Genomic DNA, 270,461 nt, shown 5'->3' with positions numbered 1-270,461 from the left:
TACAAAAAAGACTATTTTGTAGGTCATTATGATCGTAAACTCACTTTTCAATTAAGGACACTATGGCACAGAGATGTTAAGTCATTTGCCTAAAGTCACAGAGCTAATAAATGGTAGAATCAGAATTTGAACCCACGTTGAACTTGGATTCCTTCTTTAACAAATGTGCTCAAACTTTCTTCCAACACACACAAACACACACACACACACACACACACACACACACACACCTCCACCTCCAGGGCCTTCCAATTTGGTCACCCTCTGCTAAGCATAGATAATCTCATTGCACCTTCCTATTTGCACGCTAACTTTTTTTTTTTTTATAGAGGCATAATATAAACCTCATCATCTTTTTTAAAATATTTATTTATTTTTGAGAGAGACAGAGACAGAGTGTGAGTGGGGGAGGGACAGAGAGAGAGGGAGACACAGAATCTGAAACAAGATCCAGGCTCTGAGTTGGGAGCTCAGAGCCCAATGCAGGGCTTGAACCCACGAACCCAAAATCATGACCTGAGCCAAAGTTGAAGGCTTAACTGATTGAAGTTAAGGCACCCGGAGGGGGAGAGAGAGAGAGAGAAAGAGAGAGAGAGAGAGAGAGAGAGAGAGAGCGCATTAAGCAGGCTCCACTCTCAGCACAGAGCCCAATTTGGGGCTCCATTCTATGCTCCTGGTATCCTGACCTGAGACGAAATCAAGAGTCAGACACTCAACTGGCTGAGCCACCCAGGCACCTCTAATTTCGTCATCTTTTTTTAAAAAAATCTATAATTTTCTACATTTTTAATTAAATCCTATTTTTTTTACAATTCTCTATTTTCTATTCTTACTGGCTAATAAAATCCTGCCTAAAGCTAGAGACTTAGAGCTTCATTAACCACTACTTGTGGGAAAAAACTCCAGGGAGATGAGGGTATTGACACAGGTGTAACATGAGGCAGAAAATATTCACAAGAATGAAAGCTCTTGGGTAAAGACTTATAACCATCCTGTTTCCCATCTTGCAACCACAAAAGTATCTCCAGAGATTATTGAGAGAAACATCTGAATTTCATAAGCTTAATGTTATTGCCTGTGAAATGGAATTGTTAAATCTCAAAATCCTGCATGCCAGTCAGTTGTCATGGAAACAGCTTCCCACTTGGACTGGTTATTTCTTTCAGGGTGTAAATGGCCTGGAATCCTTGGTTTAGGCAAAAGAACCCCAGACTCTATTTGGCTCTGGGCTGGTTGTACCCAAAGGAATATCTGCATTGTCACCTTTTTTATGGCATAAACTCCAGCTTCTCTGTTCAAGGCCTCCTCTTCTGACTTTCAAGAGCCTAGTTGGAAGCAAAAAAAAAAAAAGAATCTTAACATTTTTTCCTGCTGCTGTTACATTTGCATTCTCTTTCTTTTTTTTTAAACATTTATTTATTATTGACAGAGAGGGACAGAGCATGAGCAGGGGAGGGGATGAGAGATGGGGAGACACAGAACCTGAAGTAGGCTCCAGGCTCTGAGCTGTCAGCACAGAGCCTGACACGGGGCTCGAACCCACAAACTGAGAGATCGTGACCTGAGCTGAAGTTGGATGCCTAACCGACTGAGGCACCCAGGCGCCCCACATTTGCATTTTCTTTGAGGCCATATGGATCTAATGATTGGCTAGAAGAATGGTGGGAACTTTTTGGAAAGAGGAAGAAAAATACATTTCAACATTTTCATCTTCTCACATCCGTATATCCAACCAGTCAATTCGACATGTCCCTAGGGTGCTGTTTAGGCATCCGGAACGGTTTGTCAGGCTTCCCAAGATGTGGAAATGCCTCTGTGTCATCCCTTTCCAGGGAGAGGACTTTGGATATGCCAAGCAGCCTGTTTCTTCTCACACAGCTCTAGTTTTCAGGAAATTTCTTTTTTAAATTGGACGTATATCCAACTCTAGTCTAATGACAACATTTAACTAATATCTTTTAAAGTAATTTCTATACCCAACTCAGGGCTCGAATTCATAACCCCAAGATTGGGAGTCACAGGCTGTACTGGCTGAGCCAACCAGGTGTGCCCTTAACTGTGACCGACAACTTGGCCCCTTTTTTTCTTAGAGTATAACCGTCTACTGGGGAAGGTAGACAATAAGTAATTAAAGCACTTGCAAATTCTGATCAAGGCTGTGGAGAGCATAGGTAGGCTGCTGTGACACAGAATAATGGGCATTTATGTAGAAGGTTCTACTATCACAGGGTAGTCAGAGAAGCTTTATCTAAGGAAATGGTTTTAAACGCAGGCTTCGGGGAACAGAAGGAGCCAGCCTCAGGTAGAACCAGGAAAAGAGCCTTTCAAGTGGAAGGAAAGGTGAGCGCTAAAGCGGTTGGATTGTTTATGGGGCTGAGAAGAGAGAGGAAAAGGTGGCTGGGATATAGTGGAAGGTACGTGAAAGTTGGCCCGGGATGAGGCTGGAGAGCTAAGCGGCCTCTTGGTGCAGTAAGAAGCCATTGAAGAATTTTAACAGCAGAATAACATGGTCTGGTTTTGGGTTAAGGAAGATTACTTTGGAGGGAACATAAAAAAAAAAAAACACACCTGTTATGGGGCACCTGGGTGGCTCAGTTGGTTAATCATCTGACTTGTGATTTTGGCTCAGGTCATGGTCTCCACTTCACGGGTTTGAGCCCCATGTCGGGTTCTGTGCTGGCAGCGAGGTGCCTGCTTGAGATTTTCTCTCTCCCTCTCTCTCTGTCCCTTCCCCGCTAATGCGCCGTCTCTCTCTCTCTCTCTCTCTCTCTCTCTCTCTCTCTCTCAAAATAAATAAATAAACATTAAGAAAAACCAACAACCCTGTCATTTCTTTTGCACAAATGATGCTGGGGCAATTGGATATCCACAGGCAAGAAGAACAGAAAAGAAAGAAGAATCTTTACCTAAAGCTCACCTATAAAAAAGTTAACTCAGAATGTAACATGGTCCACACCCAGATATATTTTCAGATGAAATGCACGTATGTGCACCAGAAGACATAACTGTTTATGGCAGTGTTATCTGTAATAGTCACACTGGGAAACCACCCAAACATCCATTGACAGTAGAAAGGCTAAATAAATGGTAATATATTTCTACTGTGGAATACTATACAACAATGTCACTATCTGCACCAACTGGGATTAACCTCAGAATCCTGAGCAAAGAAGCCAAACACAAAAATATAATATGGCATAATTCCATTTACATAAACCTCAAAAAGAGGCAAAATGAAACCATAGTATTTAGAGGTATGTGTTTAACTGGCAAACAATATATACAGTAAAACCTTGGTTTACAAGCATAATTTGTTCTGGAAACATAATGCTTGTAATCCAAAGCACTTGTATATCCAAGTGAATTTGCCCATAAGAAGTAGTGGAAACTCTGGGGTGCCTAGGTGGGTCAGTTGGTTAAGTGTCCGACTGTTGGTTTCAGCTCAGGTCATGATCTCACAGTTAGTGGGTTCGAGCCCTGCATCAGGCTCTGCACTGATGGTGTAAAGCCTGCTTGAGATTCTCTCTCTCTACCTCTCTCTCTGACTCCTCCCACATACACACTCTCTCTCTCAAAGTAAATAAACTTAAAAAAAAAAGAAATAATGGAAACTCAGATGATTCATTCCACAACTCAAAAATATCCATATAAAAATGATTACAATACTGTAATGTAATACAAAATAATAAACTACAAAATAGAAAGGAAAATAAACAAATTAACCTGCACTTTCCTTTGAAAACCTTCGTGGCTGGTGTGAGGGAGACAAGAGACAGGAGAGTTATTGTGTAGGACGACTTTCACTATCACTAACGGAATCCCTGCTATCTATTGGTTCAATGGAATCTTTTTCTTGTCGTGCAACTTTAACAAGGAACCTATTCAATGATCCAGAATGAAGCAAAGCATTCCTGAGCTTACTCTTGGAAAAGCAAAGGACTGTCCATAGGTTCTTGGAAGTGACAAAAAATACACTAGTGCCTGTTGTGGGCACCTTCCAACATTCGGAAAAATCACTGATTTCTGCCAAACACCATGGCCCGAGACAGAGTATCCGAGCATGGGAGAAGATGACCCACAATCCCAGAGAGAGAGAGAGAGAGAGAGAGAGAGAGAGAGAAGCCATTGGCTCAGTTGTGATCATGTCGTGTTTGGTGTCATGTACTACTCGTACTGTAAGACATCGCTCGTTTATCAAGTTAAAATTTATTAGAAATGTTTGCTCGTCCTGCGGAACTCTTGCGGAACAAGTTACACACAATCCAAGGTTTTACTGTATACATGTTTCTGAAAAACACCAAGGTGATCACCATAACAATCAGGTTTGGTGTTGATTGGGAGAACAGGAAGGGCTCTGTAGTGCTGGCCTTCTAACCCTCACCTGGGCGATGCTACCTGAGGGCTGGCTTTGATCAATCATTGAGCTGAACTTTTTGTTTTGAGTACTTGCTTTGTTAAGAAAAATTTTTTTAATGTTTATTTTTTGGGGGGAGACAGACAGAGTGGGGGAGGGGCAGAGAGAGAGAGAGAGAGGGAGACACAGAATCCAAAGTAGGCTCCAGGCTCTGAGCTGTCAGCACAGAGTCCCACACGGGACTCGAACACACAAAGCGCCCTGACTTTCTTTGTTATATTTTACAACAAAGGAGCTTTAAAACAAAGTAAAGGAAGGAGAAGAAAGTGTGTGATGGAAGGTAGGCTGAGAAGTTGGGTAACCTGCTCAGTGGACACAGTGCATGGGCTCTGATTCTGACTTTGACCTCCACTGAGATGTACTTGGTGCAGTTTGGAAGGCAGAAGTGAGTTGAATCGCCCTTCCTACCCCTTCACCTCTGTCCCCTGGTAAGCAGATTGTGGGGTTTGGGGAGTTTCTGCAGCTGTGTTCTAGTGTGTAGTCACTCACTCCTGTGGGCATTAAAAGACATCTGCATGGCAATGGTGGTCTCTTGACCCCTGGATTACACCTATGGTAGATATCCTTGAACCTGACATTCCCAGTCTCAATTTCCTGCCTGTCAATGGGCACCGATATAAAATCCTCCTAAAAGAAAGAGGGAGAGTAGAGGCACGTGGGTGGCTCAGTTGGTTGGGTGTCCGACTTTGGCTCAGGTCATGATCTCACGGCTGGTGAGTTCAAGCCCTGCCTCGGGCTCTTGTTGGCAGCTCAGAGCCTGCTTCGGATTCTGTGTCTCCCTCTCTCTCTGCCCCTCCCCGCTAACGCTCTGTCTCTCAAAAATGGATTAACGTTAAAATATAAAAAAGAAAGAAAGAAAGAGGGAGAGTGAATAATGCAAGTAGCAATACAGTCCACCATGATATACTAGAGATTTTCGTAACTGTAATAATGTTCATTATGGCAAACAACAGGAAAAACATATGTAAAACATAAGGCTATAAAACTTTTAAAAATATATATGAAACGTACAACCATAAAACTTCTAGAAATAAACTGGTGTGACTTGGGGGAAAAATTCAGAACCAAGGGCGAGGTGAAGAGTTTGTGGCCCTGGTGCTAAAAGCATGCTTTAGAAGGAGGAAACGTGATAAATTGATCCTCATCACAACAAAAAGCTTTTGTTCTGCAAGAGACCCTGTAAGAGAGTGACGAGACAAGCTAGAGAGTGGGAAAAAAAATATTTGTGAACCACATATCTGCTAAGGATTTGTATCTAGACTTTGAAATATAACCCTCTGAAAATTCAACAGTGGAGAAAACCAACAGTCCAGACAGAAAATGGGCAAAAGACATTGTAAAAGGCTAAACTAATGGCCCCCAAAGACCCCGGGTTCTAATCTCTGGAATCTGTAAGCATTAGCTCATTTGAAAATCAAGTCTTTGCAGATGGGATCAAGTTAAAGGATGTAGAGATGGGGAATTTATCCTGGATTATCCAGAGAGCCCTAAATGCAATCCCATGTGCCCTTCTACGAGGAGGCAAAAGCGATTTGACACATACACACGTACACATGCAAAGGGGAAGGTAATGCGAAGATAGGCAGAGAGAAATTTGAAGAAGTGGCCCTGTGGCCACAAGCCAAGGAACACCAGCAGCCATCAGAAGCTGGGGGAGGTGAAGTGTGGATTGACCCTCCTCACTCACACCATATTCCACAAGGATCCACATGCCGGCCAAAGCCTGCTGCAGCCTTGGGACAATGTTTCTATCACCTTTGCCCTTTGCACTTGCTCTCACAAAGAAACCACCTTGGCCTAATTTTTGTCGTCTGCTTCATGGAGGCACCTATGTGAAGACGGGAAGTGGTAAAACACTGGGCATAGTTTAACTACTTTTGGCTTCATCCTCTGCCCCCTCCCCCTGAGGACAGAAAAAAGGGCCGTCAGTTCAGATGGATTGTGATCAAGAGATGGAAACGTTCGAGGATAGAAAAGTGAAAACAGGAATGGGAATATCGGTGAGCTCTGAGAGGGACTCTGCTTGGCTGGAGCGGCGTCTTCATGCTGAGGATCTGGGAGAGGGTTCAGCTGCAGCCTTGGAGCAAAGCAGGGGCTGGGAAGCCATCCACACAGCTGCCTCTAGGAAGGCTGAACTCCACCAGTCTTTACTCATCCTCAGTGGCTAAAGATTTCCACTTGCCGCTCTCTGATTTTCCCTACCGCCCAATGAGAAGGGAAATTTTGCTGGTTCTGGGAATACGGGGCTTGAAAAACAAGAAGTGCTTTGGAAAATGTGCTGGGATCGGAGTGGCCTGTAATTGATGAGTTCCTTCCTCCACTGTGGTCCAGAGACCTGAGAAGATGTGGCAGAGAATTCTAACCTCCCTCTGGGGAGAAGCCTACTTAATGCCTAACAAAGATGAGTATTCCAGCCTCTGCGATTGTGGGACACTTCTGGGCTGGCCCTGACATGTGGCCACAGTTTGGGCACCCTGACATTGTTTTTGCTCCACAGTGTTCTTTGCTTTCCAATTCAGCCAGAAAACATTTTCCTGATGCTCAGCTTCCTGGGATGAATCAATACAGTGAGTAATAGGAGGGAGTTTTTGGTGGTTTGTATTTTAACCACTCAATACCCGCCTGGAATGTATAGGGAGCATGAAGGTATCGGAAGGCCTACTTGCCTTGTCCTCCTGGAAATTATCCCGCCACAAGGCAACAGCATCTACTCAACAGATTGTGTGATGAGAAATAGACCAGATGATCTCAAAGCATCTGAAAATCATAGGTGTGGGGCCGTTTCCCCGGGAAGATAGTTCAATGGAGAAGCTGATCACGTGCACCATATATTAAAACCAATGAAGCAGAACCATAAAAACAAGCCCAAAGCTTGTCACCACCAAAACGCCAACCAGAGATCATTTTTCCAGTAACATGACACATGCAGTTTTTAAAATAATTACTCCTTAGGGACTGTGAAGAGCTAAGTGGATGTCAGAAGGGAAGGACCCTCCAAAATCCCCAAAGTTATGACCCTTCATGTACCTGTTAATATTCTCAGCACAAATTCAGCAATCCTGGATCAGTCTTAAGCTAGCTATATAGCTATGAAGAAGTGGGTGTTACAGTGAACAGGAGTGAATTATTTATTTCTTTGAAGTGGAAACCAGAACTAGGTAGACTTTGATGAGGCTCTTTCCTGTGCATGGAAAGAGAAACTACACTTTAAGAACTGGCTCCTGAAAATTCCAGAAGTGGGTGAACTCATTCATCTCCTTCCTCCTTCTCTTACTCATTCATTTCTTCATTGCACAAATGATCCTGACCCAGGTGCTAAAGGTTAGGAAGCTGAAAACAAAAAACAAAAACACCCTGCCTTCAGGAAGCCCATAGGCTCCTTAACAAATACATACCCTACAGTGTGTCAAGTAGAAAATTGAGAGCCTCCGCTTGAAGGGTGGGGAAGCTTTCTCTGATACGGGTCTTGCAGGATGAAAAGTTTGCCTGACCATCCCGATTGGTGGGTGGAACGGGAGTGGCAGGGCTCTCCTAGCAGAGGACAGAGGGCACGGAGCCATGAGAAAGGACGTATAGTCTTAGAGCAGTACAGAGCAGGAAATGTGACTGGGAAAATAGGTAGAAGATCATAGGCTTTTCTAATGGTAGGAATTTGGATTTTGTTTGTCAGGTGGTAGGGAGTCATAGAAGGGTTTAAAGCAGGATTGTTGTACAATCAGATTCAGATGTTAGATGGAAAGATCTTCTTGGTGTGTGTTGCTGGGGCAGACAACTGGAGATTGTCCAGGTGAGAAATGAGGAGGGTTGAACTGGCCAGTGACGGTGGGCTGGATGGACAAAATTAATCTGGACAGTGTTTGCTGGGCAGAATCAACTTGTAAGAATTGTGAGGCTTTTAGAGGCCTATTGCCAAAACAAAAGGAGGTTAGTCTCTCAGGAAGAGTATTGGAATGCGGTGGAAAGAGGAAAAAGGCCAAAGGGCTTTCCCACATATTGTTCCCTTGTGGTGGGGAGAGACTGAAAGCTGGAAGGAAAGGAAGCTAGGAAAGGCTTACACCAAGCTGAATTGACATCACATTGAGTTTCCCTTGTGGTTTAGATGTAAAAAATTCATTTGTACATAGTTAGAAATTCCAGGCCAGATCAAGACTGAAAGCATACCTTTTTGCATCTTCTGTTAAGTTTCTTTAAAAAAAAAAAACGGGGAGAGGTCTACTTTGAAAAATGCGTTTATTTTCATTCGTGTTGAATCAAAATTCGCATACAGTGATTTTACTTATATGAGGACTTTAAGACACAGAACAGATCAACATAAAGGAAGGGAAGCAAAAATAATATAAAACCAGGGAGGGGGACAACATAAGAGACTCTTAAGTATGGAGAACAAACAGAGGGTTACTGAAGGGGTTGTGGGAGGGGGGATGGGCTAAATGCATAGGGGGCATTAAGGAAGTTATTCCTGAAATCATTGTTGCACTATATGCTGACTAACTTGGATGTAAATTAAAATAAAATAAAATAAAATGATTTTAATATTTCCCCTAGCTTAAGGTGGAGATTACGATAATTAATTTTAAATATTTTTTCTTTTTTTATATGAGTATTTAAAGCCATGCATTCCCTCTAAGCATCGCTTTAGCTGCATCAGATAGATTTTTTTTGACCTTTATTTTTGAGAGAGAGAGAGAGAGAGCGCGCAAACGCGGGGAGGGGCAGAGAAAGAAGGAGACACAGAATGTGAAATAGGCTCCAGGCTCTGAGCTGTCTGCACAGAGCCGGATGTGGGGCTCAAACTCATGAACAGTAAGACCAAGACCTGAGCCCGTGTCAGATGCTCAACCAACTGAGCCACCCAGGCGACCCCCCCTTTTTTGTTTTTTTGTTTTTTAGTTAGACTTTGACATATTGCATTTTCATTATATTTTCATTCAAAATATTTTCTAATTTCTCTAGTGACTTATTCTTTAATTCAGGCTTATTTAGAAGTATGACTATTAATTTCCAAACATTAAAAGAGTTTTTTTTGATAGCTTAGTATTATTGATTTCTAATTTAATTCCATTTAGTCAGAGAACATACTTCATAAGATTTTTTTTTAATTTATTGAGACTTATTTTTATGACCCAACACATGGTCTATATTAGAGATATTTCCATGTTCATGTTTAGAAACAGTATATTCTGCAGTTTGGAGTGGATTACTCTATGAAGGTCAATTAAATCAAGTTGATTGATGGAGTTGTTCTAAATGTAGAACAACATATATTCTATTTACTTAAGTGACTTCTACATCCTTACTGATTTTCTGTCTACTTTTTCTATCAATTATTTGGAGAAGGATGCTAAAATCTTGAATTATGATTGTAGATTTGTCTCTCTTTTAGTTTTGTTAGTTTTTGCTTCAAGTGTATTAAACCCTAAGTGGTCACACGTTTTTTCATTGCGAGGCACAGAATATCCAGTTGTGTCCCTTTTAATGACAGTTGTTACTGATGCTCAGTCCCTAGGTCCATTAACTTATTGGAGATTACATAAAGTTGATATTTTAGTTCTATCAGTTCCTTTTCATTTAGTGGTTTCTTCTCAGCTACTATTTCAAAAAAATTTTTTAATGTTTATTTATTTTTGAGAGAGAGAGAGAATGAACAGGGGAAGGGCAGCGAGGGAGGGAGACAGAGAATCTGAAGCAGGCTCTGTGCTCTTGTGGGTTGTGAACCCACAAACCATGAGATCATGACCTGAGCCAAAGTAGATGCTCAACTGACAGAGCCACCCAGGCACCCCATCTTCTCAGCTACTATTTTTTGTGTAAAGAATCTGAATAAATGCTTCATTCTTTCCATTTATCAATTTTCAAAATAATGAATTAGTTGCAATTATCCTTCAAGATGATCACTTAAGGTTTCTCTAAAAATATCATTATAAACCATGGATTTGAACAGATTTGACGGATTTGTAATCCACTGTAACTCTTGTCCTTACCGACACTCATACTATAACGTCTTTGGCTTGTGAAAGCCTCTTCAAGTTGGTTCCCGGATCTTGTTTACATGATCTTGATAGTTTTTGGTAGCTTCATCTTTAATTGATATGACTACATGTTTCAGACCCATCTTGTACATTTCTCACCTCAGACCTGGTATTGGCCATTTCAAAAAGCCTCCATGTTTTTCTTTTTAAAGTGGGAAACGATATTTCAGTACCACAATCTGGGGGCTAGGGATGATCTTTTCATTTGGTCACTGTTTCTAGATCCAACTGTTTCTTTAAAAAAATTTTTTTTTTAATGTTTATTTATTTTTGAAGGAGAGAGAGACAGAGCATGAGCAGGGGAGGGGCAGAGAGAGAGGGAGACACAGAATCCAAAACAGGCTCCTGGCTCTGACCCGTCAGCACAGAGCCCAATGCAGGGCTCGAACTCACAAACCACAAGATCACACCTGGGCCGAAGTGGGACGCTTAACTGCCCGAGCCACCCAGGCGCCCCTAGGTCCAATTGTTTCTTAAGTAGACTTTTATAAATGACAACTCTCCTCTCATAAGCCTTGCTTGTGACAAGATGGGTCAGTCCAGGATACACTGGGACAAGTCCGGGAACAGACATTTTTCACTTCAGTCCCTGACTTTGCCTTGCGTATTCCTGGCATTCACCTCATCATTTAGGTTTTAGGTCCTGAACTCGTGTTCCCCTGAGTTCTCCTAGTTTCAACACATGTCTGGTTGACCTGGACTTTCTGATTCTCTCAGGGCTAGAGTCCTTTCTTCCTTATTAACCGTGCTAGGGACTGTCTGGTCACCACAGCTCTGATTCCCCCATGATGTCACTGTTCAGCTGTAAGATGCAACAGAAAGCCTATGGCAGAGCAAACCCTGATTTGCTGGCTTTTAAGGAGTGAGGCCTTCTCAAGCAGGAAACCCTTTAGGAAAAGGCCCGTCTGATATGTCTAGGAAGCATGAAATGTCATCAACCCAGATCTCCTTTTGGCTTGATGGAATCTGAGCTTTACTCCCCACCCTGAAGTCCAGGGAGGAGACTTTTTGCCAGAATTGTTATTTATTTCAAAACACTTTATATTCTGAAGAAGGGGGTAAAAAGACACATTATTTGTTTTGGAAGATATTTTGCTTTGCCTCAGGTTATGTCTCATCTCCCAAATAATTTGTGGGATGAGTGGATTACCTGATTTCTCTTGTGAAAGGAAAAAAGGAAGAGAAAAATAACTCATAATTCTCTGGAGAAGCAACATGGAATTAAAAATGGAAAAAGAGGCACCAGTTATACATTCCATTTACCTCCAGCAAACACTGTGTAGGGGACGCCTTGACCACAGAATACACAATGCCAGAAATGAATGTCGACTCCTTTTTTGCAAATGTGACATTTTTTCCGCAGAATTTGATTCTGATCTTTGCTGTGACTGCCTATGGCCACTCAGTTACTGGAAACCCACGATGCCAGTTCTTTGCTAAGTGGCTTTGGCAAGGCCTTTCCCAGCATTTGATCTCAGTAAGAAGGCTCCAGAGACTTTATTAGTTGTATAAAGAATTATAGAGATATTAGCCTAAGTTGGATGAAGCCCAGAGCAGCTGTACTGCTCTTTAAGTGCAAGAAAATTTCTCAGAGATATATTATGCTAAGAGAAAAGTATCCTGGGATTTAACCCTAAATTATGTGAATAATGAACATGAGAATTCCTAAATTTTACAGAACAACTCTATTCCTGGAAATTGTTGTGTTAAATCTAATGTTGCATACCCAATCCTACTTCCCTATTCAATAACTTATAATTTCAAAATTGCTTCATCTCCATTTGTAGTTGAATGTCAATGTTATACTGTTATCTTTCAATCTCTCAATTCTCCAAGTTTCTTTGACAAATACTTGCATGTAAAAAAATATAAATATACTATGATAGTTGTGTGTGTGTGTGTGTGTGTGTGTGCGTGTATTTATTTATTTATTTATTTATATTTTAGAGAGAGAGCTTGTGTATGCAAGCAAGGGAGAGGGGAAGAGGGAAAGAGAGAGAGAATCCCAAGCAGTCTCCTCAATGACAGTGCAGGGCCTGATGTGAGGCTCAAACTCACCAACTGTAAGATCATGACCTGAGCTGAAACCAAGAGTTGGATGCTTAATTGACTGAGCCACCCAGGTGCCCCTAAATGGATTCAATTTAAAAGATTATGTCTCAGGGGGGCCTGGGTGACTCTGTCGGTTGACTTCAGAGCAGGTCTTGGATCTGATCTTGCGGGGTTGAGTTTGAGCCCCACCTCAGGCTCTGTGCTGACAGCCCAGAGCCTGGAGCCTGCTTCGGATTCTGTGTCTCCCTCCCTCTCTGCCCCTCTCCCTTTCACACTGTCCCTCTCAAGAAAAAATAAACATTAAAAATTTTTTAAAAATGAAAGCTTATGTTTCATAGTCCTGAGATTATAGCTCTTTCTTTATTGATGTTTAAATTCCCTCTTCTCTCTGAAATTGTGATGGTTCATATAGATGGTCTTTCAAAGATGTCCATGTATGACAAATATTAAAAGTAAGCAACCGTGGATATAACAGTCTCCCAATTTTTTTTTTGAAATTAACTGGTCAGTGAAATTCAAAAGTGTGGAACCCGCTGGCTTACTTAACCTTCTAAAATGTATCTTCCTGTAATTAATATGTACTGGCATGAGATGGTGGTGATGCTTTGGCCACGCATGTTTTACCAAATGAGATAAATATGCTCTTCCTTTTAAAATCCTAGAAATCACGTTTTACTGTTGAAACAGGCACAGTCAATATCTTTTCCATTAATCGTTAGACATCATCACTTTCATCTTGTTCGAATTCTCAATTTATTCTAATGTTTGATTAGCCTACTCCAGCGTTTTTCAAAATACATTTTGTACAGCACTCGGTCCTCATGGAATCGTTTTCCACACTTCCTAGCAGCTTTAAACAACATTTAGATTTCTACTTCTGGAATGACAGAGCAGAGAGTGCCACAGTCTCCAGCGAAACAAGCATAACTAGTGAAAATTATTCTTAAAATCTTAACGTTTACAAGCCTCGGGAAATTGTCCTTAGGGCATAACAGGTAAAGAAATATTTATTCAAGAAAATCTAGTAAAACTTGGTAAGAACAGTGAGAGTCCGTAGCATTTGAACCGTGACTCATTGCCTCCTTGCCTACTCCCAGCTCAGTGTGACAGAAACTCCACACCAGGCAGGTAGAGCCAAGGATAGCAGGACTCCTTCTTCTCCCAGCTTTTACTTAAGGGATCTGGATCTTCCTGGGAGGGATAGACAACTAGAATTTTTCGTCAGTCACAGCCACATGTTGGCAAGTATGCGGAGCATCAGAACTCTTGTGCACTGGTAGAAATATAAAATGGCACCACTGCCTTGGAAAACAGCTTGGCAGTTCCTCAACGGTTTAGTCATATGGTTACCATAGGACCCAGGAGCTCTACTCAGGTATGCATTCCCAAGAGAAATAAAAATGTACATCCACACAAAACTTGTGTATGAATGCTCATAGCAGCATCATTTATCATAGCTGAAAGCTAGAAACAACCCAAACACCATCAAGTGATGAATAGATAACCAAATCTCATATGTCTATATAATGGAATATTATTCAGCAACTTAAAAAAGTTAAATGCTCATCCATGCCATAACATGAATAAACCTCGAAAGTGTTATGCTAAGTTAAAGGGTAAAAGAAGCCTGTCACAAGACACCACATATTGTGTGATTCCACTTATTGTCTAGATTTATTGTCTAGATTTATGGTCTAGATTCCATTTGCTGTCTAGAATGGGCAAACTTGTAGAGACAGAAAGTAGATTAGTGGCTGCCCAGGGCTGGGGGAATGGGAGAATGATGGTCGACTCCTACAAGATAGGGGTTTTCTCTTGGAGGTGGTCAAAATATTATAAAATTGACTGTGGTTATGTTTTCACAATGCTGTGAATAGAATAAAAACCATCGAACTATACACTCTAAATGGGTGAATTGTAGGATATGTGACTTGCATAGCAATAAAGTTGTTATCAAAAAACCTACAAAAATCAACACTTCACTATCTCATATTTTCTGTGGATCAAGAGTCTAGGCATGGCTTAACTGGGCACTTCTGTTTAGGATCTCACAAAGCTGCAATGAAGGTGTTGGGCAGGGCTGTGATCTTATACTGAGGTTGGGATCCTCATCTAAGTTTACTGGTTGTTGGCAGCATTGAGTTCCTTGCAATTGTAGGGCTGAGGTCCTCAGCTTCTACAGGCTGCCTGCCATTCCCTGCATGTGGCCTTCTCTGTAACATAACAGTTTGCCTCTTCAAAGCCATTTACTAGCTTTTGTGATTTTGAATAATTGATCTAACCTATATCCCACATTCCTCATTTGAAAATAATAATTATAATAATAATAGCTGCTTATTATGGTTGTTGTAAAGATTAAATATGTTAGTGCATGTGTGCCTAGCTTCTCATAGCCAGTCAATAAATCTTAGCTAATGCTATTATTAATAGACATAGGATATTAATAGATGCTGCATAAAGAGTTCTATTAAAAAAGTTTGAAGAATCCAACTTCTAGAATGATGCATTAAAGATCTACAAAAACCTGCTCCTCTATAAAGCAATGAGAACATTGGCAAAAAATTGCCAAAATCAACTTTTTAATAACTCTGGATATTAAACATTTGCTACAGTCTGAAGAGCTTTTATTAAAAAAAAAAACACCGCTGAATCTCAGTAAAAAGAGTGAACTCTATAGCATTTTAACTTGTCCTATCCCATTCCCTTCTCCTCAACTCCATGGTAGCCTTGAAAACCACCAGGCTCACAATGATGGTATCCATGAATCAGCAAGCTAGCAACCACTGAAGGGAAAAATGTGTTTGAGCCCCCCTAAAAGACTCATTCTCAGAGGATTGTCACTCTTTGATCTGACCGAAAGTTCCCTTGAAACACCCACTTGCAGGGCTTTTCTTTCTTTATTTGATCTGACTCAGAATTTGCTCAGTCCAAACAGCTTTTTCCCTAGGGCATTTGTTGAGAACAATTAGTGGCAACTGCTTAACATCATAGCTGGCTTGGCAACACTAACAGTTGGGGCAAACAAATAGCTGACCAAAAATTGTAAAAAGAAAAGCTGGGAAATGGAATTTTCACAGGAGGCTTTGAAAAGCTCTGACACATTCCTGGAAATCTAGAAAGCCACATACTTGGGCAGGGCTGTGAACATGCTCAGGGAAGTCCTGTGAAGGCTGTCATCTCTCACCTCTGCTTGACCTTGAAGCTCCATGCAAGCAGGGAGTGAAGACCAAGGCAGTGTTGCAAACTGCTTGCTAGAGCACTGAAGGCATTTACCAGATGCCACACAGAGCCTCTGGGCAAACACTGAAAGACTTGTTTGTTCAAGGTATTTAAGGAAATCCCTATCCAAATATTAGCTGACTACTAAGGTAACCTACTAGAGACTTCAATGGCTACACACTGAGTGTAGACTTTACAGAATTCACTTAGGAAAGTCACTAAACAAACAGTAACAATAACAAAGACAACAACAACAACAAGAAACAGCAACAAGAAAAAAATCTGTGGAGTGGAAAGAGGGGGATTGCATAAAAGAATTTCAATTTAAAGTAAAAATAGAGGTTATGAAATGGAGAATCTCACTCGTGCCCTCAAAAGTTAAGGAAGGAAGACAAAAGTTAAGGACTAAGATACTGATTTCCTGTAAATGCCTGATTTACAAAAAACTGACAATGTTGGAATTTTCTTGGATGATGAGAGGCAGATCAGAGGTTTTCCAAAGGCGTGAAGGGGAAATGACCCAAGTCAGATTAGTCTCAGAAATTGGGCTGAATTGAGCTTTGTGTGTGTTTGACTGGACTGATTTTGGCTCCCTGGAAAATTTTCAAGGATGGTCTCCATTTGTTTTGATTTTTAACGGACTCTAAATGAACTGTTCCTTCTTTACATTCCCTGCCTATAAATACAACCTATCCCAAACCCTCATTGGACTCACCTATAGCTTGCTTCAGTTCATCTGTTCTGAATTGCAATTCCTTGGCCATTCCCAAATGAACTCATCTTTTTGAGCTTACCTCAGTTTATCTCCCTATTTAGGTCAACACCAATTTCCAGAGTTACCACAGTATATTATTTATATGTCCAATTTTCAACAACAAAAAATTGTGAAGCATGCAAAGAAACAGGAAAGTGTGGTCCATACACAGTGAAAAAATAGCAGTCAATGGTAACTATCCCTGAGGAATACCAGATGTTGGAATTACTGGACAAAGAATTGAAATCAGAATTTAAATATTTTTAAAGAACTAAAGACAACATTTTTTTTAAGTGTATTTATTTTGAGAGAGAGAGAGAGAGAGAGCATGTGAGCAGGGGAGGGGCAGAGAGAGAGGGCGTGAGAGAATCCTAAGCAGGCACCACGCTGTCAGCTCAGAGCCTGATGCGAGGCTCTGTCTCACAAACCATGAGATCATTACCTGAGCTGAAATCAAGAATTGGATGCTTAACCAATTGAGCCACCCCAGAGATTTCTATCTCTTAATAAAGAGATACAAAATATAAAAAAGAATGAAAACAAAGGAAGACAGCAAATGTGTTCTGTAAGAAATACTAAAGGAAGTAAGTCCTTCAGGCTGAAATGAAAAGACACTAGACAGTAACTTGAATACATATGAAGAAATAAAGAACCCTAGTAAAGGTAACTGCATAGGTAAACATAAAAGAGAGTACAAATATACCTTTCGTTCATAAGCCTCTCTTTCTTCTATCTGATTTAATTTTATTTATTTTTTAAGCTTATTTATTTATTTTGAGAGAAAGAGGCTTGAAGGGGCAGAGAGAGAGAGAGGGAGAGATCGAGAATCCCAAACAGGCTCTGCACTGTCAGCACAGAGCCCAGTGTGGAGCTTGAACTCACGAACTGTGAGATCATAACCTGAGGTGAAACGAAGAGTTGGATGCTTAACCAACCGAGCCACCCAGGTGCCCTCTTCTATATGATTTAAAAAGCAGTTGTATAAAGCAATACAGTTGACTCTTAAACAATGCAGGTGTTAGAGGTGCAGTAGAAAATTTAAGTGTAACTTTTGACTCTCCCAAAACTTCACCACTAATAGCCTACTATTGATTGGAAGCCTTGCTGATAACATAAATGTTTATTAACACATATTTTGTATGTTATATGTACCATATACTGTGTTCTTGCAATAAAGTAAGCTAGAGAAAAGAAGTGTTATTAAGAAAATCATAAGGAAGAGAAAATATATTTACAGTACTGTACTGTATTTATGGGGAAAAAATCCACATATAAGTGGACACATGCAGTTCAAACCTATGTTGTTCAAGGGTCAACTTATACTGATGTGCACACAATGCATAAAAATGTAATTTGTATAAAGACAATAACAATATTAAGAGAAGTGGAGGAAATGGAGGTATATAGGAGAAAAGTTTTTATATAATGTTGAAATTTTTTGTACTAATCAAACTAGATTATTATAAATTAAACTGTTACTTATAATTTTCAGGGCAACCACTGAGAAAATAGATTTTAAAATATAGTAAAATAACAAAAAAGGTAATATAGTATACTAGAAATACTCAACAAAAAGGCAGTAATAGAGGAATAGAGAAATAAAAAAGACATATAAGATATGGAGAGCAAATATAGCAAAATGGCAGAATAAATCCTATTTTGTTAGTAACTACATTACATGTAAAAGGATTAAACAGTCCAACCAAAGGAAGAGATTGGCAAATTGGACTTTTTTTTTTTTTTTTTGAAGTTTGGGAAATAATGGTCAAAGTAAAAGTAAACAGATTTCTTTACTTTCCAGAACCTTGAATATGCTTCAGGATATGCTGGTCTACATAATTCTAATGAGTAATAAATCCTATCTTGGAGTCAAAGTTCTATGCGCTTCTGGTCAATTTTGTGTCAGAAGTGGTTTGTACACAACATTGCAGATTTTGTTGGCAAAACTTTCTTAGTTTCTCTAGCATGGTTGTTGGGTTTCTGACTTTTTCCCTTGCAGCTCCCCCATTTTAGCTACTAGAAAAATATCTCCCCGAGTGGAACACCATATCTCTTCCTAGTTCTCCTGAGTTTCTTTCAAGTGGCATAAATAGGAAGGCAAAGAGTCACTTACCAGTATAATACTTCTGATGATGAGAATAACCTGGAGACAATTCTTACCTTTTCCTATCTCTATTATAAAAACATATTGTCAATGTCAATATCAAGGTGTTACATGTACAGGAAAACATTTCTCTAGAGCTCACTGAAATAGGGTATTACACTAGAAGCTACAAATCTTTTATTTTAATTTTGTCATTTATCAGCTGTCTCAGTTTATTTGGGCTGCTATCACAAAACCCCACATACTGGGTACCTTATAAATAACAAAAACATATTTCTCATAGTTGTGGAGGCTGGATGCCAAGTTCAAGGTGCCAGCCCTCTCCTGGGGTGCAGACTTATTGTGTCTTCACATACTGGAAGGGGCTGGGGAACTCTGAGGGATTTCCTTTATAGGAATACTAATCCCATTCATGAGGGCTCCACACTCATAACCTAATCATTCCCCAAAAGGCCACCTTCTAACACCATACACAGGGTATTATGATTTCAACATGTGAATTGGGGCAAGGGAGTGGAGGACACACAAAGATTCAGACCGTTGTACTATGTGACTTTAAGCAATTTACCTAACCTCACTGTGCCTCAGCTTCTTGACATAATGGAGATCATAACTGCCTCAAGAACCTCACAGGGCAATTATGAAAGCAAAATCAAATAACACACAAGCTGCTGTAAACTAGGTTACACTATGCAAATATAAGGTTTTATTTTTTTATTGATGATGATTAATCACTGATTGACTATGAATGATTGGTTAGCTTAAGAAAGAATTGTTGTTCAAATATGTTCCCCTTTCAAAAAATTTTTTTAAATACTTATTCAATTTTGAGAGAGAGAGAGAGAGTGGCAGACAGAGCTAGAGTGGGAGAGGGGCAGAGAGAGAGGAAGACACAGTATCTGAAGCAGGCTCCAGGCTCTGAGCTGTCAGCGTAGAGCCAGATGTGAGCTCAGACTCACGAACTGCAAGATCCTGACCTGAGCCAAAGTCAGATGCTTAACTGACTAAGGCACCCAGGTGCCCCTGGAATGAGTTATCCTTGATTAAACACATTTGAACCCAGTTCTGTGGTTACTCACTACCATGGCCATAGAATAATCAGTCATTTACTAGAATGGTGGTTCTCAAGCTTTAGTGTGTTTTGGAGTCACCTGGAGAGCTTGTTGAAACCCAGGGCTCTAGACCCCTTCTCCAGAGTTTCTGACTTAGAAAGTCTAGATTGTGTCTGAAAATCTGCATTGCCAACAAATTCCCAGGAGAGACTGATTTTGTTGGTCTAGAGACCACAATTTGAGAACCACTGTCTTGTCTTAGGAGGATGGGAATTTTTCATTCTTGTTACAAATTGTTACAAATGCCCTGAAGGAAAAATGACAGGGTAATATGAAGGCATAAAAAAAAAAAAAAAAAAAAAGAAAAGAAAAGGGTTGGGGGGGCCCGTGTGGCTCAGTCAGTTAAGGTTCTGACTCTTGATTTCAGCTCAGGTCGTGATCTCATGGTTGGTGAGATCAGGCCCTGCATCGGGCTCTGTGCTGATGGCGTGGAGCTTGCTTGGGATTCTGTCTCCCTCTCTCTCTGCCCCTCCTCTCTCTAAATAAATAAATAAATACTAAAAAATAAAAAAAGCAGGGCATCTCGGTGGCTCTGTCAGTTGAGCGTCTGACCCTTGATCTCCACTCAGGTCATGATCTCACAGTAGTGAGATTGAGAAACAAGTTGGGCTCCATGCTGGGCATAGAGCCTGCTTAAGATTCTCTGTCTCCCTCTCTGCCCTTCCCCTGATCACTCTTTCTCTTTCTTAAAAAAATAAAAATAAAAAAAAAGCTGACCTAGTTTGGAGGGATCCCACTGCTCTTTGAGAAGGAGAGGGCATTTGAGCTGAAATTGAATAAAATTTGAACAATAAAAAAAATTGTTTATTTTTGAGGGAGGGGGTTGAAGGGAGGGGCAGAAAGAGAGGGAGACACAGAATCCAAGGCAGGTTCCAGGCTTTGAGCGGTTGGCACAGAGCCCAACGCGGGGCTCGAACTCACAAACTCGAACTCACGAACTGCGAGACCATGACCTGAGCTAAAGTCGGATGCTCAACCGACTGAGCCACCCAAGCGCCCTGGAGCTTGATGCTTTTGATGAAGGAAAGGGCCCGTGCACTGGAGTGCAGGGGGAGTGGGGAGTGGAGGCAGCAGGTGAGGCTGGGGAAAGGGGCACAGGCCAGACCAAGCAGATTCTGAATTTCATCCTAAGAGCAAAGGGAATTTGTTGAAAGAGTTTTCTCAAGGGAATGAAAGACCAAGTTTGTGTATATTTTTTTCAAACAAGCAGGGGATGGGCAGAGAGAGAGGGGGGGACAGAGGGTCCCAAGGAAGCTCTGTGCTGACAGCAGACAGCCCGATGTGGGGCTCAAACTCACGAACCATGAGATCATGACCTGAGCTGAAGTCTGACGCTTAACTGACTGAGCCACACAGGCGCCCAAGTTTGTATTTTTTAAAGTTCTCTCTGCCCACTGTATGGAAAAACGATTGCAGGCAGGCAAGAGTAGAAATGGTATGACCAGCTGGGAAGGTAATGAAGTTGCCCAAGGGAGTTGGTGGCATGGGCTGAGGAGGTGTAAGTGCAGTGGAGAGCTGCAGGCAGGGGTGGGTGATTAGCTGGATGGAGTGGCAGGAGAGAGGGCTATTAGCATGCCAACTGGTCAATGGTGTGAAGTCCATCGCACTAGAGTGTACTGGATGGCAGAGGGCCATCATGTGATGGTGGTCATGAATTGTTATGGATCCTGGATTCGGGTTGGAAATATTGTATTATAATTTTTAAAAATTGACATACAGTTGGGGTGCCCGGGTGGCTCGGTAGGTTAAGCATCTGACTTCAGCTCAGGTCATGATCTCACAGTTCATGAGTTTGAGGCCCTGTGTCGGGCTCTGTGCGGACAGTTCAGAGCCTGGAACCTGCTTCAGATTCTGCGTCTCCCTCTCTTTCTCCCTGCCCCACCCCCACTCACACTCTGTCTCTATCAAAAATAAAGTAAAGGGGCGCCTGGGTGGCGCAGTCGGTTAAGCGTCCGACTTCAGCCAGGTCACGATCTCGCGGTCCGTGAGTTCGAGCCCTGCGTCAGGCTCTGGGCTGATGGCTCGGAGCCTGGAGCCTGTTTCCGATTCTGTGTCTCCCTCTCTCTCTGCCCCTCCCCCGTTCATGCTCTGTCTCTCTCTGTCCCAAAAATAAATAAAAAATGTTGAAAAAAAAATTAAAAAAAAAAAATAATAAAGTAAAAAAATAAAAATAAATAAAGTTTTAAAAAATTTAAAAATTTTGACATACAGTAAAGTTCAGGAATTTTTTTTGGGGGGAGAGGAGGTGGAAGAATATACATTTCGTTGAATTTTGGCAAATGCATAGATTCACATAACAACCACTACTATCAAGATACCCAATAATTTCATCTCCCAAAATTCCTGCATCTTGTTCTTTGTACTTCTAAAACCTGGCAACCACAGATATACTCTTGGGCTTTATAATTTTACCTTTCCAAGAATGTTAGATAAATGGAATCATACAATATATCATCTTTTGGGTCTGGCTTCTTTCACTTTGCATAATGTATTTGGGATGCATCTGTGATGTTGTGTGTATCAATATTTCATTTTTAAAAAATTCCTAAGTTGTAGGAATTGTTTGCACTGTACAAGTATACCACAATTTGTTTATCCACTCACCGATTGAAGGACATTTGGGTTTCCAGTTGGGGGCATTATGAAAAATGCTGCAAGAAAGATTCATGTGTAGTTTTGCCTTATGTGAACATCAGTTTTCCATTTCTCTAAAGTAAATGGCCAGAATTGGGGTTGCTGGCCTGAATAAGTATATGTTTAACTATAGAAAACTGCTAAACTATTTTCTAAAATCATTGTACCAGTTTGCATTCCCACTAGTAAATTATGAGAATTCTGGGTACACCACATCTTCATCACTGCTTGGTATCATCATTTTTTTGTGTTTTTTTTTTTTTAAATGTGGCCATGCTAATGGGTTAATAGTGGGGTGGTTTTCATGGTGTTGAATATCTTCTCATGTATTTATTTACATACGTATATCTTCTCTGCTGAAGTGTCTGCTCAAATTTTTGCCTAATTTTTTTTAATGTTTATTTTATTTTCTTGAGAGAGAGAGAGACAGAATGGAAGCAGGGGAGGGGCAGAGAGAGAGAGAGAGAGAGAGACAGAGAATCTGAAGCAGGCTCCAGACTTTGAGCTGTCAGCACAGAGCCCCACGTGGGGCTCGAACCCGCAAACCGTGAGATCATGACCTGAGCCGAAGTCAGATGCTCAACCGACTGAGCCACCCAGGCTCCTGAGCCCCTCTTTTGCCTAATTTTTAATCAGGTTGTCTGTTTTTTTTATTGGTGAATTGGCTATATTGATGGACTGACTTTGTGATATCTGGGTAATAATGTAGGCCATTGGAAATATAAGCTTTGGGTTCAGGGGCAATGTCTGGTCTGAAGGTATTCATTTGAGAGTTAGTGGCATATAGATGCATGAAAGTCCAATGAGTGCTCATAGAACTGAGTCGTGGGGAATTCTAGCATTTAGTGGCAGAGTGGGGGGAGGGAAAGGTGAGCCTGCAAAGGAGACCTAAGATAAACAGCCACAGAAGTTGAGGGACACCAGAAAAGTGTGGTGTAAAGGAAACCAGTGAGCATGCTCTAAAAAGGAGATGGTGAGGGATGGCTCAGTCCGTTAAGCATCCAACTTGTGCTCAGGTCACGATCTCAAGGTTCGTGGGTTCGAGCCCCATGTCTGTGCTGACAGCTCAGAGCCTGGAGCCTGCTTTGGATTCTGTGTCTCCCTCTCTCTTTGCCCCTTCCCTGCTCACACTCTGTCTCTCTCTCTCTCTCTCTCTCTCTCTCAAAAATAAATAAACATTAAAAAAATTACCAAAAAAAAAAAAAGGTTGTGGTGAAGCAACAGAGGTGAAGCTGGTAAGTGATCATGTACAGTAAACACTACAAAAGGCCCATTTGGTTTAACAACTAAAGAAAAATTTCTCTACTCACAACACTTCTGACACCAAACATGTGGGTTTTCCACAACAAGCATTTTTCTAATTCTCTGCAGACACCAACTGGATGTCCTGCAATTTAATTTAATTCAAACACTAACTACTTGGAGTTAACAGACCCCACAGGTTAGGGGCTAAGTCCCCCAAGATTGCCCCACAAGATACCAACTGCAGGTCTGGGCTTCCCATGTTTCTAACTGGCTATAAATCAGGGCTTCCCATGACTCTCTCCTCTGGATTGATCATTTTTTAGAATGGCTCACAGAACTCAGGGGAACACTTTACTTGTTATTATCAGTTTATTCTAAAGCATAGAACTCAGGAGCAGCCAAATGGGAGAGATGCAGGGGGCAAGGTAGAGTGAAGGGGCATGGAACTTCCATGCCCTCTCCAGGCAAGCCAGTGAGCCAGCACCTCCACCCTAGAAAGAAGCTCTTCCAATCTCATTGTTTAGGATTTGTATGCAAGTTCCATTATTAGGCATGATTGATTAACTCATTGACCATTAATAATTGACTCAGGCTCATGTCCTCTCCCTTTCCCAGAGATCAGAGTGGGGCTAAATGTTCCAACCCTCAAATCAAATGTTTCATTCCTCAGGTAACCAGCCCTCATTCTCCAAGAGTCACCTCATTAGCATAAAGTCAGGTATGGTTGAAGGGAACTTATGAGTACCAAAAGGCTCCTCCTTCTAGCTCAGGAAATTACAAGGGTTTTAGGAGACCTGTTCCAGGAACCAGAGACCAAGCAAGACCAAGTATACATATTTCTCAATATCATTGCAACTCACTGGTAAGTCACTGGTAAGCTCAGGACTATTTCAGTGTCCCTAAAGGGGTAGATGTCAGATTGGAGCATGATGAAAAATGGAGTGGGAAGTGAGGAAATGGAGTCAACAGGTCATTTTTTAAAATAATTTTTTAGATTTGCGTGTAATTGACACACAATGTTCCATTAGTTTCAGGTGTACGGCATAGTGATTCAATTTCCCTCTGCGTTATGCTATGCTCACCATGAGTGTGTGCTCATCACCACCTGTCACCATACATCACTATTATAATATCACTGAAGCAGATCATCTTTTGAGATTTGGTTCTGAAGAGGAGACAGGATAGTAACTGGAAGTAGGATCAAGGGAATTGTGTTCTTATGCTTTACCAGAATTTTAGAATTTCTTTTTCTATAAATTTTATTTTATATTTTTATTTTATTTTGGAGAGAGAGAGACAGGGTGCTAGTGGGGGAGGGGCAGAGAGAGAGCGAGACACAGAATCTGAAGCAGCTCCAGGCTCTGAGCTGACAGCACTGAGCCTGATGCAGGGCTCGAACTCACACTGTGAGATCATGACCTGAGCCGAAGTCGGACGTTTAACTGACTGAGCCACCCAGGCACCCCCAGAATTTTAGAATTTCTAATTTAAGACTTGGCTCTTTTCATTCACTTACTCAACATTGATGAGGTCCTGCTACATGCCAAACACAGTGCCGCTGATACAGGCAGGCTGGGACCCAAGACCCAGAGGGGGTCCCACAGGGCCAGCCAAGAGGGTCCTTGGCTACATGCAGGATAGAAATCAAATGTGAGCCAGCAAGAAGTGAAAGCAGAGTTTACTGAAGATATAGAGAGAACAGATATATACAGAGCATCTGAGAGACTCAGAAATAAAAAGGAGAATGAGTTTCATCTTTGTTTGGGGTCTGGGGTTTTATTGATGATTGTGCTGTGGTGCACGTGTCCTCTCAGGCATCCAAAAACTGGTCAGAATAAGGATAGAGTGCTCAAGTGTCCCCCATAAGTCACTTATGCCCTGGAGCCAGGGGTCTTGGGTCAAGGTGGAATGTGTAAATGATGACCTCACCCGGTCACTCCTTAGGTGTTATCTATTTGTTGGAAGACTCCAAAGAAATCATTATATCCTTGACCTCTACAAGGAGTACAATCTTATCTGTACTATGATCCATGTGTAGGGTGGGGATGTAGGTCCTCGTAAGAATAGAAGCAGGAAAAGGAGCAAAAATGCAGGTTTTTTTTCATGGGGTCCCTTCGGTTTCCCTGTCTCACTACTTGCTGAGGAAACAGCTAAATATGATCAAGGTCCCAGATGACAGGCAACTAGCTGTGTATATAGTTCCCAAGCAGAACAGACAGTTCTGTGCTCAGCATTCAGGTATGAGAGTGTTCTTCCTAGCAATGTTTTTCTTGTGTAGAAATTGTGAGTTGTCTCTTACAGGTTTTGAGGTCATAAAATAATGGTGCTGGAAGGGAACTGAGAGATCATCTAATACAACCCCGTCACCCACAAAAGTAGACATTTGAGTCCCAGAGAGGCTACATAGCTTGCCCAAGGACACACATCTAGTAACTGGCAGATTCAGGGAATAAGCTCTTATCTTCTGCTTCCCAGATCAGGGAATTTTCCACTACCCCACGCCAGCTCATACACATAAGTGTCAACTTCTGCATTTCTGAATTCATATAGCTTAACCGTTAAATGATAATGTTAATGAATTCCATGAGTCAGTGCTTAGTTTCCATATTCTCCCAATTAACTGTGGTTTGGGGGTAATCCATTCCAAGGTCCTGGATTATAGAGTGCAGTGTCAGCTGCTTTTTCAAGGTAATTCATTCCAAAACTCGGACCAATTACATCTAATGTAGTTGGGAGTTAGCTGAATTTGTTTCTAAATGTCCTTGAATTAAAAATCAATAGTCCTGTTTATTTCCCTAATAGCAAATACTCTTGGAGCAATTGCGGCATGGGTTGGGGAGTCCACAAAACCCAGAGAAGCAAATACTCTGGGGAATGTAAGGTCAAGCTTGAGGCAACCCCACTATAACCTGGTGGATGATGTGCTGGAGTGACTATTTTGGGAGTTGGCATTTCTTTGTTGTTGCAGTGAGAGATGATAGCAGGAAGAACCTATGGTGATTTCTGACTTTGACTCCCCTTTGGTAATCTGGACTGGGCTCCTACCATCTGGGAAATATCAATTTCATTTGGAACTAGGAGCGCCTTCTACCTCATCTAGAACTGGTTACTGCCCAGCCAGCAGGGGGTCAAGGAGAAATGGAAAAAAAAATCATCCATTGTACAAAACAGCCATTTTCATGTCTAAGTAGAATGGCTTTGGGCAAGTGATATTGTCATTAAGTAGTAGAGCTGGAAAGCCTTTCTCAGCTCACATAATTTGCGATTACAGACAAGAGAGCCAGGATGAGACCTGAAACAGCTTACAGTATTCACATTCATGCTGGGGCACCTGGCTGGCTACGTCAGTAGAGCATGCAAATCTTGATCTTGGGGTCATGAGTTCAAGCCCCACATTGGGCATGGAGCCTACTTAAAATGAAAAAAAGAAAGAAAGAAAGAAAGAAAGAAAGAAAGAAATGTTCACATTTGTGGGTGGTGCCTGTCCTCTCTCTGTGTGCTCAGCTTCCTCACCTGTAAAATAAGGAGATTGAACAAGATGACTTCTAATCTCCTTTCCTCCTCTGACATTCAGTGCTCTTTGCAAGTCCTTTGGAACCTTGCTACTCAACACGTGGTTGTGGCCAATCAGCCTTGTAGCATTACCAGGCAGACAGAGCTGCAGAATCGTGGGTCCCACCCCAGACCTACTGAATGAGCATCCAGGTTTGAGCAAAATACACAGGTGATTCACGTACACATTACGGTCCACTTTAGAAATCTGATTTTGGCCCTAGACACTTTGTTCTTCCTCTAAGGCTTTCAGTTCACCGTCTCTCATTACCCTGCAGGTGTCACCAGAGAGCCAACAGTGGTCTTACTGAAGAGGAGGGAAATCCATAAAGTGTTTTTCCCTCCATTTACTTGCTATCTACTCTACCTTCCTGCCCATCAAATTCCCTTAGGCTCTTTGGCCTGTTACCCAGTAAGCTACAAAGAAATGGATTACAAAGTGTATTCTGAAACTGTCCTTACTCTGCCTTTCCAGAAAAGAACTGGACCTCTAGGAACCCTCTTGTCTCGTGAGAAGACTCCCATGCAGTGATTCAAAAACCTCAAAATCTTGTGTTTGCTTAACAATTCAGGTAAATATGAGATTGATATCACCACTCTAACAATGTAATATAATGAAATATGGTTTATTTTGGTCCCAGAATTTATTTATTTAGTATGGCATTTGTACTGTATTGAGTTATTAATCAATTCCCTATAATTTTAAATTATAATGACTATCTTTCCAGTAAACCAGAGGCCAAAGTCTTCCAAGTTATTATATAAGTGTTATTATTTGTGTAGCTCTTTAGATTTCGTAAAAGACTTTCAGTTTAACATATATTTTTTAATGCTGGTAGCATAAGATATATGGAATACTCTCGCTTATAGATGATGATCCTGAGGCTGGAAGTTCATTCAGTAAGTTGAGGAACTAAGGCTTGGATCCAGGTCTTCTAATTCCATATTCCATAATCTTTCTTTTTTACCAAATGGCTTCCCCTAATTACAATCAAATTTCTGCCCAACAAATGATATCAAACTATAGTTACTCACCACTGAGGTGTTTTATTTGGGAATTTTAACATTTTACCTACTAATATTTTTTCCCAACAATGCAATTCACCAGTAATAACTGATTAGATAATGGAATTTCCAGAGAAGATCCCTTGATGTCTGTGGTTGGGAAGCTGTTACTGGGCAACATGGACTTTAGAAATAATATTCTAAGAGCGCCTGGGTAGCTCAGTTGGCTAAATGTCTGATTTCGGCTCAGGTCATGATCTCGCAGTTCGTGAGTTTGAGCCCTACATTGGACTCTGTGCTGACAGCTCAAAGCCTGGAGCCCGCTTCGGATTCTGTGTCTCCCTCTCTCTCTGTCCCTCTCCTGCTCGCATTCTGTCTCTCCCTTGAAAATAAATAAACATTAAAAAGTTTTAGAAATAATAATATTCTAAAATACCATGGGATGGGGACATTTCCCTGGAAAGCAAAGTCCATACCTCCTTCTCCCCCCAATCATCCCTCTACACAGCCCCCAATACACAAGTTCTCTTTCTTCTCTCTCAAGAGCAGAAAAGATTTTTCTTTCTCCCTATCTTCTTTTTTTTCTTAGGTATTAAGCACCCAGTATTTGTCAGGCCCTCTAGCAGGTGTTCATAACACAGTGGAGAACCAGTTCCTGCCCTCGGGGGGTTGACAGTCTATTGAGGGAATTGGACACTGGACAAATGGGAACATTAATGTGGAAGGGGAAGAGCAAGGAGGGGACCATAGTAGCTGATTATAGAGGGGCACACTCTAGTGTGAGGATCAGAGAAGGCTCCCCCAGAAGTAGTATATAAGCAGTAGCTGGGAGACAGGTAAGGAGTGGAAGTAGGGCAGAACTCTCTCTACAGAGGCAATCGCATATTGTTGGGTCTTTCAGGTAGACATTGGGGGGGGGCAGGAGAGTGGGTGGTGGAACATGATGCAGCTAGAGAGATGGCCTGGGGCCAGACGGTCAAGGGCTTCATGGGCCCCAACACAGTACTCCGTGCTCTAAAGTTACTGGTGATGAGTCCATCTGTTTAAACATTTCATGGGGGGTATTCTGCTGCTATTCATATGTTTTGAGGAGCTTAAATATTAACACTGGGTTCAACTTTTTCATTTTTTATTTTTAATTTTTTTCAGTTTATTTATTTATGTTGAGAGAGAGAGAGAGAGGGAACACAAGTAGGGGAGGAATGGAGAGAGGAGAGACAGAGAGAGAGAGAGAGAGAGAGAGAGAGAGAGAATCCCAAGCAGCGTCCACACTGTCAGCACAGAGCCCAATGCAGGGCTCAATCCCACAAACCATGAGATCATGACCTGAGCTGAAATCAAGAGTCAGATGCTTAACCGACTGAGCCAACGAGGCTCCCCCAGGTTTTTTTTTAATTTCAGAATTAAGAATACACCCAAAAGTGAGCAGACATCAGAATAAAGGACTGCGTGTTTGCATATCTTTTTTTGTCTCCATTTAACTCCTATATAAATTCTAATAATTCAGCCATATTCTGGGTTTTCTGTGTATAAGACTGTATCATCTGCAAATCCTTAGCTTTGTTTCTTTCTTTTCAATCCTCACACTTTTCTTCTTTCTTTACTGTGTAGGCTAAGATGTCTGTCATATTGCTGAAAAGTCACAAAGATAGTTGACATTTTTACTTTGTTTTTGATGTTTAGAAGGAAAGTTGCTGATATTTACATCTAAGAATGTGTTACAGGCTTTTGATGAGTACCTTTATGAGAAGTTCCCATTTATCCTTGTTTGCAAAGAGTTCTTGTTATTAACAAATATTGAATTTTCTATTATCTATTGAGATAACCATACATGTTTTCTCCTTTAATCTGTTGATGTGAGGGTTACATCAGTAGATTTTCTAAAGTTAAACCAAGTTTGCATTCCTAGGATAATTCCAACTTGGCATGACATATAATTTTTTTTTTATTTTCCTGGATTCTATTTGCTAATATATTGTAAAGGATTATTTGCATCTATGTTGACAGGTGATATTGGCCTATACTTGTTCCTTTTTCATACATTTTTATCTTGTTTTTGTCATGAAGTTTGTTCAAGTTTCAGCAAATGAGTTGAGGGAGTGTTCTCTCTCTTTCTATTCTCTGGAAGTACTAAGATTTCCATGCGCTGTTGTTTGAGTGTTTGTTAGAGTTTACCTATTAAACCATCTGCAGATTCTATTTCCTTAGAGGTCATTGCACTATTCAAGTTCTTGATGCCTTTTTGGCATTGAAAAATTATCTGTAATTTCCTTTCAATTTTAATCTAAATTTCATCTGAGTTTTCCAAAAACCCTACACAAGGCAGAGGAGTCTTACCATGGTCTCTCATTGCCTCCTCTGGCTTGGCCACAGCTGATTAGACCAAGTAGTGAGTGGCTTGCACATAACTCTTTAGGTGAGCCTGTTACAGTGGGTCTCTTTTTTTTGCAATCATTTGAGACTTTACTGGAACAGACTAGACTGTTTTTTTATAACTGATGTCTCCAGAACCTAGCAGAGTGCCTGTCTTAAGGGAAAGGTTCAATAAAATTTTGGATGTGTTACTTCCAACTATTGCACAAATTGAGAAACTTAAAAGCAGTCATCATTCAGTTTTTAAATATACATTAGTCTTCTTAATATAAATTAGGCACAACATATACTGTTTTGGGGGAGGGAGGAAAAGAAAAGAAGGGCAAGGGTCCATTAATGAGGTGGAAGAGGCCCAAGGAGCCCTTGTTATATACCTTGAATACATACCTATATGACCTTGAATGTACTTGTTCAGAAGACTGCTCATTTACTAACAGCCCTGCCTTACCTATCTAGCCCAGAAGTGCTTTTAATGCAGGATGGGGTTTTCGGTACCTCCATCCACTTCATTCTGCCCTACTTTCCCTTCTGGCGGGGAGGGGATCATTTAGCATCACACCGACCTTATGCTCTGGGAGGCAATCAAGATAAACAACAGAGATTTATTGGCATTTGCATTCCCTGTGAACATAAAGAGTGACCATTGCCATCCAAGATGGCCTTGGTCCATGCAGCAGCAGCAGCACGATGAAGTGAAGACAGGTTTTGCAGCAATATTTGGATTTGGGGTGTATTCATGATAGGTTATAAATAAGAGTGGGGCAGAACCATAGGTTGATAGATGTTACACAATTCACTAGTGTAAAAGGAGATCTCAAAAAGGAGCAAGCAAGCCCAGCAAAGACAGTCTCTTTTAAAACAGGTTGGGGGGCACCTGGGCAGCTCAGTTAAGTGTCTGACATCAGCTCAAGTCCTGATCTCACAGTTCTTGAGTTCAAGGCCCACATCAGGCTCCACACTGACAGTGCAGAGCCTGCTTGGGATAGTCTCTCTCTCTGTCCCTCTCTCCGCTCCTCCTGCACTTGTGCTCTCTTTCTCTCCCAAAATAATAAATAAACCTAAAAATAAATAAAAATAAAACAGGGTTGGGAGGCCATATGGGAGGAGAAATTTACACACATCCTCAGGGGAAGAGCTATGAACTTTTAGAACTTTAAGCCAGCCACAAGCCTTCAGCCTGGACTTGACTTCCTCCTCATCATGGCAATTGGATCATCCCCATTCTTCCCTTGGAAAAGGGTCAGTTCAGGTTAACAAGCTTCAATCTTTCATGCGCATATTAGCCCAACCAACCCTACTTGATCTAATTTCAATCACTGTTTTGCACAGTGGACCTAAATGAAAATTACTCTTGTAACTTTTCACCTTTATTACTCCGTGTCTCTCTGTCTTCTCCAGAACACAATTCAGGTTTCTACCTCAATCTATGTCTCCTGAATTTGCAGTTCTAATTGCCCAAATAAACACCTGTTTGCTTAAATTTTCAGCAAATTGTTTTTTTTTTAAGTTTATTAATTTATTTTGAGAGAGAGAGAGAGGGAGAGAGAGAGATGAGGGGCAGAGAGACAGGGAAAGAGAGAGAGAGAATCCCAAGCAGGCCCCACACTGTCGGCATGGAGCCTGATATGGGGCTTAAACTCAGAGCCTCAAGATCATGACCTGAGCCAAAATCAAGAGTCTGATGCTTAACAGACTGAGCCACCCAGGCAGCCCATGGCAAATTCTTTCTTAATCTACATTCCAAGCAGACTAGGCTTCCCCCTCCTAACATGGTAACACAAATGTCAGGGTGAGAGTGAATCTAATTTTCTTATGCTAAGGAATTCCCATCCCCTTTCTTTGTGAGAAACATAACGTTCAAGCATCAGCAGTGTGTCCAATGCATAGATGAGGCACAAGCTGTTTGGTTTATAAACTTTCTGTCTTTCATTTCGCTTTACTGAGTGCCAGAAAGCATCAAAGGTAAGCATCATTTCATAAATTTCTCAAGTGCAACACCTTGGCTCCAGGCTCATGGCCATGGCCTTGTCTAGACAGGAGCTTAAACCCCAACTCTACCCCTTAATAGCTACATGACACTAGGCAAGTTACTTAACTCCTCTGGGCTTCAGTTTTTACATCTGTAAAATGGGAATGATGATAATTTATTCCTCATAGGGTGACTGTAAGGATTAAATAAGTCAATGTAAGTGAAACATGCAACACAGTGTCTGGCAAGTATTAGATATTCAATAAATATAGTTTCTTTTCCTTTCTCAGTTTTTTTCTTTTTCTTTTATTCCCTCCTCACATTCCACGTTCTTGATATTCCATAGCAGAGTCAGTTACTGGCTGCTAAAGATGGGCTGGTAATGACACGTTTGTCCAAGGATCACTGTTCTTAACACCAACCGTAGGAAAGGTCAGATCTTACCCCACTGCAATTTTTTCCACTCCCTGGGGTTGCACTCATTAATACCACATTGGCATTATCTTGTCTTTCCCACTAGGTTGAGAGCTTTCTGGAGGCAAAGATTGCTGCTTTCTTCATTTTTAATGCCTCCTTGACTGTGTCCTAGAACTGTACCATAGGTATTCAGTTTGAGTTAACTGATTTCCTTTACTTTGAGAAGCCAAGGATGCACGCCATCTAGCCTGTGGTATGCCTTTGGGTTTAGATCTGAGCGAAGTCCCAACTGCCGCTTACAGGTTGTCACTCTGGGTTAGTCGCTATCTTCTCTCAAGGTCACTCTCCTTACCTATAAAATGGGGAAACTAACCTACAGCGTTGTTTGAAGGCTATTGATAGCCTAGTTTGTCTTGCAAGTTGCAAATACTTCCTCCATTTTGATTCCACTTCTTTGAGTCTAAATGAGAGGTGAGCCAACTTTACTTACAGATGTTTTTCAAAATCTTGGGGGGTTTTTGCCTATTTTTTTAAGAGTTTAAAATGTGACTTGGTCTAGGGGCGCCTGGGTGGTTCAGTCGGTTGAATGTCCAACTCTTGATTTCAGCTCAGGTCATGATTTCATGGTTGATGGGATTGAGCCCCATGTTGGGCTCTGTGCTGACAGCATGGAGACTGCTTGGGATTCTCTCTCTTCCTCTCTCTCTGCCCTTGCCCCCAACTCTCTCTCAAGATAAATAAATAAATGTTTAAAAAATGTGACTTGGTCTAGAAGAAATGGTGGCCTTTGGTGGCTATCTTTGAAGGAGGGAGTTCCTGGCAAAGATTTTTGAAGCTTTGCTCTATCAGTCAGGATCCATCCAGAAGGCAAAACCAGACCAGTTATTTGAGAGAAAATTCACTATAAAAAAATGCTAGTGAGAAAACTGAATGTGCAAAAGGGGAATTCTAGGAGACCATGGTGGTAAGCAACCGTAGGAAGCAACCAGCCTCCCTACAGCTGCGAGAACCAGGAAAATGAAGGGGGAACTTTAAAGAAGGGTCCTGAGGAGCTGCCACATGGAGCCCTGGGCAGGACCCTGGCAGCTGGTGCTGGGGTCTCTGAGAGGACATGATAAGGCTGCTTCTACCAGTGTTGGGAAAGCTGCAGTCTGGATCCAGCTGATGCTATAGAAGGCACTTCAGATGCTACAGGAAGATGTCTTGCTGGGGTGATGCTTACAGAAACCTCAAGCGAACAAGAAAAGCTCAGAGGGAACAGCTTTATTCCTGTAGCAGCAGAGAGGAGCAGGCAGGGTCAAGCCCTCTGGGGCTGCCTGCATGAAGAATGTCACAGGGAGCTAGCAAAACAGAAGTCAGTTTGCAGAGTATTGCAAAGTATCACAGGGCTGAGTGTTAGGTGGGTTTGAGGCTGAGAGACAATTAATTGACTCACAGGTTGAGAGTGGCCATTAAACTACATAGGACTTTGGATGCCATCTGGTGTGATGTCCCAGGACCACAGGTACAGGGCTTTGGACCCTGAAAGAAGCAAGGAATTTACCATGGAATTTTTGTAAAAGGTTTGAATGGGCATTATGCCATACACAGAGAAGTTAGTACTTAACATTTCATCAAATATTGCTTGTTATGGTCATCATTTTAGCAAAATGAGCAAATATTATATGTAACTGTTTTATTTTTTTATTGTTTAAAGTTTATTTTTGAGAGAGAGAGAGAGAGAGAGCACGTGTGTGTGCGAGCAGAGGGGGAGGGCAGAGAGAGGGAGAGAGAGAATCCCAAGCAGGCTCCACGCTGTCAGCGCAGAGCCCAATGTGGGGCTCGATTTCACGAACTGTGAGATCATGATCTGAGCTGCAATCAAGAGTTAGACGCTTAACTGACTGAGCCATCCAGGTGCCCCTGTGTAACTGTTTTAATGAAAACTTCTGGCTTGACATTTATTGGAATGAGTAGAAAGTTAATGGCTCTGGATTTTACAGTGGCAGTGTCATTCCAACCAAAACTCACACTAAGGCAATATCACCCACCACCTGATGGGAGATGACCCTAAATGAAGGCATGATGTCTAAGGAGATTGGTCAACTAAGTATACAACCACTGAATGACACACTCAAACATCCTGCTTCTCAGACGAGGACTCTTGCCATCAGAAGATACTACTGCCAGGGCTCCTGGGTGACTCAGTTAAGTGTCTGACTCTTGATTTTGGCTCAGGTGTAATCTTACTGTTTGTGAGTTCAAGACCTGCATCGGGCTCCACACTGAAAGCGAAGAACCTGCTTGGGATTCTCTCTCTCCTTCTCTCCCTGCCCTACTCCTGCTCACACACACACACTCTCTCTCTCAAATAAGTAAACTTTAAAAAAAAGAAAAAGAAAAAAAGAAAAAGAAGATATAATTGTTTGGAATTGTAGGTAAGAAGTTGACTGCAGGAGAGGGACTCCCACTATTTATAATAAGAGCCCTGATTCTAATCACTTTTCTCTGGGTTTGTTTGTATCACAGAATCTGAAGTTTCCGGTCCCCAACTTGAAACTGTAATTCCACGTAGGAAGTTCCAAAAGAGTTGGTTTTGTTAGTCCTGATTTTCCTACTGTAAACCATCTCTCTCAACCACCATTCAACCTCCTGTCCTAGTCTGAGCCCACTCCCTTCTGACACACCCCTCTCTGTAAATGAGGAGGCAGCCCCCCTGCTACCCACGAAGGATCTCAAAAAACTGTCCTCTAAGAAAGACTTCTTAACTTTCTGGTTTTCTATGCTCTTGTGTAACTATGTCTCAGAAACACATGGAAGGAATAAGACATTTGTCTGATTACAGCTGAATAGCCCAGGAAATTGGTTCATTGTAAATAGTAAATGGCTCTTAATCTTGATATGGGAAATGTTACCCCATTTGCTATGAGTAGCATGTGCTGTGGTGGGACTCGCCCGACATTCTTCTTTGTATAAAGTTACACAGCTCCAAATGTCAAACAATTTACCCCTCGGTCTGATTTGTGATACAAGAATAAATAAATATGTCAAATGATTTTAGAGAGGGAAGAAATTATACTCAAAAAATGATTTGGGCTGAAATCCTTTGCAACGAGAGAAGATTTTAGGAATCATTTCAGAAAGACCAAAGGTACAGAGTAAAATGGGAAGAGGAAGAAAGAAAGAAACCCAAAGTATTTTGGATCACAGCTGGACTCCTTTTATGATGTGGCAGGAACACAGATCCTCAGAGCTCCATAACTTCACCCTTGCCTGACTCCTTTACATGCTCTGCAAAGCTGAGGTCTTCCAGAATTGGCCAGGCAGGAGGAATCTCCAGCCTCTTTAGAGAGTCCATTGGGAGGCAGAGGGAGTCTATGATTGTTCTGTGTGCGTTGGTCCTTGTTAAAGGGCTTGCTGTGGGTTTACTCTACAGGTGGTGCATCAGAATCATTTCAATGTAGGTAACTTAATGTAGAACTGTTTATTTCAGGAAGCCACAATTACAAGACCCAAGGGCTGAAATACTGTGTATTCTAACATAACTGATCTATCATCTCCATTTCCACCTTCCTCGGATTAACCTCTTAAAATTCTAGTGTCATGATTGCTTATGATCTGTACAGTGTAGTGTTTAAGATTTCTTGGATTCAAGTCCCAATTTTTCTGTTTACTGTGTGATCCTCCCAGGACCTCAGTCTCCCTGATACCCCCATAGAATTGGGATGATTAGAACAAAACCAGTAGTTATAAAAATTCAGGGAGTTCATTCTTGTAAAGCCCCAAGAGCCTGCCACACAGTAAATGCTCAAGGGATGTTAGCTATGGTTTCTGTTGTAAGATTTCTGCTTATCTACTACTATTTTGAATGAATGAGCATGTATAAACTTACTGTTTAACAGTAAGTATAAACTTATGGTTTATCATTCCCATTTTCTATTGTTGGCTATTGTTGTAAACAGAGCCACCTGTGTTATTGCTATCTTACCAGCAATAAAGGTAATTTTTTAAACAATTGAGCTATTTGTGTTTTGCATAAGTACCTTGGCAAGCAACCACTCTCCCCTTCATCTGTACGTTCCTTGTTGTTGGACATTATTATTCTCGTGTGGTTAATGTTATGCTGAAAGCCCGTGAAAAGGGTAAAAGCTAGAATGTAAGCTCTGTGAGGACAGGAACCAAATTGGTCTGCTCTACCACTGTGTCTCCTGTATGTAGTACAGAGCCTTGCACATGGTAGACACTCAGTAAAGACTTCCCGAATGAACACGCCAATGAAAGAAGGGCAAGAACTTTGTCAAAACCCTTCTTCTGTGGGTAGAGCATGAGTTTCCTCTGAAAAAGAAAGGTGATTCCCTGTGCCTGTTAAAATGACCTGAATCCATTCATCACAGGAGGGAGAGGTCTTTTCGTCAGACCTAGAACAAGGTTGCACTGATTGGAGCCCTGGTAGACCACAGTCAGCACATCCTTCTACTTGTAGAGAACACAAGACAGGACATTAGAAAGCACCCACGGTGTGGACATAGGTGGGGCTGAGAGGAAAGTGGTCCAGGCAAGGAGCCAGGAAATTTTTATCAGCTCTTTGAGACTACAACTCAAGTAGTTCTTGAAGAGTCTAAGACTTCTGTTTTGGAGACTTGTCTGTTTTAAAGTTGTATTTTTCTGGAATTATTTCTTTGTAGCTCATCCTTAGCTTAACTCAGCCAGTAGTAGGAGCCGCCCTCATGGAGAAGGGCATTGACCCCTCTTTTTCTGCCCTGTCTAATGTCTACAAGGCACCACTAATGCCCTCATCTCAAGTGCTGGTCAGAAGTAACCTTTGGGGCCTATGTGTGCTGTAGTTAAGCCAGCCACTGTAGTTGACTCGATATGTGGAAAGGAGCCAAAACTCTCTCCACCATAAGCACCCCTTAGTTTCTCCAGCTACATTGTTTTATGATAGTCATGCTAACATTTCTATAAAATGTCAAATGTGTGAATCACTTGTGTTTCTCTTCTTGGAATGGCTCTCCCTTCAACCCTCCATAGAATACCCCTCTCCTTTCCCTCCTTTTCCTCTCCTTACCCTCCAACTTTAGCTTTTTGGAGCTGAGATGGGGTTCTGGCTGCAGCTTTATTTATCCCTCTCCACCAGCTCACCACTCCCCCCCCCCCCAATTAGAACAGGCTAAAGAGTTTTCAATAAGGACTTTCAGTCCCCTAGGTAATTCTCCTACTCTGGCAAGAGAACTTGAAAGATTCTCAGCTCTGTGTGAGCTCTTGTAATGGTGCTTTCCTCAGAAGTTGTTCTAGCTGGCCTCATGGGATTCACACAGATTATTGTTCAGCTGACAACTCAAGGGAACCCTTATGCACCTTTCTGGAACTTTCTTTGTATAGTTCTCTACTCTTGAGCACTGTGCCCTGAAAATTCCAGCCACCTTTGTCTCTCCTGTCTCCAATCCTTGTGTCTTCACCTTAGTGAGATTCCTGGACTCAGGGCTCCCCTCAACTGTGCCACAGTTGGACAGAGAGCCCAGGCCAGGGTAGGCTTACCCCACTTGCTGCCCTTCCTCAAGGATCACGGTCTTGTGTTACATGTGTTGCCCAATGTTTGAAATTATGCGTTAAGCACACTGTTCTGGTTATGACAGAGGGAAGATGATTATAGGAAGTACCCTTTCATTCCCAAGTACCAACTCTGGAGATATCAGGAAATAGGTGTTCTTTCCTTGATTGAATAAAAGTACAATTCTCCTATAAGCTGGGCCTTGATTTTTCTGTTGCTTGGGACCCCTTCCTTAGGTTACCTACTAAGGCTTAAGACATTGTGTTCCACCATGTTCTTGGTCTACACTGTGTTTATTGTGCTCCAGAAGTATTAAGATAGCTTCTCATAAGCTGCCCATTCTACCAATCCCCAGTGAGAAATGATCAGACCATCCAGTTTTTACCAGTCTTCCCCATGCTCACCAGAATTTCATGAGAAAGAATGTGACACAAAGTTTGTTAGTGACATGTTCTTAGCTTTATTGAAATTCTTTCTTACAAAAGGTCTGATGTATTTTAGGCCAGGCCTAATTTCCTTTAGTCCCTGAAATACAGATCCATGGTTATTTCCATGTCCTCGTAAGTAAATATGTAAACTAGTAGACTTTTCAGTTAAGGTTCAAACACTTATCATTGTGATTTTTATTTGATGTAAAACAAGACTTGTGTTTTCCTAAATGAAAAGACCACGTAAGAAAGTTATGTGGGTCTTCATCAATGGGATAGCTAGATTTTTTGCCAGAAATGACCTGGGGTTTATTTCATTCAGTGTGACGTCTTTCCACCTTTAGTATTTTCTCTTTTTAATGCAAACTTTGCAATGTGCTGAGCTATGTAGTAAAGAGTGCTATGTTCATATATGCATGCATATATTGGCCCTGGAGAAAGATGCTTGAGTACATGCGTGTTATGTAAACATAGCAATTGATCAGGAGAGTCTCTGATCATTAGGACATTAATGAATAACAAGCATACTGTAAGCAAAGACCAACCAATAGCACATATTGGTTTTGCTGTCAGCCAGGAATTTTGCTGGTCCTATACCTGGGGGGTGGGGGGAGGTCCCAGGTGTCACTTTCCCCAGCTAAGCTGATACTCACCCCATGTGACAGGGATTTGTGTGTCCGAGGCCTGACTCAGTTTGTGACTCCCCCAAGGGAGGTGAGTCTGTGCTCACTTACTACCATGTAGCTTCCCTAGTCCTAGAATATGTATATGGCCTGGTTTGACCTCCTCCTCATGTCAGAGGAAGAATATGATCTTCCTGTCGCTAGGAGAGGGGTGCAGATTGAGGACTGGCAGAGGTCCATGGCTCCTTCTTCTGCCAGAGGTTATAGGAAATCGTCATTTCCTTCCACGCTTACAGGATCCGTAAGGACATGCGTTCTGATCATAGGAGCACACCCAAAGAAGCCTGGATAGCTTCACCTCCAAACAGCTCTGAGACACAGGTAAGTTGGCCTTAAGGCTGACCGTCAGATGATGAACGCTGGTCTCAGTTAAACCCAGATAAGTCCCCGTGTCACCCTACAAATCGCCTTCCTCCTGGTTGGCCTGGAAGCCAGTCACGTCCAATCTTATACTGTGTAGTCTGGAGTATGTAACCTTGTAATCCCACATGTCTTGCACCTGAGTGTCCTGCCCAAGCCTAGGAAAGACACAGTAGGATGCAGGTAGAAAGAATGATTTAGTCATTCTCAATCTTCAATCTTACTGGCTACGTGAATGGGTCAGTTGAGTGCTACCTAGAGGTAAGGTCTTACCCAAGCTAACAAGCCTTGTAGAAACGCTACAAAGTGCATAAATGAATTTAGCATCCAAGATGTGTAGTACACATGGGAGTCACTCATTGGATGTTAGTTTCACTCCTCTTCTGCAAAGCCAGCTTGCCTCCTGCATGTGACGTGCATTTCCCTCTCACTCCTACAGCTGGCCCTTCCTCTATATCACTTCCCCAGACTAACAAATGGTGTGCAGAGGCAGAGTAAAGAGAGGGAAGAATGAATCATTTGGTATGGTCTCTTGGTGGGAAGGAAGATGTCAAAGCTCTTGGCCTAACTAAGGGAATTATCTGAAGAGTAAATGACCTGTCATGCTTCCCTCCCGTGTCCACTGCTGCGTTTCTCGCCAACACACTCTCAGCATTTAACTGACAGACCAAAGGGAGCATGGATGTTGAGTCTTGATGCATGGTGCTTAGAAGGGCGGGCAAAATGACGATCCAGTTGCCCAGGGCTTCACATGCAGGAACCCTGGTAGAAGGGAGAGACAGGCAGTGGATCCCAGAGTTGCACTTTGGAGCTGATGTCCAAGAGGAGCATGACGACAGGCCACTGTGGTCCTGGCACAGGGATATGGGGGAGGGGGATGCTGGGCTGGGCAGGGCCGAGGCATGGTCCCAAGTGATGCCCCCGCCCCAGGAATGCAGGAAGGAGGCTCGGCAGCAGGGCCCGGACTGTGGACTGCGCCCAGTTTCAGTGTCTGTTGCACGTCACCCCAGCATCTTCAGCGTGTCCGCAGTTTGTCACCCCCCATTTGGAGAAGCTGCAGCGGAAGATGGTATCTTCTGTACCCTTGCAGGCCACATCATCCATCCAAATCCTCCCCGTGCCTGTAGGGACAAGTCAACATGGTTTCTTAGCAGATATGCAGGAGAGCAGGACAGAAGAAAAACAGCACCGCTGTGTCTGTTCTTAACCGGGCCGTCCCGGGCTCTGCTGGCAATTCTCAAATCGAGCCATTTCCCCTTGCCCTCTCCTCTCCACCAAGACCAAATACTCATTTTCTAGGCTCAGTTTCCTGAGGGCAGAGTAACAACAATCGCGGTGATGGCAGCATTTATTGGTATCTCCTACACGGCAGACATTTCACACGTGTGATCTTCCTCCATTCTGAGCATGGCACCGTGAGGTAGACATTCATACACCCGTTTTATAGATGCTCAGGATACAGTTGGTGCAGAGCTACTCAACTTGTAAGTTGCAGAGTCTGAAACTCAAGACCAAGTTGGTCTCGGCACACACTTTATATGAGACACCTCATAGCTTTTGAGATACAATGTCTTGCAGTCTTTGTTGATGAGTACTCAAGCACGGCCTAATCTGAGGGATAATGTCAGACAGATCCTGGACTGGACAGATCCAGTGCCCTATAACCAAGTATGTCTGCGCAACATGACCCCCAATCTTTTGAAATTTAAAGCAGATGGTTCCACTCTATGAACTCCAAACAGTGGCGCTAGAATGACAGAGGACCCCAGAATTTAACATTATAGCCATATATATATTTAATGACAGGAAGAAGCATCCCCAACCATAATTAGGTCAGTTCCCCAAATACAAGGTCCCTAAGACAATCTATGTGAGCTCCACCTGCAGCCAGTCCCATTTACCCAGATCTTAAGGAGACCAACCCACTGGTCTGAAGTTGCCCATGCAGGGGAGCCTTTAGTTGGCTTTCCTAGGATTGAACCAGCGCCTTGAGAGACATAAACTTGACAATGAAGGTCCCCAATGAATGTCAGAGCAATAGGGCAGCTGGGTGAGGCTCCAGGAAGGAATGGAGGGGGGTTGTCTGGAGTCAGGGGTCAATGGAGAGGGGAGTGGGCTGCAAGAGAAGTCACCTGGAGCCCCCACTGATCAACTGGCAGGACCATCACCCATGGTTCTGGTGCACTCTCTTGTGCGGATGGCCATGCCACGCCCCAGATGGTGGGAGCCCATTTGGGAGCCCTCTGGAAGCACGACTGAGCTTCAGGACACCCACAGAAGCAGTGGCTTAGAGCCTGGTTACTCAAAGTGTGGTCCTGGACCAGCAGCATTGGCATTACCCAGAGCTGATTAGAAATGTAGAACTTCAGGGGCACCTGGGTGGCTCAGTTGGTTGGCCAGCCTACTTCACCTCAGGTCGTGATCTTGCAGTTCGTGAGTTTGAGCCCTGCATTGGGCTTTGTGCGGACAGCTCAGAGCCTGGAGCCTGCTTCAGATTCTGTCTCCCTCTCTGCCTCTCCCCTGCTCATGCTCTGTCTGTCTCTCTTTCTCAAAAATACATAAATATTAAAAAAAAAAAAAAGAAATGCAGAACTTTCAGGTCCCACCTAGGACTACTGAACCAGAATCTACATTTTAACCAAGAGGTTAAGCACTGAAATTTGAGAAGCACTGATGTAGCAGAAGAAGCAGGGCTTTACAATAAGTAGGCCAGATCTTGATTCAAATCTCAGCCCCATCAGGGGAACGATTTCAGTTTTAAAACTGGGAGGGAATTACCAGGATGTGAGAATTTTGGTGCTAAAACCAGGTACATGCTGGCTGAACCAGGATTGTTGGTCACTCCAGTGCTCTAGCTTGTTAGGTCTATGAGCTGGCACCAAAAAGCATGGGGTTAAAGGTCATAAATTAGCTATGTCAACCTGATCAAGCCAGATGAAGTAAAAAATTGTTCCTGATTTTTCTTTTTTCTTTTTTAAATGTTTATTTTATTTTTGAGAGAGAGAGAGAGAGAGAGAGAGAGAGCAGGGAGAGAGGGAGAGAGAGAGAATCCCAAGTAGGCTCCACACTGACAGCAGCGAGCCTGAGGTAGGGCTTGAACCCATGAACTGTGAGATTATGACCTGAGCTGAAGTCGGACACTCAACTGACTGAGCCACCCAGGTGCCCCTGTTCCTGATTTTTAAAGGACTTTGAAAACTACCAAAACCCTATAAAAAAGGTAGCTCAGGGATTGGTACCGTGTCCTGATCCTAGTAGCCCTGTCTCTTCCCGGCCCCATCTCTCAGCATCCAGATAACCTCTCCTTGTGGAGGAATGGTTGGGACGACTGTAAAAACCTTAAAGCCGTCACTCGCTCTTGAACTGCATAGGAGAAATCTCTTTACAAAGGATGTTATCTAAACCATTTTACTGCCCACAAAATCTACCGCATGAGCTATGTGGTTTAGACATATTTTCGTTATGTAGAGATTTTCAGTATCTGTTGTCATGGGATTGCCGAGCAGTGAATTCAGGGACAGAGCTGAGAGGAGAGGCCTCCTTCCGCTGCCTTGGCCGTTGTTTCTTCACAAGAGCCTCTTCCCTGGCCGGATACCCTGTGCCTCTTACACAATAAGCCCTTTGAGGCCTAGCAATAATTTGCAGATTAAACGTCTCCTGGAAAACACATCAGTTTACAAATTACCCAGGAAAAGCCTGCAGGCCCGAGAGCTCTGTGGGATTAGTCACACCCAAAACAAATAAAGAAGTAAATGAAGGAAACTGACAAATACAGAACAGACCCAAGGTAACCAGCCCAAATGCGTATACAGGATCATGAAACTCCAAACTCTAGTTGGTGTTTAGCCAGGGAGTTCTGGCTATTGTTCAGTCATGGAAGAGCTCATAAAATGAGAATAGGCTCATTAAATCGGCAGTGCCGGGTCTCTGCAGTATTACGGCAGCATGGGGCATCGCCGGAGGGCCAGTTAACCCGCGAACCATCCCTGCCGCTCACCACGTCAAAGAGCCTAGAACTCCCATTTCTCTGTACCAATCACCACTTCAGCTTTAGAACTGACATCCGATTCCTCCAAGTGTAGCCACAAGACCAGGAGCGTCAGCATGACCTGGGAGCTTGCTGGAAACGCAGAGTCCGGGGTCCACCCGGGCTTGAATCAGAATGTGCATTTCAAGACGATCTCCCATGATTCATGTGCGCCTTCAAGTCTGAGAAGCCCGTCTCGGGCTAGCTCTCCAAGCTCCCTAGCAAAGCCCCGTGATAACTAAGCCCCACTGCTCAGATCAGAAAAAGGAAGCAATAGGGTGACATGTTTATCTTGAGGAGGCAAAATTGGGACCAGAGGCCAGGTCTTCTGACACCCAGACACTAGGCGCTGTTTGAAGGTGATGTTGTTGGGATGAGTAAGTGGAGATTTTAATCTATCCTCCTCATTCATTCATTCATTCATTCAACATGTATTTGAGGACCTTTTCCATGCTCAGCACTATTCTGGGTGTCTGGACTACATCAACAAACAAAAAAGGAGGAAACAGCAACACAAATCTCTGCCTCAAGGAGCTAACATTTGAGCTTCTACCTGTTTATTTGGAGTAACATTAATAGAAGACATAAGTTACGCTGAATCCACCCATCGGAGCTGCACACAGAGGTAGCCAGGGACAAGTATCAAACGGGTATTTAAGAGATGGGAAAACTGAGGCCCCAGAAAGATGAAGTGACTTGTCCCATGATGACCAAGGGCAGGAGGCCACGACCCAGGCCTCTGACGTGCCGGCGGGCCAGTATTTGCTCCTCATGGGTACACAGTACCCAGCACGAACACTAGGTCGGGGGTGGCACACCGTGGACCAGTTCAACCCACCGTCTGCTTTCGTAAACAAAATTTTGTTGGAACACAGCCCCACTGTTTGATTATGTTTTGTCTGTGGTTGCTTTCATGCTACAAGTGCAGAGTTGAGCAGGGAGAGAAACCTTTGGCCCATAAAGTCTAAAATATTTCCTACCTAGCCCTTTCATGTTTGTGGATCTGTGCACAAAGCCACCTCCCAGTATTTGGACTTTATCTTAGAGAAAAGGGGCAAACACTGGCAATGATGATATGATTAGAAGCGAACACCCCCAGTTCCATCCCTCGCACCCCCACCCACAAATCTCTCTGCATCTGTACCCATCCTTACTCCCTCTATGTGTCTTACACCAAGATTTTCTCTGCAGATGTGAGGCTCCCTCCCAGCGGGGCTACCCTCTGCTCCTTCCACCCCTTCCTAGACCTCCTTCCAGCCATCACCCTCCATCTGCTCTGTCTGCATTTGCTCCTTCTCCAACAGCTCTTGGACCAATTTAAAATCAAAAAACACCTTTAAGTCTCTCCCATCCGGCTCTTTCCTCGCCTTTTGCCAGAGAAACTGATAATTTGATTTTTGGGCCCTGTCCAGGGAAAATTTTATGGTGCCAGACCCCAAGAGAACTGCCAGGGAGGGATTGGCAGTGCCTTGTGTTCTACGGGGGGAGGAGTCAGATTAGGCAGGCACAGAAGTTCCTTCCTTCCTTCTTCCCTCCCTCCTTTCCTTCCCTCCAGCCTTAATCCATTTACCCTAGTATGTCCCAGGCAGAGTCCTGGGTTTTGGAGCTGTGAAGGTAAAGCCTCGTGTACAAAGGTGTTCACACATGTATCAGAGCTCAGGAGGGTGTGAGAGGTGTCATGATAGAGACGTGACACCCGGGGAGCTCCGAGTAGGGGCACTGACATCCCAGGGCACGGGTGGGGCGGGAAAGGAAGTGGCCAGCAAAGCTCCCCTCAGGAGGTGATAAGTGAGCTGACTTGAAAAGCTGAATACGAGGTAGCTAGATGAAGAAGGAAGGGAAGACATCCCAGACGGAGCCTGAGAAGATACAGAGACACGAAAGAGCCACGGGAGCTCGGAGAACACAAGTGGTTGCGTGTGGCTGAAGGCTGAGAGGGAGGTGGGAGGCAGAGGAGGAAGGGTCTCATTTCAGATAGAACCCTGGCAGCTGCAAGGAGGAAGGCGGCAGGAGGCAGGCTGGAGCTGGAGGTGAGGCAGCAGCGAGGAAGTGGCTCACGGAGGGTCCCAGCCCCCATACGCCCACCTTGACTGGCACCTCACCTCCGCCCAACGTATATCAGAGGAGTGTGCACCACAGGGCCCGTGCCATGCTTACCGCCAGATGCGTGATCTCATTTAGCGTTTGCCATTAGCCTTCGATAGCAGAAGGGCTGAAGCTAGGGGGGGCCACAGAAGCTACTCCAGGTCACTGGCTCCAAGTGGCAGATCTGGGACTCTAACTCAGGTTTGACCCACAGCCTGAGCTCCTGACCACTGCTCTGCCCTGCCCTGCCTGGGCATCTAAGGCAAGAGCAGCGGGAATGAAGGGACAGATTCAAGGGATGGCAGAGAGTAGACACTGTGGGACCCAAGGACCAGCCAGATGTGGGATGAGGAGTGGGGGAGAGCGGGACGGGGATAGGCGCGTGGTCCTGGCTGGCAGGCAGGAAGCACGTCCAGAGGGCGCAGAGAGAAGCCAAGCCATGGAGGGAGGGGCCGGGGCTTGGGAGACTGAGGCTGGGGATGGGCAGATCGGGATGAGGCATTGGGGCCCTGGTGGGGAAGGAGGCTGTGGTCAGAGGGTGGATCTGATGTACGGCCCCACCGCTGCCAGGAGAGACGGCATCCCTTGCCCACTGCGCCCATGGCCACCATAACCTGAGAGCCCCCACCATGCTGTTCAGAGTCGATAAACACGCCTGTCTTTCCTCTACACTGAACCTGTTGAGGCTGGAGACTAGGTTCACTCAACCCTGCACCCACCACTGAGCCCAATGCCCACCGATGCCTGAGGAAAGCTGGCGGTGCAGCCTGGTTTAGGAGCAAGGGCTCAGATGAGCCTCGTCTGGGTCAGCCCTTCTCTTACCCTCCGTGAACCCATTAATAACACCTGGCCCGCCGATCTGTCGAGGTCTCGAATATCACATGACGTAAGTTACTGGACCGCGATGGGGAAATCACAGTGCAAGTGTGATATGTGCAGGAAAGTGAGTCTGGCTTTCCATTGACTGGTTTACAGTGGCGATTTCAGAGCTTCCCCATGTGTCACATGATACAAAAGTCAAGGGGGAATCAAAGATGCCACGGAGTCTCAGTTTGGGACTAACTCCGCCCATGACATTCAAATGATTTCTTTTGGTTTTTCTAAAAGAGTTTCCGTTTATTTTATTTTATTTTTTTTTAACGTTTTTTATTTTGTTTTTGAGAGACAGAGAGAGACAGAGCAGGAGTGGGGAAGGGGCAGAGAGAGAGAGGGAGACACAGAATCCAAAGCAGGCTCCAGGCTCTGAGCTGTCAGCACAGAGCCCGATGTGGGGCTTGAACTCAGAAACTACGAAATCATGACCTGAGCTTGAAGTCAGACACTTAGCTGACTGAGCAACCCAGGCACCCCCTAGACACTGCTGTTGTTGTTTTTAAATAAATTTTTGTTTATTTATTTTTGAGAGAGAGAGAGACAGAGGGGGGGAGAGAGAGAGAGAGAGAGAGAGAGAGAGAGAATGGGGGGAGGGGCAGAGAGAAAGGGGGACAGAGGCTCTGAAGCGGGCTCCACGTGGACAGCAGAGAGCCTGATGTGGGGCTTGAACCCACAAACTGTGAGATCATGACCTATGCAGAAGGTAGCCACTTAACCAACCGAGCCACTCAGGCGCCCCAAGAGTTTCTGGGTTTTCTTTTCCCCACAAGGTTTTACCTCCACTTACTAGGCAGGAGTCCTCACTGGAGTCGAGAATGAAATAGCAGGGACCGTTCCTACAGTTCCAGCTCCTCATGTAAACAGGGATGGCAGTTTCCTTGAAGAAAACAGGCTGAAATCCGGCCCAAAGCTTTAAGTGGGAGGAAAGTGCTCTCTCCGGTGGGCTGCCCTCCGAGGAGCTGGACTCTCTGAACTCCCCACGCGCTCCGGCCTTTTGGTAGAGAGGCCAGGACGGGTGGGGCCAGTCAGCTGCTCTCTGCCAGCTGTCACAACAGATTTCACCCCGTCACTTTCCGTCAATGGGATCATCTTAGGCGGCCCAGACTGCTCTAACAAAGTGTCATTGACTGGGTGGCTTGTAAACAACAGACACTTATTTCTCTCAGCCCTGGAGGCTGGAAGTCCAAGGTCAGGCTGCCAGCATGGTCGGCCTCTGATGAGGGCTCTCTTTTGGGTTGGAGACTACTGACTTCTCTGTGCTTCCTCAGGGAAAGAGGAAGACGGAACTCTTTGGGGTCCCTTTTGTAAGAGCATTAGTCCTATAATGAGGGCTCCACTGTCACGACCTAATCACCTCCCAGAGACCCCACCTCCTAATCCCATCACATTGGGGGTTAGGATTTTAATACAGGAAATTGGGGGAGGCACAAACCTTCAGTCTGTAACAGCGACTGAGGTCTAAGGGCTGAGATTCTGCACAAAAGTTACAACAGCCCCTGGTGGGGACGAGATGAATGGTGATTCAGAGGAGTGGAGGTGTCCCGGCCGGTCTGGACGTGACCTGGCTCCGTTTCCCTATCTGGAGAGGATGTGTTGGCCCCTCCTCTCATGCCATCCCATGAGTCCCTTTAGCCATTGAGCCCGGTGGGTCGGGCAGCCATGGCGTCAGGCAAGACAGCACACAGGCCTGGCTCCGCTCCATGATACAAGGAGCTCCCACAGGGACCAGCTGTTCCTCCACAGGCCACAAGGGGGGCCTGGAAACCGAGGATGAGAGGATCAGTCCAAACCCCTCCCCACACCTGTCAGAACTTGGGTCCTCTTGACAGGTGAACCGGAGCATTTCCAATCCCAGGGGGCTCAAAGCTGGAAGGCACATCAGAGCCCACAAGCCCTTTTAAGTTACAGATGGGGACGCCAAAACCCAGCGTCTTGGAGAAGCTCACACAGCCACGGGTCAGCACTCTCTCCTGAGGGCGTGGGGAGTACTGGGTTTGTGCACGTGGGACTGTTGTTTTAGTTATGGTTCAACAAAGGTTTCTTCAAGTTCAAGGTCTGATGGAGGAAAAAGCATGTGTGAATGTGAATGTTTATATTTGAGTGTGAAAGTGTGTGCGGCGCTATGGATGTTTATAGCACATGTCGGCAGGTGTGTTATTCATGGTCCCAGCTCGGGGCGCCTGGGTGGCCCAGTCAGTTAAGCGTCTGACTTCGGCTCAGGTCCTGATCTCGCAGGTCGTGAATTCAAGCCCCACGTCGGGGTCTGTGCTGACAGCTCAGAGCCTGGAGCCCGCTTCGGATTCCGTGTCTCCCTCTCTCTGCCCCTCCCCTGCTCGCACTCTGTCTCTCTCGCTCAAAAATGGATAAACATTAAAAAAAATAATAAGTGGTCCCAGATTGTGTGTAGTAGGTGGTGGTCACAGCAAGCATGCCAAGGTCTAGAGAGTGTTATGTGCTGAACTGTGTCTCCTCAAATTACCAAGTTGAAGTCCTAACTTCAGGACTTGAGAATGTGACTGTGTTTGGAGACAGGCCCCTTAAAGAGGTGACTAAGGTGAAATGAGGTTATTGGGATGCTATCCAATATGACTGCGTCCTTATAAAAGAGGAGACACAGGCACCATCCAGAGGGAAGACCATGTAAAGACACAGGGAGAAGACGACCATCTACACGCTGAGGAGAGAGGCCTCAGGAGAAACCAAATCCATGGACACCTTGATTGTGGGCTTTCCAGCCTCTGGAACTGTGAGAAAATAAATGTCTGTTGTTTAAGCCCCACAGGTCTGTGCTCTTTGTTACAGCGGCTGAGCAGACTAATACAGAGAGCTAGCCTAGGGGACAGACGCAGTGCCATGGACGGGGACTGGAGCTGGGGCAGAGCTGTCCTCCTCGAAGCAGGAGAGTGGTGGATGGTTCAAATCCGCTATCTGCCCAGAAAACGTCTGCACCCCTCCCTCCAAGTCTCTTGTACCATCCACAGGAAGGGAGGTATGCTTGAGCATGTCGAAAGGAAAGCAGCAAAATGGTGAAGACTTTGCGAAATCCTGTCACATAAAGACGAGATGAAGTAACCGGAGATATTCATCTGAAGAAGAAAGGACTCGGAGAGGGGCAGGGACAGCCAGCAGAGTGGGTGGGAGCCTGGCCTCCTAAGCCTCCTGCTGGGGTCTGAGGGAAACCAGGCTCTTCCATTTGCTAGCTGTGCGACCTTGTGCACGTTAGTCAACCTCTCTGTGCCTCTGTTTCCACATTTGGAACACAGGGATGATCTCTGTATCCACTTCCTAGGTGTTGTAAGGATTCAGTGAGGGAGTATTTGTAACGTGTTTAGAGCCGAGCCAGGCACACAATGGGTGCATTAAGTGTTCAGCACTCGCTGGGCTCCATAACAAAAATGTAATAGGGACGCCTGGGCAGCTCAGTGGGTTAAGCATCCGACTCTTGATTTCAGCTCAGGTCATGTTCTCCAGGTTTGTGAGTTCGAGCCCCACCTGGGGCTCTGCGCTGACAGCATGGGGGCCTGGTTGGGACTCTGTCTCTCTCTCTCTCTCTCTTCTCCTGCTCGCTCGCGTGTGTGTGCACTCTCTCTCTCTCTCTCTCAAAATAAATAAATAAACTTACAAAAACATGTAGTAGAGTTAAGTGGGAGTGGGTTTAGATCCGCGCCTGAGACGCAGGGCTGAGAACGAGGGTCTGCAGGGGAATCTGACAGGACACAGGAAATAAAAGGAAGTCAATTCAAGGAAAAGAAGAGTGTTCTAATAATCAGAACTGTGTGAAGGCACAGCTCCTTGCCTGGGGGCCAGCGAACCTCCCACCGCAGGGAGCATGGGGGCAGAGGCCAGGCGACACCCGGTGGGACCGCTGTGCAGGGGACTCGTGCTCTGGGGAGGAGACCCAGCTGGTCCCCGTGTCCCTGCCCCCCAGAGCGCTTACCTTGCCCAAATCGAGCCGTCCGGTACACCTCCTCCACACCACGGAAGCCCAGCATGCGGCACACCACGTCCCCGTCTTTCTTGTCCCAGCCGTCGTCACACACGGTGCCCCAGCGCCGCTCGTGGTACACCTCCACCCGGCCCTCGTGTGGGCCGGAGCCGTTCACCAGCCGGATCATCACCGCCTCCACGCTACCTGCTGGGGGCAGCCGGCAGTCACCACTGTACTCTGGACACCCCCCTGCCCCGCCCTGACTTTCCTCTACCCTGCCCTCCCTGCCCCCCACACAAGACCATGACCAGCAGAAACCCTGGTGTCTCATCCTGCCCTTAATCAGCCTGCTTCTCTCCACCTTTCTTTTTTTTTCTCTTAACAGACTTCATTTTCTCAGAGCAGTTTTAAGTTCCAGAAAAATGGAGACGAAGGTATAAACATTTCCCATACACCCTCTGCCCCTACACAAGCCCAGCCTCCCCCAGTGTGGACATCCTGCACCAGAGTGGCACACCTGTTATAAAGATGAACCCACACCGACACATCACAATCACACAGAGTCCACGGTTTACCTTCGGGTTCATTCTTGGTGTACATTCTGCGGGTTCGGGCAAATGTATACTGACGTGTATCCACCATTATAGTATCGTACAGAGTAGTTTTATTGCCCTAGACATCCTCTGCGCCCCGCCGTCTCACTTCCCAGCCTCTGATCACTGGTGACCACTGATCTTTTTACTGTCGCTATAGCTTTGTCTTTCCCAGAATGTCATACAGTTGGTATCACATAGTACACAGCCTTTGCACACTGGCTTCTTTTACCTAGTGATATGCATTTAAGGTTCTCCCATGTCTTTTTGTGGCCTGATAGCTCATTTCTTGAGAGCAGTGAATAATATTCCATTGTCTGGATGTGCCACAGTTTATTTATCCATTCACCAACTGAAGGACACGTGCTTCCAAAGTTTGGCAATTATGAATCAAGGTGCAATAAACACTCCTGGGCAGGGTTTTGTATGGACATATGTTTTTAACTCATTTGGGTAGATCCCCAAGGAATATGATTGCTGGATTTCTCTCTACCTCTTGGGACCTGGTGACCAGCAGTCATGCCTACCATGGAGGAGGGGGAAGGGGGAACAGAGAAAACCAAGGGACATCCAGACTCTCTGAGCAGCCTGGGAAGTGTCTCAGCCCTGAGTTCCACCGTTCAAGGCCACTTCCCCACTGGGCTGTGAGCATGAGAGTGTGAAGCCAGCAGACTTGGGTGTGGATTTTGTCTCTGCCGCTCACTATGTGTAAGCGGGAGACAGTAGTTCATCGAAAGATGCCACTTTTTATATGGCACATCACAACTATATATGCTACTAAGAAGGAAAGAGTTCTGCCAGTTACAGTGGCAAATGATGTCAATGGCTAGATGCTTCCAGACTTCAGTGATGTGAAATTGTGTGTCAGGGGATCAGTGAGATATGGCAAGACATGAAGAGCTTAGAACAGTGCCTGGCACATAGAAGGCTCTTTGGTCTACCTGAATGACCTTAAGAAAGACTCAGAGCCTCTCTGAGGGTATTTCCTCAACTGTGACATGGGGACAACACAGAGGGCTATTGTGCAGCCTAAAGGAAGTCATGTGTATAAGGCTCCGAGCATGATGCCTCGTACACTGCAGACACTCAGGAAATCCTGGGTCACCTCTTCTTCTCTGCTGGCTGAAACTCTATCACATTCATCTACAAGCTATTTAGCACAGAGCCTGGCTCTAGGAAATGAACAGTAAATGTGCTCCACGGATGAATGAATGAAGATTCATCCCTTTGCATTAAAAGCACTGCCTTATTTCTCCAAGGGGATATTTTGGGGACTCAAAGAGCACTGGAACAGCTGAAACAAGCCTTAGACTCATCTCAAAACCAGGGTTTGGCTGGGAAGTCACAGTGTCAGGCCATACAGGCTGTTAAGTGTCAGAGCTGGAGTGGGGGCTTGGGTCTCCTGATGTGTCTTCTTCTTCCCTTTTTTTTTTTTTTAAGTTCACTCATTTATCCTGTGAGAGAGAGAAAGTGTGGGAATGGGGGAGGGTAGAGAGAGAGGGAGAAAGACAGAATCCCAAGCAGGCTCTAATGCTGTGAGTGCGGAGCCCAGCTCAGGGCCTGAACTCACGAACTGCGAGATCATGACCTTAGCTGAAGTCAGACGCTTAACCTACTGAGCCACCCGGGCACTCCTTCTGATGTGTCTTCCAAGGTCCTTTTCACCATCCTGCCTGCTCCCCACTCTGGGAGGCGGGGTGATGATCTTCACCCCTTGGAGACCAGAACTTCCTTATTTGATAAGACATTGGAGTGGTCACTGGGTCTTAAATCTGGCCACACATCAAAATCATTCAGAATGCCTGTGAAATGCAGATTCCTGGGCCCCCCTCGGACCCACTGGATCAGAATCTTGGCAGTGGGAGTCAGAGGTCTGTATTTTTTTTTTTTTACAAGTGTCCCACATGATTCCAAGGTAATACATGTATGTCGACTGACATTTGGGAGTGATACAAGTAGATGAGCTGTAAGGTTTTTTCCAGCTCCAGTGTTCAGTGATACCAAGGCCAGGGAAGAGGTAACAGGTGTCTCTTTTTTTGCAGCTGGAAACCACCTGGGGCATGCAGGGTAAAGTCACTGTACTGTGACACGGTGACAAGTGAGTGAAATGATGCAGAAAGATCCTGATGTGAACTGCCAGAGAAAAGACCAAACCAAATCAAGTTCTGTGCCCGGTAAGTACTGCATCCTTGGGCTATTTTTTTCTTTTTTTGGCCAGCTGGGCTGGGGGATCCCCCTTCCAATGACTGTGACCTTCATGGGCCCCCTGGAGGAGAGGGCAAAGTTGATAAATCCCACATTTGTACCACATGAGAAAGGAGAGGAGTTAGAATTGGCCATGTGTCTGTTATGTGCTGCCTGGGCTGGGGAAACCCCAGGATATTCTGCATGGGGGAACTAAAGAAGTCACCAGGAAACCACACCATTCCCAAGGCGCTGAAATATCACAGATGGTTGACTCTGAAAGGCTTCTTGAAATGCTTAATGCCATTTTCTACACATCCTTCATCGCTGACCATTCTCCCCATATGGCTTTGCTGAAAACACAAGCTCATACCAGGCTGTCAAAAAGAGATAAGGATGAGCAAGAGAACACAGGAATCCTGGAGAAGGAAACCATAGAAGCTGGAAGGCAGAGACTGGGTCTGAGACAGAGAAACTCCCCAGGGAGCGGTAATGACAAGCTAACCTAGAGCCAGCAGCAGCAAATGAGCCCTGGCCCCTGGCTGAGGGCTTGCCCTGGGTGGATTGGCTGAGGCTGAGATGTCAGCCCTGATTTCTCACAGACCTGTCTCACCGCTGTCAGCACCCTGTCATGGTGGCAGTGGGCCACGCCAGGCTAGCTTCCAACAGAAGTCTCAGTGTGGGGTCATAAGTAGAGGGAGAAGTGACAGGAGAATGTTGTGGGTCCCAGAGCAGGCCAGGCAGAGTTCAGGGTGTCAGGTCAAAATAATAGGAAGAGGCTGGGTGAGACACAGGAAGCCAGGGCTGATGTTCACAGATTCCCCCATATCCTCTCTGCTCTGGCCAGCCTGAACTCACTGCATTCATGTCTTTGTTTAACAAAATAAGTGACTGACCATTTGCTAAAGGCCTGGTCCTGTTCTAGGAGCTATGGATACATCCATGAACAAAGTCTCTGCCCTCAGGGACTGGTATTTTAGTGGAGAGACTAGCAATGAATCTAGGAAACAAAAATGTAACTATGGCCAAAGTAGTGCAATATAACTATGGCCAAGTAGTGATGAGTGCAGAGACAGGAACAGAAAGAGAATAGAGAATGAGAGGAGGTGCCATCTTGGATGAGGAAACAAGGAAGGGAATGAAGAGTGAGGGAAGACATCAGCTTGGACAGAAAGACAAGGAAGAAAATGGAGAGTGAAGGGAGGTGCCATCATGAATAGGGAGACAAGGAAGGAAATGGACATTGAGGGGGGTTGCCATTTTGGGCGAGGAGACAAGAAGTGAATGAAGAGTGAGGGAAAGGTGCCATCTTGGACAGGGCACAAGGAAGAGAATGGAGAGTGGGAGAGGTGCCATCTTGGACAGGAAAACAAGGAAGGGAATGGAAGGTGCCATCTTGGACAGGGAAACAAGGAAAGGAATGGAGAGTGAGGGGAAGTGCCATCTTGGAGAGAGACCAGGAAGGGAATGAAGAAAGAGGGAAGGTGCTATCTTAAAGAGAGAGAGACAAGGGAGTGGAGAGTGACAGAAGGTGCCATCTTGGAGAGAGAGACAAGGAAAAGAATAGAGAGTGAAGGGAGGTACCACCTTGGATGGGAGGGAACAAGGAAGGCCTTGAGGAGAGACCTGAATGAGCCAGGGGAGTACATGGACTCCCCCATCTCAAAAAACCCTCTCTGTACTCCAGCCTATGCTTTTCTTGTCCCTTAAATCTCAGCTTACATGTCCCATCTCCCAAAAAAACCTCCCTTCATGCCCCACACCTGGCCAGGTCCTCTTCTATGGATGTATTTAGCACTTCATCTAATAATTGCCTATCTATCTTCTTAGGACACTGTGAGCGTTCCAGGGACAGATCACATGGCCTATACAGTGTTTGTACACCAAGATGCCCAAGCTGTGTAAAATGAAGGCATGAATGAATGAACTCAGATGATACAGATCCAGATGGGCAGGTCCTCTGTATGGGACATAGCTCTTCGAGCCTAGGACTTCGGTATGAGTCAGGAGAATCTGCCTTCAGGGTATCCCACAGTTCTAACCCCCTCTTTATTACATCATAGCCCCGTCTACTAACTCATTCTCTAATGGCTTCTTTTGGTGGGATGGTCCTGGGCTCTGGACCCCAGGACTAGGCTATTGGTGAATGACTATAACATTCCAAATGAGAAAATAGGGATGTGGTCATATAATTATGGTGGGTACTAGAAGAAATCTGGAAAATGTCATCTGGATGCTGAAATATTGGAATTCCCAGAAGACTTCAATGTATATGGAAGTGACAAAAGAATATCTGGAAACAGGACAACCTCAAAAAATTGCACACATATGGTAACCATAATTAGGGGACTCATAACATCAATTTTAAGGATGTCTCTCCAGTCTGTGCCCCATGGTCCTCATAAACTAAGCAAAGTTGTGGCCCTCAGGACTACCCCACCTCCCAGACCCTAGGTTGGCTCATTGAGCATTGGAACCTGTTCCTTGTAACTTGTTCCCAGATCCTCCAGATTTAGGGTTTTTCCTCATAATGGAGGCAGAACACAGTCACCTGCCCATGGGATGTTGCATGCCCCAAAAGAATGAAAATGATTCTGAAATCTACCTGACCTCCCCTGGACTCATCCAAATGACATGGCACATACTGTTCAAGTCCTTACAGAACTTGGCAGTAAGGCTGATTTTTGCATCCTTTTCTTTCCCATAACAAAAGCCCAACTCTGTGGATAATTCCTTTGGGAAAACCAGAGACTGAGGTTTGATCTGATTATGATGCAAACTGCCCCAGTGCAAGGACTTGGACAGTCCAAGGGGTTGGTCCATGAACAGTGTCTCTGGCCTTCTGATGGAGCCACAGGCAGGCATCCCCTCGGGCCTGGGCAATGATACCACCTCCTGGCATGCACTTGGGGAATCACTAAATGACTGCAACAGTGACTCCCTCCCTGGCCTGGGAAGGATGTCATGACTTGGTAAAAGGTTTGGGTTTCTGTGGTCAGAGGGTTTGAACTCTGCTTTTCCCAGCAGTTTCTGCCCCAGGCAAAGCTTTCCCACCAATCAACCAGCCACCACTGGTGTGTCAGCCCCCACACAAGCAGATGTAGTCCCTGACAGGAGGCTTCAGCCTGGTTTGTAACACCCTCAGGACACTTCTTGTAAGTCCAGGGAGCTTTTTCGTCAGACACCCGCCCAGAGTGGTCTCCGAGGAGTGTGTGGGGCCACTTGAGGTCAAGGAGATGCCTCTCTGCATGACAGGAAAGGAAAATGGCAGGCAGAGATTTTGGACTGCATAAAACTCAGGCACTCTTAGGCTGATAAAAAGAGGGAATGGCCCAGTTGGAGGGCAGAAGGTAAGAGTGCTCATGATGAGGGGCGCCTGGGTAGCTCAGTCGGTTAAGCACCCGACTTCGGCTCAGGGCATGATCTCGTGGTTCGTGGGTTCGAGCCCCGCATCGGGCTCTGTGCTAACAACTCAGAGCCTGGAGCCTGCTGTGGATTCTGTGTCTTCCTCTCTACTCCTCCCCTGCTCATGCACTGTCTCTTTCTCTCTCAAAAATAAATAAACATTAAAAAAAATTAATTAGAGAAAAAAGCGTGCTCATGATGACCTCAGGCTTTTGCAACTGTGTGTGACTTCCCTTAACAACCACATTTGCACTGTCTGACAGGCCCCTTTACCTCTTTCTTTGCATCCTACCTCAGGGGGGCCTGGAAAATCCTTCCTGAGCAAAAAGAAAATCAGCAACTCTGCAGAAAACCCTGAGTTCCACCATTCTCTATGTGGATATCAGATTTTGATTCACAAAGAGAACCTTCCAGGTAGAGAGAATATGAAACTCGTTTTCTTGTCCTGGGGTCCCTACCCTGCAGACTGGAATCTACCCGGACATGTACCATGGTTTGCAAGTGGACAGAGCCATAGTGACCACAAGGCTGGCCCCCACCCAGCTCTTTGCAAAAAGAGATCTTCCGGAAGATCCAAGATTATGGGAAATACCAAGGAACTGTTCCTCATCAAAAGCCTGGAGGACATCAAAATCCCTGGCCCGCTAAATCTTGAGCAGAACTTCTCCTAGTACTCCCCAGAGCAGTGATATCCAGATGCTTACAGGGTCAGGCCTGTTTCTTTTTGCCCTGCTACCCATGATTTGGGGTCAGAGGTGCTCCCCTTTTATACAGAGAAGCAGACAGAAAAGAGTCCCTTCCCTTCAAAAAGCTCACATCGGGGCACCTAGGTAGCCTCAGTCAGTCAAGCATCCGACTCTTGATTTAGGCTCAGGTCATGATCTCATAGTTTGTGGGATGGAGTCCCACACTGGCCTGACAGCATGAAGCCTACTTGGGATTTTCTCTCTCCCTTTATCTCTGCCCCTCCCCTGCTCTTGCTCTCTCTCTCTCTCTCAAAAAATAAATGAACTTAAAAAAAAACAACAACAAAAAAGCTCACATCAGAAGCGGTCACTTCTTTGTCTCATGGTGTAATCCTAGGGGAGGAAGCTGATGAACAGAACCCAGAGCAGAAGACTTGCCCTCTTCAGCCAGGCAGCCTCCTTGCCCTCTCCTGGATCAAAAGGATCAAGCATTTCATCAACAAATTTTCCACAGCATCAGTGGTTCTAATCTCCATTTGGAGCTTTCCTGTCCAGCTGCCATGCCAGACCATAGAACCCCTCCTCCTCATTCTCCGACCTGTTCTACTGACCCTGCCCTTTACACAGGCTACTGCTGGGACCAACCACGAGGCCCTCATCCCTCCTGAGGTAGGACCCCAGACCTGTTCCAGTCCTGGCCTGGCCCCTCAGTAAAGAGGGTGGGGCTGAGGCACAGAGGGGGTCAGATCATGGAGAGGAATAAGGCGTGGTGTCTGGACTAGGAGCCTTTGCATTTTCTCGGGTTATATCTAGTAACAACTTCCTTAAGCTTAATAGGGGGCTTCAGATATCACCATTACTTGGTGCATAGAGCTACTCTTAGTCACATAGTCTTTAGGCTTTTCTAATCATCACAAATGATGGAGAAGCCTAGACTTTGCCGGCTGACCGAGACCTGGAGATCACTTGGCCCAAACTGTTCATGTGATACTTGAGGATACAGAGGCTCAGAGTGGTGATATATCTTGCCCATGGTCATCCCACAGTTCGTAGTAAGTAGAAGAGCTGGGACCTGACCTTGAGACTTTCCCTGAGGCAGTTCTCCACCTGTCCCTCTCTTTCCTCATTTTTCATAAGATCCCTCATTCTTTCTGAGCTCTCTGGGCAGGGCCCACTAATTCTACCTCATGACTTCAGTGCAAGATGCCTTTTGATGAAGCAGTTACATTAAAAAGAATTACTTTAACCCTTGAACTGTCATGCTTCCACCCCTAATTCATAGAAATAGTTTGGCTTCTCCTAAGTCTTACAGGAGGACCAACAATGCAGGGATGCCCTTGTGAAGCACGGCTGTTGCTGAGTTTGTATTTGAAAATGAACGTGTCTCTGTTTCTGGGCAGGGGAAAGATAAATCAGCCTTAGCTTTTGAGAGTAGTGATCACATTTATTGACGTCCAGGGTGATTCTACTTCTTGTGCACAGATTTGCGGTGCTGAAGATGCATTATTTTATTAATTCTTTATACATATCTTTATCAATGTATGTATTTCTCTTTCTAATTATTCACTTCCTTATCCACCCAGATGCACTTCTGGAATCCTACCACATTCCAGAATGGTACCAGGGGCTAAGGATTTAAGGACAACTAAGTGTCGTCTTTGCCCTCAAGGCTGTCTAATGAACTGACAGCCTAAGATGGATAAGAGCACAGAATGCCAGAGCTGGCAGAGACCTCCCCAGTCCAAACCCTCACCTAGAGATGAGGAAACTGAGGTTCAGAGAGAGGAAGTAACCAGCTATCACTGGGATACCACATCTCTTTCTTCCTAGACCACTTCTCCTTCCAATGCTGGCCACTTTAAGTACTGCCTAAGCCACAACACAGAGTTAAGCTGGTCTGGGGCCCTGAAAAGGGCTAGGATGGAGGCGGGCTGGTACTCCCCAGACTGCTTGCAAGAGCTCAGGGAAAACCTGCAATCTCTGAGAGTTATGGAAACATAGCTCATTTTCCCTTGGGCAGAGAAACACTGTTTTGTTTATCCATGATCCCTCGATACTTAATATCATGCCTGTTTGGCTGAAGATGCTAATTAAATGTTTGATGGGATGGAGGGCAGATGGGTGGATGGATGCATGACTCTGTTAGTGGGTATGATCGGAATCCCCAGCTGAATGCCTCATGTTTCCTGTATCCCTGGTTCCAGTCTTAACCTTCAGTGTCTGACTGTTCAGAAAGGGTACTGTGCCCATCCATCCACTGATCCCACCAGCTGAGGCAGGAATGGTGTCTCCCCAGGATAGAGACCATGTGCTCCCTGTGCACACAATGGCTAGGGGCCCTGACCCTGGGTTACATCTACTGGGGCTGGCTCTCTGTAGTTCATCCAGACTCCCTACTACTGGTTGATCTTTAAACAAGTATTGACCCAGTCATGGGGACAGAGAGGTATACAATCAGGCTTCTCCTCTGGACACAAAAATGCTACAAGGTAATCCAGGCCATCCCTGCCCAGTGCCATGAGAATGGGTCTATGGCAGGTGGTGTGGCATGGCGAGGAGAGCAGCCAGTCAGTAGAGGGGACTGGTGGGGGCTGGTCAAGCTATACTGCCAATGTTCTTAAGTCTGGAGGCACTAAGACATTCTCTTCATTTTTTCACCCGTCACACTCACTTCCCAGGGATGCTGAGCAGATCAGTGACAAAGATTTTCTGCTTGGCCAAACCCTAGCCAGGCTCCTGAGCCCTCTCAAGTAGGCCTCAACTTTGACCCATAAAGACTTGAACAGAATACTCACATAATTTCTAACAGCTCAACGCCACATCCCTACAATGACCCTAACCTCCCTTAACGTGCCTGCCGGAGAAAACTCAAGGTTGTCAAAAGAATTTATTGTGTGTTCCAGCCAACACCTGAAGATAGGGCCCTGCTTCCCAGCCTCTGTGGAAGAAAAGGAGCCTAACTTGGATAAGAGCCAGTTAGCAAACCCAGATGGGTTTCACAAGGACAAACCCCCTTCCTGTTTTTTATAATTTTTCACTTCCTTGACTCTCCCTCTCTCCTTACCCCCTCCCTCTCTCCTTATTCTCCTTTTAAGACACCCAGTCACCTCTGTACAAATAGAAGTTGAATTTAGTTCACACTTGCCTCTTTTCCCCTATTGCAAGAGTATGTTACTAATTTAAGATCTGTCCCGACCACTTTAACTAGCATCCAGCTTTGTTAATCTTTGACCTCAGATGTGAGAAGACTGCCATTAAACAAGGTCAAGGTGTCTGCCATGCTCCCAGCCTGTGGGCACTTCCTTACACATGGGTAATGCCACGAATGATTGGTCTGGCTCAGGACCGCCCAGACTCCCTTAGGAATGTGAGTTGGGGGAATATGGAGATAAGTGAGCAGAAGCCGATACAAAAAGAGGCAGGGCCAATGGAATTAATAAGCCATGCTGGAGATGAGACACTAGGGTGAAGCCATGAACCCCTCCTGCTGGGGTCCCCAGAAATGCCTTGGATTCTGGATGACTTTCGCATCCTAGGCTCTGCAACGCTCATCGTATTATGAGTCCTTTTGTTCCAAAGTCTTTCCCAGTGTCCTTACGACAAGCCCCCATTGTTTGAAGTGACCCAATGATTCTCTGGTCCTTGCTATCAAAAATGCGCAAAGAGAGCACCTGGGTATGCCACACATCAATCTAAGGGCTGGTTAGCTACTTGCCTCTTGGGTGGATTTGGGAATTAAGATGGAGGAAAACACAGTGGTGATAATTCCTATGGGGAGGCAATGGGGGGGAGTAGAAAGAGGCTGGTTCTGGACTCAGGAACAGGGTTCAAATTCAAATTTTGATTCCACTAGTGGACAGATTCAACCTCTCTACACCTACCTTCTTCTTCAAATGGGTATAATGGTGGTGGTTGGGAGCAACTGCACAAGTTTTTGTTGGTACATCATGGGCACCCATCACTATGAACTCCCACCCTGGCTGCCCAGCAATTTGTCCAGCAACTTATGGGTCAGCTCTGAGAGATCACCCTGTGTTGTGGAGGATGGCTGGTATACAGTGGCCTGACCAGGGATCACAACCTTGAAAGCTTTCTTTGCAAAGTAATCCTGCTGGGTGGGGAGTAGGGACAAGGGGCGCTCACACCTCCCACTGGATTAGTCTCTTGACTTCCTCTGCTCTCCCCAGAGCACAGTTCCTGGCTCCTTAGTATATTAAGGGAGAGGGACAGGGGCATCAGCAGAAGACTAGCTCCTGCTGTCAGCAACTTTCTGCTCACTAATGCGAGCTGAATGTGATTCCTTAAGCAAAGCAGCTCCAGAATGATCCAGGAATGTAGCACTCCAGCTGAGGCCTCTCTGGGGCTCCTAGCACAGACCTTACAAATCCAGTATGTGGGGTTTCTCTTCTTGAAACAAATGTTTCTTTGCTCTCTTTGCCTTATAAATATATACGTAGGAAAAGCAAAGTCCCAGACAAAGTAGGCAGGGTCAACCCCAGATTCCCCCGGTTCTGAATCTCTGAACCCCAGAACCAGAGAAGCCCTGGATGTTAGTCTTGAACCCATTTTCACGCTTTAAACATAGGGATCCTCTCCACTCTGTCCCATGCCTGACAGATGCTCATCTTACCTCCTTTGGGAACCCATTCCAGGATTTTAAAGCCAGCGTCGGGTTTCATTTCATTTACAGCATCTGCTGGCATCACTGGATGCCTCCAGGGTTTTTCATCTGATGATTTCCTACCTTGTTTTACTGTCTATGCTTTGGGTTTTGCAGTTATTGGGAAGCGAAACGCAACATACCTTCCTTTTTCTCCAGCATCTGGTGGGAACACAACCAAGGGAGTGGCTTCATTACTGGGTCCCTCAGCGGGTTTGAGAGGACAGTTTCATGGCCAGTGGCTACCATCTCATAATTGGTTTCCAGGGCTGGGCTAGACTGAGAACTGTGTACTGCCTGTGGAGCCTGTCCACATCTGGCTCAGAACTGCCCCCAACCCAGCTACAGCAAAGCCATGCTCTGGGCACTATCCAAGAGATTTCAAGTCAAGGATGGGCACCGAGGGAACTGATGTATACTCACTTCCTACTACATACCAGACCCTGCAAAGAAGCTCGTGCATGTATTCTCTCATTTATTCTTCATGACAGTTCCATGAGTTTAGTTACTATGGATCTCACCTAACAGAGGAGAAAATCGGCCCAGAAAAGTCAAGCGATTTGCCCAGGATCACACAGCGGCTATAAGGAAGAGCCAGGGAGGAGAGCAAAGGCCTTTGCTTTTCAATCCACAGAGCCAACTATCAGGCTGAATACTTAAGACAAATATTTACTAACAGCTCTCTTCATACAAAAAGCGCCTTTCACCTACCGCCCACCAGTCCCGCGGGGTCTACGGTAGTTAGTGTAAGTCAGGGAGTAAGGGAAGGAGCCTTGGTGTTAAAGCAGTGGCTCTCTCAGTGGACTGAGGCAAGTGGCCTGGGCTGCAGGTAGGAATCACCTGGGGTGCTTTAAAATCTACGGGTGCGGGGGTGGGGGGAGGGGGTTATAGCTTGGAACAGCTGGCTGGTGATGTCAATGCGCATCAAGGTGGAGAAGAAGTGTATGAAGGGACTGATCGGGGATGAAGCCCCACCCCCGCTACGCAACTTACCAGCTGTTGGACCTTGTGAGTAAGGCATGTAGGTAACACCTCTTCTGGGAGGGTTTTTCCCTCATCTGTTGTCCCAACATGCGCTCCCCACATATGAGAAATATTATACCGTCATTCCCTCCTTCGGGTCTGTGTGCACTCATCTTTGTAAGCTCCGTGAAAGCGAAAGCCACTCAACACCCTGGTGGTTCCCATCTGTGGGAAATGCGGTCGGTCCTCACTCGCAGGCAGTCTGGCACATCGCAGCACTTAACAAATTGTACCGAGCGAGTGGATGCATGAATGGGATCCACAGCCTTCTGCTGGGCTCGAGGAACAGAACTGATCCCTAAATACCCCAGAACCTGCTTGGCTGTGCATCAGAAGGGCCCCAAAGCCCAGGGAACTTTGCTTCTAAAGAACAGGAGAGGAGGGAAACCCAGCCTAAGCCTGAAACATCACAGACCCTTTAGGTTTGTTTATCCTGCCTTCTAGGCCAAAGCAAAACCGGGCAAAAGAAAGGAGGTTGTGTAGAGTCGAAATAAACACATGGGGCTGGGAAAATAGGCTCTGATTTTCTGCAGCTGCAGAGTAGAGCCCCGGGGATAATTTGGACCATCTGCCCATTAAGGAAGTTGAACTTTTCATTCTCTGGTGAAGAAAGAACTCCCCATGGCCCCAGCCGGCCTGCAGCACGGGGGTTCTGCTTCCCACCTCCCCGAGGTGGGGGACGTTGGGCCCCGTCCTTCTCTTGACACGACACATCTCTTTCCCCTGACATCTGTGGGAAATGTGGTCCGTATGGGAAGGACAGGAGCCATCCCACAAGCAAAGTGAGGAATGTCTGGTCAGGCTCTGCTGGAGGGCATTGCTTTTAAAATGTGGTCTGGCCTGTGGGTACGCTTTTATAAAATGCTACTTCCTAATGGTAATCTGCTCTGAACTTAATATGGTGCTTTGTGCCTTTTCAAAGCACTTTTGTTAGCGGGTTTCATTTTGATCTTTGTAGCCCTTCTGTAAAGTGGGTGGTTCTTGTTATACCCATTTTATAGATGGGGAAGCTGACTCAGGGAAGGAAGGGTTACATTGATAAAGTGGCCACACTCGAACCACATCTGGGTCTCCAGTCCCCGGACTACTGTTCTGTGTCTTCAGTTGGGGGTCACATGGGGTGCTTGGGCCTTTGCTGGGTAGAAGGAGCAGCCAGAAATACCTCCCAAGTTATCACTGTACTGGTCATGCCGGATTTTTTGTAAAACTGTTTTTAACTTTGGTCTCCCCAACTCTATTGTCTATTCTTTTGGAAACTGGGAGTTTGTCCTGTCTGATTTTGTTTTTCTGTTGCCTTACTCATGGATGCCCAGCTACTAGTGGAGGTGCAATAAAAATGTGCCTGATCAAATAATAAAGGAAGTGCTTTGCCTGCCCCGCCCTGAACCAGGAGCTCACCCCATCGCAGTGGGAAGATGCCACTAACACCCAGAGAGGCACTTGTAGGACTTCACTGGGCAGCCCAGTAGCGAGGTGAGTACTTTGCCATGCTTTGGCTCTTGGGTCTCTCAAGGGGCAGTGAAGGGTCACTGAGTGTCAACAGGCCTTTAGGAGTAGAAAGAAATGCAGTAGAGCCAGGAGAAAAACCAATGATAGGGAGGCCTCATTTGATCACGCCTGCAGCTGTAGGGGGTTCTGAAGTTTATACAGCATGGCATCCCTCTAAAGTCTTCGTGGACCTGCCCCTGCCGCCTTTAGCTCCGGGTCCCATGTCCAGGACAGGTGGCCTTTGTTAAGAAGGCACTTTCACCCTCTGCCCTCACCCACACCGTCCCCACCCTGCCCTGGTTCTTCTCTCAGTTCTATTCTCCTTCAAGTTCAGGGTCCGAGAGTCCTTGGCTGAGATGCTTCCCAACCCCAGTATTATAAATTCTTGAAGGCAGGACCCACCTCCAGCACCACATTCACCACTTTCTAGATCTGTGACCTTGGGCAAGTAATATAACCTCTCAGAATAGCTTCCCCATCGGTTAAATGGGATAACGACACCTGCCTTAGAGAGTCATTCTGAAATCTGGGTAGGCTGAGTGACTGGGGTGGTCGGTTCTCAAGAAATAGTGTTAAATTCCATGTAAGCCCCAAGGATCCCGATGGGGGCCTGAGGGATTGAGGCAAGGGAATGGCCCCCCGTTTGAGTCAGGGAGAAAGCCAGCCATGACCCCTCCCCCACAGCATCCACAAGACCTCCCAGGATGTCCACAGGCTCTGCCTCCCGCTTTCATCTTCTTTCTCCCGTGAGAATTCTACACCAGCACCCTTTAGAAGACAGCCTGAAATCCAGCCCTAGGGGAAATCGGTCCATCTCAACTGGTTCCAAGGACACCTCAATGGTGTTTTCCATTGTCAAAGGACACGACAGGAAGTGGAGCCATGCATTTAATGCAGAGGCAGCGAAAGCTCAGGGACTCAATCTGCAGTGCCTTCAGCCAAACTTCACCTCCAACAGAAGAGGAGGGAGTGCAGGGTCACGGGGATTAAGAATTCCAAAGTTTGTTTGTGTTGCTTTCTAAATAAACAGTTTAACCACTCCCGGTTTTAATGTACGTCTCAACCAAAAACTTTTCTTCATACGAAACCCACATCAAAGACCCAAACTTCAGTTCTGCAGTGGTCCAAGGTGTTGTTTTTTGTAGAAAATGCCCTGTTCACCTTCAGTCTGAGGTCTGCTTTACCAAAAGAGTTTTCTTCAGGGCAAATCCCAGAAATCGCCACGTGTTTGCCAGGAAACTGGGACATGCCAGTCCTTGGGGGAGGCAACCCCCTCTAGACTCCCCTCCAAAGGATGGGTACAGCAGTGTCAGATAAATGTGGGTAATGTGAGAAATGAAGGCACAGCACAGAACATGCTCCCTTGCTCACTCACGGTGACAAGAATAGGTGCTTAGGGAACAAACTGGTTACCCCCCATCACCGTGTAAAAGGCCCCGCAGACCAGCAGTTAAAAGAAGCAAACCTTCCCAAGTTCCACTTACAATACCTAACCCCAAAGTCTCAACATGAACTCCAAACACTGGCTTGCTTCTTTTCCAGCTAGCCCTTGGCTTTGGCCCTCAGTTGGTTCCCGCTTTCACCTAGTACGTACGTATGTATTTATTTCATTTTTATTATTATTTTTTTAATGTTATTTTTGAGAGAGACAGAGACAGGGAGCAAGCAGGGGAGGGGCAGAGAGAGAGAGAGAGAGAGGGAGACACCGAACCCGAAGCAGGCTCCCGGCTCCGAGCTGTTAGCACAGAGTTACGCGGGGCTTAAACTCACGAACCAGGAGACGATGACCTAGGCCGAAGTCAGACTGAGTGAGCCACCTAGGCGCCCCAACCCAGTATGTACGTAGAATACAGGTACGGCTGACCTCGAACAACACAGGTTTGAATTGCATAGGTTCATTTACATGCAGAATTTTTTCACTACAGTACCATGCTGTATGTGTGTGTATTTTCTCTTCCTTAGGATTTTCTTAATAACATTTTCCTTTCTCTAGCTTACTCTATTGTAAGCATACATCATATAATACACGTAACATATCAAATACGTGTTCCTTGACGGTTATCAGTAAGGCTTTTTCAGTCAACAGTAGGCTATAAGTAGTTAAGTTTGGGGGAGTCAAAAGTTATACATGGAGTTTAAAATTTTTTTTTAAACGCTTATTTATTTTTGAAAGAGAGAGAGTGAGAGAGAGTGCGTGCGTGTGAGCAGGGGAGGGGCAGAGAGAGAGAGAGAGAGAGAGAGAGTCCCAAGAGGCTCCATGCTGTACGTGCAGAGCCTGACACGGGGCTGGAACCCATGAACCCTGAGATAATGACCTGAGCTGAAATCAAGAGTCGGACACTTAATGGACTGAGCCACCCAGGTGTCCTAAAAGTTATACATGGATTTTTGAAGGCACAGGCTGGGGGTCGGCATCCCTAATCCCCACTCCCACATTGTTCAAGGGTCAACTGTGCTATTGGCCCTGCCAACGGCCTCTCAGCACCCCTCTGCTTGTGTCTGAGAGCACCCAGCCACAAGGGGGCTTCGTTCCTCTTCACCTAAGCAGTTTTCCTCACCAGGGCTCAAATGGAAGCTCTTCTCTCTCCCCTTTCATCAGACATGAATGTCCCCTAGCTCGCACAGCTGTTCCTAAGTCTCAGGCAGCTGCCCCACCCCCACCACACCCCCCATTCTACCACCTGGCTTCTTAAAGGAGCCAGGTCTTTTGTTTTTCCAGGCCCTCCTGAATCTATTTTAAGCCATCATACCGAGGGCAGCACGGATTAATCAGAACACAACTGTTTTCTGCACATAGCAATTTAAAGCCCTCCTGGAAGGGGTCACTAGGAAGCTCTCAGGAAAAGTCAGTGGATTTGTTTTTGGAAGGCTTAGGATAAACTCTTGGCAAACCAGCACGTCTGGAAGGCCAGATCCCATCCTCCGCACAGAACAGGAGGTAAAAAAAAAGAGGAGATTGCAGCACAGGAGGCTGAGGGCCGGGTCTCCCCGCCACATTGTCAGTAGGTCAGAAGGGGACTCGGGTCTCAAGCTTGCTACCCCGCGGCCCATGCTGCTCGTCCAGAGCTCACGTCTCATCTTCTTAGGAGGCACTTTCTAAAAGAGGAGCAGCTCGGCCAAGAGAAGGAGCGAGAGCAGCAGAGAAATGTGGACTTGGAATATGGACCTTTCTGTGGGGAGGAAGGGGCTGCCTACCGTGTGCCCGGCCTTGGTCTTAGAGCTGAGATTACCAGGGACAGCTGAAGCTCCATTCTCATGACCTTGGCCAGCTACCCCTTGGTCCCAGCTCTCAGCCCGGCTCTCCCCCAGTCACCTCTCACTGCTGTCATGTCACTTCCTGCTGACAGCCCATCCCGGCTTCCCAGTGCCTGAAGGTCGACCTGAACTCCAGACTGTTGACCCCGGCATACCTCCCTGGCCTTATTTTTTGTTTCTTATATCCCTAAACCTCATCACACCAAACTATTTGGGTTTATCGGGCAATGCTTTCCTGTTTCATGCAGGTCTCTCTTTCCCTGGAATGCCTTTGCCTTCCACATCCACCTGTTAGATACCAATTTGTCAAAGACACCTCAGCAAGTGACTCCCACAACAGTAGGCAAAATTAGCCTCTGTACATACGTCTCCTATAGCCCTCATCACATTCCACTGTGATCGCGTGTGTATGTGTCTTCTTCACCTGCTAGATAGTGTGCTCCTCAAGTTGAGGCTTGTCCTTACTCCGCTTTGGTTCCCCAGCCTTTAGCCAGGGCCTCAATACCAGTTTGCCAAATAAGTGAATAAAGCAATACTCTCTTCCATAAATATTTTCCTTCCTGCCACACTTCTTTCTTCTTCTTTTTTTTTCCCTTATGTTTAGTTTTGAGAGGTGGGGAGGGGCAGAGAGAGAGACAGGGAGATAGCAGAGAGCCAGACAAGGGGCTCGAACTCATGAACGCTGAGATCATGACCTGAGCCAAAGTCGGAAACTCAACCGACTGAGGCACCCAGGTGCGTCTTCTATTTTTTCTTTATGATGGAAGTGAGGGAGGCCAATCCCTCTCACCTCTGCTCCTTTCCTCAGCCAACTCCATGCCAGCCCCGGTTTCTGACCCACGGGCTTTGGGCCTTTGCTGTCCCTGTGCCTGCTCAGTTTCCATCTGCTTCCCACATCCCTCATTTACCATGTCCTTGTGCCCATTCCTTTCTCTCTGGTGCCTCCCACTCTGCGTCAGCCAGGGCTGGAAGCCGCGTTTGCCACGGGACAACTTTTCTGAGTGAATTCTGGGGCCCCGTCCATTTTCAGTCCCTGGACATACACTCAGGGGAGGAGACATCTGAAAGACACTTGGCCATCTCCACATACCCTCTGGGGTTTGCATCTGCCCCCCACTCGCTGTGTGAGGATAAAGAGAAGGAATGAAGGACTGCATGAACCGAACCAGCATGTGAGTGAACACAGCCAGATGCGTGTGGGTGCTGCTGCGTCCAGCCGGCGGGCTCGGTTTACCCACAAGAGAACGGAGAAGCAAGTGAGGGTAGGACTTCGCTGGGAGATGCAGAACTTCCAGTATGAAACCTGTGCTCGGCCTCTCATGGGGCCACAGAAGTACAAGGCAGCCAAAGCTGGGTGAAACTCAGCAAAAAGGGGAAGAAATCCTTAAAAGTGAGAATTAGCACTTTCGTATCAAACCCACTGAGAAGAGACAGTGGCCCATGAGGGCCCTAGGCTGTCAAAGGCCAGAGAGAATAAGAGGTAGTCCAAGGATGTAGCAAAGGATGGAGAGTGGGCTCGAGGCCAGACAGGTGTGACCTGTAACCTGGCTCTGCCCCTTACGAACTCCGGTGACCTTGGGCAGCTCCCTTCTTCTCTACCCTTAGCCTCCCCCGCCCCCCTAACGTGGACATAACCAGGACTCCTGAATTGTGCTGTCAGGATTAAGTGAAATAATGTGCATAGAAACTTTGCTTCTCATAGTACCAGCTACAAGTTTGTTAACAGTAGCATGTGATAGTTGATTATTCTGAGAAGTGTGGTTTACTTTTAGATCACGTTGTTGCTGGGGCATTAGAGTTGTATAAGGAATTAAAGAAATATATCCAGTTAGTAAAGAAATATACTTGCATATAAAAGGTCCAGCATCTCTGTCTCTCCATGCTTGCAAGAATGCTAACTTTTGGTGCCAAATGGGATTCCCTGGGGCACCCAGTGCAGGTAACTGTACTTACGGGGATGGGAGGAAGGGAACTCACGGACACTGAAGGCCTCTCTTTGCATTCCGGATTCTTTTTTTTTTTTTTAATGTTTATTTATGTTTGAGAGAGAGACATACACAGAGTGTGAGCAGGGGAGGGGCAGAGAGAGACACACACACAGAACCCGAAGCAGGCTCCAGGCTCTGAGCTGTCAGCACAGAGCCCAACATAGGGCTCCAACCCATGAACCATGAGATCACAACCTGAGCCAAGGTCAGACACTTAACTGAGCCATTCAGGCGCCCCTGCATTCTAAAACAGAGATAGAAACATCTCAGCAGCTGTGGACAAAACTGTCTAGAAGCCACCTCCCTGATAATTTCTTTTGAGCTTACGCTACACGACGGGGTGCCCACTGCTCCCCCCGCACCCACAAACTTTGCTAAATACTGCAAACACACACAAGGTGTTAAACATTTTTCCTAATTTTATGAGATGCCACTAGAAACTACCAACAAAACCTGGCTTAGAATCTACCCCTGGGTCATTCTGCATATTTTTCCCACGTGAAACCAAATTGAGGAAAAGTTTTTAAACAATCTGAACTTCTATCCTGCTTTAAATTCATGCTGGAAACTTTACCCACCCCTGAACTGCAAAAATACTATTTATTTTTCCTGCAAATGGACCATATATGAGGGTAAAACAAACATTTTTCTGTCTTGAGATATGTATATAGAGCTTATTTTTTTCCTGGCCAAACTCCCCAAAGCCAAACATCTAACAGAATGACTGATACCTCCCTTGCCTCAAAACAAAAGAAAAGAAAACAAAACTTTACCTCTTGTCAAGCAGAAATCAGGAGATCTGGATTCCAGACTCAGTTTGAACCATGGCCTAGCCGTGAGACGGTGGGGATTCTCTCCAGACCTCTATTCTTGGTCCCAGTTCAGTGAACTGGAGGTGGGGGGGGGGTGCTCAGGAGGGGGAGAGGAGTCAGCCTGAAACCCCGTTTGACTCTAGAATCATGTGACTCCAGATCAAAACATGGGTAAACAATTGCAAGATCCTATCCTGAAAAATATTTTTATTTATTTATTTACTTTTAAATGTCTATTTATTTTGAAAGAGAAAATGTAAGCGGTGGGGGGGTAGAGAGAAAAAGAGAGGGAAACAGAGAACCCCAAGCAGGATCTGCACCCTCAGTCAGTGCAGAGCCTGACACAGGACTTAATTTCATGAACTGTGAGATCACGACCTGAGCTGAAATCAAGAGGCGGGCACTCAACTGACTGAGCCACCCAGGAGCCCCCAGAAAAATATTTTTTTAACATTAAAAAAAATTTTTTTAAGTTATTTATTTATTTATTTATTTATTTATTTATTTATTTATTTAGAGAGCCTACATGTGAGCTGGGGAGAGGCAAAGTGAGAGGGGGAGAAAGAGAATCCCAAGTAGGGTCCATACCATCACCACAGAGCCCGATGCGGGGCTTGAACTCATGAACCATTGAGATCATGACCTGAGTCGAAATCAAGAGTCAGATGCTTAACTGACTGAGCCACCCAGTCACCCTTTTTTTGGTAACTTTTATTTTTTTATTTTATTTTTCCCCTGAAAAATATTTTTTAAAACTTTTTTTTGAATGTGTATTTATTTTTGTAGGAGAGACAGACAGAGCGTGAGCAGGGGAGGAGCAGAGAGAAAGGGAGACACAGAATCTGAAGCAGGCTCCAGGGTCTGAGCTGTTAGCACAGAGCCCGATGCGGGGCTCGAACTCACAAATTGAGAGATCATGCCCTGAGCCAAAGTGGACGCTCAACCGACTGAGCCACCCAGGCGCCCCTCCCCTGAAAAATATTTTAATATTGATTCAAAACATGGGTCCCAAGAAATCTTCTCTGTAATGCCCTCTTCAAAGGAAAGCCCCCAATTTCTGATTCTGACCTGAGGGGTAGGTAACTTGTTGCTCTTCTCGATCCCTTTATGTAGTAATACCCCACCTGCTGGAACTTCAGGTTTTCTGCTAAGGGTGGGTGGTGTTTGGTAAAGGTGCCCTGAGCTGGGTATCCCAAGAGGGTTCCTTCTCCACGGTGTTCCTTTGTGGAGAAGGGCAGAACTCTAGTGCTGAGTCCTTTTCCCCACCCGTTAGATCTCACGGAGGGGCTGCCCTGGGCTTGGGGAATGACTGAGAACCTCCCAGAAGCGGGCACTCCGTGCTCATCAGAATTTCCACACTCTCCTGAAAGATGATCCTTGGCTTCCTCCTCAAAGCTGTGGTCTCAGGGATCCAGTTAACGCCTGTTGGACTGGAGCTCCTTAGAAACCAAACCAGGAGTCTGAATATAGCGTGGGTTTGGCGTAGTCAGAGACAGGCCAGGGGTGCCGGCCGTGGGAAAGCACTCCCCTGCCACCGCATGGGGCAGCTCTGAATTGCTTCAAAGGTTCCCTTAAATCCGTATCTGCAGGTGAGGGACTCACTAGGTTTTAAGGAGCCCAACCGGACTCTTAAAGACCAAGGGCCGAAGATCTCATTCCAGAGTTAAGAGAAGTCAGAGGCCTGGGTTTCCACTTTGCTTCTGCTCCTGCCTTGGGAGAGTCGTCCTGCCCCTGAAAGCCTCTGGAACAGGTGACGGATGGATGGCCTTCCAGTTACGCTCTACAATTCCCGCGTGTCTCCTATGCTCCCCTGCACGCTGTGTAAAGCCTCCTATCTGTGGGGCTGTCTCTGCTGAGCCAGCTCACTTTCCAGGTCCATCACCCACGAAGATATTTTTTGGGGTTGGGAGACGGCAATGAAAAGCTTAGGGCTCTGTGTCAAGGCCATTGTCTGAGCTCTGGGCTCCAGTGAGGGTGTGGCCTCTTCAGGGCAGGAAAGAAAGAAAGCTGTTTGTCCCTGAGGAGGGGCTCTTCCGGGCTGACATCAGCCTCTTGTGGTGCAGCCCATAGACTCCAGGGCCAAGTGGATTAGATGCCCTTCCCCCATGCTCCCCACCCATGCCTGGGGGAGCCCCACACCACTGTGGCTCAGCACCTCACAGCCCGGTCCAGTTGCAGAGGCCAGCCAGCTGGGCCCACAGAACCAAGGTAAACAGTGATGAAAGCATCCTTTGGATTAATGGACTGGCCACCACCACCTCTTCCCAGGCTAGCACGGACCTCCTCTCTCCTGTCAAATCGGCTGAGGAATAGTCGCCAAAGAGTTCCTGACAAGAACCCCCGGTATGTGGGCAGCGTTTCTGATCCCCCTCTCACACGTCATCTCTCCGCAGTCCCCCCCTTCCTGCCACCACAGCAGGAATTATTTAGTTCACAGAGCTAAAGGCCGCAGTCCTTCTCAGCTACTTTGGCAGCATTCCATCAGAAAGCAGTCAACAAACAGAGCAGAGAGCACCCCAAAGACAAAGTACGGAGCCCAGTCCGTTAGATAAGTGTGACTCAGATCTGTCACAGATGTCCTAGATCATATCCAGACTCCTTTATTTTGTCTTCAAAACTCTCCTCTTGGCTCCTAGCAAAGTCCACCAGGTCTCCTCATTGAGCCAGGACACTCCCAGTTAAACCCTTGGCTGCCCCAGAAAGGGACTGTAGACAATGCTAGGAAGACTGAACCACAGAAACTGTTTTGTGGGTTATAGCATCTAGCGTAAAGTGGACGCAGTGAGCCCAGAGTGAGCATAGGCACACCCGGTCCTCGTCCGTGTCCACCACCACCGAGTGACAAAGTACTGTCATGTGCATTTTTCCTATTTGATTTTAATCATGACCCTGGGAAAGAGAAGGCCAGGGGAGGTAGCAGGCAAGTTCAAGTTTCAGAGGACCTTGGAAAGGCCCTACTTAGGAGAGAGGTGTCCTTCCTGGTCCTGCGTGACTGGGATGGAACCAAAGATCGGCAGTAGGGAAACCTGTGGTCTCGGGCCAGTGTGTGAATCTGCAGTGGCATCTGTCCCTGAGTGTCACCAGCAGAACCTGGGTGCAGGTGCAGTCTTCCTAGGGAGCCAGGACTAGAGCACAGGTGCCCTAGAAGGGGAGAATCTGCTCATGGCTTCCCATAGAATGGCATCATTTCAGAGCCCAACAAATACTATATGCTAGCATTTTGTTGAAACTTGGCTAGGAGACTCATTCTTTGACAATCTCTCCAAGGCTCTACGTGTAGCCCTTGTCAACATTTTAGGGAGGACGCTGGTCAGAGAGACTTCCATTCCTAGACTTGGTGTTCTGCCCAATAAGGAGATCCCTAGTGTCACTACTCAGTTCATAGCAAAGGAGGAAAACAGAAAGGGTTCTGTTTTGCTTCTGCACCTTTCCGCATGCAAGTACCTGGAGAGCCGGTATGTCTGAACTAATGTATTACACGGCATGATAATACTCAGCACTTACTGAATCCTAGCCACCGTGGAGGCAGTGTAACAAGCACTTTATGTGGACTAACTCATTCACTTCTCACAATGATCCTGTGAGGTAAGGATGCTTCTTATCCCCATTCTAAAGATGAGAAACCTGAGGTGCAGAGATTACTCAGCTAGCTAGTGAGGCAGCCAGGAGGGAGGGCAGACAGTCTGCCTCCAGATCATCCCATACAACCACTGGGCTTATGGAAGCCTGGTCTGTGCCCCCTTCAGTATAGCTGTCTCTTGCTGGGCCAGCAGGGCCCTGAAACAGGTAGGGAGCTCCTTTGGCTCTAGCCTCCGGTCCCCCCAGACCCGTGGGGCTGCTTGGATGACAGCTACAGAATCCAGTGACCCCAGTAGAATGTCCTTACCAGCATCCCCTGCTCTGTCTCCTTTGTCTCCCTTCTCTCCTTTTGGGCCTCGGTCACCTGAAACAGAGGAGGAAAACCGGCATTAGAAAAGGAAATAAACCCTACCGGTGAATAAAATGTGACCTGCAGGAGACATATCAACCCATGACCCGAGAAACTCTCAGGGAGCCTACAGCACTGGAGGGCCTGGTATGGCAGGAAAGATAAGAGCTTGAGTCAATTATGCTGCATGTTCTGGGCACCCCAAGAAGGAGATTGGGGGGCCCAGCTAAGAAGTTTCATTCCCTAACTAAAGTGTAGAAGGGTAGAGTCTACCAGCACAGACTAGAGTATGTGGTATTCAGCAGGAAGAAGACAGGGCAAAGATATTCCTATTACGTAGTCAAGGTTTTATTTTTTTTTAATGTTTTTATTTTTTTATTTTTTATTTTTTTAATGTCTTAATTTATTTTGGAGAGACAGAGACAGAGCGTGAGTGGGGGAGGGGCAGAGAGAGGGAGACCCAGAATCGGAAGCAGGCTCCAGGCTCTGAGCTGTCAGCACAGAGCCCAACGCGGGGCTCAAGCTCACGAGCAGTGAGATCAGGACCTGCCTGAGTCAGAGTCAGACACTTAACCAACTGAATCCCCCAGGCACCTCTTAATGTTTTTATTTTTGAGAGGGAGAGAGAGACAGAGCGTGAGCTGGGGAGGGGCAGAGGGAGAGGGAGACACAGAATCAGAAGGAGGCTCCAGGCTCTGAGCTGTCAGCACAGAACCCAATGTGGGGCCCAAACCCAGGAACCGTGAGATCATAACCTAAGCCAAAGTCCGATGCTTAACTGACTGAGCCACCCAAGCTCCCCAGTAGTCAAGGTTTTAGAAGTACGCATCCAAGTTTGTCTTAATAAGCACTAGAGGAAGATCAGGGGGAGGACTTCAGTTACACAGGGAGGACAGAGGTTATATGTCAGGCAGATTTTCCAGTGGGGGAGGCTATGAAACACGAGGCAGAGCTTCTAGGGAATTGTAGAATTTCCTTTTCAGGAAAGAGCTCTGAAACCGTAGAGCCCTTTTCTAAGCTAGCATCTCACTCTACAAAGAAGTAGAAGGTCCTGACACCACTCAAAAGGGGGAGGGCACTAAAGTGACCAGGGAATTCCATTCCAAGTCTCTCCATAAAAATATCTGCAAGTCAAGCACTCTCAACAATAGCCAAATTATGGAAAGAGCCTAAATGTCCATCAACTGATGAATGGATAAAGAAATTGTGGTTTATATACACAATGGAGTACTACGTGGCAATGAGAAAGAATGAAATATGGCCCTTTGTAGCAACGTGGATGGAACTGGAGAGTGTGATGCTAAGTGAAATAAGCCATACAGAGAAAGACAGATACCATATGTTTTCACTTTTATGTGGATCCTGAGACACTTAACAGAAACCCATGGGGGAGGGGAAGGAAAAAAAAATAGGTTAGAGTGGGAGAGAGCCAAAGCATAAGAGACTCTTAAAAACTGAGAACAAACTGAGGGTTGATGGGGGTGGGAGGGAAGGGAGGGTGGGTGATGGGTATTGAGGAGGGCACCTTTTGGGATGAGCACTGGGTGTTGTATGGAAACCAATTTGACAATAAATTTCATATATTGAAAAAAAAAATCTGCAAGTCAGAGAAGCCTATGGCCTATTGTCTGGTGAAAAAAAAGCAAGCCAGCAAGTTCCAGGGATGGATGCCTAATGCGATCCAAGTTTTGAAGAAAAGAAAACACCCCAAAACAAAGGCAACCATATATGTAAATATAAATATGCTTAGAAAAAGTTCTGGCAGGATATGCTCCAAAATGTTTACAGTAGTTATTCCAAAGAATAATAGCTTAAGGGGCTATGGGGCAGGGGACTCGCTTTTCACTTTATACATTACACTTTATCTGCTTCTGTATTGTTAAATACTTTCAACAAGCATAGGCTGCTTTTGTAGTCTGTTTTAAAATCATTTTTTAAATTTTTAAATTTAATTTTATATTATTTTTTAAATTTTTTAACGTTTATTTATTGTTAAGAGACAGAGCGTGAATAGGGGAAGGGCAGAGAGAGAGGGAGACACAGAATCTGAAGCAGGCTCCAGGCTCCGAGCTGTCAGCACAGAGCCTGACGCGGGGCTTGAACTCACAAATCGCAAGATCATGACCTGAGCCAAAGTCGGATGCTTAACCAACTGAGCCACCCAGGCACCCCAAAATCATTTTTTTTAAATGTAGATCATAAAAGGAAGAAAAATCTCAGCCTGTTTAATCACCAGAAAGTAGAATAAAAGTTCTCAGTGATCCAAGACTAAGAGACCATCCTAGACACGGGGTAGGAATGATTAATAGTACTTTTTCTTAGTTTTCATATTTACAAGGGAGAGGGTTAAGACTGGGGACACAGCATCAGATTTCCTCGTCTTGTGCTGCAGTTACCATGGAAATCTGCTCACTCTTGAAAAGAATGTAGAGGGGCATGGAATGCCAATGGAGAGACTTGGAATGGAATTCCCGACTGGGTGGCTCAGTCGGTTAAGCATCCGACTCTTGGTTTCAGCTCTGATCATGATCTCGCGGTTCATGAGTTCGAGCCCTGCATCAGGCTCCGTGCTGACAGCTCAGATCCTGCTTGGGATTCTCTCTCTGCCCCTTCCCTGTGTGCACACATATGTGCTCTCTCTCTCTCTCTCTCAAAATAAACATTAAAAAAAAAAAAAAAAGAAATGAATGTTTAACAAGACCAAGTGACTTGCCCAAGGTCACTGAGCTAGTCAGTGGCAGAGCCAAAATGCAAAGACAGTCCATCTGCTCTGGTGCCCGTGCTGCTGCCCAGGGGCTAGCGATGAGCAAGGCTACACAGGTGCTCTGAGGTTTGCTCTTACCTTTGAACCCGCGCATGCCCATTGGTCCTGTGGCTCCCATCTTCCCATCATCGCCCTTGGGGCCTGGCAGCCCTGGGGTTCCTCTCTCTCCTGGCAGACCTGGGGAGACACAGGACAAGTTGTGGGGCCTCGGACTCAGAGCTGGAGGGCCTTTACAGGTCACCATCTGGCCTGGCCATCACCCTCAACCACGTGTCCTCCTGTGGGTTTTCCTTACTGATTCTTCTCAGTGAAATTAGAGAGGCTGCAAAAACAGTGTTCGAAAGGTCAGCACAAACCTTCCCCACCGGCACCTCTTAGCCAGTTAGGTTGGGCCCCTGACCCCGGAAGGTCCAATTCTGTTGTGAGTAATGGTGGTGGTGCCCACCGCATTTGGGAGATGTCCCTTTGCCTCTAGTTGTGCTGGAGATTTCAACTCAGCAAACAGTTTTTTGAGTACTCTCTATGTGTCAGACACCGTTCTGGATTCTTTTCATAGAGTACCTCATTTCATCCTCACAATCTACCGAGGTACTATTTCACCTATGTTACGAATGAGGAAACTGAGGCCCAGAGAGGTTAAGTAACCTGCCCATGGTCACACAGCAGAGAGTGTTGGGGGCAGGATCTGAGCTCTGGTCTTCCTGAACTGAAAGCTTGTGGTCAATCAGGTTTATCTCATGCTGGATGAAAAGGGCTTACTGGTATTTAGGGTAAGAGGCAGATGAAATAGTTCCCTATCCTCTTTAACAAAAAACCCCACAAAGATCCCTTCCCCGCTGTAAACCCCAGGGAGGTAGAGCAAAGGGGATCATAGGGTGAGGAGGAGGAAGAAAGTCAGCAAGGCCAGTAAATGGGAGAGATGACTGGCTGCCAGATCAGGCCCCGGGGCTCCCAGCCACGAGGTCCCGTGGCCATTGCCTGCACGTCACTATGGAGAGCCAGAATCAACAAATACTTTCACCCAGTGAGAGCCCTGCTCCCCGAGAGGCCTGACCTAAGCCCACAGTTATCTCTGTAAAGCAGAGAACTCTTAATTAACTGATTACTTGTTCTTTCCCGCTTTGAATGTGGGTTGGCTTTCTCTGGTCTCTTTGCGTGACACAGAGAAACCTGTCTTCCAGTAATGATTTCTCCAGAGCTCACATCAAATGTCTGGAGGAGGATGAATGGCCCAGATGATGGTGTACCTCAGAGAAGGGCTGATTGATTTATTTTTTTCCTTCCTAACACGAGATACCTGTGTGGAGTCCAATGGCCCCGTTGCCACAGAGTTCGGAATCTAGTATGGGATATGCCCAGGGCTCCCCATCATATAATTTAATAAGGCAGAAAAAGAGTTTCCACAGGCCTGTGAGTGTTTAGGCATCCTCAGTTCTGAATTTGGGGGGTTCCCCTGGAGGTGAGCCAGGAGTAGAGGCCAGGCCGTGGGCTCTCCTCCTATTACCTTCTGCCCCTCTCCTGTGTGCAACCTCCTCAAGATTTAGGAAGAAGATGGTTTGAAGATGGAATTCCTGACATAAACAAACAGACATCTTTCCCCAGATAAACTTCCCCTTTTCTTACATCCTTGAGAAGACTTTGCACTCTCCCGGGGAAATGCCGCTCACAGCAGAGGCTCAGAAGCGAACAGTCTGGGAGGCCAAGTTTGAGAAAGTAACAGAACAGAAGCGTCCTGAGACAACGAGTCTGAGAAGAACACACTCTTTCCAGAAGGCCAAAAAACATCCTCCCCATCAGCCACCGGATCTTCAGGGCTGTCACTAGTGTGTTGATTGATTTGGGCAGAATCAGCAAGGAGGAGGGAGTATCGGGTGCCCGGTGGCTCAGGACACACTGAGGACGCACAGCATGCTTGTGGAACACCCTCGATTCCTTCCAAAGGCCCTGGTCATGTGAACCCTGCCTCCCGGGCTGAGAAGTGGCTGCAGGAAGCTGTGAGCCTCTCATGCCTCCCTTTGCCTTCAGATCCTGGTACTTTATGTGAAGAAGTTTTTGCCCCATCCTTGTGATAACAGCAACGCATCAGTGTCTTGACACAGCAGGGCATTTGAAGCTGGGTGGATTGGGGGCTCTCCCGGGGGCCCCTTCACCAATACCAATGAGAGAGTGGAGGGTCAGGGACGGAATGGGGGCACTTCTCCTTCCTGATATGCCCAGGTCCTTCCCGGGGCCTCCCAGTTACCTCGAAGTCCAGGTAATCCAGGGATCCCAGGCTCGCCTTCTTTCCCTTCATCCCCCTGATCACCTTTGGGGCCGGGAGGTCCTGAAAGAGTTACAAGATGGCAGCAAGGTTAGAGGGTAGCTTTTGGAATAGGCCACCTATAGAGGAAGAAAAAAACTCCTTCTTAAAGAGAGAAATGGTCAGCACTATGCCTAGGAAGCACAGAGGGTTCCACCTAGCCCAGTCTGTGTGTGTGCAGGGGAAATCAGGGAAAGCTTCCTGGAAGAAGTAATATCCAAAGTGAAATCTCGAGGAGGAACAGAAGGTGGCTAAGTAAAAAGAGGAGTGGAGGCATGTTATGGACTGAATGTCTCTGTTCCCCCCCGCCTCCAAATGCATATGTCAGAGCCCTGATCTCCAATGTGATGGTATTTGGAGGTGGTGCCTTTGGATGTGATTAGGTTTAGATAAGGTCATGGGAATAGGGCCCCCAAGAAGAGACACCAGAGAGCACTCTTGCTCCCTATCCCCTTCCTTGTGCTTGAGGTGTCCTTTCTCCCTCTCCCTCTCCCTCTCCCTCTGCCATGTGAGGACACAGCAAGAAAGTGGCCGTCTGTAAGCCAGGAAGAGGGGTCTCCTTAGAACCCTACCGTGCCACACCCTGATCTGACTTCCGGCCTCCAGAACTGTGAGACAGACATGTCTGTTGTTTAAGCCCCCCATTGCGGGGTATTTTGTCCTAGCAGCCCGGACGGACGGAGACTGACAGGGAGAGCTCCAGGGAGGAGGAACCATCCTTGTAAGAGCTTAAAGATAAGAAAGAGACATGTGAGACATGTGGGATTAGCAGCTGGGGACATATGCTGGACAAGGAGGGTGCAAAAGTGGGGGCTTTTGGAGTTATGGCCTAAGTGTTGGACTTGACCCTGAGGGCACCAGAAACCGCAACAGGGTGTGAGGGAAAACAAGAGTGTCATCAGATCTGCACACGAGGGAGACGGCTCAGGCTGCCATGTTGGAAAATGGATCAGGACGGGAGGGAAAGCAGAGGCGGGGAGGCCATGAGGAAGCTGCACCCCAGGTGGGAGGTGGTGGTCCGGAGGGATGAGAGTGGCCGTGTGGAGGTAGAACAGACAGACCTTGACTAAACATAGGTGAGGTTGGGGGAAGTGGAGCATCTGGCTTGGGCATCTGGGGGCAGGGAGGGGTGTCGATTTGCTCCTGAGCGGGACTTTCTTCTAGGGCCGGGCTCCACTGTGGCGGGGATTCCAGCACATGTGACCGGATTCAGTACCCACAACAATGCTGCGCATATCTTCTTAGAACAACAGTTACAGAAGTTGCTCGTCTGAGGCCACACGGCCAGCTGGCAAGAAAAGGGGCCCAGGTTTCGACCCGGGTCTGTCTGGCCCTGCCCCTCGGCCTCACCTATCACAGTAGATGGCTTGCCATTCCCAGAATGCGGTTAGACTTTCCCACCACCCCCCCAGCCTGCTGTGCTCCCCATCGATCTCCTATGCCCGCCTGTCCCCACCGTCCCCCCCACCCCAGGCTGCTCGCGCATCACTTTACTTTTGGCCAGAGCCTCTCTGAGCCAGCGTTCCTGCTGAGGGTGGGCATGGCCCATCTGAACGGGCATATTTGGTGCCACTCAACACTTATCTCACACTGCCTTGTCCTGGACTCACAGATATACATGTCCTCTCCTTCCCAACAAAACTGCCAGCTTCATTCTTGGCATCCCTGTCCCAGCTGTGAAGAGCCAGACTCTAAGCTCCCTCCTCTTGCTGCCTTGTGAAAGAAAAAGAAGACCCAGGAAAATGCCAAATCCATATTGTAGCGAATTGAAGAGTGTCCCTTCAAAATTCATGTCCACTTGGAACCTCAGAATGGAACCGTATTTGGAAATAGGGTCATTTGCAGATGTAGTTAGTTAAGAGGGGCTGATCCTGGAGGAGGGTGGGTCCTAACCCAATGGCTGGTGTTGTTATAAGAAGATAAAGCACAGCAGACGCATGGGGAGAGTGCTATGTGAAGGGTGGGGGGGGAGATTGTAGTGTCTACAAGCCAAGGAATGCCAAGGATTGTCAGCAACCACCAGAAGTCAGGAAGAGACCAAGAAGAATTGTCTCCTGGTGCTTACAGAGGGAACATGAGCCTGTGAACACCTTGACTTTCAGACTTACAGCCTCCAAAGTTACAAGAGAATCGGTTTCTGTTGTTTGAAGCCACCCACTTTGTGGTCCTTTGTTATGGTAGCCCCAGGAAACCAAAACATGCACACTCACAACACAGCAGCAATGGATTGCACAATAAATATTTGATGAATGAATGAGATCAGAGGGTGTTAATACGTACAAAACAACCAGGCAGCCAAGACCAAGATGTACTGATACATTCCAAAAGTTGGCACCATCATCAGACCCTAACCCAAGTTGACAGCTGTTTAATAATTCGATGGCACATACACAGGAAAAAAGCAGTCAACAACTTAAAAATGCACGCACGACACACAAATCACTTAAAGGGACCGCGTTTTGTGGCCATCTTCCTCTCTTCTATGAAGAAAACCAAAGGAAGACTGGCCATGTTGATCCCAGGTTTCAGGTGACAGCATTGGGACACAGAATCTGTTAAGAACACACCTGAGATTATACAGCAAAGGAGAGGCATGGTGGAAGGAGCAGATGAGATTTCCACCCCATATTCCAGCAATCTCTCTGTCAGGTCAGAGCTGCCGCCAGGGACACGGAGAGGTACCTGGATGTCTGCACTCTACGAGCTGTCCCTGAGCGAGACCCCCTCCCCCCTGCCCCCAGTACACTCTTCTGTGCCCTCCTACCCTCCCCACCTGGAACACAGCGCGCCTGGAACTGATCAGGTCAAGGATGCAACGGCTTGAACACTCCACAATTTGCTCTATTTGCTCTGCTGAGGGTGTGCCTCAACACGTGGATCCTCCCAGGAGTAATTCTCACCAAAGAAGGATGCTGCCCAGGGAATGATCCGTGATGGTAGGGCATCAGGGTGGCAGCGATCATTTGGAAGGTAGGGGTTGAGTACGGACATGGAGTGTCTTAAGTTCAGATCCTGGTCCTGGAAAATCTAAGTTAAAGTTCCTTCCCCAGACATTTGTAGTGAGGAGTAAGCAGATGACATGACACACGGGCTATAAAGGGGCTTGGTAACCTTTGAGTGGCAAGGCCATCCTCATCGTCTGTACCCCCACTTTCATAATGCTTCATCAGAACGATTCCAAGATCACCTCGCATAGTCATTCTGAGCTGCACCCAAAATCACCTTGCCACGCTTGGCTGGCTCATTCAGGGAGAGGGCCGAAGACATCCTACACACAGGTGTAGTTTTTTAAGACACAGATAAGTGGTTAGTAAGGCCCTTTACTAGAGATGAACTGGGAGGAAGTTGGAATGGACCGTAAAGATGGGCGCTGATTTTCAAGCCTTGGTCACGCCCTTAGGTGGAACTGGTCCCACAGACTCAGAAGGACCTAAACTGTGGTCAGTGGTTGAGTCTCATGGGGCCAGGCTTCCTGGAGCTCCAACGACCAAGTGCTTCTTCAAATCACTGCTGCCCCGTGGATAATGCACACTTGGGCTCTGACATTTTATCATTTTCTCTGGAATCCAGGCCAAAAATTGAGCCTGCTTTGACTCCTCTCTTTTCCCTGCTCCCCATAACCCCCTTGCTCATCAAGGCTCGTCATCAAGGTGAATCCCATGTCATTCTCTACCTCCTTCCTCATTGCCACCACCCTCATCAGAGTCTCACACCCAACCTTGTAAAGACCTCCTTGTCTGAGGGCTAAAACCCATTGTGCTGTCCCATTGATCTTGTCAGAATCCAGTGAACTCACAGCCTCTGTGCTCAAAGCACAAGGGGCCACAGCCCCTCTCCTAGAGACCCCTACAGATCATTCACCACCTGACCCCTTCTGCAAACTCACAGCCTGATGCTTCCAGATGCGAGCTCTCTTTCACCTCCGCAAAACCATTCTCATGTGTCCCCAGACATCCACCAAATCTTTCCCTTTCTAGGAGTCCTGTCCCTCTCAGGCCTGGAGCTCACCTCCAAGCACACTGTTCTGATCTCTCAGGGCACCAGGGAAGAGCCCCCAAATCTCAGAGCTGGAAGGCCCCTCACACATCACTGTGCACAAACTCCTCATGGAAGCACCCCTGAACCTGGGCGGGCCACCTTGTGCCCGCTCACTGGGCCCTGTCACTCATCTCGCACTGTGGTCCCCAAGGAGGACAGGCCTGTCTATAGGGCCGAGCCCCACTCTCTGCAGCCCTATACCTCACAGGGCACCTGGCATACCGTAGAGATTCTATGAACGACTTCTGGGCAGTTGTAAAAGCCATTATGGTTATCACCGGTCCTAGTAGTACCCAGCTGAGCTTTTTAACTTCTTGACTCTTTATACTGTGACTTGCTCATCCTTTCTCTCACTAGAGCAGGCCAGAGCATGGAGGCAATCTGGGACAAGGAGGAGTGGGGTCTATCTCTCCACCATTGTGAGAACGCTTCCGGCGCCCCCTCCATTCTGCTTCTGGTCCAGGGCACCAGCTTCCCTTTCAGCCCACCTCCTACAGGTGGGACAGGGAGGTGGAAGAGGAGGAGGAGGAGGAGGAGGAAGAGGAGGGAGAGAACCCTCTAGCCCTGTGCCCTGTGTCTGGAGTCCCCTCCTGGGGCCTGCCCACCAGTCCAGTCCTGTGCTCCCACACTGCCCCCAGGGCAGTTCTGCCCCCAAGGGGGCTGCCCATGAGGTGTGCCAGCTGGAAACATCTCGAGAACAAACGAAGGATGTGTGACTGAGCATTTGGGAGAAACACCAGGGTTCCTCTGGGAACCAGCCAACAGAGAGGGAAAAGCAATCCGTCCTCCCTTCCCGGATCCTGGTTTGAGTGATGGGGTGGGGGACCCGCATGTGCTGGAATCTGGACAGATCCCTGCCAAGAACAAATTATCATTCCAGCTGATGAAGTGGGCCTGAAGCCAGCAGAACAGCAACCCAAATCCATAAACACCACCCCCTGCACCACGCTAATCCCAGGGCGGCTGACCAAGGTGGAGTCCCCCAATTAACTGCCCCGCTCCCACCCCCTGACGTCACGTGGGCACTGGGCTCTCAGCTCTATTACCTTTACAGTTTTGCACGCTCTCCCACTTCCTTCACTGTGTGCCCAGGGCAAGGACTGTTAGCCGTGTTTCCTGGCTTGGGGGGGGGCTTGGCCCAGAGGCGCAGGTGCTGCCCCTGGCTCCGGCCCAGCCTGTAAGGCCAGCCTTCGTCTGAGTGTCATGGGCTAAGGGGTGGCGGGCCAGGCCGGATGCAAGTGCGTGCTCTCCACTCCCTTTCCAGCAGAGAGGCTGGCGTGGAAGGTGACAGGACACAATGCCATCTAGCCCTCCCGGGGAGCCTCCACACAGTCCGTGCTTCCCAGTCTTCGGTAGAGCAGGAACACTATTTACATATCACCCTGCTCACAGAGACCTTGTCACCTCCAACACGTCCCTATGCATGAGAGGCCAGAGCTGGAGCCCGGAACCCATGGCCTCGCTCCATCACGTCATCCATTTATAACACTGCTGGAACTGGACTCTCTACTGCACAGCATGTTTAAAAAGCGGCTCACAGATAAATCTGCTCCGCCAACTCGTGTTCATGAACTGAGAGATACATTTTCGAGTCCTGGCTGGGGCCACCCACTTGGGATTTGACTTGGGCAAGTCATTTCCCCTCTCTGAGCCTCAAGGTCCTCAACTGTAAAACAAGAGGAGTGGACTAGATGATTACAGAGCCCATTACCAGGGTAACATTCTGTGATTCTATAACTTTCCATCTAGCAAACAGGCCATCTGAATATGATGGAGAGTCCTGCCTTCCTGCCTCGCTCACCCCTTGCTGGTTTCTCTCCCTTCTCCTGGTATACCTCCCCTCTCTGGTTATCTTCCCCCTCCTATATGGCCCCTTCACTGGTTACCTTTCCCCCTCTTGGTATGCCTCCCCTCTCTGGTTATTTTTTTCCCTCCTGGTATGGCCTCTCTCTGGTTACCTTTCCTCCTCCTGGTATGTCCCTTCTCTGGCTATCTCCCCCCTTCTGGTACACTTGCCCTCTCTGGTTATCTTCCCCCTCCTGTATGCCCCCCTCACTAGTTACATTTACCCCTCCTGGGATGCCCCCCACTCTCGGTTATCTCCTCACTCCTGTATGCCTTTTCTCTCTGATCATTTAAGTTCTCTGCTTCTCGCAAACCACAGACAGATTTCAACAGACATGATTAATACTGAAAATCCAAAGCAGAAAACAAAAAGCACTGCTGTGAATGTACACAAAAGACAAACCGGAGACAAAGTTCAGAGAAAACTGTATAACGAAGTGAGAGAATGAAAACCATTTGGGGTCAAGCTCAAGAATAACATAAATAAGCTCATAGTTGAAAAATATACATAGTTGAGTATTTGTAGATTTTGCACCAGGAAAGGGCAAAGAGGGGGAGAGTGTGAGTGTGTGTGTGAATGTGATTGTGTGTGTGTGTGTGTGTGTGTGTTTAAAGACTAAGAGAGGAACTGGACAAACTTAAGGCAGAAAGGCCATTCCAGAGAGCAGTATGGAAATGCATAGAAGCTTAGCCAGTAAAACACCTCTTATCCAAAAGCCAGGGTAGAGTTTTGTCTCATTAAAGTTAAATGGTGATGGTGCATCTGGGTGGCTCAGTCGGTTAAGCGTCTGACTTTGGCTCGGGTCATGATCTTGCAGTTGGTGAGTTCGAGCCCCACATCAGGCTCAGAGCTGAGAGCTGAGCTGAGAGCTCAGAGCCTGGAGCCTGCTAAGGATTCTGTGTCTCCCTCCTCTCTCTGCCCCTCCCACACTCACTCTCTGTCTCTCTAAAATGAATAAACTTCAAAAAAAAAAAAAACCTTTAAAGTTGAATGGCAATTACATCAGATATGCCACACAGAATCTTCTCTAATCATGCCAGTTGGGTCCCTGGCAACCACGAGAGAGGGAAGTGGAAAAGGGAGATACTGGATGCGGTGGTGATCCTGGGAGCCAGAGGGACTGAGTGGTGTTCGTCTCCAAGGAGCCAGCAGCCCATCGAGAATGCAAAGCTTGAGGACTAGAAGGCAGGCTGGGCAGGACTGAGATGAAACTTTCGGTTCCAGGGAACAGAGTGTGAATCTTAGTTTAAGAACCAAAGAAAGACTATTTGCAGGATTCCACTGGAAAAACCTTCACAAATGAATGCCCCACAGCCGCTTCGGTTCAAGCCAAGGAGAGTAGGCTTGCACATTGAAGAACCAGGATGTGAAATGCTGGAAGAGGCCCAGGAGGATGCGCCAGCAGGAAGCATGGTGGTGTCTACTGACTGCAAGAGGGAGGAAGGGGGGAGGGGCGGGGAGGGACTCCCCCCAAACACCCCCAGATGGAGTCCAAGAGACAACTCTCTTCTCCCTTTTTGCTCAGAGCTGGGATCTTTCCTCCCTAGAGAGCAGGATGGTCAGAGACAAGAACATGATTTCTGAACCAGAAAGATCCCCATTCAGACCTGGACTTTGCTACTTGCCAATTGCATAAGAAACAGTGGGAAATTTATTCAACTTTCTCATCCATGAAATAGGGACAATCATACCCTTTTGCAGGATGTGAGGATCAGCAGTCTTTAATGTCTATTTAGAGAATGAGTGTCGACATCACGTCTGGCTCATAGTAGGTCATAATTCAGTACAGCTGCTATTGTTAGAAAGTACCTGACAGGTGGCTATGGGCAGAGAAGGCCAAGGAAAAGAGAAGAGGGGAAAAACTAAAATCCCAGGGGTGTGGATTTGGAAGAATAAATTCTACCTCCTGCCCTCCTTTGGTTTCTGGGAAGTGAAAACCTGAGTGACCCAGGACAAGAAAACCAACGCTCTGACTGTCCAGGTTCAAGATCTAACAGTCGCTTTGCAAACATTGACGGAGTTCATGTGCATTGCACTGTGAGGTGCTGGGGGAGGTGCAGGGGGGCACAGAGGCAGGGGCTGGGGTGTAGCGCAGCGTGGTGAGCACTGGGCAGCGGGTTAAACATCCTGGCCGGATCACTGAATTATACACTTAAGTGGGTGAACGCTGCAGCATGTAAATTGTACCTTATTAAAATGGTTTGAAAACAAAACATCCTGGGTCAGATCATTACCAGCTGTGTGGCCTTGTGTAAATCAGGCATTTCCTCTGGGAGCCTCAGTTGTTTGCCTGCAGGAATCCTACCCTGCACTAAATAATAAAGGCTGCCTTCAACCAACCTCACAGTTGGTCTTGGGACCCACTTTAAAGCAAAATAATGCACCTCAAAGCCCTCTGTGGACTGGAAGGTACCATGCAAATGGAAGGCTCCATCGTCACCACTTTCTGCTCTGCTAAATGGAGAAGCTCAGGGGAGGAGACTTCAGTGAGCTACAGGGGCCGGCGGCGTTCTTGGAGGAGGCGGGCTTGAGTGAGATCTGGAGGATCAGTGGGATCTGGATGACGAGGAGGAAGAGGAGGAAGGAGGCACTGCCGTAGAAGGAATAGCTAAGGAGGTGGGAAGTGTGGGCCGTGTCTCTGGGGCAGTGACAAGACACGACCCGCTGGACGGGATGCTTCCCACAGGGCATGGGGTACAAACTGGCTGCTTATGGACCGTATGTGGCCCACAGAGTTAGACAGTTAAACATTTCTAGAACATTCCACGTTTCTGGTTTCTTGTGTAAAATGGGAAGACTTTGTCAAAGCCAGGCCCACATTCCAGCCTGGCCCAAATCCGGTGGACCTATCATAGCCCCAACTACTCACCACCAAGGTCACACCACTCGTTGGCACTGCTGAGCTTGCCCCTACAGACAGTTCTGTTTGTAACCTCTGGTATAGGGGAACAGGCAGAGGAGAAGGCCGGGAAGACAGCTGGGGTCAGGTGTGTGATAGAAAGCACAGCAGCTCTGGGATCAGAAAAGCGTGGGTCCAAATCCCGCCTCCATCACCTCCTAGCGAGAGACAGTAGTAAGCAGGTTCCTGAATCTCAGCGTACTCACTGTTGTTTTTCAAAGACATTATATGGTGGTAGCTACACTTGCGGCAAACACAGCCTAGGGTATAGAGTTGTCTCATCACTACGTTGTACACCTGAAACTAACGTACCATTGTGTGTCAATGATACTTCAATAAAAATTTAAAAATAAAAGACGTCATAGGAGGCATGCTTCCATGGTACCTGACATACTTGGTCTTCAGCGTGGTATTATTATTGCCTACTGTCAGGCTAAGAGTATGTACTGAATCTGGCAGAACCCGGGGAGCCACAGGAGAGTCCTGAGTCGGGGTGGGGGGCAGATGATGTGGGAAAAGTGCATTTCATGAAAGGCGCCTCTGACAGTGATGTACGTGCAGGGCAGACAGCAGCAGGAAGGAGAAGGGGTGAGGCGGGTAGGGGGCAGTTAGGGGTGCTTCGAAGAGAGGAAAGCTGACTCTAAAGGTTCTAGAGTTTGTGGGCTGGGGCAAAAGTACCAATGGGGGCCCACACATTTTTGCCATTATATTGAAGAGTTCTAAATGAAGCTAACACATTGTTCAACGTGTTCTTCTGCCTGGATGAATATAGGTAACAGCCTGGAAGGCCAAGTTCAAAGGTGGGGTTCGCCAATTCCTTGTCCCGCTGGAACACCACGACCCTGGAGACGCCTGTTCCTGCCCTGAGCCTGCTGCCTCACCCCCTGCGGGAAACCCTTGGAGGTTCCCCCCCACCCCTCACATCCAAGCTCTGGCGACCCAGTCCTCCATTAGCGACCCTTGGCCATTCTGCTGCCCAAGGGTGTGGACACTGCGCGTGCTCTCTGGGAGGTGGGAGGGGGGTTAGGGTTACCCAGGGGAGAGACCGACCTAGGCCAGGAAATTGTGGGCGTAAAAGCTCCAGGGTCCTAGAGGGCAAGATTTAATAAAGGGGCCTAGCCTCTCCGTGGCGAGTGGATTCGGGGAGGGAGGGGGACTCCCGAGCCCTGAAGGAGGGGTGCGCAGGAGGAAAGCCTGCACGGCGGCGGGGGGTAGGGGGCCCAGGCAGCTAACGGGCTGGGGCTCCAGTGGGCCAGGCAGGTACCTTTGGCGAGGGAGATGTTCCTGAGCGCGATGGAGTGCTCCCAGTCTTTGAGACGCAGGTCCTCGGTGACGGTGTTGAGCACGGCCAGCTCCTGCTTGAGCTGCAGTGCCATGCCCATGTGCACCAGCCGCATGCGGCGCGTGTCCTCGCTGGCGTTGCTGACGAGCACCTGCAGGTCCTGCAGCCGCGTGCTGTGCAGGGCCACGTCGTAGGACAGGCTGCGGTTGAGGCCGCGCAGCGCGCCGCCCACGTCGGCCAGCTCCTCGCCCAGGACGCCCACCCTGTGCGCCAGCCCGTCCAGCAGGCCCGCGTGGCGCCGCAGCAGCAGCTGGCTGCGGTTGCTCTCCACCTGCAGCTGGTAGAGCTCCAGCTGCGCCGCGTCGCTCTGCTGCCCGGTGCGGTCCCGCAGCAGGGCCACCGCCTGCTCGGTCTGCGCCGCCTGCGCCTGCAGCCCCCACAGCGCGCCCTCCAGCCGCTGCACCGCGCCCGCCAGCGCCAGCAGCGAGTCCGACTGGTTCTGCAGCGCGTCCTGCACCTTCCACACCTGCTCGGTCAGGTCCGCCTGCAGCGGAGCGTGCAGCAGCCGCAGCTGCAAGTCCCGGAAGCTCTCGTTCAGCCGGTTCACGTTCCGGGTCAGCACCTTCAGGTCGTCGGGGGAGCTCCGTGGCCTGGACACTGCAGAGGAGGGGGGGGGGGGGGGGGGGGAGATATGAGCTCCGCTGGGAGGGTCCCAGGTCCCGGGAGGCAGGCCCAGCCGGAGCCTAGCATCCAGTAGGCGCTCAGTGAAGGGAAAGCAGAGGGTGGCTATGGTGGAGTGCCTCAGTAGATCCCGCGCACGGTGCTAAGCCACTGGTCCCCAAACTGGTCTGCCCATTAGATTCACCTGGTGAGGCGTCCTGCCCACAAAAAAATGTGATCCACTTGGTCTGGGGTGTGACCTGGGATTTGGCATTTTTAAAAGAGCCCAAGATAATTCTAAGGTGCAGAGCAGTGGTACTCAACTCACCATATGGGTGAGGTCGATCCACGTGACATGGTCATTTCTGTATGTCGAAAATGGCCAGATATCAGCAGCTTCACGTGGCTAGCCCCGATATATTGAGTGTTATCCTCTCAACTTTAGGAAGCTGGTACTATTATTATCCCCCTTTCGGGTCAGAGCTGTTAAAATCCCCCCAAAGTAGAATAGCAAGTAAGTCCTGGAGCCAGGATTCCAACCCAGGAAATTCTGGGCTTGCTTGCTCCAGAAGCTGGGTGCTTCCCTACAAGTGTGCCCCCAGAACTGTTTGAAGGGAGCACACCAGCAGCGGACTCAGCCAGGCTCTAGGCAACACTGTCTTTCCCAGCCTCCTGAGTCCAGGCTCCCATCCCCCACCTCTGCTCCCCTGCTGCGCCAAGAGCCCCAGGTACAGATGCTTTTCTATTCATACCCTCCCTTCTCTGCCTCCTCCAAACCCTTTCCCCAAATCCTCTATTTCCCTCCTCAAGCAAACAACCCACCTCAGTGACTTTTCACCCTTTCCTTTTGGAAAGGCTCCCTTTTCTTGGTTATAAGCAGCTATTTCACAAGAGTAAGGGGAAGGCTGTGCATCTTAAGAATTACAGTCTAGCATCTGGTGTCTCCTGGAAGCTTGTGGACTCTGCTGACTCAGGTTCACCACACACCCCAGAAGTCAAGGGATGCTGCTTGTCTGCTGTGCGTTGTCCATGGCTGTACCCACCTCTGCTCTGCACACTAGAGAAATGGAAACTAGCGTGGGACAGGGTAGGAGGTGGGAGCAGATGAAGCACAGAGGGAATTCTGCCTTGGAAATCTTGGAATGGGGAGAGCAAGGAACTTTGTCCGCAGCCTGTTCAGACAAAGATAACTTGGGATAGGATAGCTCTCTCCCAGAACCTCAGGTGGGAAGGGGGCGGATAGGTTGTTCACGTGTTTGAGCCATCCTTTGGTGATGCTTCTGGAGGCGCACAGCATCTGTGGTGGCCACTCTGGAGGGGCTGAGTCACTTCAGATTAGATTCAGAGACCCGCAGCACTAGGTGGGGCCTTGGAGTCCCCATCTCAACGTCTCCCTCGCCCAGAACTTTAATCTCCAAGAAGATCACATGCCGAGTTGGCATCCAGCCTCTGCTTATACTCGTTTTTCTGCCTTCCGTTACTTCTAACTGTTGGAATGTTCTGCATTCGCTTCAGACTGGAAATCTGCCTTCCCATAGTTTCGATCCACTGGTCCTGCCCTTTGGGGTCATGTAGAGTTAGTGAAACATTTTTTTTCCCACAAGACAGCTCTTCAGAATTTCAAAATTTCTGGTTTGAAATCTGTATTACGTTCATCTGTTCTCTCATGACTAGGTTCTAAGCCTCCCTCCATATATCCTGGCTGCCCTCCTCTGCACACACTCCAGGGTGTCAACATCCCCTTAGGGGTGGTGCTTTATCCAAGTGTGCTTTTCCAAGGTGTGGACAGACTGGACAAATTATGGTAGAAGGATCGTCTCTTTCATTCTGGGCATGAGACTTCTCATGTGGCCCAAACTGGGCCCTGTTTAGCCTCATCTGGGCTTTGTGGATTTTAGTCATTGGATTTGGATCTATGCAGTCTTTGGTGAAAAACCTCCCCAATTTACGGATGGAAAGACTGAGGCCAGGAGAGTATAAGTGAACTGCCCAAAGGCATGCATTCTGCCTCCTGGTCCAATGGTTCATGTCACTGCTCCGTGCTCTGGAAGCTGAGCTACAGAGTTGTCAATACAAGTTGAGGCTCTGGGGAAATGAATTCATGACCCAGTCACAACCACAGGAATTGTCTGCCTAAGAAATCATCATAGGCCAGGCTTTGATTTTAAAGCCAGTGTGTGTCCCATATTCGACCCAGATTGGTTGGCAAGTATTAGAGACAGGGTGACTGGAAAACAGAAAGCCCGGTAATTTAGTGTCAGTCCCTGCCCACGATGCCCCTGGAGTTCAGAGAGACACTGCAGCTTATCAGATGTAGTAAGAACACTCTGAGCTTTGCAAATTCTGGTTTGAAACCTGAATTGTGAGTGACTGAGGGGAACAGCACAACCTACTTGCTTTGAGTTTCAGGTCGGCCAGAAGCAGCAACAGAACACTCCTACCCTCTGTCGGCTCCCCGGTGACTCCTTCCCTCTGCAGGTGACGCACGTGCCTGATGGGTGCCCTGTGCCCTCGGAGGGCCCTGGCCTTGCCCATCAGCCCTCCTCCCAGAACGTGCCAGCCCTAGGGCCCTTCTCTCTGTCCAGAAAACTGGGCTGAAACTTGCCCATGTGGTGTGGTTGACAGTCAGCTACCCCATCCCTGAGAGTTCATTTGGGTCTTTTCTTCTTGTTCATTGCACAACCAGTATAAACAGACACCCAAATAAAAGAGAGAAAAAAATTCTTCCACGTTCCCACAGCCTCCAACAAAGCACACTGGGTTTCTTTCTCTTGCTTCGTTCCTAAGCATCCCCAATCTTTACAATTTGACTTCTGAGTTGGTTTTTTTCCCTTAATATGATTATTTCATAAACATCTTCCCATCCTTCTGTCTGTCTTTTATAATTTTGGTGGCCCCGTAGAGCCCAGCAAGGGGATGTGTGGTAAGTTACCCATTCTCTTACCATTAAAAATTGTTTTCAATCATAGTAAAATAAATGCCGAAAGGTCTCTCCTTGTTTTGAATGTTTTCCTAACAACAAATTCCCAGAAGTTGGATTAGTAGGTCGAAAGGTATAAACATTTTTGTGATTCTAAAACGCTCTGGCCAAATCACTTCCCCCAAAGTTATATGTATTTACAGGCACATTATAGATTTTTAAATGTACCACTTTAAACATGCCAGATACTCAGTGCAACGGGGTGTTCACGGATCTTCATATTAATTTCACAGATGTAAAATAGCACCTTGTTATTTTTTGTGTTAGTACATGTGCATTTTAGAGGCGGCCTTTTCAAGGGAATGCATTAGCTCAAAGGAATGATTTAGACATTTTAGGTACCCAGGCTACTTAGAACAGAAATTATTTGGAGGGGTACATCCTCTCCGGGCACCAAATCATACTGTAGAAGCCTGGAGCAGCCTCCCTTTTTCGGGATCACTTACCCACCCCAAAAATGAATTATCTCCTTCCAACAGTCACAGTGTGTTCTCAGCCCACACCACCACCACCACCCACCCTCTTCCCCCACTTAATTCCTTCCAGATGTTTGCTGTCCTCAACAGGGAACAATTCTTCTTGAGTGTGACTCTCTTAATTCATGTTTATGCAAACAGTTCATTTATCTCTCTGCCTGGCGTACTTTCTTTTAATGTGCTTTCATTATTCTTCAACTTTTATACTTTCACAAAGGAGACAAGAAATCATAGAGTAACAATAACTGGCATTTCCCGAGAGCTTACTATGTGTCTGCACTATTCTAAGTGCTCGTCACATTAATACACTCCATCACGTAACTACCCTATGAGATAAATATTACGATTATCCTCAGATTCCAAACGAGGAACCTGACGCATAGAGAGGTTAGGTAACTCACAAGGTCACACAGCCAATAGAGGGAGGAGACTGACTTTGGGCCCTGGGCAGTTTGGTTCCAGAGCTCCCGGCTCTTGACCGTTTCGTGGTATTGTTAAAAGGATGGAAAGCACTGAACAATTTTTTTTTTTTAAACAAAGACGTACAAATATGAAATAAGCTTTTGAAGATAGTGAGTTCCCCATCATAAACTCAGGCTGGAGTCAGGCTGCTCGTCAGGAATCATGTAGACATTCAAACTTGGATTCTGATTCAGTACTGAGGGCTGAATCCTAATTAACGTGTTAATGCACGTAATACTGTTAATAATACATGATGAGTGCATTAACGTCTGCCTTAGGCCATGTCCTGGGCTACGAGGCTTGCACATACACACCTCCTGCAGCCTTCTTGCCAGCACAGCAAGTGAATATTGCCTCCCCACCCACTCCCCGGCCCTGAGTCAGCCCTCTGTTCCACAGTTGTCTTTTATATTAATTGAAAAAAAGCCATCACGTGCTAGTTCAGTGGAGGTGCTCCAGATGTGAGTGACCACAGAGGCTGTCTTCCCCAAATGCATCTGGCATACCTGCGATGCCTGCAAGCCAGAAGAGCCTCGTGTGGGCAGGGAGGAAGAAAGCTAAGCATTCTGTTTGGTGTGACCTGGCTGAAACCTTGGGTGGTGGTGTCAATGACCCTTTATCTTTGTATAAAAGTTTGTACTCATTACCTCTTAATTTTCAACATAACTAACCTGGGGAGGTAGGCGGGGCAAGTACTTATAAGCTAATCTAAGGATGAAAACAAGCGTCAAGAGATTGCCAGAAGTATCAAGTAAGGATGAATTGGGGTCCTGTGTCCCCTAATCCAGCACATCGTCCTCAAAACCTACTGCTGGGATAGTCAGTCACTAGCTGAACTCCAAGTTCTATAGGGGGAAGGAGGGTGGGAGGTGACATTTACTAAGCACCTGCTATGTGCCAAACTCCATTCTCTCTTACCGGAAGTTGCTTCATTCGCTCTTCCCAACAACCTTGTGGAGTAGGAATTATTAGGCCCATTTTAGATGAAGAAGCTCACGAAGGTGGCAGAGCACAATAGCAGGCTGTGGCTGCTCAGGCTCTGATGGTCCCGCGGGCTCTACCACGTTTCCTCCCTTGCACAAAACGGCATAGAGCACCTGTCCCCTGTCTTGGCAGGGGAGCACTGTTGGAGTGCACTGGCTCTACTCCAGCCCACGGGGGCAGGAGGCCTAGTCAGGGGCTGGGAGAGCAGGAAGTGACGTGGCATCTGAGCCATTGGGGGGAGGGTGACCCACGGGGCCGGGGAGGGGCAGGCACTAGAACACTGCCAAATGCCATGCAGTTCCCCTGGTGATCCTCCCAAGCCTGCAGGCACACGGTATCACCATTTTGTAGGAGAAAATAGCAACACTAGAGAGATTAAGGAACCAGCTCACGGCCACCCTGCTCCAGGAGTCCACACTTCTTTCATTGCCCCACGCCATGGTACTGCCTTGTCTTCATGTAGGCCAGGGACACGGGAGGAAGGGAGGTAGGCGGGTATCAGAAGTCATAGATCGTGTTAAGGGCACAGTGTGGGAATGGATGGGGCTGAAATAAAACTACAAAGTGAGCTTGTTGATAGAAGCACCACGAGAAAGAGGGGGGCCTTCTTTCAGGGGGTCTGCAGAGCTGGCTTGAATTTGTTGAGCTCTGGATACATGGGACTTTAACAGAAAATAAATTTAAAAGTGGAGACTAGGGGTGCATGGGTGGCTCACTTGGTTAAGCATCTGACTCCTGGTCTGGTTTCACATTATGATCTCATGGTTCACAGGCTCAAGCCCTGCGTTGGGCTCTGCTCTGACAGTGTGGAGCCTGCTTGGGATTTTCTCTCTCCCTCTCTCTCTGCCCCTCCCCTGCTCACACATGTGCACTTTCTTGCTCATTCTATCTCTCAAAATAAACAAATAAACTTAAAAAAAAAAGTGGAACCTAATATTCCTCCAGAATGTGTAACAATTAGGTTATCACCAGAGCTTTATGATTTAAAGTGATGCACACCTTTATTAGGGTTCTCCTGGCTCCAAGACACAGGAGGGAACCAGGGACAGCCTCGGGGCATGTTCCCCGTGCAGTCCCACAGGGCTCCAGGCTCAGAAGGGGACTGTACTGGGGCTTTATGCTCTGCAGTCACCATTTTGAACTTTCGATGATTTTTCTTTGAGTCTGTGTAAGTGAAGTCTGATAGGACAGTGGCACCTCGGTCTATGTGCATGCCCACCTCCCGCCAGCCTGGGACAAAGTCTCCTACCCCCACCCAGGGGCCCCTGCCCCAACAGGGACATCAGGATCCAGTCAGTTCCAGAAGGATCTGCACTCATGCTGGAGCATCCTTATGCCTGGTATTGTTATTGTAAACAGCAAATAAAAACCAGCATGACAGGTCAAGAGGTAATAGAAGAAAAGAAACAGCTTTGGGTGCCTGGGTGGCTCAGTTGGTTAAGCATCAGACTTTGGCTCAGGTCACAATCTCACGGTTCATGAGTTTGAGTCCCACATCAGGTGAACTCAAGCCCCACCTCGGATGAGCCCTGCTTCTGTCTCTCTCTCTCTTTCTCTCTCCCTCTCATGGGATTCTCTCTCTTCCTCTCTCTCTGCTGCCCTCTCTCTCACACACAAAAAAAAAAAGGAAAAGAAAAAAGAAAAGAAAAGAAAAGAAAAACAGCTTTTTTTTTCCTGCTTCTGGAACAGGGAACCCTACATTTTCATTGTGCACTGGGCCCTGTGAATTATATAGCTGGTCCTGGAGAAAACTAACAACTGTCCATTTTCTGGGGCCCCATGGCAACCCAGAACAGACAAATCCCAGGCAGGTCTGTCTTGGTCAGCTCAGGCTGCCATAACAGAATACTGAGGCCTGGTGGCTTAGACAAGACATTTATGTTCCAGCTCTGGAGGCTGGAACTCTAAGATCAAGGTGCCAGAAAGGTTGGTTTCTACCGAGACCTCTTTCCTTGGCTTGCAAATGTCTGCTTTCTAGTTGCATCCACGTGTGGTCTGTTCGCTGTGTGCACATCCCTGGTGTCTCTTCCTCTTCTTAGAGGGACACCTGTCCTATTGGATTTGGGCCCCACCCTTATGACCTCATTTAACCTTAATTACCTACTTAAAAGACCTATCTCCAAATACAGTCACATCGGAGGTTAGGACTTTGACATATGAATCCGCGAGAGGGGGCTAATTCGGTCCATAACAGTGTCCTTTAACACCCCAATGACCAGGAGATGCATGGGTATAGAGAATGAGTTTCTGTTACCCTCTTGGGGGTGCAGAGAATAATGTTGAGGACGAGCGTATGTAATCTACTCTTCCAAGCAGTTGCGCAGTGAGAAGTGACCACGACAGGGCAGATTTACATCGTGACTGTGGAGGGGAGCAGCTTCAGCTCATACTGTTTGAGGTTTCTGAGGGACCTCCAGGCAGAGATGCCCAGAAGGCTGTTGGAATTGGGGCCCACCAAGAGAGAGCTGGAAGTGCAGATATGGGAGTCACCAGCCATACATAAGTGCAGATGTTGTGCCAATGAATGAAGTCAACCATAAGAGAAAACAAGTGTTGGGGTGTGGTTTGGTGCCTGAGGGGAGAGGAGAAGGTGTGGTGCTACTGCCAGCCTTAACAGAAATTCTGCAATGTCACCTCTGATGATGAGCTCCCTCTGTGCAAGGGAGGCCCTGTGATTTTCCAGTCTTCTCCATATCAAAGCAATCAGTGAAGGTTTGTGCCAACACTGAAGACAGCCATGTAGGTTGGTCAAATAAACGCTCTCGCATTGGTGACTGGCTGTGGATGTGAGGTTGCAAAGAGAGGGATGGTCCAGGAAACAATGCTTGGCTTCCAAAGGGCTCTGCATGGCTCTCGTTCAATGGGGCCATCTGCTAGGGGCCAATCACTTAGAGATAGATGGAGGAACTTCTTGGCAACCCCAACCCAGAACACCAGGAGACCTAAGTTTACTTCTGTGGGAAAACTGTAAGGTCCTATAAGAAATCTTGAAAGGATTGCCTCAAGAATTGTGGTCAAACTGGTCCCTCTTAGAATGCCTTGTCTTTCCATAACTGTTGTCTTAATCATCATTCAATTCACACCTCTTCTAAGAAGCCCTCCCAGAGCCTTTTCTACTCCCAGTTGGATAAAGTTTGCTGCTTTTATCTCTACTATACTAATCATCACCATAAAATGCAGTGACACTCATCAGCCTCTTCCATTACCCTGAGAGCCTCAGGAGGGCAGGCACCTTACCTATTTACATACCCTAGGCACTTGTTCAAGGAATTGAGTGTGCAAGCCACAGGCAGGATTAAGAACAAAATAACTCTTTTGGGTAGTTTTTGTTTTTTTAGCATAACTTAAAAATTGGAGTATCATAGTGGGTTGAATAGTGTCCTCTCAAAATTTATGTTTACCTGGAGCCTCAGAATGTGACCTTATTTGTACATTATAGGAAGATGTAATTGGTTAAGATGAGGTCTTACTGGGTTAGGGTGGGCTCTTAACCCAGTGACTGGCATCCTTATAAAGATAAGAGGACATTCGTAGACACAAGGAGGAAAAGGCCATGTAAAGATGGAGGTGTACATTGGAATAATGCAGCACCAGGAGTAAGAACACCGAGGGCTGTCAGCAGCCACCGGAAGTTTGGAGAGGTGCATGAAGTGGATTCTCCCTCAGAGTCTACAGAAGAGACTAGCTGTACTGGCACCTTAATTTGTACTTAATTAGTACTGGCACCTTAATTTGGCCCCTGTAGCCGCCGGAACTGTGAGAAAGTGTGGCACTTTGTCAGGTGGCCACAGGACACGAATACAGGTATCCAAGGCTGGGTGGCTTCCTTAGGTGTCAAGGAAGAGATCTAGGCAGGAGCGAGGTGTCACTGAAGTGGAGGAAAGCACAAATAGGCTGCTTGGTGGTGACTGAGGAATGGTCAATAGGAGGTTTAACAAGAGAAGAGAATACGGGCTACTGTGGATGGAATGTTTGTGTCTCCCCCAGAATTCACGTGGAAGCCCTAAACCTCAACGCGATGGCATATGGCGTTGGGGGCGTTGGGAGGTGATTAGGTTTAGGTGAGGTCCGTGAGGGTGGGGACTTCATGATGTGCTTAAAGTCCTCAGAAGGAGAGAAAGAGACCATATAAGGACACAGCAAGAACGCCACCTGCAGGCCAGGAAGAGAGCCCTCACCAGAAGCCTACCGTGCCGGTGCCCTGATCTCAGACTTCCAGACTCCAGAACTGTAAGGAATAAGTGTCCGTTGTGTAAGCTGCCCAGTCCATGGTATTTTTTTATAGCAGCTGTAGCACAGTAAGACAGGGCCCTCAGTAGGGGGTCTGGGTGCAGCAACAGGGCCACCAGGCAGGGTGAGTCTTGAGCTCACCAGACAGGTGTCATCCAAAAGCACCACCTGCAGGGTGAGGGCATCTCAGGCATGGGACAGTCAGCGAGCAGGACTGTAGGGCCCAGCCTCGAGGGGAAGAGCTGGGAAGGGCAGGCAGGATGCAAGCACCAAAACAGAAGCCAGTCCTGGAGCTACAGGCACAAAGGAGCGGAGACAGCTGAGGCTGGGACAGTGTGAGGGGCTCAGGATCCCAGGAAAGCTGGCGGTACAGAATCAGGACGAGCCTCAAGAGCGCTGGACCCACAAGGACACATCTGGATTCTAGAACTGGCTATTCACTGGCCAAGGTGGGTTGATTCTAGGCACATCTGGACACATCTGGATTCTAGAACTGGCAGGGTAGGTTGCTCAAATGCTGCCTGCTCTCAGCTGCTTGTGGGCATCAGGAAGGACTGAGGCAGGGGAAGGAAGCAGATGAGGAAGGGAAGTACTGGGGCTCATTCATAAGGACCCAAAGAGGAGGGCAGCATGTTGGTAAATTTTTGGTGAGCTCTATCATCTATCACCTATCTATCATCTATCTATCTATCTATCTATTATCTATCTATCTATCTATCTATCTTTATCTTATTTCTGGTTCAGAATGGCCCGAATGCCTACCTGCACTGGGCTTTATCAGTTCATAGGCAGGTGTCTATCACTGAGCAAGCAAAGGTAGCCAATTCTGGGTCTTGTATGCAAGGTCCAACAAACAGGCAAATGATGAAGACCACCTGCCCACTGGAATGGTGAGTTGGCCGCAACCCAGATGCCCAGCCTTTACAAATAGATCCCGTCTCTGGCACATCGGTGAGCACAGACTGAACTGGAGGATGCACGGAGCACAGGCTGGCTAGTAGCCAGGTGATGGCCACAGATATTCATATTAGGATGGCCTGGCACAACCTCAAAGGAAGCAAACCCCCCACCAACATATTTATTACTTTCTGCAGAGGTGTGGCTGGAGACTCTGTGCTCCTGGCACAAGGGTTCCCTTTGGTGGTCCAAGCAGATGGAGTCTCTGGTAATTCACTGTGGATTACTGTGGAAATGAGATCCAAGATGCATTATAAATCAAAAGGCTCTTATGGAGGAGACTTCCCCAGGATTCCAATTTCAAGACTAGAGTATCTGAAATCATTACCAGAGATGTCAGGAAACCCAGCATTTTGATGGCATGCATACATCTATTCGGAAAAAGACTAACTCTTTGTGAATTCACAGATGGAATTAGGACTTGCTGTTTAGACATAGACATGGCAGGCACCTTTTCTTGTAATTCAGGGCCTCTCATGTCCTTTTTAAAATTTTTTTTTAACGTTTATTTATTTTTGAGACAGAGAGAGACAGAGCATGAGCGGGGGAGGGGCAGAAAGAGAGGGAGACACAGATCTGCGAAGCAGGCTCCAGGCCCCAGGCTCCGAGCTGTCAGTGCAGGGCCTGATGTAGGGCTCGAACTCACAAACTGTGAGATCATGACCTGAGCCAAAGTCAGAAGTTTAACTGACTGAGCTACCCAGGTGCCCCAGGGACTTGCTGTTTAGACCAACACAGTGCCTGATACAGAACTTGAACCCAGTAGGTGGTCAATGAATAAGTTGTCAAATGATTAAGTGAATGATTCAAAATAGAGAGTGTTATGGGGCCAAGAAGCGCCTGCATCTCTCCTGAGAAATAGAAGGATGAGCAGAGATGGACAGAGCAGCCTGTGGGCCCTACCTCACACTCTCAGCCTACATTTTATTCCACCCAGGGCCACAATGACCCCTTCCACGTGGCTGAAACCCGGCAGCACCTCACTTTATCTACACTCCCATCTCTTGCTTTTTCCCCCGGGGCTTCTATGGCTTCTCAGAATTGTGGAAACCATCTGGACCTCATCCATGCATGGCCTTGATCCTCAGGAGGAAACTTGGCCTACGGGGGCAGGGGCTGGTCAATAAATGCTCTTCACACACAGGCAATTCTGCAGCTCTTACCACATAGCTCTTTAGAAGTCCTGGCAGGACTGACCCCCAGTGGCCATTGGTGGAGACCAACTCAAGGAAAGCATCCTTCTTTCTGGTCTTCCCCATCTCCCACTCCTGCTTGCCAGATTCACTTTGCACAATAAATTTCCAAGCCTGTGTCTCAGGCTCTGATGTCCATAGAAATCCCAGGCTAAGACATGAAGCATCACAAAGGGGCTGGCTCTCTTCCCATCTTTCTTTTTTGCTCTTTGCTTCTTCTTTTTTTGTTTTTAAGTTTACTTATTTAGAGAGAGACAGAGACAGTGTGAGTGGGGGAGGGGCAGAGAGAGAGGGAGACAGAGAATCCAAAGCAGGCTCCACACTGCCAGCTACACACCCCAACATGGGGCTCAAACCCACAAACTGCAACATCATGACCTGAGCCCAAACCAAGAGTTGGACGTTTAACCGACTGAGCCACCCACGAGCCCTGCTCTTTGCTTCTTTACATCTCAATTCCCCATTGTCCAAGAGCTACAGATAAGTTTGAAATTAGGATATTCATTTGTTCATTCATGTATTAGGTCATCCAATAGTGTATGTGAAGTATCAATTCACCATATGGGTCTGGGTGATAATAAATACAGAGAAGTCTAGAATACAAGCTTTCCTATCAAAAAATTTATCATTTGCTTAGGGAGAAAGCTACACACACAAAAAGGAGCCTGTTTAAACTCTTCAGTTCTAATGTGTTTCAAAATGTTCACTGGGAAGTGAAAGCACCAAACCCATCATTAAGATTATCTGAACAAGTTGGACATGACGAGTGTAATCAGTGAACACTCTTCAGTAGTGGGGGTCTCAGGGTTCTGTGTGTATTTTTGTCAGATGTCTCCCTCAGCGATGTGGATAATGAACTGGGGAGGTCACGAACTCAGGGAGGAACACGGAGTAGGAGGCTGTGGTCCTGGTGACAGAAGAAGGTCTCGAAGCAGAACTGTGCCTGCCGGGATGCAGAGGAGGGACACACACAAGGCATCATAAAGAAATAGCATTGTGAGAACTCGGCGGCCTCTCAGAATTGGAGGCTGACAAGGAGAAAGGCTTCAATACCATTGAATGACACAGCATCTGGTGACAGGCAATCCTCAGCCCTGTTGAATCAATCATGAATCATCATGATGACCAAAGCTGGCAAGAGTAATGTTGCAGATGACAATATCAACATTCAAAATTACCTTAATGGGTGTGAAATCTCAGCTGAAGGCAAGAGGATTACATAAACAGAGACAAATGTGGTATTTTGCCTTTACATCAGACTCTGAAACAGTCTGGATCCTGCATGAGTGAGCTGGTAACTGTCAATATTCCTACCTATACCTCAGATACTCCATATACCTCTCTTAATCCTCAAAACAACCTGGAAAATGGGCACCGTTATCCCCACTTTAAAGATGGGGTAGCTGAAGCTTATAGAAATCAAGTAAGTCTTGCAAGATCTCCTAGCCAGGGAGGGACAGACCCAAAATGTGGAGCCAGGGTCTTCTGACACTAACTCCAGGGTCCCCCTCTGCACCAGACTCTCCTCTTGGCTTCACGTCATGCTGTGGGGGGTGGTGGTGGAAGGAAACAAACATGCACCATGAAAAAAAAAAGGTACGATGTTATCGTCCAGTGTTGTAAATACAATTACTGCCCGTGGTTATCCTAAAGTGCACCTGGAGTCCCCCTGCAAGCTTCAATAGATCATCCAGAGACAGGCAGGTCTATTAAGCATTCTACCCGTGGATGATTTTTGTTATTGTCTCTCTCTCTCTCTCTTTCTCATCTTTGTTTATTTTATTTATTTTTTGGCGGGGAGGATGTTTTTGAAAACACAAGTGAGCGGTGTTTTAGTCTGCTTGGACTGCCATAAATAAATACCACAGGCTGCAGGGTTTAAACAACAGACATTTGTTTCTCACAGATCTGGAGGCTGGACGTCTGGGAGCAAAGTGTCCACAGGGTTGATTTTTCCTGAGGCCTCTCGTTTTGGCTTGGAGATGGCTGGGTTCACCCTGGGTCCTCACATGGTCTTCCCTCTACGTGTGTCTCTGTGTCCTAATCTCCTCTTCTTATAGGCACACCAGTCATATCGGAGTAGGGCCTGTCCCAGTGATTACTTCTTTAAAGACCATATCTCCAAATCTAGTTACTTGGAGATACATTCTGAGGTCTGGAGTGTTAGGGCTTCAACATAGGAATTTTGAGGGAAGCACAATTTAACCTATAGCCATCTCATTAACCAATGAGGGTCTTTACTAGAGATGATCTGGGAGGAAGTTGGGATGGACCGTGAAGGTGGGCTCTGATTTTCAAGCCTTGGTCATGCCCTTAGATGGAACTGGTCCCGAAGACTCAGAAGGACCTAAAATGTGGCCAGTGCGAGTCTCATGGGGCCAGGCTGCTCGGAGCCCCACCTACCAAACACTTCTTGAAATCACTGCTGCCTGTGGGTAATGCACACTTGGGGCCTGCCAATTCTGCTTAGAAACTTAGAAGTCCTCTTGCAGGGAATCTTCTCAATACTTTAATGTGCTTGTTGGTCCATTCTTGCAGCTAGTGCTAGGAAATGGCCTTCAAAGACTTGAAAGAGTTACTAACTGAATATAGTTATAGAAAAAATAAAAACCTCTCCTGACAAACCCAAAGCCTGTTCTCAAAGCACACGTTTTTGGAAAATGGAGTGCTATTTAGATAGGGGCGACTTGCCCATGATACACTGATTTTTCCTAGGGTATCATTTCAGCTATGTTGGCATTTAAGCTAAAGTCCCTGTTGATACACAATATAATTAAGTCCCCAATCTGTAATGACACAGTACTTCATGAGGGGTGTAAATACCAGTCTTCGAGAGCCCAAAGTGGTTCTTATCTCTAGCAGTTTTCATCATATTTGAAAAGTAAGGGGAGGGGTGCCTGGGTGGCTCAGTCGGTTAAGCGTCCAACTTTGGCTCAGGTTATGATCTCACAGTTACTGAGTTCGAACCCCGCATCGGGCTCTGTGCTTATAGCTCAGAGCCTGGAGCCTGCTTCAGATTCTGTGTCTCCCTCTCTCTTTGCCCCATCCCCACTCATGCTCTGTCTCTCTCTGTCTTAAAAGTAAATAAAACATTAAAAAAAAATTTAAAAAAAAAAGAAAAGTAAGGGGAGAGGAATCCCTAACTTGCTGGATTTCACTTCATGCATGATCCTTCTTTTTTAAGAAAAATATTTTGAAGCTTATTTATTTATTTCTAGAGACACAGAGAGAGAGAGCAGGGGAGGGGCATAGAGAGAGGGGAGAGAGAGAGAGAGAGAGAGAGAGAGAGAGAGAGAGAATCCCAAGCAGGCTTCACACTGTCAGCACAGATCCCGATGTGGGGCTCGAACTCACGAAACATGAGATCATGACTTGAGCCGAAACCAAGAGTCAGGTGCTCAACCGACTGAGCCACCCAGGCGTCCCCATGAGTGACTCTTCTATATATGTGGTGCCTACCCACCACAAAGCAGGAAATCCTTTCAAGAATCTCATCTCATCACTGAGCTAGCAAGTTGATCATTTACGTAGTTTTAAAAGCAGACAAGTGGCTTGAACTTTATTAAGAACAGACGTGAGAGCATTCCAGCACTTATTGCAGAAATATCGTCTGCTGATGTAATAATCAGGTCCTGAATAATTAGTAAAAGGAGAACCTTTCATTGATTCAGTACTTCCTGATCATCAGGCATTGTGCTGGATACTTTACCACTTATGGAACACCTGATGCCCACTCAGCTCTTTTCATTTTTATAGCAGTCCTCAGAGATAGATGTTGTGGGGGAAATAGGGTTTTTGATCTACAGGCCAGATACTCACATCAATGTGAAAATTACACGTATGTGGTGGAACAGGCATCTTTTGTGTTCCACTACCTTAAACAGCATGCTGCTTCTGCCTGCTTCACCAAAGGCCGGGCCCTGGTTGGACACTGGAGAGATTACTTGTGTGGGCTCTACAAAGACTGTCCTGGGCAGGCCACCGTGCTGGAGCTGAGGTCTGTGCTTTCAAGGTGTGGGCGATCTCTTTCTCAATCTGGTGACATTGTTTCAACCTCCAAGCTCCCTTCTCCAGGCCCCCCAATGGGATCTCTTGCCCCTGCCCTTCTAACCCACAAATGTGCACTGCAGCTCTCAGCAGAAATCAGACAAGAAAGGGGCAAAGGCAGGCCTGGAAGTTACCTTGGTGACCATCTGGATGCCCTATTAACCTATTTCACCTATTAACCTATTTAACCTATTTCACAGGTTAAAAGATGAGAGTCCTAAGGGGACCTGGGTGGCTCAGTTGGCTAAGCGACTGACTCTTGCTTTCAGCTCAGGTCATGATCTCATGGCTCTTGAGTTCAAGCCCCACATTGGGCTGTGTGCTGACAATGCAGAGCCTGCTTGGGATTCTCTCTCTCTCTCTTTCTCTGCTCCTCCATTGCTCACTCTCTCCTTCTCTCTCTCTTAGATAAACTTAAAAAAATAAATAACTTAAAAACTTAAGTTAAATAAACATCTTTTTAAAGTTTTTTTTAGTGTTTTATTTATTTTTGAGACAGAGAGAGACAGAGCATGAGCAGGAGAGGGGCAGAGACAGAGGGAGACACAGAATCCAAAGCAGGCTCCAGGCTCTGAGCTGTCAGCACAGAGCCCGACACGGGGTTCGAACTCACAAACCACGAGATCATGACGTGGGCCAAAGTCGGACGCTTAACCGACTGAGCCACCCAGGCGCCCCAAGTTAAATAAATATCTTAAAAAAAAAATGGAGTCCTAGACAGAAGAACCCTCCTGCCCTAGAGCTAGACAGAGGTATAGATAGGCCATCCACTAAACTGGATGGAAGAAGAGAGAAAACTACTATCAATGGGTGTAGTACTCAGTACTGGGTACTCAGTACCAGGCTGTAGGCTGGATGTTGTCATGCATTGTATCTCATGTGATCCTCTGATACCACTGTTCCTATGTCCAGTTTTAGATGAGATGTGTTCTGGATTTTATATAATAATTATATATACATGTGTGTATATCCATGTAAAATTATTTTCTGTATATTATGCTTTGACATCTTCAGAAACCTTTCTAGCTGGGGAGAAACTGCTTCTCTTGGAACTAGCCAATTCTTAGAGATAGCAAGCGGCCCAGCTGGGGGCATGCCTTTGACGGCCCCTCTGGAATCACACCTCCTCTATCTGGCCCCCAGAAGCACTATTCCTCTGCCTCTGTCATCCCAGGGCCGGGTACGAGGCAAGTGGAGACCACCTCAGTAGCCTAAAGTCCACCAAAATTATTCAAACTAGCCAATCCTGAATTACTTACACCATCCTGCCTTTCTCCCAGAAACCACAATAAAGGCCCTAACTGCTCCCGTCACTCTTGTGTCTGCCTCCTAAGCACCCTGGTGCTTCCCCACGTGGCCTTGTGTGGGTGCAGGCCTCCCGTCTCCAGCACCTGTGAGTACACGACACCTTGTTTGCCTGAGCTGCTCCCCTGTCTCCTCTTGTGGCATCACCTGACTGGCCATGTCATAAAAAAAGTACAAAATATGTTCACGTGTCAGTCGTACAGGTGAAGCTTGCAGAGATGGAGTGGCTGGTTCAAGATGGTTCAAGACAACACCACCGGGCGATGGCAGATCCAGCTTTAGCACCCCCCCCCCCCAGGGCTGCCTGACTTTCCGCCCTACCCCAGTGCACAGTCCATCCCTCCCCGGCTAGCAGGAGCCTGCTTACGCCGGGTTACAGGCGTCCTCCTCCATCTCCCCAGTCTGCCCCCGGCTGCAGTCACATGAGGCCCTAATCTGAAATCAGTGAGGGCAGCAAGCGTGTTTCAGTGTTTCTATCTCTCCGGACAATTTGTTCCGTGAGTGCTTGTTTTCAAACAGCTCCGTATCAAGTCCCCCAGGGTTTCCACGCAGCTCTTGGTTGGAGGGGTGTGAGCTCTCCCTGTTGGACGTTTTTCTCAAATCCATCTTTCTTCGCTCGTTGAGCTTGTCATAAAGTATTTTTAGGAGGTTGGAGATTATTCTCACTAATAGGCATGTAAGGAATCTGGGCCAGATTTGCCAGGAAATCTAGATACTTATTGGGTTTCCTCTTGTCCAAACACGAGGTTGGCAGCCCTTATGTCAAATCTCTCACATTACTGTTTTTCAAAAATTGGACTCACCAGGCGCTAAGATGCTTTGAGCCGAAAGCGACCTTAATAATCATTCACTTCTCATTTTCAGATGAGGAAATGAAGGCTGAGAAAGGTGATATGAAATGCCCCACATCATCCAGAGCTAGTACTCGTATTTCTTGAAACCCAGCTCACTTCTCTTTCTATCAGGTCACCCTGCTATCCAGGAAGTCAGAATTAGGTATCAACCCCCCCAGCCACCCACCCACTCATCCATCTAGTCCATCCATCTATCCATCCATGCAAACCATCTTTGATGATGATGCAAAAAGCGTTTCCACCTAAACAGAGAGAGCTTTTCCGGTGGAAAACATTGACACTAAGGTTACTTTGAAGTAATCATTGGTCCCCAGAGCATCTTGAATTATTAGGTTGGATATCTTTAATATTGTAAAAATATTTAGTATTGCAAAGAGACATATGAAATCGTGCCAGTGACAATCATCAGTCACGATATGATGTGATATGAATTCAGAGCCTTTCCTACAAAAGGAAAAATTTTAACGACAACTTTAAACATACTGTATGTAGTAAGAAACATCACCTATATGTCATGTTCACAATGGCCGTTTCAAACACTGACAGCTTTGTGTGAAGTACAAAAGGTTATATGAAAGAAGTGGAGTTGACAATTTTATAGACTCTGAGAATCAGACGGGCCCTTAGACACATTAGAAACATTAGAAGGGAAGGAATATTAAACTTAGAATCCAAAGTCTTGCGCATCACTTAACTCATTACTCTCAGACAAGGGAATTCATCATTCTGAGTCCCTTCCTTTTCATCTAAAAATAGAATTAACAACATCTACCACAGGAGGGTGTTGTGAGGACTAAAGAAAAGAATAAACTTAACTGAGCATTTACTATGGACCAGGCATTGAGTTTTGTATTTTATGCAGATATGATCTCATTTGATAAAAGTATATGGGAAGAAAACCTCACATATATTGCAAAGCTCTGTTCAAATTCATGCTATTGGCATTTACCTACACCCTCTGCTCCAGAGGCTCTCCCTTTCTTCATTGATTATCAGATTCGTGGGCTCATTGATTATCAGATTTGTGGGCATTCATACTCATCATGGAACACTGAACCGTTGGATAGAGGTTTACATTTTACAAAGCACTGTGAGGCACATTATTTTCTTCACGTTTGTGACTTTCTGACAGGCTGAACACATAACTCTTCACCTTCTTCACTCCCAGCGTCCCCCAGTACAGTTCACCCGAGGACCTGTAAACATTTGGTATTTTGGAAAGTGATCCCCCTCTTTTCAAACCACCACTAAGCTTGTTGGCTTTCTCACTGTCTTCAGTGGGCAGATTGATCCCAGGAACTTGACATCCTCCATTAGCTCCCCCTCACCCCCACCGGCTATACTTGAATCACTGTTGTACCTGGATCCACAGCTGCTTTCATGAGCCCCAGGCCTCCGGGGAAGTGTACCTACCTCTGTAGGCATCAATGATAAACCCAAGGCAGCCTCTTTCTGCACCTTTCCTTGCTTTACCTCTTAGACAGCACAGTCCTGCTGACGAAGTGTGCGGACTTGGCTCATTCTCGTGCTGTTTGCATATACCTGGAGTTGAACTGCTCTGAGTGGATTGGTGGGGAAAAAAATCCCTTAGCTGTCATTCAAAAGCTTCTTGGAGCCTCTAAATGCCCAAGCCTGCTTTATCCCTCACTCTTTCAAGTAAACCTGAACTTAATTTACCAAGAATATGAAAACCACTTAGCATGAACCCTATGTCCTCTGCACCTTGCACCTCTCTGCATCCACATTGTTTCCAGGATCAGAGGGTGAAGCCCTGGGGTCCCTTCTCGAGGAGACCTGCAGCCCCTGATTCCATGCCACCCCTGCTGCTTCCCCACAGGAAGCCTGTGGGGGAAGATGCCTGTGACTCCTTCAAGGACCCATGCACAGCTGGAGCACCCAGTGGGAGGGAGAGCGGGACAGTTAAGTGGTTACCTCCCAGCTAATGAGGATTTCCCACAAGCAGTCATTTAAATATTTGAAGACAGATCTCCTTTCCTTAAGGTTTCAAGTCCCTCCAGGAGCAGTCATTTTTTGAACGTGTTTCAGCTTGTCTGCATCCAGTGGTAAACGTTTAACAACCGGTCCTCTAGGAGAACAACAAAACTCCCACTTTGTAGTGCTTGCCAGTTTCTGAGGTGTAAATACTCTCACTATGGCCAATCTCAAGCTACCAACGTGACGTCACTAAATATGGGGTTGGGAAAAGATGCACTCGATTGGAACCGACTCTAGCACGCCATGGTCTGCCTCTGTCTATAACCGTAACGCCCAGACAGGAAAATAACATTAAGGATGGTCAGAAATGTTAGAAAAATCTTCACCTTATCACCAGCTTTGTAATAACGGAGTTAGGCAAGCATTGTCAATGGATGCTAAAATCATCGTGTGCCAGATTGTTGATATCCGTACAGTAGCAGAGTATCTCCCACAGATCCCTTCTTAATTAGAAAGGGAATAAAGATATCTTTACTGTAGATAAAGACCTTAACCAAGTGATCATATTTGACATTACCAATAAAGGGAAAAAAATGATACCATATGCCCCCTGATGTGATGTACTGAGCTGAATTTAATAGAGTATTTCTGCCAAGAATGTTTAACCTGTGTCTGATCATGGGGAAACAAACAGACCCATTGAAATTAAGGAACATTACAGCAAGCAAGTGACCTACATTCTTCGAAAATATCGTTGATGTCATGAAAAACTATGAATGGCTAGGAGCCATTCTAGATAAAAGAAGACTACAGAGATGTGATATAACTAAATGCCTGATATTGGATCGGATCCTGGATCAGGGTGAAAAACAAAAATGCTATGAGGGACATTACTGGAGCAACTGAAGAAAGTTCACTATGGACTATATGTTTGTAATTGTACTTACTGTACCAAAGTTAAATTTCCTGAACTTAACAACTGTAAGTGGTGATATAAGAGAACTTCCTTGTTTTTGGAAGTACTTACTAAAGTATTTAAGGGTAAAGTTTGCAATTTACTTTCAAATGGTTCCACAACAATAAAAATAGGAATAATAATAGTGGGGGGGGGGAGGACTAGGGGGGGAGGGAGAAAGAGAGAGAAAAATGTAGCAAAATGTTAACAACTGATGAATCCAGATGAAGGAGCGTACAGGAGTGCTTATTATACAATGTTTCCAACTTCTCTGTAGGTTCAAAAATGTTTTCAAAAGAAAAAACTGAAAAAAAGAGACAAACACTGAGGAATTGCAGAGTTGTCTAATCTGCAGAGGGTCCAATGGGACTCTCACCTCTCTTATTCTCCATACTATACCTCTATTAATATGAGTCTTACTGCAATCACTTTTGGCGAGCACCCACATCATACATTGGCTCATATTGCCAAGCTCAACCCCTAAACCTTGCTTTAAAATTGCTATCAGGCACATCTTCCCTCTGCTGTAGCATAGAATCTCATGCTCATCCATATTCGATTCTAAGGTCTGGACTAACTCCCTAGGATTCAGACTCATTTTGGATTTGAGCTCTGCATTCCTTTGAATTGAATACAGATCTCTGAACCGCAAAGAACATAAACATGTTATCTGGAATTGAATTACATTCGACAAAATTTACTGAGCACAATGTGCAAAGCAGTAGGTCAGGTACAAAGAAGTCAGCAATAACTAAATAAGATGTGATCGTCGATCGTAGGACTCTGGAAGGAAAGAACTAGGCCTTCTACTTCCTTGGTGACCCATAGCACCCCATGCTAGTGAACAGGTGGTCTATACTTAATAAGTAAGCAGACCAGAGGGCTTACAGAGGGTTTAAGGGCTTAAGTTCCCTTAAGAGATGATATAATGAATAATCAAATATATGAAAAACTTTATGAGATCATTAGCTAACAAAGAGATATAAAATAAAACAAAATGAAATCTCTCTGAAAATAATGGGACAGTGCTACATCATGCTGGCAAGAGTGTGGTGAAAACTAGTATGTTTATACATCACTGATGACAGTGTAAAACGCTTTTGGAACGCCATTTGGCAAGATCTATCAAGAGCCATAAAAATGTTCACGTCCTCTGTTCAATAATGTCACCCCTGGGAATTTACCCTCTGGAAATAATCCAAAAAGAGGGAAACACTATAGCACAAAGAAACTCATTGCCCTTTTGTTTGTAGAAATGGAAAATGGAGAAGTCATGAATGAACAATTCAAGGCTAATTAAATCGTGGGCCCATCAGTTAGATGGATTTTGATGAAACCCTATAAACAACAGCTATGAGGTCTATTATGCAACAGTGTGGGAAGTGCATATGCTATAATATTAAGCAAACGCACACATGCACACACATACAGGATTAAAAGAAAACTGGGATTGCTGAAAATAATTGATTTTTTAATCAACGGAATTATAGGTAAGTTTGACTCTAGTTCCTTATGGTATTGCTTTGTTGGAGGAATATAAAGAATTTAAAATAATCAGGTAAGGGAGGAATGAGGAAATGATTGTGTTATGGGCTGAATTGTGCTCCCCATCCCCCCCCCCTTTTTTTGTATATCGAAGTACCAACACCTTAACATGTTGGCAATATTTGAAGATAAGGTCTTTAAAGGAGGTGATCAAATTAAAATGAAATCATCCCATATGACTGGTGCTCTCATAAGAAGAGGAAAAGACACCAGGCACAGGCAGCAAAGAGAGGTGACCTTGTGAAGAGGCAGCAAGAGATTGGACATCTGTACATGGAGAAGAGAGGAGGCCTCAGAGAAAATCAATTGTGCCACTACCTTGATCGTGGACTTCTAGTCTCTAAAACTGTGAGAAAAAAAAATCAATTTCTATTGCTTAAGTCACCCAGCATGTGATATTTTGTTATGGTGGTTCCAGCAAACTAATACAGACTGTAATAGTCAACCTAGCCAGGCAGGGCCGATCCAACTCTATCCAAGGATCTGATAACCAGAAGACTGGATGTGGTAGAATGGTCATTATTGACACTCCAAATGTACCTAGGACCAGAGAATCTAATGAGGTCCCTTCTGCCATCCTCATCCCAGTGAGTGGAGTGTCCAGTTTCCAGGCAGTGGCTCTAAAACTTGTTACAGGGGCACTTGGGTGGCTCAGTTGGTTGAGCGTCTGACTCTTGATTTTGGCTCAGGTTATGATCTCACGGTTGTGAGCTGGAGCCCCGTGTTGGGCTCCATGTTGAGTGTAGAGCCTGCTTGGGATTCTCTCTCCCTCTCTCTCTGCTGCTTCCACTCATGCCCTCTCTCACTTTCTCTCTCTCAAAATAACTGAATAGAATTAAAACTTGCTACAAATCAGAAGTACCCAAGTAACTTGAAGATCATAGCCTGTAGATTCTGATTCAGCAATGGGTGGGCCCTGGAAGCCGGATTTCCAATAACAGCCCTGCCTCAGTCCTATTTTAGTGATGTGGTGAGTTGAGGGCTGTGGGTGATGGGAGTTCATTATCCCCTGAATGTTTTGTTTTCTTCTCGATTCTCTCTCAACCTCTTCTGTCTCTCCCAGGCAACAGAGGTATCAGGTGGTCAGAATGTCCTGTTGGAAGTTTAAGTGCAAGCTGATTTATTGTTTTTCATTTTTTTTAATTTATTTAAGGAATCTCTACATCCAGTGTGGGGCTGAAACTCACAACCCCGAGATCAAGAGTCACACGCTCTTCCCACTGAGCCATCCGGGTACCCATTGTGCAAGCTGATTTAAAAATCCAAAGGGTAAGCAATGCCACTTGTGAGTATACACCCAAAGGAATTAAAGCAGGGATTCAAACAGGTTTCTGCACACCCATGTTCCCAGCACCATTATTCACAATAACCAGATGGTGGAAGCAACCCATCGATGGATGAATGAGTAAACAACATGTGGCCTATGCATCTAAAGGAATATTATTCCGCCCTAAAAAGGAAGGAAATCTGGTCCCATGTCGCAACGTGGATGAGCCTTGAAGACATTAACTATGCCAAGTGGAGTAAGACAGCCACGAAAGGAAAAATCCTGTATGACTCCACTTATAGGAGGCACCTAGAGCAGTCAATTCCATAGAGACAGAAAATGGGATGCTGGTTACCAGGGGTGGGAAGGGGGGCACGGAGGGATGGGAAATGAGTGTTTAGAAAATACCAGAAGTGTGCTCTGGAGACAGATGGTGGCGACAGTTCCATAACAGTGTGAATGCACTTAACACCACTTAACTGTACATTTAAAAATGGTTAAGATGGGATGCTTTATGTCTCTTTTACCACACATGCAAAATAATTCTATAGGGGAACTAATGAGGGGAGTTGGGGTGGGGAGGGGCAGGAAGATGGGCTCAGCCTGGGGCTGGGGACCCCCTAGGGTGAAGGTGGGACTTGGGGAAGAGCCTGGCTGGGTCCAGACAAGCACTCTGGGCAAGCATGACTCAGGCTCTGCCCAGTCCCACCCAAGGCCGCATGATAAACGGGCCCACGGAGAGCCACTCCGGCAGCAGCCCTGCTCGGCTTTCACAACTGGAGTTTCAGGGCCTGGCCTGGGGCCCAGGGGCTGGAATCTTCTTTCCCTTCCCCCACCTCCTCTGCCATCAAATGTAAGGTGGAGGGGCCTGGAACTGGCCCTGCTTTTTGGGGAGGAGGTCAAGACTGTCAGCCAGCCTTTCGGCCACCAGCAGGATGAGTGCAGCCTGGAGCGTGTGCATTTGGGGTTTGTGCGTCTGGGGCTTGAACGCTCTTCAAACTGCCCATTCCTATGGGGTTTGGTGGGTAACGTTCCCAAGTCCCTCTCCAAGGAAGAAAAACAAACAGCTGAGAGCACGCGGTTCCAGCTGTGGGACACTTTCCAAGAAGGAGAGGGGGAAAACAAAACAAAACAAAACAAAACTCCAGCCCTAAATGCCTAGTTAAATCGAAAGCAATGGGCTGCAGAAAGAATAAGTTCTCCATTACCTCCAGTTTTATCAAGGAAATTTAAAAATCCATCCTCGACTTCATAATTTCCTTCATAATCTCCTTCCGTAGATCTGTTTGTATGATGTGTACTATGGAGGCAGACATCGGAAAAACCCACATGGCAGGCTGTGTGAATCCGTACACATGGGTGGAACAGAGAACTGGCTTGGAACTAGCCTGCTTTGTGGAAAATCGCCCTCCTTGTCCCTCAGGGCCACGTGCCTCAGTTTCTCCATCTACTTCTTGCCCCCAGGCCATGTGGTGTGGTGGACAGAACCAGGAACTTCAGAAGACTTAGTCCCAAGCCGGTTTGGATCCTGAGGGAGCAGAGCCCTTCCTGCCTGGCCCAGAGCTCTGGTTTCAAGCTGATCTGCATTCCCTCGGTGGGGGCCAGGTGGAAACCATGCAGGGGACAAGGGGGGTTCATGGCATGAGCTCCTAACTAGGAAACTGGAGTCTGAGCACCAGCTGAGATCCTGACCGTCGGTGCCGTGTGAATTTAAGCAACACCTGTTCACCTGGGAGAACTATCAGTCTCTGGGAGCTTCGATCTTCTCACCTGTAAGTGGGGCTAACTGTATCTAGCTCCCAGTAGAATGTGAGAATCACATGACACAATGGACGCGCACTAGAATACTGCTGTGGTATCACGGTGGCAGCGGTGGGGTAGTGGCAGCGGCCACCTGGGGGAAGGCAGGGGCCTTGGGCACCACAATGCTGGGCAGCTGGGGAATTAGGCTCTGGTGCCACACAATAACTCAGGGTGGGAATGAGAAGAACAGCACAGATTAACTGTAATGCATGATTCACCCTCCTTCCACCTTGACCACATCCTACTAAAAGAGCTTTTCCCTCTGGAAACCGCAGTGTTCACTATGACTAGAGCCAGATGAGAGAAGCCCCTGCCTGACAGTGTTGGGGGTCTGCGTGCTCCCCTGCAGGCAGCCTAGGCCAGGACAGGGTGGTGGACATGGGCGTGGCTCCTGGGGAAGAGCTGGAGGCTGCAGAGGGGTGGGATGCCCGAGGAGCCACTGCCCCAGCCACAGGCAGGAAACTGCAGAAAGGACTGGGCTGGCATGAGCTGGTGGCCGATGGGGATGTCACGCAGGAATGAGCTGCTTCTGGACAGGTCTGGGGGCACCGACCAGGTCCCAAGCAGAGAGCAGGGAAGGCACGGTAAATAGGTTCTGCACATCATCGCTCCTGCTCCCTGCGCTGAGACGTGGGCCAAGAGCAGCGCCACCCACTGGCTGCCTGTGAGCTGAGTCTTTGCAGCAGGGAGAGGTCCAGAGCCACCGAGGAGGCAAGAGCTTAGCACACTGCCACTGCCAACTGGACGCCAGCCCCCTGAGTCTGAGGCAGTGACACCAGCACATTCATTGCCATTAAACGACCCATGTCTGGGCTTTGACAAGAGCCAAACTTCAGAGGTGCCAGAAACACATCTGCCTACCCAGAACCTGGTCCAGGCCCCCTCGTGCCCCCTGCGCAGTCCTGTACCACAGTGGGCCTTACACCTGCGCTTGGGGACACCAAGCATGGCTGCACATCCAAGTTCCTTCCATCTCCCCCACCCCTGCCCCCTGCCCCGACACCTGCAAATAGCTCCTGCTTTGCTGCCTTCTGGCCAATACTGTGATTTGCCCTCAGCAGGATGATCCAACGCCCTGGAAGAAAGCTGGGCCTGCAGAGCAGCATATTCCCCAGTGCCAGCTCACTGGAGCATGGCCTGGAAGAAGGGGGTCACAGGCTCCAGGAGGGCATGTTCTCTTAGTGCCGAGGACTTCCCGACTTGTGGGATGGAGCGTGGCCAGATGAGAGACTGAGTGGGGGCCTCTAAAGCATGGGGGGAGGCCATTTGCTCCAGGCCATTTGCTTGGGTCTCAAGGCAGCACTAACCTTATCCATCATCGAGAATCTGAATGCTGATTTTTCTTCCTTCGATTATGTGAACAGATACCCTCTATGCACTCATTCAATCAATCCCATTGAGATCTGTTATAAAAAGCCTATCCTAGCACTCAGCTCTATGAGAAAAAAAATAGGTTAGCATAGATTAAGCTGCTTATTATGTACATCCCAGCAAGAGTACCATAAGGGTACCTTGTACTGGGATTCCTTTCAAGAGGTGGTGGTGCCTGAATACATGGTCTCATTCAGGGGCCACCATATTACTCAGAGGACGGCAGTGACATCCCCACTTTACAGATAAGCAAACTGCAGCTCAAAGAGGGAAGTAACTTGTCCAAAGTCACAGAGTGTAAATGGAATGGTATGGGATTGGAACCCAAAGTCTAGGCTAGTGTGGTTGACCCAAAGCTATTCATATATGGCCCCTGTGTTCATGGAGGTTATAGTGTCGTGGGGAGTCAGACAATGAAACCACCAGCCTTGTACGAGACCAAGATGAAACATGTGCTGAATGCATGCAACAGGGAAACAGTGTGGGAACAGGTGCCAGGGGTATTTCCTAGGACCTAGAATTCTCACAGCTGATGGGAATTCAAAGCTCTAGTTCAGAGACTGCCAACCTAGGGTCCCTGTACAACCTCCAGAGAGCCCCAAAGTAGAAATGGGTTTTGTCAGAGGCCAACAACTGGTGCCCAGTGATGTACCAAATGATCAGGCCCTGAGACGCCCAGAGGCAAGGCCTCTTGCCTGAGGTCACATAGCCAGTGGCAGTGCCGAGACCAAGAGCCCAAGGCTGGACCATCAGGGTGGGGACCTGTCTTCCCTGTGCAGCACTGACTTTCCCATGGTCACAAGGTAAGGTAGAAGATGGAGTCCAATCTAGAATGTGAGCAAACCCTGACAGGACACCCAGAAGACTGTGTTAGTATATAGGAGCTGGGGACCAAGGGAGCCAGATCCTTCCTCTTTCCCATGGGAGAGAGTGTATTGGACACATTTTTAATTTTCTTGTATATTTTGATGTTTTGACATCTTAAAAAACCTTCCTGGCCAGGGAAGAGACTGCCTGTCCCTGGGCTAGCCAATTCTTGGAGAGAGCAAAGGACCCACAGGGAGCATGCTTTTGAGAAGCAAACCAACCAGTGCAGAGCCACACTTCTCTCTGGCTGGTACACCCCAGGAGGCAATTTTCCTCTGTCCTATGCATCTGCATGCAGGACCAGGCAACTGGAGACCACCCAGGTAGCCCAAAGCCCACCAAAGCTCTTCAAACTAGCCAGGCCTAAACTTTTCATCTTTCCTTACCTGAAGAAACCCCAGTGAAGGCCATGGCCTAAGTTCACCCCTCCCCCCTGTCTTCCATCTCCTGATGCCCCTGCTGCTTTCCCCTGCCCCCAAATTCATGTCCACCCATAACCTGTGGGTGTGGCCTTTGGAAAGAGGGTCTCTGCAGATGGAATGCAGTTAAGGTCATACTGGATGAGGGTAGGCCCTCAATCCAGTATGATTGGTGTCCGTATAAGAAGAAGAGGGGAGTTTGGATGTAGAGACACAGACACACAGGGAGAAAGCCATGTGAGGCCAGAGGCACAGATAATATAGTTGCATCTATAGGCTAAGAAAATAAAGATTGCTGGCAACTACCAGAAGCTAGAAGACATAAGGAAGTATTCTCCTTCCAATGAGTGTCCAGAGGAAATACAGCTGCCCACACCTTGATGGTGGACTTCTGTCCAGAACTGTGAGAAAATACATATCCTTTGTTCTAAGGCACCCAGTTTGCGGTGCTTCATTATGATAGCTCCAGGAAACTGATACGTGTGGAGAGTCATTTTCTGATCAACCCAAGTTTGAATATGAGGGTCTAGCTAGAGATACTCATCTGTATGGACCAAGTCCTTGGAAAGGTGGTGAACAGTGACTCTCTTTCTGCCTTTGCTGCCACCACCTAAGGGCATGGGTTGCAGACCCAGCAAAGCCCTGCTTACCTTGGCCCCTGAGCCCTCAGGATGGTGCCCACTTTTGCAGAATAAGCTCTGATGCACATGGATATCTGACCCTGAAGTAGAACTAGTGAGGGATGTTTTTCTTCACCCTTGTTATGGACTGAATTGTGTATTCACACCCCACCCTTCAATTTATATGTTGAAGCCCTAATTCCCACTGTGACTGTATTTGTGGATAGGGCCTTTGGGGAAGAAATTAAGGTTAAATGAGGTCATAAAGGTGGGGTCCTAATCCAATAGGACTCTGGCCTTATAAGGAGAGAGAGAGAGACATTAGGGATGCATGCACAGAGAAAAGATCGTTGTGAGGACACAGTAAGAAGGTAGCTGTCTGTAAGCCAAGGAGAGAGGGCTCCGGGGAAAAGAAACATGCTGCCATCTTGATCTTGGACTTCCAGCCTCCTGACTGTGAGAAGATAAGTTTCTGCTGTTTAAGCTGCCTGGTTTGTGATGTTTTGTCATAATAGCTCGAGGAAACAAATACGATCTTGTTCCCTCTTTCTTCAGGCTAATCCAGAGGGAAACTAGATGGCCTGAAGGTGGGAAGCAGGACCAACGGCTATGAGGGAGCAGTAGGATGGGATGGGGAGGGATGGTGGAGTGGGGTGCCAAGAGGAGAGATGTAAGAGACCTAGGGGGAGGGGCCCATGGAGTCAAAGCAACAGGGAGGCTCCCACAAGGGTCAGAAGAGGGCCCCAAAGTCCAGAGTGAAGGGGTGTGGGTGACATGCTACAGGAGCCCTTTCCTCTTTGCACACAGTGTGGGTCCAACGGGCCTTTAGACCTGGGCTAAAAAGGGCAATCCTGTGCCCTCCTGGACTCGGCCAGCCACAGAACATCTCTGTTAACCAACTGTTGTGTCCCGGCCCCCATGCAGAGTTGGAAACTTTAGCATCCAATGACACAGATTTTGTTAAAGAGAAGATAATATAGCCATGAAATGGACGTCAGTCTGGGTTTGGGCACGCTGAATCTGAGGTGCCCAGGGGGACTTCACAGGGAGTTTTTACAAGGCAGTTGCCTATGTGGAAAGACTTAGGGACTTGAAGTCCTCAGAATCCACACAAGGTAGCAGAGGCTGGGAAAGCAGACACACATTAGGAGACGTGGGTCACAGCACTGAGGTGTGCTCCTAACATGGAAGGAGGTGCGCATGTGTGGGAGCAGGTAGAGAGAAACAGGTTGCCCTCGTGCACAGAAGATAGGCATGCAAGAACTGGGGCAGCCGTTATGGAGAACCATTAGGGGGTTTCCTCAAAAAATAAAAAAATAAAAAAAGAATAGAACTACCTTGTGAGCCATCAATCCCACTTCTGGGCAAATACCCAGAGGAAATGAAATCAGGAACGTGAAGAGATAGCTATCTGCAGCCCCGTGTTCACTGCGGCATTACTTACAGTAGCCGAGACATGGATACAACCTAACCTATGTCTGTGGATGGATGAATGGATAAAGAAAATGTGGTACATACATACAATGGAATGTTGTTCAGTCATAAAACAGGAGATCCTGCCATTTGTAACACCATGGATGAACCTGGAGGACATGATGCGGAGTGAAACAAGTCAGACGTAGGAAGACATACTGTGTGATCTCACTTATATGTGGAATCTAGAAACTTCAAACTCCTAGAAATAGAGAGCAGAGTGATGGTTACCAGGGGCTGGGAGTGGGGTTCACAGGGAGAGATTGGAGAAAGGGTGCACAGGTGCAGTCATACAAGATGAATAAGTTTCGCAGACCTAATACACTGCATGATGACTACTGTTAACAAATATGTGGGATAATTGACATTTTCTGAGAGGATAGATTTCAAGTTTTCTCACCACGCGCATAAAAATCATAACTACGCAAGGTGATGGTGATGCTGATTAGCTTGATTGTGGTGATCATTTCATAATGTACATGTAAACAAAACACCACATTGTGCATCTGAAATATATGTAATTTTTATTTGTCAGTTATACCTCAATAAAGCTGGGGCAGGGAGCTAAAGTCAGAAAGAGAGAAAAAGATAAAGAAAGAAAGAAAGAAAGAAAGAAAGAAAGAAAGAAAGAAGAAAAAAAGAAAGGAAGGAGCAAGGGAAGGAAGGAAGGAGGGAAGGAAGAAGGGAGGGAAAGAAGAAAAGAAAGAAAGAAAGAAAGAAAGAAAGAAAGAAAGAAAGAAAGAGAGAGGGAAGGAAGGAAACCAGTTTAAAGAGAAACTTGGAGTCTTAGACTTTACTCCCGTTGCCTCCAAATAATGACTTTGCCCCTCAAAGACGGTAGAGGTTATTAAAAGAAATAATCACCTCAGGGGAGCCTGGGTGGCTCCATTGGTTATGCCCCTCCCCTGCTCACTCTCTGTCTCTTTGTCTCTCTCTCTCTCAAAAATAAATAAACAAAAAAAATTTTTGAAGAAATAATCACTTAGCTAAGCAGTGAGCTTCAAGAACCAAGGGAGGCTCCGGGAAGCATGTGTCTGGTTGCAGGTGACGACTGGGACCCCCAAGGAAGGTGCCTGGGAAGACAGGGCCTCCGGGAGGATCAGGAGTCTGGGGGCATCTGGAGCCTCTGATGCAAGTCCCTATCAGCCACAGAAGCACAGGGAACGCTGAGTAGGACACTTCCCCACCCCCGCCTCGGTCTCATTTACAAAGCTGAGGCCAGATCTAATCCTTCCCAGCTCTGGTTTCATTAGTCGTCCTCCGGCCTCTCCCTTCCTGTGTGCCCTTGGGACACTTGACCCTCTTCACCAGCTGTGGCAGGAGTGTCCTCTGGTCCATGACTCGGAGGGAGCCTCTGTCAGCAGCCCTCCAAAACCAAGCGGAGGCGGCACACGCACACATGTGGGGAGTAAGGGAGGAGGGACCCGTGGGCCCCACCTGAGGGTGTCTCCGGGACAGCAGAAACTATGCGAGGTGCCCCGTTCCTAGGGTTACAGAGGGATTCCTGTGGCTTTTTAAAAGGGTGGCTTTATTAAAACCCCAACATTAGAGGAAATTGAAAGAGAAGAATGTGTACCAATAAGCTGCTCGTTCTGCCACAATGGCCTTCATCCCTCCCCCTCTTGTATGCATATCTGCTCGCACATTAAACTCAGGAGCACCCGAGCCACCCCATCACCCAGCCTTTCTTCCCCGAGCTGAGTCCAGGGACGGCTCTCCCAGGTGGCTTCCTACTCCACATTCAGAATGGCTGTGTAATATTCCTTTGTGGTGCTTTGTCTAATTGAGTTACCCAACCCCCTAAGGTCGGACATTTAGGATTTCTCCAGTTTGGGGTGATGGTGAATACCGTTGCTCAGAGTTTTACACACGTGCCATTTTTCCTTCATTGTCATCATTTCCTTTAGGCCAACAGAGTAGGATTTCCGAGCCAAAGGGTGTAAACTGCTTTTATAGACCCTGAAAGGACACTGACTTTCTTGAGGCAATCTGCTTGTTTATTCATGCTCTGGGGCCCCAGCTAATGGTCAGGGGACAAGTGTTAATGGGGAAATAAGAGACGCCTTCCCTCAGACTCCTCCCGGAAAGATGCAGTCTTTCCAAAACCCTGGCAGATAATATGCCGAAATGGTTCACAGAGGAAAACTGGCCAGACCCTGTCGTTGTTGACAACAGCAAGAAAGAGAAACAAAGCGCTCGGCAGAAGAAACCCCTCCCAGGGTGACTCAGGGTGGCTACAGCTCTGTATGAGTCCCCTACTTCCCATCCTGGGAATGGGCACCATTGCCTCCTGGGAGTCACTTGGGACATCTTCTTCACTGACCTCCCCCATGTTCATGCAGGTGCCAAGTGGGGGAGGGGCTCCAACGACCCCTCTTAGACATAGGGATCTGTGGGACAAGGTAGGCTGGCTCCACGTTGCGCTACTAAATGACAGCTGAGCTCTGATTGATGCTAGCGTTAGAGACGCATGGCGAGAGACCACTGAGAGACATCAGCCGTGCCCCCTTAGCTGGAGTAGAGCCCGGGCCTGCCTTTCTTCTGGGATTTCCTGAGGAGGGAAGAATGTGGGAGGGACTACAGGAAGGGGCAGATTCCCCCACCCAGTTCTCTTTATCCCTTAGATTGCTCTAAAAAGGATCTCGGAGAATGTGGGGCTCTCACAAAGTTGCACAGAGAGGGGCAGGAGTCCTGGGATGCCTGGTGGCCATAAGGCTATACTGGGCTGCCAGCTGGGAGGGCATTTGGGGCCAAGAAGTCAGGCTTCCTATCTCTGAAGGACTTCTCAGAGATGGAGGGCATGGGGTGAAGCTGGCCGTTATTCTAATGAGGCCAAACACATCATCTACCTGGAGGCCATAGCAGTGGGCCATCTGCCTCTCCTGGAACCAGAGGGAGACTGGGACAGAGGGAGACAGGGAACCAGAGGGAGACAGGGAGACAGAGACATCACCCCCCCCCCCTGTCCCCACAGACTTGAGAAACTCCCTGCTTTGTTATCCTTCTTCCCGGGTCTGTAAAATAGTTCATCATTTCAAATTTATCAGGGCACCCTGTATTTTTATTTGGTAACTCTCCCCAGTTGGGAGGCAGTTGGAGGGGTCCAGGTGAGAGATGATGGGGCCCATCAGGGCTGGCTGAGGGGGTGAACATGGGAAGCAGATGAGAGAAATCTAGAAGGATTCCTTGGTTTGGGGCTAATACAACTGGCTAGATCATGGTGTTGTTTACAGAGATGGAGAAAAATAGGGGAGAAACAATTTGGGTAGGGAAAATCAAGAGTTCTGTTCACTTTTAGTGTCATATTTAGTTGGAGACACTCATTAAAGAAACAAGTGGGAATGACACAAGTAGGTAGTTGAACAGATTGGTCTGGATTTCATGGCAAAAGTTAGAGGTGAATTCAGATATGAAATATGATGGAATTTGATGAGGCTCACCGGCAAGAGAGCTCAGTTAACGAAGGGAAGAAGACCAAGGACTGAGCTCCTAGTTACTCTAAGATTTAAAGGTAAAGCAGGTAGGAGCAGAGCAGCATAGGAGACCAACAGATTACTTCCTTGAATTAAATCAGAACTTCTCAGAATACGTGAGTACCTCTTTTTTGAGATTTATAGGGAAACATTTGGTGAGCCCCTGGCATAAGCCAGGCATTGTGCAAGGCATTTTATGTGTTACCTCAGTGAATCATCACAACACTGCTAAGTGATCGTTATTATCCCTGTTTTAATGTTTTGTTTTGTTTTGTTTTGTTTTTTAATGAAGGTTAAAGAATTTCTCCAGATCACAACTCATAAGCGATCAAGCTGATATCAGAGTTTGGGTTTGTCTGGTTCCAAAACATCTGTTCTTTGAACCACGCTCTGTTTTCTAGGGTTGTTTGTTTTTGTTTTTTTTTTCATATCTGTTCTTTCAGTTGGTACGATCTTTATTTATGTCAGGGGCCTCTCTTTATTTCTCTTCATATCTCCCTGAGTCTCATTGCTAGGCACATTGTTGGCACTCCATACACGCTTGTTATTTTGGATCTGATGCATGAGGGCTCTAAGCCCTTGGGCGGGGGCAGAAAATGCACAATGCCAACAAGATCCTAACAGAAATGCTGAGAGTTTATAACTTCTCTTCAACAGGGCAGGGAACAAAAGCTTGCCAGTTCCTAGGCTTCGATCCCAGCCCAAACTCAAAGCCATCAGTTAGTGACACCATCTACTTCATAGCTCTGGCACAAGCAAGCAGAAGACAGAACCAGAAGGCAGAAGGAAAGGTAGGTTTTGAAGGTACAACGGTTGAGCCATGAAGAGGGATATGTGAGCTGCAGGAAGAAGCAAAAGACTAACTCAAGCCCATTCCCATCTATTTCTGCTTAGTTAAGAAATGTCATTTTCTTAGCAAAATCTGGGTGCTGCGTTAACAGTGCTTCTAAAATTTCCCCCAATCCTGGTTCCTTGGACAGAAATCAAAGCAGTTGACAAGTTTCTCTTACTATTTCCTGGATAGCATGGTGAAATGAGGGCTGGAGTAAGGCACAGTTGGAGGGAGTTATACTCGATTATAATCACCTAACAACACTGATGATTGTTACTACATACCATGGACTATTGTAGATAGTTTCTATGGATGAATTTATCTCAACCTCATCATGACACTTCAAAGTGGGCAGTGGTGTCACTTCTTCTTTATAGATGATGACTCTTGAATAACTTGCCCAAGGGCACACAGGAAGTGGCAAAGCCAAGATTTGTACCCTGGCAGGTTGATTCCAGTGCCCAGGCGCTTTGTCACTGGGCCATGGTTAATGCCTCCAGCAGGAGACTGGGGTAAGAGAAGGGCTGACTGACTTCACACCAACCTATCGTCCATGGTCCAGGTTCCACGCTCCAGCTGTGGGACCGTGAGCCAGCATGCGCAACTCCTCTGCGCCTCAGTTCCTTCAACAATGGAGTATGAACTCTTTTCTGGATTCCTTCGATTGTTAGGAGAAATAGATGACATAACATATGTGTAAATTCTTTGAACACTATAAAGCACACTCCAGAGGTGAAAGATTAAAGGGCTGATAGTGGTCAGTATAAGCCTAAAGGGGGGTTGGCAAACATTTTCTGCAAAATGCCAGGGAGTAACTATGTTTTGCTCACTAGGCCATACTGTCTCTGTTAAAACTACTCAGCACTGCCACTGTGGCACGAAAGCAGGCATAGACAATACATAAATGAATGAGCACAGCTGTGTGCCGATAAAACTTTATTGGCAAACGCAGGCACTGGCCAGATTTGGCCCTTTGTCTAGAGGGAGGATTGCAGAAAGATGTAGTTGAGATCAGTCCTCTGCACTGTCCTAATTATGGTACAGTTTGACTGAAGACCCAGAGAACATAATACCAAATTTGCAGGTGGCTTTCTCCCATGCTCACTTTCCTCACCTCAGGGGTGGTCAGAGGCATCCATCTAAGTAAGGGAGATATGGAAGGTCCTTCATCTTAGGCCGTGGAATTTTTTGTGGAAAAGCCAGGATGTCAAAATTCTCTTCCTCTTTTTCCTGCCCACTCCCCTGGAACTAAGGAAAGGCTGGGGTCTCTTCTGCTGGGGAAACTCTGATAGCTTGGGAAGGTTCACACAGCCAAGGTGGAACATAGGGGGAAAGGTAGTGTCTCAGGTGAGCAGGGTCTAGGTTTAAGAAAAAAGGCTGGTGGGGGGGGAGGGGGGAGGTCTTTGAGGTGATCCCACCTCCCAGGATGGTAAAGCCTGTGCATGGGCTGGGGTGTCATTGGTCATGTCCTCCCGGTAACCGTACACGTGGCGGCAGGCTGTGGAATGGAGACTGTGTTGGGATACTGGCTCAGATGTGACCAATGACACAAGCCCGAAAGGGAAAGCTAAATGACAGATGTCCGAATGCAGATTCAAACTGATCCAACAGGCTGCAATACTTGGCAGAAGCCGGCGTGATGACATTTAATTGGGATTACTAACAAGATCTGCATTTAAGTTAAGGCAACAAGAAAACCAACCAAAGCCAGTTGTACTGACATGGGATAGAGAAGCCCTCACTAGGCAATATTCCCTTTGAAAGATATCTGGAGTTGGGGGTGGGGTTGGCGAACAGACATGATTATTAATGGCTGCTTAGTATCCCATCCCTTGGATGTGGTATCGTGTATTACTATGAGTCACCACGAGGAAGGCTCGTGCAAATTTAGGCTACATCAGCAGACGGGCAGTGTCCAGATCAAAGTTCGTCACAGCTCAGCACACCCTGCCCTGGCCAGACTACACTGACAGTGCTGTGTCTAATTTTGTTTTCCATGAAAACCTGGAGCTTATTGGGTGGGGATGGGAGGGGGAGGATGGCCATTACGTTGATGCCAAACCTTAGCTGAACATCTACTCTGTGTAGGGCATCATGCCAGGCACTGGCATGAACAAGACACAGTACCTTATCATGAAGGAGCTTTGTTCTGGACGAGAAGAGGAGCAGGTATGTAAAACGATGACCTCAATATAACGTAGCAGGTGTGAACACACACACGTAGGTCTCCTGACCAAGTCACTATTGGAAGAATGAATCTTGCTTAGCCTATTTTCACCTCGCTGAAGAACAATCACGAGGATGAGGAGAAAGGCTTGTTGCGAGCTGTTCCTACAAGGGGAGCTAGAAACAGCATGCGTGGGATAGTTGAGGAAGATTAGGCAAGAGTTTCTGTCACTTGTGGCTGTTCTTCAGTAGAAGCGCAATATCTCATCTGTCTGGGAAGTCAGGAGGGAGGTTCTTGCCCTGGGAGGGAGGGAGGTTGTACAAGATGTCCTCTGAGACTCCTTCCAAGGCTAAGCTCCCGAGTGCCACGGGTGGGAACGGCACCATGGTGCTGGCTTGCTCACTCTCTTCCCTAAGGAGACACAGTGCTGGAAACACTATCCTGTTTCTTGGCTTACTGAGCCCTGCACTGTCACGGCAAGGCCAGGATCCCTCAGACAAAGTCTCCAGGCCTCCCCTGTGGATTTATTAGAAACGTGTGGGGTATGGGCACAGACCCTCCCACTACACCAAGCATACAACGTTCTCTGTTTATAGACAAAACCACTAGGTGCTCAGGCTAAACAAGCAGGATTCTCACCCTTTCTTATTCTGACAGCAAAGTCCCTCTGATTGTTCCAAGACCAATGATAATAGCAATATTGTTAAATAGCAACAATACTAATGACTAATGATGATATTTATTGAATACTATTTTTGTGCCAGGCATGAAGAGTTTTCATGTATAAACTAATTTAATCCTTACAGCAACTCTATGGGGTAGGTACCATTGTCATCCCATGTGACTGATGAAAAACTGAGGATTTGAGAGGTTAAATTTTTTGCCCTAAGATTATAGAACCATTCAGTGGCACAGCCCAGATGTGAACCCAGAAGTTTCCCCTCAAAGTCCATATCCTGAAGAGAATATAGCTGTTCACTTAGAATGTCTGAGGGGCACCTGGGTGGCTCAGTCAGTTGAATGTCCAACTTTGGCTCAGGTCACTATCTCATGGTTCGAGGGTTCAAGCCCCGCACAGGGCTCTCTGCTGTCAGCATGAAGCCTACTTTGGATCCTTTATCTCTTTCTTTCTCTGCCCCTCCTCTCTCTCTCTCTCTCTCTCAAAAAAAAATAATAATGTTTGAAAGACACATAGAGTAATAGAATTATCATTTAGCCCTTTGATTTTACACTAAAGCTTGCATTCTATTTGTGAATCATGACATAAATATATAGATGGTGAATATTTCTTTTACAATGAGTAGGATAGAAAATCATCAGCATCTACCACACGCTTAACATTATTTCAGTTATGGGTATATGTGTGAACTAGGTCATGGTCAAAAAGTTTGGGAAACACTGATCTACTCCAACCTGCTCACTTTACAAATGAGTATACTAAGGTTCAGACAGTGATTTTTCCCAAGATTACAGAGGGTTAATGGATGAGCTGGGACCGAACTCAAGTATTCCTGACTCTCAGTTCCCACTATCAAGCTTAACTGACTGCAAAGAAAAGCAAGAAAAAACAGGCATAATAATATAGTAGGGGTAGTAATGCTGCTATCATAACAAGAGTACTACCAGTGTGCTCACTCTGTGCCAGGAGCCACTTTTCTGAGTGCTTTAAATATATTAACATATTTAAATCTCATAACAACCCAATGAAGCAAGCATACTTATTTTCCTCATTTTCTGATGAAAAAACTCAGGTACAGAAAGATCCAGTAACTTGGTCAACATCTCATAGCTGGTAACGGAGAAGAGAGGATTCAAACCCACACAGGCTGGCTTCAGAGCCCATGGTGTTCACCAGTATAAGGTACTGCATGACTCTGCCTGTCTTAATATTCTCCCTAAACGCTATAATGCCTACCCAGTACAGACTATGATGTATGTGTCATAATGTAATTAATTACACACTTCTTCCACCAGTCACATGTCCTTGAGTGGTGATTCCATATTTACTGTGCCATGTAAATACTTGACTGAAATGAAATAATCATTTTCCCCCACAAATAATATTCCCTCCAAGGTTCCTAGTCTCTGTCATTCATTCATTCGTTCACTCACTCACTTGTCATGTGCATATTTAAAAACATCGTGCACTTGCAGAATTGAAGAGAGTAGGCAGAATTTTTTTTTACAAGACAAAACTGCATAATACCCTTCCTTGTTCCAAAAAGGATTAAGGCAGTTTACAAGGACACATAAAATACACTAACATAACAGTAGATGAGAACAAGATAAAGGAAGAAGTAGTGAGAGACGCTAAATGGGGGTAGGAACAGGATGAATGGAAAAATGCTTTCTGGAAAGTCTATACAGTGGCTGTGGGTGGACCACAGATCTGTCTGCAGGTTTTCATTTTAATTACTTTCAAATTCACACATCTTGCAAGGGGATGACAGCTAACTCTCGGTTTGCATTAATTACCTCTTGAAAGCAATTTTAATTACTTTCAGATTCACAGTCTCCTGAAGGTGAAAACGAACTATTTCCTCAAGACAAGCACACCTCTTTCTGAGGCTAAGACAGAAAATAATTTCTGCGTGTGTCAACATTGTGTAATGGGATGAACAACGTCTTCAGCAGCACCCCTACAATAAGCACAGGGTGGAATTTCATGGCGCTGCTTCAACAGGGTGTCCCAATAAAGTCTACAGGCAACACACTCTTCATTCTGAGATGCATGATGAGATCAATAATCTGCCACATAAATGGCTATGGGCTCTGAGCGCACTGTTCTCTGATTGCAGAGTCCAAAACCTGCCTCAAACAAGGCGATAAACAAAAGGGGTGCTCAGTTCAAATGACATTTGGGACACTTAGTGTTCAGCTTTCCCCAGGCTGAGGCCTTCCCAGCCACTCCAGCTGTCAGGAGTCAGACTCTCCTTTGCATCAGCAGACTCTCCTTTGGCACATAGCATCAGCTACATCGTACTGTTCTAATGTATTTATGTGCTTCTGATTTCATTTTTTTTGTTTATTTATTTGAGAGAGACAGAGACAGAGACAGAGACAGAGACAGAGAAAGCAGGGGAAGGGCAGAGAGAGAGGGAGAGAGAGAGAATCCCAAGCAGGCTCTGTGCTAGGGCTCAAACCCACAAGCCATGAGACCACGACCTGAGCTGAAACCAAGAGTGAGATGCTTAACTGACTGAGCCACCCAGGCACCCCTGTATGCTTCTTATTTTAAACTCTCCCAGAGCAGGAAACACATCTCATGATTCTTTTTTATTCCCATGCTATGAACTAAATGTTTGTGTCCTCCCAAATTCATATGTTGAAATCCTAACCCCCAGTGTGATGGTATCTTGAGGTGGGGCATTTGGGAGGTGATCAGGATGTGAGGGTAGGACCCTCCTGAATGGGATTAGTGCCATTATAAAAGAGACCCCAAAGAGCTCCCTCACCCCTTCTGCATGTGAGGACACTGTGAGAAGACAGCTGTCTATTAACCAGGAGGTGGGTCCTCACCAGACACCAAATCTGCCAGTAGCTTGATCTTGGACTTCCCAGCCTCCAGAACTGTGAGAAACAGCTGTTTGTTGTTTAAGCCGCTCAGACTGTGGCAGTTTGTTATAACAGCCCCAATGGACTGAAATACCAGGGTTTGTTCCGTTACTCTGCACCCACTAAGCACTCATGTACAGGTGAAGCAGTGATTAAGGATGATGATGGCAATATCTGACTGTTGCTGTTAAGGAAGAATTAAATTAAGCTGTGAGAGGAGCCCTTTTCACCAGGAACTCTCCCCATTCCAGTCTATGTTGCTGTAAAACTCCAGGTTAATCAGCCCCCAGATGTTTGCACTTCCCCTTTCTGCTATTACATTTTCACAGCAGGAATTCAAATTCCTTAGTAGTGTCATGGTAGGAGAAAGGAGGAAGAAGAGGTTGTTCCCCATGACCACTCTTTGTCACTACAGTGATGTCCCAGAATAGTCATGAGTAATAATGAACCTCCTCTAACCCTTTCACTCCATCACATCTTCCCTGAAGTGCTGAACTGAAGACCTCAGGACCCACAACCATCCAATCTCAACCCTCTTATTCATGAATTGGATTAAGCCTGATGGTCAATTCTGTCCCAAACTGAACATGGAACAGAACAAAAACATAATATGGAACCATCAGCCCAGGTAATAAATCAAATGGGTTGAAGAGATAGAAAGTCTTAAAGGAATTGGGGGCTGGGAAGAATGGACTGATGCAGCCTCATTGAGTGATGTTGGAAGACTGTGTGCATAGAACTTGGCAATGTTGTGGGAGTATCAATAAAGTTCCCAAGAGGATGCCAGTTAGGAATGGATAGTTGGGTAGAAAGCCCAACTGAGAAAATAGTGTGGTTTAAAATCATTTAAATCCAGATGTCTGGATTGGACAGGGGATGTTGGGATGATGCGTGAACACAAGGTACAGTATTTGCCTTTTATTTTGAATACTTGGATAAAGAGATGAATTGAGACAAGACTCATGAGAAGTTTTATAAGAGTAATATTTTATGTAGTTAGATTATAATTTTATAATATTGAAAAACAGCAGGAGCAAGCACGTGTACCACAACCATTTTTTACCAGTCATTCAGACATGGTGCTTGGTCAGAGTGGATAATTTTGGTATCCAACTGTAGGATGTATGAGCTTTGGGTCGACAAGGAGATTTTGAAATCTGAGAGTGGTTCAAACAGAACTCCTCCTGTCTTAGTCCAGGCCTCTATAACAAAACACCATAGCCTGGGTGGCTTAAACAACAGACATTTGTTTGTCACAGTTGTGGAGACTGGGAAGTCTAAGATCAAGGTGTGGGTAGATTCGGTTGTTGGTAAGGGCTGTTTTCCGGGCTTGCAGGCGAGACTCTCTGTGTCCTCACGTGGCAGATTTCTCTCTCTTCCTCTCTCTCCTCTCTCTCCTCTCCTCTCTCCTCTTATAAGGGCACTAATCTCATCATGAGGGTCCCACCCTCATAACCTAATAAACTCCCAAAGGCCCCACCCCCAAATACCATCATATTAAAGGTTAGGGCTTCAACATATAAATTTGGTGGTGGGGCACAACTCAGTCTTTAGCACCTCTTGTGGAAGGCGACCTCAGCAGGACAATGAAGAGCATATTCTGCCCAACATGGGGAAGCAGCCACAGCAGAACTCCTAACAGAAGGCTAGGTAAGCTCTAATTTACACTGAACCATGTATCTCTCCATAGTCTTGGTATTTTCATAAAGGAGACATAACTGGAGGTCTCTAATCAGGGTGCTCGGAAGAAACTTCCTACCTAGGTCAGGCAGGGTCTCCTTGAAGAATCCCAGACTTGTTCACTACATTCTTAAGTCCCCTCCCTAGGGGAGAAGCAGTTGGTGACTACATTTTTTCGTTGGCCACCCTCACCAAAACCCTCCCAGAGGCCAGCATGATTTTCCAGAGAAGAACCTGGGGAGGGGACAGTGGTCATGCCCCAGAGCCAAGATATAAAGTATGATGCTCTGTTTCATCAGATTAGTTCTGATACGCCCCAAACTGTCATTCCACACAGGCAATTTGGCATCCAGAAACTTCAAATTCAAAGGTGATCATAATGATCAATATCCTCCCCAGGTTTCTGTCTAGAAAACTAAGGAAGCATGGCAATATTTTGGTTAGATTGGAAAACCATGATCCACCCTCCCTTCTGAAACTTCCAGGATGTCATCATAAATCCCATTCGACCTCCAAGTTGACAAAGTCAGGAGAAAAGTCTTTCTGCAGCATCCCAAGCAGCACTACTTGCTAGAGCCTCTCCTCTATTTTGAATGAGAATCTATTTCCTTACAAAATTCACCCATTTGTCTAATTCTACCCTCTGAGGTCACACAGAATATGCCTGCTTTATGGCAACCTGCTAGACACAGAAGAGAACTTTATCTTCTCCCAAAATTATGCCCTTCCACGCTTCCAGGCTTCCAGGCTCTAGAGACCTGCCCTATGGTCCCCATTTGTCTGGTACTCTCTTCTAGACCCTCTTCTGTCATCTAAAAGTTCCTATTCAGCAGAGAGATTGTAATACCATAGCCTAGCTTTCCTGCTGGGCTGAAACAGTTTCCAAAAATTCTGGAAATTTGTTATGGTTGTGGCTGCCAAGCCCACAAAACCCAGATCCCAATCTCCCACTGAGCAGCCCAAGAACATGTTCAAATCATCCTCTGGCTGGACATCATCCATGGGTCCTTGAGATGAATCATGACTTTCTCTCGTTGTTGTTGGCTGTCCCCCCACTCAGGTCAAGGGGTGGTAGGACAGACACCACCCCTAATCATGCCCTTTGCCCCAAGTGTGGAACCCTGAAGGTGAAGGCAGCATTGAACATTCCATCATAGGCTCCAGGTGACTATTCTCACTTGACAGAAAGTGAGACAATACCAATGAGGTCCTAGGCATCTGCCTCATGATTTCCAGCAAAGGTCATCTGCAAGTGCTTAGCCTCCCGATCCCTGTCCTAGAGTTAACTCATGGGCCCCACCCTCGGCACTCTAAGTCATCTCGGTCTGGCCAGCCGCCTTGCTCTGACCAACCCCCCTCCATGCATTACCCATACTTCCACTGTGTGTGTCTCCTCTATATTACCATAGCACTTGTTGTCAACATACAGTCTCTGTCATCAGCCCTATCACATTCCGCCTTGAGACAGAGCTCTAGCTGTGTGCCTCTGCCTTGTCCAACAACTGGGAGCTCCTTGAAGGAAGCCCATGGGTCTTATTTAGCTGCATATCCACTTCTAGCATGGAACCTGACACAAAGTAGGCTATCATGTAGGATGGGTGAGGTTGAAATAAACTGAACCCTTGGTCTTACTTTGTCAACTCTTACATACTTTCATTGAGAACGGTGGGAATTGGGCACCTCTCCCTCTGTGTGGGAGTCAGGAGAGACCACTACAACCTCTGCCCCTCTGTGCTTCACCATCTCCATCACCTGTGACCTGTGACCTGTGGAGTGACCTGTGAGCAGTGAACTAGGTTGCTCACATGTGGTCTTCTGCTTGATCCCTTTCTAAGTCCATGAGCTCTCCTTCTTCCTATCTAGAAAATGTGCTCCTAACTGCAGCCTATGACCAGCCTGTCTTGCAGATGGACACTGGGGAGAAGAGCCCAGCTGAACTGGGGCAAACCCGTCCCACCCCCGAGTAATCACAAAAGGACAGCAGGTTGATGATGACTCTGATTACCACAGCAGCAAAATGTCTCATGACTATTTTCATCATGCCCAGGACAAGGGGCTTAGCCTGCTTTGTGCAAACCACAGAATAGAGCTCCAGGGAGGCCCTAGATGCACAAGTCACACAATGATGCCCGAAAAGTCAGAAGCCACTCAGAGTAGCTAAATCTCTGCTCCTGGACTCAGAGGTTCTCCAAACTCATATATCGCCTGCCAACTCCTCATCCCACATGAAATGGGCAATGCTGTCAAGAGTCATGCTGGTCTGAAAGACCAGCCAGCTTCCTCCTTCGTGGTTTCCATGGTGACAGGGGCAGTGTTTGGGCTTATGACTGTGAAAATGGAGAGCAGAGGTTTAAGCTCTCCAGTTCCCATCTACTGTTGCTCCCTATACACCTCCATTCACATTCTTAAAGGCCACAACAGGAAAGGGTGCCCTTACCTGCTAAGATGAAGATGCCCACGAGAATCAGGAAGACCAGCAGGTACAGCCCAAGGACAGCATGCTTCAGGGCTGACAGGGAGCCCAGCTGAGTGCAGCAGCCACCTGTCCGTCGCTTGTGGCATGGACCTAGACAATAAAGGTAAGAAGAGGAGGGGAAAAGGCACTTGAAAACCCCACAAGCATTTTTTTCTTCTGGTGTTATCTCTCCTGATGCACTCAGATGCTCACATGGAACCTCTCATACACCTTCTGCACACTTGTAATGCAGCTGTAACAATGGGGAACTTTCCAGAACATGACAAGCTTATGAGCTTCTAGCTTTTACCCCACCGTCCTCATTCATGACCAAGCCAAATAGGCATGCCCACAGCTCACATGCCCAGGAACTCATCCTCCTGGAACCAGTCCAAGCATCAGAGAAAGCTCAAATAGGCTAGAGTATGTGTCTTTTACACATACTCTACATTGTCCCATGTGACCCAGAGAATATGGAGAAAATTTAAAACAGGGGTTGCAAACTTTAACTTCTACAGTGGCCAGGAATGGACGGAAATAAGCAGAGTGGGCCATGTGGACCTGAGGAACCTAACAGCACAGGCCCAGTGTGGAAGAGGTTGCGATGTAAGAATAAGGGCCAGGTGTTGCCAGACACAGAATTTTCAAGACAAGCCAGAAGTGATACTGAGAATTGCACTATGTTTCAAGTGTTGACAACTAGTAATAAAAATAAAAGACAAAAAACTTACAAAACACTAGGGAGTATAAACAAAACGCACTTACATGCCAGATCTGACCACCAGTTTGCAACCACAGATTTAGATTTACGGGAAAACATAGTAACTTCCTCCTGCGAAACTACATAAGGCTCACCAGCTTCTTCTGGCCAATATGGAACAGCAAATTATCAGTGCTCTACTGGACCTCATGGATCTTGTAGTCCAACCACTTGAGGTTACAGATAAAGGTTGCCAAATGTTAGTGGCAAATCCTAGGTGAGAACCCAGGTGCCCTGACTCTTGGTCATCTTTCAGCTGGACTCCTCCTTTGAGGCAGGCTTCTTGGCCTTCACAGAGGCCAGGAAGCCACTAACCTCCATCTGCTATGTCAACTGACAGTGGGAAGGAAGGGATGCTCTCCTGCCCTGACTCCCAGAAGGGCAGGTAAGAATTGATAAGAGCCTTTTTTTTTTCAAAACCACATGCCCCTCTTATACTTATTCTCCCTCTCTGGTGAGGGACAGTGTTGCCAATTGGAGTGTGATGCACGTGGAGGAAGGTGTGGGAGCAGAAAAAGGCTGAAATAATTGATATTCGGAAATGTTTTTAAAGATGATGCGATCATTTGTAATTCCTTGGTAACTTTGGGTTTGCAAGCAAGATGCTTCTGGGGCTACTTATTATCTCTCAGGTACCATAACCACCTCTGGGGGCCTTCAGGAGGTTTGGTTATCAGGAGGGAAAGCATGGGTGACCACATTGGTTTCCTGACTCCCCAGAGGTATTGTTGAGCAAAGAACATTTTCCCACTCATCTACTCCATTTTAGTGAAAATACTGCTGTTAAAACAGTTAGGTAGAACTATTACATAATATTTCCATAAAACATTGGATACAATTTGGAGCAGTTGGTAAAGAAAGACAAATTCAATTACCATTCTCATCAACCCTTAACTACTGGCAAATTTTGAAAAGTTAACCTGCTTTTCCACTAAGACTTGAGCAGAGTACATCCTTTCAACTCCCTCTCAGTCCCTTTCCAGGACTTTCTATTGCTTTTTACACAATAGAATCTATAAGCTGTTTTGCTCCTGAATATGAAGGCTTCTTGTAGCACCTCAACCTTTTGTTGTTGTTGTTCTCATGAGCGCTGCTGGCTTTCTGGTTGTAACGTACTAGAGACAAACTGTTTCCTTGCAGAGTCAGAGTGGCGGGCACAGTGTTGGACACTACACAAATATGAGTTCTTGCTAACATGACAGTTGTTCCATCTCTCCTGCTCTACACCCTGCTTCCTCTTTAGATGATGACAGTGCTGCTGCTGACAATGGCCAACTAACTGCTGAAAGTGGTCAGAAGATGCCTGTGCTGAAATGCTATTATCCTTACGTTTATCCCAAGCCAATCTTGGGTTCTTCCTTCATTGGCTTTGTTTGACCCTCTTCTTATTTCCCTTGATATATATATCAACCATATTCCATTAACTCTTCCAGTTTCAATGGAATCTTGTATTTCTGGTTCATTATAACAAGAAATCATTCTTGCTCCAAAAAAAATTGATATAATTTTTTTTTGCACGTAACTTTTTTATTGAGGCCCAACAAGTCATTACAACTTGCCTGAACTTGAGACAGTTTAGTAAGATGAATCTTAACATAGTTAAGGACTGCACGCAACAACATACATTTTCAGCCTGACTAACAAGGCTATATCACAATTTATAAAGTGCCAGATGAGTGCTGATTGCCCTGCAGCTTGAAATTTTTCACGTGGGGAAGGAAAACAAAAAAGTAAGATCTCCTTCCTTCTCTAGGAATGAAAACATTTTCCAAAACTAATCAACCACAAGGGCAAGGGCTGCTTTTGCTTCAATTTCACCCATTAGAACACCATCCTTTTATTGTCAAGTCTGTACTGACCTTCAATCTTGGCAGAATAGGAGGAAAGCCACATAGACAACAATACTGCCAACTTGATATTGCCTTCCTTGTGTACATGTGCATTGCTAGCTCACTGTAAGAATGGGGCAAACTACAATGCTATAGCCCTATTTTTCCCATCAAAAAAGAATAGTTCCTTCCTCTGTATCTGAGGCTTCTATTTAATGCCAGCACACACTGGCAATAGGTCCCTTTATCAACTAACACACAACATAGTCCTTCTTCTTAGAGAGCAGTTATTCTAGCAAGACTCAATATCTTAAATAGAACATAAAAGAATTTCAAACAGAGGTTTTCCACAACTGCATTAGATAAGTAAAACATGAATGATTCTGGAAAGATACCTAGAGAATGTGATTATAAGGGAAAAAAGACGAGTTAGGGGAAAGATGAATTACTAAGTCTGTCCAAAACACATTTCCTGGCTTTTTAGTTTAATGTGGCAGCAGTCTGTTAGCTGGGTAAACCATTCAAATTATTTAGGCCTAGTGGAAGATTAAAAACACTCCAAAATGATACAGTCAGTAAAACCAGGGCAAAAAGGATGTTCACTTATTTGTTAAAAAAAAAAAGTGTAAGAAATGAGCTATCAAGCCATGAAAAAAACATGCAGGAAGCTTATATGCATATTACTAAGTTACAACCTGAAAAGGCTATATAATGTATGATTCTATATGACATTCTGGAAAAGGCAGGGGTTAGAGGGAAGGAGGGATGAATTGGAAAAGCACAGATAATTTTTAGGGTGGTGAAACTATTCCATATGATACTATAATGATGGATATATATCATTGTACATTTGTCTAAACCCATTGAATGCACAACACCAAGAGAGAATCCTAATGTAGACTGTGGACTTTGGGTGATAGTGATGTGTCAATGTAAGTTCATCAATTATAATATGTGTACCACTGTGGTGGAAGATGTGCTCGTATGGAGACAGGGAGCATATGGGAATGCTCTGTACTTATCGCTTAATTTTGCTGTAAACCTAAAACCACTCTAAAAAGTAAAGTCTATTTTTAAAAAACTAGAGCTTTTGACTTATGGATTACTAAGGTGCAAACTTTACCATGCATTTATTGAACACCCAGTATCGATTGCCCCACTCTGGTAGCCAGCCTTCAAGATGGCCCCCCCAGGATCCATGCCCCCTCATGTAGTCTCCTTCACCAGGGTTTGGTTTGTGCAACCAATAGAAGTGATCGTGTGTCACTTCTGAGATTAGATAAAAGACACGGCAACTTCTGCTTACTCACTTTGTCTCTCTTGGAACATCTATTTGGGGGGAAGCCAGCCGCTATGAACACCCTATGAAGAGGTTATTTGGTAAGGAACTGAGGCCTTCAGCCCATAGTCACGTGAGTGAGCCTGGAAGCAGATCTACCAGCCAAATCAAACCTTCAGATGACTACATTCTGGTCAAGATCTTGACAGAAGTCTCATGAGAGACCATGGGCCAGAACTACCAAACTAAGCTGCTCCCAGATTTCTGCCAGATTATATTATATATAAACATGTTTCTGAGTGAAATTTTCATCTGAAAAAGGAGACGAAATCTTGGCTTTCCTTGCACACTCATGGTTTCCTCAGAAACTGGGAAGATAATAACTTTTTGTTGTTTTAAGTTGCTAAGTTTTGGGCTGATTTGTTATGCAGCAAAAGGTAACTAATACACTTATGACAGACATTGTCAAAGGCAAAGGCAACAAGCTGCATGAGGGAGAGACAGTGTCAGCCTTGTTCACCTCCAACTTCCCAGTTCTCTGACCAGTGGCTGGCATGTAGTAGGCATTCAAAATAATTGTTGAATGAGAAGTTAAAATATGGCCATAGCCCTTCAGATGCTCACATATGAGGGGAAGAAGACACATAAAGAGACAACTTACACAGGTGTGAATGAAACAGGTATGTACGAGAGAGATAGCACAAGTAAAATGTTGCATTGCAAAGCTGGTGATTCATTCTGTGTCCGGGAAGAGGTCCCAGAGTCTGCATGAAGAAGGCAGCAACTCAGCAAGGCTTACAAGGGCAGGCCTTTCTAGATGAGCCACAATCTGTTATCTTTCCCTTCAGCATCATCTTCTGATTTACAGCTATTCTAAATTTGAAAACTATGACTTTAAGAAGAAAAACTTCTTCCTCCATGTGAGAACAGTTATGAAGAAAGCACCAGGCAAAGCTGTTAGTTATTAAACATAGTTGTTGTTTGCAGACATGGTCACACACAAGACCAGATCAAGGGAGAGAATGGCACACACGCAAAACAAACAAACAGAAAATGCTTCCAAGATCTAGGAGAATCAAGGGAAAGTTTTCTCCATCTTGTAGTGGCCTCCACAAACTGAGGCTGGCTTCTCAGGAGATCAGAAAGCCAAGAGAAGGAAGCTTGGGGAGGGCAAGGATAGTGGCTCCAAGGGTACAAATGGAAACTAAAAAAAAAGAAAAAGAAAAATGCAACGTGACTTGCAGAGAAGGCCCCTGAATGCCAGGCTGGAAGACGTTGTTCATCTCAGCATGGGCCTATGGTTTCCTGATCGGCTGGAAGTAAATGGATGGTTACCCTGCCTCAAGATATTCCACCTGCGTGTAGCCTGCAGAAGTTTGCCATGGCCGAGAATTTGTCGCTCCATTTTCTTAAAACTTTAACTTCTTTGAGAAGGAAATTTTATATCACTGTAAGTGGAAAATCAGTTATCTTCCTCTTACACATTAAAATAAATACCTGGCCATTACAATAACAAATTTATACTTGTGTATCACTTAGAGTCCCCTTGAGTATGACTACATGATATAGAGACACATTCTGAGCAACAGTGACTTCAGGAAAAGCAGCGAAATCACAACACAACAGCAAATTGCAAGAAAAACTTGATTTCATCTGCAGGGAAGCAAAACCAAACTTTTTAGATGTTCACCATTAAAAATATTCTAGAAGGTAGCACGTTAGGGATTAGGTGCCACTGAAAGAAGCGTGTCAGAACCTTGCACCCATCTCTAGCACTAACCTTATTATTCACAATGGTCTACCTACCCCTCTGTCTGCCACTTTGTCTAAGAAGACCCCTGAGGGCAAGGTGTATCTCACTGACTGCTGTCTACCCATCAACCAGCACACGGCAGAACCACTATAAGGTTCCTTGCAGGAACGAAGACGTGTGTAAGGTACTTATTTTTGCTGCGAAGATCCTCTGTTACGTTTGTCTTATGCAAATAGTTGATCCGTTTCTGTCGGCTGTGAAAACATATTTTTGAGCCAAATTTTGGTCTGAAAAGTTCCACAAAATCTTGGCTTTCCTTGCTCATCCGTGGCTTCGGATTGCCACTTAGTGCCCATATAGGTAAAATGTGGGAGCAATTCCTTGGAACTGAACTGACACTAATCCCGGCTGAGTCGCATAATCATGAGTGGAACTTTTTACCCATCCTGAGGCTTGATCCCCACCCCTGGACGTTCTGATTCTGATTCAAGACGAAATGATACATCCATGGCACAGAAATACACAGTTCTGGAGAAAGGCATTTGTCATATCAAAAGAGAATGTGAAGACACATTCTTGGAAAATCAGTGAAAAGCCTTACTATTATAAGAGCTTACTTTATTATTTTTTTATTTTGATTTCTTTTTAATAAGACACATTCACACGGGGTTGTCTCAAACAACTTTATCATTTGCAGGTTAAACTGTGAAGGGTTCCTTTTAATCATGAGGACAAGAGTACCCCCTAAAGAGTTTTTGCTAAAGTGCTGTCTGCAGAGGGTGGAGAGGTGCGTGGGAACAGGGTTAAAGAACAGAAAAGGAAAGGTTGTCTGCCAGTCACTCAACCCCAGACAGCTGAGCTGAGGACACACCACAAGCCAGTTCCCGGTGTCAGGGCCACACTACAGTGGGAGCCTTGGAAATTCTGATTCCCTGTTTCCACATGCTCTCACTGGAGGAAAGCATGAGTTTGGGGCTCTGTCGAGGGAGGTCCAAAGCCTGCCCCTGTCTCCTGTTAACTGTGAAACCACGGGAAGAAAGTCTCAGCTACTCCCTTTATTAGTTCAGCCTTTCTTTGAAAAAACAGATTTTTCAGATTCTTAATCATAATTTTGGAGCATTTGGGAGTTAGCTGCTTAAACTTATTTTCCTCCCACTTAAAAAAATACAAATTGATAAAAATGAGTATGTACTTATTTCTGAAGAACGGGGGTCTACACAACATAGAAAACAGGATGTGGTCATGGCATGTTTACCTACTTCAGTTTTACCAGCGACAAATGGTCCTTTTCCATGTGTTAGCTTTGGTCCCGCAGCTTATAAATAGCAGGTGGAAATAAGGTTCTATTGCTGCGAGGGACCACAGAGCTCATCTTATCCAAGGATCTTGTTAAAACCACCCAAGACTGACTTCATCATCCCCACTCTGCTTACTCACCACTCATATTGTTCATTGTAATAGGCAGCCCCAAATAACCTCTGTCTTTGAAGCTGCTCTCCCTTTCTGGCTTTATTATTTTTTTGTTTATGTTTATTTATTTTTGAGAGAGAGGGAGAGACAGAGCATGAGCAGGAGAGAGGCAGAGAGAGAGGGAGACACAGAATCTGAAGCAGGCTCCAGGCTCTGAGCTGTCAGCACAGAGCCCGATGCAGGGCTCGAACTCACAAACCGCGAGATCATGACCTGAGCCAAAGTTGGACGCTCAGCCAACTGAGCCACCCAGGTGCCCCCTTTCTGGCTTTAATGAGCACCACTGTTTACTTTCCCTCATCAAAGGGAAGAGGAGGGTGTGGGGCAGAGACACTGAACCTTCGGTTTCATCTGACCTAAGTCTAGGAGGCACCAGATGCGGTACATGGAACACTAGTTACCTGTGTCCGGCTGAGCCACAGACATGAGTCCCCGAGGCAGATGACCCAGTGAGGGTCGCAGGCCAAGGAGACTATGGTCTTTTGCATGATCAGATGACTCTGACGCTTTCATGTCCATTTCTAGGAAAGGGAGCAGGGTGGATGGCATGGTGGCCAGAGCTAATTTGGTTTAGATGTTGTGACGATCTAGGACAGTTTCTTCTGAAACTTCTAGAGATATCTTGTCATTTTGTAACATGTCTGCAGTATTTGTTATTCTTCTCAGTTCCTATCTATTTCCCAAGTAACTGTGCATAAAAATTCTTGAAAACAATCAAGGGCTTGTGTGCTTATTTTCAGCCGGAGGAAAGTGGGAGGAGGAAGGGACTCTGGCTGGTGTGCATATTATTTTGCAGCTGGGCTGAGGAATGGAGAGAGAAAGCCAGGTGGGAGGGGAGACGAGGGCAGTGAAGGTGAGCTGGTGGGTCATGGGGACCCAGGAGGAAGGGAGGGGCCATGGGGCCCCCAGGAAGAAGAAGTGAATCCTGGGCTTGTAGAAGATGCCTACACTCTGGCCCAACACAGGCAGTGCATGGTTTAGAAGAAATGCTGTCAGTGCAGACACTCAAACGACAGCAGGCTTGGGGTTCTGCCTAAATTCAGGCCAAAAGACACTCCTGCAGAGTGGCCCTGGGTCCCTCTCGAAAAGATTCCCAATTCTTTCCCTGGCCCCTTGTCAAAGGAAATACATCATCTGATGATGTGTTTGCAATGCAGAAGACAGGGCTCGGCTGTGTTCAGTTTTGAATCACTACTCTTCCCAGGCCACTAGTGGAACCTTCCTCCCATTTTCTGGTTGCCTCTGTCTGGGGCATTGGTCTAGCCTCAGGGCAGGAATGGATAAACTTAACATCCCCTGTCTCCTTGCCTCAGCTCCCCTCGTTGAGTTGGGAGGGCCATCTGGGTGTCTGGTTTCAAAGAGGAAGGCTAAGATCCCAACCCATGCCACCCGTGCGGGACTGAGCTGGTCCCTGAAGCCTGTGGGCTCAGAGGCCTCCAGTTCTGTGGTCTCTGGCAGAAAGCAGAGCTGGCTGAGCCACAGAAGAGAGTTCATTGGATCTGAGTGAAGACAGTGGACCTCAGATCCACTGAAGCTTTGCCACCTGGTAAGGCCCGGAAGCAACAACAGTTATCGTGCATAGAGCTTTGTTGGGAAATTGTGAGGGTCAGCTCCCACAGGGCAGGGTCTATATCCCACGGGTCCTGGCATGTAGTAGGTGCTCAATTAACACCTGTTGGCTGTTTGTGGTTAAATGAGCCTAATAAACTAAATGCAAATTTACTGGGTATGCCAAACCATTATTTAGGCTTTTGTAATAACCATGTTTTCTAGCTTCTGATTTGATGCTTCACATCTCAGGGAAGTGCCCGTCTGGGGGCACTGACTCTGGAGAGTCCCCTCCCAGGGATAGCCCAAATAAAGAAATTTGCCCGTAAGCGAGTCTTTTGTGTGCAGACCACCCCATCAACAGCCCATCCTACAACCACCTCCTTTGTCACTTTCTCCCTCTAAGCCACTATCCACCTGCCCTGTCACCAGGTACCGGACAACTAGGGACAGCCCTAGGTCCCAGAATCCATTGAAATCATTCGAACTATTGCACTCCAAGCTTGCACAAACTGCCTCACCCACAAATCCCATTCCTTGGCAGGCGGTGGTGTAACAATCTTTTCAATGACACTCCTTCCCTCACCTGTTGGCCTCACCACACATGAATAAGAATAAAGTCTACATTTTAAAATTGCTCTGGATGTTGGTGGGAATGAAAACTGGTGCAGCCACCCTGGAAAACAGTATGGAGTTTCCTCAAAAAATTAAAAATAGACCTACCCTATGACCCAGCAATAGCACTGCTAGGAATTTACCCAAGAGATACAGGAGTACTGATGCATAGGGGCACTTGTACCTCAATGTTTATAGCAGCACTCTCAACAATAGCCAAATTATGGAAAGAGCCTAAATGTCCATCCACTGATGAATGGATAAAGAAATTGTGGTTTATATACACAATGGAGTACTACGTGGCAATGAGAATGAAATATGGCCCTTTGTAGCAATGTGGATGGAACAGGAGAGTGTGATGCTAAGTGAGATAAGCCATACAGAGAAAGACAGATACCATGTGTTTTCATTTTTATGTGGATCCTGAGAAACTTAACAGAAACCCATGGGGGAGGGGAAGGAAAAAAAAAAGAGGTTAGAGTGGGAGAGAGCCAAAGCATAAGAGACTCTTAAAAACTGAGAACAAACTGAGGGTTGATGGGGGGGTGGGAGGGAGGGGAGGGAGGGTGATGGGTATTGAGGAGGGCACCTTTTGGGATGAGCACTGGGTGTTGTATGGAAACCAATTTGACAATAAACTTCATATACTGAAAAAAAAATAAGATAAAATTGCTCTGGAGCCAACAGTGGGATACAACAGAATAGCAGCTGCCACTTCCCAAGCACCTATTCTGGGCTGAACACTTCGATAATACTAAGCACAACAACAATCACGAAGATAGGTAATATTACTTCTATTTTATAGATGATAAAGCTGAGTCTCAGAGAGGATAAGTTAGGTGATTTACCCAAAGTGGCAGGGCTGGGATGTTTTAGCCTTGCAGAAAGGGTCCAGAGTTGGGGTCTGGGTGTGCAGAACGGGGATGTCAGGGGAGGGAACCTAAGGACAGTTTTATCCATTCATTCAGCAACCACTCCTTGAACAAGCAGCTAAGACCGCTGATTTCCAGGCCCCGTGTCCATGGACCATTGAGCCCACCTGTGAAAAGGGCAGTTCTCTCTCCCTCAGCCAGCCAGGGCCAAGACCAATGACAAGAGCATGCTGGAGGGTACCGCTTTGGGGACACCCAGAGGACAACCGCATGGCTGTTTGTCTTATGTCAGCTTTACCCCAAGGCAGGAAGTGCAGCCCGGGAGCTTGGGGTAGGAATCTTCCCCTAACCACTTAATTTACCGTGGTATCCAGCTGCCATTCCGTTTCTGACTTTCTTTTGGTGGTGGAATTTTGCCCCTCAAAAAAGGTTTATCACCTCCTAGAATCTCAGATCTAAGCTAGCAACAAGCAACACTTTGGAGCTTTGAAAACTTATCTACAAATAGAGTAGTGAGAACAACCTTTTTTTTTTTTTTTTTTTTTAATTATTGCTGACCACAAAACAGAACTCCTTTACCAGGAGACCTATGGGCAGAGGTCAGGGAAAGGGCACACTCAGTAAGTCAAAGGTCCCAGAGGCTGCCCTGGGCATCTGCAAGGCAGGCAGACAGGTTCTTCTTACATCCACATCCACTCACTGGCAAGACAGCACCCTTCTTATCTTTAATCTGTTAATACCCTTCGGGGGTCCCCAGTATAAGCCCACATGTTAAAAGCAACTCCCCCTGGGCACCCTGTAAATGCCTAACATACTTAAAATGTTACACTTACTTTTTTTCTAAAGTTTATTTATTTGTTTTGAGAGAGACGGAGACAGTGGGAGTGGGGGAGGGGCAGAGAGAGAGAGGGAGAGAGAGACAGAATCTCAAGCAGGCTCCACACTACCAGCACAGAGCCTGACACGGGGTTCGAAGTCACGAACCGTGAGATCATGACCTGAGCCAAAACCAAGAGTCAGGTGCTTAACTGACTGAGTCACCCAGGTGCCCCACACTTACATCTTAATAGATGCCCTAAGGTCGGGGTGGGGGCATCATCATAACTCTGGAAGGAAGAAGTGAATCCCCACATTTGGCAGAGTATAGTAAAGTCAAACAGGACTGGAGAGCCAAGATGCCAAGATATAAGTCACCAGGTACGGGGGACAAGGTCAGGCTCACTTTTATTTATTGACAAACCATGAGATCACCTTCAAACAGAGACACTTTTAAGAATGAATTGTGCTCTATTAATCACTATGCAGAAAGAGTGGGCATAAACCAAGATCATTCCTGCAAACTGAAGTGGGTGGGGCGGTTATGGCCTTCATTGGGAAAGCTTGTCCTCAGTTTCCCCTTGCCCTCAGCAATTCTCTTCAATCTGCCCCTCCCGATCTGATTGCTGCCATCTGTCCCCTGGAGTCTCTAGTATGTTCTATTTTCCTAGTCTTTCCTCCATCAGTTAGATTCCCTGTGCTCTCCTCCAAGGTGACAGGTGGATGTTAGAAACTCACCCACAGAGAGGTGTCAGGAGAGGCCAGCAGTCAGCCTCCCTGCCCCCCACAGCCTCCTCCCTTAACAGGACTTTTCTAAAGACAAGGTTTCTGCGTGGGCACTCTGAACATCTTGGGTTTCTTGACTTGAATCCACTCTCAAGCCAGACAGCAGGAAGTGGGAAGGCACCACAGCAGACAGGCCTAAGGCACTGTGCATAAGCCTGGGACCATCACTCGCCCCCATCAGCTCTGTGAGCATTACGTTAACCAGCAACCACGCCTGCAGGGTGGGGGCCAGGCTGGCCCTGCTTGGCTGGGCCCTGTCCTCACAGCTGTGTTTGTATCTTCCAAACCCCGTGGCTGAACTCTGCATATAGAGGTTAGACTTCAGGCCAGAAGTCCCAGGGGATAGTGGGAGCAGGGGCTGCTGGGGAGGGCGGGGCACTTCTCTGACCTGAAGTGCGGCCTGAGGTTAGTGTCCCAGGCTTCCTCTGAAGCCATTTAAGACCCTGTCACTGTGCTCTTGTCCAAGCCTATTTGCATTTATATCTATTTCCTGCCAGCATCACCTCTTAGAGTAATTCATTCCATGTGTCTCCTGCACTGCAGCCATTTATTCCCACGGCCCCACCCTGGCTTCGTCATCACCCAGAAAGTCTCCACCTCTGAAACCTTAAACTCCAAGAATCCACGCTCACAGCTCTCACTGCCACCAGCACGGCTCTTGATTGTATTGGGAGGGGGTGGTGTGCAGAGCCCAAAGCCTGGCCCCCCAGGGCGGAATGGGGTGAGCAGCAGGAGGGGTGGGTTTAGGGACTAGAAGGGCAGGCATATTAGAAGGGCTAGGCTCCGCCTCTGACTGGCTTGGTGACCTTGGGCAATTTGCTTCACCTAAGACTTCACCTTCTCATCCATAAACTGGGGATAATAATACATACTGAGGTCGAATGGAGACAATATATTGGGCCCTGAGCACATGCCTGCCTGTGTCACATGCTCACCCAAGGGGAGCTATCATATTACCTCCTTGTTATAATCACTTCTCACAAGGCTGATACTGGCCCACCACCTCCCCTGGCCTCCCCTGGTTACCTTGTCTCCACAGGAGCCAAAATGAACTCCCTAGCTCCTAGTGCTGCAGGACAAGGTCCCCCTTCCTTGTCCACACACCACTGTGGTGGGCAGAGAGGTTGCCCCAGGACTTTGTGTGCTCCTGGTGAGACCTCTTCTGCCTCACCATCAGTTTCTGCCCTGAAACCAACATGACCAATCTCACTGCATCCTGGGTCCTGGCTTCTGTCAGCCCCACAGAAGCCACAGAACCCTCAGGACTCCCCATCACCCATGAAAATCCCCAAACAGCCTTTTTTATGCTCCTTTGGCCATTTCATTCCCGCAATTACTGAAACCTTTCCACTGTATAGCCCCTGGACTTCCCAGCCAGTCATGTAGAAAAGTCCCTTATTTTCTCAGCCTCTGCTCTGAACATTTCTTTTACTTTCTTGTTTTAATTGAAACCTGTTTCCAGGTTTGTTATCTTCCCAAGTGTGGCTTTCAGTCTTCCATTCTCATACAAGTGGCCTAACAGCACAGTACATGTTTTTCTTTGCTCCTTGTTGCTATTTCCAGAACATTCTCTCTCTCTTCTCCCTTCCCCATCTTGGATGCTCACATCACGACTGCACACTTCTTGTTGCTAAGGGACATCTGCTCACCCTTCCCCTCTCTGAGCTCACTCTCATTCTCTCAATCCCCGTTTCAAACTCCTCCTGACCTCCTTTCCTCTCTTGATTTCAACCTCCGCCCTGACTTGAAATGTGGCTGGGCCACACTGAGTTGGGCTTGAAATGCAAAACACACACTGGATTTTGAAGCCTTCAGCATGAGAAAAAAATATATAAATCCTCCAACTGGTTTTTTTTTTTTTATAGGGATTACATATCAAAATGATAATATTTTGGATATATTAGAGCAAATAAAACATATTACTGTATTTAAATTAGTTTCATCTGTGTCTCCACCTTTCTGTGTGGCTACTAGAAAGTTTAAAATTGCATATGTGGCTCACATTACATTTCTATTGGCTTTACCAATAATCGAAACTCTTTCTCAATCCCCACTTCAAACGTCCCACATTATCACCACCTCTCCTGTCCTCCAGAGGCACTCCCTCAAGAATTCTGACCCCGGCACTCCCTGACTTCACCAAGACCTACAAACTGTGGCCTCTACTGCCTTTCCCTCATCTCCCCCCTCAGTCCTTCCTTCCCCCCTTTACCCACTTATATTCCATGATTTGCATTATCCACTTTCTAGACATACCCTCAATTGCCTTGCCCCTCTCTGGCACCTTCACATTGGTGAAACTCAACCTGGTTAGAGCTAACTCTGCAACTCTATGCTTCCATCCACATAGCTGAGCAGAGCCCGAAACGGAAAACCATGCCACCCTGTCAGTAAGCTCATGACCGCCAGACCAGTGGGCCCTGGTGCCATCCAGTGGGCTTGCCACCTATTCCTGGGCCATCCGCACACTCATCCCCAGAGGCCTGTCTCATACCTTCTCCTCCACCTTCACTTTTGGTTTCCTAGTTGAGAAAACAGAAGCAATGAGGAGGGAGCTTCCTTAAACTCCCCCCACGATGTAACCACGGACCTGCATCCAGGCCGTAGCACTCTACCTTCCCTTTTGTCGCTGTAGTCGAACTGTCTTGTGCTCTTGCCCAAGCCAACACCCCTGACTCATATCAGATTCCTTCTCTTACTTACCCAAGGACAGAATTCCAGCACTTCTATTTAGCCAATGTTTCCCTCTGCACAGAATCACTCCATCAGCATAAATGATACTATTTTTTCCATCTTAAAATAAAAAAATCTTTCTTGACCTCCATTCCCTTCCATTTCTCTGTCCTCTTATACAGCAGAACTTCTTGAAGACCCACTGAATCCAATTACTTCTCCTCCTGTTCTCTCCTGAATCCACCCAGTTCATCCTCCCCATCCAATGTCACTGAAATTGCTCTTGCTAGGTGTTATGGGCTGAATGGTATCCTTCCTGAATTCCTGTGTTGAAACCCTAACCCCCACTGTCTCATAAAGTGACTGTATTTGGAGGTAGGGTCTTTAAAGAGGTGATTACATTAAAAATGAGGCTGTTTGCTTGGGCCCCAATCCAATTTGACTGGTGTCCTTTTTTATTTTTAATTTTTTTAACTTTTATTTATTTTGGGGAGATGGAGAGAGATAGAACATGAGTGGGGGAGAAATAGAGAGACAGGGAGACATAGAATCTGAAGCAGGCTCAAGGCTCTGAGCTGGCATCACAGACCCCGACATGGGGCTTGAACTCATGGACCATGAGATCATGAACTGGGCCGAAGTTGGATGCTTAACTGACTGAGACACCCAGAGGCCTCATTGACTGGTGTCCTTTATGAGGAGGAAATGTAGACATACAGAGAGACACTAGGGGTGCATGGGCACAGAGAAAAGATGATAGGACCATGATAGGACACAAGAAGAAGGCAGACAACTGCAAGCCAAGGAGAGAGGCTCCAGGAGGAATCAACCCTGCCCATACCTTGATCTTAGACTTCCAGCCCCCAAACTGTAAGAAAAAAAAATGTCTGTTGTTGAAGCCATGCAGCCTGTGGTATTTTGTTATGCAGCCTGAGCTGACTAATACATCAGATCACCACACACCTCCAATGGCTCAGTCCAATGGCCAATGCTCAGTGCTCTCCCAACTTGACCTTTGAGCGGCACTGGGTGCAGCTGGCCATACTTCTCTTCATTGCATTTCCAGGGCTCAATAACTCGTGGTTATTCTTTCACTAGGTGTTCCTTCTCGGTCTCCTTTGCTGTCCCTCCTTATCTCCCAACCTCTTAGACCTTTCAGCATGGCGCTCACCAGAGCCCCTTCTCTAGACCTCATCTCATTTCTCACATACCATCAGTCTGTCAGCACTAACCTAAAGGCACACCTCAGAACTGGATTGCCTCTCACCTCCTCCACTGCCTTTGCCTCTTTGGAGGCACAGCATGCCTGGATTATCCTAACTGGACTCCACCCAGTATTCTTCTCTACCACCCCATTGAGTCTTTCCCCAACCTCACAGCCAAGGCACCTCAGAAGCAGAGCCTGTGTTGGGTATTCACCTTTTCTTTCAAGCCAGACTTAATCCACTGCACTTTGGCTTCTCTCCCACTCAACTGAAATGGCTCAGAAGAGGTAATTGCTGGAAAATCTAATGTCCTACTGCAGCCAGAGTGAGCATTTTACAATGGAAATCAGACCTTATCCTTTCACTGCTTTGAAACACTTTGCTGACTTCCTATTGCCTCCAGAGACCCAAATTCCTATGGATGCTACAATAGACTTTTCATGGTTTGACTTTAGCTTCAATATAATTAAGAGTGTGGGCTGTGGAGTCAGTTAATCCTGACTCCAATTGCCATAGATTGAATATGTGTACCCCCCTACCTCTCATTGGAGCCTAGTCTCCAACATGATGAGAACTGGAAGTAAAGCCTTTGGGAGGTGATCAGGTCATGAGCGTGAGGTCCTCGTGAATGGGATCAGTGTTTTTATGGAAGAGACCCCAGAGAGCTCCCTCTCCTCTTCCATCATGTGAGGGCAGTAAGAAGACAGCCATCTATGAACCAGGAAGAGGGTCCTCACCAGACATGGAATCTGCCAGTGCCTTGATCTTGGACTTCTAGTCTCTGGAACTGTGAGAAATAAATGTGTTTGTAAGCCACCCAGGCTGTATTGTTACAGCAGCCCCAGTGAACAAAGACATCAATCTCTCCTGACTGTGATCCTGGGCAGGTTACCAGGTCTCTGAGCCTTGGTTTCCTCATATATCACTTGGCTGTAATAATGGGACTCATCTTACTGGTTGATGTAAGGATCAGATGAGCTTATCCTTGTCCAATTCTTATAACAGTGCCTGACCTATCAGAGCTCAAAAAACAAACATTCATTACCTCCCACCACTTTCTTTCCTCAACCTGAGCTCTGTGCTATGTCCCTTGACTTGGAAAACCTTTCTCTGCCCTTTCTAACAGGCACACTACTGTCTGTCCTTCTGTATTTCACTCCAGTGTCTACCCCTGCAGGAGGCCTTCCTTCCTCCCCAAGGCAGACTTAGGGCTCCTTCTTCTCCCCTCTAAAGACACTTTGCATCCAATTCCGTTAGAGCGTAAATCAAATGATACGGTAGGATTGGCTTACCTGTCTGTGTCTTCAGGGAAATTGAAGCCCCTTGAGGGCAGGAGTCATGACCTTTTATTTCTGTATGCGCCAGCAGCACCATGAAACCTGTCACCTTTGGATGAATGAGATCATAGTTTCTTTTGTCTTAAACTCACATCTTTAGGCAAGCCTTCACCTAGTACTTAAGGATTTGGTGAACAAGAATGTGTTCATTCGTGCAACAAGCAAAGGTGCCTTCCATGTGCAAGACGCAGTGCTGGTATTGGGAATGTTAAGATGAATCCAAGGCAGACAGCATTCGCACTCAGGGAGATTACGGTCCAGAGGGACTTAGGTGCACACAGCTGTAGCATAGTGTGAACGGAGGGGCTGAAAGGGACCAAGGAAGCCAGGCCAAAGGGCTGGAAAAGAGACCGAGAGAAGGCAGGCTTCTAGACTCAGGGGGCCACAGTCACGCTGCTTATTATTTGACACCAGGAATTAATAGCAGATAAACTTGGGAACAAGGTAGGAATGAAACTCTGTGTCCTGGAGACTGAAAATAGAAAATGTGGAGGGGCGCCTGGGGGGCTCCGTGGGTTAAGTGTCTGACTTCGACTCAAGTCATGATCTCAAGGTTTGTGAGTTTGAGCCCCGCTTTGGGCTCTGTGGTGACAGCTCAGAGCCTGGAGCCTGCTTAGGATTCTGTGTCTCCCTCTCTCTCTGCCCCTCCCCCCTCTCAAAAATTAATAAACATTAAAACAAATTTTTAAAAAAGAAAATAGAGAATGTGGAGGAACTAGGGTACCATGGGCAGGCCCCAGGCTGGGAACAGACAAACGGAAGGGATGCAACCATAGTCATCCTAAGATTAAACACTGATGGAATGCTCTGTATGTAACAGGCACTGTTAGAAGGACTTAACGTGGAATAACTCAGGTAGCCCTTGCAATAACCCTAAGTCAGGGGCTATTATCTCAGTGCACAGGGGAGGGAAAGCTGAGGCTAAGAATTGGTTCAGGATTTCTCAGCACGCAGCAGAGCTGGAGTCTGAACCTATCATGCCTGGCTCCGGAGCCTGTGGTCCCGCCACCATGCAATGCCCTCCCCACAGTGGAGAAGACAAGACTGGTAAGGATGTTAAGTTTGGAAGAGGGCACCTGGAGCCAATGAGGCTCGATACGGTCTGTACCAACTGCATGGTCCAAACCCTGAATGTCCTTCCTACCCGATCACCTCTAGGTAAGTAAGCTTTGCATGTGGACCGACGTTGTGCTGGTCTACAGTGGGGAGGGCAGGGAGAGAGAAGGGGACAGACTAACCACAGTGATGATGAAATGACAGAGGGCCGGGCCATGTCTCCTGCCTCCTTGCATCCCTCCCTGCACATAGCCAGTGCATAGCACCTGCAGGGGGCCCGCAGAGCATCTTTCTTGTTGAAAAATGAGGATAGAAAAATGAATGACTGAATGACCTAGGGAATGAAGGCCAGGAACCACCTGAGCAAGGTCTTTGGGTAGGGAGGAACGGGTGATGTGATGAGGGATAGCCATGCCATGATTCATCACCTCTCCACTCAGGGCCTCTCCTGAAGCTCCCTTCCCACTTATGACCCAGCTTTTACCGCAGACCTCCCCCCTGCACCCCCACTCCAGAGTGTGCCAGGCTGGTGGTCAGGTCAGTGCTATTCCCTCAAAGCCATCCTCACTGCCCTTATGGTGAGGGCAATGCCACATGAAACATGGTGTGGTTTAGGGGCTTGGGGCTTGAGTGACAGAAGGGAGCAGAGGCTCCTTTTGTGCCCCCCCCTACCCCACGTAGGAAGGAGCTTTTGGGGCATCTGGGCTTCTCTTGCTCTTCCCTCCACAAGACACCAGCTTCCACCAGGGACAATGAATGGATAGATTCACATATGGCCTGGAACGAGGACCCAGAACATTTCTTACAGATTCCACTGATCCAGAACCAGGCCTCAGGGTCCAGAACATTTTTTTACAGATTCCCCTATTTGGGGGATACGACTAAAAGACTTTGTTTGATTTCCTTGAAAATCTAGGCTTCATAAGGGAGCCCACTAACTAAAACTCTGCTTCCTTTAGCAGAAGGTAAGCACCAGCCTTAAAATCCTCACCCGGCCAAGCGTTCCTGAGAAGTGATGTGGGTGTTTCTTAGGAGACCTGGGGTTGGGGGTGCTGACAGCAGCTGCTCCTGATGCCCTCGTCCTTTGCTCTCCTTCTTCCTCACTTCCCGAGGATTTACAAGGGACTCCCCAAAGGACGGGGAGGTGAAATGTGTATCAAGGGTGTACTGTGCACAAGGTGCTTTATGTGGCCTGTGGCACCTGATTTTCCCACAGATCTTGTGAGGTAACATTATTCCCATTTTGCAGATGGGGACACTGAAGATTAGAAAGTTGAGGCCCCAGAGAAAGAGATGGCCCACTCAAAATAAGACACTTTAGAGCATTTCATAAAGGAATACATGCCAAGTGTGGCCAGGGTGTGAAATGCCCCCAAAGGCTGGAGTGGTGTCCCCTGGATGTGACCACACTGGGCCCTCAGGGTCAAGGAGGGGAACAGTTGCTGGAATCTGGCGGGAGAAAACCCGCGTGGAGAGGGTGGCTTATAAGGGTCTGTGACATTTGGTGGAAGGACACAGGCAGCCCAGGGTGGACCCTGAAGACAGGACCTGGGGGAATAAATACTCCAACCTCCCTGTCTTCGGTCCTCCCACCTCCTGCCGGGCTCATCCCCAGTGGCCAACGCCGCGAGCCAGAGTGCAGGGTGAGCAGCGGCCGCCAAGAATAGGGGTGGCAAACACCAGACGCCCTTGCAGGGAGCCCAGACCAGCCAAACTGCAATCGTCCAGGCTCTTGTCACCTTCCCAGGCTGTTCCCCATCTTGCAGAGGGATATTCCACTGAGCCATAGAGACCCAGGATCCAGCCTGGCTGCCTGGTGACCACGGATTTACGGAGCACTTGGCTCTGTGTTCTTGTTCAACAGGCACAGAACGCTGAGAACACCGCAGCCCCATGCCGGTTAATATCTCTGCTCTCCTCTTGCCCCGGTGCCTGATTCTCCAACCTGTAGAGGGTGAGCCTCCCGTGAGGTCCCAGCCAGACCCTCCCAGGAAATCCACCCCTGCCTTTGGGCTGCTGCCCGGCAGCCCTGAGCTGTGCCAAGATGAACCAGGGAGATCTGATTGATGAGAAGGTAGATGAGGGGGTTCCCCGAGGAGAATAATTTAATTTTATGGGTTAGGAATGCGGGGATGGGGCAGGGAGGGGGGGGGCTTGGGCCCTAAACTCAGCAAGCGGCCTGGCTGCAGGCGTCCAGGCGCAGCCCGGAGCATGTGTAACTCATTACCTCTGCGAGCCTCCCATTTGCGGCCGCAGGATGACGCTGGAGCGTGGTGGAGTGTCTGAGGCCGTGGGGTAAGCACGACTACAGTATTTTTCTGACACTAACACCTCTCTCTGGCCCTCAGGAAGGGCCGTGGAGGAGCCAGGCCCACACCCAGCCCTCCGCCTCCTCCGCCTCCTCCGCCTCCTGGCGCCAGACGGGAGAGGCCTACAGCTACACAGGCGAGAGAAGCAAGGCAGCACCGGGGAAGGTGAGAGGGGAGAGGAGGGAGGGGAGGGGGGAGAGGGGGAAGCAGGTCCAGCTGCCCCCCCCCCCCCCGTTTGGTGTTCAGAGGGAGGTGGAAGTGGTCATCGAGGTCACAGGAGGCTGGGCTGGAGGACACTGAAGGTCGCATTCTGCGATTAGCCCTTTCATGTAATTCTAGCAACACAGCTAGAAGCGATGCTATTCCCCCTGGTGGCACAGAGGGGAGGCCGGCCCACCCTTGGGGCCTTCCCTACAACAGGGGGGCTCCCAACGAGGTGCTGACAGCTCAGACCCAAGGGAGGAGGCAGGGTCCTGAGACATGGCCTGAGGAGAGGTGCAGAGAATGGAGAGGTCCCAAAGACCAACACAGAGGAGGGTGTGAGGGCGTGAGCCTTGAAGGATGTATGGGTGCACCATGTAGGAGCTGGGCCAGATGGGCCCTTATGAAGGGGACAGGGGAGCCTAGGGCAGGTAACAGCCCCCTCCCCACCCTCCTCACTTGCTACGTGGAAAGAAGGGCAGGGATAAAGGCAGGGTGGAGGGAAAGAGAAGACAAGTTAGGAGAGGAGAGGAGAGGAGGGGGGGCGGTTTCAGTGCATCAGCCCTGAAATAACCAGTTTACGCCCTAATGTCTTTAAAGTCCCACCCACATTAAAGTCTGAGTCACACCTTAATATCTGGGCTGCATTTTTGCAACTTTGCTTCCCCAGATCCCAGTAACCCCAGGGCCAAGAGGAGCCACCGCCTCTCCTCCCCATCTTTCCTTCAAGGGGGAAACCCTGGAAGGGATTTGGAGCGCCTGCAAGGCCTACCAGACATTACTGTTTAAATCTACTCTAGGCCCCTGCGCGGTTCAGGCCTCCCTCCGTTTCCCCATCTCTGTCCACCCTCTGCCTTCCCAGCAACCTCCCTCTCCCCCACCGCCCTTCCTCTCCCTCTCCGGTTACACTCTCCAGAGATGAGGATCAAAGAGCAAAATCCTGGAGAAACAGATCAAATCTGGCTTGAATTTCCCCAAGTCAGAGCTCACTGGTTTCGTCTTAGAAATGAAAGGGAAGGGGGAAAAAGTCAAACCAGAAATCCACGAGCTCAGGTGGCTCATTTCATCTGAACACTCCAGTCTCTCTGGGTCCCTCATGCCCCCACCACCCTGTGCCTGGAGGGCTGGTCATTGAAGAGTGGGGAAGACCCAGACAACGTGGAAATCAGGCTTCAAATGCATTTGTTTTGCCTCTTTGAGCTTTCAAGGACCCCAATGTCCAATCATTCATTCGTTCATTCATTCATTCCTGCAATAAATAGTGAGAACCTACTGTGTGCCAGGCTTGAGAGACTTCAGTGAACAAAACAGAGGTACCTGCCCTTGTCCAGCCTATAGTCTTCCCACAAGGAACAGACAGTAAATGATAAGCATAGTACATAAGAATGATATAGTGTGTTACGGGAAAAAGGAAATAGTGAAGCAGGGAAAGGGGCTGAAGGTGCAGGGGGACAGGAAGCCTAATGGGGAAAGTGATATTTGAGCAAACGCTAGAAGGAGGTAGAACAAGCTTCTCAGCAGCAGAGGCCCCAGGTGACCCTGTGCTCCCAGGGTCAAGGTGAAGGTCGGCAGCCTCCTTGGCCATGGTCAGCACCTGGGTTATCACTCGCACTGAGGCGGGATGCTTTGTAGACTTTGCTCAAGGTAGCACTCAGATTTTCAAAGGACCACACCCTGAATGCAATGACCAGGTCTGTTTCTACACACAGAATTTTAGAACTGGACAGAACCTCTCCTGTCTGCCCCCATTTGGCAGATGAAGACACTGAGGCCCAGAAAAGGATGTGACCCAGTCAGGCGGCCTCAACCCCACATCTTTCAACCTCTGTCCACACCTCATGGGGTGCCAGGCCTTAGGTGACCCCTGAGGACTCTTGGAGCAGAGCTCAAAAGCTGTCCTCTGGTCACATCTCCTCACAGCTGGGGGGGCCTGGAAAGCACAGTGGCTGAGATTACTGTTATTTTCAGCCCTTCTGGTCCAAACGATCTTTTTAAGTCTGGGGTTCAGAAAAAGGGAGAACAAGATGGGGGAGGAGGGTGCGATGGCCTGGTGATACTTCTCACTCCAGGCCTCTCCCTGCCCTTTCCTTCCCTTATCGGCCCCCTAGGCCAGCTCCACTGGTCTTCCAGCCTCCCCCACAGCGCTGTACTCCAGTTCTCTCTTGCCAAGCCAGTCCTCTTTCCCAAGGGGCTGGTAGGGAGAGGACAGGATCAACAACATGAAAGCCAGCCTGACCTTTGCTGATGGGGAAGTGCTGAGCACTGGCCAGTGATCTGGCTCTCCCAGGTGGCAGTAACCTAACAGAAACGCTGGCCTGGCTTGGTGTGACCCAGCTGGTGATGCCTTTTCCCACCCTACTCTGACAAAATTGTGTTCAGTCTTTAAAGCCTTTCCAGAAAGGCTTCTCCTGACTTCAGTATATTCGTGCCTACTTGTCCACAGACCTCCATGGATGCCTGAAACCATGGGTAGTAACGAACCCTACACGTCCTACCTTTTTTTCCTATACATACATACCAGGCTAAAATTTAATTTATACATTAGGCACAGTAAGAGATTAACAAGAATAAGTAATAATAGACATACAGAAAAACCTTGCTTTGGAAGCATAATTTGTTCCAGAAACATGCTTGTAATCCAAAGTACTTGTATATCAAAGTGAATTTCAAGAACCATTGGCTCAGTGTGATCATGTGACATTCGGCATCACGTACTACTCGTATCGCAAGACACAGTTTGTTTATCGAGTTAAAATGTACTAGACACGCGTGCTCATCTTGCATAATATGTGCAGAATAAGTTACTCACCATCCAAGGTTTTACTGTATTTAGATAAATAACAATGCATTCTAATATGAGTTATGTGAATGTGGTCTCTTTCTCTCTCAAAACATCTTACTGTCCTGTCCTCACCCTCCTTCTTGTGATGTGAGGTGATACAATGGCTCTGTGATGAGATGAAGCAAGAAGAATGACCCAGGCAGTGCAATGTGGTGTTAGGCTACGACTGACTTTCTGATAATAGGTCAGAAGGAGGATCATCTGTTTCCAGACCACAGCCTGCTGCAGGTAACAAACCATGGAATGCAAAACCACGGATAAGAGGGGACTACCGAACTCACATGTATTCTTGCCTGCTTTATGTTACGTGTAATTGTCCCAAGCCGATCCCTTCCACTGAGATCACAGCGCTCTGAGGGCAAGGATGGTTTAATTTCTCTTTGGAGCATCCTTGGCACCCAACCCGTAGGTTGACACATCACAGGTCTTCAAAATATGTTCGTTGACTGGAATTTAAAGGAAGAGCTACAATGGTGAGCAAGTTAGTACGGCAGGGTGAGGGAGGTTAGTGGTCAGGAGCCCACATCTTGGCTCTTCTCCCTGGGGAGACTGTCCCCAATCCCTGCCTCTCTGAGTTGCCCAATTTCCCTCCTGGCATTCAGCACCTTGTGGGAGGAAAGACACGGTTAGAGTATGAGGGGGAGGCATTTCCCTTTTTGAGTAATTTTGAGACAAAGGCAGCTAAGCAGAGTAGAGAGAAAACACAGCGCTTGAGAAAAGCCTTGAATAAAGGGCTGCATGGTAGTGAATTTCTGTCAGCTTGACTGGTCATGGGTGCCAGGTGGAACATCATTTCTGGGTGTTTCTAGATGAGATCAGCATTTGAATTGGTGGACTCAGTAAAGCAGATTGCCCTCCCCAGGAGGAGGGGGCCTCATCTAGTCAGTTGAGGGCCTGAATAGAGCAAAAGGCAGGGGAATTTGCTTTTTGCTTCCTGCCTGCCTGCACAGTTAGGACATAGCATCTCATCTTCTCCAGCCCTCAAAGACCATTGGCTCCTCTGGTTCTTGGGCCTTCTGACTCAGACTGAATTATACCACCCACTTTCCTGGGTCTCTAGCCTGAAGACGTAGATGGTGGGACTCCTCAGCCTCCAGAATCATGTAAGCCAATTCCTCACAATAAATCTCTTTACATATGTATATATCCCACTGGTTCCTTTTCTCTGCAGAACTCAATTTCTGCCTGTCTCTGCTTAATTGGCCATCAGTCGTTATGAGACTCTTCGGTAAACTTCTATTCATCTTTGATGTGGGGACAGTGCTCTCCTCGCCTATGCTCACTGCAAACCAGAGTATATTCACTCACGTAGCAAGCATTTATTAAGCACCCACTAAGTGTCAAGCTCTGGCCTGGACACACAGGATTCAGTCTGTTGACAAGGTGCTCTGGGCTCCTTTGGAGGAAGCATCAGTTGAATTCCCAGTTTTAGCAAATAACCAGTTCCCAAAGGTGCAGAGCCCTCTGGGTCACTGGGATAGAGAACTCCTTCCTGTGGCATGGGCTGGGGTCTCAGACCCAGGGGAAGGATAAGCACCTTGAAGAGGTATGTTCTCTCCTCGCAAATGCTTCGGGAAATGGATTGGAGGCTCCTCACCTGAGAGGGTCTGGGCTCATTGGTTCAGACGCCTTTGCCTGATCCCAGCCTCATTCATTCAGAGGAGAGGAAGGCAGAGAGGCAGAAAGGCCTGTCCTGGGAGTCAGGTGACTCGGTTTTGGAACAACTCTATGCCTGATGAGCTGTAGGATCCTTAATACCTTCTCAGCCTCCACTAGCTCATCTGTGAGATGGATATGCATCTTGCAGGCCACTCAGATTTGTTGAGATGCATGAATAAGACATTTCAAAATGTGAAGTTCACATAGGAAGTATTCGACAGGAGGTCACCACTGCCCTGGGGAAATACCAAGGTTGGGTGGGGAGGCAGGGCAGGGCTTGCACCGCAAGACCGAGCCAGGGGCACTCACCGTCCTCACACAGGTTCAACTTGGACAGGCTCCTGCCGTCAAAGGGCTCCTCAAAGATGGAGCCGGTGTCACGGTCGCTCACAGTGTGCAGGTACATGGCTTTGTTCTCCATCCTGACCTGCAGCAGCAGCAGCAGGAAAGACAGCAAGGGGAGAGGAGAGGGAGAAAGGAGGCAGGGGAGAGAGAGAATAAACTATAGGTGGATCCAGAAACAAACGCACAGAACGAGGTGCCCATGCCCATGGCCCGAGCCTGAACACTGAGAGCCTCTCCTTGATGGATGCCATCTACCAGGTTCTCAGGATCCTGAGTCCCCTCCCAACTTCCTCAGCACTTGGGAAGGCCAAGGCCCTTTGGACCTTTCTGATTACGGGATCTGTCCCTTTCAGTAGCTCCTGGTTGGGGCCAGAGCCTGAGCCAGAGGGACACTGAGGGCTGTGTTTTGTGGGGCCTGGAGGCGCCGACCCTCCTGAGGCAAATGGAGTGGTTTCCGAGACTCTGGATCTTTAGGCTCCTGCTCTGTGTTGGAAATGTGCTAACTGGGCAGGCATGTTCCAAAGGGGCTGAGAGCAGTGAGGCCATGGCAAGGATTCACCTCCCACCCGAGCCGGAGGGGTAGGAGGCCTCGGAGGGGTAGGAGGGGGGTGGAGTCCCCCAAACACTAAGACCTGGGCAGCCTTAGACCAGGGAGGGCCTGGTGTCTGCATGGCCTGCTGGGGCTTTGGGTCTCCTCCATGGTGTTTCAGGAATGTACCCATGTACTTGGGAAAATGGTATACTATTTGAAGGAAACCAGCGCCACTTACATAAGTGTGTACAAGACAATCCCATTTTGTAATATATACACATATCCCCGGGTACGTGACCGGAAAGATTATATTTGGAGATGTTCCGGGTTGATCCGGGTAAGACATATAATCAGAAGACTCTGGTGGGGATCGTGGGGATGTTGTGCTTATTTTTGTTTGCTGGATATTCTGGGTTTTCTACAATGTGTTTGCATTCTTTGTGTAATAGGAAGAATCTACTTTTTGAGCCAGACCACTTCTTGGTATTCTTTCTCTGATATAGATGCTCAGTGATTTTACAAATTACTTTCTACTTTCAACTCCCTTCCAGCCATCAGTGTAGCTTGACCTTTGGCCCTGATGCTTTTTGACTATCTGGATATTGAACGCCCCCCAAAATCCACTTTTAAAGAGCAAATTCTTTGGACGATAAAAGACCCGGGGAGGATGGAGGGGTCCCAGGCCCGGCATGGAGCAAACTCAACCCTGAGGCCCAGATAGCCAGGGGTTTACCACCTGGGAGGAGATGATGGGGGCCTGGCAGGTGGGCGGGGGGGAGTGGGGGGGCGGGTGGTGCTGGGAACAGTGACTGCTGACTGAAGGGAGCAGCCAATCAGTTCCTCTCCCGAGGCACAGTGGGAAAAGAGGCATTAGCATGTCTCAGTAAATAGGGATAATGAAAGAGGAGCCTAGCTGAACCGCTCTGGCAGGCAGAGCAAAACATAACCCCCTTATTTTCATGGCTTGACCTATGTCTCCAGAGACCTCTGACTTCAGGGCTGAGAAGAGGTCAGAACTGACCAGGTTCCATACAACTGTCCTTCTGATGGCCTGGAAGGATGGACAGGGGCTTCCATTCTTATTCCTTCTAGTAATGAGAATACCACATGCCCTGCACACAGGCATGCCCTGCACACACATGCATGCAAGCACGCATAGTCAGGGTGTTCACGGTCTCTGTGGGCCTTTCTTCCAGCCTGCGGGAGAGGGGAGCCCACAGCTCTGCCAGGATCTCTTCTCCCTGCCCCGGGGAGCCCCTAAACCGCTCCCACCCAGCTTCTCTATGCTGCAGTCATGTCCGGTTTGCTAGCTCCCAACACCCATGCTCCATCCAAGTCCTCCACCCACCATGGACCTCTAGGTGGGGCCCCCGAGCAACGCCACCGCTGCTAAGCTGCAGGGGACCCTCCCTTGTTTCATAAGTGCTAAGTGCAGCACCCCTCCTACTGGCCTCGATCCTTGGGAGCTGCAAAGCAGGAGGCCAGTGTCTCTTCTGCAAGCGATAATCCTCTCTCTGCCAAAGGCAACAGGCGCTGCTGCCCAGAGATCACACAGAGCTTGATGGGGCACTGCCATGCTGGCAGTGGGGGTGTGGCGATGAGCTTGGGCCAGGTTAGCCCTGTCTTCATTTCCACCTTCCCCTCTGCCGATCAGTTCCTGGACCAGAGCTGGAATGCATGGCTTGTTATCTGGAATGTGTCTATAGGGCGGCCCCTCCTCTCTCCCCTCCACAGCCCTGGGCTGGTGGAGCAGAAGCCCTGGGGAGCCTGTTGAGAAGAGGGGCTGGGGCAGAGCAGAGGCCAGATGTGAGTGAGATGAGATTAGAAACGCTCAGCCAGCTTTGCTAATGTTTGTTACTTGGGAATGAAACCTAAGAATGTTCTGTCTGCCCCAGGTTTTATTTTGAGCTATTTTTCTTTCTTGGGAAAAGGGGGCAGGAATTTGCACCCTTTGGTCATTTGATCTCAGAGCCTTGGGGGCCAAGTTTGTGCTCTCGAGCAAGGTGCAACTCACTGCCAACTGTGGTGACCACAGAGATGACAGACATCCCTTGCGTGCACACACACCCATGAGTTACAGACCATTTGCCATCTGGGATCTCTCTGCCCCACCAGGACCACAGTGGGGAAGGTAGTATCAGTCTGTTGTTCCCATTTTAAAGATAAGCCAATCTGGGCAATCTTGCCAAAGAGGCAAGAACCAATGATGTCAGAGGAGGGTGAGGCACCAGGGCACTGACCCAGCGACAAGGCTGCTTCGTCCAGGAAGCATGTATCCGTCCCTTTTGGCAGCCACCTTTAGGGTCCCAGACCAGGGAGCGCAGAGGGTCAGTGGAGGCCCTGGGACCAAGGAGAGGCTATAAGAGCTAGCAGGGAGGGGACCGGGACCATGGAAATATGGGCAGGGTGTGGACACCAAAGTGGCATTTGGATAAAGCCCAAGGAGCCTGTTTCAAGTCCAAGAGTGGGGCCTTCCTCTCCCAGGGACAGGAAATCTCACCAGCCTTTTAGGGATGTTAGAGCTACATGTTAGGATGCTACATGTTAGAGCTGAAGCACTCAGACACCCCTAGCTCCAACCGAGGCAGCTCCATACAGGCCTGTGAGGGGTGGGGAGCTCAGAGGACACAGGGTTCTATCCTGGAGCCACTTCCTACTCCTCAGGAACCTGGCCCAATCAGCTGAGCTTGTTCAACCTCAGGCCATCACCTCTGTGAAGTGGAGAAGCACATCCACCAGCCACTCAGTTATTTCAGGCCGGGGTGGGGGGGATGGTGCACACGGAGGGCTTTCCGAGCAAGGGCGCACAGGGAGTCGGCGGTGGAGTCTTGTGAGAAACCACCCCCACCCCCGGCATCTTCTGATCCCTCCAAGCAGTTAGGTGGGGGTGGGGGGCATCTTCAGGTTCCTGAGGCTTCCCTCCTGCCTGGCCGGGCTCGGGAATAATGCTCTTTTGGGTCCCCTTTGCAGTAAGCAATCGTGAATATGAAATCCGGACCCTTACTCTCAAGTCACTCTCTGGGCAGCAGAAGGACTCAATTAATTCTTGCTGCTGCTGCAAGTGGCATAAGCTTCACTTGTGGCTGCAAATACAGTGTCCCTGGGTCCCGGCATCTAACTCTGCAGGGTTCGCATCTCCTCCTTGAATCATACAGCTTTAAACTCATCAAAACCAAGTAAAAAAAACCCCATGAATACGACCCTGTCCTCTAACTGTACTTAGTTAACCTAAATCATAACCTGAAGCTGGAAAGGTGCAGGGGCACCTGGCCGGCTCATTGGGTTAAACATCGGACTTTGGCTCAGGTCGTGATCTTGTGGTGTGTGAGTTGGTGTGTGAGTTCAAGCCCCGCAGGCAGGCTGACAGCTTGGAGCCTGCTTCAGATTCTGTGCCTCCCTCTTTCTCTCTGCCCCTCCCCTGCTTGTGCTCTCTCTCTCTCTCTCTCTCTCTCAAAAATAAATAAACTTAAAATTTTTTTTTTTACTACATGTTTTAAAAAGCTGGAAAGGTGCAGATGTTTTATAGACAAGCTCTCCCTTCGTTCATCCCCCCACTGGACGCATGTGCCCACGCACATGCACTTCACACGTGTAGAGGGACAGTCACCTGTGCCATCTGCTCCCAGAATAGGCTCTTGAGCTGCGGCATGAGCCAGGTAGAGTGGCCATGAAGGCAAAAGCTTCCCCAAACGCGGCCTCACGCCAGCGGACCCCCGCGGGCCCACAGCGTGGAGGCCCTTCCCAGCTGGTGCTGCAACTCAGTGCTCCGCATCCGAGATGCCCAAACGCAGAGCCCTGCTCCCTCTGCCGCATCCGTGTCCCCCAGCCGCCGTTGGGACGCTGTGCTCAGGTGCCAGGACAAAGTTAGTGCCAAGACTCACCTGAGTGCACCCAGTGAGGCCACAGAAGAGCCCGTCTCCTCAGTTTCCGGCATTCACCATGGTGGCCGATGGGCTGGCTGCTGTCACCGCACGGAGACCCAGGCAGTCCCGCAGAGCTTGTCCCCACAGCCAGCCAAAGCCAGACGGAGTCATAGAAGGAGGCTGCCCCGGTGCTCAGTGACTTGCCCCGGTGCTCAGTGACTTGTCTCAGGGGTCCCTTCTCTGGGAGGCTCAGGTTCAGGAGGCAGCACTCAACCTTGTGCCTGATTCAGGGCCTGTGGCTGGGGAGTCCCTGTCTTGGTGTCTCGCCTCAGTCAGCCACAGGCAGCGCTCGGGAGATGTTCTGTGAAGGCACCCGCAGCTCTGCTAGATACTGAAGGAGATGTGAACTGCAGCTGCTCTGGCGGCCAGTCTTTATAAAGTTCTTGGAGCAATTGCCGAAGCTCCCCTGGGGTCTGGAACTCGTCCCCCCTCTGGTGGCCAATCTCAGCATTACAGCCTCCCGGTTCTCCCCATTAGTCCAGAGCAGTGACATCAGCCTTGTCTTGGGACACCGCACACCTAGCCTAAAACCCTGCTCAAATAATTTTTGGAAAGCTTCTACAGGAATGGAAGCTAGACCTGGCTCATGAGCCACACCAGAAACCAGTCTGAGGAACTTATTTATAGGACAGAATTGGCATTGTTCAATTCATTCACCAAACTTGGCTTAGAATTAATTTACGTGTTTTTCTGAAGTCACATCCACTCCCAGAGGACACAGATTAGCCACACTGGAGATATTCAGAAGAGTGTTCTGTGACCGCTGAAGGAACTTTCCAAAGACAGTCTCAATGCAGCCCTGTAACAAAGCCATCATTTATGGAGCATTGACATTGCATAAGGTCCAGGGAACGCAAGAATGAGTAAGACGGGCTCCCTGTCCTCAAGGGGGTTGCAATCCAGGATGAGAGGTGCACTCAGGCACAAATAACTGTCAACCTAAGTGTGACCTAAAACATTTTTAAAAAGGCGATCTTGCCAAAATGTTAAGAGAGTAATTATATTCAGATTGGGGTGGTGATGGGGAAAGGCATCAGGGACATTCCAAAAATAGTTTGAGCCATGGCTGACCTCTCCATTTACAAGTACACACCCCCCCCACCCCTGCCCTGAGGATAGAGCTCTGAAGGTAATGTTCATGAATACATCCCAATGTATTGGTTAAAAATTCAGTCTCGGGACGCCTGGGTGGCTCAGTCGATTAAATGTCCAACTTCAGCTCAGGTCATGATCTCCCGGTTCGTGAGTTTGAGCCCCACGTCGGGGTCTGTGCTGACAACTCAGAGCCTGGAGCCTGCTTCGGATTCTGTGTCTCCTTCTCTCTCTGCCCCTCTCCCACTTAGGCTCTGTCTCTCAAAAATAAATATTAAAAAAAAATTCAGTCTCAATACTGGAGGGTCAGACCTCATACATGAGAACAAAGTGCCAGGGCTCAGCATTCCCCATAGTGCAGTTGCCAACCCACGACTGAATCTGAAAGGTCTTAGTCATTTTCAGTGACTGAACCTCCTGGCCATCTCTGGGAAGCAGCTCCAATATGAGGCTCCATTTTACAGAGGGAAAAAACAGTAGTAGTAATAAAAAATAATATAATAAGAGCAAAGGGGAGGTGAGATGGAGGAGGGGGGAGAGGAAAGAGGGAGGGGGGAGGTAGGGGGAGAGGCAGGAGGCAGAGGAAAAACACTTTAGAGTATATACCATGTGCTAGGCACTTCTGAGTGCTTTTCATATATTAACTCATTTAACATTAAATGAGATAGGTCCTGTTATTATTCCCACTTCTAGAGACAGAGGAACTCAGTGACTTGTCCAAGGTCAAGCAGCCTGTAAGTGGCAGAGCTACATTCCACCCTAGGCAATATGACTCTACAATTTGTGCCCTGCCATGCCCTATACTACCTCTCGTGAAAAAGTGGTCTTTAATCACCCATCGATTCACCAACATGTCCAGGAATACAATCGTAAAAAGAGCCAGAAATGTGCTCAACATGTTCTGTCCAGGGATCTTTGCTGCGAGATGTGTTTATTAGCAAGAAATACCAGCACGTTAGTAAGACCCTGGCGATGTCTTCCTTTACCTAAAACAAAGAGCAGTTGTTAATACTCCCACACTGGTGTGCCCTTGCCTATAGGGGAAGGGAGGCACGGGGACCCAAGTGCAGTCCAGGCTGTTGGCTGAGCCTCTCCTTAGTATTGGTAATTGATGATAAACAATTTGTGGGGTCTAGTTTCTTCACAAGAGACTCACACGTAGGCCCAGAACCGTTCAACTATGACATTTCAGGAGGAACAAAGCTCATCCTTTTAAAACCTGTGGCTTCAGGCAAGGGGCCATTCCTCTCTTTTGTTTCTGGTTTACTCCACTTTTTATAATGGTGAGATTTGTCCTTACTGTTGCATGTAGCACAAGTTACTTCTTTGGCTTTTGTTTTGTGCTGAGTAATATTCCATCATATGCATTTACTACAATTTGTTTCTTCACCTGTTGATGGGCACTTGGGTTGTTTCCAATATTTTCCTAATATGAATAGAACTGCCAAAACAGGCAAGGGGACATTTGATAGGGATGTGTAGGGATGATCCAGAGGCTGAGTATTCTAGTGGGTGAAGTCTTGCAGGCAGCTGGTAGCTCAAATGACACCTCCTTGTCACCTAATATCAGAAGGGTCCAAAAAAATGGTTTGTTCCCATTCAATTACAGAAGACATTTACAATAGGCATTTTCCCCAGACAGTATTATGAAAATATGATTGTGTTGAAGGAGAGTTGAACAGACTTCAATGTGGCTGCATCTATGGGTATGGAAGTCAATCGGACATCTGAACACAGTCCATGTGCTCACATGCCTCCTACTTTCTTTAAATGATTCCATTTGATTGTCCCAGTGATTCCCTGGGGCAGAGGTGTGGATGGAGTTATCATCCCCAGTCTCTATATGGAGAAACCAAGCAATGCTGAAATTGAGGGTCATACCTCCAGAGCATCTACATGTGCAGGGATTCCATCCATACATTCAGTTATTCATTCAACAAACATCTGTTGTGTAACCTTATTCAATGTATTCCAACTATTCTTTCTTTTTTTTATTTTTTCTTAATTTACACCCAAATTAGTTAGCATCTGGTGCAACGATGATTTTAGGAGTAGATTCCTTAGTGCCCCTTACCCATTTAGCCCATCCTTCCTCCCACAACCCCTTCAGCAACCCTCAGTTTGTTCTCCATATTTATGAGTCTCTTCTGTTTTGTCACCCTCCCTGTTTTTAAATTATTTTTGTTTCCCTTCCCTTAAGTTCATCTGTTTTGTCTCTTAAAGTCCTCATATGAGTGAAGTCATAGAATTTTTGTCTTTCTCTGACTGACTAATGTCACTTAGCATAATACCTTCCAGTTCCATCTACATAGTTGCAAATGGTAAGATTTCATTCTTTTTGATTGCCGAGTAATACTCCATTGTGTGTGTGTGTGTGTGTGTGTGTGTGTGTGTGTGTGTGTGTATACCACATCTTCTTTATCTATTCATCCATCGATGGACATTTGGGCTCTTTCCATATTTGTCTATTGTTGATAGTGCTGCTATAAACATTGGGGTGCATGTGTCCCTTCGAAACAGCACACCTGTCTCCCATGGATAAATGCCTGGTAGTGCATTTGCTAGGTCATAGGGCAGTTCTATTTTTAGTTTTTTGAGGAACCTCCATACTGTTTTCCAGAGTGGCTGCACCAGTTTGTATTGCCAGCAACAATGCAAAAGAGATCCTGTTTCTTGGCATCCTCGCCAACATCTGTTGTTGCCTGAGTTGTTAACGTTAGCCATTCTGACAGGTGTAAGGTGATATCTCACTATGGTTTTGATTTGTATTTCCCTGATGATGAGTGATGTTGAGCATTTTTTCATGTGTTGGTTGGCCATCTGGATGTCTTTGGAGAAGTGTCTGTTCATGTCTTTTGCCCATTTCTTCACTGGATTATTTGTTTTTTGGGTGTTGAGTTTGATAAGTTCTTTATAGATTTTGGATACTAACCCTTTATCTGATATGCCATTTGCAAATATCTTCTCCCATTCTTCCGGTTGCCTTTTAGTTTTGCTGATTGTTTCCTTCACTGTGCAGAAGCTTTTTATTTTGATGAGGTCCCAGTAGTTCATTTTTGCTTTTGTTTCCCTTGCCTCTGGAGATGTGTTGAATAAGAAGTTGCTGCGGGCAAGATCAAAGAGGTTTTTGCCTGCTTTCTCCTTGAGGATTTTGATGGCTTCCTGTCTTACATTTAGGTCTTTTATCCATTTTGAGTTTATTTTTGTGTATGGTGTAAGAAAGTGGTCCACGTTCATTCTTCTGCGTGTCGCTTTCCAGTTGTCCCAGCACCACTTGTTGAAGAGACTGTCTTTATTCCATTGGATATTCTTTACTGCTCTGTCAAAGATGAGTTGGTCAAATGTTTGTGGGTCCATTTCTGGGTTCTCTATTCTGTTCCATTGATCTGAGTGTCTGTTCTTGTGCCAGTACCAACTGTCTTGATGACTACAGCTTTGTATTATAGCTTGAAGTCTGGGATTGTGATGCCTCCTGCTTTGGTTTTCTTTTTCAAGATCGCTTTGGCTATTCGGGGTCTTTTCTGGTTCCATACAAATTTTAGGATTATTTTTTCTAGCTCTGTGAGGAATGCTGGTGTTACTTTGATAGGGATTGCATTGAGTATGTAGACTGCTTTGGGTAGTATTGGCATTTTAACAATATTTGTTCTTCCTATCCAGGAGCATGGAATCTTTTTCCATTTTTTTGTGTCTTCTTCAATTTCTTTCATAAGCTTTCTATAGTTTTCAGGTATAGATTTTTCACCTCTTTGGTTAGATTTATTCCTAGGTATTTTATGTTTTTTTTGTGCAACTGTAAATGGGATCGATTCCTTGATTTCTCTGTCACTTCATTGTTGGTGTATAGGAATGCAACCGACTTCTGTGCATTGATTTTATATCCTGCAACTTTGCTGAATTCATGAATCAATTCTAGCAGTTTTTTTGGTGGAATCTTTTGGGTTTTCCATATAGAGTATCATGTCATCTGCGAAGAGTGAACGTTTGACCTCCTCCTGGCCGATTTGGATGCCTTTTAATTCTTTGTGTTGTCTGATTGCAGAGGCTAAGACTTCTGATACTATGTTGAATAACAGTGATGAGAGTGGACATCCCTGTCTTGTTCCTGACCTTAGGGGGGAAAGCTCTCAGTTTTTCCCCATTGAGGATGATATTAGCATTGGGTCATTCATATATGGTTTTTATCATCTCGAGGTATGCTCCTTCTATCCCTACTTTCTTGAGGGTTTTTATCAAAAAAGGATGCTGTATTTTGTCAAATGCTTTCTCTGTGTCTATTGAGAGGATCATATGGATCTTGTCCTTTATTTTATTGATGTGATGAATCACGTTAATTGTTTTGCAGATAGTGAACCAGCCCTGCATCCCAGATATAAATCCTGCTTTGTTGTGGTAAATAATTTTTTTAATGTATTGTTGGATCTGGTTGGCTATTATCTTGTTGAGGATTTTTGCATCCATGTTCATCAGGGAAATTGGTCTATAGTTCTCCTTTTTAGTGGGGTCTCTGTCTGGTTTTGGAATCAAGGTAATGCTGGCTTCATAGAAAGAGTTTGGAACTTTTCCTTCCATTTCTATTTTTTGGAACAGTTTCAAGAGAATAGGTGTTAACTCTTCCTTAAATGTTTGGTAGAATTCCCCTGGAAAGCCATCTGGCCCTGGACTTTTGTTTTTTGGCAGATTTTTTTATTACGAATTCAATTTCCTTACTGGTTATGGGTCTGTTCAAATTTTCTATTTCTTCCTGTTTCAGTTTTGGTAGTGTATATGTTTCTAGGAATTTGTCCATTTCTTCCACATTGCCCATTTTTTATTGGCATATAATTGCTCATAATATTCTCTTATTGTTTTTATTTCTGTTGTGTTGGTGGCCATCTCTCCTCTTTCATTCTTGATTTTATTTGGGTCCTTTCCTTTTTCTTTTTGATCAAACTGGCTAGTGGTTTATCAATTTTGTTAATTCTTTCAAAGAACCAGCTTCTAGTTTCATTGATCTGTTCTACTGTTTTTTTGGTTTCGATAGCATTAATTTCTGCTCTAACCTTTATTATTTCCTGTCTTCTGCTGGTTTGGGGTTTTATTTGCTGTTCTTTTTCCATCTCCTTAAGGCGTAAAGTTAGGTTGTGTATCTGAGATCTTTCTTCCTTCTTTAGGAAGGCCTGGATTGCTATATACTTTCCTCTTATGACCACCTTTGCTGCGTCCCAGTGGTTTTGGGTTGTGGTGTTATCATTTTCATTGACTTCCATATACTTTTTAATTTCCTCTTTAACTGCTTGGTTAGCCCATTCATTCTTTAGTAGGATGTTCTTCAGTCTCCAAGTATTTGTTACCTTTCCAAATTTTTTCTTGTGGTTGATTTCAAGTTTCATAGCGTTCTGGTCTGAAAATATGCACGGTATGATCTTGATCTTTTTGTACTTACTTAGGGCTGATTTGCATCTCAGTATATCGTCTATTCTGGAGAACGTTCCATGTGCACTGGAGAAGAATGTATATTCTGCTGCTTTAGGATGAAATGTTCTGAATACATCTGTAAGTCCATCTGGTCCAGTGTGTCATTCAAAGCCATTGTTTCCTTGTTGATTTTTTTATTAGATGATCTGCCCATTGCTGTGAGCGGGGTGTTGAAGTCTCCTACTATGATGGTATTACTATCGATGAGTTTCTTTATGTTTGTGATTAATTGATTTGTATATTTGGGTGCTTTCACATTTGGCACATAAATGTTTACAATTGTTAGGTCTTCTTGGTGGATAGACCCCTTGATTATGATATAATGCCCTTCTGCATCTCTTGATACAGTCTTTATTTTAAAGTCTAGATTGTCTGACAGAAGTATGGCTACTCCGGCTTTCTTTTGTTGACCATTAGCATGATAGATGGTTCTCCATCCCCTTATTTTCAATCTGAAGGTGTCTTTAGGTCTAAAGTGGGTCTCTTGTAAGCAGCATATAGATGGATCTTGTTTTCTTATCCATTCTGTTACCCTATGTCTTTTGATTGGAACATTGAGTCCATTGACATTTAGAGTGAGTACTGAAAGATATGAATTTATTGCCATTATGATGCTTGTAGAGTTGGAGTTTCTGGTGGTATTCTCTGGTCTTTGTTGCTTTTGATACATATATATACATGTATATATACATGTATATATACATATATACAGATATACAGATATATTTGTATATACATATTTGTCTTTTCTCCCCTCAGAGAGTCCCCCTTAAAATTTCTTGCAGGTCTGGTTTAGTGGTCACAAACTCCTTTAATTTTCCTTTTTCTGGGAAACTTTTGATCTCTCCTTGTATTTTGAATTTTTTTTTAACGTTTATTTATTTTTGAGACAGAGAGAGACAGAGCATGAACAGGGGAGGAGCAGAGAGAGAGGGAGACGCAGAATCTGAAACAGGCTCCAGGCTCCGAGCTGTCAGCACAGAGCCCGATGCGGGGCTCGAACCCACGGACCGTGAGATCATGACCTGAGCCGAAGTCGGATGCTTAACCGACCAAGCCACCCAGGCGCCCCTCTCTCCTTGTATTTTGAATGACAACCTTGCTGGATAAAGAATTCTTGGCTGCATATTTTTCTGATTCAGCACACTGAATATATCCTGCCACTCCTTTCTGGCCTGCCAAGTTTCTGTGGATAGGTCTGCTGCAAACCTGATCTGTCTTCCCTTGTAGGTTAGGGACTTTTTTTTCCTTTCTGCTTTCATGATTCTCTCCTTGCTTGAGTATTTTGTGAATTTGACTATGATATGCCTTGTTGATAGTTGGTTTTTGTTGAATCTAATGGGGGTCCTCTGTGCTTCCTGGATTTTGATGTAGGTGTCTTTCCCCAGGTTAGGAAAGTTTTCCACTCTGATTTGCTCACATAACCCTTCTATCCCTATTTCTCTCTCTTCCTCTTCTGGGACCCCTATGATTCTGATGTTGTTCCTTTTTAATGAGTCACTGATTTCTCTAATTCTTAAATCGTGCTCTTTTGCCTTCATCTCCCTCTTTTTTTCTGCTTCATTATTCTCTATAAGTTTGTCCTCTATATCACTGATTCTCTCTTCTGCATCATCCATCCTTGCTGCCACTGCATCCATCCGTGATTGCAGCTCAGTTATAGCATTTTTCATTTCATTCTGGCTATTTTTTGCTTCTTTTATCTCTTCAGAAAGGGATTCTAATCTATTTTCAACTCCAGCTATTATTCTTATTATCGTGATTCTAAATTCTGGTTCAGACATCTTGTTTGTATCTGTGTTGGTTAAATCCCTGGCTGTCGTTTCTTAGTGCTCTTTCTTTGGGGGTGAATTCCTTTGTTTTGTCATTTTGAAGGGAGAAAAGGAATTAATGAACTAGAAAAATTGAAATTCAAAAAATTAAAATTAAAAAAATATTAAAATTAAAAATTAAAAACACACACACAAAAGTCGAATAGATGATGCTAGATCCTAGGTGTGTTTTGGTCTGGGTGTTGAAAGTGGTTTGACAGATTTGAGGGAAAAAAAGGGAGGGGGAAAGGAAATCATTTGAGAATTTGAAAAAAATGAATACACTGAAAATGAGATGATGGGGGTAAAATAGAATTTGAAAAAATATACAAAAAAGTAAAGAATATAGTAGAAAAAAATTAAAGAAACATATTTTTAATAAAAATTAAATATGATTTTTTTCTTTTTCTGTATTCAAGAAAAAATAAAAGAAATGAAAAAGAGAAAGATTTAAAAAAATAAAAAAAGGAAATCGTTTGAAAATTTGAAAAAGTGAATACACTGTAGTAGACTAAAATAAAATGAAGGGAGTAAAATAGAATTTGAAAAAATTACATAAAATCAAAAAATATACTAAAAAAATTAAATAAAAATATTTTTAAAATTGAAACTGAAAGTAAAAATGAAGTTTTTCTCTTTCTGCATTCAAGAAAAAGAAAAGAAACAAAAAAGAGAAAAAAGAAAACTAAAGAAAGAAAAAAGGAAATTGTGAAAATTTGAAAAGGTGAATACACTGAAGTAGACTAAAATAAAATGATAGAAGTAAAATAGCATTTGAAAAAATTTACACAAAAGTAAAAAATATAGAAATAAAAATTAAAGAAAAATATTTTAATAAAAATTGAAAATAAAAATGAATTTTTTCTCTTTCTGTATTCAAGAAAAAGTGTAAAAGAAAAAGAAAAAAAAAGATAGAAAATTGAATAGATGAACCTGCTAACAGATTGAAGTAGGACTGAAATTACTTCGTTTTCCCCTAGAAGTCAGTCTATGTAGGGTTTTATAGTCCATAAATTAAGCTGGCTGTGAGGCTTGTGTTGGCCCACAAGTTGGCCCAGTTGGGCGGGGCTCAGTGTAACAGCTCCGCTCTCCACTAGATGGCGCTGCTAGCCTACTGGGGTGGATTCTCGCAGGGCTCGTTGGTGCGTATGCACATGCGTGGGAGCGGAGAAAATGGCTCCACCCAACTACCCAGTCTGTTCTCCCGAATCAGCAATCTTTCACCCGTCCTCCGTCTTTAGCTCTCGTCCACTCCCTGCTTTTTCATTCTCCGTGACCAGGCCCCAGGCAGTACCTCTCTACCGAGTTTTTCCTCTCTACCGAGTTTTTTCTCAGATGCAGCTCTTTTCCCAGGCCCCTTAATTCTGAAGCACTGCAGCTTTGACCTGTTCCGCCCCTCTGGGGGAGGGTCTCCCCAAGCAATGGCCAAATGTCAGCTGCACCCAGGAACACTTGCTGGACCCTGCTGCTGCCGGTGCCCCAAGGCTGTGGCCAGGTGCCAGCCTGTCCCAGAAAAAGTTCGAGAGACAGTGTAGCAGCAGTGTTTCAGGGATTATGGAAAATCACAACACACATCTGGCACCAGGCTTCACCCTTAATGACCTTGACCCAGCACCAGCGAATGTGGCCACTTTCTGGGGTCTGCTGGGACCAAGTGGCTTAACAGTCTCTACCAAATGTCCTTCCAGCAGTGGAACCGCTTTTCCCTGTGTGCCTGAGATCCTCCTGGACCCCACTGTGTTCCTGGGGATTCGCCCTTCCCACCAGAGCACCTCTAGGTATTGAGCTGTGGAGTTGCAGCCTTTGCACTTTAGTTTATAGTCTTGTTTATAGTCTTAATGGAATTTAAACCCTCTCCTTTCTCCTTTCTCCCTTTTTAGTTTAGTCCCTGCAGCTGTTTCCAATTTTCCACTTTCTCTCCAGCTGCTTTTGGGGAAGGGTGCTTTTCCCATATTCTCCCCCCATCTCTGTCCTCTCTCCACTCACAAAAGCACCCCCCTTCCTGCGCCTTCTTGCTCCCCAAATTCACCTGTCTCCACCGCGTACCTGCTGAATTCTGTGGTTCAGGTTGTGCAGATTGTTGTGTTAATCCTCCAGTTTTCTAGGTGTGTAGGATGGTTTAGCGTTGGTCTGGTTGTATTTCATGGATGTGAGACACACAAAAAACTTCCATGCTCTTCTGCCATCTTGGCCCCTCCCCCAAATATTCTTTCAAACATGAATTAAACCCAGCCCCCACCCTTCAGGATCTGGCCCAAGAGGAGAAGAGGTACTACAGTGAAGAGTCACCGCCCAGCTTCCCTCAAGGGGCTCCTTGTGGCTTCACATACTGCTTTTGTTGGATGAGTTGCAAACCTTCATCCTCAGGCTTGACTTTGTTTCTCGCCCCCCACCTCAACAAGAATCTATCTTAAAAAGTCTAACACACAGAGGCACCTGGGTGGCTCAGTCAGTTAAGCGTCCAACTTCGGCTCAGGTCATGATCTTGTGGTTTATGAATTCGATCCCTGCGTCCGGCTCTGTGCTGACAGCTCAGAGCCTGGAGCCTGCTTCAGATTCTGTGTCTTTCTCTCTCTCTCTGCCCCTCCCCCGCTCATTCTCTGTCTCTCTGTCTCTCAAGAATGAATAAACTTGAAAAAAATTAAAAAAAAAAAAGTCTAACATACCTAAGGAAAAATGCACAAATCATTATTATCCCATGTGTATATTGTTCACAAACTGCATAGAGCTGGTGAAAACAGCATCTCGGCCAAAAACAGAACATTCCAAGCAGCCCAGAAGCTCCCCTTGTGTCCCTTCTGGTCCTCAATCCTTCCAGCCACCAGGTAACCACTGGGTCACACGCCATCGCCATAGATGATTTTGCCTGTTCTTGAATTTCACGTAGACGGAATCAGGCACTCTGTGTCTGGCTTCAGCATCTCGTGTGTGAGATTGTTCCCCTTTGTTCAGTTTAACAATTCTTTCCTCCTTGTTGCTCTAAGTATCCCATCGTGTGAATCTACCACAATTTATCTGTCCTTTCCACTGGTGATGGCCGTTTGGGTAGTTTCTAGTTTTTGACTATTACAAAGAGGCCTGCTATGAACACTCTTGCACATGTCTTCCGGTGAGCATATGGGTGCATTTCTCTTGGGTATATCCCTTGGAAGGGAGTTGCTGGGTCATCCAGCAACATGGTGTTCAGCTTCAGCAGGTAGTGCCCAAGAATTTTCCAGATGGTTGTGCCAGTTGTGCCGGTTCACCCTCCCTCCAGCAGTGTGTGGGAGTTCAAGTGCTCCACATCCTCCCCTGTGTTAGCAATTTCATCTTGTCCATTTCATCCATTCCGGTGGGTAGGGAGCGTCATCATACTATGGTTGCAATTTGCATTTTCCCGATGACAAATGAAGCCAGGCTCCTTCAACTATGCTTAGTTACTCTAATATTTTTAATCTGAAGTCCCACTGTCTGCGTCTCTCCATTGACACCAGCAGGTCCCTGCCTGGTGGATTTGTGTTGACTGTTCCCTGTGCCTGGAACAGCTCCCCCAGGTGTTTGCAAGGCTAATTCCTTTGTGTCCTCCCAACCTTTTCTCAAATGTCACCTTCTCAGGGAGGCTAACCCTAAGGATCCTGTTTAAGATTGCTAGCTACCCCCCAGCACCCATGATTCTCCTTATCCTGCTCCACTGCCTTTTTCTTTTCCCATTGTCCTCCTTGACTTAAACTTACTACATAATTCACTGTGCTTGTCAGTGATGACACGTTTGTATTGTTTAGAGTCTGTAGAGTATCAGCTCCATGAAGGCAGCTCACTTATGCATCCCAAATGCCTAGAACAGGTCCTGGCCCACGGTAAATAAATGCTCAATAAGTATTTGTTGGATGAAGATTTGGGGAAAGTGCATTCTAGGAACTGGGAACAAGGAGGTTCTAAGGTCCCAGTATAGAAACAAAGTGGACACGCTGGAGGGGCAGAAAAGAGGCCCATGTGGCTGTAGCACAGAGAACACGGTGCACCAGGAAGTGCAGGTAGAGGAGGGGGCCTGGATCTTATTCTGATTGCAGCTGGACACCCAGGCCGCTGCTCTTTGTATATGTCTCCATCTTCTCCCAGGGAGCACAAAGATCCGTATTGCATATTTCTACATTTTTTTTGCATTATATCTTCACTATGGTTTGCTATTTATTTAATTAAAATTCTAAAAATCGTGCTAAAATACACATAAAATAGACCATCTTAACCATTTTTAAACATACAGCTCAGAAGCACATTTCCATTGTTGTACAACCCATCGCCCCCTCCATTTCCGGAACTCTTTTCATCTTGCAAAGCCACAACTCCATAGCTCCCGGTTTCCCCTTCTTCCTGGCCCCTGGCACCTCCCACTCTGCTTTCTGTCTCTACAGCTTTGACACCTAGTGACGTTGCTATTTCTTCACTTGTGGCCTGCTCTACAGAAGATACAGTCTTTCATTTTTGCCTTTAACGTTTTTCTTTTTCTCTAGTTTTTAACTCAGTTTATGTGAAGTCTAAATATGTCTAAAATAATTTCTGCCCGTTGTTCACAAACCAGTGTTCATCTTTTTCTGTTGTTCAGCTTTGTAGACATGTCCTGGTGAAAAGCATATCATCTCTCAAAGCCCAGAATCTGAATTGGCCATTTTTAAAAAGTAACTACTGTTTAATGATACAACAGATTTTATCAGCTTAGGTCTTATTCAAGAGATACTTTGGTAAAAAGTGGTTATTGTACACACAAAGTGATATTGGAATTTGGCTTTTTTGGTTTTATAAAATTTTGTTCGATCAATAATATAAATACTTTCTGATTTGCCATCTTAGTGTTTCTCTCAACGCACTCATCTGATCTCAACTGAAACCCACCAACCACCCTAGCCACTGGCCCCCCGGCCCCCTGCCAATAGGAGACAAATGTGAGGGAGGGAATATGGACCCAAGGAATGAGGCTTCCAAGTCAGAAAGCAGCCCAAGCCTCTGAGAGAGTCAAAACCTGATCAGCTTTAAGTCATTCCTGGTGATTGTTAGTTCCTCCTCTATAACTTTCTGTATCTCCCCTGCCAAAAGAATTATGCATACTATTAATTAAGAAAAATACAATAACCTCTTTAAAAGATGACTCAGACATTGTAAGGCTGAATTATGAACAATGCCCTAGATTTATAGTGTGGAGCCTGGACTTTAATCTGACCATTCCTGGTCACATGTCCTTGGGCAAATCACTGAACTTCTTGGTTTCAGTATTCTCATTGGACATAAAGATAACAATCCCTTATCACAGGGTAGTTGTGAGGATCAGGTGGGATAAGACAGAGACTGTGAGCCCACTAGTATCACAAGATGTTCCTAGAAGTGCCCTGAAAAGGGAATCTCTGGCCAAAGCAAAAGGTGTTCCTTAATTGCAGGACTTATCAGAGCCTTTATGATGTTATTGGGCATGGTGACTCTCCACAAGAGGGATGTGGTATTAAGGCTTTTCTATTTTAACTGAACCCAGAGAACAGGGCTAATGTTCCACAGGACACACTGAAGGAAATTCTGAGCTAAGGTAGTAAAAAGACTTGTTTACAATTCAAACAAAAACATTTTAGAAAACTGGAAGGTCCTTCTTCTGAGTACCAGTCAGTGGAAGATGTCTCATGCTACTGGAGCATGGAGAGGAGCCATTTATTCTGAAAGGATAATAATACAATCCTGCCGGTCACGTTCCTGAGGGAGGGACCACATCCCATGTGTCGTCATCTTCCTGTCCTGCAGTATAGCCTGTAATGTCGTTGAGTTGGTTGCCCGAAGCATGGGTGTCACTTCTTTGCTCAAGGCCAATGACTGCCCACTGCCGTTAGCTCACCCTTTTGATCCTGTCTTCTTCTGCCTTAACCCCCACTCCCGTTTCTCTCTTGGCACTGAGGCCCAGCCCCTTCTCCCCGCTCCCCATCCACACCTACCTACTGAGATTTCACCCACTGCCCACCCTCCACCTCCATCTCCCCAGACTTTCCAACATCACTCATGCCTCATGGTCAACCCAAGCCCCGTCCCTCACCCACACCTTCTCCACTGACTGGCCCTCTTCTTCTTTCGATGACCACTGTTCTCAGAGGCTGCTCCACACACCCAGGTGCCCGAACAGAGTGCTGCAGGTAGCTCTGAGCTCACTGAGATCCAGGTTCATGTGTTATACTCTTGCATGTCCCCTGCCCCCAGCTTTGAGCCCAGGCATAGGCCCAAAGCAGATGTACACTCACTAATTGGTGATGGGGACAGGAGGCTTCAGAGATGCCGTGTGGAGGAAAGACTGGATTCCAAGGCAGGGCAGCCAGCCTTGACTCCCAGCTTCACCCCACAAGCGCTACAGGTATTAAGCAAATCACTAAACCTCTTTAAATCTTCATTTCCGCATTTGTAAAACTGGGTTACTACTTCCTGGCCTTCCCATCTCAAGGGTTATTGCAAGGAAGAGGGATGTTGAAACTCATAGCACTTCGCGAATGTTAGCCACTGTTAATGTTTTTCGGAGTTGACAGCCCCTGAAAAATGGAGTATTAATCGTAATGTGGTTCTTTCTCTAGTGTCCAGCTGCTGACAGCTGGCGCTGAGTCTAAGACAGTGGGAGCAAGAGCCTCTGCCTTGCGGAGTTCCCTGCTCCTCGTACATCATGGAACCCACCCAACCATCTGCTTCATTTCCATGTGCTCGTCTCATTTTCATTCATTTCCCAGAAGGTGTGGGGATGATGAATTACATGAGACAGCCCAGGTTTTCTGACACTGGTCCAGGGTCGTAGGCAGCAAAGATGGTGAGCCCAATCCCCATGAGGTGCAAAGGCCAGAGACCCAGGAGAAGGGCTTGCTCAGACCTCTTTCTGTAATAAAATTTAATGGCCCAGTTTACTCAAAATGGGTCATATATGAGGGGCTCCAAGAGAATCTGCCCTGGAGCTGAGATGATGTAAATTTTGTTTGGGAATTGGATGATTAAGTAATTTTAACGTGAGCAACTTGTAATTTGTAGCCAAACATGTTCATTCAAGTGAATCATAAGAAACTTCTCAAAACAGGGTGAGAATTTGGGCCAAAACTCAGAGGAAACGATTTAGTGGAATAAATGTATAGCAGACAGCAATGTCAGAAAAATTCATCTGCTTGCAAACAAGATGTGAAATAACAGGCTTCTCGGGGACACATAAGGAAAAAAAAACTAAGATTTCAGATGACTGAGGTTGATGTAAGAGTTGAGAGAAACAGCTATTTCAAAACTTAGGCTGCATTAATAGAAGCATGGTGAGCAGAAAAATGGAGATGACAAAGTTCCTGCAATCTGCATTGATGAGCTTACACCTGGTACATATGTTCAGTTTTAGGTGCCTCTGACTGAAAAACTAAATCCCAGCTTGGAGGTTGCCCATGGGGGTGACGAGGGACATGAAGCATCCAGAAACCAACAGGGAAGAACAGTGTTTGGCCCAGAACAGACCCACCCAAGGGGACATGATTTCTGTTTGCAGATATATCAAGGGCTGTTATGGGGAACAGTGTTAAGATTTTTTTTTTTTTTTTTTAATTATACTAGAAGGCGAGGCAGACTTCTACTCAACATGTAGAATCTCTTATTCCCAATTGAGCTGTCTGGATCTGGGTGTCCCAGCTGATGACTGCAAACTCCCCACTCACGCTGTTTAATCAGAGCCTGGGGAGTGTGTGTGAGGCAGAAATACCACAAAGGGGTCTTCTACATCAGGGACTGGTTGGACCCAGCGACATTTGATATCTCTTCCAAGTGTAAGAGCGTTTTCACACAAAAATTTTCTCCACCTTGATAGAAAGTAACTTACAACCAATATTGTTGCTTAGATTGCTTGGGCTGGGAGAGAAAAAGGGCATTCCACGCATGCTTTTCATATTAAGAACTCAGAACAGGAAACATTATATTCAGTAAATTTCATAAGTAACAATAATAAAGATATTTTGGCTGCATATTGAGCCAGAAGGAGAGAAAAGGAGAAAAGATAGAGAAAGATTGAGAAAGAATGATGGAGATAAAGGAGAGGAAAACAAGGCAAATAAATGGAACAAGAGAGAAAGAGGGAGGGAAAAAGTGAAGGACCAGAATATAAAGTTATATAATATTTTTCTGCTTTCCTAAAGCACGATACATACTGTGACTAGCGCAAAATGGACATTTTCTAATTTGGATTGTACATTTATCAAAGGCATGCATGCATTTTAAAAATCTTTTCAAATAAGCAAATAGTTCTACAGGCTTATTATGGAAGCAGCAGCTCCTAACTTCTCTCATACACATGTCCTAATTCCCATAGGTGCATGGTTACTTTTTATGTCTATTTCCACATTTCGGAGTAACACAGTTATACTGCTATTTCTTGATTTTTGTTCTGTTTTGTTACATGGATTATCGAGTCCCACTATAGAAAAGAGAGTTCATTTTCTTTATGCTGTTTCTCATTTCACACACATTCCTTCCCCTATCCTCCTGGTATAGTTACACCATACTTTTCTTTAGATCATCTTTCAGTTTACTTTATTATGATTATATAAATACTATTCACAACCAAGCCATACACTATATTTTCTTCTGAAACATTTTATCTTTCCTAGAACTAATAATAATCTTACTTTTTCTGTTTGTGTAGTTTTCTATTTATCTGTCACCAATTCTTCTCCAATTTCCTCCACTCCAGCTGCTACACCATTTTCATCCATTTCCTCTAGATGTAGTCAAAAAGATCAGGTATTCTAGTTTATATTTTTGTAGATGTCGCCCCTAAACATTCTGATTTGCTTCATGCTGGACCAATTGCTCTCTACACCTAGCCCGTGACTATTATCCAGAGATTTTTTTTCCTTCACCTTAATCCTGGAGCTTCTCCTTGATTCTGTCTTGGTTTGGAGCCTCTGCTTTCTTACTATTCTGCCTTTCACTTTCCTAGTTTACTTCCCTGTTTTGGTGGAGCACATTTATGGTAGGATACATTTATGGAGACCTTGCATGTCTGAAAATATCTTTAGACTTTTACCATTACCCTTGACTGATAGTTTGTCTAGGTATGAAATTTTAAGTTGAGATTGCCTGAAAATTTTGAAGACATTCTACCATTGTCCTTCCAATATTATGAAGTCCAAAACTATTCCCATTCCTGACCTTTATATGTGACCTTCTTCTTTTCCTCTCTAGAAGTGTTTGAAATTTTCTCTGTCCCCGGTGTTTTAAAATTTTGCAGATAAGGTTTGGCATGGGTCAGGTTTCATCCATTATCCTAGGCACTCAAAGAGACTTTCAATCTGGAGTCTTGGGTTCTTCATTCTGGGACATTTTCTTGAATTATTCCCTTCATATTTTCCTCCCCTCCTCCTTCCTGCCCCCCTTCTCTTTTTCTCAAACTTGTTATTTAGATATTGGACTTCTTTGACAGAATCTCTCATTTTCCCAGCTTTTCTCCCCCAGCTTCCATCTTCTCATTTTTTCTTGCTTTATTTTTGAGGACATTTCCTTGAGTTTACATTTCAAACGTTCTTTTCCATTTAAAAAAATTATGCCAGCACATTTTTTTTTTAATTTCCAAGAGTTTCTTATTCTGTGATAAATTTTTCATCATAACACTTTTCCTGTATCATGATGCAATATCTTTACAGATCTCCCTGTAGATGCTGTTTTTAAGGATCATTTTTAAGGAATATTTTCTTTTCCCTGCAATTGTCTCTGTTTCCTCTAAGCTACATATATATTCTGCTTGTTTTTGTCATTATCTTTCACACAAAAGACTTTTTTCCCTAAAGTCTTGGTTGTGTCTTCATATTTAAGAGGGAAGAACGAAAAGAAGCTATTTGAATGCTCTGTGGACATGGGCACATCAACTCAGGGTTTCACTGTGGGGTTATTTACATGGGTTGTTCTAAGGAACCCCCAATGTTTACTTTAAGATTTTTTTTTCTTGTTGTTTGATCATATTCAGTCTTCTTTTGGGGGAGCCGAAGACTGGCAGCCAATGTTTTAGGACCTGAAGGGGGAAAGAGAGCTGGCAAGTTGGTCTCAGAATTCCATATGTGCACTTAATCAACTTGATTTCAGTGCAACATAACCAGGCTTGATGTCCCTCAATCCGGACATCTTCCAGAGACCAGCCTACAGTTTTGTGTTTGGGTGGGAAATCACAGTCGCCCAGGAGTGTGCAGTCAGAAAGGCTAACTAGGAGTTGAAACACTTAATCAGCATATTCTCTAATAATCATCTGGTTTTAAGCCCCACTTTCAAACCCAGTTCAAGAGGTACCTGGTGCTGTCAGTTCCTAAGACTTTGGGGGAGTTTTATGGTGTGTACCAGTTACTATTTCTGTGTAACCAATCATCCCAAAACCTCATGGCACAAAACAAAACCCATTTTAGTAGGTTCATGGGTTCCATGGAATGGGAATGTGCATGGGCCAGGCAAGGACGGTTTCTTTCTACTACACAATGTTTGGGGCCTCAGGCAAATTCAAATTGGCTAGAAGTGACTCAAATGGCTAAAGGCTGAAACAGCTGGGACTGGAAGATCCATTTCCAAGACGGTTTCTTCATCTAGAACTTGGGCTGCGACTGTCTACTGGAGCAACTGTACATGGTCTCTTCATGTGGTTTGGGTCTCTCACAAGCAGGGCAGCTGGGATCTGAGAGAGAGCACCCTGAGAGCAAGTGTTCCAAGAGAACCAGGCAGACACTGCATGAGCTTTCATGAATCCACTTTAGAAGTCAGACAGCATCACTTCTGCTATACTCTGTTGACTGAAGAAGTCACGGGCCCTTCCAGATTAAGGGGAGAAGACAAAGACGTGTCAAAGCATTTGGGGGCTATGTTTTAAAACCACATTATGTTTCAAGTTAGATTGTTCCTCAGCCTCTCTGCTTTTCCCATTCCCAACTTAAGGTTCAATTTTCTTGAAACTTCCAAGCTATCATCACTCATTTTTCTGCTTTTCAGCTTCTAGAATTTCGTTGTTATTGTGCTCTTGGCTGCAACAGCAGCAACAATAACAGCAGCAACAATAACAAAATACAAAAACCCTTTTATGGTTTTTTAGTGGAATTCTAAAGGCAAAGGAGATAAATGTTTGTGTTCAATTTGCCGTATTTATCCAAAAATCTCATTTATTTAATTTTTAGAATTCTTTGCACATATAATTTTATACCAATCCATTGATTTTATCACCTGTGATTTTTTAAGCCAATTTATAAGGAACCATATTTATCATTCTACACGTGGTTTGTATTTAGACCCTTTACCATTCTTGTCACCCTTCTCTAAACAGCCTATTCTTTCTCAAAGAGCTTGTTGAGAAGCACTATGCAACGCTGAATCCAGGTCTGTAGGAATATGGCACCTTGAGACAGTTGCCTCTTTGCTTTGGACGCAACTTTTTGCTGTTGCAGCCTGAGACCAAATGATGTTTCTTGACTGCTACTCCACACTGTTGACCAAGTCACCCAAACCACCTTTACACATGGGCTATTAAACCAGGTTTTCCCCATCTTGTTCTTGTGCACTTGGCTCATAAATTCTGAGTGAGAGTCTACTTTACATTTATATCCCTCGTTATATTTAATCTTATTAGCTTCAGTTCATTACTCCAATCTCTTGAGATCTTTTGAATTTTGATTCTATCTTCCTAGTATTAGCTAATCCTAGCTTTGTCATTGCTAATCCTAGCAACTGGTCATTTACGATTCTGCTAAGCCTCCACCTGCTACAATCAAGCCACTGATAATACACTGAAAAGCTCAGGACCAAGGCTCTGGGTGGCTTCACCAGCGCTCTCTCCCCAAGATGATATTGAGTCCCTGGGCAACTGTACTTGGTTCTTATAACCCAGCCAGTTTATCTTCTTGGTATTCAACCCACATTTCTCCATCATAGCCACAGAAATGTCATGAATCTTTTTATTTCTCTATGTGAATGGAAAAATTTCAAGATATAAGGTATTAATAGACTTGTGGTATGGTAAGGCCAACAGATAAGGAGACAACTGCCACGGAAAAGATAACTTGTTACTCAGAGTTCTCAAAGAGTAGGGTATGCCACACCTTGGGGGGCTACCTGGGAAGTATCAGGGTCAGTTAGGAGGCAGAGGAAGTGAGGAGGAAATGTGGTCAAGGGAATTTTTGTGATTTCCTTGGGAAGGAACAAATTAAATCAGGGTAATAAGGTTTAAGATTAGCTAGTTTGAATAATTTCAGCAGGATATGGGGCATGGGGCCTGTCCCTAGTTGTCTGGTATCTGACCCTGGGATGATTAGAAGATATAGAACCCAATAGAGAAGGTGGTTTGGAGTGTGGGCTCTGGACTGGTTGGTTAGCATTTGAAAAGCACACTCACTGAAAGGTAAGTTATCTACTCTCTCTAGGAATTGGGGTGGAGAGTAGTCCCTCCAGGGTCAGCAAGGCCCCAGATTTCAAAGCATTAGGATATAGGAAATAAATGATGTGATTAATACACAAATACACTGTGTTAATACACAAATACAGTGAGCTGATGTGATGCAAGGTGGACAGTACCAGAGAAGTCCTACCTCAGGAAGTCCTACCTCAGTGCTCATATAGGTGCCCCAAATACTTTCTCTTTTACCTTCCTCATTCAAAAGAAGGTGGGGGGGGAGTGTCAGAATAATGTGACCACTGTTTCCACAGACCATTTCTGACTCTTCTCTGCTCATGAGCTTTTGAGTGTTCCACTGGGAGGCACAGCAGAGGTCCAGCTTATAGGGGGTAGCCAACACTGAAGATTCTTTCCCTGTGTCCCTCAGCATGCTCCTTGTAAAGTGTATGCACACGTGTGCACTTCTCAAGATATATTCACACTAGATCAATAGTTTTCCCCTTCCCCAGTTCCAACTGAAACTTATTATGCATGGAAACCTCAAACCCAAGTTAAAGGCAGTGATTCAGAATTAAAACTGGCTGGGATTAAGTGTCTGCTCCCTAAGATCCACTAGGATGAGCTCTTGGCAAGGATGAATGAGAATTCTTGCTGAAGTTCGTCTCTCCCCTTCTCTGGATTGGGCAGCTTTGGCCACTTCCCCAGCATGTACTGGCTCTCTGCTATACACATGCTTCTGTGCCCCTGGCAGAGCAGATCACATCTACCAGGATCTTAGCATATGTGAGAACAGACTTGTGAAGCTCATTGTCTTTCTCTGGAAACTCTTCCAGTCCTTTGAATGTGTAGAGGGAAGCTGTTGAGGACGCAGACTAAAGATGGTCAGATCTCAGCCGGAGACAGGAGCTGAGCCAGGAAAACTGCTCAGGAGCAACCCTTCCGTCCTGGCATTTACATGTGTCTACATGTTAGGTCACCAGATAAAGCCACTGTGCCAGCAGGCGCCATATCTGTGTAAGCATAAGTGGCTCTCCATTTGGTCATATTCTTTGGGTCGCTGGCTACTGCCACACTAGATGGAAAAACAATCCAGCCCCTTCTCCCTCCACACCCCTCCTCAGAGTCTGCATTCCCAGCAGGTGCATCCTGAATCAGAGATTTATCAAGAGGCATTCTATCCACCTTTTATGCTCTCTGACTATGGGTTTTGATTGAAGGATCCCTCCTTTAGAAGTCATTCTCCTGGGTAGCAAGGTCTGTTGTCAGGTTTTCTTCTTTGAGGGGTCCTCTATCAAACCACATCCCTGACCTTGGGTACACACAGAACACATTCCACTGCATAACTGATCTTCAGACTGTGTGACAGTATCTCCAGAGACCACAGGCACATTGCTGAGGAACTGATGACCAAGAATCCAGATGCTGACATGCCAAACCCACACCTTGGCCTCTCTGAGTCCTGGTGGCTTCCTGGGCCCCTTTGGCACTGACATTCCATTATTCAGTTCAGTACATTCAAGCACGCAGTCTCATATTTCAGCATAGCTTGGTGTATATTCAAAGCACTGCACAGTCACTCCTACACTTCCCTTCCAGACACCATGTCCTCTTATGTCTAATCTTCTCTGGTGGAAAGGGTAAGGCCCGTCTCAGGGAGGAGTCTGGGGACCTACCATTGGTGGGTTGTTGGAAGATTATTGATTCTTCCAGTACACAGCAATCCCCTTAAAATTATCACCAATGTATCCTACAAGGAAAGGAATTTTGTGGGAATTCAAAAATTAAAGGAATAAACAGAGATAGGAAAGTTTGCTTGGTGGCCCCATGGCTGCTCCATTGCCCAAATCCATGGGGTACTACTCACATCGTATTTGCTGGGAGTTGCACTCTGTGGAGTCGTGCAGCTCTGCCATGTGCTATTCTTTCCTAATTCTTCACCCAATCTCATTGCCATTTGGGACACAGTGCCCTACCCCTTTGTCAAACTTCAAGTTAGTCTCTTAGAATGTGAGAACCAGAAGGGACTTAGAGTTTAGTGACACACTATTACCACATTTTGAGATGAGGGGGCTGTGGCCTGAAGAGGCGATATAACTGGTATAGGCATAGGAGAAAGATCCCCTTCAGCCAAGGATCTTGACTTCCTCTTTACCTTTGCTCCCTAAAGAGTGGTCCATAGACCAACAGCATGAGCAGATCCAGGAGCCTGTTGCAGAGGCGGTGTCTCCAGCTCCAACCCCAGCCCTGCTGAATCAGAACTTGCCTTTAAGACTTCCTAGTCACTTGCATATACACATGAAAGTTCACCATACCCAGTGAAGAAACAGTGGACACCTCTAGATGTATACCCTTTTTCAGCGTAGCCCAAATCCCCTCACTCTGGAAGGAAAAGGATGGATGTTTTATGTGGAGGAGGAGGAGGAGGGGCTTAGATGTGTGCATTTTATGAATCTACTCATCTGGAGAAGCTTACCCTCCCAGGTAGATGGTCTCAGAGAGGACATCCGTGGAGCATTCTCATGTAAGTCTGGGGAGCTGTGGCCTCCCGTCCTCTCTCATTCTCTTACTTGTGAAGGTCTTTACTGTGACATTTGCATGATTGAACAAAGACACAACCTCTTGGCTCCTCACCCTCTTGATGTCAAGAACATGACCCTTTGCCCAAGGGGAGGCCCTAGAGAAGTGAGGGGGCCTGGGATTTGAACCAGCTCAGCTCAGCTCAGCTACTGTGTCATGGAATCATTGCTCCGCAGGAAGAGGCTGCAGCTCCTGGGGGGCTATGGACCAAATATTTGTGTTCCCCAAGATTCATATGCTGAAACCTAATCTCCAACGTGATGGTGTTAGGAGGTGGGGCCTTTGGGAGGTGATTAGCTCATGAGGGTGGGCCTCTCACCAATGGGATCAGCACTCTTATAAAAGAGACTCCAGAAAGCAGCTTTTCCCCCTTTGCCATATGAGGACATGGCGAGAAGACAGCTATCTATAAACCAGGAGGCGGGCTGTCACCAGACCCCAAATCTGCCAGCGCCTTGATCTTGGATTTCTAGCTTCCAAAACTGTGGAATAAATTTCTGTGGTTTATGCCACCCAGCCTATGGTATTGTTACAGCAGCCCAAATGGACTAGGACACGAGGCAACCACCACCCTTTCCCCACTGAACTCCATAACTCTTTAGACCTCTCTTTAGGTTTGGCTTTGTTTATAGAAGTCATCCCCACATGTCCACTAGATTGCAAACTTTTTTGAGGAAGGACTGCTTCCAATACATTATAGCTTTAATAGGACTTAGTGGAAAGGTAGTGCTGACCACAAATTAGAAGACAGGGACCAGTGAAGAGGACAAGTGTGGAGGCAGCCACCTCCTGGAGGCCAGCATCGAGGCCTGGACCAGGTCTGCCCTGGGCCTCCCTCGGTTCTGGGGAGACTGGCCCATTGTTATGGAGTGAATTGTGCTCCCCCTACCCACATTCATGTGTTGCAGCTCTAACCCTCCGCTGCCTCAGAATGCAACTGTATATAAATATAGTGTCTTCAAAGAAGCAATCAAGCTAAAATGAGGTTAGTTAGGGTGGCCCCAATGCAATCTGACTGGTGGCCTTATATAAAGAGGAAATTTGGACACGCCAAAGACACCAGGGCATGCAGATGTAGGAAGATCATGTAGGACACAGCAAGAAGGTGGCCACCCACAAGCCAAGCAGACAGATCTTGCTAGAACCCAACCCTGCTGACACTTTGATCTTGAACTTCTAGCCTCTGGAGCTGAGAAAGTACATTTCTGATGTTTTAGCCACACAGTCTGTGGTATTTTCTTGCAGCAGCCTCAGCATACTAAGACTCTAGTGAACCAGATTCTGAATCACCAATAACTAAGTATCTAAGCAGTTATCATTTTCCGTTTCTATGAAGAACATCAATTTCTAGGCTCCAAATGGAAAGACTCATTTTTGTTATAAACAAGTAATAGAAGAAAGTAGAAATTTATGGGCAAAGTGTAAAATGTTCTCTCCACTGGAAAAGAAACTGCAGTGCATCTGATTGTCTTATGGCTGTGGCCTTTATGAGCATATTTTATAACAGAGTATATATGCTCCCTTTTCCAGGCAAAATTAGATTTCCTTTATAGCTGGAATTCCTACATTCTGGATCTGATTTGATCTTTTGCTTATCAGCCCACCAGTATTTTCTCTCTCTCTCTTTTTTAAATGTTTATTTTAGAGAAAGAGAGAGAGCTGGGGAGGGGCAGAGAGAAAGAGGGACAGAGGATCTCAAGTAGGCTCTGTACTGACAGCAGAGAGCCAGATATAGGGCTCACATTCCCGAACCGTGAGATCTCGACCTGAGCCAAGTCAGGCACTTAACTGACTGAGACACCCAGGCGCCACCTCCCCCGCACCAGTATTTCTAAAACTCTATGCCCAAGAAAGCAGGACTTTAAACACAAAAACAAAAAAAAGAGAGTTTTAGTATATGCAATCTCTTAAGTGCATGCCTGTATGCAAATATGTGGGCCATATTTGTATTACCAAATTATTATCATATTTTGTGATTCTATCTTATTGCTTTGTGTGTCCCTTCTTGGCTTTTTTCTTAAATCAATAGTCATATTACAATGTCAAAGAGGTTCCCCATTCCTGTTATAGGAGGTCAATTCTTGCAAATCTGGAGCTGTTGGCAGTTCCCGTATTCACCACCCCTCCGTAACCACCTGTTTGTAGGTACCAGATGTGATTCTAAGGCAATGTGGTCACTTCTGGTTTCTTTTCTGACCTGAGACTGTAAGTTTTCCCCTTTTTAATGCCATCATCCCCAAGTGTGGGCAGACATGTTCTTAGCAGGAGAAGAACACAAAGCCCAGCCCCAAGAAGATGCCTGTCACTGAGGGAGTAGGAACCCTCACCCACACATATGGGTCAAACCGAGTATTTTTGTCTACCCACAGTGGCTGGGTCCTATAGCCAGCACCCCTCTCTTCTACTCGGTACATCCCTGCCCTGGTTATCCTCTGAATCAGTCACTCCAGTCATCTGAAGAGAAAGAATTTAAAATAAAGACTTGCTAGCTAGGTATAACGTTGATAAGTAGGTAATGGGAAAGGAAAAACAGATACCCTCCCAGCCAGTTACCAACAGTGTGTGTGTGTGTGTGTGTGTGTGTGGTGGGGTAGGGGTGGAGAGTCCTTCCCCTTTTCTTCATGTCTTTGGGGTAGAGTGAAAGCCTTCTCCTTCCCTCTGCTTCAACTCAGCTCTGATTTCTGAGAAGACCTACTCAAGACCTGCCCTCTCCATCACCTGCTGGAAGTTGCTCTATAACTTTTGAGGATAGATTTTTAACCAATTACTGCTACCTAATGGCAGCTCCACCCAATCTGGGCTTGAGTAGGAATGTTTAATGCACCCTGAACTCTTTCTAAGACACAGGTAGTTCCAGAGTTTCAACTAATCTACTAGGCTTTTAAAAACTTTTTTTCTACTACAGGCTTTAATTTCTGAGAGAGAGAGAGAGAGAGAGAGAGAGAGAGAGAGAGAGAGAGAATCACTTGCCTTGGACTTGTCTTCCAGACAGCGATCCTCAGCTTTCTTCCTACCAGCTGTATATAGCCTTTTCTAATCTTCTAGCTTGAGGCAAAATCTGCCCTTTCCTCTATGTGATGCCAAAAGATAAAGATCATGGTCATATAACTTGTCCCCTTTCCGGCTGTAAGAACCCTCATGTTTCTTCCAGGCTGAAAAATAAATTGAAAGAACTTTTACATAGACTATGCAGCAAGATTTTTTAAATAGAGAGTTAAAGTGCTTTTTATCACGGATGGTATCTGGAACACAGTCTTATCCAGATTTTATGGATCATTATCAATTTTCTCTTTGTCCCTAATCAGATTAAACTGTGAGGTTAGGAGAAGGGAGGATATATTGAGTCATGATATGGTATTTAGCTAGGAGAAAATAAACCAGCACAAATTCATACTATTCTGGGTAATTCAATCGGAATGGAAAGGAATGCAAATGAAACAAAAGAACCAAAGGTCAGTTAATAACACTGATTGCACATGATACCATGTTTTCAGAGAGAATGAGGAGACTCTTCTCCATGGTCTTGACATGGAAGTGCTGATGTATTTCGATAATAACATTTCATCTATCCAGCATTGCCAGGTACAAAGCACCCCATAAACAACGCATTCCCTTATGTCATTTGGCACAGAAAATTATTATTTTTACAAACTGGATAGTGTGTTTTCTAAAATTATCATTTCCTTGCTTTCCTAAGCAGAACTTACTGGCTTACTTTAACATCAAAAAAATTTTTTTAGTGTTTATTTATTTTTGAGAGAAAGAGCCGGGGGGGAGAGAAAGCGAGCGCTAGTGGGGGAGGGGCAAAGAGAGAGAGGGAGACACAGAACCCAAAGCAGGCTCCAGGCTCTGAGCTGTCAGCACAGAGCCCGACACAGGGCTCAAACCTACAAACTGTGAGATCATGACCTGAGCTGAAGTTGGACACTTAACCTGCTGAGCCACCCAGGTGTCCCTTAATTTAACATTTTTATGAATCAATCACCATTTATGACTATTGTAATTATGGCAGGATATATTCTGTGGTATCCCCCAAGGAAGAAACCTGGGGATAGGAGAAAAGCTACTTAAAGGTAGCATGGCCCAGCTAAAATGGGTGTAACAGAGTCTGTCTCAGGCTTCAGTTACATCAGCCCAGAACAGGATGGCGTAGAGGAGACTTAACACAGTCATGCCAAGAAACAATCCAAGAGGAAGCTCTCCTCATATGAGACAAGTGTTGGGTTCTAAATAATAATAATAATTAATAATTAATAATAATAATAATAATAATTGCTTTGGGTTAATGTGCTTGCCCACAGACAATTTGCAAGGCCACAATTCTTCTGGTGGAGAGGCTGAGTTGTAGAGGTCATTCCTCCCCACTATAGAATCGACAGATCTGGGCAAAGGAGCATTTCCATTACTTTCTGGCTAAAGCCTGAGCTGTGGAATTTTCCACTGAAAGGTGGAAAAGGGTATAGTTCCCAAAGGAGGGTGTGTGGGGCCTGAAGAGGGGCTGTTGAAGCAAGGACGTGAGGAGGACAGACAGAGGGAGGTCAGGAGAAAGGGAGTTTCTGGAAGCCTTAGCCTGGCAGTTTCCTCTCCTTAGTGGCAAAGGTCATGCCTCTTGCCCTCCCTCTACTGTGCTCTCAGAGATCTGCCTGGCTGCTCTGTAGTTCAGCTGGTCTGGAGAGGCAGGGAAGCCGAAGATAGGAAGGTATCTGCCTCCTGATCCCCACAAAGTGAAATGGAGCTATGGTCAATCAACTGCCTTCTCTCGTCACCACATTGTACAAGTATCCATAGCAGTGCCACCCGTGGTCACTGGCAGCTGTGGGCAGGTGACGTTCCAGCACTAAGCAACTGGGAGTCTTACTCCTGATTCTCCTCAGCCTCCCTATGGATCACCCTGCAGGACAGGAATTGAGGGATTGCCTCCACACCCCGTTAAACCTCTATCCAATTTTAGTTTCCTAATCTCCTTCCTCATTGTCAAGTGGCCAGCAGCAAAATTTGACTTTTTTTTTTAATTAAAAAGGATAAGGCATTTATGTGGTTGTTTTTAGCCAAAGATTCTGTTATTTTATTATATATATATATTTTATTTTAGAGAGAGAGAGAGAGAGAGAGCTAGCAGCAGAGAGGGGCAGAGGGAGACAGAGAGAGAGTCCTAAGCAGGCTCCACATGCTCAGCATGGAGCCCGACATGGGGCTTGATCCCACGACCCTGGGATCATGACCTGAGCCAAAATCAAGAGTTGAACACTCAACTGACTGAGCCACCCAGGTGCACCTAGCCAAAGATTCTAAATGTAATCACGAAAAAATAGCAGACAACCCCAATTTTTATAAAACAGCTGACCTGTATTCCTCAAGAATGTCTGAGTTTAAAGGAACCAAAGATATGTGACAGCTACTTGGAATAGGTGGTCATGGGCTGGTTGCCCTACTTAAAAGCATTGCTCTATAGTCTGTAACTGGGCAACTGACGAAATCTGAATGCAGACTGTGGATAAGATGATGGTGTTGTGTGGATGTTGAATTTCCTGAATTTCATCACTGTACTGTGACGATGTAAGAGAATATATTTGTTTCTATGAAATACACTACAATATTAAGGGACATGACGTATGCATCCTACTTTGAAATAGTTCAGAAAAAGTATACGTGAGCACATACACGTACATGCTCACAAAGAATGATCAAGTAAAATGTCAGTAAGTTGATACATGGTGTATAGGAGTTCATTGTACTATTACTATAACTTTTCTGTAAGTTTGAAATTTTTCAAAGAAAAAGGCAAAATGTCAAAAAGAAAGTGAGCTGTGCAAGATGATAATGTTAAAAATCTGATCCCATTTACCTACTACAAAAAAGGATAATGTCAATTTTTGGTTAAAAAAAAATCAGTGTCACAGGAATTCTCAGTCTTGCTAGTAAGTAGACAGTGTTTCTGGGAAATAGTTTGAGACTTTAAAATGCTCCTAAACACAGATCCTATAATGAAATTCATAAAAATTTATCCTGAAGAAAAAAAATAAGATATAGGGACAAAGATTTCTGTATAAGAATATTCTCTGAATGTTATTTACAATGGAGAAAAATAGAACCATCTAAATGTCTAACAATAGAATAATGGTAACATCGATGATAGTACATCTATACATTAGAATAGTGTGCAGGCAGGGGCACCTGGGTGGCTCTGCTGGTTAAGCGTCCGACTTTGGCTCAGGTCATGATCTCGCAGTCTGTGAGTTCAAGCCCTGCATCGGGCTCTGTGCTGACACCTTGGAGCATGGAGCCTGCTTCAGATTCCATATCTCTGTCTCTCTCTGCCCCTCCCCTGTTCGTGCTCTCTCTCAAAAATAAATAAACATTAAAAAAAAAAAAAAAGAATACTATGCAGGCATCTAAAGCTACGTTTTCAAAAACTGTTTTCTCTGCCCACTTCACAGTCTTCTGAGCAACATACCTTCTTCCCTGGTCTCCTCTAGAACTCCCCTGAACCTTAGTCTTGCTGTCTCTGATGGTAGAATCCTGCCTATCTTAGCCAATCTCCCCTTTCCCAATAAGATGGATCTGCTATGACTTAGAACCCGTGATAGAACCCACAGGCTAGGGGTGCCTGGGTGGCTCAGTCGGTTAAGCGTCTGACTTCAGCTCAGGTCACGATCTCATAGTCCGTGAGTTCGAGCCCCGTGTCGGGCTCTGGGGCTGATGGCTCAGAGCCTGGAGCCTGCTTCTGATTTTGTGTCTCCCTCTCTCTCTGCCCCTCCCCCGTTCATTCGCTGTCTCTCTCTGTCTCAAAAATAAATAAACATTACAAAAAAAAAATTTAAAAAAAAGAACCCATGGGCTAGACTAAGGAACATGAGGAAAGACTGTTTCTCCTAATATTAACCTCCCAAAGCAGTAGCTCTTGTTCCTGAGTCTCCTGTATTCTTCTCAATGCTATCCTTGGTGTTTAAGTTTTTCCTTTCTTTCTGGCATCAATTCTGATTTTCTCTCCTGGATCAGCCTGAGGCCTCTTGCCAGAACTCGAAACTCTGCCCCAGCTTTTTCCCCATTTCTTCGCTCCACCCAGTATTGGTGCCTTCCTGATAGATTAGCTCTTGGTTACATTCTTCAGGTAATTAAAATACAGCCCCACTGCCAGCGTCAGCTCTGACTAACTTTCTAAGATTTGGCAGGAGTTAACTCCATGGCTTCTGATAACAACAAGGTAATTTCATCTGGACAAAATTAAGATTTAGCAGAGAGAGATCTAAATCCAGCAAGATGTTAGTGAACAGCCCTTACTCGGCCAATAGGTTATTTAGAGGTATATTGTTTACTTTCCAAATATTTGGAGATTTCCCAGAGTTCTTTGTTATTGACTTCTAATTTAATTCCGCTGGGATCAGAGAATAAACTCTGTAGGATTTCAATACTTTTAAATCTATTGAGATTTGTTTTGTAGCTCAGCATATATCCTATTTTGGTAAATGTTCCGAGTACACTAGAAATAAATATGTACTCTGATGCTGTTGAGTAGAGTGTTCTATAAATATCAATTTATAAAGTTGGTTTCTATGTTGTTCAAGTCTTTTATGTCTTTCCTGAGAAAGATTTTTTTATGTAGATAAAAATTTTCATTTGGTACCATTATCCTTCTGAGTGAAGGATTTTCTTTAACATTTGTTGTAGTAGTGGTCTTCTGGTAATGACTCCTGTCAGCTTTTGAATGTCTGAAAAAAAATCTGTATCACCTCATTTTTAAAAAATGTTTTCTTCTGAGTACAGAATTCTAAGTTAACAGTTTTGTTTTAAAGAGATTACTTCCTTGTTTTCTGTGTTGCATTGTTTGCGATGAAAAGTCTGCTGTCATTCTTATCTTTAATTCTCTGTATGTAATATTTCCCCCTCTGCCTGGTTTTAAGATTTTCTCTTCCTCACTGGTTCTCAGCAGTTTGATTATTATGTGTCTTGGTGTGATTTTCTATGTTTCTTGTGCTAGGTATTCACTGAGCATCTTGGATCTCTAGGTTTGTAGTTTTTATCAAGTTTGAAACATTCTCACCCATAATGCTTTCAGATATTTTTTCATTGTCTCTATATCTCTCTTATTCTCCTATGATTCCAGTAACACATGTTTTAAGCTGCTTAATGATGTCCTATAGCTCATGGAGTGCCTGGGTGGTGCAGTCAGTTAACATCCAATTCTTGATCTTGGCTCAGGTCATGATCTCACAGTTTGTGAGTTCAGGTTCTGCACTGATGGCATGAAGCATGCTTGGGATTCTGTCTTTCCTTCTCTCTGCCCCTCCCCTGCTTATGTGCTCTCTCTCTGTGTCTCTCTGTCTCTCTCCCCCACTCTCAAAATAACTAAATAAACTTCAAAAATTTTAGGAAATGATGTCCTATAGCTCATTTGTAGACTATTTTTTTTAAACTTCTTTCCTCTCTGTTTCATTTGGCTGTTTTCTATTATGCTGTCTTCTGTCACTAATCTTTTTTTTTCAGTTATATTAAAGTAAAATGGACAAATTGCATTGTAAGATAATTGAAGTGTACAGCCTGATGTTTTGATATGATTTCATACATGCATACTTTGAGAAAGAATTTTCCCCCATCAAGTTAATTAACTAATATATCAATTACCTCACATATTTACTTTTAAATGAATATTTTCTTTTATAGTATCTATTCTGTTGCTAATCCCATCTGAACATTAAGTTCTTAATCTCCAGAAGTTTTCTTTGGGTCTTTTTAATTTCTTCTATTTCTCTCATTATAGTAATACTTTATCCCATCCTCTTGAGCATTCAGAGTAAATTTATAATAGCTATTTTAATATCCCTGTCTACTAATTCTATCACCTGTGTCATTTCTGGCTCTCTTCTATTTATTTTTCTCTTCATTATGGGTCATATTTCCCTGTTTTGTTGCATGCCTAGTAATTTTTGTTTTAATGCTGTACATTGTGGATTTTCCATTTTTGGGTGCTAGAATTTTTTATTCCTTTAAATGTTTTTGTGTTTTGTTCTAGGATGCAGTTAATTGTAAAGATTTTGATCCTTTTGAGGCCTGTTTTCAATCTCTGTTAGGTGGGTTCACCACAGCCTTTGGTCTAGGGCTATCTTGGACCCACTACTAAGGCAATATTCTTCTGAGGTCTCTACTTGATACCCCATGTGTAGGAAGGTCTTTCCACTCTAGCTACTCCTAACTTGTTGCAGGATCTGGGGATTTTTCTGCCTGCTCCTTTCTGGTAGTTGTTTCTTGGTAGTTGCATGTACTAATCTGTATTCAGTTAAAGATTCAAGAGAGCTCTGCTTCATATACCTGGAGCTTTCTGTCTGTAAGCTCTCTTCCCCACAGTAATCTACCCTATGAATTCTAACCACCTTGGACTCCCCAAACTCTGAACTCTTTCTCTTCAAGTCAGGGAGACCTCCAGGCTGTTTGGGCTCCCCCTCCCTGTACACTGGCCTGGAAATTCTATGTAGGCAGCAGGAAGGGGCAATTATAGGGCTTACGTTGTTTGTCTCCCTTCTTCCAGGTATTATTGTCCTGTACTATTTTCCTATATCTGAAAACTGTTGTTTCACAAATTTTGTCTGGTTTTTTAGTAGCTTAACACCAGAGGGTAAATTTGGTCCCTGTTGCTCCATCATGACTGGAAGCAGAAGTCTTCCACATCCCTTACTTGAAAAATAAAAGATGAAATGATGTAAAGCACAATCAAACTGTGTGTTTAGAAGTTTAAAATGACAAGGACTTGAACTCACCTACATGAATGAATACTTGTTTATCTCACTTAGGCAAAAAAATGTTAAAATAAAAATGGAAGGATTTAAAATCCTAGGATTTCAAAGCAGCAAAAGACTTTTTTAAATCATCCAGTTCACTTCCTTCATTTGGTATATGAGGAAATGAAATCTTAGAGATGTTAAGGAACTGTCAAAAGTCATTTTAGTACAGGGTAGAGGTGGGATCACAACTCAAGTCTCCCAACAAACAACCACTAAACAATTCCACCTCTATTCTGCCCCCAAATAACCATTTTCCAGTGCCATTAAATACATGTGTCAATACTTTGTAAGCATTATTTCAAATATCCTGACAACTCTAGAAGTGTCAAGGTAAGTATTACTAATATTGCCATTTTACAGATAAGCTCACACAATTTAAATAATTTGTCCAGTAGTTCTCAAAGTGTGGCCCTTGAAACACTCCTGGGGGTCTCCTAGGTCAAACTATTTTTGTGATAATATTAAGATGTTGTTTGTATTTTTTTTAACCATGTTGACACTGGCACTAAAGGTTTAAAAACAAAGGTGGGTAAAACCACTTGCACCTTAGCATGAACCAAGGTAGTGGCACCAACTATACAACAACTATTGTATTTTTCACTGTGTACTTTCAGTTAAAAAAAAAAGCAAGTTTCACTTAAGAATGTTCCTAATGAAACAGTAAAGCTATTAGTTCCATTAATTATTGGTCCTTAAATAGATGCTATTTTGTTATTTTGTGTGACCAAAAGGGGAGCACACTTAAGGCGCTTCTATTACCTCAAAGAAAAACACTTGAATGGTTGATTTGTAAGCTGAACTTGACTTTTTTTCCCCACAGAAATCTATTTTTACTTGAAATAATGATTGACAAACTATGGTTAATCATACTTGGTTATGTGGTAGACATTTTCTCAAAAATAAACAAAATACCTATCACTTCAAAGAAAGCAACTGACAATATTTGTTGCAATCATAAGATAAACTTTTAGGAACAAAATAGAATTTTATAAAACTTATATCCTCTACCATGAACTTGACAAGTTCTCTTTTTATTTATTTTTGAAAGAGAGAAAGAGAGAGACAAAACATGAGCAGAGGAGGGGCAGAGACAGAGGGAGACACAGAATCTGAAGCAGGCTCCAGGCTCTGAGCTGTCAGCACAGAGCCCGATGCAGGGCTTGAACTCACAAGCCATGAGATCATGACCTGAGCTGAAGTTGGACGCTTAACTGACCCAGGTGTCCCAAACTTGACAGCTTCTTGAAAAATCCTTCAAGACTTTCCTGATTAAGTTGGTAGAGATATTAACAAATATGATTTTTTTAGTATATTATATAGTGAAATGTGTCAACACTTGGAAGATCTGCTTAATTCAGTGAAAAAATATTTTCAAAATGACCAATGCCACAAAATCATCCTTTGGTAAAAGATACATTCAAATTGTGAGATAGAAATGCAATTTGATGTAACAGACTATGACAAAGTTCACCAATATGGTTTCAGATTCTATACTGCGACTAACCTCTAAGAAACTATCTTAGAATAGTTAAGAAACTATCAAGATTATTGTATCAAAGAAAAAGATACAAAAATTATCTGAAAAGGCTATTAAAATACTCTTCCAGGGGCGCCTGAGTGGCTTAGTCAGTTAAGAGTCTGACTCTTGCTTTCAGCTCAGGTGATGATCTCACAGTTTTGGGGCTTTGTGCTAACAGCACGGAGCCTGCTTGGGATTCTTTCTCTCCCTCTCTCTCTGCTGCTCCCTCCATTTGTGCTCACTCTCTTCCTCAAAATAAATAAACAAATTTTAAAAAAAATAAGTAAATAAAATATTCTTCCATATTCTAACTCTATACCACATGAATCTATATTTTCTTCATATATGTCAACCAAAAACATGTCCTGACAGAAGCAGAAACAGATACAAGAATCCAGCTGTCTTTTATTAAGTCAGAGAGTAAAGAGATTTGCCAAAGTGTAAATAATGTCACTCTTCTCACTAAATTTTTTGAAAATGGTTTTTTCATAAAAATATGTTTTGGGGGGGTGCCCAGGTGGCTCAGTTGGTTAAGCATCTGACTCCTGATTTCAAGCTCAGGTGATGATCCCATGGTTTGTGAGTTCAAGCCCCACATTGGGCTCTGCACTGACAGTGCAGAGCCTGCTTGGGATTCTCTGTCTCTTTCTCTCTCTGCTCCTCCCTCACTCGTGTTGTCTCTCTCTCAAAATAAATAAACTTAAAAATACGTTTTTGTATTAATATGTAATAAGTTTATTTTAAGTGAATTAGTAAATAATTGTTTCCAATTGTTCTCAGTTTTAATTTTGAATACAGTAAATATCAATAGTTATAACCCACACAAACAAGTGTGTAGGGTCCTGAGATCAAAATGTTTGAGAAGCGCTGACCATAAATAACACTCCTGGGAAGTGGTAAAGCCAGGTCTCTCATCTGTTCTCTAATTCATGTTGTTTCCATGGCACAATGTTACTTCCTTACCCAAAAGAGTCATAGATATTAAAATGGGAAGTAGAATTAGGTCCCTAAAGCTTTATTTTGCAACACTTTTTTCCATAATAGTTAAGTTGTTCAATGTTTTGATATTTTTCTTTGCGGAAGCATGAGCTTCTTGTCCCTAAAATTTTAGAACTCCATTAGGAATTCAAGATGATGCTTTTTGGCTACAGAATACAAAGGAAGTAATGTTATTCAGCAGTCAGCTTATGCCAGAAGTAACAGTATTTTGAGTTTTATGTTGTATATAAAGTCCAAACAGTTGGGAGATATTCTTTATTAGATTTTTAAAAACACAAGTAACTCTGGTTGTTTGGCTCCAGGCTTGTTTTTCATCTACTTGGTGCTAAGCCCTATGAATTATGTTTATGATTTGGGGGGAACAACTTTGCTCGGGGACATCTTCAGAAGGAAATCCTGCATGCCTCTCCGTAGCACCGCGTTCTCAGCCACCTCCCTCAGGCCTCTGTGTAGCTTCTCCATCTCCTTGTATTCACTTTTGACGTCTACACAAGAGCAGAAAGCATGCATCAGGAGCTAGTGTCCTTTTCAGAAATGTCCCCAGAAAACAGACCTCCTGAGAATCTTGCTAGGACCTGGGTCACTTGTCCCAGAATGCGACATCTGGAATGGACTTAGAGATCAGATGGTCCATCTGATCAATTTATTGCATAAAAAGCCTGATCAAACTGGGCATTCTGGCTCTTAAGGCTTATCTCAGCATAGCAGTCACCCTTCAAAAGAAACACAAACCGACACATAAAATGATCTAGGAAATCACCGAGTCTTCACAAGAGCTCAGGGGAAGGAGATACCAAGCCCACCTACACAACAAACCTCCCCTTCAGTCCTCTCCAGGATTCTCTCTCCTTCCCCTGATCCCCCTGCTCCCAGCAGTTCTCATTCTAAGTGAATTTGCTGTTTTGACATCTCAGCTCGGGTTTTCACGTTGTGATCTGCAATCATATATCCTTATAATGGCTAATTTTATGTGTCAACTTGTCCGGGCTATGGTGCCCAGTTATTTGGCCAAACACTATTCTGGATGTTTCTGTGAACATATTTTTGGATGAGATTTACATTTAAATCATTAGACCTTGAGAAAAGCAGACTGTCCTTTACAATGTGGGTGGGCCTCATCTAATTAGTTGAAGGCCTGGCTAGATCAAAATCTTGGTCTCCTCCAGGAAAGAGGGAATTTCCATTTTACTATTTTAATTTATATTCTCACACATCTTTTTACCAACCAAGTAATACTCAGAGCAGGGACTGTTTTAGACCTCTGTCCTCTGGCACAGTACTCCCTACATAGTATATATTTTATTGTTGATGGGAAGAAAGGGAAATGATCTTAAATTATGGCAGGAGCAATTTACATTAAACTCAGGGGAACATTTTTTTGTGTGGGAGACCTAGATAGTTGGAAGACCTTTGGTGAGCAGGAGTTCTTTAAGGAAGACACAACTGGATGACTGTAATCTTAAAACAGGCTCCTGTGAAGGCCTAGACAGAAGGTCATGAGAGAGTTCCATAAAGTAGAGTGAAAGGGTGTTGTATCACCTTCCCAAGAGACCATTAGGAACAGGTTAGATGTCTGTCTAACCAACCTGAGATGGGGAATAATTATTTCCACAGCAAGAGATATGTGTAAGACAGATGGTTAGAAGCAGCAACTGTGGCTTTTACTTTAGAAATAGCTCCGACCACTTTCACCATGACATATCCAATGATATACAGCAATGGCATCAGATCCATTTTTTTCCCAGCAGGCACTTGTGTGCAGAGTTTAACAATTAAAAGGCACAAAACATATGGAGTGAAAAATAAGTCTCCCGTCCTCTGTGTCCTCCAGGATCCTAGTTCCTCTCCTTAGAGACAACCAGTGTGGACAGTTTCTTGTGTATCCCATGGAAATTTGTATGCATATACATACGTGTTTCCTTTTCTTCTCTCACAGATGGCAATGTATTCCACACAGTTTTTCACCTTGCTCTTTTTCACTTTACATGTTTTGGAGATTGTTTCACACCACTAACTCTGTATAAAAAGCCACTTTATTCTTTCTAACAATTGCACGGTCCTCCCCTAGTTGTGTACCTAAGTTAACTTAACCAATGCTCTACTGATGGATATTGGAGTTGTTCCAATGTTTGCCATCCTAAAACAATGGTGCCCTGAATAACCCTGTCCACGTGCCATTCTTCTCATGTATGAGGATACCACAGGATAGATTCCTGGAAGTAGGATTGCTGGGTCAAAGGATATGTGCATTTTTGACTTGGCTACAAATGTCCCGATTGCTTTTTGTACCAGTTTATACCCTCCAGTTCACACCGGGAGGTCTGGGGGAGCTCATGGCATGGAACAGAGATGGTTGCTGGCAGCTGCTGTTGCATTCTCAGGCTCCTGGTCCATGAAGAGAAACATTTCTCTACCACCAGCAGAATATGAGGCTTTTCATGAAAAGGTACGTACTCAAAACAATGGATTTATGGAGACTGCAGAGCAGAGGTATCGATTTGAATTTGCCACTTTCCAGCCACGGATCCTTGGGCACATAATCTAACCTGAGTCTCTGTTTCCGCATGTGCAAAAGGGAGCAACAGCATCTCCCTCTGAGGGCTAACGTGAGAATTATCCGAGATGCTGCACACAGAGCCCGAGTATAATGCATGGTCTTGGGCGGGTGCTTAGCAAAGGGTGGGGTAGTCATTGTTTTCATCATCATCATCATCATCATCATCATCATCATCATCGTCATCATCATCTCTATCCCATGCCCTGGAAATTCTTCCTAATTGATTTATTTAAATCCAGCAAAGAGCAAGCACAGCTAGGGGTGCCCACAAGGTCATCGCTTATGCAAAAGTTTTATGTATTTACCTGCAAGCTCCTTGTAGAGACCATCCTCCTGGGATGAAGCAAGGGTCAGCATGGTGGCAATACTTCCCTTCACCTTCTCCGTGATTCCATTCTATACAACAAAGCATGGTCATTCTGTTAGGAAGGCACAGTCCAAGGAAAAGTTATCTTAGGAAAGAGACCCCAACCAATCCCCCACAAATTGTGCAGACTGGGGGTGCCAAAATCAAAGTCAGTTCCAAGGGTGGGCTACTTTAGAGTGCAGCAAGTGGCTCAGGAACCCTCACAGCAACATTTCTGTGGGGTCCTACTTGTCTCAGCATCTCCTTTCTTTCCTGTCTATCAAGATTCATATGTGATTGGACCTCTCTGGTGCTGACCAATTGAGTCAGGAGCTAAGGAGGCTTCATGGAGGTGGGGGGGGAGGGGCAGTGGGGAGAAAACAGCAATCGCAGAGATGGAAAAAGAGAAAAAGAGCTGGTCACTAGCCCGCAAGCCTATTGTGCATTTAGTCACTGGAAAGATGTTTATTGAATACCTGCTTTGTGCAGCACATCATATTTGACATCCCTGATTCTTCGTCCCAACTGCCTGAGAAATTTCTTCTTTCTTATATCAGTCCTTCTATGAATGCAAACCATTTTCCCTCTTCTAACCATCTCTTGTCTACCTCTGAAAAACACCTGACTCTTTCATCTAGACTGACATAGTATTTTGAGCCTGGGTCTCATGACTCTTGTTTTTTTCTTCAACACACCAGGCCAAGAACCCTAAGCCCTAGTCCCAGCTCTAGCTGTGAGCCTTGAGCTAGTAACACAGGCCCTCTGGGCTTCAGCCTCCTTGTCCATAGGATCAAGGAATGGGGTCACTCTGTGTCTTTGCCCACTTTCAACTTCCCACATTTCTGTCATTTAAGATGCATTTGTATATGATCAACGTACTAATCATTTTTTTTTAGTGGAATTGTTTTGGGGGGGTATGATAAGAACTAATTTCTTTTCTTAAAGTTTATTTATTTTTGAGTGAGAGAGAGACAGGGCATGAGCAGGGAAGGAGCAAAGAGAGAGGGAGAGAGATAATCCCAGCAGGCTCTGTGCTGTCAGAGCAGAGCCCAACGCAGGACTTGAACCCACAAACCATGAGATCATGACCTGAGCCAAAACCAAGATTCGGACGCCTAACCAACTGAGCCACCCAGGTGCCCCAGGGCCAATTTCTATATACCAAATGGGGACTGCATGCTGTAGAGTTTGGCCAATTTTATGCAAGTATTTGTAGACTATGATAACATATTAAATGACAGAAAGTAAACTGCTACTGGCAAACAAAACACCTCTTAGCTCACTCTGAGAGAAATTGTACACTTTGTATTATAGAGAATGGTATTTTTCCAAAACTGCAGTGGGGTGGGGGTAGGGGTCTGGGTGGGGGACACAAGATTGAGCCTAAGTAAGTTGCAGACATTTCAGGAAGTAGGTTGGTTGAGAGGTGAATGGAAGTAACAAGTAGCCAGCTTAGGAGAGGGTCAGCTAAGTCTGGACTGAGGCAGAAGAATTTGGAAATGCACATGGCCATGGAGAGGCCAACAGTGGCTCAGACTAAAACAAAGAATTTTTATTACTTGGGAGGGGGGTGGCAAGCAAAGAGACCCAGAGCTGAGACAAGATGGCTCAAGTGTACTTGACAGAAGCATTAGGTTCAAGGAAACTCTTAGAACTGTTTTCTGAGATAGAATCAGACCTAAATCTATGCTAGGTGTCAAAGGTGACTGACCTATGATAGTTTATTGGCATTTATTTATTGATGTTTCATGTAGACTAGACATTTCCCTCATTTCAAAAAATCCATCTGGAGATTATGCTATTGTCAGAGACAGAGACGCTGGAGCTGGGTTACCTAGTCCCAAACCTGGCTCTACAACTTAGTAACTATGTGGCCTGTCGCTATACCTCTCTCTCTCTCTACCTCAGTTTTCTTATCTGTAAAATAAGAACAATAATAGTCCCTACCTCCCAGGCTTGCTGGGGGTTAAATGAGCTAGGTCAAAAGCTTAAGGACCCCTATCGGGCTATTACCGTTGTTCTGCTGGTGACCTGGTAAAGAGGAAAGACAGGAGAGAGAGCCGGAGGGGCTGCATTTCTGAAGTCACAGTCCCAGAGAGACCCCAACACCAGGATGCAGTGGCGGGGAAGGGGGAATGCCAAGTGCCAGCTGGTCTCTTCTCCTGGCATCGTAGGCATCAGTTGGGGCCACTTTACAGAAGGTATCAGCTCTTTCTGGACCCGAATGACTACCACCTCTTCCACCATCCGCCCCTGCTTCTTTGGCTCCCTCCAAGAAGCCTCTTTGGGGCTGGAATTCAGACTGTGGGTGTCAAATACCTTCAGTTGTTGAAATTGGTGCTGCATTCTTTCTTGAGCCCTTTCAAACATGCCCTCGGCCACCTGCCGGTCCACCCCTCTCCTGATGACGTCTTTCATTCTCTCACACGCTTTTTTGCCAGCAATCTGAGCGGCCTCTGGCAAAAATGATAGCTACAGTCACACCACAACAAGGACTTGCAGAGAAATCTTTAGCATCAGAAAGAAAGGCAAGCAAACAAACAAAAACTATGTATGCACACATATATGTATGTGTACACAGACACACACATACATACGGACATACACACATATATATTCATATATGTGGCACCATTTCCCACACAGTGGAAATTGTTTAATCATAATATGATACAAAAGATCAGCACTCTCAGAATTTAGATAACTGTCATTCAGAAAATCTAATGGATGAATTAAGCAGAAGTTTACAAAATTCCCGTGCACCCCCCCCCTCCACCACCACGACCAGAAAAAAACAATGGGACCACCAAAACAAGAAGGAGCTGGAAGGTAGGTTTACAAATACTTAAAGGGAATAAGAATGAGAATCAGATAGTGGATTCAATAGTTTAACCAGATGAGATGCAGCAAGGAGAGGAGAGAGAAGCAGGGTGAATAGATACAGGGTGGGCAGAAAGCACTGGAAACACACAGATAAAACTGATTCATGGGTCACCTGTCCCCTGACCCTTAAAGTTATTTGGTTTTCAATTTGTGGACTAAGAGTATGAGAGGGACTTAGGACGCAGGAGGACAAATACTTTGAGAGGAGAGCAGAAGAAAAGGACGCTGAAGGAGCTGACAGAAAGACCCCAGAGGAAATAGACATGTCACCCTCTGGAGCGCCCACCTTCATAACAGGGCTTCAGGTCGCTCTGAACAGAGGTGGTGAGAGACTCATAGATCCTCCTCTTCTTTCTGAGGATGTAATCTTCCAGGCCTCCCAGGATGGCACTTATCTGAGAATCCACATTAACAAAAGGCCATTTGTGACAATTCCTTCGATAGAAGCGGGTGTTCCTGTGTGTGGCCACCATTTCCTTCTGCTTTATGTTATGCTTGGCTGTTTCCATGTCATTTCCCCAATGAGGCTGTGAGCTTCTCATAGGCAGGAACTCTGTCTTAGCATCTTTATATCCCAAAGTGTTTCCTACCGTGCCTGGCACTTACAAATGCCTCAAATATTTGCTGAGTTGAACTCAGGCACGTGCAAGGTGGTCAATAGGCCCTCTTAGGGGGAGGATGTGAGAACAGGATAGTTCTCTAGTGTTGCTGTGTAATTCGGGCTGTGGTTGTGCTATGGACTGAACATTCGTGTCCACCCAAAATTTATATGTTAAAACCCTAACCCCCAAGGTGATAGCATTAGGATGTGGGGCCTTTGGGAGGTGACTAGGTCATGAGCAGGGAGCCCTCATAATTGAGACTATTCCCTTTACAGAAGAGACTCTAGCAAGTTCCTTTGCCCCTGCTAAGGTGAGGTGATGGTGAGAAGACCATCATATATGAACTGGGAAGTGGACCCTCACCAGCCACCAACTCTGCCTGCGCCTTGACCTTGTACTTCCAGCCTCCTGTGAGGAATAAATTTCTGTTGTGTATACCCTACCTCATTTACAGCATTTTGTTATAGCATCCTGAGTAGACTAAGACAGGCTAGAGGAAAATGGGTCACAGACAAGAGTCTTGAGTACTCAAAACTAACAAATGATGTACAAAAAAAAAAAAAAAGACTTCTTTAAGCTTCATTGCTGTGAATAATGACTTCATAATATTGGCAGAAATGATTGAAGGTCAGTTACAAGTGGATGTTACAGGTGGATTCAAATGTTTGTACATCTAAAGATTCTTTGAATATTCTTCTTGGGAACTGAGTCTCCTTTCCAACCTCGGCACTTACTGCTGGTTGCTTCCCAGTGGCATAGAGCTGGCTTGGTGTCCCATCCTACATCCTCATGGCAGCCTAAGGGCCACCCCACACACTGTGTGTCGTGTCTCACAGCACTTGCTACAAGACGTGCCCAGACCTTGGCACTCCAGGAGAGCAGGGGGGAGAGACATGCAATACTTCTGGAATCCTGCTGGTAAGAAAGCCACCGCCCAACGTCACTGCCCTCTTCATTTTACAGGGATCTTACCTCCTGGATCAGAAAACTTTTTTTGTAACTATCATATTTCCAGCCATTTCTTATTCCAATTTCCATCATTTTCTCCTGTAGAGAGTGCTTAAAAGCTTCTACGTGAGGCAGCAATGCTGACCCAGTGGGCTTTCCAGCTCTACAGAAGAAACAATATAAAATGTTAAGAGACAACGTGGCCACCGTGGGGCTAAAACAAAAGGAAACCAGCTGGTATCCTTTTATTCACTTTTAAGACAAGGGGATGAGAACGAATAGGTACTGAATTCCTACTGGTGCCAGGCACTGTTCTGTGCCAGGTCCTGCACCTAAAAGTCTATGAAACCCATTTTACAGACAAGAAAACTGAGGTTCAGAGAAGACAGCTGTTGTGTTCACAGTCACACAGCTAGCAAGTGCAGAGCCAGGCTACTTTGTACACTGATCTGTTTAGCCTCAAAGGTCAGTCTTCCCACTGCCAAGGTGTTTCCATTTGAAAGTGTGGGACTTAAACTACATTTTTTTTAATGTTTATTTATTTTGAGAGAGAGAGAATGAAGGAGAGAGACAGAGAGAGAGAGGGAGAGCGAGAATCCCAAGCAGGCTCTGGGCTCTCACTGCAGAGCCTAACATGGGGCATGAGATTGTGACCTGAGCTGAAATCAAGAGTCGGATATTCAAAGGGCTGAGACACCCAGACACCCCTGAACTACATTTTAAAAGATGGATAAGATTTAGGGAAGTGAAAACAAGGAGGGGCTATTCCCCATGGGGACAACGTAGTGAACAAAATTTTCAGAACATCCCAGGAGGAAGAAGCAGCAGGTTATAGAGGAGAGGGCATAGACTTGAACTCCTAGCTCTCTACTTATGAGCTGACTGACATTGGGAAAGCTGTCCGAAGTCCTCTAAATCTCAGCTTGTCCACTTGTAAATAGACAGAAGGCCCTTCAAAGGGTTATTGAGAGGATCTAATGAGATCATGTGCGCACAGAGCTTAGCACAGTTCCTGGTACATCTCGCTTGCTCTTTGCTACCCTCCAGGCTGGCTGAAGCAGGAGGCTGGGACTGAGCAATAGGACTGGGATAGAGTGGAAAGGCCAGTTAGAGGCAGGTGGGATGTCTTGAATGCCATTGCAAATAATTTGGAGTTTATCCTACAGACTTGTAAACTGAGATAGGGTAGATGGAATGGCATGACCCCAAAGGAGCTAAAGGAAGGTGGGGGCAGAGAAGGGGAACACCGAGTAAGGTAGAACGGTTCAAGCAGCAGCAGGTGGTGAAATGCCAGAGGCCAAGGAGGGAGACTGGGGGCAGGCTCTTGCACTAAGAAAGGATTAGAGGTCAAGGAAGGAGGGAAGGAGGAGGCACCATGAAGCTCAGACAGCTAGTAAGTCAGCAAGCATGCAGTATGTCAAAAACAAACAGAGTCATCAGTCAGCCACTTTGCAGTTTTGCATTTGGGGAAATTTACAAAGGCCATGTGTTTGCTTAACTCCACACTCTCCAACCAAAATAACCTGTCCTGGGCTCAGATCCATAAGAAAATGTATCCCTTGCTGCATGTATGAGATATTTGAAAAATAATGGGAATCATAATATTAGTCTAAAAGTAACATCTCCATCTGTACTCCAGGTCGCCACGAGAAATTAACTAACCAAACCAAGAAGGCTTTTGTGTTTTTCCAGAGACTAAGCTTTCCTCCTCAAGTTGCAAGCTACTCTTCACGCTTCCAGATCCAAAGTACAAATTCTTATAAAGCAGAGACTCCAGCCCAATGCTCTTCAGATGTTTGTTCACGAAGGGGCAAGAGAAAGGATCTTTTACCTAAAAATGCCTCCAAAAACGGGATCAATCTGGTCATAGATGGGCTGAGTGATGGCTTCGTTCAGATCTATTCTTGCAAGAGTCCTGGAGGCATAGATGCCATTTTTCAGGCAAACAGCTTTCAGAGTCTGATGAAAGCCCTGGTTTCCTCTACTCCTCTAGGTAATTAAACAATAAGTTAATAGAGTTAGTAAACATTAACTACAATGTCACAGGATCAGAATTGTATTGCCTTTGGCCATAGGCTATGACCAAGAATCACAGGGAAGAGAAGGGACAGCTTCATATTTCGGCATACTCTTGAGCCAGACAGAGGGCACAACAGTCATGCCTGAGTTGGCGGCTGCCCTGGCTTCCGAGCATCTTGTGCTTCCTTGATCACAAGTCTCCTCATACAGTTTCTATTTATCTGTTTACTCATTGCGCTTCTCTACCAGAACAGCTGCTCGTTGTGGACACAAACAGTGTCTTATCTGCCTTGATGTTCTTACCATCTGGCAACAGCATAAGTAGTGCTTAAATGAACAATTATTAAATGAAAATGTGCTATGACCCTACTGGGAGTATATGTTTCAGACCTTCCAAGCATAGTCCAAGTTTTTAAATACTTTTTGTTGAATGCCTAATAAAATGTAATTTGATTTGTACATCTTCATAGCATTTTTTTCCCAGAGAAATAAATTCAAAAATCAGAGGCAAAAAAATACAATGAAACTAGAGCCACACGAGACATTGATAAATCTTAGCCAGATGGTGATTCTTAGTAAGGGGAATAAAAATATATTTGCACTGACCAAAATTTTAGTGGAGGTCCTTGTGATCAATCAATGATATATGCTTTAAGGAAATCTGTTTCAAGTGCATGGTCATGTAGCATAATACAATTGGCATCATACTATATATATATATATATATATATATATATATATTCATTTTAATATTCTCTTTTCACTTAATAGTATAACATGAACATTTCCTCAAGTCATTGTAAATGCTTGCAAAAATTGTTTCAATAACCACATAATATCATGTGGATGTATCCCAATTTATTTTACCATTCTCTTCTGGTTAGATATTTAGGTTAGTTTACTATGTTACATAATAATATGATGGTAACATACAATGTTTGCCCAAATTTCTGATCACAGAGGAAAGTGTCCTATCCAAGACACCTCAGACATGTCTGTAGTTACAGAGAAAAACACCATTTAAGAACTGGTGAGACAGGGGACAGTTCACGGGATGACATCCTAGCGAAGGTCTGAAGATGTTCCTTCTATGAGCAAATTGTCTCAAAGGAATGGTCTCCGCTTTGTACCTTTGCTTTCTCAGAACCTACTTACTCACTTTTGGTGATCTGGGATCTTTTACCATCATATAGAAACAGTTCTCCCCAGAGTCACTTACTTACCCCAGGCCTGATGAAATAAATAAGCATTATTTATTATCTCTCACCAGCTCTGTGGGTCAGGAATTCAGATATAGCTCAGTTGCTGTTTCACTGTTCAATAGATGGCCAGGCTGTGTGGCCAACGTTAAAAGGCAGATAAACACCACCCAGAAAAGAGACAAGTACATGATTCAAGGTTACTGAGAACAGACAATATTCACACTAGGCTCAGGCAGTACAGCATTTACTTACAGCAAGAGGAGAAAAAGTGTGCACAAGATCCAGCCATTTGCAACACATGGGTCCCTGTGGCCAGCAGACCCCCTCCACAGCCAATGCAGGTGATCCCACAATATGGGATCCCACAGTGTAGAAGGACCCAAGCCCTCCCCCACAGGATCTGAAATACAGAAAACTGGGAGCTAGCCCAAGGGCCTTGGCCGCCTATACTAAGCAGAACAAAGAAGTACACACTGAGCATAAAACAGGAAAGAATATTTCTACACAAGGCGATAAGCCCAGGACAGGCTGTGAGGGCTCTTTATCTCTTGGTAAGGAAGTGGTCCAGGCCCAAGGCCCATTCTTATGTGGCCAAGTGGGGATTGAAAGACCACATGCACAGGCTGACCTTTCCCAACAGCGGGCCCGGGCCAGTGCTGGCTCAGGTCTTCTCCATGAGGCTCTGTCAGGCACTGGCTGGGGTTACAGTCACCAGAATGGGGCCAGAGGACCCACTCCTAAGGAGGCTCACTCCAGAGTTGGCAAGGTGATGCTGGCTATTAGACAGACTTCACTACTTTTGTGGGGATTTACAAATGTTGAATCACGTAACTGGTTGGCAATCACAAGTAGCTGTAATCGTTTGCAGAGATGCAACAGGCAAGTGTAGGGGTTGGGCATCCAGGCTCTGAAAATAGGCCTGCAGTAGATGTGGATCCCTTATGTGGCCACGGACGAGTTGTTCAGCCTCTGTAAGGCCATAAAATGAAACTAATAAGAGTGTTTACCACCTGGAATTGTTGTGAGGACTGAATCAGTGATGCCCAGTATCTGGGCACCAGAGTCAGCATTTCTTCCACGTTTGCTGAAGGCATGAGCAAATGCTCATGCACATACTACATTCACGGACACTCAGCTGCCCGCTTCCACACGGAAGGCATGCCACCTCCCCTTCTCCTATGTCAGAAATCTGAGAGTCCTCTCTGATGACCCCACGATCATTCCCACTTCTTTACTGTTTTAGCTTTCAGTTTTCTAGCGTTTTCTCTCTGTCTAATACCAGAGGCATCTCCTTCCCTCTCATCCCAGTCACGGCACATACCTACTGATCTAGATTCCAAAACAAACTCTTACGAAAGCCATGCAGGTAAGAACACCCAGATGAGATCATATGCTAGAAAGGTGGTATCATCTGTGTATATAAAAAAGCCCGCGGAAATGTAGAGCCCCATTGCACACCACCTTTTCTCTGCTAACGTTCTAGCTTTCCAACTCATATTAAAACAATGGCAACAACATACAATCTAGGTGCTACTCCCAGCTCTAGATACTTCTGTATCATCTTTGTCACATGAGTGGTGTTGTTCATCACTTTTTACTCTTAACAGGTGTTATGGAGTGAACTATATCCCTCTGAATCAACATGTTCAAGCCCTGACCCTGATGTGACTATATTTGGAGATAGGGCCTTTAGGGAGGTAATTAGGGTTAAATGAAGACTTAACGGGTGGGTCCTGATCTTACTGGACAGCTGTCCTTATAGGAAGAGAGAGAGATGCCAGGGAGGCACACATAGAGAAAAGACCACGGGAGAACACAGCTAGAAGGTGGCCTTTTGCAAGCCAAAAACAGAGGCCCCAGGAGAAACCAACCTTGCACTGCTTTGATCTTGAGCTTCTAACCTTCACAACTGTCAGAATAAACGCCTGCCATTTAAACCACCCAGTCTATGATATTTTATGTTATGCAGCCCTAGCCAACTAATACGATACGCCTTTTTTCCCCACCCCTTAGCCTTAGATAAATAAAGCCTGGCACTTACATTTTTATCCCTCAGAAAGCCCATATAAGTAATTAAAAGATAAAACAATTTGCATGCCTAGTGAGAGGGTTCAAGATGTTTCCTTACTGTGTAATCGAATTGACATTTATATCAACCCCGTTAAGATAGGTAGGGCAAGTATTTAGCACTTCATTTTGCAGAAGAAAAAACCTACAAGCTTAAATGGGTTTCAGGCCTCACCCAGGGCTACACAGTGGATGATGGGTAGAAAGACCTCAGATCCGAAATTCCAGCTCAACTCCACTGAACCATGCACTCTTTCCTCACCACGTACAATTGGGCAGTTCTCACTACATGCTTTCTTGTATGCAATTTTCACCCTCTCCTACTCTCTTTTAGCTTTTTAGTTCCTTCAAAGGCCATGGAATAGTGCAAAACGAGCTTGGAGGTAAGGCAGATGTCACCAAAAATTACAGGTCCTCCCTGGAAAGGGTCACTCACCACCAGGCATGTCCCGAGGATCCGTCGGTAGGAAGCCCTGGCATTTCTGACTCCCTCTTGCAGAGGCTGTTTGATGTGGGCAAAGCACTGGTCAATGACCTTCTCCAGAAGCTGTATCTTCTCTTCCACAAATCTCCGCAGGCCACTCATGTGCAAGAATTCGTTCTAGGGACAAGGGTCAGAGAAGCATAAGGCCACCTCCTAAGGACACTTTCTCTCAAACTTTGCTTCCTTTATGCTCATCTGCCAACACAAGATTTAGCCTGAGCTAATCACCCTCAGATGATTTCTATTGTCCCAGTAAAGCATCTCACAGTGCACAAATCTCCTTAAGTTTTGTGGATTGGAGAACACAATAAATATATGCCTCCTACAACTTACTTTGGGCGTGTAAACCATTAGCTTTTCGAGGGAATAACTAGTAGAATAAAAATCCAATTGCTGTTAAAACATATTTTTCATTGACATCTGATTCTACTAACATTTAGTGGATTTTGACTGGGCACAAAACAGTTTTTGAGGATAGTGTTTCTCAAACTTTAACATGTGTGCAAATCACAGGGAGAATTTGGTCAAATCCCAAAACCTGAGATTCTACATTTCCATCAAGCCCCCAGGTGATGCTGCTCTTCTGGGCCCTGGGCCATACTTTGAATAACAAAGCTACAGGACACAACAATAAAGACAAGGCCTTTTCTTCAAAGGAGAATACAGTCTAATCAAGGAGGAAAAGATCTACTGAAATGATACAAGGGAGAGGTAGCCTTGACCCCTAGGTTCCAAATTGGGAATTGTGTCGTGTTGTTCCCTGTGTGAGAATCTTGGGGGACCCCACAGTGCCTGCAGCAGACGGAAGCCATACTACTTAGCTCAGCACTTAAGGCTCTTTATAGCCAGTTCTCAACCAACTTCTCCAGCACCACCAGCTCTCTGTTTGCCCAAGATGTCATCCTATCCCTGGGTATCTGCTCCTGAATGCACTACCATTTCCCAAATGTGTCATCCCTTTTGTGACCCCATGCCTTTGCACAAGCTTCCCATCCTTCCAAAGCTCCAAAGCACCCATGTGGTGGAACTGGCGCTCTCTTTCCTATGCTTCCATTGCTTTTTGTACATCCCTGTGTTCCAGCCTTCCTCCTGCTGTGCTATGTCAGTCCCATCCCATATCTTCTTCCCTAGACTTGGAACTCACTGAAGAATCCACGGACAGTGTTATTCATGTTTGTTTATTCTGAGGCATGGCACAGGATTTGTGGCTGACAAACAATTTGGAGTGAATGAACGCCCCAGAGAGACTGTTAGACAACGTGGGCTTTTAAATTCTATTCCAAATGTGATGACAGAAATAGCTCTCAAATTGATGTGTGACCTTATACAAATGACTGAGCTTTTCTGGATCTTGATTGTATTGAAGTGAATGAGGTTGAATGTTCCGGACAACAGGTGTTCCTCAAACTCCCACACTCTGTAAGTCTTAGAGCAGACGAGTTTCAAAGTTTATGGAGACTATTCAGCTTTCAGCGAACCCTGGGGATTCCCATAGTTTTTCACCAGTAAGAATTCTATAAGCCATACTTTTCTTTCAGAAGGCCTTCTGGATTCTTTTGAGTTTTTGGTGTCACTGGTGATCAAAAGGAAATAAGAAAGGAGTCACCAATGGAAACTCTATGGGCAAGATTCTCACAAAGGCTCACCCTCAACAAATCCTTGTTGAATAAACAAAAGAATGATAAGAAAGAGCAGGTCTGGGAATAAAGGAACAATTAGAAGAGGAAAAGCTGGTATTTACTATGAATAAACAGGGCTCATTCAACACTGAGATGTCATAATGAACTTCCTACTGATTCATAAAAATAATGACTAGATCCCTGTTCATTTAAAATCACTAACTATGCAAACTCTCTATTTTTTGGTTTGAATCATAATCTTAAAACTGATATACCACCACATTCTTAGGTTTGATTTTTTTTTTTCAGAATGCAAAGGAAACTGACAAAACTCTTGCCTTCCAACTTTCCATCAATGAACAAAGACTTGAGACCAATATCTGAGGCCAAAGAATTTTGAGGGAAAATGCTGGCAAAAGGCTATCTGAAGGGCTACCCGAGAAGCGCCAACCGGCTCCCTGCCCTGTGTTTGCTGTCGCCTACAGTCTGGCTGCAAGGATGGTATTTCATCCCCACACGGGCTGCCCCTCTGCCTCAGCAGAGGAGAGCATGGGGGGGGGGGGGGCACTTCTGAGTTTGATTGCAAAATGCCTCGTCCTTGTGTTTGTAAAACAAACCACCACACACGGCACCACATCTGATTTGTTTTCCATCAGCACTTCCAAAAGCAATCTTTTGCTGGGCAGAGAGGCGATTTTCACCCCGAAGAACTTTTTCGGGAAGTTAGAAGGTCAAATGCTTCCCTGGTATTTCAGAGGACAAAGTCAAATTAGAGAATCTCAGATTCCAGGAGGTTGTTTTATGCTTTGTTTTATTTTTTTTAGTTTTTGGGGTTTTTTTTGTTGTTGTTGTTTTTGTTTTTTGTCACAGAACTAAGCCAAAATGAGGCATAAGAAACATGATGAAAAAGACAGGGAACCTCTCTCTATATATCACTTTTATATAGAATTTTTTTAACGTAGATATTTGACCAAAACTGCAGATGCCGTCTACAGTTGGCATTGCTTACTCTTCACATTGAGGTCAGGTCCCCATTATCTGCTCCTCCTGGCCACTCCATGGGGCCAAACTGGGTATACCTACCCACATTCTCAGGACCAGCCCCTGAACTCTCATAGAGCCCTACTGGTTCACTTTCTCTGGCCCTACCTCCTTCTGCATGACAAGAAATTGGACAGTTTGGTTGTGCAAATCTGATGGCTGAAAGCAAGTGTGGAAATAAACACCAACCAAATGAGAACCTGCAAAGACTATTTATTCAGAACTTGCTGTAGCAAGAGAGTCAGCCACCATCACTTGGGTTTGGCAGAGACTCAAAGGCAAGCAGAGGAGTGGGAAGTCTTCAGGTATGCTCCCATCTGAGGCCGCTGGCACAGGGAAGCTGTGGGTGGGCTAACTAGAAGCAAGGATCCTATATGATTCGGTAGGGTACATATTTGGCTTCTCTGGCTGGAAGCAGGGATGTAGATTAGGAAAGTTGTCGATTATTAACCCATCAGCCCATTTGGGGCTAATTGTTATAGACATTATTGCTTAGCTTCTTGGAGTCAGATAGCAGTCTGACTCCCTATGAGTCTAACTTATAGCAGGCTGCCTTCCTAAGCTCATTATTGTAGATAAGGGGCTGGTTTCCTAGGCAGGTTGCTACAGGCTGTGAGTCAGAGTTCTGATTTTTTTGTTTTTTTTTTAAGTTTATTTATTTATCTTGATAGAGTGAGAGCAGGGGAGGGGTAGAGAGAGAGAGAGAGAAAGAAAGAATCCCAAGCAGGTTCTGCACTGCGAGTGTAGAGCCCAATACAGGGTCAGAACCCATGAACTGTGAGCTCATGACCGGAGCCAAAACCGAGAGTCAGACACTTAAAAAACTAAGCCACCCAGGTGCCCCCAGAGTTCTGGTTTAACATATGACTTCCTACTTGTATATTCAGTCCCTCACAAAGAAGCAGTGCACTTGGTGACTGATTGCAGCAACAGATCTTTCTCCCAAACTCTCCCCAACCTCTAACCTAGCAGCCTATCCATCTTATTTTAGGGTAAAAAAAAAAAAAGAGCCACCCACCAAAGAGATAAATTTGTCCATTACTATGAGAAAAGTAATTTTGAACTGCCCATTCAGAAGGTCTGCATTCTAGATCATGAAGATAAATACATAAACTCTTCGCTGAATGTCCCTCCTAGATCCCTTCCTCACATTATTTTGCTAGGCTGCTCTGAGTTTGAGATTCTGATGGCACCAAGGCATAAGGGAAATCCATAGACAGATGAAAAAGTTTTTGGACTGGAGCCATTCCTTGGTAGGATAACCAAGAATTGCCAATATTCTACTAGATTGAAACAAATCACTTCTGTTATCACTTAAACACATTCCATCTTCTTCAAGTCTCAGGAGAGGTAAAAGCAGCTGCTGATTGATTTTACATTTTCCTCTCAACCCATGTAAAATATTATTTGTTTCTTTTTTTACTCAAATGTCACAATTTTAACCCCCTAATTATCTTTTTGTCCCCTTTGAATTTCTGGGCTTAGTATCTTCCTTTGATATGAAAAGAAAAATTATCGTAAGTTATTTCTCTAGCTTTGCAAAAGGGAATGTTCTGCTCAGGTTGGGAGGCAGAATATACACGCACAGGTATCTCTCATACCGGCAGGTTTTCCATGCAGTTGAAACTGTCCGTGAGGAGCAACAGACCAAAGGCTTCAGTAACATACTTGGTCACCATCCTCCTCTTCTTGTCCAAGAGCCTTTTCCTGATATAGCCTCTTAACTTGGGGATTTCTGGAATTCACAGGCAGCACAAACCATTTTAAAAGGCCAGAGTTCATAGCAAATAGAATCCACAAAAATTAACAGATCAGAATGGCAGTCTGAATTAACCACAGTTGAGGTCCTACATGGGCTGACTGCCCACTCACTACACCAGCTTTTCTGAGGGTATTTTCTCCATGTCTAGGATCAACAATAAGGAAGTTAGCCTCCTAACTCCTAATTTTATGTAGCAGTACAAGTCAAAGTAAGTAGAAAAGTGCAGGCTGCTTAAAAACATTGGCACTTCCCTTTGGCCTGCTACTTACCAGAATAGTTGAATCAAAGGTGCCCACAATTCAAGATACTCAGCTCTTCAGTCCCCCTAGACTTCTCCATCTATATCAAATAACCCTTAACATGAAAATCGCTCATGCCTGCTGTAGAAAGGATGAGAACCTCTGCTGAGTGGGATTCTGGTTTAGAAACTCATGTTAGTCCTAATGCTGTGTTCATCAGAAGGTAACAGACTCTTCCTACCTTTTCCCCCATTATTCCCATAAGTGGAAATTCTTTTTTTTTTTTTTTTTTTTTTTTTTTTTTTTTTTTTTTTTTTTTTTTGAGAGAGAGACAGGGTGAAAATGAGTGAGGGGCAGACAGACAGAGGGAATCCCACCAGGGACAGAGAGAGAGAGAGAAGCAGGTCTCACCCAAAGCAGGATGCCTGCTAACTCGAAGCAGGTCTCGTCAAGCTCGGGTCCTGCCTGCTTGCCCACTTTTCACTGAGTGCTCCAGTCACACAGACTTTTAGGTTCTTTGGATTTGTACTCACAGCACCATTTAACCAAGCTTTATTTTTACCTTGATGTTTTACACATGGCTTAGCATTTGCTCATGTAGATTTTAAATTCTGACAAGAAAGGGGTCATGTCTTCTGCTTCTTCCTCCTCAGAGACAGAGCATACAACAGAAGCTCAGTAAATACTAATACCTGTAGCTGGGTGAGTGAGGAATCTCAAGCCAAACACTGAGAAAGGACAACCCAATCACTGACCTCTACCAACTCTTGGTAGACTTTGGATGAAAGAGGAATTGTCTCAGGCACCACAATGCAGAGAGAAAAACAAATACATTTGCTAATAGGTACAGAAACTGTGGCAAGCTGGAAATGTGGCGCAGAAAGTTCTAGAGAGGGAAATTCAGAGCTCATTCTTGAGAATTTTAGAGACTGAGATAAAAAATGTATCAATTACCAGTTTCCTCCTCGGTGAGAAGAGCCTGTTGCCAGTACTCCTGGGCGCTGACTGTGTACACGAGATCGGAGGCTTCCAGAACCTTGGAGTCGGCGGGCAGTTTTCTCTGAAGTGAGAGCGGCACACGGAGAACAGAATACTCAAACATGGTAAAGGAAATAATGCACAGGCCTTACAAGAGCCTTCCGCAAATTTCAGCTCACTAACTTTCGGTGCTGCAACAGCCCCTTAAAGAACACACAACACCTTGTACGTCAGGTCTTCCTATCTGTCCAGGCCTCATAAGGTTGGAAGTTGTAAGAAAACTGCTACATGGAAACTATTCTCTCAGGAGGTAAAAATAGAAGTTTTAGGGGTGCCTGAGCAGCTCAGTAGGTTAAGTGTCCGACTCTTGATTTCGGCTCAGGTCATGATCTCACGGTTCGGGAGTTCGAGCCCCATGTCACACTCTGCACCAATAGTATGGAGCCTGTTTGGGATTCTCTCTCTCCCTCTCTCCTTCTCTCTGTCTCTGTCTCTCTCTCTCTCTCTCTCTCAACCCACACCCAACATAAATAAGATTTTTAAAATAAATAAAAATACCAATTCTAGAAGGAAATGTATAGAGAAAATGGTTTAAAGTGTACCAAAGTGTTCACAGAGGGGAAAAGTACTGCAGGCTTTATGGTAAGAAAAAAAGCACAACTCCAGCAAAGGCAGTGATGTGCTGCACCAGCACATGAGAGCCACGGCACACGGCTCTCCCCAATTCCACCTTTAGTGACATCACCCTGGTGGCTTGAAATTGGCAATGGTGGGAATCAGCAAGTGCTAGAAATCAGGACTTTTGGGGTTTGCTTCTTTTATTTATTTGTTTGTTTAAAAATTTTTAATGTTTACTTATTTTTGAGACAGAGTGCAAATGAGGAAGGGCAGAGAGAGAGAGGGAGACACAGAATCCACAGCAGGCTCCAGGCTCCGAGCTGTCAGCACAGAGCCCAACGCGGGGCTCGAACTCACGAGCTGCAAGAGAGATCGTGACCCAAGTCAAAGTCGGATGCTCAACAGACTGAGCCACCCAGGCACCCCTTCTTCTTTTATTTTTAAACAGAGATCTGGTTGTTATATATTTACCTAAACACCACAACACTGGGCAAATGTTGTGTAAAAAAGTACAATTTCTTAGCTGGGTGGTTAGTGAGTAATCAGATACATTTAAAAGCAGAGTAGTGTTTAAGTAAATGATGGTTTTAAATGGCAAGGAATTAAGAATGTGAGTAAATGGGTTTTTTTTATTAGAAAAATCATCACCACAGAGAAGTAATACTAGAAGTATACATAAATATTGTTCCATAATCTTCATTTTTCTCACTTAAAAGAAAAGAGAAAAATCACAAAGTGTGCATGTGTGTGCATAGGTTTGGGGGCAGTAGAACACCATAGAGAGTCATCAGTCTCTTCCTGATGCAAAGACACAGAAGAGCTGAGTGAGTCCAGAGACCACATGTCTGGCAAGTGGTAAGCCCGTGTAGTCAAGGCTGGAATAGATATACCTGGATAGGCTTCCAGAAGCCTCACACACTGCAGACAGGGCTGAAATTATACAGAAGATTTGCCACAATTAACTTTTTTCCTTTCTGATAGCGTTTTGACTTTGGGAAAACAGTTTAGGAATGTTGAAACTATCTTCCACTGGAAGATAAAATTGATACGGAATTAAATTTAAGTAGGGTTTAAAACAGGTGAAAGCAAGAAGTATGCCTAGCTGTGTCTAGGTATTTACATTACTTAAAACCTTGCTCTAAATTTTGTATATCTCTTCTAAAAATCATTGAAGATTAGTTAACCCTTGTGCTTGTTATTATAGTGCAGAGAAATATTTTTATGGTGCCGGTGAAGTGACTACAGTATGCAGGTTCCATTTTATTATAAAAGAGATGTCATTACAGCTGGAAGGTAGGTGGATACGACCTTGCTGGATACAGCAAGAGGTAAGTGGACACTCACCAAATTGTCCTATGGAAAGATTAGTCACTGTTGTAATTCACACACATTGTTTATTACCACAGTTTGTAAGAATATTTTGTATATGAGAGAGAAGAAACCTGTAGCTCAAAATAGAAGGGATACTAGGGGCACCTGGGTGGTTCAATCAGTTAAGCAACTCTGGCTCAGGTCATGATCTCATGATTCCTGAGTTCTAACCCCGCATCGGGCTCTCTGCTGTCAGCACAGAGCCCGCTTCAGATCTTCTGTCCCCCTCTCTCTCTTACCTTCCCCCACTCATTCCCTCTCTCTCTCTCTCTCTCTCTCTCTCTCACTCAAATAAATGAAAAAATTTTAAAAAAGTTTTTAAAAAATAGAAGGGATACTAGATAGAAGCGGCATCAAAAAGAGATAGCAAAGCTGGAGATCAGTAATACGAATCATGACTCAATTTTCAAAACATCTTTCTTTTCTAGCTCCGTCATTAAAATAATTTTGCAGTGATATCACCCTGTCCACTTCTTCTACTTGTATTAAATCATTTAATATGAACCCCTACCACCCCAAGTCTTATTTTTAATATTATTCTTTACTAAATGAAACCCAAGTGTCTTTGAGAGTAGTAGGTCCATGTCTTAGGGCAGGGAAAAATAAAAGGGGCCTGAGTATTTTGTTGTTGCCAAAGAGCAAAAATGTTTTTAAAAGTGTCTGGGTAAGGCTAAAAAGATCCAGCTTAAATTATGGGCTCCCGTTGGCCGAGATATGAACTTGAAAATCAAAAAGAACACAATAATTCTATGAAAAGCCATGAGCCCATTATAACCTTCAAACTAAGAAAAATAAGTAATATTAATAAGAAATATATATGTGTTGGTCTCTGCCACTGGTTCCTGACCCAGGACTCCTAAATTCCTTATAATTAGGAGTGATAGGAGAATCCTTTGTTCTAATGTTTAGTCTTTGACCCCAGTTTTCAGCATAGAGTTCCAAAAATCATCGTCATTTCCTAAGTGATAAGAGCACTAGAAGCATCTCTTATTCTTCTTTTATGTTTATTTGTTTATTTTGAGAGAAAGAGAGAACAAGCAGGGGAGGGGCAGAGAGAGAGAGGGAGAGAGAGAATCCCAAGCAGGCTCTGCACTGTCAGCATAGGCCTGACATGGGGCTCAAACCCACGAACCATGAGATCATGAACTGAGCTGAAACCAAGAGTCGGACGCTTAACCAACTGAGTCACCCAGTGCTCTGAAGCATCTCTAGATCTTATATTTGGTCTTTGACTCTAGTACCTGACACAGAGTTCCTAAATCCCTTGGAATTTTCTAAGTGATGGGAGGATTTTTTTTTTTTTTTTCCAATGAGGCAACTCTGGGTGAGCTCCTGAGTGGGGGCTGGTCACAGAAAGATCAAGCTATTAGAAGTTTGGAATTTTCAGCCCCACCCTCCATTTTTCAGAGAGGGTAGAGGGGATAGAAATAGAGTAATTGATGATGCCCTATGTGAGAAAGCCTCCATAAAACCCCAACAATATGGTGTTCAGAGAGCTTCTAGGTTGGTGAATGCATCCACATACCAGGAGGGTGATATGCTCCAACTCTTCAGGGACAGAGGTTCTTGCATTTGGGAACCTCTCAGAACTTTCCCTATATATCTCTTCATCTGTATCTTTTATCATATCCTTTATTATACAAAAAACTGGTAAATGTAAGTAATTCTCTCATTGCATTCTGTGAGCTGTTCTAGCAAATAATCAAATCCAAGGGGGAGAAGGTCATGGGGACCTTCAATTTGCAGCCAAGTCAGACAGAAGTTGTGAGTAAACTGAGGACCTACTGTTTGCATCTGGCATTTGAAGTAGGGGGCAGTCTTATGGGACTAAGCCCTTAACCTGTTGGATCTGATGCTATGTCCTGGAAGATATTGTCAGATTGAGTTAAATTGCAAGATACCCTGCTGGTGTCACAGAGAATTGCTCGATGTGGGAGAAAATCCCAACATGGGTGTCAGAAGAATTGTTGTGTTTTTTTTTTTTTCAATGTTTATTTATTTTTGAGAGAAAAAGACAGAGCATGAGTGGAAAAGGGGCAGAGAGAAAGGGAGACACAGAATCCGAAGCAGGTTCCAGGCTCTGAGCTGTCAGCACAGAGCCTGTTGCAGGGCTCGAACTCAAGGACAGCGAGATCATTACTTGGGCCGAAGTTGGACGCCTAACTGACTGAGCCACCCAGGCACCTTACGGGTATCAGAAGTATTGTTAAGTGTGTTAGCATGGATTGAAAAAATCAATATCATTAAAATGTCCACACTGCCCAAGGCAATCTACAGATTCAATGTAATCCCTATCAAAATACCAACAACATTTTTCACAGAACTAGAACAAAAAGTACTAAAATTTGAATGGAAGCACAAAAGGCCCCAAATAGCAAAAGCAGCTGGAGAAAGAAGAACAAAGCTGAAGGTATCATGCATCCAGACTTCAAACTATACTACAAAACTACAGTCATCAAAACAGTATGATACTGGCACAAAAACAGACACACAGATCAATGGAAGAGAATAGAGAGCCAGAAATAAACCTATGCTTGTATGGTCAATTAATCTGCAACAAAAGAGCCAAGAATATACAATGGGGAAAACACAGTCTCTTCAATAAATGGTATTGGGAAAGCTGGACAGCTACATGCAAAAGAATGAAACTAAACTACTTCCTTATACCGTCTACAAAAATAAGCTCAAAATGGATTAAAGACCTAAATATAAGATCTAAAGCCATAAAACTCCTAAAAGAACACATAGGCAGTAAACTTTTGGACATTGGTCTTAGCAATATTTTTTTGGATCTATCTCTTCTGGCAAGGACAACAAAAGCAAAAATAAATGATTGGGACTACATTAAACTGAAAAGCTTTTGCACAGAGAAGGAAACTGTCAATAAAACAAAAAGGCAACCTACTGAATGGAAGAAGATATTTGCAAATCATATGTCTGATAAGGGGTTAATATCCAGAATATATAGAGAGCTCATGAAAGGGCACACCAAATGAAACAAAGAATCCAATTAAAAATGGGTAGAGGAAATGTCCATCAATTAATGAATGGATAAGGAAGATATGGTATTTATATATGATAGAACATTACTCAGCCATCAAAAAATGAAATCTTGCTGTTTGCAATGACATGGATAGAGCTAGAATGTATTATGCTAAGCGAAATAAGTCAATCAGAAAAAGACAAATGCCATATGATTTCACTCATATGTGGAATTTAAGAAACAAAACATAAACATATGGGAAGGGGGGAGAGAAGAGAGGGAAACAAACCACAAGAGACTTAGTGATAGAGAACAAACTGAGGGTTGCTGGGGGTGGGGGGATGGGCTAAATGGGTGATGGGCATTAAGGAGGGCACTTGTTGGCATGAGCCCTGGGTGTTGTATGTAAGTGATGAATCACTGAATTCTACTCCTGAAACCAATACTGCACTGTATGTTAACTAACTAAAATTTAAAATTAATTAATTAATTAATTAATTTTAAAAATGGGTAGAGGAACTGGATAGACATTCTTCCAAAGAAAACATATAGGTGGTCAACAGACACATGAAAAACGCTCAACATCACTACTCACCATGGAAATTCTAATTACAACCACAAGATATCACCTTTTACTAGTCTGAATGGTGAGTATCAAAAATATAAGAAGTAACAAGTGTTAGGGAGGATGTGGAGAAAAGGAAACCCTCATGCACTGTTGGTGGGAATGTAAATTGGTACATCCACTCTGGAAAACAGTATGGAGGTATCTGAAAAAATTAAAAATAGAAATGAAATACCATGTGATCCAGAAATTCCACTTCTGGGTATTTGTATGAAGAAAATGAAAGCACTAATTTGAAAAGATACACGCACCCCTATTTCACTGCGACTTTATTTATAGTAGGCAAGATATGGAAACAACCTAAATGTCTCTTGATGGATGAATGGATAAAAACGATAGGTTATACATATGTACAGTGGAATATTACTCAGCCATAAAAAAGAATGAAATGTTGCCATTTGCAACAATGTGGATGCACCTACTGGATATTACACTAAATGAAATAAGTCAGACAGAGGAAGATGACTATCATATGATTTCACTTATTTGTGGAATGTAAAAAACAAAACAAATGAACAAACAAAACAAAATAGAAACAGACTCACAAATACAGAGAACAAACTGGTGGTTGCCAAAGTGGGGGTAGATGGAAGGATGGGAAAAATAGGTGAAGGGGATTAAGAGGTACAAAATTGCAGTTACAAACTAAACAAGTCATGGGGCTTTAAAGTACAGCATAGGGCATACAGTCAATAGTACTATATATTGTAATAACAGCTAACAGATGGTAACTAGACTTATTTTGTGGTGATCATTTTGTACTATATAGAATTGTCAAATCACTACACTGTATACCTGAAACTAATATAATATTGTGCATCAACGACTTCAACTTAAAAGAAGAAGTATTATGAGTGTGTTGCCAGCATGAGAGCAAAAGGGAGACACATGGGAGTAGTATGGCTTTCTTTACAGGTCCTCTGAAGCAAAGGTAATATACTGTAGGTAAAAGGACATACATGAGAATGCAAACACCCAGCTCTCTTCCACCTGCCACATACAATTAGTCATCCAGACATATAGATGTGAGCTCCCTAACATCTCTTGAATGCATCTCCTCTCCCCTAGTCCTACAGTGACTGCCTAGTTCAGGCTCTTAGTGCTTCCAGCTTTGATTACAGGAACAACCTCCAACTGGTCTCCCCAGATCCAACCTTCACTCGCCCCTCCCCCATCCATTATACTTAATAACAATCTTTCTAAAATACATAGCATTTCCAAATTGAGGTCCATAAATGTAGCCTCCGGGGGTCCGTCATTTTTCCTATACTATTGTTTCCTAATTTTTATTTTTATAATAAAAAATAAGCATGGACATCTATACAAATGACTATCTTACAATCAACTTGTGTCTCATATTTTCTATGACTAACATTAAATTTGCTCCATGAGAAGGCATACAGTACAAGTTAAGCTTTCATATTAAGTCAGACTGAAGTAAAGTGGTTGGAGAATTAAGGCCATCAGATGGCCTGGCCGTCAGAGGTGAGGGTGTGCAGACCTCAAAAGGACTTGACCGTAATAGTCAGAACTGCAGTCACCCCACAAGTTGGCTCACTGTTGTCCAGACCCCATCTCATATGCACCAACATTTATTAGCATTTGTTAGCAATAAATTTATCATTAGCATTATTAGCAATAAATATAGTTGTGGATTGTGTATTGAAGTATTTTGTGTTTTTGTTTCCAGAAACAATATGACCAGGCACTCATTAAATGCATATTTCTGTAATGCCAACAAGAACAATTAAAGAGAATAGGAACAGCTTTCCTCAGTTATTGCCTCATTAAAACCAGTATTCAAGAATTGCTTGGTCAAAGATTTTGGCTTGAGTATGAAATCTGACTATTCTGAATTAGAAACAAAAGCTTTGAAAGTTTCAGCTCCACACTGTACATCAGATGATTTTCTGCATCAACGTAATTGAATTCAAAATATGGAATGCAATTAAATATGGAACTGGACAGCAGGCCATATGTTTTCACTATTACCCAGCACTGAAGATTTAGTTTCAGCAAAACCAAAAACATCTATCACATTATACTAACCCTGATGTACCACTTCTATGTTTCATTAATATTTTATCTTAAAATTGGTTTCAGTTTTATAGTAGTAAGAGACTATTACAGTAAGGAGTTTTATGTTTATAACGATTTCTGTGATAGAATAACAAAAATAATTTAACACAACACCAAGATTCCCGCAGAACAATTTCTCAAGTTTGACAAACACAGCTCAGACTTTATCTCCCAAACCTCTTGCAGAAGGCCCTTTCTCTCACTTGTTCATCTTACTAACGACTACTGGCTCTTTAAAATTCTGCTCAAGAGTGTGAGTTTTCCCTGCACCTCTCTGCAGCACCACCCCACCACCCCACCTGCCCTGGACTCCCAGTGTGATCCCTGCATCTTTCTGTGTTTCCCTCAGCATTCAATGCATTCCTACAGCGGATCACCCTCAAACAGTGTGGTGATCTCTGATTTTACCTGCTCATATTTCTCAGTAGACCATATGCTCATTCAATCCTTCCAACAACCACAGGAGGTAGATACTATCATTTCCCAATTTTACAGATGAGAAAGTGGAGGCTCAGAGAGGAATGGTAATTTGCCTAAGGTCACAAAGTTATTCATCAGTAGAACTAAGTTAAGTCCAAACTGTCTACTCCAAAGCTTTTGGCATAGCTACAATGCAAGACCAAATAGACAAATGTGAGTGGTTGAAAACAGAAAAAAATACATAGGCAAATCTGTTAACTCACCTTTAGTTTTTCCTTGAGAATTCTATTCCTTTGTAGTTTTATCACTTCATTTCTTTCTAAAACGGCCTCTCGCTGACTTTGAATAGCTTGCTAGATTGGGAAGAGAAAGGAAAGCATGGCAAAGAGTCCAGGGTTATCAAGAGCGATACAGCGATAAGACGCACATCTCTTTTGGCAATGTATCTTCGTTTGGCCCAGACAAGTGTGCATGTGTTCAAATTTTATAATATTAATCATGAAAAGTATTATTTAAAAATAACTAGTTCACGCATATGTCCAAACTCACTAAGATGTTTACATTAAACGTGTGCAATTTTTTTATATCAATTATATCCCAACAGAGCTCAAAAAATAAAAATAAAAGTAGTCCATACTTACATTTCCCACTTTTCTTTCCCTGAAATGAAAATTATAACAATTACTTAACTTATTGTGTGTCATGGCAGTCTTTCAACTTTCCCTGAGAGCAGTATATACCTTAATACCTTTACATACACTTTCTTTGGTCCACATGTACCCTCTTCTGATCCACCTCCAGGGTCCATTTGAAAAAAGTGTCTTTATTTCTCAATGTTTTGCTGGTGGTAGAATTTTCCGTGACCTCGCCCACTGGCCCAGTCTCTCCCATAGTACTTTGTCCCTCTCTTATTTTTTTTTTAAATGTTTATTTATTTATTTTGAGAGAGAGAGAGAGAAAGAGGAGCAGAGAGAGAGAATCCCAAGCAGGCTCAGCACTGTCAGCACCGAGCTCGATCTCACAAACCACAAAATCACGATCTGAGCTGAAATCAAGAGTTGGACACTTAACTGAATGAGCCACCCAGGTGCCCCAGTGTGTCCTTCTCTTATAATCTTTAACCCTCTTTTAAGTCAGTGATCTCAGTGACTAGGCAATATGCCTCTCTGAATCTGCAGCCCCTACCACCATGCTCAATAAAGGTTTCATAAGTTTGACTGAATTATGTTTAGTTGCAGAACTGGCGTGGGAAGGGAGAACTGGAGATACTATTATGGGGTGGGGGGCCGTGGGGTGAAGGGAATCTTCAGGGGGGAAAACAAACAAAGCTGAAGTTCCAACCTAGGCCATGAAAGTGAGAAGTTGGAGGAAAAGCCTTGGCCTATTTCTTCATCCAGGAAGTTGTCTCTGCTTAGTGAATTCCTGGAGAATTCAAGTTTCAGTGGGTGTGGGGGAGATGACAGGTGACAGGTAGAGATCCTCTTTTTAGAGCAGAGAAGCATTAACAACATTACATCTGGTGACCATATGCCCCGCGCACCCAGGACAGACCAGTTTATACCAGCTGCTTCTCTGTAAGAGTTAATAACACCCCCTTTCCACCTTCAAAGTGTGCCATATAGAAAATAAATTATAGCTCTCTTGGGTATGGGGGTACAGAGGTCTACATGAAAATCAGGACATTTTAACATCTATTAAACTCTAAAATGCTTACCTTCCATTAAAATTTTGTCTGAGTATGACTCTGTAAGAATCCTGCTACTTTTGGCCAAAGTTCTGAAACTTGGAGAACTTGCTCCAAATGGGAGCAAATCTTAAAATCTGAAACAGAATCTGACACTTCAAAGCTGTACCGTGCCAGACAGTACTATACAAAGTGCCAACTAGCTGTGGGGGCATCTACACTTCTGTATCTGTGGGGGGCGGGAGGACCATCACACTGCACACCTCCAGGAGGTGCTCTTTGCATCTCATATACATGAGTGGCTCCCCTGGAGCTATATAGGCCACAGCCTATTGAGTATTAAGCAGCTTCACTGGAGGAGGGTCCCCAACGGTTTAGATTCCCAAGACAATCTGCTCAAGGGTCCTGATATCCCAGGAAGCCACCCAGACTCCTCTTTCATCCGCAGCAGTCACTTCTCTAAGTCTGAAACGCCCAGGGGTCAAGGCTCTGTTGTTACAGTAGTCGGGGCCCATGGAGGAAAGCCCACAGGCCTACAAACCCAGCACGGTACCTTAGATACTCCAGCAGGTGGAGTTTGTCAGTCTTGGTGACCACCAGGGCAACGTCCCTGCAGAAGCCCCTTTGGCAGGCTTTGATGCTCTCATTCAAAAGGTCTTCATGGGCTCTCCCTCCAGAAACTCTTTCGATGTCACTGATCAGCCAGATCACTGAGCACTTATCAATGGTCTGTGAAACATAACCACAACAGGTTTAAGAACATAAATGGTGTCTCAGTTGTAGAGGACGTGGTCTCTTCATGTATCATTTGTGGCCTCCATGTTCTGCCCCATCTCTTTGCCAGTCCCACCTCTCACCTCTCCCCACGGCACTCTCCATGTACCAGCCAGACTGAGCTTCTCGAAGTTTCTCAGGTGTGACCTGCTCTTTTATCTCTCAGGACCTTTGCACTTGCCACACAGCCTCTGCTTGACTTCCATCTGCTCTTTGAGACTGCTAACAGCCACCTGAGGGTGGGTTGGCCCCCCCCCCTCTGTATCCTACAGCAAGCACCTGGACTTACCTGCCATTGTACCTCACAGAGCTATTGTACAGGATCAGTTCTTTGCACACTCCCCGCCGCCCTGCAACCGCAAGGGACCTGATGAGAAGTGGCTACACTTTACAGCTTGGAATCTACATCACCTCCAGTACAGCGCTTGGCCCTAATAGAGGCTTCATAGATGTCTGTGGCATTAGTGATTGACAGAATTCAAGAAATCAGACCTCCAGTCCCAGATCCATCACTGGCTTGCTTTACCTCAGCTGTCTTCTAGGGAAAATTATTGTTTTTCCAGAACTGGTTCTGGTCATGCATTGCCCCCAAAGTTATCACCACAGGGCATCATTTTGATATTTGACTGCCCCTGCCTATTCAGCACACTGCCACCATGTGGAGACAAGGAGCCAGAAACCTTATGATTCAAGTTGCAAAGGCCAATGAGCACGACATTACAATTTATGATTAATATCATTGCTCTATTAGCTATGCAACTTTTATGGGACAGGTTTTATGTGTTGCCTTGTGACATTTCTCTTGGCATATTATTTCACTGGTCTTACTTCTCCATATAAATGAAAAGTTGTTCCAGCTCAGGGACTGAGTTTATTTGAGGTTCCTCAGGACAGCACTTTGCACATAAAGGTGTAACAAGTTTGTGATTTGCTAATTAAATCATCATTTTGCTTTATGCCAATGGTTCGTAACTCAGGGCAACTCTGTACCTGAGAATGGCAGTCTCTGGAGACATTTTTAATTGTTATGACTTGGCGTTGGTGTTAGTGGGTGGAGGCCAGGGATGCTATAAACATCCTTCCATGCCCAGGTCAGCACCCCACAACAAAGAATTATCTGGCCCAAAATGTCAGCTGAGCCTGAGAAATCTTGACCTAGAGTAGTGGGTTTTGAGTTTGTTTTTAGCAGTGGAGGCTTTTTTCAAATGAAAGCTGAGGAAGAATTCCAATTGGTTTTTAAAAATTGAACTGCTTTAGTTGAACTGGAGGTGGAAGGTTTAGAGGCCCCCCACCTGCACCACATCACCTACCCTCTGTTCATGGATCATTATTTTAAAACCATAAATCTCTAGAGTTAGACAAACGTCACTGTTTTATAGAGAAGATAATAGGCCCCAAGAAGCAAAAGACCAGTTTAAGGCCACACGACTATGGGTCCTGAACTTCCTCCCTATGTGGATGGACTCACATTTAGGCAGGAAAGTAAAATCAACAGCTCCCTCCTACTTCCCAAATTACAATCTAACTAGGGAAGCTACTAAGCTATTCACTCAGGCTGTGGAACACTGTAGAGTAGCAGACCCCAAACTCCTGAAGGGCAGGGCCTCTTGTACCTTCGTATTCCCCAGTCCTGGCAAACTGCAGGTGCTTAATAAATGTTTATTAACATAAGAAGAGGCCTGTAAGTCTCAGACCCTACAAGAGGCTCTGGCTGCCGGGATTTGGTAAAGTTGGAGTTGCAGAAGACACAAAAAAGCGAACCTAGAGCAACTGAGCTTAGGAGTGGTGGTACCACAGCCACCCCCACATCCTCCCTCCCCGCGATGAGAACAGGCCTCAGAGCTCAAGTGACACGCCTAACGTCTCAGGACTTCAAAGTGGCAGCCAGGGACATGTAAATTCATAATACTCTTAGTTTAGGGAAGGCAAGGCTGGCAGCTGGAGAGACAGGGGAGGGGGCAGGGTGTTCTGTTCTCCCTGAAAAGAGGGGAGTCTTTAGTAACTCCTTGTGAGAGAATATCACAAAACCACAAGAATGCAGGGGAGCTGAGGCCAAGCAGAGCAGGCTGGGAACAGTCCCTTCACTTTAACCGGACCTCCTCAGAGCGGGTGTTCTGAGCCAGATCTGCTGGCTCCTCTGTTCTGAGTGGCCTTTGATTGGCTTCCCAGAGTATCATAACTGGCAGCAACCATGGCTCCATCCGGTGAGAGAGGCTAGCCGCCTCCCTAGGCTGTTGCTCCCGGGACCCAGCCTGGAACTAGCCAAGGTTGGCAATTCCACTCCAAGAGCTGAGACCCTGTAGAAACAAAGGCCCTCATGGTCGGGCCTGAGCGGACCACCAAGGAGAAGGACACTGGGACTGCCTTTATCTTAAAGAACTGTTAGGGGAGGTCCTGTGGGGAGACACAGAGCCTCAGCTGGGAAGGTAGGAACCTGCTCTCTGGTTCAAATTCTGCCATTCAGTAGTTGTGCGGTCTTGGGCAAATTACTTCCCTTCTCTGAGCCTTTATTTCCTTATCTGTAAAATCCAGGCATAGGCTGATTATCTGTAAGCTGTCATCCTGATTCTATCATCCTGATCTTGACTCAAATCCAGTCCAGAGCTCTGCAGCCCTCAGTCATTCATTTAGCACAAACCTGCACAAATCCTCCAGTGGATCCTTCTACAGTGCTGGGTTGCTCATGACTTACCGATACCAGCCCTCCTTCCCAGTCCCCTTCCAGCTCCAGTCTTATGTCTCACCTCCCGTGTTCCCACCCTGTGCTCCTGAGCTCCTTCTGCCTAAAGACACCCTTTCTCTCTCTATCACATGCTCCAGTCCTTCTTATCCTTTGAGCTTCCCCAGGAAGGGTAGTATTTAAGCCCATCCCTAAGTTTTCCAAACTTGTCTTCTGTGCCTCTCTCCTTCCACCCCACACCTGTTTCCTCCAGCCACCCAGGAAGACTCATGCTTCCCACAACACGTGGCTCCTTCATTCCTCTGGGTCTTTGCTGCTCCCTGGCCTACAATAGTGCTCAGTGGTCCCATTCTCAACAATCTTCTCTGGTGATAGCTGGGCTTAAGTGCCCTCTCTGAAGTTTCCCTCTCATCCAAAAAGAATTAATTGGATAAAGAAGATGTGGTGTGTGTATATATATATATATATATATATACACATATATGTACATATACATGTACGTATATACACATATATACATATATGTACATATACATGTACGTATATACATATATATGTATACATATATATGTACATATATACATATATATACATATATACATATATGTATATATATATATATTCATTCAATGGACTATTACTCAGTGATGAAAAAGAATGAATTCTTGCCATTTACAACAACGTGGATGGAACTAGAGTGTATAAGCTAGTGTAGAGTGTATAAGTTAGTCAGAGAAAGACAAATATCACATGATTTCACTCATACGTGGAATTTAAGATAAAAAACAGATGAACATAAGGGAAGGGAAGCAAAAAAACCATAAAAACAGAGAGAGAGACAAACCATGAGAGACTCTTAAATACAGAGAACACACTGAGGGTTGCTGGTGGGGTGTTGGGTGGGGGGATGGGGTAAATGGGTGATGGGCATTAAGGAGGACACTGGTTGGGTGTTATAAGTAAATGATGAATCACTAAATTCTATTACTGAAAAATAAATAAATAAAATATATTTTGATTTAAAAAATCCCATATGTTTAATGCACATCCAAATAGACATCTGGATTTGTAGTCTCCATTTTACATGACTCCATTTTTGTTCACTTATTCTTTATTTTAAATCACATATAATACTATCATATTCTATACTATACTGTGTTATACTAAATAAACATTTACACATTTACATAAATTTTCAAGTATATTGATGTTATTGAGAATTGGTGTTCATACATTGGTTTGTAGTAAAGCATTTAAAAACAAACACAATTACAAAAAGAAAAAAATTCATTACTATTGCTCTCCTTTTTAAGTAATGTGGTTTGTTAATTAATACGACTAACTGATTCTCTTCTGGACTATAGGACTCCCAAGGGCATGGACTTTGTCTCTCTCTATCCAAAACCCAATACAGAATTGAGTAGATGCTCAGTGGGTGTTCGCTGAAGGAATGAGGTCTCTTTTTGGAGGTAATTTCTATCTGTGAGTGTTCATAGCACCTTGGACTTCTCTTACATCACTTTCTGCTGTGGATTTTGACATCTGTGGGTTTCTTCTCTCCTATTAGACTCTAAGCCCCTTGCAGGAAGGCTCTGTTTCCCATTCAACATTGTTTTATTTTGCTTTCATCTTTTTAGCTGTCAAGATAATACATGTTCATGCAATATACAAAAAATATGGGGGTGTATGTAGTAAAGAGTGCTGGTAATCACAGAAATTCCTGTTAACAGTTGGGTGTGTATCCTTCCTAAAGGCAGGTTTCTACTTTTGCTGTACATTTATTAACACCACACACACACACACACACACACACAATGTGCATGCACACACATGTTTCTTAACATTAAAGGTCATGCTCTGCATCTTTTAATTTAGCTTTGTCTAACCATATAGGATTACAGTGGGGTTTAAGAGCAGAAAGGCTCTCAAGCCATCTTGCCTTTATTAAAATCCCCAGTGTGCTAAAGGGCAAATTATTTCACTGAGAATAGTACCTAGCACAAAGTAAATGCTTGGTATATTATTATTATTATTATTATTAGCTATAATCTTTGCATCCTCAGTGCAAAGCACATTGTTTTACATATTATACATGTTTGATGAATGAAAAGGAAATGAACAAAGAGATAAATTCTTTAAAATATTTCAACCTCTAATCATTAGGTACAGATCTAACTACCCCAATGCTTTACTCTGGCTGTAGACATATCTGGAGGTGCCTGGCCAGCTCTAATTTCATTTGCCAGGAATTGAACCCCTACCCAAGTTTTGGTTGAAGGGGTAGACTTTCATTTCAACCATCACCTTCAGCACAGCTGACCGCATGCACTAAAGATAGATGCTTAATCCAGAGATTAAGTTAGCTAGGCAGTAATCGATCCCATTTTCCTCCTCAGGAATTTGAACTAAAAGGCATAGAGACTATAGTCAGAGAGTTGTAGGCATATGAACTACAATTCCATTTAAAGACAGGGTTAAGGTGGTCATTTTTCACAATATGGATCCTAAGGGCTAAGTAGAGAAAACTAAGAGAAAAGCAGGGCTCTGCAGAGAACTGCACAGAGAAACAGTCACAAGAGCCATGTAGAAGAAGAGAGAGAAAATAGCTGCTTTTATCCTGATAGGTGGCCCTGAGGCCTGGCTGTGTCTCATGAGATCCTTTGATATTCTTCCGATTAGCCTCTTAACTTGGGGTTGCTTCAGCAGGTCTCTGTTCCTTGCAACTACACACAGTAGCAGCCTCCTCATTTCTTGGTGCTGGACCGTAAGCTTCTCTACCTTGTACTCAACTCTTGGCCTCCCTTCCCCCCTCTGTCTGTATTTCTTCTGCTTCCTTCTAGACCAATCTATTGCTGGTCCTTCTCCTGATCACACACTCTTGTTCTAACTTCCAGGTCTGCCTCATGATTCGTCTCTCCCCAGTGTCTCTGGCCACACACATCCTGCCATTGCCCTGAGGCTTAGAACCTAGAAAGTAGAAGAATTTAACTCCAGTGAGCTCATAAAACCCCTTGGTTGCTTTAGAAAGGGTGGAGGAGTTAAGCAAAGAGGACATGAAGCCACGTGAAAGAGAATCACCTTTTTCCACATCTCATCCCTCTTGCTGTTGAAGTCGCCGGTGCCTGGAATGTCCACCAGCACAACCCCTTCTGGTATCATCTCTGATTTGGGAAGAGTCACTTCCACATGTTTGATCAAGGGCCAAATTTGTGTCTCAGCTGATTCGCCATCCAAGTCTCTCCTGTGCGTCCGGATGTAAGGGTCCAGCTTGACAGACAGCTCTTCTGCCTGAGGAAGAAGGACACAATCACACACACCAGACATTCTCCCAGCTCCTCTGTCCTGGATCGCCTATGATCCAGGTTCAGTGAAGGTACACCAATAGTGGTAAGAAGCAGCACTGGACAATGGGCACCAGAAGACCTTATCCAGTTTTCAAGAGCCAGAAAGGACCCTGGAGATCAGAAAGTGCAAGCTCCTTAATTTACAGATGAAGAAACCACAGTCAGTTAGAACAGAGCTTCGGTAAAGCCATAGTTTCACTGGATAATAATTTCATCTTCTAAATTCCTTTTCAGTTCCTTTTTTCTTTAAGTTTTTTCTAACTTATTTTGAGAGAGAGAGTGCGCGTGGCCGAGGTGCAGAGAGAGATGGAGAGAGAATCCCAAGCAGGCTCTGCACTGTCAGTGCAGACCCTGATGTGGGGCTTGATCCCAGAAACCCTGAGATCATGACCTGAGCAGAGATAAAGAGTCAGATGCTTCACCAAGTGAGCCACCCAGGCGCCTCCCGTTTCGATTCTAAAATTAATGTGATTAATGATCAGGGAACCAAAGGCAAGCTGAGGGCAAAGCACAAGCTAATACCTCACAACACCTCCCCCCCCCCACACCCCTCTGGTGGGATATGTGTGATATTCTTCAGCCACTCCTGGCTGCCCAAGAATGAAGGGAAGGCAAAAAACATATGGTTACCTGATAGAGATCACAGCCATGCAGGACATGGGTCTCCATCGATTTATAAATGTCTTAGTAAATTACAAGAAAAAGGCAATCTTATCAATAGCTTAACCTCCAGAAACCTATAGACTCAGTTTCCTGGAGGCCTAACATTCCCCTCCCCTCCATAGTGATATGGGGAACAAAGGCAAGAAGGAAATGGTAAAGTCAAATTTCCTTATAACCTGCACCCCATTGACAAATACTTGAGGTAGGCAGAGTAAAACATTCATTCCTCTAGGAACTCCCTACTGTCTTAATGTTAATGCATTATTAGAGAAAAAACATTAGCTTGACAATAGCTAGGCCTCCAGTATCTTGTGAATCTTCTTTAACATATGCAAGTCCTTTTGGAAACACCCCTTTCCCTTACCTCCCCCAACTCCCAGGTATATAATCAGCCACTCCTCACACTTAGAATGCAGCTCTTTCTGCTTCTTCCTGTCCCCATGCTTTAATAAAATCACCTTTTTGCACCAAAGATATCTCAAGAATTCTTTCTTGGTCATCGGCTCCAGACAACCCCCCCCCCCCCACCACTCCAAAACCACATCAATTAATATGCAATCTAAATTTTGGAGACAGAGTATTCTTCCCACATGGCTAATGCAAACATTTGGATTACCAGAAGTCCCCAACTACAGAAAATTGATAGTGATATGGTGACCATATTTGCCAAATTAAAAATTGATCTGGGTTTTAAAATTTCTCCTCGTAGTACAAGAAATATCTTGACATGTAGGCATTTCCAGAATGTTTTAATGATGGTGAGTGGGATGGGGAATTGTTCTCAGCCCATTGTTTCTTCTACCTAAACATATCTTGAGACAGTGACACATTCAGGCCAGCAACTATGTGTGTGGCAGCAAATCTTTACTGGGCTACCACTTCAGAGGACGGGAGATTTGGGATGTATGGTGCACATTGTTTTGTTTTGTTTTGTTTTCAATGTTTATTTATTTTTTGAGAGAGAGCAAGCATGAGCAGGGGAAAGTCAGAGAGAGAGGGAGACACAGAATCCGAAGCAGGCTCCAGGCTCTGAGCTGTCAGCACAGAGCCCGACGCGGGGCTTGAACTCACCAACCATGAGATCATGACCTGAGCCGAAGTCAGATGCTTAACCGACTGAGCCACCCAGGTGTCCCTGGTGGTCATTGTTAATAAATATCTATAGAATAATCATGAAAGAAAGATAAGAATGGAAATTTTTTTTAATGTTTATTTATTTTTTAGAGAGAGAGAGAATGAGTGGGGTAGAGGCATAGAGAGAGGGGGACAGAGGATCTGAAGCAGGCTTCATGGTGACAGCAGAGAGCCTGATGTAGGGCTTGAATTCATGAACCTTGAGATCACTACCTGAGCCGAAGTCAGACGCTTAACAGACTGAACCACCCAGGTGCCCCAAAACTGGAAATTCTTAAAAGAGTTGGGTTTAAATCAAGGGATTTGATGCAATGTGTGTAGGGAGTCACAGAATTCATCAATTCTAATCAAATAACAGGAAATTGTGAAAGAAATGATGATAAAAGTTCTTTAAGATATTTAAAAATAAAGCAGAGGAGCACCTGGGTGGCTCACTCGGTTAAGCAGCTGACTTCAGCTCAGGTCATGATCTCACAGTTTGTGAGTTCGAGGCCCACGTTGGGCTCTGTGCTGACAGCTCAGAGCTTGGAGCGCACTTCGGATTCTGTGTCTCCCTCTCAGGCTGCTCCTCCCCTGCTCATGCTGTGTGTGTCTCTCTCTCAAAAGTAAATAAACATTAAAAAATAGTAATAAAGCAGATACATTAAGGGCAATGTGAAAGAACAAACATGGGCTTGAGAAGTCCCTTTGTGTAAGAAGGCTCAACCCAATAAACTGGCTCAGGATAAATCATTCTAGGAGGCAGACTCAGCTTCCTTCATTGTAGTCTGGAACCTCGGACACAAACCCAATCTGTGCCCTCACTCACTGAGATGTAATTGTGTTTCAATGAATATTTACACTCCTTGTTTCAACCCTAAATTTGTAACACTGGGAAGGGATATTTCTAAATACAGAATATTGAAGAAATAGATACTGATACCTTGGTGTAAGTTAGTTGGTGTTAAGTTGTGTGTATGCAGATAAAGTAATCAGTTTTATAATCATTGTATTTCTTTGGACATGCTCAGTCTATGTTTTAGACATTAGGAGTGTAATTATTCTGAACAGTAATACCCATTTAAATATAAAAAGTGACTATTATATTTGTTGATTTCCTAGCTATACAAGAGCTAAGTGACTTGAAAGATTTCATTTATTTGACTTCTAAGTGTGCCTGGCCAAGTCTTTAAAAATTTTTGAGAGAACTGAATATATTAAATTTGAACTATAATATAAAGTCTAAGGAAATTTGATTAATTATATAAGTAGTGTGAGCTATTTAAGGAGGATTTGCTATGTTAAATTTAGGATGTAATTGAATGCTAAATTTTAGAACAAGTGTAAGTAATTGTTCTTATTTTATACAAAAAAAAATGCCGGATTTATAAATAGAATAGCAACATTTTAAAAATGAATTTTAAGAAACAAAAAAAAAAAACTAGGTTTTAAATATATAATCTCAATAAGTTACACATTAGTTCTACAAGTCTTAAATTTACAATGAAATGTAATTTAATAAGATGGATATTGATTATAAAAGTGAGGAGAGAGTTTTTCTACTATATCCAATATCCATCCTGTCCTCTGTCTGTGCTAGCTGAATAGTGTTTGTCTGTCTGTCTGGGCAGCCAATCGCAACACATGTGCTTCTTGCTTTAGACTCCCTTTCAGCTGGGAAAGGCCATGTGCCCGAACCAGAGGCCAGTTCTGAAAAAAAATCTACCCAGAAATTTGTTGGGGGTGTTTTTGAGAAATCTTTTACTTTCCAAGGAAAGGGGAGATGTGTTTGATGCCAACTTTTTATCCTTTTCTTTCTGCCATGAAGCCAGCTGTGAAGTCTAGCACCTCAGTAGCAATCTTGTGACTATGAGGCAACAAGTATGATGAACGGCCAAGGGAACTCAGGAGGTGTTGATCTTGATATTGTTGAGCCACTGAACCAACCCACAAACTCAACCACTTCCAGACTCTTATGTGAGAAAATGAATAAATCCTTATTCATTTAAGCCATTGTAAATGGGGTGTTTTTTTTTTTAACATCTGCAGCCCAAAGCATCCTTAATTAATCCTCAAGCAACTATAAATAGTCTTTCCTGTGCACAAAAGATCTCCCATTCAGACACTAAAATTTCTCATTTGACAGCCATAAATAACTAAAAAGAACTTGGTCAGGGATGCTTCTGATTTGGGTATCAACTTATTTCCAATAAAAACACCATGCCTTGAGCAAATCTCCTAAATGGATTCAATTATTATACTTGAGACACATGATAAAATAAAGAAAAAAATCTTGAAGCTACCTCTTCTGCCTTGAGGGTGATGATTCTGGATGTGGGAATCTTTCCTTTGGGCTTTGCCCTTAGTAACTCTTCATAGTTCTTCCTTTCCGCCCCATTTCCATAAAGCATTTGTAGCTTCCAGATGGCTTCCTCCACTGCATCATCCCTGTCCCATGCATCTGCTTCTTCTCTGTCCAGTTCCTCTGTCCTGTGCAGGAGTGTAGTCAAGTTCTTCAGCTCTTCCTTCCACTCCTGCCAAGGGAGAGCAGGGCCAAGCCCCTCAACACACAGATACAGAAAACCACGACAAAGGGAGGAGGCCACTGCTCTGGGGAGTGGGTGGCAGGAGGAGACTTCATATTCAGGAAATCTAAAATCATTTAATCCAACAAGAGATCATCCAATCCAAACCCCTTGTTTTGTCAGTGAGGAAACGGGGAGCCAAAGAGGGAAATGGCTTGCCCAAAGTCCCATAACAATAGTGACAGGATGCGGGCTAAAACCCCCATCTCGCTCCACTGAGCTTTCTCATTCTGTACTATGTTCTTTCCATTTAACAAAGGCCTAAATTCTATTTACAAAGAATATCATGTTAATCTCTAAATGAGAGGGAGAAGGAAAGAGAGAAAAGGAAGGAAAGAAGAGGGGGAAGGAGGAAAGAGAGGAGGGAGAGAGAGAAAAACAGGAAGGGTAAACAGGAAGGAAGGAAGCAAGGAAGGAAGGAGACACTTACTTGGTCAGAGAGAAGGTGGATTTTGGCCTCGTATTGTTCACAGCAGCCTGAGCTCACTTGTACAATACACGATGTACATATACTTTCTCCAGACACTGGTAGAAACATTGCTTGCTGGATGATGGCATTGATCAGGGAGCTCTTCCCAGCCCCTGTGCTTCCAAATAATCCAATGTAGATTGGGTCCAATGATGGTTTTTCAATCAAGGCAAGTAGCCTGTTTCTAGATTGGTTTTTAAATGTACATTGTCATGGTCAGCAAAGCACAGTGGGAAGAGTATCAAAACAGAACACGAAGGACCTGAGTTCGAATCCTAGGCAAGTCGTACATCTTTTTGAGTCTCCACTATTTTCTTGATAAAAGGAGAATATTAGTCCCTGTTTGCTACATAGTTGTCACGAGGATCAAAAAATATTATGCAAAAAGTAAGTACCATTACTTGGAAATGATAATTCTATACAAGCTCTGTAATTCCTATATAGATATGAAGCAATTTTGCTTGTGTCCTGTGGAAATTACATAGTCTGGTTCCTAGATATAAAGTTTGGGCAGAGGTAAAGTATTGCTGAGAGCAACACAGAGTCTTATTGAGCAGGAGATTCAGCCCTGTCACCAATCAAGTCCCTCTAGTCATCTGAGCCCAGCAGTTGAGGGCACAGGCTAAAGTTTCACACAGCTTGGATTGGATTCATGCCCTTTCACTTACTAACAGTGTGATTTTGGTCAATGTCTTCTTGGCCTCTCTAAGCCACAATTTCAGTAAAACTGGGATGATACAAATAGTTCCTGCTGTATAGGGTATTGGGACAATTAAATGAAATTTGATATATGTACTTAGCAGGTTATCTAGCAACAGTGGCAACCCTATGAATGTCAACTATCAGTATAAACCATAATAGCCCATAGCTATATAACTTTTTAGCCTCCTTTCCTTAGTTTCTAATTGAAAATTCCTTTTCATTGTTGGAGAAAAGCATCTACAGTAACATAAGGAAAGACATGGAAGGAAGATTTTATGATAGCTGATATCAGACTCACATGAGATACTTGACTCCATTAGGAATGCTGTCATCCAGGAAGACAGAATGAATAAGTTTCTGATAAGTATTGCTCAAAACCCTTCTGGTCCGTGACTCCAGTTTTTCATCTGGAATCAATAGGGATGTATTACCTGGGATGTACCTGGCAGGGATCAAGTACTAGGTCTCCAAAAGAGCAATGTGCTCAATACGTCAGAGAAAGGGAATAAAAAAGAAATGAAATGAAAAGCCAATTAAATATGAAAGCAAGTTATCTGACACTACAGATACTAGTTCATGGGAGATGGCAATTATTGATTGTGAAAGCCTCTCAAGGAGCTAGCCTGCTCTGAAACTCCTTGCTACAGAAGTCAGTATAGGCTTTGTCATGGGTTATAGCCCTTCTAGATTCTTCTCTCCTGTGGTCATAAAAAGAAAACTTGCAAGGCCGTCATATTAATACTCACCAAGGCACCAAATCAACCATTTTCGCAATCTTTGTTCTAATCAGGAAGAGGTTATTTTGATAACAGCCCTCCTATCCAGAGACTCCTACAGATGAATTGTCAAATTATAGATCTCTGCAGAGACTCTGAAGCCCCCTTTTCTGGATCAGGATGATTTGACTATGTTTCATCCTTCTTTCCAATTTGACCTTCTCTTCCCTTGAGCATTTTGACACATTTGGAAAAGGACAGAGCCACATTAAAACAAGCTCCACAGCAGTTTCATGACACTCACATTCCTTAAGAGCACTTTGTTCCACGGAGGGAAATGCTCGGAACCGCTGGTCTCTATCTGAACGTCTTCTTTTTTTCATTGGCTCTTTAAATAAATCATCATCAACTAGAGATAAACAGAGATTATATAAAATTAAAGATCCTGGGGCATAGTATACTTGCCTGACCTCTATCAACACACAAACCCAAAGAATCTAAGAAGGCTCCTGCCAGCTCTGTATGCGTAAAGTCATTCCAGAAGCAGGCACCATTGGGCCATTCCAGTCTGGTCCCTACTTCCTGGAGTCACAGAACTTCTCATCTAGATCTGAAGTGCAGAGTCCAAAATATCTCCCCAGAACATATGTTGACATTAAATGACAAGTTTGGAAACCCTAAGAAGCCAAAATGGCTGGATATTCTTCACTATATGCCAATTGTGTACAGAGAAACCCAAGAGAGGACTAAGTGTGGGGTGAAGAAAGGCCTCTGGGAGGTCATTTCAAACTGGGAAAAAAATTGATCAGGAGCAGAATGCAGAGGAAAGAATCGGCCACATGACCAGGGCAAACCATTTCTTGACCATCTATGAGATGAGAGGGCTGACAAAAATATACGCAATGTAATAATTCAGGAGGATGTTCTACCAGTGCACGCCCTTCAGAGGTTAAATTTGGGAGAATTTTCCCCCTTCCTCACTGAAAGTCATTAGCAGCTGCTTCCTTACACAAATAAGAATAGAAATCCCCATGAAGCAAAACTTTGTAGTTCTCCCAAGATTTATTCACTTTAATGGGCTTCCTTTGGTTATGAAGTGAAGGGCTGGTAGGGTCCATAATTCTCTGGAAAGGGTACGACCAAAACATTGTGTTCTGGATGAGTTTTAGAAAATACCCCCTGGCAGTATCCACATGGTTAGAAAAGGGCAATAAGTGGGTCTTTGGAGTCAAGGTCATTGGAAATGATCCTAACCCAGTGCTCCTGGGATTGGCTCGTGCCTTGGGAAATGGCCATGAGATGAACCTGAAGAATTGATCCTCAAGAGTCATGGCTCATGGAAGGGTATGAGCCCCCAAAGCTGAGCATGATATTGGGAGGTCATATTCCCTGAAGAACCACAGAGAAGAAGGCTCACATCAGGACCCAGGAGAGCAACCTGCAAGGTACAGCCTCCACTACTGGGCTCCAGACAGCAGGTCTTCCAGATAGTCCAGCCAGCCTTCCCTCTCTGCTCAGCCTTATGGCTTCCAGAACAAATCCTGCCATGTCCTGGAGCCAGCTCACACCCCATAAAGTATTGCAGTGCAGAAAGGTGCTGTTTGCCAAACCTGGAATCTCTGCCACCTCATATGCTCATGCAGTGACAGGGTGTTGAAAGAGCTTGTATTTCAGACCCTCTATCTGAGACATTCTAACTTCTTAACTCAGCTCAACTCAAAGATTTCATCATGCCTTAGTTTAAGGACCGCATTAGAATTAAATACCAAGTTGCTGGCTCAGTGGTTGGAGCTGGAGAAGGAAGAGGCAGAGAAGAAAAGAATATACCACTCAGGACCTTAGACAAGCTACAGGCTGACGAATACTTTAGTCTGTGCTACAAGAAGGTATCTGTGTGTGGAAAGTAAAGGATGTCGGGCCTTGATCTCAACTTTGTAACTCAGGAAATCTTTTGTGTGAATGATATTTGCACATCTTAGCCACATGCATAAAACAAGGGACATGCCCATGTATCCATGGCCTTCATTTCAATTTTACAGGAACTGGCAAGAAATCTGATAAAAGCTTGAAAGCTTATTCCTCAACTAAAGCAAAGGCTAGGAAGTCAGACAAAACAGCAGGATGTGAAACTTTTTCTTCAATCGCTAAAATGAAAAACCACTTGGAAAGGAGAAAGTAGTCTATCTTGGACTTAGACCATTTAAGGGTAGTATTTCTATTTAAATTGTAACTGGAATGAACTGGCCTGAACTGGCCACATCTCTTCTCATTCCCTGTAACTGCTCAAGCACTCCCTCCCCTTTCCCAGCATTTTACACTGAATCACCCAAGAAAAAGAGCAGTAAGGTTGCATGGGGGCAAGCCAAAGAAGTAAACCTAGTCTACTGCCGCTGTTACTTCTTGCTGCCACAAGGTGTCACTTTAAAAAACTGATCCCCAGCCACCTAACACAAGATACAGGTTCATTGCTGATCCAGAGGGTTGCCAGAGACTGCCATGGCTCTTCCAAGCTGAACAATTCCACTCTTTCAGCGCTAGCCACCACCCCACTGACCCAGAAACCCTACATTCCTTGCCCCTAAGGGATTTCATCCCCTATGAGTGAGGAAATACATGTGATACATGCTGTTCTCTACACACAGGGGTTACTTTCCTGCATCTTCCAAGGGAAGGCTCTCTCCTTGGCTCTCTCCAGTGAGGCTGACCTCACTGACTCCAAGGGGATTCACCCTACATCTCCCCTTCTAAGAACAGTGCCTGAAATGATTCCAGGGGCCTTACCTTGCCCATTCACAGAGAGGATACCCTCTGAAAATCCAAGATGGCTTTCTGAAACCTCCCTTTAAAAGGGGAGAGGTGTTCAAATTTAATTGCTGGTGAGATAATCCACTACATCATGAATAGGCTATTTAATTCTTGAAATAGTTTATATTCATTCACTATTAAACTGTGTCATGAGAAAGCAGCTTCTGAATAAAGAGGAAGGAACAATGACTACAGTTAAATACTCGCAACCCATTTGCCCTTGATTATATAGTGGTAAATAGGAAGTATGCACTCCATCAGGGGATATTGTAGGGATGTTACCTGGGTGTGGTCCCTGACCCACAAAATCTTCAGTTTCTTCCATTTCCTGTTATGCAAATGCCTGCTTTTGTCCACTTAGGAGAACCAGCCTAAAAATATATACAAAGTACAAAGATGGGGGTGACAATAACAGCAGAAATTATACATACATAAAGCAAAATAATAACAACAACATGTAAATCTGCTTATGCTTTGTTTCCCCGACTAGATTCCAAGCTGTTAAAGTGCAATGGCCATTCTAACTTATCTTTGAATTCCTCACAATGCCTCGTATACTACATGTTGCTTTAAACATGACAAAAATCAATGTTTGACCATTGGTTTTCTTTTTTCTCTTTAATTTTTTAATGTTTATTTACTTTTGAGAGAGAGAGAGCAAGCAGGGAAGGGGCAGAGAGAGGGAGACACAGAATCCAAAGCAGGCTCCAGGTTCTGAGCTGTCAGCACAGAGCCCAACACAGGGCTCGAGCTCATGAACTATGAGATCATGACCTGAGCCAAAGTCGGACTCTTAATTGACTAAACCACCCAGGCGCCCCTGACCATTGGTTTTCAATAATAGTTGTATGTATAGAACTTTAAAATGATATTATCTGAGATCTTTAGTAACAATACACTCTAAAGTAACAATAAACCTCTAGCGATCAGAACCATAAAGTTGAAATTATATGGCTTTGCTGCTTTGGGTGCAGTATTAGTGGCCCAATCAGGTTCATTTATGTTTAGTCCCAGCAGATCTCAGCAAGAATCTGGAAGATGGATGGAATATTCTATATTTCTAGGGTTCCCTGGAGTTGCTTTGGGAACTACTGAGTGGGGAAGGAGAGATGCAATAACTAGGTTCTCTGAGTCTTTCTTGCTACCCCACTCCAATTCAATGAGGAAGACCCCTCCCCCCCCCCCCAGCTCAGGTCTATATGCAGTGCCATAGCTTAGGGCATCTGCAAGGGTTGGGGGGTTGGGGGAGGAGAGGCACATCCAAAAGGAGAAATGTCAAATCCAACCTGTCTCCAGTCCATAGGTACACAAATTGGGCATGGAGGGAGAATGGGACCCATAGAGGCTCAGAACAGAGGACATTGGGTAATGATATGCTACCCTGGAGTTTCTTTGTCTCCACGCACAGAGGAGAATTTGAGCAACACAGTTGGGGAGAGCCCCAAAGTGCTTCCTCTCCTTACCTGATGTTGCTGTTTGGATCACTCACCCATGTACTTCAAAAGCAGAGAGTCACTGGCCCTTCTGAGAAATGCAAAATCCCACCTGATCTGTCAACTGCCACTAAACCCATAGGCTGTTAGAGAGATTATGCCTCATTTACATATTAACTCCAAATGAAAATCACAGCTCCTCAGTCAAAACAGCCTCTTATTCTTAGTTTGGCTGGTGGATATTAACTGGCCAAATGGTTTCTGTACTTGGTGGGTGTTGGCTGGATGTGGTGTGAATCCCTACTGTGTGCAAGGTCCTGAGCCTTAGGCAGATTTCCTCATCTCTTCATTCCTTATCTTGACGCTCCCTCTCAGACCACCCCAAACTCCTTACAGTTCTCCAAGACAGGGCGTCCTATTCCATACATTTTAGCATAGACTGTTCTCTCTATGTGGGGTACTCTTCTGCTCTTCTCGGCGAATTCCTACTCTTTAAGATCCTGTTTTATCATTTTCTCTGTGAAACTGTGTCCTGATTCCCAAATCTTTCCCTTCTTGTGTCACCACTGCTCCAAGCACATCTCTGTTACCATGCTTCCTTGTCCCTTTTTCCTTTCTGAACCATGAGCTATCTGAGGTCATACCTACATTTGTTTCAATGTTGCATTTCTATCAGGAAGTGCAATGACTGACAACAATTGGTGAATGAATGAATAAATAAAATAATGGATGGGAAGCTCTTGATGAGATTCTAAACCAAAGGATGTTTAAAAACCAAATCAGTTTTTATTCAGTTTTTGTTTAAACCATGTTAGTTTTTTATATAATTGGAATCCTGGCTTAAGAAATAAAGGGGAGAGTGGGAAGACAAGGACAACATCAACAGGGAAGACGACTTCATAGGAACCACGAAAGCTGAACTTGAAGAAGGAATGACACAGGCAAAGGCAGAAGACGGGGAGAAGACCTCATAGTGGTCTTCAAATACACTACCTTAGAGGTGCATATAAAATTCATTAGAAAGTAATGACTTTTCTGCCACTAAATGTGTCTGAACCTATACCGGAATGACCACTTAATAATGGCATTAGACTAGATGAGCTTGAAGGCCTCTTCAAATCCCAGATCCTATATTCTTACTTGAAGTGCTCACCAGCAAAGCTGGCAGTGGAAGTCCTCTATGAGGTCACAAAAATTCACGAGAGCTGCAAGCGGTTCCTGGTTTGTAGTGCTGAGTTGGAAATGCCAAACCACATCAAGATCTAGGTGAGATAGGAAAGCAAAGGATAGATGAGCTATAATGTGTGTAAGTATATGGTAATGCCTATCAATAACTTTATTTTTCTTTACTTTTTTTTTTTTTTTTTTTGGTGTTCATTTATTTTTGAAGGAAAGAGAGAGCGTGAGAGGGGGTGTGGCAGAGAGAGAGAGGGAGACACAGAATCCGAAGCAGGCGCCGGGCCCTGAGCTATCAGCACACAGCCCCACATGGGGCTCAAACTCACAAACTATGAGATCATGACCTGAGCCAAAGTCGGACACTTAACCGACTGAGCCACCCAGGGACCCCAACGTTTTTTTTTTTTTTTTTTTAAATAGACTCTACACCCAATGTGGAACTCAAACTCACAACCCAGAGATCAAGAGTCGCATGCTCTACTGACCGAGCCAGCCAGGCACCCCCCCATCAATAACTTTAGACACAGAGCTAGGAATTACCCCTAAGAAAGAAAGAGATCTGTTGTTTCCTGAAATCAGCAGCTCAATGAGCCACAGTCACACAAAACATTAGGCACTGTATCATAGAGATCACTGAAAACAAAACAAAATGTGTGCTCCTATCAATAGACAAATGCACTGTAGACCTCCAGGGCAACTTGTGTTCTGGTAGCCAAAATCCAGGAAGAAATAGTGGAGTCAGATGAAGTCCAAGAGGACTAAGAAGTTGATAAGTGTTACTACCATACGAACAGTGAGAATAAGGCCCTTCAATCTGAGACAGTAGTAGATTTAGAAGAGAAGCAGACATGTTCACCAAATCCTGGGCACTGGTTTTGGCTGCCATTGGGGTCACAGAAACTTCAGTTCATCTAACGTCATTTATTAAGTCAACTGTACACAATGGCCAGCAAGGGCTGTTAGCATGTAACTATCTGGGTTCGGGGTGGGCTTAGCTGCACACAGTGGGGACACACCAAACCATGAGCCTCCCATGCAGGAGCATCTATGGTACATGAGTAATCTGTGATCCCTAACTGAAATTTGGAGAAATTGAAAATTATCTGAGGTGTGCTTGTGGTTCCTTCTGCCAGTGTTCAAAGATTGGCAGAAAGGGACCATTTAATCAGCAAACTAAGACACAGGAAAATGGAAAGAGATAACTAACAGTAGGACTGAGAAAGTAGAATGAAGGGAACAGCAGGCACTTAAAAAGGAAAGCTTATAAACAAATATTTCAGTGAATAGAGTAGTGTGGTACAGACACTCTGTACATAGTCACTGAGCTAAACTAAATGATGGTAGGAAGGGCCATAAACTGCAAATCAGGTGTGGAAAGTACAGTGCTGGCTTTGCCACCAGTCAAAAGAGCTGTAAGACTTCAGAAAAGTTATTTTATCACCCTGGGGCTTAGTTTTCCCACCTATAAATGAGAGTTGAACAAGTCCTTAAACCATGAATATTCTCTGATTTAGTTGGATGCCAAAAGGATTAAAGTTCTTATTTTAAAATGTCACCTGCCATTGACACCAAGACCATACCAATGATTAGGGCTCCTATGTAATCAAAAGTAGCACAAGGAAGGTGTCTCTAATTTCAGGTTCATTTCACTTTCAGGAGCCAATGACCCATGGGTGCATAGTCCTTCCTCAGATTATGTAGGGATCCACTTTACCCCAAGGAAGGGCAGTAACGGTGGTTGTATTTTGTGAAAATTTGGCTTCTGTGGAGAAGCAATAGAAAGGAGTCCAAATTTATTGCTCACACAGGCGAGGTATTCACCTGTGGTTTATTTCACTTGTATTTCAACTATGCGGTTAGCACTTAAGTTTTGCTTTTAGTACGTATTTACATTCATGTGCACTGAGCCTAAGAATAGCATCTTTTAAATGAGACTCTGCATATTTAGCTAGATATGGGAAGGTTGCACAGAATGCATTTCCTGTTAAATAATTATGATTTTTGACAGTTATTTTTGCTACTTCCACTCCTCCTTTCTTCTGTTTGTACTTGCTTAATGTCTTTTTTTCTTAAAGAAACGTAACAGAGGTGACACAAATGTAACAGTTATTCCTGTACTAGAACAGCTTCATATAGTGTAATTAAATAAAGAATGCTCCTAAGCCCCTTATTGTAGAGATATGGACACTGAGGCCCAGAGAGGGGAAGGAACTTGTCCAAGGTTGGAGTGACTCCAAGGTCAGTGTTCTCGTCCTCCCACCAAGCAGCCTCTCATAGATACTATTTAAATAAAGCCTCTGGAGCTTAAGAGTGGAGGGAAGGGTGCTCACAAATGAGGGGCTCCTTCAAATACATGACAAAAGCATTTTGGGAATGAAAGCTGTAGAGTAGGACTGAGAGTAGCTACTTGATAAAAATGTACTTAGGACTCAAACTGAAGGTACTGCCTGAACATTGTTCAGTGCCCTCAGAAGTAAAACAAGACTGTGTGTGTGTGTGTGTGTGTGTGTGTGTGTGTGTGTGTGTGTGACAGAGAGAGAGAGAGACAGAGAGAGAGAGAAAGAGACTGAATAGTACACTTTCACTGAATTCCTTCTGTGTCTAATGCAGAATTGAATGTGTTTAAGAATTCCAAACATCCTGTTCTCTTCCTCTAGCTCTTTTCCTTCAGTCAGAATCTCATCTCACCCTACCTTGCTTCACATCATTAACCTTTCCTACATGATTCTTGTTTTCCTTTTATTTCTGTCTGTCCCCCAGCCCCACCACCCAAGGGAGCTCTAATGGGAAAAAAAAAAAATCAAAATGCCTAACCTAGCAAACTTCCTTTATGGGGTATTATTATCATCAACTGGTTTATTCCCTACTTTTACTGAATGTGCGAAGGGCTTGGTACATAGTAAGCACTGAATAAATATTTGTTGAATGAATGAAGTGTATCTTTTAAGTGTATCTTAGGTGGTAAGATTAATAGGGGCGCCTGGGTGGCTCAGTCGGTTAAGCAGCCGACTTCGGCTCAGGTCACGATCTCGCGGTCCGTGAGTTCGAGCCCCACGTCGGGCTCTGTGCTGACAGCTCAGAGCCTGGAGCCCGCTTCAGATTCTGTGTCTCCCTCTCTCTCTTCCCCTCCCCCGTTCATGCTCTGTCTCTCTCTGTCTCAAAAATAAATAAACATTAAAAAAAAAAGATTAATAATGGCAGCAATTACATTCATTCATACATCTATTCAAATAATTGCTGAGTGTCTATTACGTGCCATGCACTGTTCTGGGTGCTGGTAATACATCAGGGAACAAAATGGGGAGGGTGTTTGCACACACAGGGCTTACATTCCAAAATGTAATGGACATTACTCCGGATTTGGAGTCAGAATGCCTGAATTTGGGGATCACACTCCAGGGCTTCAATGTAACACTGATCAAATCACCTACCCCTCTTAGAAAATTAGAATATAAAGATACCTGTATCAGGAGTTCACTGGATTAAATATAATACATACCCGGATTAAATGTAATATTGTATGCACAGTTGGTCTGCAGGCACTTCAGCATGTTTACAAATATCGTTTATTTTCAGAATATTTGGTGAAGACAGTTAAACTAGAAGTCAGTACTAGTATTCACCTGGGCCAAGTCTCTAGTTTTGAGGGTACATATGCCACCTTAACTGATGAACTGACTCCATTCTTGTCCACACTGATCAATCACCTTGTGAGTTCTAACTCATCATCCTTCAAGAACCCTTGGTGAAGGTCTTGTCCTCCTCCCACTGGGGGGTGGGCTGGAGTATGAAATAAGGAAAAGGAGATTCTTAATAAACTTATGGAATGTTGGTGACATTTAGGATTTATTTCCTTTCTTTTTAAGTTTTAAGTACCTTTAGTATTGGCAACACGTCGTAACCACTTATTGGACATTGCACTGCTCTTCCGAACTAGATACGTGCCAAAAAAGCAATTTAAACACATTAGCTCAGAAGCAAAAGTGAAACAAGGGCCTTCGAACCCCCAAAGGACAAGAGTTATATTTTCAGCATTAATACACGAGCTAATGTGTGCAACCTGAGAAGCACAGCCCCCAGGGGTAGCTATGGTAAAGGAGTTATTGGATTGCATGATTTTTTCCTTCCTTCTCCCCTGGATGAATAGGTAAGTTAAAGAAGCAGATATTTTCATAATGTGCCTTATCAGGTTCTAACAAAATGAATTCAAATCCTCTCATATTGCTCCCCCAAGCTTGCCAAAGCTAATGAGGCATAAGATGACATTAATACTACCCCTAATGATGACTGATATTCCTGTGTTTCTGGAAGGGAGAAAATTTAGTGACTGGCCTGAGATCATACCCTTATGTAAAATTCAAGCTAAAACTTGATTTTCCAGATTCTAGTTCATTGGTCTTTGCATTAGCCTTAAAGTTCACTTAAACCAACAAAGAAAGTAAAACCCACTTTCCTTCATGAAAAAAAAATTACTTTAAGAAGATTAAGAGAGGGAGAAGAAACAAGTCTTCCATACAGAAAAATTCCAAATAATTTATGTAGATACTCTACCCTCGAGGACAGGGAGCATAACTCCCCACTCTTTATGTGTGGGCTTTGCAGAGTGACTTCTTTCCAAAGAGGGCAGTATGGAAGGAAGGGAAAAGAGGAATTTTCCAGTAGAGAAACCTGACAGACATGCCTCAGCCAGGTGATGAAGGTCAACATTAACAGTCATAGATCATGCTGTCTGTATGTACCCTGATGTGATCTGATGACAGCAGCACTTTAACTCTGGGATCTTCCTCCCGTAAACCCATCACTCCAGTCCAATCATGAGAAAAGCAGACAAAGTTCAATAAAGGTTAATTCTACAGGTGATCTGACCACTACTCCTCAAAACTATCAAGATCATCAAAGCAAAGACAGTCTGAGAAACTTGTCACAGCCAAGGGGAGCCTAAGGAGACATGACCACTACCTGTAATGTGTGTCCTAGAACACAAAAAGGACAACAGATAAAAACTAAGAATATCTGAATAGAGTACAGCCCTTAGTTTATATTAATGCTATTGATATTTGTTCACTAATTGTGACAAATGTACCAGACTCACGTAAGATAAGAGAGGAACTTGGGTGTGGGTTATAAGGGGACTCTCAGTACTATCTTCTCAATGTTTCGGTAAATCGAAAGCCTGTTTCTTAAATCAACCATAAGTTACAGCATAAATTACATAAGAAATACAACTTACCAGATGTCACTTTATCTGCTTCAGCTCTAGGAGTCCACAAAGGATATGGTAGCCGTTTCTTTGCCTTGGTATAGCTATGTGAAACCAGCTGGGGTATATACCCTTTGTGGCCACAGTCACAAGCCAAATTCACCCAAGCAGAAGTGAAACTGATTTGCCATTTGAGGGTTATTTATGACAATCTCCTCCTTCAGAAACTGATTCACGCTATTTTCCCCTTTCATTTAAACTTGAATTGTGTGTGAATTGGGGAATCTTACATTCTTCTCTGCAAGCAGGCAGATATTAGTCATTTTTATTCTTTCTAAATAAATTGCACCATCAACCCTGCAGCATCCTTTCTTTGAGGAGGAAACTTATTCTGATGGATCTAACTTACTTGAGCAGTTAGGAAAAATGCCCCAGTCCCAAGAGAGACAATGCACTGGTTCCCACACCCCCAAACACAAAGACAACTGGGTAAGATGGATGACGTGAGATGGTAAAGATAAACCGATTCTTTATAACAAAGTCTTGCAACTCACCAAAACCCAAACAACGCTAGGTTGTTTGATTGCAGAAATAAGTGTCACAGTTTTTACAAAAAATTTTTTTAAATATTTATTTTTGAGAGAGAGAGAGAGAGAGAGAGAGAGAAACAGAGCGCAAGGGGGAGGGGCAGAGAGAGAGGGAGACACAGAATCCAAAGCAGGCTCCAGGCTCTGAGCTGTCAGCACAGAGCCTGATGTGGGGCTCGAGCTCAGGAACCATGAGATCATGACTGAGCTGAAGTCAGCTGCTCAACCAACTGAGCCACCCAGGCGCCCCTGTCATACAGTTTTAAAGAACTCTTTCTGGAACTTAATTTTATATTCATATTTTTTAAACCAGAAAAACAAATATTTAAAAAGTGCTGTCCAATGGACAAGAAAGTAGAACCTACTCTACTGTATTTGGCAACCCAAACAATCACATCAAGTATAGGGAAAAAGCTATTTTTTTTAACCTTCAGCTTCAGGTTACGTTTGACCTTCAAAGGCGGACTCAGTTGTTACTAGGATAATTCTCAGTAACTGTAGGTATTTTTTATTCCAAAGTGGGGATTCAGAAAGAAAAGAAGTCAACAAGAATTATAAATAAATATTTAGACTGTGATCTCAAAAGTTGTTTTGAACTTTTAGCAAGATGATATACCTCGTCCATAAGAAAACCATAGAAATACCAGTATAAAGCTCAAAGCAAAGAAAATCAACGTGACTATCATCATTAATGTTGGATCTTTACTTCTCTTTCTGGGCAAAATTACACCTTAATCTTCTGTTCATGTCACATATGCTTAGCTCTCCCCCTACTGGCTGTTTCTTTGCTTCAACAGTTAACCGTATTCGAAATCAGAGGCACTACTAAAATACCTAATGACTAAAATTAATTTTGATCATTTTTAAAGCTTCTTGGGTTTCTTTATGGTGGTCCTTGATATCTGTATTGGACACCTGAATGCTAGGTCTGTTAAAAGTGTGGGGAAGCTACCAGGCTGCATTTTCATTGAATTCACTGGAAACACTGAAGCAATTGAAAGAAAACTTCCATCAGAATCTATATTCAGGTGCTGTGCCTTCCTGTTAATAGATGAACTATCGAGGCACCCATTAAAAGGGAATCCCTTCCCCTGTGCACCAGATTCCATCCCTTCTCTCCAACTGCAGTGCTAAGAAGAGTACCTTCCTCTTGTAATTCATTAAATTTTCACTCTTGGGGCGCCTGGGTGGCTCAGTCAGTTAAGCGTCCGACTTCAGCTCAGGTCATGATCTCACAGTCCGTGAGTTCGAGCCCCGTGTCGGGCTCTGTGCTGATAGCTCAGAACCTGGAGCCTGCTTCGGATTCTGTGACTCCTTCTCTCTCTGCCCCTCCGCGTCTCTCTCTCTCAAAAATAAATAAACATTAAAAAAACATTTAAAAAATTTTTCACTCTCCATTGGATTATTCCCATTGACATAAAAACTGGATGTTATTTATTGTTTTAATAAACACTTCCTTTGACACCATTTTCTCATCCAGCTACAACCCCATTTCTCTGTACTTCTTGAAGGCAAAATCCCTCAAGAGTTGTGTAAACTCACTCTCTCAAATTTCTCCCCTCTCAATCTACCATAAACCTTCTATAGTCAAGCCTTCACATCTACAGTTTCATAAAACTGTTCTTGTCAAAGTCTCCATTGATCTTAGTCAATTTTTGACCCTCGTCTGACTTGATCCTTCAGCAGCCTTTGACCCAGTAGATCACTCCCTCCTCAACACACTTTCGCTTGTTTTCCAGGTAACCGCACCTCTCTTAGTTTTCTTCTAAACTCCTTGGGGGCACCACTTCACCTTCCTTTGCTGGTTATTCCCCTTCTCAACCTGCTAGGATTAGAATGCCCCAAAGCTTTGTCTTTAGTCTTCTCTTTCTTTTCTACATTCACCTTGTTTCATAGCTTTAAATTTCACCTATATACCTATAACTCTCATTTGGCACGTACAGCCTGAACCTTTTTCATGCCTTACTGCTAACTAGGCATCCCAAATACAACATATCCAAATTGACCTCCTTACACCCCCCTCAAAACCCCACTCTGCCTACAGATTTCTCCGTTTCAGCTAATGGCAAGTATATGGTTCCAGTACCTTGATCCAAAAGCTTGATGTTGATGTCTTTATTTCTCTCACATCCCATATCTGGTCTGTCGGGAAATCGTGTTGAAATCTCCAAAATATTTTCAGAATCTGAACACTTATCACCTCCACAGCTTACTCCTCCGATTCAAGTTACAATCATTTCTAGTCTCGTTCAGTAGTTCCCAAACTTTGCTGCACATTGGACTCACCCAAGGATCTTTAAAACATGACTGGCTCTACCCCTTGATATTTAATTTAGTATGGTATGTGATCTGGGCACTGGAATATTTCACTACTCTCTAGGTGATTCTAATACGCAGCCAAGCTTGGGAATCTCCAGTGTAAATATGATAATAGCCACCAGGCCCTGGATTTAGTTTACACCACACTAGCGGGCTCATCCTCGCACTATCTCCCACCGAGGTTCCAGCCCAGCCTCCCTGGAGGAGGAGGACCCTGGGCTCAAGTACCCTTATTTAGAGCCATCCCCATTCACACTCTCATTTTCCTGCCATCTATGCAAAAGACACCAAGAGACTGCCAAAAAGTTCGAGAGTAAGGGTAGGCTACCTTAAAAACGCAATAGATAAAACGGAGCCTCTCTAAATAAGCCTGGCGTAGCCTCTGTACATAAGCACTGTCCGGCCGCTCTACTGTCCAGGTCGAGCTTTCTAGCGCCCATGCGCTCCTCGGCGTTTAGAGGATCCCACTCTACAGCCTTTAGATCCGAGGCAGGAGCAGCTTGGGCTGGAGATTTTCTCCGCCTCCTGCAGCTGCGCGAGCCGCCGCTGGGGGGCGGGGCGGGCCTCTGCGCGCGCCGTCTTCTGGGAACAGCTTTACGATATGTTGAACGTCGTTTTACGACAGGCTGGGGTTGCTTTGTGGCTGTCAACTTTGCCTGAGGTCTGAGTTGTTAGCCACGGTGTGTGTGGTAGCAGCTACGACTACCGCGGAGAAATGAGGCAGAAGCGGAAAGGTGCGGAAGGGAGGGAGAAGCGGGCGGGTTTGCGGGGTAGTAGGGGAGGGGCGAACACCTTGGCGGTCAGGTGCTGAAAGCAGTTTTTCCCGCGGGAATCCTCTGCCTCAGCCAGTCGCTCTGCCACCTTAGGGTCAGTCTGTGTGTCGGCTCCAGTCCTCTATCTTCTCGTTTTACATATTGTGCGTTTTAAGCTAGCCTGCCGTTACTCTGTTCTTTTTTGGCAGTCACTTGGTGTCTTTTACTTAGATGGCAGGAAAAGCTTTATTCCAAGGTATGCCTTACAAGGAGTCAACGTGGTTGGTCGATTTAACGTGCTCTCGGGTCTCTTAATTTGCTAAGATTTTATGGTACGTTTAACCTGTTGTTGTTTTAGTTAAAAAAAAGAAAGAAAAAAAGAAAGAAAGAAAGACTCAGTCCTTGGTTGTCTGTGGGACAGTCATACAGTTCTTCCCGATTTATATTACCTCCTGAATTGGCCGGGAGCAATTCCGTCTTTCGTTTTCAACAGGATGGAGTCAAATTTCAAGTATTTTCTCACAAGTTCTAAACTTGTCTCTGTACGCTCAGTTGAGCAGTCTAATAATGATTGGTGGTTGCCATAGTAAAGGCTATTTATTGAGCCTTTGCTAATAATTCTGAAGTTGGTATCATTTCCCCTTTACAGAAGAAGCAGCTGAGATTCAGAGTTAAGTAACGTTCCCAGTCCAAAATTATACATAGGAATTGGAACTGATGGTCAGACTGTGTGCACCCAAAAAACCCACAGTTTTTTGTTTGTTTGTTTAAATCTTTATCACTATGGCTTTGGGCATCAACTGCCATTTCTGGGAACAATTCCAAATGTCCAGGTTACCTTCAGTTGTCCTGTGGCATCAAACTACATGTCCCAAATCTTCTTCCTCTGCCTTGCTCCTCTGTCTGTCAGGCCAGACCGCTTTACACTCTTCACCTGTCGCTAAGTCCTGCCTCCTGAAATAGTTTATTAGTCATCATTTTGGCCATCATCATCCTAACCCACCTTCGTCAATAACTAGTATCTGACTAGTACTTTGGCTTTCCTATAATGTTATTTCAGTTGATTCTTACAATAGTCTTGTCAAATATGTATTGTATTACCCCAATTTTGCAGGCAAGGAAATGGGGGTACAGAAGTCATTGATCTTCCCATTATCGCATAACCAGTGAGTGTTGGAGGCTGGGAACAGGAACCTATTGTCCAAGTGTTTTTACTTTAAATCTTTGTGGGTTATTTTTTCATTGTTGCCTTTCTAGAGCCTTTTACTTAATATGTATTCTTTTCACCTTCTGAATCATTTTTGTATCATTTTCTTTGTATACTTATTTTTTTAAACACTACTTTCCTCTTTTTACTGCCAGACTTGAGGTTATATAATTATCCAGTCCATTTAAACGACTTGCCTAGTAGTCAGCATACCCTGTACTATGTTTTTTATTGAGCCTTGTCAGAAAGGCTATATTCTAGTTAGGCAACACTCCTTCACACAAAGGTAGGTAATTCCTGTACCTGGCACTGTTCCTTCTGGATTGCCCTCTGTTTTGCTTGTCCACTTTGCCCTTTCTTCAAAGACCCCCATGCCATTTCCCCCATAAAGACTTTCCTTACTAATTTACTTCTCTAGTTAAGTTTTGATATACTCAAGAGCTATACAATTCGTTTTTAAAATCTTTATGTCTTGAATCTCCTTTTCCTCTCCAAATTAATTATTACATAGTGTTTCAATATATTAAACAGGTGAAAGCCGAGCTACTTTGGCTTAATGAAGAAAGAAGCCCTCCCTTTCCTTCCTCTCCTCCTTCTCCCCCTTCTTCCATCACCACCATCATCAATCTTCTATTACATGTCCTTGCAGTGCCTTTTTTGGCACTCTGGAGTGCTGAATTACATGATTTGGAAAGCATTTAGCCTTTGATTGTACATGGACTTTTTTCTCTCACGTTGTGTTAGCTTTGCTTCATTAAATTAGAGGCAGCTTGGTACAGTGAAAAAAAAGCGTGGAAGTTGTGGAGAAAACACCTGGATTTGAGTCTTAACTATGCCGTTTACAATGACATCTTAACTTCCCTTAATTTTTAACATCTGTAAAAGGGGCTAACAATGTCCACCTTGTAGTGTTGTGTGGTTTCACATGAGATAAAGTAAATGAAAGGGCTCCATAAATGCCAGGGCTTTCTCATCTGTAGTTTTTTCTGATGACTCAATCATCTTTGCACGTGCAACTAGCTTTCTCTACAGGCTAGAAGTATGTTTGCTGGCAGTTCCCAAGCTGCAGTCTCACAGCTTTTATCACTGAAGAGAGACTGGCAGTTTTTGCCTTGAGAAAGGAGCTCAGATTTGCCTGATCTGGAGAGGTGCCCATCCTTGCACCAATCAACCGTAATTGGGATGGGGTCAAGTAAAAACATGTCAGTTTCTGCTATTGCCTTTTTGATGAGAACAGAAGTGTCGGTTGCCAGGAGGTTGTGATGGTGAGCAGACTATATCTTAGAGATGCATTAAGATCCCTGTACAAGTATAGAACTAACATCCTTTGTATTACAAAGTAGTATTGCATTGCTTTGTAATATTACTTCTGTGGATACCTGGATTTGAGTTTCACTGTTACCCCTTGGTAGCATTTTCACAAAACAAGCAAATATTTCTGTTCTATCTACTGCATTCTATTCTGAGAGTAAGATGAAGTAATGCATCCAAAGGTAGTTATAATTATGGAGATAAAGGGAAGTTATTTTAACCACTTTGGTGCTTTCTCATGCAACTAGGTTCTGACGTTTTTATAGTATATGTGCTTCTAGAGTGAGTTTTTCCCATATATAGGTGAAGCCAGTTTTGTTTTAATTAAAGATACAAAAGATATGATCAAACTTTAGTAGAGGTTGGTGTCTTGTAAACTTGAGCTATTCATCTGGGATGGTTGGGAAAATTTTGGAAGGAAAAAATAATTACAAAAATCTTTACTGAGTAGTATGATTTTTAACACTGTTAAATATCTTTCCAGGAGATCTCAGCCCTGCTGAGCTAATGATGCTGACCATTGGAGATGTTATTAAACAACTAATTGAAGCCCACGAACAGGGGAAAGACATCGATCTAAATAAGTAAGTGGATTTATAAAAAAAAAAAAAAAAAAAAGGCAATCCTATTCTTAGGTGGTAGGCCTTTTTAATGAAATTATCAAATACTTCTTGTTTTCTGTCTCATGTTTTAGTTTTTAGTTGAAAATTTAGCTTTCTACCCTGCCCTCATTTATGGCAAAATTCTCTCATAGCCTAATAATATTAATAGCTCCTAATATTTATTGGATGCTTACTATGGTCCAATCACTGTTAGTAGTTCATTGTCTGTATTAACTCAGTCCTCTGAAAAACTGTGTGAGGTAGGTACTTATATCACCCTCATTTGACAGATGTGTAATCTGAGACAGATTACTGTCTCAGTAATCAGCAGAGCTGAGATTTGGAATTAGATCGTCTGTCTTCAGAGCCCATGTTATCTTCTGTGCTGCATTACTTTACATCCTTGTTCTCTTCCTACTGGCTCAGAAGTAGCAGCAGCTGTCTCTCATGAAAATACTCCCTCTGAGGTCCATGATCTTTTCCTACTTTACAGCCTCTTCGACATGTTCATTTATTTCCTTTCCACAGTCACATTCAGTGTTGACTTTGCTACATCCTCAAATAAGAGTAGACCTTCATCTCTGCATCTTTTTTTTTCATTAGATATTCACTATATAGATCCGCTCTAATGAAAGAGTTTTCTCCCTGCTCTCAGGTGACTCACCAGTGATCTAATCACCACACACACATGACTTTTTTTTAAAGACTATTTTCTGTTACTTGAGATACTTCAGTGTTTTTTCACTTCCTTGGAATATTGCACTTAATAAACTTTTGCTAAAGGAGTAAATAAGTATCCTTTCTTGACTATGAGATTATAGTTTACTGATTTTTCTACCATGTGTTTAGAAGTTTCTTTTCTGTCTGTGTTGGCTATCCCCCTAATTATACGAGTCTTTTATTTCTAGTGAACATTCCTACTTTTTGTTTATTTTTGTCAGTTTCTTTAATTTAGCACATCTAAAGTAAACGCTAACATCTTAAAACCAGCCCCTACGCAGATGTCCTCTTTGCCTGATTGTGTTAACCTTCACCCAGGCTTGAAACTCTAGTGTCCTCTTCAAATTGTTTTCGTTAGGTCCAATTAGGGTTTAACTTTGCCTACTCTCTTCATCATGACTCTCCCTTTCATTTCCACTGCCAACTCCCTAACCATCTCTTTTTAAACTTAATTCTAGACTAGTGCAGTAGCTAATACTTTCAGCCTCTTTTTATCCCTTACTGGGTTAATTGTTCCTCGTTTTATCTTTTATCATGTCGTTTCCCTGTACAGAAACTTTCAGCATGTTCCCAGTGTTTATGGAATTAAGTGCAAATTCCTCAGCCCATTATGTAAAGTCTCTCCATCTGGCTTCAACTATCCCAACTTTTTAAATTTCTGTACCTTTACCCTGAAAATCTGCTTTCTGTCAGATCTACCCATATATTTTAAAATATGTGCATTCCTGCTTCACATAAGCCCACCTGTTTGCTCTCTGTGGCATCGCCATGTCTTTACTGCCTGTCTGAAGCCAACTCTTTTCTGTGCCTGTTTTCCATGACTATCTCCCCAGCACACAGTGGGATCCTTTCTTGAGCTTTGAACACATTCATTATTGTATGTGTGTTGTATCACATAGGTTTTTATCACTTACACATTTATTTTTGTGCATGCCTGTCTGCAAAATGCCAACATAGGGCATGAAACAACTATGCCTTATACTTCCTGGCATACCAAGTACTTAGGTTCTCTCTATGAATCAGGTACTGGGTTAACAGTTCTTGAAAATGATGCAAACACCTCACAATAATTTTAGATGGACTAAAATCAGAAATTAAGGTGACTGTTAGGGTTTGCTAGCAGCAAAGAAACAAGAAACCGATTCAACTGTAAAGAAAAACAAGGAATTATTAGTTGTACTAAAGGTTATTTCTAGGGATTAGGGATAGAGTTACAGTCAGGAAGGGATAAATGGATCCTCTGAAATCCTGATCATTTTCTGTTTCTTGGAGTGTAGTAACACAAGTGTTTGCTTCCTAAATTTTAAAGTGTATTTATGTTTTATGTTCTGTTGTTTATAATATTTTAGAATACATTTTAAAACACTTTTAAAAATGTATGTACCTTATTTCCTGTTTGGTTCTGCATACCTTTCCTTTAAATTGTTTTTTGATTGTTTTTATTTTTGGTCTAAGACCATGGCTTACAACCAGGCATTCTCCCCCCCTCCCCCCACCATCCCAGGGGACATTTCTCAATGTCAGAAGACATTTTTTAGTTGTTATAAAGGGAAGTGGGGTGCTGGTGAGTAGAGGCCAGTGATGCTGCTAAACATCCTACAATATAGTGAACAGTCCCTTGCAACAGAATTACCCTGATCCTAGATGCTATGGTGTTAAGGTTGAGAAAAGGGTAGAATTCTATGAAGCTGGAGCACTAATTTGAGTGAGACCTACCTTCTGTCACTATCCTGGGACCCTTTCTGTAGTCATCTTGTTTTCTGGTACTCCAGGGTAAGAAGAAGTCATTGATGCATTTTCCTGATTTTCTTCTATTGTCCTGTTGTTCAACAAATGTTAAAGCCAGTGTTGTCACCTGGTGAAAGGATAGGGGGATGACAGGAGTTGATGGTGTTATTTGTAGGTCATTCTTTTGGTAGATTGTCTTGAAATCTTATGATCTTGATAATGATGGATGCTTTACTTTCAGGGTGAAAACCAGGACAGCTGCTAAATATGGCCTTTCAGCACAGCCCCGCCTGGTGGATATCATTGCTGCAGTCCCACCTCAGTATCGAAAGGTTTTGGTCCCCAAGTTAAAGGCAAAACCCATCAGAACTGCCAGTGGGGTGAGTGGTTTGATTCACGAAACATTGGTTGCATATCTGCTCTGCCAGAAATCCTTGCCTCCGGCTAATACACAGTTAGGTGAAAATGAAGGATTTGGTTTAATAAAATTCATATATTTTAACATGTGCTACAGTAGAGACCTGTGCAGAATGTTATGAGGGCATAGTGAGGAAAAACATTTATTGTGCTTAAAGGAGTAGATGATGTTTTTATGTCCTTAAAAATATAAATTGAGGGGCGCCTGGGTGGCTCAGTCGGTTGAGCGTCCAACTTCGGCTCAGGTCATGATCTCGCGGTCCGTGAGTTCGAGCCCCGCGTCGGGCTCTGTGCTGACAGCTCAGAGCCTGGAGCCTGCTTCCGATTCTGTGTCTCCCTCTCTCTGACCCTCCCCCGTTCATGCTCTGTCTCTCTCTGTCTCAAAAATAAATAAACGTTAAAAAAAAAAAAAAAAAGTATAAATTGAGGCTTGGTGACTGTCACAATATGATAAATATTATTGGCCATTTTAAGCTCATGGCTTTCAATACAATAGATACTTGTAAAAGTTACTTTATTTATTTTTTAATGTTTTTATTTATTTTTGAGACAGAGACAGAGCATGAGCAGGGGAGGGGCAGAGAGAGGGGGAGACACAGAATCTGAAGTGGGCTCCAGGCTCTGAGCTGTCAGCACAGAGCCAGACGCGGGGCTCGAACTCATGGAGTGTGAGATCATGACCTGAGCTGAAGTTGGATGTTCAACCGACTGAGCCACCCATGCACCCCTGTAGAAGTTACTTTTAAAAGGTAGTTAATGAGGGCACCTGTGTAGCTCAGTCGGTTAAGTGTCCAACTCTTGATATTGGCTCAGGTCATAATTTCATGGTTTGTGAGATTGAGCACCGCATTAGGCTCTGTGCTGGCAGCATGGAACCTGCTTGGAATTCTCTCTCCCTCTTTCTTTGCCCCTCCCCTGCTCGTGCTCTCTTGCTCTCTCTCAAAATAAACTTTAAAAGATAAATAAATATAAAAGATAGTTAATGGTGCAAAGTCATTCTATATATGGTATTTGTGAAGCGACTAACATAATTGGGAGCTCTATAGAAATCCAGAGGAAAAGGTGGCCTGGTAGTAAAAGAGACTAGGGAAAGCCCAACAGAAAGCATGGCATTTGCTTGGCATATAAATAGTGCTCATATAAACAGAGAAGAACAGTCTTGAGTAATGGGAGCAAGGGCACAGGGAACTAAGGCGCAGATAGTGATGTTATAAGAGGTATGGTATGTGCAGGGAACAATGAGTACCTCAGACTGACTAGAGTTGATAATTCATTTGAGAAAGCAGCAGGACATTAGGTTGAAGAGTTAGTTTGGGATCAACTTATAAAAGATCTTAAATGTCCTGCAAAGTAGCTGGATAATAAGAAACTGTTAAAGATATTTGAGAAGGAGAGTGATATATGAACAAAACAGATTTTCAGAAAATTTTGTTACAAGATGTAGAGTAGCTTGGAGCCAAAAAGACCATTTAAGATACTCTTGGTTTAATCTAGGTGTGAAATGTGTTAAGAGCTGGAATTAGGGTAGGGGCTGTAGGATACAAAGAATAAGTGTGAAAGATACATTTTGGACCCTCTTAAAACATGGTACTCAAAATTGAATTGTGTGTTCCTGATATGATCATAGAACTTCAGTCTGTTATTTGGATGGGAGTATTATACTTGTAGTAATTACAGTTTATGTTGACTTATTTGGTGGCCATATCTCCTGGATTGTATTTGTGGCTAATTAAACCCTAAAATTTTATACACAATGTATCACCAATCCTGGTCTCTTCTCCTTTGTACTTCAGTGTTTTTGTTTTATTTATTCATACCTGGTGTAAAGGGTTCTTTAAGAAAAACTAATATAGTTGAACAACGTGGGTTTAAACTGCATGGGTCCACTTAATAGGCAGATTTTTTCCAACATATATAGTACTGTAAATGTATTTTCTTTATGGTTTTCTTGATATTTTCTTTTTTCTAGCTTATTTTATTGTAAGAATATAGCATACAATACATATACAAAATATGTATTAATAGTTTCTTTTACCAGTAAGGCTTCTAATCAACAGTAGACTATTCAAGTAGTTAAGTGTTGGGGGAGTCAAAAGTTATATGCAAATTTTCAACTGAGTTGAGGTGTTATTGCCCCTAACTCCTGCTTTGTTCAAGGGTCAACTATAGTTTCAAACCCTTCACCTCTCATTTTTCCCTTCAGCTCAACCACTTTTAACTCTTAGGTGATTTCTTGGCATTTACTTCCATATCCCTAAATAACACACTTTATAGATAAGTCTTCTGTTCTTAGCTTTCAGCATTAGGTATGAGCTTGCTGCTGTGCAAGACAAAGATTTAGCAACCTTTCAACCTGACTGATAAACCTGGCTTCCATGACCCCATTCTCTGTCCTTCTCACCCTACCTCTGATTATTTCTTTCTTTGAGATCTATTCTTGTCCTGCTTGCCTCTAAAAATTGATGTTTTCTGTGGACCTGGCTCCACTGTTTTTAGTACTGTACATGCCCTTTCTTGTGTTCTCATCCATTGACATTTCTAAGTATTATGTGCTGACTTCCAGCTCTGACCTCTCCCTAACCTTCAGGCTCATGTCAAATGGCCTATCAAACCTTTCTCTTCTGACTGCCTGGATACCCTCAAGTATAACATAACCAAAACTAACCTCGAAATTGCTCATTCATCTTTCTCATCCATCTTAGTTCATGGTACCTCCATCCACTCAGTTTCCAAAAGATGTGAAATGTATTGTCCATTCCACAACCACTAGTAGGAATGTTTTCGCCTCCATCCTTTTTTTTTTTTTTTTCTTAATGTTTATTTTTGAGAAGGGGAGAGAGAGAGAGAGAGAGAGAGAGAGCAGATGGGAGGGGCAGAGAGAGAGGGAGACAGAATCCTAAGCAGGCTCCATGCTGTCAGCACAGAGCCTCTTGGAGGGCTCAAACTCATGAACTGTGAGATGATGACCTGAACCAAAACCAAGAGTCGGATGCTTAACTGACTGAGCCACCCAGGTACCCCTGGCCTTCATTACTTCTTATTTAGACTATTCAGTCATTTCCTAACTAGTCTATTTTGTCAAAGATGGATTTGGTGCAGGTAAGACAATATCATCAGAGTGAGCTGTTAAAAATATCAGAAGTACAGGGGAAGGTTGGAAGATGTCAGAGCAGGAGGACCCTCGACTCACCTCGTTCCACAAATACAAGTAGATAACTATCAAATCATCCCAAGTACCTCAGAAATTGACCTGAAGAATTGCAAAACAAGCTATACAACTAAAGGTAGAGAAGAAGCCACACTGAAGAAGGTAAGAAGTGCAGAGATGTATTTTGGGAGATAAATAGATCATGGCCACTGTGGTGGGGAGGGAGCTGCAGTCACAGAGAAAGGCAAGAGACAGAGTAACACTGTCACACAGGGAAGCCTGCAGGGAAAACAAATCCCCACAGCAATAGTCTTGGAAAGTGAGAGGGGCTGAATTTTGGGAGTTGTTACAACCAGCAGGACTTAAACCCTGGAATTTTAAAAGTCAGTGGGCTTGGCTGGGATAGAGCCCAGAAGGCATTGCATTGCTCCTAGAAGGCAGGCAAACAACCTGTGATGTACAGCATGGAAACAGCAATATCAAGAGTGTGTGGGGCACACAGTGGGGAGGTTGTTTGCTCATCTTGGAGCATATCCCAGAGAGGCAGAGTTCAAGGAGAAACCCCTCCAGGAACAAAGGAACTGGCCAGTGCCATTTCCTTCCCCCATCCCTCAGCATAAGCATAGGGCCACCTGCAGCAACCAGCACAGTGCCCGTACTCGCCACCTAACTTGTTTACACCAAGCTCCACCTCCCTGGACTCCACGGGAACTGCCTTTCCCAGCCTTGCTTGCCTCAGTCCTGGCGTGGCCAGTGCCTTCCCCCACGAGACTGGCTCATACTCCTGCTTATACTGTGTCTCCTGACTTGGGACTTTTGTGGAGCCTCCGTTCTGGCAGCAGTGGCAACAGGTCTCATTTCACAAGCAGACCAGAGTATACCTAGTTAAAACATGCCACATTCGCTTTCCGGGGATTCCCAATATCCTGGCAGGTGGACTCCGCTTCTTCACAGTCAGCCTCTGGTCGCGGCGTACCAAGTTCCCCAGTCCTTCGTGCCACAGGACCCCAGGCTCCCGGGCTGCTGCTCTGGCCTATTCGCCTCTACCGTCAACAGACTGATGGCCAAACTTGAAGAACTCGATTTGACCGGCGCCAAACAGAACACCAGAGTATGGCTCATCAAGTTTCCCTAAATACTCGTCCTAGCAATGGGCCGAAGCCTCTGAAAGAGGTAAAGTTGGGAAACTGCAGATTGCTAAGAATCAAGGAAGGACTGAGGTGTCATTTACTCTGAATGAGGCTCTTGCAAATAGTCACGATATTGGCAGAAAACCAGCTTCTGTCGGCACTCCTAGAGAACATCCATTTGTCTTACAAAGTGTTGGAGGACAGACTTTAACAGTCTTTACTGAGAGGCTCATCAAATAAACTTTCATTGGAAGGAATAGTCGTACAAAGAGCTGAATGCCAACCTGCTGCCAGTGAAAACTACATGAGATTAAAGAGATTGAAAATAGAAGAATCTTCCAAACCTGTAAGGCTATCACAACTGGACAAAGTTGTGACAACGAATTATAAACCTGTTGCTAATCATCAATACAATATTGAATATGAAAGGAAAAAGAAAGATGGAAAACGAGCTCAAGCTGATAAACAACATGTTTTAGACATGTTATTTTCAGCATTTGAGAAACATCAGTATTACAATCTTAAGGATTTGGTGGACATCACAAAACAACTTGTGGGGTACCTAAAGGAAATCTTGAAAGAAATTGGTGTTCAGAATGTAAAAGGAATCCACAAAAACACACGGGAGCTGAAGCCAGAGTATAGACAGTATCAAAGAGAAGAAAAGAGCGATTAAGAAGACTCTCAGCCAACATGCTAACAGAACAACTAAAAGGTGATGTGCTAATTGATATCAAATACTTGAGTTCCATCTGTTATAGGGGTAAAATGACTGGAAATTTAATTTTCCTACATAAATTTTTTAAACAACAATTCTTGTTACTTAAGTGTTTTTTGATGAAAAAATTTATAGGCCTGCATTAAACTAGATTATTCAGGAGCGGGTGTGGGGTTGGGGAGGTTAAGAAGGTTTTTCTTTTTTAAATATTGACTCTTAAAATGTAAAATTAGGAAATGATTTCTAAATGAGGACTCTCTGTCCTTGTCTTATCTCCACAGAGTTGAGGTAATGCAAATCCAAAGTGAATGGTAAAGCAAGAAAAAAGTTAACTACAGAAAGTCTTAAAAGGAATAAAAAGCCAAAATTCCTTTTTCTGGGAAAAAAATAAAAAACAACACACGCCACATTCAGATCAGGGACCAAACACTGTTCACAAAAGGCAAAGAGAGCCTCTGCAGACAGTTGGCCTGAAGTATAGAGTAGCCAGGACAAAATAACACACCAAATGCAGCACATTTTGGAGACGTTCCCAGAAGCACCTGGCCCTGGGGAACAGTGGACTGTACACAGCAGGGCAGTACAGGACCTCATCTTCATAAGGCCATTACCCTTAAGAAAAGGAGATGTAGCTGACTTACCTAACATACAGAAAGAGGCACAGACTTAGACAAAATGAGAAGACAGAGAAATTTATCCCAAATGAAAGAACAGGACAAGGCCATGGCCAGAGATCTAAGCAAAACAAATATGAGTAACACACCTAAAGCAATGATTGTAATGATACTCACTGGACTTGAGAAAAGACTGGAAGACATGAGTGAGATATTTGACACAGATTTCAGGAATAACATAGCAGAGATAAAGGGCTCAATAAATGAAATGAGAAACAAGCTGGATGGAATGAACAGCAGGCTGGAAGAAGCAGAGGAACAGATTAATGACCTACAAAACACAATAATGGAAAGTAATCAAGCTGAACAAAAGAGAGGAAAAAAAATTATGCAAAATTGGAATAGACTTAAGGAACTCAGTGACTCCATCAAACATAATAACTAACATTCATATTATAGGAGGCTCAGAAAAAGAAGAGAAAGGGGAGGCAGAGAATTTATTTAAAGAAACAATAGCTGAAAACTTCCCTAATTTGGGGAAGGAAACAGGTATCTACATCCAGGAGGCACAGAGAACCCGCAACAAAAGCAGATCTAAGACAAGACATACTGTAATTAAAATTAAAAAAGTAATGGTTAAAAAAAATCTTAAAAGCAGCAACAGAAAACACAGTTATATACAAGTAAAACCCGTAAGGCTATCAGATTTTTCAGCAGTAACCTTGCAAGCCAGAAGGGAGTGGCATGATATTCAAAGTGCTGAATAGGAAGAATCTGCAGCCAAGAATACCCTATGCAGTAAGACTGTCGTTCAGAATAGAAGAAGACTTGATAAAGAGTTTCTCAAACAAAAACTAAAGGAGTTTGTGACCACTAAACTAGCCTTAAAAGAAACATTCAAGAGGACTCTTGGAGTGGAAAGAAAAGACCAAAAGTGGCAGTATATAGGTAAGAAACACAAAAGCAGTAACAATGAATATTTGTCTCAAAAATCAGTTAAGGAACTCACAAATAAAAGGATATAAATATTCACCATATACCTAAAACCTGTAGAGAAGAGGAGTAAAGAATGGAATCAAACTAAAACCACCATCAACTTAATATAGACTGCTGTATGCTGTAGATGTTACATACAAACCTAATGGTAACCACAAATCAAAAATTACTAATAGATATGCAAAGGATAAAGAGAAAGGAATCCAAATGTATATCACTAAAGAAAACTAGCAAACCATGAAAGAGAAAAAAGAAAGGATCAGAAAAAAACTTCAGGAACAACCACAAAACAAGTAATAAAATGGCTATAAATACATATCCATCAATAATCACTTTGAATATAAATGGACTAAATGTTCCAATCAAAAGACATACGGTGACAGGATGGATTAAAAAACAAGACTCACCTATACGCTGCTTACAGGAGATTCATTTTAGACCTAAAGACACCTGCAGACTGAAAGTGAGGGGATGGAGAAACATCTATCATACAAATGGATGTCAAAGGAAAGCCAGAGTAACAGTATTTGTATCAGACAAAATAGATTTTAAAACAGAAACTGTAATGAGACAAGGACACTATATAATAATAAAGGAGACATTCAATAAGAAGATATAACAGTTGTAAATATGCACCCAACATGGGAGCACCCAAATATATGAAACAGTTAATAACAAACATAAAGAGCTAACCCATAGTAATACAATAAAAGTACAGAACTTTAACAGCCTACTTACATCATTGGACAGATCATCCAACCAGAAACAAGGAAATAGTGGCTTTGAATGACACACTGGAGCTGGTGGACTTAACAGATATATTCAGAACATTCCATCCTAAAATAGAATAAAAAAAGAAAGAAAGAAAGAAATAAAAAATAAAGAGAAATAAAAAATAAGTTTACATGGAACATACTCCAGAATAGTTCACGTTAGGCCAAAAAGCAAGCCTCAACAAATTCAAGAAGATTGAAGACCTGCCATGCATCTTTTTTGACCATAATGGTGTGAAACTAGAAATCAACCACAAGAAAAAAATCTGGAAAGACCACAAATACATGGAGGTTATATAACGTGCTAAACAATGAATAAATGGACCAACCAGGAAGTAAAAGAAAAAATAAAACATACATGAACACAAAAATGAAAACCCAATGATCCAAAACCTTTAGGATGCAGCAAAAGCAGTTCTAAGAGGGAAGTTTATAGCAATACAGACCTACCTCAAGAAGCAAGAAAAATCTCAAAATAACCACCTAAACTTACACCAAAAGAGCTAGAAAAAGAACAAATGAAACCTAGAACCAACAGAAGGACGGAAATAATAAAGATTAGAACAGAAATAAATGATATAGAAACTAAGAAAACCTATTAATGAAACCAGGAGCTGGTTCTTTGGGAAAAAAAAATCAGTAAAATTGATAAACTTCTAGCCAGACTTATCAAGGAAAAACAGGAGAAAGGAATCAAAATCACAAATGAGAAAGGAGAAATAACAAAGCAACAGAAATTCAATTATATGAGAATATTATGAAGAACTATATGCCCACAAATTGGACAGCCTACAAGAAAAAAATTCCTAGAGACATATAAACTACCAAAACTGAAACAGGAAGAAATTTGCATAGACCAATTACCAGCAAAGAAATTGAGTCAGTAATAAAAAATCTCCTGACAAAAGTCCAGGACCAGAAGGCTTCATAGGCAAACCAAACATTTAAAGAAGAGTTAATACCTATTCTTCTCCAACTATTTCAAAAAACAAAAGGGAAGGAAAACTCCCAAGTCTAGTCTATGAAACCAATATTACCCTGATACCAAAACCAGATAAAGACACCACTAAAAAAGAGATCTATAGGCCAATATTCCTGATGAACATAGATGCAAAAATCTTCAACAAAATACTAGCAAACCAAATCCAACAATATATTAAAAATCATTCACCATGATTAAGCGGGATTTATTCCTGGATTTCAAGGGTGATTCAGTGTTCGCAAATCAACACGGTACATCACATCAGTAGAGAAAGGAAAAGAACCATGTGATCATTTCTGTAAACCCAGAAAAAGCATTTGACAAAATACAACATTCATGATATAAAGC

At 44.8% G+C, this 270,461-nt stretch overlaps 3 protein-coding genes and 1 pseudogene across 9 annotated transcripts in view; 2 read left to right on the top strand and 2 right to left on the bottom strand.

The window, feature by feature from the left end:
* Positions 1-38,845: 38,845 nt before the first annotated feature.
* SCARA5 (scavenger receptor class A member 5) lies at positions 38,846-164,466 on the bottom strand. Of its 3 annotated transcripts, none has more exons than XM_049632395.1 (9): positions 164,277-164,466; positions 159,828-159,945; positions 134,491-134,619; positions 89,926-90,600; positions 79,822-79,902; positions 77,658-77,756; positions 74,774-74,830; positions 50,803-51,000; positions 38,846-41,001 (listed from the first exon to the last, which is right to left on the bottom strand). In XM_049632395.1, exons 2-9 carry the CDS (start codon positions 159,937-159,939, stop codon positions 40,865-40,867), a joined length of 1,488 nt encoding a protein of 495 aa, XP_049488352.1. In that variant the 5' UTR covers positions 159,940-159,945; positions 164,277-164,466; the 3' UTR covers positions 38,846-40,864. The 3 variants fall into 3 exon arrangements, with proteins under 3 accessions (XP_049488352.1, XP_049488353.1, XP_049488354.1); XM_049632396.1 differs by having other exon boundaries at positions 50,803-50,997; XM_049632397.1 differs by lacking the exons at positions 38,846-41,001; positions 50,803-51,000 and adding an exon at positions 68,851-74,028.
* A 34,909-nt stretch (positions 164,467-199,375) lies between these two features.
* On the bottom strand, positions 199,376-255,555 carry NUGGC (nuclear GTPase, germinal center associated). 5 transcript variants are annotated; one of them, XM_049632384.1, is made up of 20 exons: positions 255,344-255,555; positions 246,871-246,992; positions 244,580-244,668; positions 241,797-241,901; positions 241,075-241,183; positions 240,036-240,258; positions 239,324-239,554; positions 234,979-235,188; positions 229,000-229,175; positions 227,404-227,422; positions 227,026-227,115; positions 218,643-218,748; positions 217,289-217,422; positions 212,980-213,144; positions 209,087-209,244; positions 207,280-207,418; positions 205,992-206,100; positions 205,142-205,278; positions 202,782-202,872; positions 199,376-200,404 (listed from the first exon to the last, which is right to left on the bottom strand). In XM_049632384.1, the coding sequence occupies exons 3-20, from the start codon at positions 244,620-244,622 to the stop codon at positions 200,265-200,267; spliced, it is 2,385 nt and encodes a 794-aa protein (XP_049488341.1). In that variant the 5' UTR covers positions 244,623-244,668; positions 246,871-246,992; positions 255,344-255,555; the 3' UTR covers positions 199,376-200,264. The 5 variants fall into 5 exon arrangements, with proteins under 5 accessions (XP_049488341.1, XP_049488342.1, XP_049488340.1 ...); XM_049632385.1 differs by lacking the exon at positions 255,344-255,555 and adding an exon at positions 254,783-255,324; XM_049632383.1 differs by lacking the exon at positions 255,344-255,555 and adding an exon at positions 252,140-252,424.
* Positions 255,556-255,636: 81 nt separating this feature from the next.
* ELP3 (elongator acetyltransferase complex subunit 3) overlaps positions 255,637-270,461 on the top strand; it is a 98,524-nt gene continuing 83,699 nt past the window's right edge. The window contains exons 1-3 of the mRNA XM_049632394.1: positions 255,637-255,749; positions 258,770-258,869; positions 261,577-261,715. Coding sequence (XP_049488351.1) covers positions 255,731-255,749; positions 258,770-258,869; positions 261,577-261,715 — 258 coding nt within the window. The 5' untranslated portion in view covers positions 255,637-255,730. The remainder of the gene's footprint in view (positions 255,750-258,769; positions 258,870-261,576; positions 261,716-270,461) is intronic.
* Positions 264,926-269,726, top strand: LOC125923814 (general transcription factor IIF subunit 2-like; annotated as a pseudogene).

Source organism: Panthera uncia, chromosome B1 (genome assembly GCF_023721935.1).
Source record: "Panthera uncia isolate 11264 chromosome B1, Puncia_PCG_1.0, whole genome shotgun sequence".
NCBI classification, from domain to species: domain Eukaryota; kingdom Metazoa; phylum Chordata; class Mammalia; order Carnivora; family Felidae; genus Panthera; species Panthera uncia.
The sequence above is the reverse complement of the archived record's forward strand: the minus strand, read 5'-3'. Positions and strand labels throughout refer to the sequence as shown.

Excerpts from the sequence above, each read along its gene's own strand:
- SCARA5 (XM_049632395.1), bottom strand. The coding sequence starts at position 159,939 with ATGGAGAACAAAGCCATGTACCTGCACACTGTGAGCGACCGTGACACC. Across the intron at positions 90,601-134,490 it reads GGGCATCTTCATCTTAGCAG|TGTCCAGGCCACGGAGCTCC; the intron begins GTAAGGGCACCC and ends CCTCCTCTGCAG. Across the intron at positions 79,903-89,925 it reads GAACATCTCCCTCGCCAAAG|GACCTCCCGGCCCCAAAGGT; the intron begins GTACCTGCCTGG and ends TAACTCTTTCAG.
- NUGGC (XM_049632384.1), bottom strand. The coding sequence starts at position 244,622 with ATGGAAGAAACTGAAGATTTTGTGGGTCAGGGACCACACCCAG. Across the intron at positions 241,902-244,579 it reads GGGTCAGGGACCACACCCAG|TTGATGATGATTTATTTAAA; the intron begins GTAACATCCCTA and ends GTTTATCTCTAG. Across the intron at positions 213,145-217,288 it reads ACTGCATGGAAAACCTGCCG|AACGAATTCTTGCACATGAG; the intron begins GTATGAGAGATA and ends CCTTGTCCCTAG.